General features: G+C 37.6%; 2 protein-coding genes and 1 long non-coding RNA gene across 3 annotated transcripts; all 3 read right to left on the reverse strand.

Moving 5' to 3' along the window:
- Window positions 1–15,978: 15,978 nt before the first annotated feature.
- B3GALT1 (beta-1,3-galactosyltransferase 1) lies at window positions 15,979–16,959 on the reverse strand. Its single transcript, XM_013960753.1, has one exon. The coding sequence runs from the start codon at window positions 16,957–16,959 to the stop codon at window positions 15,979–15,981; it is 981 nt and encodes a 326-aa protein (XP_013816207.1).
- Window positions 16,960–70,875: 53,916 nt separating this feature from the next.
- On the reverse strand, window positions 70,876–221,831 carry LOC106499291 (uncharacterized). Its single transcript, XR_010884588.1, has 4 exons — window positions 221,707–221,831; window positions 128,261–128,400; window positions 74,083–74,187; window positions 70,876–71,945 (listed from the first exon to the last, which is right to left on the reverse strand). It is a non-coding gene; the product is annotated as an uncharacterized lncRNA (long non-coding RNA).
- A 17,000-nt stretch (window positions 221,832–238,831) lies between these two features.
- XIRP2 (xin actin binding repeat containing 2) lies at window positions 238,832–267,573 on the reverse strand. The gene is made up of 8 exons (XM_067298628.1): window positions 267,517–267,573; window positions 262,997–263,128; window positions 258,120–258,257; window positions 253,405–253,512; window positions 253,039–253,111; window positions 252,227–252,360; window positions 242,033–251,495; window positions 238,832–238,955 (listed from the first exon to the last, which is right to left on the reverse strand). Exons 1-8 carry the CDS (start codon window positions 267,571–267,573, stop codon window positions 238,861–238,863), a joined length of 10,200 nt encoding a protein of 3,399 aa, XP_067154729.1. The 3' UTR covers window positions 238,832–238,860.
- Window positions 267,574–288,358: the final 20,785 nt, after the last annotated feature.

A 288,358-nucleotide genomic window follows, 5' to 3' on the forward strand; every position in this document is an offset into this window, starting at 1 on the left:
CTCTGTAGGGTGTAGGAAATCACTTATACAGCTGCATGTGTTTATTTAGAGGAACAGTTATGAGAAATAGAATCGGAGTAGATGGAAAATACATTTCTCTCTCCTCTCCTTTTTGTCCTCTGTAGGTACAAATTTTATGAATTATTGAAAAAAAAAAACCCAGATATTCTTCAAATATGGAAGTCTGTCATTTGGTTCTTTTTCATCCATGTAATAATTCATATTCATTAGGGAAAAGTGCTACTAATGCATAGGAGTGCTGGAATGCTTTAGATTTATCTTGAACAAAAAGCTTCTCTAGTTTTGGCATATTTACTCTGTGTCTGATTTCATTACAGGCATTGCAGAGTTCTTAAATGGACCCTATAGATCCAGCTTTATTTCTTTTGAGGATACCTGAAGTACGGTATCTCCAAATGTAAAGGAACCTAAGGTTATTTTTGATAATGCAGCTGTTTATTCTTATAAAGGTAGTGCATATAGTTATCATCAAACAGCAGTTATAAATAGTGAACCTAAAGGACCAACGTGTGTCCAGTGGCTTTGAAGAGGGTCACTTAAAACACACAAACAGGCAAAAAAGAAATTATTTCCCCATTGCAAAGCTTTTCTGTGAGCTGGGAAATAGACTCTGTAATGCTAAATTGGAACACCTCTTTAAGGAAGAGGCCTGCATCTCCGTGTTGTCCAATTTTTGTGGTTTTTGGAATTGTTTATTCTGACATGTTCTGGCATTAAAAAACCAAAAAACTGAGGCTGATGTACGTTGATGTTCGAGCCTGTATCTGTACTGTTTCATAATGTAAAGGGCAAGAGAAGTTTTTGAAGACTGTTACCAGGAAAACTCTTTAGGTCTCTGAGAGTTACCACCTTCTCCAATACATCAAAGATGTTTGAGGGATCTGAGAACTCCATTATTTTTAACCTTAACCTGTTACTATTTGTAATATTAAGGCTGCTGAAAGTTTGGCTGTTTCGTGTTTTTTGTTTTGTTTTGACAGCCGAGTAGCTCTTGATAATGTCCTGCATTATGCTTGTATTCTGTTATTAACCAGCAATGAACAAATTAAAGAATGAAGTATAAAATCAAATGGTCAGTGAATGCTAGCTTCTACAGAAACAAGAGAGGAATTACTGCCGACCAGGTCTGGATGACAATATTTTCTCTTCTGCCAAGTTTCCCTGGAGTTTAATTTGTCCTGTCGGACAGTGCTTCCTACCTGACCTAGTGGTACAAAGGTTGCTGTATGATAGAGCATGAGTGTGTCACATCCTTAGCTGGGCTCCTTAGCAGTCTTGCAGTGAATGTAGGGATCTGTGCCTTTCAGCGGGAGTGTGTCTGAGAAGGAACTTAGCAATACTCCGGTCTGATGGAAAAAGTAACTTTTTTCTATCCCTTTTTACAATAGAAATAAAGGAATAGACTTTGTACTTAGGCCACTAAACATACTTGACAGTTTTCTAGGTTGTTTTGTCTGCCTTTTTTTTTTTTTTTTTTTTTGAGTAAGCTGAAAGCTGTATCTTCCTGACAGCGCAAGATGTGCCATTTTTGAAATTTAAGAAAATTCACAATTTTTTTTTCTAATTCTGGTCATGACTGTGGATTTGTGTAAGGTAAATGTTAACACGAGGAAAAGTGTAACAAATACATGATTAGAGTTGTTAAACCTGGAACAATTCACAGTATCTCAGAAAACTGGCAGAGAATCCTGTGGACATCAGTATCTTTTTTTTCTTATTAGAGCCCCTCTGATTAAAACAAACTTTGACTCCACTGGAGCATTTACTCTGTATTACAAGAAATAGGAGGAGAGTGGAGAAAAACACTGTAAATAAGAATAGATAATCCAGAGGGAAGGACCATTATTGAAATCTCAGCCCCATGAATTAATAATATTTTACAGTAGCTTCAGTGGGACTAAAATTTCATTTCCTATCTCTGTTTGTTGATTATGAGCTCCTCAGTTTACTCCTGGGGCTATAAAATGAAAAAGGATTCAGTCATGATTAGAGAGTAGGTGTGGTTTGAATGGAAGGTGATTATTGAAGTCTCCCTGAAGTCTTTTACCCTGCTTGTGCTGCAAGCTTTTCCTATTTGTAATAGCATGGCATAACCATCCAAGCAGAAAATGACACCAGCAAGAGAGAGTTTTCTGATTGTTTCAGATTAAGTTCACTGCTAACCTTGTAAATCTGTCTGTCAGATGGGGCACAGTCTAGTTATCCATAAACCTGATATTTCACATAAGATTTAAAGGGTGAGAAAATTTTTGCACTTGTGTGTTGCTTGATACTTTTTTTCGGATGGCACTTCAGAAAGATAACTCCAGATTCTTGCTTGAAAGCTATTAAGCTATGATTTAGCATTATAAGAATTACTATTGTTACTCAAAACTGCCTTGTTGTTGCACATTTAAATGTATAATAGTGTTGTTTGGATTTATGAGGCCTACAAATGCCTGGATCTCTGAGGTTTGCTGTATTCGATGGTAGCGTGGTTTAGATTGGTCTGTGGAATTTGAAGCAGGGCTGTGTTCATGTGGATGAGTTTAAAATCTTGTGTATTCTTTCCTCTATTTTGTATCATTATCTTTATATTCAATTGTCAGCATAGTCAAGCAGCATCTTTCTCACAGGCAAAGATTTTCATTTTTATTAAAATAATTGCAGATAATGTTTTGTATGTATTTGTCTGTATAATGTCTGTATGTATTTGTTTCAGTTCAAAAATGACTGACGCTGTTACATTTGATATGTCCTGTAAATTGTTTTAGGTAGCATAAGAGTTTATGCTAAGAGTTAGCAGTACTAAAGTCAATTTAGTATTCTTCCCCTCTCATGGTATAACCAAAGGCCTAAAAATACCTTTTGGAAGATTACTCCAATGACCTTGTGGCAAATCAAATTGATGCCAGTGTAAATTGAAGACAGCTGTTGGATGCAAAAAAATAAAACAAACTGAATTAAAAAATCAGTTTCAGTCCAGGAAAGTAAACTGATTTGTTTTCTAATTTACAAGCAAAATACAGTTTGTTAGATGTACAGTTTCAGTGTTAAAGAATAGTGATGGCATTTTACTTGCTGTGAAATTGGCATCCTGAAAGTTTTGGGTACTGTTTTGGTTTAATGAGGAATTTACTTCCAAGTATTGGAGCATGCAGGTAATGTGTTCTCAAATTCAGCTGAGGCATAAAATGTTCTTTAGCCTAAGATAAAATTTTGACTGTTTATTAATCACAAGATGTGTTTTGTTGCATATGCCAGGTATCCATGGGGCTACCACTAATCTGATATACCTGTACCTATCTTGGGGCTACTGCTTGTCTAATAAGAGTGGCAACTTCTGCATGTTGGTCGTGAGATCCTGAAATCCATCAGGATTTTTATGTATTTATTTATGCTAATTTCTGCCAAGGCAATGCCCCCCCCCCAAAAAAATTTATAACTTGATATTTTGTAATTCATGTGTCTCAGTATGTTTACTGTTCATAGTTTTTTCTGCACTGAACTCTCATCATTCTGCGTTCACCGGAAGGTGAACTGTTTCATTAACTTATAATAGTTACCAGATAAATCTCATCTAAAAACAGAGGCTCCAAATGCGATGAGGGGTAAGTGTGGTTTTGCAGAAACCTTTTAAGTAGAATCAGTTTATGAGTGCATTGCAATCCTTGCAAATGTAAGGTGGATATAATCCAACTAGCCAGTTGTGATACAGACGGCAGTCTAACCAAAACTGCACAGAGGTCATGGCACACTGCAGAGCTGTCTCCTCCAGGTGGCTGGTGATAGTCCTGTTGTAACCCTGCTCTCTGCTTGTGCTGGTGAAGCTGGAGTCTGGCTGGCACCTGGGCTGGGTCTGACACATCCACACCCAGCTGCCACAGCAAGAATGAAACAGGGTACCCTCATCCTATGGACATGGACTGTTTCGCGATGCATACAGGCACTTGTCTGAGAATAACATAGTTTAAAGGCAGGCTCAAGAAAACAACTTTCACAAAAATAGTCCTTAAACTATTTTTTGAAGCCAGACTGGAAGTTGAGAGATGATGTTTCCCCTTGACCCACAGTGTTGGAATGGTAGTGTGCTTCTGCAGACTCTTCTTTCCAGGAAGCACATGGGCCACAGACCTCGGACATCCCTCCCTCCTACTGGTAGAAGGGTTGAGTATACTACTAGTTGTGGTATAGGTTCCTGAAACCATTGCAGAAATTGGTGCCTAAAAGCAAAGACTAGGAGAGCAGAAAGTAACATGAGAAGCAGCTCTTCCATGGTGGTGCATTGTCCTTGTGGGATCTGGGCTGGAGATGTCCTTCCTCATGGAAAAGAGGTCAGTTATGGTATTAATTAGTTATGGTATTAGTGTAATATGCTCTCTGGCTTGGAAAGAGCAAAAGTGTGGCTTGAGGCCTTTTTTTTTTTTATGTGCTCTTCCCTTCTTTCATCTTCTTTCATGCCTCCTCTCTGATGAGGCAATTCCTGGTGCAGTCTTCTAGACAACTGTTCTGTCCTGTCACATTTCTTCTTCCAAAGCTGCTCTAGAGCTTCTCCAAGTAGGTCTACAGATGTCTTTGGAGGCAGCTGATCTCTTATGCTTCAAGGTAGCCCTGAAGCCTTTCAGCAAGGCTTATCAGCTTGGCATTTGGTCGCTACAGAGCACAAATGGATCAAGCTTACGGAAACGTGGAGTATATGCACAATGAGCTCATATGTACCTTCAAAACATTGCCTATATGTACTATTAATACTCAGTCTGTGCTCACAATTTATACCTATCATACAGTCAAAGAGAAGAGGAAAAAATTCTGTGGAGGAAGATGACGTGCACAGCGTTGGTGTTAGTGATGATGTATTTTCTTATATTGTACTGCGTATGTAGATTGTAAGCACCTGAAAGCAAGTACCTCAGCTCTGATTCTCTGTTGCTGTGCTCCAGTGCAAATCTCTTGTAAGTTCAGTTATTTCTTGGTTTTAACAATAGCACTATTAGTAAAAGTAAAACCTGAGAAAGGCCAGCTGACTTGCTGTAATCTCTCCTCATGTGCTGTCACCAATCCTCACAGCACATGTCAAGGAACAGCAAAATGTTTCCCATTTCATTTCTGTACTTTATGTGTATGTTTCCTGTCAGTGTATACAAACAAGTACAACTTTCCAGGTACAATTTTTTTTTTCCATTTTCTTAAAAAAAAATGCAGTTGCATTAAATTAACGTGGTTTTTTTTCTTAAGCAAACTGCAGCCCTACTGGAATTGTGATGCATAAAGAAACTGTGAAACACTTCAGAATGAAGGACATGGAAATGAAGAAAACGAAATAGGATAGATATCAGTGTCTGAGCTGGAAAGGGAAAACATGGGCAGGTGGTAGTATTAACACTGACAATCCATATAGATTTTAGTTTACTTACCGATCCAGTTTACTTACTGTTCCAGCGCTCAAAGTGTAATATCCTCCTCTGTATTGGTTTTTCTCTTGGGTTTAGCAGAAGATAAAAGTGCAAGCTTATTTTCCATGACACTCTAGCACCACAATTTCAAAACCATAAAAAAAAATTAAAGCATTTCATCTAAAATGTCCAGATCATCCCTCACAAATGAGGCCTTAACTTACCTGTTAAGGATTCACCCTTCTTACAGCCTAGACATAAGTGAATAAAACAACACCTGGGATTTGGGGCTTTGCAGTGTATTCTCTGGAGTAAAATGGTTTGTTCTGCAGTGGAACCTTTTGTTCCGATGTGTAACAAAGGACCTTACAAGGTCTCTGCGTAGCTATGTTAGAAAGCACCAAGCACCAGCTATGAGGCCGGCCTCAGTCTTCAGCTTACTGTAGGAGCTCAGTGAGTCAGGATATGCTTCATTGTATTCTTCAGTATACGTATTATGAGGACAGCCTTTTTTCTTAGAGCTGAGAAGGAACCAGCATCATCAGTCAGAAAGGACCTTCCTTGCTAATCTCTGCTTTCCTAAAACTGCAGCCAGGGAATTTAATAACTGTTCTTTCCCTATGGATCCTGTTTGGTTACCTAATTGGGATGCACTCCCCTGTGGTATTTAGTTTGCTTCTACATATGCATTTAAGTCTTTTAGTTAGGGATAGATATTTTTCAGCTTGTCTAAATAGACTTACTGGGTACATTGTTTTTATTCATAGTTTATTTTCTTAGAGTTGGTGTTTTTAAGGCAGGAAGGTTATTGTTATAGCATATCCCTGGAATTCAAGACAAGAAGCAGCATACAGAGCTTCAAACTGAAAGTGAAGAGAGAAGAGATCTAGATATTTCATAAGGCAGTTTGTGATCAGTTTAACCCATGGACCTTCTTCCACATGACACTTGTTTTATCAAATGTCTTTGCTCTAAACAGGGACAGTAGTTGGAATCACACGCTAGCTACCTCTATTACTTGCTTGACTAGTATTTTTGGCGTGAAAGTAAGGATAATCACCTTATGTTTACTTGGTCTAATCATTCTTTTAAGTATGTGGATGGGTGTATTGTGATGTGTACATCATTCCTGAAATTCATCTACCTCTGATACACAAATATACAGCAACATCTGTCAAGTTAGGCACATTTTTGTCCTGTGTGGATGGTAAGATTTTTGTGTAGTGCTAAAACAAATAGCCAATAACTATTTTGTTAAATACTGGTTTGCAATGCTCCCTTTGTTTTCCTGTAGATTAAAATACAATAAGCTTTTTTGTAGTATGTTCAAAAACCCTTTTAAAGGAATCTGTGAACCATTATGTAGTTTATTTCACCTAATTAACACAAGCCAATACTTTTACAAGTAATTAAATTGGCTGAAAATGTTGCACGATTCTCCCATCTGTCCAAAGTAGCAGCTGATTGCAGTATAATACAAATTGAAGTGTATACTTCCTATAACCTGCACTTTGAGAATGTGCCAACACTTGCATTGTATTTGTGTGCCTCTATTAAAAAATATATAATTTTAATTATATGCTGTATATGTTCTTTAGTTTTAGTCCATTAATTTTATCCCTATGTGTAGAAATGCTGAATCCAAGGAACAAGGCAGTAAACAATACTGGTCTTTAATGACCAATTAAAGCAGCCTATCATCAACCTTGGCATCAGCTGAGCTGGTAATTCAATGTACAGATATACCGTGGTTGTTTAGAATAAAATAGTGCTTGGGAAGTACAAAGTCAGTCTCACCCCTACAGAATACCACTCCCAAAAGACAACAGTACTTCCTAAGTCATCCTGCAGCTAAAACTTGGCAAAGAAAAAGTTGGAAGTTAAATGGTTCCAAAGTGATGGCAAACATAACCCAGTTGCCTCAATGCACCTAGCTGGCTCTCAGGTCTTGATGATCAGGACCTTTCCATGGCCTCTGTGAAGGCAAATGGCATGCTATATGAAGAAAGTTCATTAACTAGATACTTTAAAGATAGCTTGATTATGTTGACACCTGCCAGGCCTATGGCTACTCTAACCATGTAGGGTTACTGTCTGTTCCAGTTGCTAGCACAAGTTTTCTGTTTTAAATGTGATAAGACAAGTTGTCCTGTCTGGTGAAACCAATCCAATAACCCAGTCATTAATAGCTCAAAAACAAGGACAGAGAGAAAGTACCACTGTGCTCGGCCTTCATGCAAATGCATGTGTAACAGGGTCAATGCTGGATGTCTGAGTATTACAATGACACAAAAGGAAGCGGGGGCAACACAGTGAGCAGAAGCAGATGAAAAGATTAAATATTGGAATTAGGAAGGTATACTTGACTTGATTAAATGGAAGTTAAAATGAAATGTGAAAAACACTGTTTTGAATTCTGATGAACTATTTAAGGTTATGCGAGGAAAGATAGAAGAAATGTACACTTTAGACCCACAGGAAGAAAGCACATGATAGCAAGATCTGTTAGGCTGTAGAGTAACCTTTTCAGGCAGAAGTGAGATGAAAGATGAGGGACCTGTTTTTACATGCACCTAAAACTAGACCAGGCAATGCCGAAGAAAAGGTAGTACTCTAAGGAATAATTTTATACTCTGCTGTATGTTATGTAGGACTATTTGTCCTCTGAAGCTTGCTGAATTTATTCTGCCAGGTGTTGGACAATGCAGGCTGTAAACCCTTCAGGTAGGGACCATCTCTTCATAAAACCCAATGTTCTTATTTTTGTGGCTACTCTGGATATATATGTTATATGGGAGGATGCTGTGCTGTGTAAAAACAGATCAGGAGAGTGGAAAGAATGAAGGAAACTAGAAGAAAGCAAAGCAGATTAAAAGTATAGCAGAATAGAGTGAGACTGAAGAGGGAGAGAATATAAATCAAACAAAAAGCAGAAAAGAAATGGGGGAAAGAGGACAGGGAGGGGAGAAAGTGGAAGAAAGTCAAGATATGGCATCCGTATGGCACAGGGTTTAAGCTGGGACTACCAAACTCTGTTAACTCTTTTCCGTTAAAACTGATAATGTAGAAGTAAACAGTCCTGCAGGGAAAAGAATAGGAGGCAGAGGACAACTTTCCAGGGCTTGGTGGCAGAAGGCGGATGAGATAGTCAAGCAGGAGGAATCTGTTGAGGGCTAAGCCACAGCTGAAGGACTTACTGATGACTGGAATTTGCCAGGTGAAAATGGCCAGCTGTAATGACTGTAAAGACATGTGAGCTTGGAAGAAGAGCTACTTGGATGCTAGAACTACAATAAACTAAGTGCTAGCTGAGTGCAGAAAAAAAGGCTAGGAGATTGATTATTGCTTTAAGGTAATAAACTACAGCCAGAAGGTGTCCACTCTGAAAGCTGCAAGTGTAATGACTGGTTTGATGAATGGGAGAGAACTGCAGGGACAACAGCAAGACCTGAAGCCAACTTGAAAAGACCATCCATACTTTTCCCATTATTTCCTTTTACAAATAGAAAAAAATCAAGGGGGAAGAAAATGATCCTAAATTAAAGAGATTGTTTGGATTTTTCCAGATGAATAAAGCTTAGGAAAGACATCTTTGTACCACCATTTTTTCTCCAGTCCAATGACTACAGAAATAAAAGTAGAATAAGGAATGAAAAATAAGTGATTGCAAGAAGTAGATATGGCCCTGTGGGGATCCTGCTCTCACTAGTGGTGTGTATTTGTTAATGCTGCCAAAGAGACTTCTTGTGAGCAGAATGTAGCATGCTCCTGAACTAGCAGTGAGCCAGGTGATAAATGGATAACTCACTAGAGAACCCTCTTCCATCAAGAAGGTGTTACACACCTCCTTTCATTGCACAGATTACAAACCTGTATGTCTTGTGTTCTACTTCGTCTTTATAAGGAGTAGGTTTAATTGGAAATTGGAGAGATAATGCTACTTGCTTTGTCTTCCTGCCTGCATTTGATAAGAGTTGAAGCTTCTTGCAAGTGAAGTACCGCCTGGAATACACAGTGTTCTTCCCCAGAAACCTTCATGATATCCCAGTTGACTTCACTGTGAGTAGGAGTAAGAACTAAGCTGGACACAATCAAGTTCAGCCTTTATAAACAGACATAAATCCCACTGAAACTGATGAGAATAGAATTGTGATTTAAATCAAATCTGAATCTGCTCCACACAGCTCAATGCAAATGTAATCTGCAGGATAGCAGATAATGGAGACCAGTGTTTTACTTCATTACATCTGAATATATATATGAGAATAAAATCTGATGGATGATGGATAGCTGTTGAAATATCTTTCAATAGGAAATTCTTTTTGAGGAGGATTTTAATGAAGTTGAATAAATAATCAAAAGTTTTGAAATGTTTTATCCATTTCTGCTCTTTCTACCTTTTGATTGCACTGCTTTCTTTTTGAGATGTTCCTGTAAATCTCTTATGCTAAGCATGAATTGATGCAATGATATGAGCACGATGCACTTAGAGCCCAATGGTTAATGCATCTGGATGGAAGACTTTAGGTGCTGGTTGTGGCTTCTTTCACTAACATCACCACTGTCTTTGTTACAAAGAGGATGGATGTCATGCTAACTAATTTTGTACTCTGGGAATGCTAGCACTTCCCTAATGATACCGTAGGGAGCTTTCTGCTTCCCTTTTGCTTCTATTGCTATACTGATGTGCCTGACTGAAGGGAGAGGTCTGCTGTCTCCAGCAGGCATTGAGGAAAGAGGTCATGCCAGAAAATAGGCCAGAGTTAAGGGAACTCCTTAAGGAAAAAGGGAGGTTGGGATTGGAATTGTTCTTAATAGTCTTAAGTTAGCTGCAGATGTGGTGGGTATTACCTAGCAGAACTCAAGTTTGTGATACCAGCTTTCCTCAAATAAAAATTGTCTGCATCTTAAAACCAGGGCACATAAGTCAGCACAACTTGACGTGTAACTGCCTTTGCAGAATAAGTGCTCAGGGATAAATCTTGCATGAAGAATAAATCACCTCTTGCTCTCCTTAGCTCTTTCAGGTGAGGCAGAAATATAATGTAGGGCCAACTAACAAATAGACCTAACAGCAAAATGGATCTTTTTTCCTGTGTTAGGCATGTCATCAGAGGAGATGCTTGAGATAACTCTGTTACAGGTGCAGGTGAATCAATAAGGCATATACATTTTTTTTCCAGATGACTCTTCTTTTTCCATTTCATAAATTCCTGTTTTTAACAAGAGAAAGGTAAGCAGATGTTATTCAGTACAATGTTTCATGTCGTATAGATATCCTGTTCTGGCACATTGCTTTTGCAGTAGGCTGGCTTCAGCAGTTTTAAGGAGGGTTTGTTTTTTTTTTAATGTATTGTTTTCACTTAGGGCAGTGCAAATTTCTTTGGAAATCTATGACAATCAATTAAGTAAATGAGAAAATAGAATGCTTGTGATTAAGATAATCAAGCTACATGAAATCCACTCTACTAGTGCTAATATCCATATATCTCCAAGCTGCACATTAATTAAACACCCTGTAAGTGTTACAATTAGACTCAGGCTGCTGGGGTGAAAACAAGAGAAATCTGAAAGTGATCGGAGGGTTTTACTGTGCACGAAACTCTTAGTTGTTTTAAGCAAGCTCATTATAATTTGTAAGGTGCTGGTGTTGCTGCAGACACTTCCAGAATGTCCGAGGACTCGGCAGCAGGCTTCAGCTGCTTCTGAAATGGGTGACACAAGGAAAACTATACTTTGGTTTGCAAAAGCTACATTTATCCTCTTGGGTGTTTTATTCTCTCATCAATTTTGTGAATGAATTCAGGTTACTGAGCTCTGAAGCCAGTAGTCAGAGAGGGTAGATACTTATTTCTATACAGGAAATTGCAAGGAGGAGAGTGGAGAGACGAATTATTCTGGGTAGTTCTTAGAAAAAAAGGGACTTTGTCTTGGGTTCTTGTTTGTTTATTTTCAATTTTATTTTGATTTGAAGACCCGAAGGTCATCTAGGCCTCCGCACCTGACAAAATATGTCCTCTTAATATATTCATACTGGGAGCCAAACACTACATCAGATCACCAGATAATCTGGGATTATTCAGATTGTGCTTCCTCAAGGCAAAACATCACCTCATTTATTGCCTGGTGCTTGTCTGGGGTTTTGAGAAGCACAAGGCGCTGGCTGTGTCAGCGGGTGGCCCTGAGAGAGGCCAAGGAGTACGCAGGCAAAAAGACGGGGACCCGCGCCCTTGCCTAGGGACGTGCCAGGGCGGTCACTCAGCGACCGCAGAGCGAGTTTTCTGTGCTTCACTGAGATGTGGTTTTGGGGCGTTTGCAGTTTCTCTTTTTCTTTCTGTGCATAGCTTTTGGCTGGCTACAAGCACACACTAAAGGTACCATAGAGGTAGAGGAACAGTCATTTTACTGGGCTGAAGGAGTCAAACATGATCTCCACCTTAGAATTGCCTAACTTTAGTGTTATTAGATGTGGGTGCCAAAGCAGCTGTATGAAGCAAAGCAGATGATAAACCCATATCTTAACTTGCTAGGTATTGCCATCGCTGTTTTAAGATTAAGTATTTGGAGTCTAATGAAGTAGTACACCTGATCAACATGAGCATCAGTTTGATTAAATTATTACACAAATAATGAATAAATACAATATTTTCTTCTTTATTTTTGCCAATGATTTAAAAAAAATCTGCTTTTACAGAACAATACTCTTCCCTGTGACAAATGAGCCTATTCGTTGGTATCATGCTTTGAGATAGTAGCGTTTACATTTCTAAAGAGGTGAATAAAACTGTACATGACACCTTCAATTTTTCATTTGACTTCATTCTTTTTTTATTATTTAACATTGATACAAAAAAATAGTATCTTGATTAGCAGCTTTGCTGGCAATCCCACAAAACTGTAAATAATACTTTAATCTAAAAGAATGCACTTCTACAGACACTATAGATAAAACAATATATACAATTTAGACAAATAAATACATAAGTACAGCCAGTCATATAATGATACACCTAAAATTCGGTTACTGTCAACAAGTTTTTCTAGTTTAATTACACTCTTCATTTACAAATTGCCATTGCCGTCTACGTTATAAAGACAAAAAAATCCCCATAAAGAATCAAAATTGATACTCAACCTTATTGTTAGGAAAGATGGAAAATGATTCTTGAGTCTTCTGTTTAAATATTCCCAAGGATTTAGCAAAAAATGCTATTGTGAAAAAATCCTCCAAAAGAGAGGGATTTTCCCCCTGTAGCTTCACAGTTCTATGTGCTTTGTTCATGTACACTTTAAAATTCAATTATATTCACATTTTGATGGAAGTGATGAAAAGCCAGCACATCTTAACCAAGTCATTTGCCCCATGCACAATGAAACAAAATGGCCTTTAAATAACACAAGGATTTCTTTTGATTAAAGGAAGCTCAATACAAACACTGTTGTTATTTAACAGTACCCAGCGTGACACAAATACTTCTGAGTGAAAGGGACTGTAAGCAGTCCCGATGAGGAGATGTATCGCTCCCTTTCTAGCTCCAGGTTGCAATACTGCAATTTTTGAGCAAAGGGAAAATAATAAATCTATTTTATAGTTGTAACAAGCTAGTTAAGTATAGGATCAGAAAATTAATAGAAGTAGAAAATTAGTCTGTTGTTGTTGTTGTGTTGCTTTGTTGTTGTTTTTTTTTTTAATTCACCTGACGGAAAAAAAAAAAAAAAGGTCTTGTACATTCAAAAGTTAGGGCACACATGCTTAAGGCTCTTGAAACACTGGACAGTTATAATGCCGAACTCAGCTCCATGCATAACAGAATACTACGTAACAAGCAGACTCTACACATATATACAGCTGAATACAGAAGAAAATGCCTTGGAAATATATACATAAGTTCCAAGATGAACATTTACGTTTCTGTTGACGATCTACCTATTTATAAATGCCAGGAAATATATTTTTCAGATATTATTTTCAAGATGTACCTTCCACTCATTAATGCAATCTACTCATACTAGGGGAAATTCAAGGCTGCCATACCACTTGAGCCCTGAGGTACTGGGATTGGGAGCCCTACCATCCTCTTAGTTTCTAACTAAAGGCCACAGAAGTGTCAGTGGGGGAAGTAAGGCCACCAAATCCATTCAATTGTGGATTCAGAAACCCTCAATTACTGCACAGTGTGGAGGGATAGCAGAAGTGATTGTAGCCTCTTGGTTGAAATTATTACAAAGCATGTCCATGGTAGGACTGCATCTATGTTACGTGATTTACTGACAGGCTAGGGAAGAATTCCAACCTAGTTTCACTTCATAAACTGCGTGTACTGTGGCTTGGGTATGGAAAGCTGAATTTCACCTGATGTATGTATGTATATATATATTATAATATATATTATATACATATGTTCATATGTGCAATTAATTGGACCTTGTTTTGCTGGAGTTCTGAGTTTGACAGGAAGCGAGAGCAACTTTAACAAGGGCTAGGTCAACTGGGAAGGATAAATTTTAATTATACTGTAAGAGATTCAGTATTTTTGTGTAAAACTTCTGATTTTTATTTGTACAAGCTCCTGCTGATTAGCAGTAACTCATGGGCTAGCTACTGTGTAGCTTCACCTTTAGATCTGAAATAGTTCTTTAAGTCTAAGACTTCTACCGTTTGTGGCTTAAAGGCCAAATACTCTTTACCTTATTTACAAGTAGTTCTTTTCAAAACAATAGTGCTGCATTTGTGAATAAGGCTAACAATTTATCATGAAATTGCAAACCTTTTGGGGTAGCATCTTGATTCATCTGTTACTTTGTAAAGTGCTATGTACACCTATGGCATGATATCAAATAGTAGAAAAAGCAAAATCAGTTCAGAGTTTTCTTTAAATTCTGACAACTCTATGGACATCCTGAAGGATGTACAGTCTTACCAGCTTTTCATACTTTACGCGTAACTCCAGCTGAAATGAAGGAGACTTGTGTGTGTGCTGTGGACGTTGTGAGTAATCTGCAGCTAGTAATGTGTTTGGTGAATTTTGTATTGCTGTGACTTGTCTGTGAATTCTTCATTCCAAGTTATTTGCAGAACACTGTCACGTTTCAGTTCTTTGTTAGAAGATGGTGCTGAATAGAGATGGTTTGAAATTACCAAAGAATTTTCCAGAAAATAATTTTCATCACACTTTCATTCATATTCAAGACATGTAAGCACATTTTGAAACTTGAATACAATCTTGTGTACTTGATTTTTATCACATGCTTTGGGGATCTCTTGAGTTTTGATGCTTTCTTGAGTTGGACCTCAGTGACTTTTTGGTTCTGTGATGAGCGACCTGGGAGCTGCAAACGTGTAACAAACGCTATAGGTGATTCTTTAAAGCTCTACTTTGCTGTGAAAGTTGTACATAACTGTTATAGAGTCTGTATATTGCCCAGTCAACAGAAAATTGATTGCGTTCCTTTACTGGGCAAAATTCTTGTCTTCTACACCATTAAAAATCTGGAGTAATCTCATTTACCTATGCACTGTAGCAAAAAGTAGAGTTTATCCTTAAGAAAGGTTGTTGTGTGTTGTATTTTTCAGGTAAATAGTGTGCTGACTGATGTTGAAGGAATATGCTGCTTATTAATTGATATTTTTACTATTCAGTAATATTATATATTGCTGTATGTGACCATTTTAATTAAAATCATTAATTTTCTAAAAATGAATCTCCATAACGTGTCCAATAATGCTATCAAAGTACTGCTAGTATTTGCAGGGAGAGATCCATATACACCAGTACTAGTGATAAACGTTGCAATTTAAAAGTTAAAATATAGTAATGTATATTTAAGGTGGTTTGTTTCACGCATCTCCTGCGTCTTGTATTTTATCCACAGATTATATTTCATTTTAAAACTATATGGGCTGTTTTAGGGGCTGCTTTAGGCTGACAGTGGAAAGAAATGGGATATTTTCCGAAGTAATTCACAGGAATGCCATTTTGGGGATATAAATGTACTTCAGTGTGGGATTGTTTCTGAGGCCTATGGTACTTTGATGTTCTTAACCTGTCTAAATTCTGCTGCTGAACCGTCAGTAAGCTGTTTTGAGATTGCATGCATTGTACTCTAAAATATGCATGCCAGGCTAGGTGTATGAGATCAGTGTAAATTTATTTCATGTAAATTATTAATAAAGCTCTAAACAAGGATGATTGTAGGGTGTCAAAAAGGGATAAAAGTATATTTTTAATTCTTCATTTCTTAGGGCCTAAGTCTTATCTCAGAGGCTAGGACATGAACTGTTCAGCAGCTCAGGATAGTTTATTACTGTCCTTTTACATTCAGATGCAGGAGCTGATGTGTGTGATAGGGGATAATATACAAAATCTGAGCTTTAACTCTAGACCCTTTTGACTGGTGTAACGTTCTTGTGAAAAGAGCCTGACGTCTGTAAACCAGTAGTCAAAAAGAGAATGAGAAATCAGTCATTAAAAACCCTCTCACAGGTAGTATCTCACAATTTAACCTGTAAATCAGCAGATCACTTTCTGTCAAAAAATAACCAAACTGAAGCAAAACAAAAAAGGTATTTACATCTGTAAAAATCTTAACATCTGAGATGTTTCTTGCTTGACATGTCATTCCAAATTCTGTGCATTTCTTCTGGCGTTATCTGGTGCACTGTAATCACTCTGCGGTACCTACACAAGCTATAGGCCATTTTCCAGTGATTGAAGCCACTGTTTTGGAAGGGGTGAATGCCAAGCTTCCGAAGACAGAGTCCTACATACACGTCTTCAAGATGAAGAAGTCTGGTGTGAAGGGAGGTTTTGTAAATTAGTTCTGCTACATCAGCTGAAAAAATGTAGCCAGTGCCTGAACAGAATGGTGGGTAATTGCTATCAGGATACAAATCTCTAGGCATGTACCATTTACTGCGAACATCTCTTATTGGTCCTCCATTTATAACATAACCGGTAAAGTACCTTCTCCTTGGCTTGGTGTTGGGTTTGAGCAGCTTGTAAATAAGATTATCCATGTTTACAAAAATATCACTGTCTGTCTTCATAACATATTTTGCTTTTGAACAAAATGTTGCTACCCACCTCATCCCCATTAAAGTTTTCAGAGTGAGGTTATGATAAGAGTCAATAAAATCCTCCACGATAATATCATGAAAAATTTGGCTTTCTTGCTCTACCATTTGATTTAGCACAGGATCTGCATTTTTTCCAAGAAGAAATAGCGTGGCAATTTTAATTCCTTTGAAGTTGTTCTCATCTCCCCACGTTTCTCGAATTGCTTGCCTTGCATCAAATTCTTTGTGAGTTGTGCTGATAAGAATGACCAAGAAAGGGACACTCTTCTCACATTTATTGGGTTCGTTGATAAGAAAGTCAAATGAATGTGGATTAATAGGTCGAGTTCTTATATTGCCAAAGGAGACGTTTTTTCTGGCTATTGATATGCTATTGAACTGTCTGTGGCCAGTGTAGGAAGAAGTAGGACGAGTTATACTTAAGTACCAAAGAGCACTTGCCCAGCAAACTACTGTCAAAACGTATAAGCATGAGACCTTTGAAGCCATTGTTCCTGTAGCTCTTCTATTCAGTGTAATGAATAAATAGCCTTCTTGCCAAGAATGTACCTATGTCCCAGAGAGGCAGCATATTATTAATGAAACTTGAAAGTTCGATATAGAAAAGTAGCTCTGTAATCATTCATGGATCTCAAATAGGTGCTATTAACCCTGATGATACTCTGCTTTTCTTCTTTTACTAGCAGCAGCTTCCATTTCTTGGAATTCTCTGTTACTTCTGAAAAACATGAATAAAAATTTTCCATTGCTAGATCATAAAAGCCTAGGGCAAGAAAAATGAGCTTAAATATGACTGGCCCTTAATAAGCTACATCTACCAACGTTTTTCTCAGATATCCTTTATTTCTCATGAAGTACCACAATGCAAGATACTGTACTAGAATATAGCATTACAACTAAAGGAATGATTTTATGATTGATAAATTATTGTAGATAATATCTAGTAAAAAAATTAAGTATGCATAGCATGTTGGCTTTTCAGTTAACTTCCTGTAAACCCTCTCTGGTTTCTTACCATTTTCTTGCTGCTTAGTCTTTTTTGGACTTTTGTAATCTTTCAAAATATGCTATGCAACATTTCTTAAATTGCTTAGAGTGAAAAAGAATGTGATTTATCTTAGGATCAATAAATTCGTTGGCTAGTATGCACGTGAATATCTACAATTCCTGTTCGGTCTAGATGATGCTAATGTCTGCCTAGCTAACAGTAACATGCTCTGGAAATAAAACAGATTTGTACTGATTCTAAACATAACTACAGTAGAGAAAAGACTAGGTAAATGTTGTCTTACCCATGTAAAGATCAGAATCCAAGTAGAATCCATAAATGTCTAGAAATAAATTGATACAATTTAATTATTCTTGCTGGCTTCCTTCTCCTCTTCCCCCAAACTAGGCTTTATTTTTCATGGAGAAAAACTACATCATCTGTGTACCATGGAAGATAAGGCAATCTATTAACAGCATCACTTTACTGGCTAGTGCTCAAAGTATGTGCGTATCTAAGCAAGGTACCCAGCAGCAGGCCTTCCCTGACTGCTGTGGTTGTGTCCTGCCTCCTGCACCAGGCTGCTTTTAAGCTCCCTTTGGTCCAGGGAATTGCCAGCCCTGAAGCCTGCTTTACCCTCAGGGTATTTCCTGCAAAGGATTCTGTTTATCATCCTTTCACAGAAATGAGGCAAGCTGCCTTAAACCTGCGGGGTTAGTGCTGACTCTCCAAGACACACCAGTAGCTGGTCAGTACGGCTCCACATTCATGGGTTTTTCCTGTTACACAGCTTCAGAGCTGAAGGAGAGTAGAAGCATGCAACAGACAAGCTTTACAAAAGAGTCTTTGAAATATTTAATAATTACTTTGGTTAGTACAAAACAGATTGGTTTCAGATAAAAAATAAAAGCCTTGTCTTAGAAATATCCTTTCTAAGTTTCCACACCACCCGTGTAAATAAACGTAGTCGTGATTTTCTGCATTTATGGATATTTATGAGTTTTATTATTTTTATGAATTTTTTTGATTTATGGATATTTATGATTTCTTATATAGTAATACATATTCATTTGTAATATCTGTGAATTATTTATAACATATTTATGAATGGTACTGTGATGTTTGGAGAGCCAATATATCCTGTTGTTGTAACAGTCCATTATATTCACTAGAACACAGAATCCTGAAAAAGGCCAAACAAAAATTCCTGTTCTGGTAAGAGTTTTTTCTTCTTTTTTTTTTCTGGCTTCATTGTGAATCTCTGATAAGCACCTACACTGGAAACCTCAGTGGGAAAAAAGACAGTGTGAAATGCTGTAACATAGCAAAAACATAACATCTAGAAGGCTGTGTTAATGAAGAAATTTCTCAGTCCTGGGTTTGAGTGTGAGCTATGTAGATCAGTGTATTTAATGGACTTAAGTATTTGTAAAACCTATATGCTGCTAATATTCTCCATATGATAAACTATTCCAGGAAACTATATTTTGCATTCTCTAAATATGTCTATATGTTTCTGCATCTCTTCTTTATTAGAGGTAGGTGCATTAGTTACCATGCATACTGTGCAGATATGCAAAGGAAAGGAAAACTGTCATCAGTGCATCTTACAAGCTGCAAAATTACGTAAAATAGCTTTTCAGTCCAGTAATGTCATGGCTGTGATGCATGATGTTGTGCTCTCTAAAAGGTTTAGAAACAACACAAGCCTTCTACCATTTAGAAGAAAGATTCCAAGCTATTGGGAGGGATTTTTTTGGTCAGTTATGAAATCTACAGGTACTGTTTGTCCAGAATGAATAATTCTTATAGTGGCCCTCAAATTGATGTCTCCTGAAATAAGTTTCTTCTTTTTTTTGTTTTGTTAAGTTCTTTTCTACTTATTTTTTCTAAAGAAAAATGAGAGTTTAGATTCCTAGGTCTGGAATGTTTCGTGTCTTCCCTATGGTAACTTCTTAGCAAAGTGCAGGCGAAGTGGTTAAGGGTGAATTGGCTATACTTTTCCTGACAAGTGACATTTTAAACTTAATTACTTTTTTAGGATGTTGTAGGGGAAAAAAACAAAACAGAGAGACACCCATCACAGAACAGCAGAAATAGCTCTGCTATTCCCACTCTGCTGTGAAGTGGAAGATTAAAGTTCATGTTCTTGCTTCAACTGATTTTTTGGTTTATAGACCAAAAACCGTTTCAGCAGAAAATAAGGCAAACAAAATTTGCAAATAGTGCTAATGCAAAAGAAAACTTGCTGTGAGGAGTCTTGCTCTGCTGTTCCTGCTGAATGATTGCTGGCCCCTTCAGGACCAGTCTCGCACTCCTTATAGATTCAGAGTGGGAGGGAGGTTAGACAAGTAGCTATGTCACTTGAATTTTTTTGGCCATAGGGCAAAAGTTCATACAAATTGTTTCCAGTAACATTGTTCCTGCACAGTAATTCCAGTAATACTGACTTTGCATAAGAGAGAAAATACATGGCTTGTTTAGGCAGAAAAACATGAACTAAGCACTGTAATGTGTTTCATCAGTGAGGATTTAGCAGTCAAGAATGTCAGCAGTTACCAAATTCAGATATTAAAGACCCTGAATCAGCAAGGAACTAAACAAATGCCTAATCTGAACTTCTCTAGAACTACTCCTGCATTTAAGGTTAGTCACAAAGGCATCTTGCAAAATTATTCAAAATAACGAAGTCCATAATGTAAATAAACCTTTCCCTTGTAAGGCCTTGTGACCTGAAACTAAACTCTGCTGCCCTGCAATATGAGAGGCTTGCATGTCAGGGACAAGAATTACAAAAAAATTAAATAAAAGTGTAAAATTAATGTGCTCAGAGCCTGTTAAACGTTTGTGTCACCTATCTCATTTGGAAGAGAGGAGGATTGAGCTACAATGAAATAAGGTCACTACTTTCAAATGAGCATTCAAACAACAACTGAAAGCACTTTCATGTCAGTACGTTACTGTTGTTCCTTTAGCAGTTCATGTAACCCCCAGTGCAAAGAGCCTGGAAGTTCTTCAGAATATTTCTGACCTATTCAATGGTTAATATCTCAAAAGCTGCCTTAAAAGTTAAAATGCCTACCAAATTCATGAATAAGTTTTTTGTGTTACTAGTGTTGATACTGAATTCAATGTATTGTCACTGTCAGAATGATTTTTTTTTTTTTTTTTAATTCTGCCATGATGTTCTTGAACTTTTTGTTGAAATTTGTTTGAAGACCCTCTAGTGGCAGGATATGAATTGTCACAGAGAGAGCAGAGAGTTTGTGTCAGCTTTGGATTTTGTTTGTTGGGATAGGGCGTGCCACATTTGGGGACACTGTCACAGGCAAAGGGATGTGTCACCTTCTTTCCTCTGTTCTGTGGAGGGAAAGAAAGCTTTTTTAGCAGGGTAGCAGTGAAGTTAAGCTCTTAGATTCTTGTTCTTAAAAATGTTTTAATTCAATCTGTCCCTTTTCTCAACCTCACTGTCATCCTATTAGTAATCGAAGGCTCAAGCTTTGCTGGGGTAGGTGATGTTGAAAAGCAAATGTTTAGCATAATGCTCCCATATTGTGATTCAAAGCTGTGTACTTAATTGTGCTGTTCACAGTTCATGCTGTGCAAGCCAGAGAAGTCATCCAGTTAGAGAACAGGAGCGCTATTGTGTAACCCGGGTAAGTAATTGACCTGAGCGGGCCTGAGAGTAGTCGCAGCAAACCTTTTCTGAGCTGACTGCACATCGGGAATAATCCTCCAGATAATGAGCACCTTTGAGAATCTTGCTAACTGTTCATGGGCAATTTTCAGGCAGGCATAAAATTAAGTTTACTAAATGTTTTTCACTGACTGCAGTATTTTAGAATGCTGCTGCTTCTGATTGGAGCTGGTTGATCTTTTCCTTTCAATAAAGTCTAGCTCAGTTGTCATATATAAGTCCAGTTGCATAAACGTAGTTAGGTCACAGTGGATGAATATCATAGAAACCACAGCTCTGGAAGCCCGGTGTATTGCCAGAGTCATAATCCATACCCTGTCACTATCTGGCGCGGAAGCGTAGCGTAGATGTTGCGTGGGGGCAGTCACCATGCTGAGCCCTGGGCAGGACCCCGGGTGAGGAGCCACGGGAGGCTGCAGCTGCTCATCCTGAGGCCCGAGAGCCTGTCGGACAGAGCACGACTGAGCCAAAGTAGCACCCTGTGTCTCTGCCAAAACGTATTCCTTCCCCTTCCAAAACCTATTCCTTCCCCTGAAAAAAAAGGGAATGGAATGCTGCTGTCAAATTATTTAGTAAACATAAAAAATCCTAATAATTTTCTCTAAGGAGATATTTTTGTAAGAGTTTTCTATGTTCATGGCTTTCATCTGTACGTGGACTAAGACACTAAAACCTCTTTACCATTCATGAAGTCCTTCAATTACCCAAGAAAAGTCTGAGATTATTGTCGAATCTTGTTGAGATAATAATTATTCTGAACATCAAGAACACATCTACAAAGAAGTCTGAGGAAACTGTTATGTTCTTGGCTGTATCTTTTCATAGTAATTTCTTGAGGAAATTCTGGACAGATGGCATAGGTGACAACAGGAGATTGCAAGCTCTTCTCTAGCAACCTTCTTTGAAGGTTTCTTAGACATTCCAGATGTTTTTGTTCTGCCTGAACAAAATAGATCTTGGAACATACCTGAAACCAATTTGATGTTGAAAAGGAAGACTTTCTTCTCCAGAATATATATAGAAAAGGATTGTAGTAAATGTAGTAGCTGAAGTCTGGGGTTGGGGGGAAGAAAGTACAAACATTCAATTTCAAATATTTTAGAAAAGTCAGTGTCTCTGTTTTTGGGGTGTCGCAGCTGTCAGACTTTACAGGAGGCTGGCTTCTCTTCTCTTCCTTCCAAGACAGCTAGGATGAACATTTTCTGAAAATCAGATCACATTTTAAGATATGCAATTTAAGATATGCAGATATGTGTAGAATCATTCCTTATTCACAGAAATATTGATGATGGATTTTGCCTAAGGCAGTAGCTGAATGTAAAAGCAAGTATTTGCACAATAGCTGCTTTTTCTTATGCCTAGGAGTAAGGACTGCACTAGATATGACCACAGGAGATTTCCCGTAGCTCCATTATCTTCCTAGTAAATCTGACTCCAAATAAAACTGACCTTGAAATGCTCTGTGCTGGGGTTAGAGGACAAAGTGGTGATAGGCAAAGATACAAGCTTGTCCAAAACTGGATACTGTGAAAGAATGGGTTTGGGTATTTCGTGCAAGTAAAACATTCACAGTTGGTTTGCTAATGAGAAAACAGTAAGATTTCCTAGAATTTGGTATTCATAAGAAATTCTAGTGATTTTTAATCCCATTTGGCATGTCTCAATTTACAATTCCAGTAGCTCTATTTCTGTTCATCGTGGGTTTTTTTCCCCCTTTTCTTCTTCTTCTTCTTCTTTTTTTTTAAACAACTCTCTTGATCATAATCATTCTGTGTTCAGATTGCCTGGTCTTCTGCAGAGTGTCCAACTGTGATATCACGCAGCTGACGTTGAGGTGGGAAATGAAAGGAGAGACCAAACCCTGAGGACTGGCAATATGATGGATGAATTTTAAAGTTCTAGTAAACTGACAATGCATGGCCAGATATTATATGTAGAATGGTTAATAGCTAGATTTACTCAACTCAAAATAATAATTTGGGAGGTACTAGTCAGCAGTTCTGTTTGTTATATTGCTGATTGCAAGTGATTTACCTGGAGCCAGGCCATGCTGGCGCTGATGGGAGTTTTGCTGTTGACATTAGTAGCAGGTATTTTAAGCAGATATTTTTAGCGCTAACTAAAGGGGTGAGAAAAGAAATGAAGAACATAAACTGAACAAGCAGAATAATTTTAAGCAGAAATCTTTTTCTTTCTTTTTTTTAAAAGTTGCCTGGGAGATGTCAAGTGTCAATCTGTGCATTTTTTTCTCATGAATGCTTTTCAGAAACAATTTTAAAAAATACTTTGTGACTTCATGTTGTGATGGGTCATTTGTGATTACATCAATCATGGCCTGTTATAGCAGTAAAGTGAAAATTGCATCTCAATATGGTTATAAACTGATGCAAATAACATATCTCACTTTGGGTTACCATAGCCACAACCATTATTTTCTTTAGCTATTGTGCTGTGCTCTGTTGTGAAATCTCACAGCAAGGTTCCTTAACTCCTGTCACCACCAAATTGGTTACAATGTTTTGCATCTAATTGAAGTATAGGACAAAAAAAAGAGAGCCTTTGAGTTCTTAAAAAAAATTTCAAGGGGAAGATCTTTAAAACTGGTTTAACAAATTATGTAAAGTTGTTTCATGAGTACTAGACTTTATTACAAGCGTCAATAGGCTAAATTACCTTCAGGTAATAGTGTTTGAAATCAAATACAGTACTGTTCTTGTTGTAATCTTCCTAATTTTCACCATTTCATTTGCTTTGTATTCATGGAGAAGCCTGTGAGGTGGCAGTCTGGGTTATGACACCAAGAATAGATGACAATGGCCTTGATTATATAGGTGCCTACCCTAGCGGTACTGCCATTCTCAATTAATCTTTGTCATGAAAAGGAGGAGTAACAATTATGTGAAGACTGAAAAACCTGAAATCATACTTGCAGTGTCTGTGGAGATGATAACTCTCTGAACTGGATAATGAATCTACTTCCCGTAACTCACATGCTATCAGGGGAAATTGGAGAAGTACAAACAATTAAAACTTTTGGATTTACTGGGAAAAGTTCTAAAAAAAAGTTGTGAACCTGCCTATCAAGGTATCTGTCGTGATGTTTGGGGAACTTTGCTTTTAAACCTAATCAAAACTGCGGGCACCACAGTCTGAAAACATTAATTTTTGCTATATATAAATGTGTTAGAGCATAGCTCTTACTGATAGACAGTTACTAATGGGTTTCTTCCATATTTTAGTTGTATGTGTCCAGTAACTATACTTATGTTAATTGTTTTATCTTTTCCTGTTAATGATGGTGTTAAGTTTATTCTATTCATGAACTTCTTAATACTAAACCTAGATTATCCAAGGGAAGAGGGTCAAATCTTGTAATCTAAAACTATTTCTGGACTGATTCATTAATTATTTTAGGAGTTACTTGATTTCTAGAGATTATGAACATGTTATGTAACATGTTAATGTCTTGAAGACATTAAAAACTGTAACATGAGAGTGAGCATGTTTCTTTCAACTGACCTTTAAGGAGTTTCCCGCTTTTATCTGGACGAGAGTTTCGGTGGGTGTATCCTGTCTTCAGTGCAAAGCCTTAGTAACCAAACTGTGCAAGTGGTAGGTTCAAAAATCACTTGTTCCTCTTCAAGAGAAATGCCTTATGATTACTTCATCATCTCAGGATCAGTGCAGTCTATAAGATGGTAGCTTGCTTTCTCCAAAAAGGTGGTAAATGTATTGCTAAGCCCAAAAAAGCATTGGCTTACAAATAGGGAGATTTTTAACAGGCTGAAATGGTTTGAATTCTCTTGATTTATTTTCTCATTTTCTCCACAGCAATTAGGCTAAAAACTTCTGTGGCCACATGGATTTTCTTTTTTTTTCTTTCCCTGGAAATATTCCCTATATTGAAGAGGTTCCAGAGCTTTTCTCTGTCCAGGAACAGATTGCAGTTCGTTTTTTTTTTTTTTTTTTTTTTCCTTCATGTTTGCATTACAATAATTAATGTGAGGTTGTGTTGTAAAGCATTTCTCACTGTGAGCTATTTATAAGCCATGCTTGAAGTTTCTAATTCCCTTTGTGAAGTATTTGTGATACTTTTAATGCAAGCTGTTGCTTTCAAAATTACACTCCTCTTTCCCAGAACTGTAACATTAAGAAGAAAAAATCCAAACAACCAAACGAGTTTTGCTCCAACCTGGAAAATATGGGACACATTTCAGCCAGATGACTTATCTTCAAATATGTGAAAATTCAGTCTTTCTTGGATGTACTATTGGGAAGGGGGGGGGCAGTTTGGGGCAAGGGGAGTGATTATCGTGATGGAGATTCTTCAGTTTATAGGAACTTTTCCAGGCATGTTTTTTTAATAGAATCCTTAAATCTGGCAGTGACGATTAACTACAGCTCTAATATAACCTTGTAGGGGCTGCTTACAGCTGGCTGCACCCCTTCCCCCCTAGCTGGTAGATATCCCTGACGCTTTCCCTGCTCTTCTTGAAGTAACAGTACTTAGACACTGTAGTGCCTGCTGTACTTTCAAAAATACAGAAGTTATTTTAAAGAGAAAGCATAGTCATCTTGGAAAATTGGGGTTTGCCTACTCTTTGCACTGAAAGGAGGGGGAATGACCTTGTGTTGACTTGGGCCATTTGCCTTAATTACATGGAGTGGTACTTTCACACGAAGGAGCTGGTGTAGCCATCAAATGGTGTAAATCCTTACAGGTCCATTGACCACAGCAGAGCCCAGTCTGTCTGAGGGTCAGCACTTTTGGCTGTCAGCAATCTGTAATTGCCTATACAAAGAAGACTGGAAGCATATTGTTTCGCTTTGCCATAGCTAAATGGCAGACGAGGTTTTGCTCAAACTTAAAAATAAATGAAAACACACTTTTGCTGGGGATCGAACAAGAAAATTTCAACCTCAGAAGCGGGCGTTTTTGCAAAACGGTGAACACTGAAGAGCAAGCTAGCATTGGACTCTTTCAGCTAGCATAAATGGAGCATTTAACAGGCATGATCCCCGTCGGTTTGCCAGCATTTAGATTTCTGAAGCTTGCAGCTGAAAGGACCATTGTACTACACTATATTTGCACATTCAAAGAACATGTATTCAACACAAGAAGCCATATCTCTTGTGGCAGGGATTTAAAGGTGGGCTTATAGTAATTGAAGACTTTTGATGAATCAGATAATGGAATACTTATATTTTGATTTGCATTTTTGTGCTTTAGTAAATGGGTAAATATATATCCATGAAAATCCAAAGGAGTAAATTCGTCCTCGCTCTTCCAAGTTATTTCAAAAATGCAGCAAATTGCTCCCTCAAATGAGAGGGAGGTTTGAAAATAGTGCTTGGAATCATAATGAGTCACTGCCTCCATAGCTAAACTGTACACCCATGCTGGTAATCACCTATGCCTACATAGTGCACCCTCTTCCCCCAAAGAATGTTTCTTTAATCTTCCATTTTTATTTCCTTTACAAAAAAAAATTGTCCATTGTCTTTTAGTCTCAGTGAAAGAAATGTAAATGTCTCTGGAAAAAGTAGCTAGGTAACAACTTTTTCATTTGTGATCAGATCAGAATTTAACTGGAGCCATGTGAGAGTTGTTGTAGACAAAAACTGAAGAAGTGTTTCACAAACTGCTATTGATGAATAGTTAGAATTTCTCATTAATAACTTTATCTCCCAGACAGAATATGGCTGATAATCTCAAGCATCTAATCAGGCTGCTGGAAGAACTGCATTCTGGTAAAGAGCAAGTCTGAATTCCTGTTTCAACTTACTTTTATCGTTTGTATCATTAGAGATGTCCTTCATATGTACTTTTAAATTTTTCACTAGGGAGCATAAATTTAAAATCCTGAAGAACAGTGTGGGTAGTCAGGAATACTAGGTCTGATTTCTTACATCTTTTGTCTGTCCGTCTTCCCAATTAGGGGTGTTTGCAGTGACTGATAACTAGGAAAACAGTTAAGTGAACTTCTTCCTAATGTGTGTGCATGTGCCTTTGTCTTTCTTTCCCTAAAAGTAGTAGGGAAAGAATGGGCCCATTTCTGTGGGCTCATTACCTTGCTGGCACATTTTGCTTTCTCTTTTCTTATGGTGATTACAGAAGCGTAACCAATGCAATTGCAACTTCTCAGAATAATTGGAGACTCTCCAGTTGGCTTTTCCACCTGTAATTGTGTGGTCTCCAGTGGGCTGATGTAGGTGTAAATGTAGACTCATTGTCTGTACTGAAGGATTTCTCAAAACATATGCAAAATAGTGTTATATAAGGATGGCCCAAAGCTTACACAGGCTTGAAAAGCAGGCAAAGCAGCCTTCCTCCTCCCAGCTTGATTCTTACCTAGCCTATACTGTGCTATATGTGGAGCGTGTGATTACACTGCTGCTTCAGAGAGGATTATGCAGTAACCTGTGCGTAGCGTTGCTTAGTGCTATCTGTCATTCTGCTTTGGTGTGTTACGTTGGTAATGTTGATGACACAGAAGATGGCTGTCTGTGCTGATTCTGATGCAGTCTCAACAGACCAAATTCTCTTACCACCTACTTTACTTTGAGATATGTTGGTTTCTGCTTAGATGTGAAAATAATGCACAACTGATGGAAATTAACTCTGTGAAGTAATAAACAGTATGTATGTTCTGTCACTGTGCCTGAGGGGAAGCATGTTATGCCTTAGTTATCCATGAATTCAAGGCCAGTTCTTAAGGAGAGGGAGGATACAAAAATACACAGTGTAAAAATATAGATTGCTTCTCTTTGCTCTCCATCTGTGGATCTTCAAGAGCTTTATAAACACAAGTTCACTGAACAGCTGTAGATCCCAAGGAGGCAGGTAATACAGTAATAAAATTGCCAACCAATACGCATCAAGGTCCAAATCTTAATACAGATCTCTGGGTTGTAAAAATTAAACAGAATGCTTTCGCAGAGAGACATTCTTCTGGGAAACTCTTTCTTGCAGAGGCAACATAAGATAAAACCTTTCTTTTGAGCATTTTCTAAACTTCAGGGGTGCTAAGACTTTGAGCAGAATCAGAAGAGATTGCTATATAAATAATATGAACCTGCTTCTCAGGAGAACGGTGTTTGGCTCATAGCATAGCTGGAAACAACGGGGATTCTCCTGAGCCTGTTGAAACTTTGTGCAGTCTCCCTCAACATCCTAAAGCCTTCTGTCTCTTTGGGTGGTCTCCTTTCAGTATTATTTTAATCTGAGAGATTTCTTGAACAAAAGAGATGTTAAAGCACTCTGTAATCTGTGGTTCCATTTATTTCCCATCTATTCTGATATCAAAGACAGCATGAAGCAAAAGTGATATGAAATGCAGTAAAGCAGCTGTCAGGCCAACTGGTGTGGGATCCCACAGGCCATGGGAGAAACGGAGCTTTGCTGTGTAACTGTGTGCTTCATGTGGGGGGTCCATTAGGTGACACAGCCAGTGTTTCCTTTGGCACTTTCTGTCTAGCGGGGAGGAAGATGCATTCTGACTCACTCTCCTTATGAAAAAAAGCCCAGAAACATGAGGATTCATGCAAACATCCAGAACGGTTTGCTCTGCTGCTCAGGAGAAAAGACTGCTTTCCTGCTGCTCACGGGGGTAAGAGCTGCTGGAGAGGCAGTGCCTTCGGCTCCCAGCAGAAGGGGATGTCTGATCAAATCGTGCTGCGTCTGGAAACCCTGCGTGGGGTACTGTGCCCACTGAAGCCTCCCCATACTCAGTGGCTCAAGGTGAGGGGGAAGACAAGCAACCTACATATGCAAAATTTCACATTGTTCTCTAAAAGCCTTTCTTGCTACCAGTGCAGTAAAGTATAATGCTCCAAAGGGACGTAAAGGATTTCTTGATGGTTTCTTTCAACTGTGTGGTAAAAACATCACTAAGAGCTGCCCCATACTTTTTAAAGAGGATTTCAATTTTTTGTTTTTCTTTCATTCTCCAAGAAAAGCTATCTCTTTCTTTGTCCCTTTCTTTTTTTTCAAATTAATTTGCCAGTCTGTATAGCTCAGTGTGCACATACTTTGTGAAAATGCAGCCATCTGCCATTTAGTTTCCTTTCTAAGCTGTAATGTTAGGTATATATTTCAGGGAAAAGGAAGCCAAGAAAAAAGGTGATTGAGTTTATCTTCTCTTTTTGTGAACAACAGTGAGAATAATTCCAAAGCCAGGCAGCAAGGCTCACTTAAATGCCAACTGCAGATCACTTTTTCAATAAGACATTAATTCATTTGGGGGAAAATATGCACAGACTGGGGAAAAGAATTCCATTCCAGTTCTTCCCCCTGTACACTGACCGGATCAATTCAACTCCAAAATGGGAAGTTCCTAAGAACTATTTTTCTCAGATTATTTTTCACTTGTCCTAATCCATGTGCCTGCTCATTTTCCTTCCCTCTCTACCCCTTGCCACATGCACATCCTGCAGAAAGGGGATTTTATTTGTTCATTCACTTTTTCCTTGGAGGGAAAATACTGAGTTTTTGCTTACTAAACTGACTGATGGTGATAGCCTAACAAGCCTTCTATTGTTTATTTATACATTATTGTTTATTTATAGATTGTATTGTATTGGCGTGAGCCAGGTTTTATTCACTGGATAGCTGCATTAACTTTATGTAGCAATTTCAATATTCAGCCTACGGAGAAAGGGAACAAAATAATTACTTGCATTGCTTAGCTTATTAAGTGAGCGTATTAAGAGAGGAAACTGGGAGTAATGCCATCCCAGCATACCCTAGGCAGAAGCATGGTTGGTTCCTGCCATTCCTACGAGAGCAGAGTGAGGTCAAGCACTGTGTTTGTATGTGGTCTTCTGACAGGCTGGTTAGGAAAAACAACAAATATTTCTGTGGGTGGCAATTAACGCATATGACAATATAGGTATTTGCATGAGGTTGGCTATAATTCCTACCCCCTTTTGTTTGTTTGCTTTGGTTGGCTGTTGGTTTTAATCAGACCGGTTCCGCGATCAGCCTCACACCATGCAACAGATTGCCTCTCAGCCACTCCGGAGCCCAGCTCGGCGCAGCTAGGGGCTCCTGGGCCTGACGCAGGCAGCCGGGGCAGCACAGGGCAGAGCCCTTCCCTTGGCCCCGGGGGTGCCCCAAGTGATCATCCCACAGCTCACGGCTCCCCGTTTGCCCTCTTTGCCTGAGGGTTGTAGCAACAGCTATGAGGTTTCTTTCCACCACACTAAGACCAAACAAGTAACTCCTGTCTCTTCCTCTTCCATCAGTTGCAAACAAGTAATTGTTTGCCTTTTGCCTACTAAATATTTAGGTTTAAATTCCACTGGTTATGGGAATGTTTTGGAAACTGATTCAAGTATTTCTGTGAATTAAAATAAAGAACTCAGCCATTTTCTCCTTTTTTCATCTGTTTTCACAGCACCTAATGATTCTTTGTATCCTTCAACTCCACTGAGATCACATTAGAACATAAACTGGAAACTTAATTGGATATTGACAGTAAACTTGTTCATGCATACAGCAGTTTTCCAGGGCATGAATAGTAAAGTGTTTGTGAATGTGCTGCTATTCAAAAGATAGATGTGATTTTCTGATTTTGACGTAAAATGAAAGCACAGTGAGGGACTGTATCATTGTCACAAGCCTCTGAATCAGCCGGAGCTCCTTTTTAGAAGCAAAAGGCAGCTCTTGGCTCAGGTAGACTGTTCTCCCACATGTGCCTTTGCCAAGACAGAATGCACATGTCAGGGTTTTATTGCTGTTGTTTTTTTCTCCAGATGGTGTAACGAGGGATAGACTGTGTGTAGCTTGCCAAGGGTTATATAACATTTTGGCAAAACATAATCCCAAGGTGCGGTTTTGAAGGTAGCATATCAATCACCTAATCATCAGATCCCAGCACTTCCTGTATGTTGGGTCAAACCTCTGTCTTCAGGCCAAACCTATTAACAAGCTTCATTCAAATGTTTTGAGTGGTGAAATTTGGTGTATTTTCACTCTAAACGTTGGTTAAAGTGTCCACCACTAGGATGGTAAGAGCCAATGTGCAGCTGATACCTTTTTCTTCTGTATCTCAAAGCTGAGTTACTAAATTCCTCTAAGATTCTATTAGCTCAACTAAAAATAGTAGTGCTTTGAGTTTACCTGTGATTCTTCTCTCTTTAGTACATCCAAAGCAAAACCGAGAAGTATTTGCGTGTTACAAATTACATACTTTCATTGTTGTGATTAAGTCATTTATCTGGCTTTTGAAACTAAACACTGTGTTTGCGATTTCCCAGGAATCTTTTAAAAATAACCTTTAGCATCTATAATGAAATATATAAAAAGTTGTAATAAAAATGAGATGGGATAGATCACTACATCTTCCAACTAAAAATGAGTAGTTTTTCACTGGATATCTGAGTCTTGCTCTTGCTGACACAAAGACTTTTTTTTTTTCCAGATGTCTTCAAACTAAACCTGATGTGAACTGCATATTCACTCAGTAACAAAATGTCAGAATGATCCACCTTCTGGTTCTTGGGTTTCTGAGAATGACTGAACATGTTTAGGAGAAAAGTTACCCCTTGTGAATGGCATTATACACATGCCACTATAACCTAGAAAGCTTCAAATAAGTAGAGATCCAGAGACAAAAGCAGTTGAGGGAAGTCTGTGGGTCTAAGTCATCTTTCAGCTTCAGCTTGTCTGTTTGTCATAATCTTTTTTAGTTGTATTGACTGTGTTCATTCATTCTCAAAGCCAGAAAGGTAGCCAGAAAATACGGTGAATTAAACTTAGTGCACTGACATTTATGACCTTAAAAGCAATTTTAATATGGTGAAATGCTGACTTTTAAATTAGCTATTACCAATATTTGCTGCCATGTAGAAGGACAGACCAGGATATTTAGTATTGTATAATAATTTTTATATATTTCAAAATGACAGCTTGTATGAGAAGTACTTTTAGCAAAGTTGCTTTGCCATGAGCTATAGAAAAAATAAAAAATCCTCCAAAAACAACTGTTTTTGAGAGTGATCTGACAAGTTAAATGAGAGTAGGCTTACTAACTTAGGATGGCTGGAAGGAGCACAGATGAGATTTGCAGCATCTTGGTGATAAGACAACAGAAAACTCAATCTGCAGACATTCTTTAGGTAACCTATATGCTGTATTAGGACCACCGAAAGGATTTTCTGCCTCAAACAATACCAGATTATTATCGTGGCTGGCAGCAAACAATGTGTAAATTATAGCTTTGTCTGGCACATATGGAAGAAAAACCATCAGATGGTATCATATATGAAAAATGGTTTCTCGGTTGCCTTGGTCAAGTAACTAAAAGTCTAGACGTATCATCTTTTAATCTGAGGAATGATGGGACCAACAGTGACAAGAACAAAACTGCAAGGTTCTAAAAGTAGATATATCGAATTGAGAGCTCGGTCATTTGTCAGCCACCCCAGTAGATAAAATAAAATGTAAGGAAGACAAAAAAGGTTCCTTTAAATTGCATTGCCAGAGACTGCAGCATAAGCTTACATATTCTTAGGGACCTCTTCATAGAAAACCAGTCTACAAAACAGGTACCAAACCAATGGAATTGTCTCTATTAGCTTGTGTCCTGACTGCTGGGTAAAACCACTGGGCACTTTCTCTCTCACCCCTCAACTTTGAATTCTTTGCCAAATGAAGATACAGCCTGAGTGGGAGGGAAGGAGGCTGCTTCCTCTGCCCCCATGGTACAATTAGTTAGGGCCCCCCCAGGGAAACATCTGTGACAGGCGCCTCCCATGTGCAGCTGCAAGATGAGGTGAAGGGTAAAAACTGGACATAATAAAAACATCTATGCACTTTCTTCCCCCCTTCTCCCTCCTATAAGGTGTATAGCCAAAGCCAAAAATGCCAACACCACAGGGGAAGACTGACTGGGGGTAAAGACAGGCTGATGGGAGACTGGAACTCTCTTAGTCCTCTTCACCTAATAAATCCCACTTTACCCAGGGTGAAATGAAGGGGTGGATGGATGACTGGAGATTTGAATATTGATCTTCTTTAAGGGTCTGAAATCCTGTGCACAGAAGTTACTTTTGCAGTACTTTTTAAAAGTCACTTAGCTGTAACTTTACCTGATACATGCAGAAAAGGAATATGTCAGGGCGTTTCAATTCTGCCTTTCCACTCTGTGTTTGGCAGCTGATCTTGAGTGCCCAAATAACCCATTAAGCTCATTTTGTTATAGCTTTTACTATTGACATTTGAGATTAAATGCTGGGGAATGAAAGAAAAGCCTTCATGGCACTATGAGTTTTTGTTTCAGTGCAGCTTTGTCAGGCTGTAACAACTTACTACAGTCTGTTATTTCAATCTTTGCTTTTTACTAAGGAAAAATACCCCCAATTAGCACAGCTAGTATCCCTTTGTGATAAGTTTTTATAAAATTTGGCAATGCAAATGCAATTGAACTTAAAGGGAGCTGTGAATGCTCAGCACTATCTTGATCAGGCCCTGTTTGCAGTTCTCACGTATCTCCTCTCATCCAATAAACTACACACCAGGATAACAGCTTTATGAAAGCCGTGGCGACTCTTGGCTCTACTGCATTCGGTCCAGTTTGGCTCCATAGTGCAGAGTCTTACAGAACTGAGAAGGAATTGAGTGTGTTAAGGATGATAGGGTGGCATTACTGTTGATCTTTAATCTCAATAGCTGGTCAGTTTAAGACATATTTTGTCATACTACAGTAAAGACTTGTGGGTTTTGGGGGGGGGGGTTGTTTTTTTTTTTTTTTAATAAATGGTATTCTCACCCACCCATTCTTCATTCAGTCTGAAAAGCACTGAGGCCAGAGACCTGGGTTGCTTTAGAGGCTGGCCTGATAGCACCTCCTGGACTGCCCACCACGAAGCTAGAGCTGCTGACGAGAGCAAACCCCTTAGTGGAGGAGGTCTGCTTCTGAGCCCTACCCTAGCTGTTTTCTGTGTTGTCTTGGCTGTGGGGCAGCGTTCCAGCAGCTCTGTGTCTAGGCCAGGGAATCTAGTTCTGTAACTTTCTGCTGAGAATACAAGAGAGCCCATGGAAAGCTTGTACTGAGTTTGGTAGCTTTTGGCAAACTAGAAATGTATCACAAGTATAATTTTTCAATATTTTCAACTAGCAGAAATAAGTTTAAAAACCCAGTTAACTTTACTTTTAACTCCCTACGGATAGAAAATTAGAAAATAACCAAACCAAGATTTTGTAAAGCACCACCATATTGGTGCTTCAGAATAACTTAGGCACTGTCTAATATAATATTTTTGAAACTCAGTGCATCCTGGAATTGTCTTTTAATACATAGAACTTTTTCTGAAATGATGATAGGAAAGGACAGAGCTAAAGTAATTTACAAGTACTGTGGATTTAGTGAAGACTTCAGAGTGACTTGCATGTTCAGTATTATTATAAGTAGAGCTGATGAGAAAATTTTCTTGTCAAAACTATTCTGGAGAAGACAGGAATCATTTAATTTTGTTTCTTAAATCTGTTGCTATTTGTCAGACACTTTTGCAAACTTGATCGAACAAAATATTTGCAGAAAACAGCTTCCTTCTATCATCATCATCACCAGCACTACCACTTTTTAAATTGGTCTTGGATGCTCTTATTCCAGAATAAACGGTACCTTTTACTGTTACCCTCTGTGTAGCAGACCACTGCAGTTTGCATTTGATTCACAGAATGTGTCAGACTGAAGACACTGGAGAATACCATACATGACATGAACCACCTATGAACTAAAGCAACACAATTGACAGCGTGAGTGAACCAGCTATGTGAAATGTGTTGCTTGTAACTGGTTTGTTGTAAAGCGGGAAGCAAGAGTGTGAAATAACAAGAACGGCCATAAAATCAACCCTTTAATGATAGGACCAAATATTTTGAACATCTGATACTTGAAAGCAAAAGTAGAACCAGCCTGCATGCTCTCTAAATGTGTAGATCATCAAATATTCAGGAGCTTTGTGGAGAAGATCGATCAGCTCATTTCAGTTGTATTGTTGCAATTCTTCTCCTTTCTGCCCCTTCCCATCATAACCTGTCCATTAGTTCAAATTGGTCACGTAAACCCCATTCTGCACTGGTATCTTTAATGCTTTCCATATCCTTAGAATGATCGCATGCTTGACCTCATCTCAAGAGGAATAAAGTGTTTAAAAAAACATGGGAGCAGTTTTAGCACAATAATTGTGCCAAGATTTCAGAAGTCATTAATGATTCTAGGCGCTATGTATTTGGGGTAGCACAGGTGTGAATGCATGTAGCATTATGTTGTGGCATGCTTCTGTGAAATCAAACCTTCCAGTTCTGTGTCTCACTTTCAGAAGTGATAATCACACATACATGTAGTTAAACTCTTTCAGTGGTTTTCGTGCCTGGGAAAAACCTAAACTTTCAAGGGCGATGAGTGGTAGAGGAGGTATTCTGTGAGATGTTTACGTTAATTGTGCTTGTAGGCAACCTAATAATATACTTTCTGCTCTCCTGCTTGATGGAAGCTTTTTCTTGATGGCCACTGGCTGTTAAGCAATTTAATGACCTGATGAGCAAGGTGCTGGCAGAAAGTACTCTTGGCTAGCTAAAATAGAGTATGCAGCTCTTTTTGCCACTCTGCATTCTGTCTAAATGGGGCATTTAAGTACACGCACCACGTTTGTGTCGGTTTACAGTGGGTGCCTGATAATGTCATCTGAGGTTTTCTTCTTCTGCCCCTAAGAGATGTATCTTTTCATACTGAGTGTTATAGCAAAGGCTTTCTTTGAGTGGTTTGCCTGACCACTATGGTGGTTTGTATCCCAGTGCATAGGAATAACCCTCAGGAAGCGAAACTAGACCAGGCATCTAGTTCCTGAAGTTTGCTAGAGGGATCCACACCTTGCATGCAACTTGGAGTGTGCAGGACTTAATCGGTGTGGGCTAATGAAAGAATTTATGGCCAAGACTGTGGCTGTCTTTCATACTGGTAACAAGTGCTCTTGCTTTTGTGAGGGTTACTGCAGTTCGTCTGGGCCTCCCAGTGCTACTAGCATTTGCACAACCAATGTTGTCAGAGGTTAGCTGAGGAGAGATTGTTCCTTTCTGCTGCTAGTGCTTCTTGCTCTGCTCTAAGTTCTTCTATGTATATGGATACAGTTTCCAGTTAAAGATTTGACATTTGAATCTGTAAATGAGTTGAGTCTCATGCTTCTGTTGTGCTACTGGCATGCTATCACCTCTGTTTCTTCTCTCCTGGGATGGGTCTCTTCATTTTTGCATGCTTTATCTTGCTTGGTCTCTTCTTAAAGGGTACCCAGAATGGTATTAAATACTTCTGAAATGGCTCCACAGTATGTTTCTGATGTGTCTTCACGCATGTTACGATATTAGTTATTTTTTTAAAGTATGTAGTTTGAATAGAGCCTAGTCTGCTGTGTTAGATACAGTCCTAAGAAATACAGCTTTTTAGTATGACCATTCATTATATTACCTCGTGGAGGGCTAGTTAAGTACTGCACATCTGCAGCTTCATTCCAAGGGCGTAGAGCAGCCATCTCATCATCAGCAACTGCAAGGCCATAGACTCCAAACGTGAGAAATCTAGTATATCTTCTGTAGATAGGTTAAGTTCCTGAAATCATTTGAAAGTCCTGCTGATGCCTGGTTTTCTATCTCCCGTGCTTATAACTGGCCTGAGCAGTGCATGTCTGCTTATCTCCCATGACATGCAATGCTTTATTTCTCTAATAAAGGTTATTCTGTTTAACTGATTAATTGTTTAAGGCTGACAGACTAGATTTAGCAGTGGCAGCTCTTGGATTTTGAGAAGATGCAGCACATTGGCTTTGTAAATGCAACATCTGGCTCTTCCTATTTTAACATATCATCCATTTAAAGGGATGGTCAGGCTTCTGGAATTTTAAATAGCAGATGGGGATTTTATGTGCCCTGTGTATTGTATCATATCTATTAAATGTTGAAAGAAGCAGCAGCCAAGTTGAAGAGGACCTGCACTTTTCAAATCACAAATAATTGTGCATTCATTTTCATTGCTGCTTTTAAAATTCTTATTATCACCTCTGTCTCTTCACTACCCTAAGCCTAAATGTCCAGTATGGCTGGTTATCATTCCTGTAATAGTTTCTGTAGGAGCAAAATGCTGTTTTCTTGTTTTGTTGGCACCATGTTAGGAGCCAAACTTCACAACACGTGGTAGTAAGGACCTGGGCTGTGCACAGCTCAAGATTTTCATGCTCTTGAGCATTTATTATGAAAACTATCATTATCAAAATAAATAAGGCCTTTAGATTCTTTAGTCTGCATTAAAAAAATGAACAAAACAAAAAATAAGCAGACCACAAGCCCACAACCAAACAAAATAATTTTTAAAATCCTGGTGATGGACTTCTGATGCACATACCAGTCCATTCTGTCTAGCATTTTGTAGTCTGTTGTGCTTTACACGCAGCACAGAAATGGATCTAGAGTAGTCAAGACAAAGTCACTCTCAGATTCTCCTAAATGGCAACTAAGCTACAGCAGCTGCTGCAGCAAAAGAGCTGTCTCTTTTATATCAACTGATACATGGAGTCTGCAGTGGGAGGAGAAATAATGTATTTATGACAAAATGATTCTTAAAGATACAAATAATGCTTGCAATGGGGAAGCTGACATATTTGTAAAATTAAACACTTAGGATCTAATGCAACATCTTATTAGATGCTTGTAATAGCTGTTGGCCAATGCAGTTTTCATATTTTCAGCCTTTAGCTAAAGATCCGCATCTCCTTTAATGAGGATATTCTTTAATGTGATGGGGAAATTAATGATCAGAATTTAGATATGAATGGAACCCCAAAAGCCATATTAATGTAGACATGAATGGGACCTAGAGGCCATGTAATTTCTGATATGTAGGAGTTGGAAAAGTGAAAGCAATACTCGCTTCCACAGTCAGTCACTGCTATCTATGCATTTAAGGGAAAATCTGTAACTCCCAAACCAAAAATGCTGTTGGTTTAAAAAACAGAATGCACATTAAAGAAACTTCAAAATACATCATAGTTTCCTTAAATGAAAGATTTTCATTTAGAAACACAGGTATAATGAGGTTTTCTCTTAAACAATAACAGACCCAACACTACAAGAATGGTGAAGCTGAAAAATACGTACTTGTAAACTGTGGAGGTAGTGTAATAATTCATAGTAAAAATAGCATGTTATAGAAATGGGAAATACTGATAAATAATCAGCAGGTGCAAAAGGAGTACAAAGGAATATGAGTATAACACCGAATCCATTTTTTTCTTAAAGGAATTCATGTGCTTTTCCTTATTGTGTCTGTGTAGTTTTGCCAGCCAACGTTTTTGGATATAGATAGTTCCTTTTTTTTTCCTTTTAGGAAACTAAAGCATTTTTAATGGAATAAAAATACCCTTCTCTCTTAAAAAACAAAAAGTATCCTATAATTTTTAAAATGAAATATTTTTAAAGCTTTGAAATATTTGCTTAAATAGATCCTAGTTTGGATTTCTTACCATGATTAGAAATGTAAGCACTGAATAGCTGGAGTGAGAGTGCCTGTCCATTTGATATTTACAGCCTACTATTGCAGTCTCAGAAATTAAGATGCTTATCTGAACTCCAAACCTTTTAAATATGTGCTTTTGTCTTCTAATATGTAAGGAACTTTCTTTGAAAATACCAGATCATGTAAACTGTATAGTTAGCACTTAAGTCTCTGTATAATGAACAGTAATCTGGGAGAACTGTCGGACAGTAATCCCTGTTCCTCATGATAAATCTTCCGCAGAGCCTTTAAGTTATTATAGTATCATAGAGCTAAGCAATTAAAATAAAAATGAAACTCATACTATCTGACATTTTCAAATTGTGTTTTTGATGGCCAATATGACAATGGACAATATGAAAACAAGAATAGTGGAAGAGGAATTTTATTCTCCCATTTCAATGACCTTCACCTTTAATTCTCAGTATTCTGCTCAAATATCAGAAGATCTAATGTAATAAAGGATGACAGGGAGCACGTCCGACACAGCTGTCTCTTAAGTCTTGTTGAATAAAATGTTCGCTAAAAATGCTTCTTAGAGTCAGCAGTTTAGCAATAAAAACGTAACGGCTTTAAAGCCAGCCTAAACACTTTTCAGACAACAGACAGCTCCAGATTTTAAAATTAATATTTGAGATACAGCTGAAGTTATCAAAAGAAATGTACCCAGCGGTTGCCTCATGCACACTCTCATGACAATGCTCTTTGTCTATCACAGAATCACCTGCATCAGTGATCTAACACTGATAATGCTGGCATGCGTTATGTGCAGTGGAAGGTCTTATCATATTGTCAGTCACACAGCCAGGCTTCTTGCCCTTCTGCTTTGTACAAAAAGTTCCCCTTTCCATTTCTCTAGAGTTGTTGGAGGGACCTGTTTGTCTGAGCCTTGAAGTAACAGTGGTTTCCAATCAGTTAATAAAAAAACAAAATAGCAAAATGGCCTGTAAAAGCTCTTTTGTGTGTTTGTTTTCAGCAATAACCATGCTGAACACCAAAAATATTGAAAACTTGCATTTTAATTGAGCTATTCTGGGTAAAGTTCTCAAAACTACATATATGTGGTGAAGCCTAATGTAACAATATAAATGGCAAGCAGTTATTTGGACATATCTGCTTCCTAAATGGGGTTTTGCACACCAACAGTGTAAAGCTGTGAACTCGGTGCAAGCTGCAGTTGACTTTCATTGGGGAACTAGTGCAGTGTGTTTGCCCTTGTGTGTGTGCGTGTGTATACATAGGATGCAAAGTCTCTTGCATGACTTCAGTAGCATTTTCCAGCTTCCAAAGAGCCGCAACCCTAGGGAACATTGTCTCCTTCACCCTTGGATGTCATCAGATGAACCTTACTGTGTGCTTTACAGGTACATAATACAGAATCCTTTATCTGTGTTTTACATAATATGTTAGATTACTTCAGATTCCTATTCAAAATATTCCAAATTGAATAGAGGAATACACTGATTTTTATGCTATATCCAGACACTTAAAATGCAGGGCTATTATATGGGCTCTTTGCCATTATTTATTGCTCAGGAAGCATTCTCAAACAAGGGGAATCAAGGTCACTAAAATGACAGTGTAGGTCTCCTCATCACTTTATTTGCTTTAGATTTCTCTTGAAAAAGTTACCTTTCAGGGAATCATTTTTCCTGTTTTTCAAAAAGTGATACCAGTTAAACTTGGAAGCTTGAGCGTAGCTTTCAAAGATCTATGTTTAAGAATGCCAGACTGATCATCAGCTCATCAGGCAACACTGATCAAAAGTGTCTGCTGTTTGGTTTATTGATAGCAAAGGTTCAAGATAAAATAAACAGAACATTGTTTGAGTTCATAGGTATAGATTTAGATTTAAAATTATTTTAAAGCTTTTAAAGAAAAACACCTCATTTTGCTCTTAAAAGCTCTAGTGTCAGGTAATTATCCAAAAGCTGGGCTGTTTCTTATTCAAAGACATTTCTGGTCTCATTTTTCTTTTGCAGACACAACTCCCATTGGTATCATCCTGAACTCTGCTTCTGTGGCTGGTACGAGTTTGAATGAGACACTGAGATTTCCAGGAGTCTCATTGTTACATGCTATGCTTTGCTGCATCTTCCTTTCCGCTCCTCTTTAATGTGGCAAACTTACTGCCCAGTTTTCTTTTGTTCCAGAAATCTATTCCTTCTTTTTTAAGAGAACAAAAATAGAAAGGGAAAAAAGCTCTGTCTCAAAGGAAGTGAATATCTGTATCTCAGGGAAAATTTCCCTGAAAAAGTTCCTAGAAAAACTGCAATAAAATAAAACCTGAGATGTATTCTGGGTGGAGTGTGGTGTATAAATAATTTGACCAAATCTGTTTTAAGCAAGTCCATTAATGAGAACGTAATTCATTTGACTTTTACATTGGTATAAAACAGCAGGCAAGTTAACTAGATGCTGGTTATATTTAAATTATAATTTATCCTGGCAGAAGATCATACTGTGAAATAATTTTTCCAGAGATACCTCTCCCTGCCTTCTAACAACCTGCTGTTTCTTGCCACTCTCATCATCAGAAACTTCCTACAGGCAAAAATATACCAAATAGACCAGACATTAGCCAAGATATAGGTACAAGGCCCTACAATAAATGCTTCCTGTCATGGAGAATCCTTGGCACATAGACATATGCAACAAACTTTATCCCATGCACCAGGCATCCTTGAGAAAACTCTGTAGATAAAATGAAACAACCTCTGTGCACTGAGTGCATTTCTTCAAATATGTGAGAAAAGACAAAAATCTGCAGTTATGAGAATACAGCTCCATCTCTAACCTACGTCCTCATCCATAATTGGAAGATGAGCCTGGGAAATAAAATCCTTAACTGCTCTTGGATACAAATCATGTATTCAATAGGTATTGTTTTTATGACACATTACAGTTTTCTCCATCGGAAACCTTCAGTGTTCCAAGGACAATAATTAATTGGTTTATGTGTCTAGCTTATCCCACAGGAGCTAATCAGCTCCCTCCTTGCTAAGGCTCCCTTCTTCTCTAAAGGTGCTTCTCATTTCAAATTTTATAAATGAGTAGCATAATTAATTTAAACATGGAGATTTATTTCCAAGCTGTCCTTAGCCTAAAGTCTGTGTTTCTTTTTCAGGCCTTGCTAGTATTGTATGCCTAAAACCACATCTGTTCTTTTGTCTGCTCTATAATTTTGTCTAGCAAAAAATATTACCTCTCCCTACAAATCGAGGCTTACTTAGAAAATTCTTTAATGAATTCCCATTATTTTTCCTACCTTACATATTTCTCTCTCTACTTCTAGTTTTACGTATTTGGATTGCTTTGCTTTGTTTTTATTAGACTCTGGGCTCTTAAGTTCAGGGATGTAACCTGATGTGATCGGATCTCATTTGACAAGATAGGCAGGTAATACAGGATATAAATAGTGGAAATAATTGTTCATAAATGCTTATTAATGCAAATATATCTCCAGTATGTACTTAGAGCATTTTATTTCAAGCTTTGGATTTTGAGCTAGAATTTCTCTTCTTTATATTAGACCCTTGCTCATTCAGCCTGTGAATTTAAGCATTGAAAGTTTTGTTGCTGCCAAAGGGTCAAGGAGAGATGTGCCACCAGCTAAAAGTCAAGCTGATTGTTTTTACTTGCTACTGGCTGCTAATTTGATGAACCTCCATATAGGACTAAAGTAATAGGACATTCATTTAAGCTTCCAGATGTCCTTGCCATGTCTGAACAAAGTACTGATATTTCTGTTCTCAGGTTTTAGTTTGGAACCTCAGACTCGCAGTAGTTTGAAACGAATCATTATGAGTGCCTTATTGAGGGTGGTTGAAGAGAAAAGGCTTTGACCTTCACCAGAACATTAATCACAGTCCCTGTCATCTTTCATAGAAGAAATAAGATTAAGCACCTTGAAAACTAGGGTATTTCAATAAAAGTAAAACCGAGCTTTTCAGAGCAGACTATCCACTCACCTCATATAGCAAGCAAATCACTCTTCTAGGATGAGAATTTTATAACGGGAAATGTTTTGGGAGTGCTATTGCCAACTTAGTGCCATCTTAAAGTGCAAAGCACCATACACTTGCTACAGAAATTACTCTATTAGAGACAGCTGTACAAATGATAAATCTGCACACAGATTGCCAGATAAAGTAGTACAAGTACTATGTGGTAGCTGTGTTTTTTAAACCTTTTAATTTCATGAAATTTGCTTCTGTAATGATGCTCATGTTATTATTCCAATAACAGATTACATCCAATCACGTAAGGATTTTAAAACTAGTCTGGATGAACATCAGAAAGTGTAATTTGATCACGCATTTACAGTCAGCAGAACTGAGTGAGCCAATAGGCATTTACCACTTCTACATTCTTTTGGATCACTTTTACCATTTGGTCCTGAATTTGCTAAGACAGATGCTAAGCCATTCTACAGTCTTGCCACAGTTGTGCCAGTGAAGCTTGCGGTCTCTCTCAATCTTTGAGATGAAATAGCTGCTTTCCTCTTCAGGGCCAGGCAATTTTGCAGGATGGTGAGAAATGAGGATATGGCTAGCTCGTTAATTGTTTTTACTTTCTAACTTCTAAAGTGTCATTGCTTTTCAGAATACAAAACTAGGACTGCTGTTATGCTTGCTTTTTGCTGAAGGCTGCAAAGCTTGGAGAATTGGAGCTTTAGGGTATGTTTAACGTTTCTCAGACAGACTGGAACTTTCTCTGTTCTTCATGGCCAATCACAGCCATGTGGCTTCATCAGAGAAGGTGGCAGGGAAAGCTCGTGTCTGCCAGCAAAATGCTATTTTGCCTTACCCAGCTGAGGCTGTGTCTGCCAGTTGACTTACCCTTACTGTGACCTGCTTTACTCCTCTGATTTTATCTGATGAAAATGGGTCTAAATTCTGCATGTATTATCTCAAGCACTTTGAATGCTTGTATCATATTAATATTGGAGCCTTACTTATCAGCTGTTTATAATCTTCTGCAAACATGGTTTAATAGAAAACATAGGGAAGAGGAGAAAGTAATCTAAATCTCCATGTGGATTTGCATCAGTGATGTAGTATAGGCAAATGACAAATCCCCAAAAGCTGTGGATCTGCCACCACAGGACTTGCCCTGTGTGAGCAGGAGCAGCAGTAGCCATCAAGCCTGCCCCTGTCCTCTCCAACACCACTTGTGGCTCACAGAACAGAAATTACCATTGCTTGGAGCCCCTTCTAAAGCTCCGTTTCCAAAGGGGTGTTCGGCCTGCAGTGACTGAGAAATATAGTGGGTCGAACTGCTCTTTCCTTGCTCTTTCTTGCTTGATGGCTGCAGCCCCTGCCAAAGAGTAGCAGCTAAATAGATGCCTGTGTAGGGAAGGGAGAGGGATGTTCTCTGTGAGTGGCTTTTTTCATATTTCCTGTCACTGAAGTCTGACAGAGACTTCATTATTTATAATTACTGTAATTTCATGTTGCCAACTTGTAATGCAAAATGCTTATGCGGATATTTTTATACATTTACTGTATTGTCTGACAGTTGGAGGCTTTGTAAAGATGGAACTTGTGAATTTTGGTTGATTTTACGAAACTCTTGTATCAGGAATGTTTTGATGTAGATGCAATCTGTGTGCTGGTAAGGTAGTGTTGTGCATTTCCCGGAGCAGGATCGAGGGATGGCCGTTACGCAGCGATGGCTGACTGTAGAGGAAGGTGAAATGGCTGCAGGCCTGGGCATGTTCTTCAAAACATGGTGGGAATTTCCGCGTGCAGGAGCCGCAGAGTGGGAGAAAGCTGCTGTGGAGGAAACAAGGGAAGGAGAGAGAGGACTCCTGGCTCGGGCTCTGACAGGCGCTTCCAGCCAGCGCTTAGCGAAGCTGTCCCCCCCCGGCCCTCCGTGCCATACACTGCCCTTGTCCTGCCCCACTGCCTGGCAGACTCTGAATTTCATTCCTTCTGCGCCAGAAAACGGTAACTGTTTTTAGAGGCCCTTGCAAAATCTGTATGACTACTTTGCATGTCCCCTGGAAGAGGCATTTGCTCCTCTGAGTTTAGAAGGTGAGAAGAGCTGGCCCTCAGCAGGGGCTTCAGAGCGCAGGGCCTCTGAGCCCTCGTGCTGCTGCTCTGGAGAGAGAACACGCAGCTGCAATGTGCCTGGGAAGTGAGCTGAAACAGCCAAGTGCTGCAGCCTGCTTATATCAAGGAAAGTTTAATCCTCTGTTACTAGATCAACAGAGAGACCCAAACATGACAATTTTGTGAGATTTGTGCTGGAGGACCTCTCTGTCAGCATCTCTATGTGACAATAGGCTCTCGACTGATTGTTCTTTTGATCTGAAAATATGCTTTGTTTTGCCTAGCATCTTATTGCAAAAACTCTAAAACACTTTAGTAGAGTATGGTAGAAATAAAAGAAAAACAAGAGGTAAATTTTATTTCTGTTGGGATTGAAAGTGAAAGCAGACGAAGGGTCTATGACCCAAAACAGAAAGCAGCTGACTAAAGCGGCATGGAATGCCAAAGAAGTTTCTTGTGCCAGCAGAGACCGTAGCTGAGGGGGGCTTTGTATCTGTGATTGAATGAAGCAGTTTTAATTGAACTTTATTTTCAACTGCAAATAGACATGGTGTGTAACTGTCTTTGAAGAGGTATGATGTGTTTTTCACATCCTGTAACAAACAAATCTGATAGTCTAGGGTGCTGGGTTCTCATGACGCAGTGGAGCAGAGGCGCTGCAGAAATCAAGGAAAAGTAAGGGAAGCAGGATCTGAAAATTCAGCCTCTAAAGATTCCCTGCAGAACCTGAAGCAGTTTTATCCTTTCACTGGAGATACAGGAAGCCTGAATTTCACCCATTATTCAGTATTTTAAAATGGGTGTAACATTTGCTTTGAGATGCTGCTTTATTGGTTAATTATATAGGATGCCTTTATATATTCTGTTTACATATAAAGTGCTTCCAAAAAAGGTCATTAGATTTCCTTTTATACCATTTTAATTAAACAGGAGAACTATAACATGCTGTAACCATCCTTTAACCTAAAGCACAACACTGGTAGATTAATTTTTATTAACTTGCTAGTTTGAGTACCAATTTGAAATGTTTACAAATGAAATACAGTATAGCAGAACTGTTATAAACAATGTACTTTTTCTGCCTCTTTAAGCAAATTCATCTTTATGCTCTAATGTAATTGGGTCAACTTCAACCTCACGCTTCAAAATGTTGTCATCATATCATAAGTAATGAATATAATGTTCTATATACAGACTATAATTGCAGTTAGACTTGACTTGGTCTCTTGTTGCCTTGTTTTACTGAAGTCAATGAGGTTACGTGGTTAAGTGTGAGCAAACTGTACTCCTTCTATTTAGACTAAAATAGTAAATTACAGTTCTGAATGCTGCTGGGAACATATTGAAAGTGACAGTAACATTAAATGATAATTTATGCATTGACCTGAAATAGAAAACTTTGAGTGGTCAGAAGTTTTACAGAAAATTGCAGCTATTAGTGCTGAAATTTTGGGCTTACTTCTTCATTGCATTCTCATCACTTCATTACAACAGGATGCAGTATTCAAGATCTGATACTTCTCATGCAAGAGGAATGGAGTTTTCGTCAAATGACCAGAGCAAAAGAATGTTTGACTAACTCATAGCTGAAGATCTGGATCTTAGGCTACCGTTGAAGGTTTAATTTAATGGGGTAAATGTACTGTGCTGGGACAGTGGAGCCAATGGCATTTATGGTAAAATGAAGAACCCAGTCTCTAAGAAGCAGTGGTTCTTGGCAGTAGTGTAGAGCTGTGCAGCCACCAAGGGAAAAGTAGCTCTCATAGGGCATGTGTAGGGTATAACAGGAGAGGGAAGTGGTAAGACCAGGATTTTGTGCAGGTCAGATCTCAGAAATCCAAAGAGTTTGGCCTAAGATATAACTAAAGGTGAAAAAGAAGTGAGATGAAGAAGGACAGGTGTTGTGATGAAAGTCACTGGCATAAATGTTGGTTCTCAATAGAAAAGCATAATTATGTCTTCATGGATTCAGGATTCTGCATGGATTTAGGATTATGAATTTAAAAAAAACCAGTTTTAAATATTAGTGTAATATTTCTGCAGAAGTGGATATTATGCACAGAAACATATTGGAGAGATCATCCACACTGATACACCCCTGTTGAGCAGCTACTACTCATATCACTCTGTGGGACATTTCCGTGAGTGGGCAGGCGCACAGCAGTGCCTGAAGTTTTGCACACACAGAGTGGAACATGATGCCCTTCAGCTCTGATCGCTTTCTTCTGTGTTCTCACAAGGTGCCTGTGCCTTTCTGAATATGTTAGAGAAATACAGTTTTATACTGGCAACTTATTTTCTTTTATAGACTCACAGAGCAAATAAATGTCCCTAGCTACTTCTCTGCTTTTCACCTCACACAGAGCAGATGTAGGCTGATTAAACAGATCAAAGGAAAATATAGCTTGGCCGTGAGAAAAATAAGTTCTATAACTGATTGGGTTAAGGGGAGCTTGGGAACACATGCTTGGATGAAAACAGAATGGCATTCACAACAGAGATGAGAAATCTGATCTAACAGTGCTAAAACAACTCAGGGGTCAAGAGTTGTAAGTTAAAACTAAGGTTGGAGGCAGATGTGAATAGCTTGAATGGTGGAGGGCCAGTTCAGGGGCCACTTTCATTCTCAGCCAGGTGGATAGGCCAGACCACTGTAGTTTCATTTGCCTGTGAATAGCAGCTCTCTTAAACCCTGCTCGATGCAACCAAATTCTGTGTTTCTCCTCCTTGCAACATGCAGAACAGTCTGGCTGGCTTGCTAACTTTTGATCACTTTTGCAGCAGCCTGGTCAAGCTGGGATCCAGATTAGGCTCCTGGACTGGTCCTTTGGCCATCCTCAGTTGAAATGAGTGAATTTTCAAGGATATTTATATGAAATAACAATAATAAGACCAGCCACATCCTCCTAAGCATGAGAAATGTGATTAGAAATCACGGGCTAAAGTTAAAATTTTCAGAAAATGCTCTTACATTCTGTCAGCTGCATTCTGTAAAGGTAACTGAACAATATATATTTTTTTATGCAATAAGAGCAACCCAGAGCACTGATGATGATATAAGGAAAAATCTAAACCCAGTTATGGTGTCTGCAGTGCCAACTATGGCTTTTATGTCCTCCTCCCCATACTAACATATATATCTTTTTTTATATAAGTGCTCAGGTTCAAGTCCTTGATAGGATCTCCTGACAGGCACAAAATCAATGCAGCTGGCTCTTGCAGTCCCTAGTAAACAAGTTGGATTGGTCATGGGATGCTGTCAGGTGAGCAGGGTGGTTGGTGTATTGTGAGTTATGCTCCCTGCTTAGGACCTCTTGGGAGGATCATAGCCACCTGGAACAAATTAGAGCAAACTGCTTTGATGTATACAAGAGATGGGGCAGATAACCAGGGCCCATTGACCAGTGGTATAGCTCCAGGGAAACCTCAGAGATGTCATCTCTTTCCCAGATTTTATCTAGCAGGTGACTTCTTTTACACAGCAATAAATTAGTGATGCAAGACAGTGGAGAACCACGTGTGCTGACTTTAGCTTGGAAATTACGCAAGCATGAAGGAGGGTAAAACATTAGCCCATGTACATTAATTACTCGAACATATATGTAGAAGGCTGATATGACTCACCAGACCTATGGCTAATTATGTAATGTATATAATGTGTATGATATATAAGCTCTCTATTTTTTATATATATAAGCTACATATATATATATATTTGTGTGTGAATGTACGTGTATGTAATATATATGTTTAGCTATGGATGAATGTTACACTCTATTTTGAGGATTTTTAAGAGATTTTTTTTTTTCTAACTAGGATTTTAATGGGCCCAGAGAGAATGCTCACTTTTAGGAAAGTCTGTAGTTCTTCGAACAATTATCCCTGAATCTGCAGAATCCCATTTTGACCTCATTTTCCAGACCTTGGACAAAATGAAACTGAAGCAGTTGACAGCTGCATATTAAATGACAGCTTTGCACAATAATTTATTAGTTATTTTTACCTACTTGCCTATGACTATCCTTGTACTTTAGGGTTATTTGTGTTTTTTCCATTAACTGCATTTTCCATTTAATTGTTATAAACATGATAATGTTGTTTTGCACATTGCTCTAGTCATATGAAATTTATACTTTATTTTGTTTTCATGAAGCTGTTAATTCTTTTTCTAACCAGGTTTTTAGTGGGCCTACAGGAAAGAATGGTTCTGGTTTTGATTTATTTTGAAGCAAGATTCCTGAGGGCTGGGTTCAATAATACAATCCATTTGTCTTAAGCACTGCAACGGCTCATGCCAAAGCCCTGAAAATCAATTTTTTGAGAGACAGAGAGAAGTTGCGTAGCTGTACACACATTTTAGCAGTTCAGAACAGTGCTGATTTTTTTTTTAACTGGTCTAGCCTCTAAATGATTATAGATTTTTGTTTGTTTGTTTTAATAGGATGCTATCAAGTATTTAAGGCTCTAAATGTAGACCCTGTAGGTAGAAAAAAGTAGAAGGTGTTTATAGGACTAAATAAGAATATATTCCTGAATTTAAAATAAAATCCCATCAAAGCAGGTTGATTAGAATTTAAGATCTCTTGTATAGAGCTGGAAATAAAACCAGAACTAGAATGTGCAATTAACTAGAGACAGTTAAGTGTCATGCTCCAGTGCTGACTAAATGCAACATGTCAGTGGCAGTGCTGTCAAAAAGTCAGTTTGGGACGAAATCTGGGAATAAGCTGGAAGGCTGATGGCATGAGGAGCTGTTTGTCGAGGGGCCCGGGAGGTGGGCACGGCCGGGGCAGCGCAGCCCGGCGTGCCCCCGCGCCCGGCCAGCCTATCCGGCAGCAGCTGCATGCCTCCCGCCACCTGCATAGCCAATCAGAGTACACAGATCTCCTCTCGAGTTGTGTGCAAGCTGATTGGCCAGGGCGGAGGAAGGCGAGCTCTGATTGGTGCTTGCCTCCGCGGCTGCCATCTCGCCATCCCAGTGAAGCTCTAAAGCCCTGAGCTGTTGGCAGCTGGGTCCGGGCGGCCTCGTTTGGTCACGAGCACAGCAGATCCCATCTTGCAGTGTTTAATCAAATTGCAGGGGTTTATAAAGTTACTCACGTGCAAAATTGTTTCCAGATTTGTGACCCAAGGTTAGGAATGAAAATTAGACTTGGGGTTCTTTGAATTATTCAGCAGTTTCCTTAGCCAGGGAAATTGGTGTCCTGTGAGACAAACTGATCTTAAATTTGAGTAAGGCCTGAATGTAATAATCATGAAAAGTAAATAGAGAAAGTATTATGAATAATATTATGCAAAGCAGAATGAACATACTAAAGTATGTTTCTGATTTGCAATACAACAGGGAGTATCTCAAAGGATCCTATTTCGTTTTGCTTCTGTGGTACAAAATCTCAATGTTCAATATTTGTGGTGTTTATATTCTAAATAAACCCTTAAAATGTTACCATTCAAGTGGATTTATTTGAATAGAATAGAGATACATTCTGTTCATTGAAAGGCTTCACAATGTTCAGTGATAACGAAGTTCAAAAATAATTTAAGTAGACTTTTATTAAATATGAGAGAACTAATCCATGTTTCAAGATATATTTGCATGGGTTTTAGATAACTTCTGTGATGGTAGAAGGTGAAAGAGAAGCTTAAAACTGAAAAATTATATGGTAGTGGGTCTTCAGAAAGACGCTAGAAATTTAATCCTATAAATCCCATAGAAGTTATTGGGCAGGACTTCAGCTGACAAATAGTTTTTGTTGCCCCACTGAAGTCAAGCTCTCCTGTATTATTGTGGAGGTATAAAGATTGGTGTGTTCAAATTGCATTCCTGTATCCAAAAGTCTCTGACCAGAGCCCTGCGATCCCCTGTCCCAAGTGCAGAGGAGTGGGTGAGCGTAGGGTGCTCAGAGGCCCCCTGTGCTGGATCACGGGTTCACATACACGCAGGATGTATTGCACTGCCATCTGCTCACCCCCCTTGCAGTTGTCTGGTGTAAGGCCTGGTACTGAACACAGGGTCCATACAGGGCCAGTAGTTGAGAAGCAGGTGAGATGATAGACCATAGCACTATCTTAAGGCAAGACCCTGCTTTATCACGGAAAACTTGAATTATTGAGAAGAATAGTGTGACATTCTCAAACCATGAATTCACGTGCCAGAAAACATCATTGCTTATTTTCACCCCTCTGTTCAGCTCCTCAGCCAGGACACAGGGATCTGTGGCTGGATGCATCAGGTGGACGGCATGTGAGCTGTGCCATTGCGTGTCTGGCTGCCTGCAAGGAAATCTGTGTTGTGTGTGCAGTAAGCTTTTAGTTGCCCCACGTGTGTAATAATGATATATTGCAATTGCTACAGATGTGCAGAAATGCATGTGTATGCACTTGCCCAAGGCCTTCAAAAGCCTACGACAACCATTCAGCTTGTTGACAAGTTAATATTGCAGTGGCCTGTTGTTTTAAATCAGTCTCTGTCACTGTCTTATTTCTACTGTGTACCTGCTGATTGAGATATATATGAAGTGACTTAAATGAACACCTAAGATCAAAAGTGAACCCATTTCTGTACAGTCTAAGACTTTCTCACTACAGAGGTTTCATAACTAAGGTGGGACACTGCTTTTGCCTCTACATCACTGGTATGAATGAGGTGGATACCATGTAAAAGCTGACATGTAGTGATGGGTTGTTTGCTAAATAACTAGTGGGTTTGTTCCCTGTTCCCTTAAAAATCTCTGGATGATAACTGCTAGGAAATTCTCATTAATTAGTAGTGACAACTGTACTTGTAATATTGTAAAAGGCATGAGTTGTAGCATTAAATGAAATTAGCATGTAAATAATGAAAACTGACTGAGCTTCCCTAAACTAAATGGGGAATTCATCAATATATATCATACCAGTTGTGCCTTCAGCTTGTGAAATGAATAACTTATTCGATTAATGTAGTCTTTTTCTGTCTGTGCAATATCAATAATTAGATCATGATTTCTTAACAGTGTTCACATGTATTTGACAATGAAATGTCTTTTGAGGTTTTTATTTTAAAGAAGGACTGTGAATATTCAAAAATTAGGCTGTGCTGCTTGGCTGTGCCTGGTCAAATAAGCAAAATAGTATGGTTTTATTAATTGGATAAGTTTGCAAGTGTTTCTAGAACTGGTTTGTATGTGTGTAGATTTACCATTCTATTTCTATGAATGCTCATACATTCAGTTTTGAAATTTGTTTTCTTTTTGTGGTGACAAAATTCAAGTATCTGAATGTTCTGAGGAAATGGAAAAGAGTCTAGAGAAAAGAAAGTAGATGATTTAAAGTGTAAAATAAAGAACTGCTGCTTCATTGTGAAATTCACAAGAAAAATGGCAATAAATATAGCACTGGAGATTGAGCATTTATTTAGTCATTTCCTAATTAGTATTAAAAATGAAGAAATGTCAGAGATAGAAAATGTTGATTGAAAAAAGATAAAGTATTGTAGGACTTAGAAATTATACAAAAAGTATTGAATGCATTATTGGAACAGATTAAAAATGTTCCACTGAGTACAAGGCTGATTCTATTGGTATCTCTCCCTTATCTAAGTGATTTTCTTTCTTTTTAGGAGATACTGTTTTTGTACTCTTTTCTTCTTGTGTAATTTAATGTGTAATTTAGCAGCTGGGGCTCTGACAAAACCCTGATAAACTTGAGCAACTTCATAATAATGTGACAATAATAATATATTAAATAGTTGCAGAAGTAGAATAAGATTTTTTTTTTTTTTACATAGGAATCCTGAACTAAACTAGTGATTAAAAGAAAGAAAAGGCTTTTTCTCTATGTTCTTATAACCTAAACCTTGCAATATCTGTTATTACAGATAACAATTTTGCACAGGGTTCCACATTACAGTGAATCTTGCAGTAGGGCTCTGCAACAGCTTGAAAAAAGATCTGCTGGGACATTTTTGATCTAGAACTGTACTGAAATCACTGGGGTGTGCTGACTTAGGGGTAGACCCTAAGTATGTGCAAAGTGGCTCTACTCTGCATATACTGCGGAGGGCAGGAGTACATGCAGATGGCTCTATTTGTGGCATTTTACCCTGGGTTTCTAAACCAAAACTTTTCTACCCATTTTAGCAATTTCTGAAGCTTCTGGCATAAACAAGTATTTTAGTAAATAAATATTTGAAATTCAAAAAAATTTAAGCAACTTAAAAGGGTTTTATTTTCATTATCCACTCAGGTGTAATATGGGCTGGCAATTCTACACATGGATATGTGAAACACAATGATCATTGATCCTCTACTTTTTTTCTGAACCTCATCTAGAGGACACAGTGAGGAAAAGGACAAGTCACAGTCACGATGCCTTTAATTTCTTCAGCCCCCCTTCATGGGACAATCTTAAGGATCAGGCGAGTTTGATTGACTATTATGCTCTTGGAGAGATGTGTCACAATTAGAAACTCAGAAACAAATACAACTGTTTCCTGGTCAATGAAGCATAAGATTAAAGCCTGATGTCCAGAATCCAATTAGCAATTGGATTTATGTCTATGGTATAAAAGTAAAATACTGCTATTTGTGTTATATATTCTAGCACAGTGTGGTTCCCATCCATGTAAATTAAAGAAGAATTTATTACAAGTAATTAAATAAGTATCTGGAATAACAATATATGGTGTTATAAAGAAGTGGCATATAAGAAATGCAGTATAAAACTGGTGCATATTCTTCCATTTCATGTTTTCTTCTGCACTGAACTATACACACTAAGGCTTGCTGAAGCATAAGATCTTATGGATACTGCGGTTTCATAAATTCTGATAGATTTGGGGATAAGCTGACTCAGTAGCTTTACTTAGTTATGCAATGAAAAAAGGCACAGAGTAAAAAAGTCAATTTATATAAAGAATATAGGGGTAGCAGTGGCCTGTTCTTGAGCAGATGTCTGCAGTATCAGACTTCCGTATTTTGCAATGGTAACCAATTCACCACCCCACGGTGCAACAGTGCTTTGGACGTTCCAGTGGTCCATTTCCTAGAATTAGGGCAGCTAAAGGGCAAATTGTGCTGTTTGTGTGAGATACGTTCCTTAAGGAAGAAACCCACATAGCTTAAAGGTTGTTGTTTTAGAGAGGTGGAGTCCTGCAAAAGACTGGAGGGATTTTGGTGGGGGAAAGATTTGGAGGTTATGGAATAATTTAGATAGAAGTTTATTTCACAGGTCATTTATTTGGATGATTGGGGTTTTACAAAAGGAGTCTGGGGAAATGTATTAATTTCTTTAAAAAGACTTGATGTGCATGGTTTTATGATCATTCTCACTTTATGGGATAGTACACCTTTCTGATTTCTTCTTGATGACTCCCCAGAAAGTATTTATAACTCATTAGGATCATGTCTAAGCTATGTAGGTCGGTATCTCTATGTGTGTGTCCATTGCCTGCATGTACAGGATAATGAAAGAAGAGGATTGTGCTGTCATTTATGGGACCTAGAGAATCTTTTTTGAATGACCACGAAGAAACAGCTGGTCGAGGATAGGAGTAGATTCATCCATCCATCCATCTTAGTGCAAACATGGGACATATATTGATAGACATATGTGTAAAGAGAGGAAAAAATTAAGGATATATGCTGGTCTTTCAGAAAGTGCAGGGAATGTGTTTTTATAAGTACTTATATGTAGGTCTATAAAAGTCTGCCTACACCCCCCAAAAAATAGCTATTAAGCAGATGTGACCCAGAACTTTTATAAGCGTAGTAAGCCCTACTGGGTAGCTGCTTTTGTTACTTTCAACCCAACACCTTGCTAAATGTGGTTACAGAGGTCTTAAATCCAAGCTGGTTCAGGATAGTGTGAGCTGAGGTCTGTCTAAAATGGGCAAGTCAATGTATCTTATGTATTAGCAGACTCTGTACTGTCTAAGCCTGGCCTGGTGATTCCTTTTATCATCACTGCCTTCTTCTTACAATCATGTAATTAAAATGTTCCTAATTACCATCTTGTGAGAAAGGGCTTTGAATAAAGCTGTTGAGAAATTTGGATGACAAAATAGCATAATTTTGTGGTTTAATTGTTCTCTGTTCTTAGCAATGCTTGCTTTATCCTCACAGGCCACCACTATGTGTGGTCGCTTTCCTTCTTTGCAAAATGCTTTTCTCATCTTGTCATGGCATCTGCTCACGGTCTGTGTCATGGATTTCACTGTAATGTCACTCTTCCAGATGCTGCCAAAGTCTGTTATTCTGGGTGAAAATTCTCTTTTTAAGTCCAATTCAGGAGGTGTAAACATGAAAGTGCGTTAGTGATCAGAACCTTTTTTTGTGAGTTCTACTTTGCTAGACTCCCTTGTCTGTAGCATGAAACAAAGCCTCATCAGAGAACACGTGGTTAGTGTGACCTCTCCTGCTACTGTTGCTTGCTGTTTCCAGTGTTACTGCAGAATTTTACAGTGAATGAGAAATTCCTGAAGGTATTCATAGAGGCAGTGCTAGTCTCCACTGTACTGCTCGTTCTGTAAGGCTGGCGGAGACCATGCTTTGTTTCTGCTCTCTTACCTTCATCTTCCGTTCCTTTCCTGCCTAAAATAATTTTAAAAGACCAAACTTTGTAGCAAAAATTTAAGATCTCATGGTAGGTTTTACACTACTTTAACTATTCCTGTCATATTTCAGCAAAATATACTCCTACTCAAGGGAAGAGATTGAAAAAGTGATTCAGAATAAGGAGTTCAGATGGGAACTGAATACCACAACTCGGGCACTGAACCCTGAGAGAACAGTCCCAACTTTTAGAACTATAGATGATCCCTTTTCCGTTGTCAGTGCTGCTTGTACTATTTACAATGGATTATGAACAAAGCATAATATAGAAAATGACTTGGTTCTTCTCCTTTAACTCTGCCTTTCTTCTTTAAACCTGGTGCTTCATGCTTTTAAAACCCTCCTGCTTAAACGTCAACTTCAGCTTTTAAAAGTGCCTGTAGATAATTTGTTCTGTTAATTAACCAGATCATTTAATGTCTTTGAATATGAGATACATGGATACATGTCTATGCAGAAAATTTTATGAATTCCTTTTCAAGAAGAAGACAAAAGATATTGAGGAGGGAGCATAAAACCATAGGGAACACACAGGACTTTATGTCTTGATTTAACCCCCCCCCCAGGTATAGAAGTCTTTGCAGTATTTATTTTTTCCAGAGATTCAGTTTGGTATTCCAAAATACCCACTGTTGTAATATCTATGTCGGAGTCCATTTTCTTAATTTCCTAAGATCTTTGCTATTTCTTAAGACGCAGGGAAAATTGGTGCATTTGTAAAGGTATATTCTGTCTTTTTATTGAATAAATCATCATGGCAGGTGAGGAAATAGCTATCTCCCTGCTGCAGATATTAAAAGATGCACACCGTCTTTGTACTGAACCTCTAGGTCTCGTGCATGTTATCATAATGAACTTTGTTGCCGTTGAGACATGGGATAAAGCTTTCAGCAAAGATATATTGTAAAAGTACTGTTTTTTGAAACCTAAAGAGAGTGTTACAGGAGTGAAATGGTTTATATTCAGCTTTAACACTGGGTAGTAATAACAAAAAGAAAATAATGCAGTATTCAACTAGGTATTTAGTATTTAATATTATTTATGCTAAGCAGGGAAAATAAGAGCTAAAGAAGTAGTTTAGAGAAAGCTACAATTTTGCTAGAAGACTCATCTTTTTCAGGGTTGTTTATAGAAGCTAATTTGATTTTAGGATTTTTTTAATATTGTAAACCAGTATCAGTCTGTAAAATGTAAATTGTAAAGTTTCATCTAGTTCCAGCTCCATTGCAACTTTAAGGCCAGACTTCAAGCTCTGGAGAAACTGCCCTGCACCCTTCTATCAGACCAGACCAGACAGCCTTGAAAAGTCCTTAACATCAAAGTAGCTTCTATAAATAGCAGTGCAAGTAGCTTGAACTGATAGAAAATGTCTGCTATTCCCTGGAAGTTCAGAGTAATTTCTTTCATTTATTGAGATGTTTTACCATTTCTCTATCCTCCAGGAAAAGCTTGCTCTCTATTCAGTCTGCTTGACATCTCAAGGATGAGATATAGAAAAGTTATAAATGAACCTTTGGCTTATGGGGAGACATTAAGCAGACAGAGAAGGTCAGTCCCGTTGAACCATCTGCTACATAAAACCAGAGCTGAATTAATGTAGGCCTGGGTAGCTGGACTGCCAAAGCATCATTTATGAAAATTAAAATACAAACATGTCATTTTATGGGGCTTTTACATCTGGAAGTGCACAGAATACCAGGAACTGACTGTGCTTAAAGGGACTAGCATCCAATCAGGGTGGGATATTCAAGGCATCCATCATTTGCGTAACCCAGATTTTATTAAAATCAACAGGCATTTTACCACTGATATCAACTGCGCTGATTGGCACTGCTCTATAAAAGCAGTTAAACAAATACAGAGCACTTGAAATCTCACCATAAATTTTATGTTTCTGTGAGCTTGTTGGGGTATATAGTTTCTTCAAAATTTCGGTCATCTGTGGCAAACCAAAACATGTCATCAATGATACACAAAACATGCATAGCATGTACTTTAGACACTGGATTGCTAGGAGATTATGTAGGCTTACATGGACTAAAAGGAAAGTAAGCTCTTTCACATCTGTCCAGAAAGTAATGTTATTTTAAAGTGATGTTTCACTGTAGCAGATTCCTTTATGTTTTCTGCCTAAGAATACATTGCTAGCAGTGCCCTTCCTACTGTTGCAGAAATTCATACTGCATTGTTTGGATGACTGAAACCACCAAATACTAGAAAATATGAAGAGTCAGAAAATAGGTGTGCAAAAGAAATTAAAGTGTTCAGCTGTAAGGTAAAACAGCACAGGTTAGAATATGAGAAGTGTTAAATATAAGGAAATATAAGCTTAAAATTCCACAAGCCCTTGTTCCTAGCAATGCTGCACTATAGACATAAATTGCAAAGACCAAAAAAATCAGCAGTCAAGTAAATAAGTCAAGAAGTACGAGAATCCTAAATATTTAGATCGTGTCAGAGGCAAGTTGATTTTAACACCACAGACTTGCAGTAACTGCTTAAAATATATTGAAAAAATTGTTTATAAATTCCGCCTTTATAAGAAGCACAAAGGCTTCTTCTGTCTCAGCTTTAGTTGCAGTCCTAACTCCGGCTGACAGGTAGATTCAGTAAAAGTAGATAGGCAGCTACAAACGAAGAACGTCACCATCTGTCACTGGACAGTGTGGCATCCCAAACTGCCGCCGCCTCTTGGCACTTGCACTGAATTTGGTACTTCACAGTGGCAGTCCAGGGCTTATCTTGAGCTGTTTTAAATAGGAGATACTGCCCAGAAGGAAAACTGCAAAGCCCTTATTTGTTCTCAGTTTGAGTCTTTCCAGATTATGGCACTCACCTGATCCTTGCTATGCTGAATATAAAAAAAGAAATAGTCCTGAAAGTAAGAACTAGGGCTCCCCACTCTCAGATGAGTGAGCTACTAAGCTACAAAACTTCTAGTGTTTTTGCAGATCCAGAAATCTCTCTGGAGCTTGCAAGAGCTTTAACTGGCTCTTAGATGGATGTTAGGGCACCCCAGCCATGGGATATTGGGTACCGTTATGGATTTGGGGTATCTCCAAAACACTTCAGCCCTACATCAATCTTGAAAGACCTCTCAGGCACACCTCCTGACAAAGCTCAGTTCCCAGGTCGGTGGGCTATGTGTCCCTGCTGGACCCAGCCCTCAGGCCTGGGCAGGGTGCTGATCCAGGGGGGCAGGAGGGCAGACCCAGCAGCGTGTCTGATGTGTGCTGACCGCACTGCGCCAGTGGCCGTGCTCAGGCAGGTGACCAGCTGCCCACAGTGGCCTCACTTGGGCACAGTAATGCAGCTTTCTCAGCTCTGAGGAGTGTGCCCCTCGCACTGCTAGGTGAGGTGAAAAGCCCCAATGCTGGAGTTAGTGGTTGAACCAGAACCCTGCTCAACAGCGCACACCTGTGCAGTGGTTTTTCTGAGCCGACACAGCTATGTTTATGAAGAAGTCAATCAGGTACTGCCCAAGCTGGTCTCACCAAAGTTCTGCACTAATGAGAAAATGAGCCCTTGGCAACCTGAGTTGCCAGTGTCTGTCAGAAATAAAGTTCACTTAAATTATTTGGAATAATGGAGGTAGTTGCTGCCTTAATAAATAGTCTCCTCTGTGAAACATTTCCTACAAGTTAAAACAGGAGTATCAGTTACTAATTGTGCTGTAGGGTTTCCAGCTGACTTGGTCTGCAATCTTGGCTGTTAAGCTCTTCCCTAGCTACAAAACAGAAGCAGTTTTATATCAGTCAATGGTTCACTGATGCTTATGTCATTAATACTTCTCAGATGCTCTGCTGGAAAGTTACACATTAGAATATGTCTTGAGTATGTTACTGTACAAGTTTGTCAATAGATAGGAATTTTCAGGCTTTTTTAAAAAGTATTCCTCTATTAAAATAAGGATTTAATCTATACTGGGACAGGAACACTGATTTTATAATGATGGAAGCTGAATGAAAGGCTATAGAATAGATAAAGAAGAACATAATTTCTGGGTTATTATCAGTTTTCTCTTGATTTTTTTTCCTCATAATTTCTGGATGGTTCTCTTACTTTGGCAGGCTCCCAGAGAAGCAAGTAACCATACTATGCTGTTGGACATATGCTGTTAAAACTGATTGTCCATGCCAGTGTTCAGACAATTTATGTGTTCCCTTAAACTTAATTTTAAAAGATCTTTCTGTTCCCCCCTCTATCCTGAAAGTCAGTTTCAACAAGCAATACTGAGAGATTTTGATTTACTGTTATGAGTGATGGCTTTAAATGTGCTGGCAGTTCCTCAGAAGATGAAAAATATACTCTTGTGTTATGTTTTCTCAACCCTGCCTGGGATTTCAGGTGCATAAGGCAGATTGTGCTTTTGCTGTTCAAAGACTTCTCTGACATTCCCAATGACATTTAGACATGGATTAATGTTTAGTTGATTATTTTTAGGCTAAGCATTACTCAATACAAAGTCTGCATATGTGGCAAATCTCTTAATAAGAATGCATAATTCTCTGAACATCTGTGAAAAGATCTGTCATCTAGTGATTTCATTAAACTCAAATAATCAAGTTATATACTTGAGTAGCAGTATAAAATACTAAGAATATATGAATATTAGAACTTCTTTAGTAATATTTTTACTAAGATTTTGAGGATCTTGTCCATCAGTTGCCCTGTAGAAAGTGAAAATGGTGATGAATTTGGTACCAGTTTAATTAGATTAAATTATATACCTATGTACCTACATGCGGGTGTGCACATAAAAGCAAAAATCATCAATCCCAAAGTATTTGCTCTAGGAAAACTCCAAACTAAGTTTACAAATGTTTTGTCTTCATTAACAATAGGTGTAAATGGGTATATATTAATAATGAGTATATAGAATAATATATAATCAGCCTGTTGCCATACAAAACTACATTTCCTTCCTTTGATTTAGAAAGCAGCATTGTATGTAGTTGCCACCAACTTAAACTCTTATATCTCACTAAAAATGTTATCATTTGGAAATATTTAGAAATGTTTAGTAGATAAATATTTCATTCAAAAGTTCTGATTTATTTATGTTTGAAATGCACATTTTTCTTAGAATGTTTTGGAATTGACCTACAATTCTTTATATATAAGATTCTGTTTTCCAGGTTCAAAATTAGAGGGATTTTGTAGAAAATGAACTTTTTAATGATTTTAAAACTCCGTCCTCAGCATCAAAAGAATAGGCCTTCTAACTAAATATTTGTAATAACTTGCACTTTGACTTTTTTATTAGTAGAAATATTCTAGGTTGACTTTATTTTTCGGTTCTCAAAAGTAAACAACAGTTTCTGGCGCAGCTGGGTGAGGGTTCCATGTTACACTGAGCTGCTCCCAGCTCCACATGGCCATCAGTGGAGGCAGACTTCTAGAAATTCAAGTCTGACTTTTGGATAGCCTAATTTCTTGGTTATTAGTGTGGAAAACTTAAGAATAGCTTAATTTTAAAGCACAATGAATGTTACTATCCTCAGTTGAGTGAATGGTGCTCCAGACCTCTAAAAATCAGGCCTTCAGTCCTGTATTTAATCATGCAGTGAGTTCTTTAGTTGCACTGAGACGGGAGTGTCGCAGAGGACACCTTTTCCTGGTTCAGTGCTCCCAGCAGATGTCCTTTAGCTCTTCTTTTTCTACTACTTGAACTGAAAGACATATTTACTTTGGATCAAACCTTCATATGGCTTATGTTGAAGCACGTTATGACTCTGTGGCTTTGCTTTAAATTTACTTTACACATAGTTCATTTAAGTTAGAAGAGACAGCTTGTGTCAATCAGTCTGCCCTACTGCATATATATGATTATATCATATGAAAGACAAATTCCTTTTTAACAATATAGCGATTGTTTCAGATTACTGCCATAGGAATGGTCATGAGGTTTGAGATGTTCTAGGATGTACTTCTCTGTGGGGAGGAAAAATATATTTCCACACCTTTTATCAGAGTTGTCATGTCTTTAGCAAGATTAGATGATTATTAGCTTTTGAGTGCTATGGCTACAGACCAGTGGGTTCGTATTTACTTAAACTATCAGACAGCCATTAATCTGGAACTAATCCAGTCTCTAACAGAGCTTTCTGCTTATCAGAAGTTTTTCTGAGGCACTCTCAATCTTCCGAAAAATTGGACAGTTGAATTACATAGTGGTGATGTCCAGAAAACTAAGTGTTTACCAGTGTCAGAATGGATATTTATTTAAACATCCCAGATTCTCTTATCTTGACGTGTTATTCTTCATAGTACGCTCTTCAGGCCAGTAACAGAAATCATTGTAAATGGAAAAGTATGTTTCTAAAGAAACTGTTTCATTCCTTGCATGTTATTAAAGAAGTCCTGAACATTTTATTCTCTGAAAATTGAAGTTTATATGTACATATTTGTAAGGATCTGAGAAATGATTAGTTATATATTGAAAGCAGGAGAGAATACAGGGTTTCTGTTTTGTAAATTCCAAGTAAATAAACAGTTGGGTTTCTAATGATAGTAATTATAACATTGCACTAGCTTGAGTGCTGTCATAGAGACCATTTAAATGCTCGTGCTACCCATTTGAATGTGGCTTTAATTAAGTAAAAAATGAAAAGAACAACAATAAAGTTAAATAAGTATCTTACAATGGACTCTAAAATGCTATACAATTCCAGAAAGAATATGACCCTGAAACCCACTGAAGTCAGTAGGAATCCTGTAGAGCCTCATGCAGACTGGGAAAAGAAGGCCAAAGGAGGAAGCTGGGGCACTGTATACTGTTGCAGAAATCAAGATTTAGAAGAACTGGCTCTTCTGTTGTTCAAGAGCCTCTCACTGCTCCCTGCACGTATCCTGGATGTTCAAGTACCATAGGTTTAGAATCCACACACCAAGAAAAGAAAGTGCTAGGATACTTTCATGATCCTTGTTGTACCCCAGGATGTCCTAATATGCATTTTTATTATGTTTTAGAGCAAAAGTCTTTTGGCTAGGCAGTGTTAACAATTGTCCATAGCCATTTTCTCCTTCGTTTCTCATTTATGCATTATGCATAAGATAGGCCACTCATTCCTCTTGACAGTCTCAATTTATAGTTGAGCTATAGTAATGCAAAAGTGTGTGTGTTTGAGAGGAGGGGGACTGGGGCTGGATGGTACTTTTCATGGACTCCTTGATTAAGGAGGTTAGAACGGACCTTTGCTTTGCATTGTGATCCGTCTTGTTGCATTGAGGAAGACAGTCTTGACTAGCTATCTTGCAACCTCGCTACCCCTTTGCCCTGTTGCTAAGTTAACTGAAAGAGTCTTTTTGAAATACTTTTTGCACTCTTTAATAGCAAAGCAAATGTTCGTGTGGTGTATTAGGGCACAGATTTTAGTGTACTGAAATTTCTAACCTGTGTGCATTTAGACAATCTTTATGATATTTAAGAGTAGACAGTGCTATAAAAGAGCATCCAGTAGGTTGAGCATCCAGTCACTTGCATGCGAGTTCCTCTTACCTGATTATTTTAATCTTTTGAATGCTACGATCCTCCTGAAATGAACACAGAACCTTGAAATTCTATGTGGTTTGCATTTTAATTGTATATATGTCTCATGGCTAATTCATAACACCTTGATCGAAAATGCTCCTGATATGGAATGGGTAAAACTTGATGCTTGGAGCTGTCCATCTGATTTAAAAGGGGTACTTTTGCATATATATGTAGTTAAAAGTACCAGAAATTGGCTATGTGATTATAATGTGATAGGGAGCTCCAGGTGGCCCTTTTAAACCTGAATGAAAAGAAAGACCTTTTCTGAAATATCATGTATAAAGGCTTTCATGGATTTTTTTCATTATTTTAAATTGCATATATGCACAGTCAAATTGAAACATAATGTTGGCATATCTCTGAAGTAAACGAAAAGATAATTATTGTCACCAAAATTATTGGCTAGTGTATGTTTAAGTAAATTGTGGCTCACATTGCTCCAAGTATCTAATTCTGGTTGTTTTGTGTTCCTTAGAATGATTTTTTCCCCTCATCTCTTTTTCTAATCTGTGTGTAAAATATAAACTTGTCTAAATATAAAAATAATTTTTACAACAGACATGACTGAGCATATGCCAAGAAGTCACTCACCCTGAGGTAGAGCTAGTAAATTATGGTTAACCACAATGATACCAGGCTATTCTTAGTCAACGCTTTTATTGAGTCACTTTTCCATCAATAACTTGTGTAATACTATCCCAGACTTCTGGGTCAAGGAGCCTGTGAACACTTTAAGGTTCAAATACCTTTCTGAACAATTAGTAATGTGTTTAAACAGCAATATTGGCTGTATGGAGACATGGAGTAGCATTGCAAGTTTAAAATTACCAGAAAAGACCCAACAAAAGACAATATGCTAAAGAGTCAGGCATATCTTAGACAGTACTTGTTAAGGTAGAGCATTAAGATTTTTCTTTTTTTTCTTATATTCCTGTTCCACTCATCTGCTGTACGACAGCTCTTGCTTTTTCTATATGAAAGGCCATACTGGGCAAGGTTTACAGCCACACTGCCAAATGGGAAGGAATTACAGCAGGACACTTGACATGTTGCCTCCCTTTGAACAGAAGTACGGTACCTTTAACTACTGCCCATGACATATGCAGTGTGCACTTCTCACAGCTGCTGGCTGTTACTGGAGAAGAAAGATGAGAGATGGGTAATGCCTTCCTTCCTGACGTCTCTCCAGCAAAGGTCAGCGTCTCGGGGGAACGCTCAGTGTCTTTAGCCACTGAAGTGGGAAGCGTTTCCTTTCCTTGCCTGTCATGTCCTGAGGCAATTTGAATTCTATAGTTGTAGTCCATCCCTTTAAAACTGCTGTGTCCAGTTCTGTTTTCCTCTCCAGTAATATTCAGAGCTGGATTGTGAGCTTAAATCATTTACATGTTTTGGCAAGAGGGGCTCATATGGTCCAACATATCTGCTGGTGGCTTCAGTACTTTGAACAGTGATTGAAGCATCACAGTAATTCTCATAGCAAACTGGGAGTAGGCAAGGTGTGCATCTCGAATGTTACATAAGCTTAATTTCAATATTGACTAGAGATAGTTTGGACTGAGGGTATGATCAGTGAACACTAGCCCCATCCTCAGCACTGTGTAACAGCGAGTTGCCTGGGTGGGAGGTTGAAGCTTGAGCCTGCTTGGGCAACGCAGCTAGTTTGGCGTTGTTCTGCCCTTTGGTTATTTCATCCAGAGATGCTCTATATAGGTCGTACATTCAGACCTAAACCAGATGCCCACGACCAGAAAAACCACATGGCTAGACGCTTCTTTTTTTCTTTTTTTATGAGTCACTTTTCATTTCCCGGAGTGTTTGATGGTATTTTGGGGGATGTATTGTACACATGTTGTGCAGCTGGGCAAGTATTAAACCAAATTCAGTTTATTTTTGCAGTTAAGGGTCACTGTCTTGCACTGTCCAGAGTATTTAGAATCTTTGTTTCGTGTTGTTTACCCTGGCCAAAATCCCTTTCATATGGAAACTGTTTTGTGGCTTGTATGAAACAAGCCTGTGGTTCTTACTCGGTTCCTAATAAGACTGCCGAGCATAGCAGCTGTGAAAACTGACTTTACTTGATGCTTTTTATGGTTCTTTCTTCAAGATTAAAGAGATAAGAAGGGCAAATCCTCAGGCAACTAAACGTGCAGTTTTTTAGATTGCCTGTGAGAGATGAAGTGGATAAGCCTGATCCTCGTGATGCAGTGTTTGTTCAGTGAGCAAACGAGAAACTCTCATCTACAAGACATTTGTTTGGACACTTTCCCCAGTAGTTGTTTTCATATGTGAAAACCCAAAAAACTTTTGAATATATTTTGTAGCTTGGCAACCAGAAGATGTGCAAACATTGGAGAAATGCTGATCCTGCTTTTCATTAACCTCTATGTCCTCTTTAATGTAGAGGACACAGTTATGCTCTGTGTCATCTTTTCTAGAGATATTTAGGTGCCTATTTTTACAATGTGAGGAGAAAAAAAATAGAAGATTCAGCAGGATATGAACATTTCTATGATAGTAACCAAAACAATAAAATCTGTCTTAGAATTACTGCTTTCCAGCAGTGGTAATTCCAACGAAGACGTAACAATGCTGTTGATCAGCTTATACATGAATTGAACGGAATAATAACTGGTTGACACGTTACTAGGATTTTTTGTTCATCTGCTTCCTCAAATTTGGTCTAAATTTGGAACTTTTTCAAAGCCGTGTATAAGCAGTGTATACACTAATGCTGTTATTCATTAATAGGATTAATGAGTGTACCTTCTGTGGAAACCTTTGAAAATGTACCCTCTAGGTCCCAAACTTGCCAGCCTTTTTTGTGAATTGTTTGTCAAGATAATCCACATATATACAAGAATGTTCTAACGTATAAACTATATATGTCTTCATGGGCCTGAATTCTGCCCATTTTTTATCTTTAGTAAGCATTGTTTCTGTACCTAGGGGCATTCTAACTAAACAGTGAAAGTGAGTAATATGTTTTGTTGCTGCTTTTAATGGTTATCATTTCTGTTTAGGCAAGTTATCTTGGATTAAAGAATCAGAATTACCTTTCTAAAAAATCATAAAGTCACTCATCTATTTCAAAAGCAAATAAATTACTATGGTACAAAACATAAAATAAATAGATATACATTGTCACTTCTATTTCAATTAATTATTAAAGCTGCAAACAAGTTTTTCAACTCATGATGTCCTGGCTGCTGTATTTTCCTAAGCGGAGCAGACACTGATCTTAAAGAAGGACAGTTTAAAGATTCAACTAGTCTTGTTCTAAGTCGGTATATTTTCAGAAATATCATTGGTGCTCCTGTAGAGCTAAATCTTTTATAAAGGCACATTTTTCTTTCTATCTCACCACAGAAATTCTACCAGATTTTTTTTTACATGATTGTCTATGAACAGAACTCAAGAGCTAGCAATTAAAAAGGAAAAAAAAAAGAGACTTCCTAATATTAGCTTATACATTATTTTTGTTATGTATGAGAAGCCCACTTTGTTATCTCTGGAAGCAAGGAGCTCGTGTCTGCCATTCTGTGGCTGAAAGCAGTTTTGAAGCTGGGATGTAGCTTAAGTGGTGGTGATGGTGAGGTGAGTCTTATCCGCACAAGATATATCCCTATCAGATCATCTCACAGCATATCGCCATGCTGTGATCAACCAGCAAAGAGAGTGGGATGGTAAATATGAAGCTCTTAGCTGATATGCTGTCTAGCAAGAAATTATAATGGCAGCGTTAAAGATAGCAAGACTAAAAGAACACTGCTTTTTGTACTCAGGAGCACCTTTTTTCTTTGATAGAAGGGAATGCCAGTTTTGAATCTGATATCCTATCTTTGAACTGTCATCCTTAATTTGGCACAACTGAACCCCTTCCTAAATCTCTAACAGAAAAAAAAAAATCTAAAGAGGAAGAACTAAATATGACTCAAGCCTCATGAGATAATTTCGGTTCATTCTTAATTTGAAAAAACTATTTGACTGATTTTTGTCTTTGTAAAAGCAATTAGATGAGCAAAAGTTCTGAAAAATACCTGCTGGAGAAAGAATCCTTCAACTAATTTTCATCCATTTTCTATTATGCTGGAGAAAAGTGGGTTTTTTTGTTTTTGTTTTTGTTTTCCAAATATATAGGTCTCATAATTTTCATTTTTGTAAACAGATAATTTTTTACTACACAGCTTATTAACAAATTCATCTGCATGATAATGTTAGAATTGAGTTCAAGGTAGAAATGGAAATTTAGACTGCCTAAATTGTTCTTTCTGAAATTCCCTTCAGGCTTTGCCATCCTGGGTACCAAAATGTAGCCTCCTTCCTATTGCTTAAACATGGAGCTGCTGCAGACTTTTCTGATCTGGAGCACAGTCCTATAAGCTCTTCTTTGGGAAAGCTCATGGAATTCTTTGGGCTCTAGGTATACAAATGTGTCTAGCTTAGTCCTGTGCCTTTGTTTGGACGAGTGTTAGAAAAGGGTTAAAACTCCAGTACCGCAAAATACTTTTGTGTGTTCTAGCTGTCACAAGTATATTGTAAGCTCTGCTTGCTATTTCTGAAACGAAGTGAAGGCCACTAGTGTAATTGATGTCTTCAATAGAGTTATCTGAACGGAGAAGGTAGGTGACCAGATGTTCTTGAAGATAGGAGATGGGATTCAGGGTGATGCATTTTAGTCACAGTCTCTGGAATCTACGCTTAAATATGATTAAGGGCAAGATTCCAAAAGAATCTGTTATATTTGTGGATGACAAATATAATGCTATCCTAGCCATATTCTGCAGCACCCTGTGTCGCTTATCTGGGTACAAGTCAGAGTGCTGCTTAGAGAAGTCTCTGATCAAGAAACTGGAGTTTTCTAGTGGAGATTTCAAGCCTGGAAGTTTACCATCTTTTGTCTTGCTAAGAAGAATATATGAATTAGATAAAAGACTAGTCCCATTTAAAATCAATGACAAAGCTCATTCTATTCACTGTGATAATCAGCACAATACGGAAATGAAATGTCAAATTTCAGCTGTCAGCTGCTGCTTTTTGAAATATTTACTTGGTGAAAAAAATGAGTTATGCCTGTGTAAGTACAAATTGTAGGTTAAGATACTGGTTATCCAGTGGCTGAAAGATTTTAGAATTCACTCTTGCCACTGATTAATAAGTAAGAAAATAACAAGGTGACTAAAGGCTAAGCAGCCAGATTTGGAAAGATTTATGGGCATATAAACGAAGTGAAGTTTAGAATCATTTGTTAAGGCAAATGGACAGGCTACAAGAGTATCAGTGTGTGTAGTAGCAGCAGAAAAACAGTGGTGCTGGGAGAAACATTGTTGAATCCCTGACGTATTTACCTGAAGAATATTTGTATTTGTCCTGTTGTTTATGAACTTTCAAACTCTTGCCATGTGATTAGGGAAAGTGGCATTTCGAGTGTACAGCTATGCCTCATAATATCATTGCTACTGTATTAAATTTGTCTATTAAAGAAATCCCCTAGTGTCTTCAATGCAGAAGAACAGCTAAAAGCCTGCTGAATGAGCAAGTGTGTTTTCCTGTGTCTCATGACAGGCCTCCCCGGGTTTTCTGGAGCCAGATAAGAGGAGGTTGAGAAAATGGTCATTTGGGCCTCAATGATACTTGAGTGGGAATATCCATGTAGCTTTTAAAGCAGCAGGACAGCTAGAAGATCAACTAAAAAAAGTTATATCCGGACTGTGTACTCTTTTTAAGTTGTACATAGATTCATTCCCTGGATTTTGTTGAAGGAGGAGCAAATGTTATTTTTGACTGATAAATGGGATTAATCTTCTTTGAGAGACAATGATGTTAGATTAAAATCAGCATCTTTTTTGTGAAACATTTTTTACTCTTAAAGGAACAATAAATTGACATATCTGTAAAACATTTCCTACCTCTGTCTCAGTCTCTTTTCACTCTTGTATTTTAATCACTCATCAAACAATTATTTCAAAAAAATTGCATAGTAGAAATGTCTGTTAACTGTTTTTTCTTTTGTTTTGCTAACAATAATAAATTATTGAACTTTCCCTGAGCTTAATTCTCTATGTATTAGCAAAATCTAAGATTATATCTGTCTTGCACTTCTAATAGAAAAACGTTTTTCTATTATCTGGAGTGTTTTCTATTAACTAATATGGTAGCTATTAGTAGCCAAATAAATTCAAGAACAGAATATATTTATTTTTGTGCATATTTTTCTGATGTTATGGAACAGTCTTTTAAAGAGCAAATTAACGTGACCTTGAAACTAAAGTTAGGAAATCAATAAACATTTTATAAAATACTCTATTTCACATAGATGTATATTTTCAAAGATAAGACAATACCAAAACCCACAACTTCATGTGGAAGTCAGTGGGAGTTTTGACCTACACAGGCTTATGGAATTTTAACCTTTGTATTTCTGCATCAAACTATGCAATGTAATTTATTTTTGATTTGGGTCTGCCCTGCCTATGAAAAATTTTAGAGGACTTTTATTGTATATGTGAGTCCAAATCAATGTTGTTTGATCAGTGTAATAGACTGGCTTGTGTCTCAGGAAAGGATTTAAAGTAAGGGTCATCTGCTCCATCTCACAGCGTTTCCTCAGCATCTGTGCAGAGGTGCGTGCTGAGTGAGGAGGAACGTACTGCGTTTGCCTGCTTATTCACGTGCTGGTATGTCTGAAGGGGGGAGAGTGCAGGGAGGAGAATGAGCTACCGAGCAGTTGTGACTTACTGTAAATGCTTTAGCACAACAGAGCAAGTAATAGGCTGGCCACTAGCATGGTATGTTTTGGGGTCCCTCCAATGATTTTCACGGACGTAGCAACCTTGACATTATTGACGATTGGGCCTACGTATGGTTCTTCTGTTGTTCTCCTGCAGCATGTTGCAGAACTGTATTCGGTACTCCTTTTAGTATGCATGTGTGTCAGTGTCCTCTCAACTTGTATAAATAAAACAAGCAGATGCTATTTATTTTTATGAAATGTGATGGCTGGTTAAGTGAAATTTCACCTTTCTGGTTTGCTGTGTAGATCTTCCATTATGGAGAGCTGAACAGCTTTGCAGTTAGCTCTTGTCTGCATGTCAAGCTGAAGAGCCATTTTGTGCCAAGCCTGGGGTTCTCTACAGAGGGCTAAACCCAGCACATGCATAATTAACTGTAATTTTAGTATAGTTACTTAGGCTGCCATCATGGGTGCTCTATTGTCACAGCTGTCAGGGGGTTCATTCTTACCATGATGCAAATTTGAGGTTATGGTTACATTTAAAACATGATTTGGCGTACATCTCAAGTTATAGTCTTCCACTAAATGTGCACCAGGCCCAGCCAAGCAACTTTTGGCATGCTCATGGCATCTGAACTCTTGACTTGAGAGGGCAAAAATGTTCTACCGAATAGGTTGAACTTCAGGGTGCAGGAAGTGGGAGGGAAGAGAAGAAAGAGGCATATCCCTCCAACGGACTGATAAATCCTGTTTCACCTTTACAATTTATTTCCCTCCGTCTTTAAAACTGGATGAACTCATTGTCAATGGTTTTGTTTGTTTGTTTGTTGGTTGGTTTTTGTTTTAATTAATGCAGATGGTTGCTCTGTTGTGTCTCCTGCCTTGAGGATTCTCCCCCTTCCTCACTGCTAGGTTCCTCCAGTCATAGTTCCCACAACTTGCTTCATGTAATTCCTGCTCTGTTCTCACCTCCAAGACCATGTTCAGTTTGAGTTTGTGCAGGGAATTTTGCTTTGGAAGGAAGCAAGTTCAGGATGTTCTGATTTGCTTCCTTTTTGTCACCCTCCCCCTCCAAAGTTTGTATGTTTTTCAAGTCAGCCTTCTAGAAGGACATGAAACACCACAGGCAATCATAACCTTGTGTTAATGAAGTCATTTGTCAGTGAATTAAAATTCATAGGTGGAAGTTTTCAGTTAATTAAATATGAAAAATTACAAAAATGCAACAGGCCCTGTTATTTCTATATTAAGTTCATTTATTAGACACTGCATTTTCAGCTTTCAATATTATGCAGGTTTTTTTACATTAAGAGTAACATCTAGAATCAGGATTGAATTCTGATCAGTTATCCATAGACAGCTAAAATCTTGAATTTGGCTGTCTGTAAACCAAAAGGCATGACTGGATTTTCAAGTTACGGTCTCATAGTCCAAAGTAGCTGGAAATGAAATAATTGCTGCTGTAACTATTTAAAGGCATTTCCCTGTGATCTAATTGCTTTTGCTCTAAATGATGGTGCCTGTTTCTGCCCAGCTCACCCACTTAGACTTAGGGGATTCATTTTGTGCTCACTCTAGGCTAAATTAAAATGTTGTTGCACTCTGAAACTGGAAGTTGGAACAAAGAATGTTTCATTTGTTTGAAACTCAAGTAAATGCTATTTGGGCTAATGTCCATCTGGTTTGAAATAGATCTGTGCAGGCACAGCCTGGGACGAGGCTAGACTGCAGCGGCTGCCTCCTGCTGCCCCGAGTGCTCCCTGTAGGTGTGTGCAAAATTCTGCCCTTATGTCGAAGTAGCAGGGAACAGCAAATAGAAAGCATGTGCTTTGAGTTGTACATCAAATCCTAGGCTATGCTTTTTTGCACTCTTAGATGTGTCCTGTTGCTTTGGTTTATTTTCTTCACGGGAAATGAATATGTCATTGCTGAAGTGATACAGAATAGCATCTTCATTAGCACGGGGTGGGAGGGTAACAACAGCAGCAACTGGGTGGCAAACTGGTGCATGCGAGTTTGCGCCTTCTGACTTTTTGTGTGGAGGGATGGTAAGCTAAGGGAAACCTGAAGATTTCTTCTGCCATGATGATCTTGTAAAGCAGCATGGCAGGTTGTCAGTTTGTACTCTGTTTGAATGGGACAGGTTTTTTGACCACTGCATGGTTGCGTGATGCTAAAACTGTGAATTGTGGCTCAGTGCTGCGTCCTGATGAATCAATATGTTTGCAAGTAGCTGCAATCACATAGATAGGATTCCCGAGAAACTCTGCCTTTTGAAGGATAATCGTTTCTGGCTTCGTAATCTCCCTTCCCTTAGTGCAGATGTCTGAAAATAAAGGCCAAGATTGTGTTTAATTCTGGGCGATCCAGCATGAAACACTTCACCTCAGCTGAGTTCTGCAGCTCCATCCAGCCACTGCCGCCCTGGAGTCCTGAGGAGGACGAGTTTCCACCACTTGTTTCCATTTCAGTCCCTCTAATGGCCCTTTGCCAGCTCTGAGGGGCTGCCCCAGCTTTTATTTAATCTTTTATCACTGCTGACCTTTGGAGCACGTCAGCTTTGAGGCTTGGAATTTAGCCTTGAATCATACTTGTTTCTGAACTGCATTTATAAACAAAGAGTAGAATGAAGTTTTCCTTAAATGAAAACTCAGATCAAAGCAGTAATTCCTGAGGAGCAATGGGTTATGTTACTATGGCCTCCCCAAGCCACGGGCTTTGGATCATGAGTAAGAAGGCAAAGCAAAGAGCAGCTAAGTTGCTGACCTCTGTCCCGACGGAGGACAGAGCGGTGGCATTCATGTAGAAGCCTGCCTGCTTTCTTCCCCAGAGCCTGAGCAGCTCTGCTGCAATTCCCAGTTCATACTGAAACTGCGTAGGCCAGAAAATGTCACGAGAGGAAGGATGCATCAGGGCCTGATCTACTTTCAATTACTTTAATGGGAGTTTGACCATTGATTATAAAAGAGGGAAGACTAGAACCAGAAAGAACTTCTATTCAAATGTGTTTAATGGCTGTGTATCTATATGATACCGATTTACTTGTACTATTTTAAGCATCTTTAACAAAGACAGTCACTCATTTTCTAGGGCATTATCTTGGTTTTAGACTCTTCATAATTAGTTTCTATTCATAGAGCAGATCAAGAGAAGTAGCTTGCAGATGTCAAAAAGATACATGTTTTCTCACATACAAGTGTTTCCTTGCTTTAACTTTATGCAAATGGTTTATTATTAATGCTTTTTTGAAGATCTTAGGAGCCTTTAATTTTTTTTCTGTACGATTAATACCAGCCATTCTCCATTTGCTTTCATTTGTAAGTAAACTCTTGCCATACAAAGGAAATATGGGATAAATGTATTTAAATGTATATGTGAAGATTAAAAGAATTGCAGTCCTCATTTTTTTCAGGGACTTACATCATTAAAATTGGTCTCTAAGATGAAAACTGTTTTACAAAATGTTATTACCAGCACTTATTTTCATTTTTCATCATGGAAAAACATTTCCAACTTAAGTTCTCATTGCATACTTTTAAATCTTCTTCTTATAAAAAGGCTCCTTTTACATTTCAAGAGGTTAGGTAATTTACTGCTTTTGCGTCAGGAAAATTCTCGCAGGAAGTTATGCTACCGAAACTTTGGTAATATCACTTGTGGGATTAAAAAAAAAAAAAAAAAAAAAAAGTGATGAGAGTGGAGTTAATATTGCCATAGCCATAAAGTTGTGTGTTTTGAATGCTTGTTTCTGTGAACTGTATTCTGTATGCTAGTATTCTTGAGAAGTTTTTTGTATGAACTCAGTGTCAGTCAAAAGTCCTGTGTAGCTGCAAATAAAATGTAGCTATGCCCTTTTAGTATGATAATATTAATGAAATGGTAAGTGCATAAAACAAAGTATTTATGGGGCTTACGTATTCTAGATATCATGTCAGTATAGAAAAGAAAGACCATGAATAGTGAAAAGCTTTTATTTAAAGTGCTCGTCTTTTTTTTTATTAAAAAAAGGCCTTTCTTGACCTTCAAGTGACCTCACCTACCACACTGCCTTAATGTGGAGTTAAAAGTGGAAATGTCTTTCATTTGTAGTATCCAATAGAATAAATGTTTTTAGTATTGGATTTTGTATTGGAGTAATACCATACTCAAAACTTCACAAAGAATTAATTTCAACCTCTGTATCGTGTCTTCCATTTTGGCTTGGAAAGGGCAGAGGGTTTTGTTTTGTTTTGTTTTTCTTCTAAACACTTGTATTCAGTGTGAAGAGTCAAATCAAAATCTTTAATTATCATCAGGCCAAAGAACTATTAAATATAATCAAAAAATAAAAAATCAGTCACCATATTTTAGTAAAAGCTATACTATCCAAATAAATCATATAATATTGTCAATTTGTACTGTTTTATTAGCTATAAAAACCTGATAAACAGTTTATAATATCATACAGTTGTATAGGTACTTACCATTTAAAAAGCAGCCTCAAGTGGAGTCTGTGAAAATTCCCCCAGCTGTAGTCAGTAACTGATTACAGTGATGATCCTTTGTGATATTATTTTGAAGTGCACAATCTGAAATTAGAGGAGATTTACTAACAGTTATATTTTGTTGAAAGAAGGATTGCTCAGACATGTTAACGACAAAGTCAGTGTCTGTTGCCTTCTACAGATTGCAAGGACAGTGATTTATTTTCAAAACATCTTTCAGCTGGGTAACTAGGTAACTTACACTGTGCTACACGCGGAGTTTTGATTGCATTTCTTGAAGCAAGATTCCAGTGCGCTGAGTGAAGGAAACAGATGGAGTAAGGGAAGGACAGATGGGTACCGAAAAACTACAGCCACCATTTTCAGTACCTGTGCATTAACTGCCAAGAACCAATTGATTTTCATTTATTGAAACACAAAAATCATAGATTATGAAGCCGAAGCATTACAGGACGCAAGAACACTCTCTTCTGAAAAAAAGTGCGTGTTTGTAGTAGTTAATGAAAGTTCCAGATAGGCTCCATTTTAGAGTAAAATTTCTGCCGGTGAAATCCTCTACCTCCTCTCGCAGCCTGGTGCAACTGTTCTATGCTGTGAGGGAGATTTCAGCATTGCTCCGATTTGATGAGGGGAAGAGCGGCTGGCTGCTGTGCCCTGGCGGGCAGGCGGGCAGCTTGCCTGGCAGGCGCGAGGTGGGCTCCGGGGATGCAGCAAGCAGGCCAGGGCTGCTGCACCCAGCAGTTTCGGGCAAGGTGGGCAGCAGCAGCACCTGGGAGCCCCTGAGAAAGGCCGGGAGGCCCAGGAGGTCTCTCTCTTTCCTGCAGCAGCCTCGAATCGCAAGGCTGGAACAGTGGATTAGATAGAAAATCAAAACAGATCTACTATATATATACACCAGCAGTCCTTATCTGCTGCATGGCACAGCTGCTCTGCTCGCATACTTGACCTTGACTTAATTTGATCATCCCCGTGGTTAAATAGGAAATTCAGCTGTGAGCCAAATCATTTCTAGACACCCCTCCTCCTGGTAGCTGCCAGCTTATTGCCGATGCTGTTGAATTTTTATATGAACACCTGTCCATTAGAAATTGGATGGTGCCCATCCAGACAGTTTCCATTTATTTTAGAATGTTTTGCAATTAGTGGACTTTTAAAATTGTAGAATACAAATAAAAATCACCCTTGTATTCAAAACACTTGAGAAATGGAGAAATAGGTCAGAATACAGAACTATTCTCATGATTTTTGAGTTTATATCAGGAAGTTTTCTTGCATGGAGGCATTGCATGAATAGCTAGTGTATTTTGGTGCAATGTAGGCAAAAGTCTGGTAAGTCAGTAACTCACATATCTTAGAATTGGCTTTCTATCAGAAATTTTATGCTAGTTCCCTTTAAATTTCCCTATGAATAGTTTGAATGAAAAGTTCCCGTAGTTCTTAATCTTTCAAAATAATTTTCTAATTTTAAAGAAACCTTAATTTTAGGGGCTAGGCTCACAATTGTTGTAATAAAACAGAAATCTTATGGGGTGTCTTGTCCTCATATGAAAAAAAAAAAGTTTAGACTTTGTCCCTCAGTCTGTTAAATGCAATTTAGAGCTTAGTGTGGCGAGACCTGGATTTTTGACTTTGTCAGATGGTCGTACATTACCTTCCCTATGTGGTACAATGTTATCTCATTTAAGATGAGTATTGCTGTGCTGGTTAGCATGACTGCTAGAAGATGAGTTATAGTCTTGAGCCATAAACAAACCTCTTTCAAAGCTCCTTGTCTTTCCTCCCACCTTTAAACAAATCTCTGTTGGTATAGGACATAGTCTAAGAATGAGGTAAAATAGTTTAGAGGTTGCGTGGTGGGATAAATGGAAAGGAAAATGATTTGGTTTGGTTTCATAATTGGAAGTGATAGTGGAAGAGAAATCATTGCTCACTGTTTCCTTCAATCAGAAAACATTACTGATCTAAAATTGATTTCAGAACTGCTCTATATGCAGATACAAATATTAATGCTCATAGTGCTTGTCGCTTTCTTCAATAAAATTTTTGAGTTGCAGTAACTTGGACACAATTGCCATTTTTTTCCCCCACTGGGACTTCTTACAGAATTTCATATCTCCATAATAGATCATTTTGTTTCCTCCTTCCCTCCTAGTTCACTTAGTCCTTTTCTCATCTGAGTCTGTGTCTGAAATAAAAAAGATGTGAAATAATGTTTCTTTTAAGCAGGTATGAGATAAAGTATCCGGTTTTCTTAAGCCCTCTATCTGAAAGAGACAGTTTAAAATCTTAACCGGGGTCAAAGCAGTGAGGAACTCTTTCCAGCTTCTGTAGTTTAAAAATGGAAAGGAATTATAACTTAATCCTTTTGAAAACATAGAATTATTTTGGGAATGAAACTTGGACTGGAATTCGCTATTTACTATTGCAATTCTTTTGAAAACAAGCTTGCAACGCACAAGCTAGTTGCTCCTAAATCCCTATTAGAGAAGTAATGGCCACTAATAAGACTGTCTTAATAGATAACCCTTCAGCTCATTGAAACCTGGAAGATTATAGTGTCAGGAGCATCTTGATACCAATACAGAAGAGTAGTGTAATTATTTTGATCTGTATAGGCTAGACTTGAAGAAAGATGGACCAAGGAAAGGGAAAAGGCTATGCTGCGGTCAATACTTACCAGTGGTAAGTCTAAGTGATGTGCAACTTGGTTTATATATTTGATTTGTATTCAGCCCAAACTGAGATTGCCCTTTCTCAAGCCACTTGATCACTTTTAATTCCCCAGAGGAATGCTTTTAGAAAAGACAGCAATCTTGGACAAAGCTCTTGATGATCATTAAATTTGGGACTTCTTGCCCTGATATGGGGAGAGAAGGAATGCATATGCACTGCAGAGAAGAAAGCTTTTTGTTAAAAATCTCCTGAGAGTCCTCAGCTATTATGAACTAAAGATTGTTAGCCCAAGTACTAAGGTTAATCGAAGCTGCAGCAAAGACGAAATCTCTCTAAAGTGGTCAAAACTCATCTTGTTTCTATCCACTACAGATGAGGGCATGCTTGTCTAAATGCTTCCTTGAGCTACACTCCCTGTGTTTTTGGCTTCCCTGTTCTGTTCTAGCTTACTAAAGTAATATAAAATGAATGTGAAACAGCTGTGGGACATACATGTCAAAAGAAAGGTCACAGTCTTCTGTACAAGTACAAATAGGAATAAATGCCCAGTGTATTAATTGCTTTTTGAGCATCTGTCAAGAGCTGACTATCCAACAAGATTCCCATGTAGAAAATTACTCTTGCCAAGGGATTGTTTCTTCCTGTTTTTTGTCAGCCAGACAATCAGTTGTAAATGAGCTGAGCTTCATCATCTAAGGTGTAAGCAGAAACAAGTATAGTCTGCCATCTGTATGTGCAATATGTATGGATTAGTCCAATGAATTAATTCAGTTATTAAAAACACCAGCTTCCATTCTGTACATGAAATGAGAAATCTTAAGTTTAAGCTGTAGGTATCCTTATTTTGTATAATGAAAAACCATTTGAAATAGTTATTTCATCCTCAGTTTTCACCTAAAAGTATAAATAAGAGTAGATTATGAAGGCAATCTGTATAATTGGTAAAAGAATATAGCAGGAAGAGTTTGGGGGTCCTGGGAGCTCAGAGTCCCCACCTCAACTTTGTGTGTCTCAAGTCAGGAGCGACTAGTTACACGGCCCACATTGTACATGTTTCAGCCCTCCTGCATACCAGGACCATGCTCACTGGCAGTCAGAAAGCTGTCATACTTTTACTAATAGAAAGTAATTACAGAATATTAGATAGTGTAGTACAAAAAAAAGTTAATTCTCCTTCTTCCCACCACAGAAGAACTGAGCAGTGTGTAAATAATGTTTTCTTTTCACTTTATGTGTGTGTTCTTGCCCCAAAATGCAGCTACTGAATTGTTCTGAATGCCTTTGCTTAACTTCAGAGCTCTAATTAGTGGTTAGTAAGAACCTTCAGCTCTGCTTTGCTAATTCATTGTCAAGTAGTTTATTAAAAAAGAAACATAAAACTCAATTTAACTGGTGGTTGTTAACACCACTTCTGCTAGTATCTTTTAGATTCTCATCTGCTGATTCTCATCTGCTACTTATTCCAAAATCCTTCAAAAAATAAAATAAAAAGGCCCGGGGCAAACACACTTTCTCCTGACACTAATTGTTTTTATTGAAATTGCATCCTCTTTTTAGGGCGAAGAAGGAATTATAAGGGCCTGAGGCAGGTTTTAACATTTTCAAGCCATGACTAAAAACAGTTTAGATCAGTTGGTAAAGGCTGAGTAAATGCAGGGACAACCTAAGGGAGGTGGTAAGGTTCATGTAATGAAAAAGAAACATACAGTAGCAGAAGAAATAAAGCAAGGGATATGATGAAGAAAAGAGCGAATGAAGGTGTGAAGGATCTTAGAGATCAGTGAAACAGTGTCAGTGAGAAATAGAACTGGAAGAAATATGATAGTAAAAAACAAAGGAAGAGGCAGAACACATAGTAGGAAAACAAAGAAGTGAGAGAATAAAAAGGATGAGACTAAGGAAGAAAAAATAAGATCTGGTTTTCAGAAGATACATCTATCTGTTAATCAGGCTAACTTCTTTCATTCGAGGCTCTGGTCCCCTGATCCTCCATACCACAAATATCCTCTGCCCTTGCAGGTTTCTTTCACAAGCAAGCCATTTAGATGCCTTTGGAAGAACCTGTGGCAAAACTGACACAATTAGACATTTTAAATTTCTGTATGAGATGCATATCTATTCAGTAAGAACACGGCCAGTCTATTCCTGCTACATCTGAGCCATGTGGATATTAACTGCTCCTTCCCAACTGCCCTAGGGATTGATGCCTTGTCTCTGGTATGCCCCAAATAGCAAACAAGGTAGAATAGGATGGGGAGTCTGGAGAGATTCTTCAGAATATTTTCCTCAAACAAATGAGTATTAATAATTTCTGGCAATAGAGACAGGAATCAAAGCACAATGTTGTCTCTATATAGTAAGTATAGGACCACCTGTAAATGAGATCAATTTGAAAATACCCAACTCTGAATTTCTGGTAATAATTTCTTCAGTCTGATGACAACCTTTTTACAAGTATAATGGCTTATGTTGTTTTTTCTTGGATACTTTTTGAATTTGTATATATAAAACTTCTTCAGTTACTGGGCATGTACAAATAAGAAGGTGCTAAGCAGAAGAGGTTGTGTAAGGGAACCTGATTTTGTGATAATGAATGATTTGTGGAATGGCTGTCAAGATATATCCTCCTAATTAGTAATAGGAGTAAGGGGTGGGGGGATGTGTAACTCAATAACTCACTGAAACAATGAAGGTCATGTTTAAAGCACTTTCATTTTCCTCAGCCCTCTTTTATTCCCTACCAGACTCACTCAAGAATTTATCACAGCAGAGGACCATGTTTAGTGTATGATTTGTTTAATATCATCTGTCTTTCACAGGCATTTGGGCTGTTCGTTGACTCCATCCAAAAGGAAAGGTGTAGGGACGCGTATGTCCTTGCCTGTGGGAATAGTCAGTCCAATGCTCAAATTTCACCATACATTTAATCAACCAGAGTAATTCAGTAAGATTCAATAACAGTGTTTTCAGGCAAAGAGAAGAAGGTTATGACACGATTGTACTTGCTGTACCTAAGATTGAGGACTGGCGAGTTGTTGATTAAGAACTAGAAACCTTAAAACTTTAATGTTTTAGAATGAAATCTGTTTTGTGGTTCCTATTATTTTCTGTAACTGTTTTTGTAAATCTAGAATTGAATCTGAAACATTAATTGCTCTGATGGTATTGCCATTGGGAAATGTCACATATTCCAGGAGGAATTTTTTTCCTCGAAGGTCTTGAATTTCATCCCTGTTATGCAAATTTATATTCTTACAACACTGAAGGGAGTTTACCTAATTCTAAACTGTAAACCTTTTGAAAAATGCCTCTGATAGAAAATGGCTTCAGATTTCAGGAAAAAGAAATACATCAGCCTAATCTTTCTTTGGAGTATTGTGTGCATCTGTGTGTGCATGAGAGTGCAAGGATTACAAGTTTGACTATAAATGTCCAATTCTTTTGTAGTGACCACTATGCACTGTGATGAAGTGGTTGCTCCTTTACTTAGTAGCAGTGGTAGACTTTTTACCTCTTTGTTAAGGAGCTATTTGTTGCAAAGTTCATGTCACACTTACTAAACGGAAGTTCTAATATGTTTAAATTAAGTAATGACCAAGGTCCAATTGTGCTGTCCACAATCATTTAAATAAGAGTTTCTTAGTGCTGTGGTGAGCAGAACTTCTCCTCACAGCTGAGGGTCTGGGCGCTGGTCTGCTGGTGTTGGTCGAGTACCCTGACTCCATTTCAGCTTGACTTGTAATTATGTTCCTTTGTATCTCACCAGGTTTTTATCTGCTTTATATTGCAGTGACAAAGGCCAAGTATATTTTTAAAAGACGCTTATCATAATATTTTACAGTATCATGAAAACTTTTGGGCTTGTCTAGTCTAAACTTCCATCTTTTTCTAATGTATTCCCATTTTCTTTATATTGCCTACACTTACGGAGTTTAGAGGAGACTTTGCTTCATAAAGCGGCTGCTTTGGTTACAGTCATTTTACATTTATTTTATCATTATTGCATGAGATCTGTATTGAGCATATAATTTCACTCGCTGCTTGCTCTGTATTCAACTAAAACATGAATTCACTGCCATAGCACCTTTCATTAAAAGCAAAAAAAACCACTTAAGCATAAGGAAAAAGACAGGTAAAAATAACTCCTTATCCTTTAGAAAAATGCATTTTATTTTTCCTCCTAGTGGAAATGGTTCCTGTTAGAAATATTCTTGAGTTGTCTTTTTTCCAGCAAGTTCTTATTCTCTCATGCATCCAATCTAAAAAATCATTTTGTTGCTCTGTGAAACTGAACCAAAGACTTTTCAAAATCATTTAGAGTTGTGAACAACATTCATCCTCCTATCAAATATTCATTATTAAACCATTACTATTTCACAATGCTGGAAATAAAAATAAACTCTGCTGGTGTTATGAAAAAGTTCTCAAGTCTTTATTAAAAAAAATCTAGAAAAGTAATTAATATCGTTTTGGGGAGTTTTTGAAGAGTTAGAATTTGCTGCTTATCTTGGTACATCTCAAATATATGGAAAGAAATCACTTGCTATTTCTGCAGTTTCAGTATCAGAAGTGTAATTCAGAAGTTGTTTACATGATTGAGAATATATTAAAGGACGGAACAGTATTTTTATCTATAATGAACTGCGAAGGTACATTAACTTCAAAGCATTGTTGCAGTGAGTTATACCCTATAAAGGGAACTTACACGTACAGTACAGTACATATGTGCCTTGTCCTTGTTCAAGCCTTATTCTCATTTTACAGAAAATCAAAATAAACAGGTAATGGTGCTATAATTTACTTTACAGAAGACTAATTAGGTTGATTCTGTTACTCTGTCTACACAGAACATATTTCCTTTCTACTAAGCTGATAGGTGGAGGCACCACAAATGGCACTTGGTGGTGGGGGAGTCCCAACTAGTACAGTGTGCTTTGATTTGGGGGCCAGGCTGCGAGAAACAGGTGCAGCTGAGCCTTGTTCTAGATGCAGTTCTCCATCGGTTCCTGCAGGTGCCCTTGAATCTTGGAGTCCTTCCCCCACTCACCTCCCTTCTAGAACTCAGATACCAACCAAGTAAATAAAAGGCACAGCGCTGAATTTCTCTTTCTTGCTTGGGATAATTAAATGTGTGCAAAGATGAAACCTTTATGGTATATTCTGGGAGCAGAAATTACCTGATGTTCCTTCTGGGCATCACAAGCACTTCTGCTTGTGTTGTATCTTTCCCACAGTTTGTAGAAAAGTTTTGTCTTTGAGTGGACTTCCGCTCAGGAAATAACTTCTGCTTATATCAGACCTCCTCTTCAGATATGCCTATGCCTAGTTTGACTTCTGCTCTTACTCATTTTATAGTCTTATTCCTGATTTTTACCTAAGGCCTATTTGCTTATCCCTAACTCCTGTTTGAACACCCTGTTGTCAGTTGACACCTTAGGCCTCATTAGCAAAATGCTTAGTATTTCTTCAGAAGAATTCATTGCATACTTGTCGTAATGGGCAGAGGATAAAGGACTTCCCCTTCCCTGGTAGTTCAGTTCATTCTAATTTTCTCTCCACACCAATTCAGATTTCATGTCTCTACTCCTTGAGCTATCTGCATCAATTTAATTTTTATGTAACAAAGCACTATACACATCTGTGCAGTTCTATAAATAAAAAGCAATAAGCTGACATCTTGCACCTGTATCAAATGTATTTCATACCTTTTTTCTGTTACACTTGCTATTAAACTTCTGTCTCCTTATTTCTATTAGCTGTCTGTATTTCCCGTGTCCCTGTTCCCCTTTGCTGGCAATTGACAGTGTGCTCAGTGGCAGATGAGGCACAATTGACCAGCGCTTCACTCCCTCTACCTCTTTGCTGATGGGGTGGCTCAGGCTTTGCAGGCAGCTGCTTTTTCTGCTATGGCATATAAAATAAATTGTCTGTAGCCATGTAAGTTTGCTCTCACACATAAAATACTGCTTATTTCAAGCAGTGTGTCTACATATCTAGAGAGCTGCGGACCTCAGATTAAAATCTGTCTCTGAGGTGAAAAGCAATGCTAAAAAATGGAAAGTGACAGTGGGCCAGTTATGAGATCATTGGCAGCTCGCAGCTTTCAGCGATCCGATCAGGCAGCTTGTTACACACTAGCTACAGCAGCATCTGATCAGTGTTAAGTGTTTGGTTATACTTATGCACATAGACTGCCATATGTTTGTAAAATTCAGCTGGATGTTTGTGTTGAAGTCTTTTCTGAAGGTTCAAACTAAAGCCAGCCACCTGGCCACAGCTGGTCTACCAGGACTGAAGACTAGTCTCTTAGCCTGGTCGATAGCTGCCTGTCCGTCTGGCATATGAAGGAATCCTACTGATAGCTCTAGGACACTCAGTACGCCACTTGCCTTTACTCACACTGCATATTCCTGCAGCTCATCCCTTGGCTTGTGGCTTGCTCATTAGATGTGCTGTGCAGCCCCCAATTCCTGTCCTTGCTCCCTGATCTCCTGCTCGCAGTGCAGTCCCCTCAGGTTTCAATCCCTTGGCTTGGTTGCTGGCAGCACTCGTGTTTCTCAAAGCCTTACATTCCATCCTGTCTTCGGTTCTGACTTGGGATCATTTTGCTAGATCTTGTCATCTATGAAGCAAAGTGGGAAGCTGAGCAGAGACTTCAATAGCAGTTCCGGTGTAAGCCCAGACTTGCTGCTTATCTCAGGCTCCCCTTGCAGAGTGGTCACTGGGTAATAGTCCTGTCAGTCTCCTCTGTCACTCCTTGCTAGTGTTGTCTTGCTCTTGCATTTGTTGTCTGCTCTTGCATTTTTTCGTACTTTTGAGGCTTTGGGCCTTTTATATAATCTTTAAGCCCTCTAAAGCCTAAGAGCGCAGTTCTTATTTACAACCAGAAGAGATTAAGACTTCCTTGTAAACACTTTTGATTGAAGAAGCTGGAATTCTGAGACAATCATCAAATATTGTAAGACTTTTAACAGAATCATACATGTTGGCAACAATGTTACACCAAAGTAATTGCTGGATTTATAAACCCAAGTTAAGAGTTAGGAAGAAGTAAGAAGTGAATGAATACCTTGGGTGTCAGCAGAAATAGTTGATACATTTTGATTTGAATTTTATTCATGTTTGGCAAGATATAGGTAAAGGTAAAGCTGAGTTTCTGGATTTTTAAAAAATGTAAATATGTCAACATTAAAAACAGATAGTATTGTATGAGAGGATGATGAAAAAGTTAAACAAATGCCAAACAGTGAGGAGAAAACAGCATGTCCTTAAGTGATAACAATCAGATCTGTAGGGGAACTGGATCATTTCTTGTGTATTCATCCTTGAGTTCTTTATTATTTGCTTTTCCAGAATATTATCTAAAATCCTATGGAATTTTATCTTACAGTTTATACCACTGACATGTTTTATAGCCATGATCAGTTCAAAGTACCAATACAATGAAGCAAGGCTTGTAATTGAACTACAGTGTTTGCTGATTTTCAGGTTGTAACCCAGCAGACTAGGCACTGGATGACTCAATTAAAATACAGAATTCTGGGTCAGCAGCTCTCCAGAGGGAAATGCCTGAAGTAAAGAACAGCTCTTGTATTCAATTCCAATGCACAGGAGTGTAATCCTAGCAGCAAAGGGAGTCATTTAGATAGGTGAAAATAAAAGGCCTTTGTGTACATAAACTAAGTCAAGATTTTCATATTACCCAGCTGCGCTGTGATTGTAGCACTAGTGTTGCATGTGAAGAAGTTTGCATTTGGCTGTTTAACCCCATGAACTGATCTATTTGTCCATCTTCATTTAATGTTCCCACCTTGTAGCAGTATATACATTTTTCACATTGTTCCATAAATGCTGCAGTAACCTCTAGTCCCATTAAAAACTGGACATCTGTGTGGAAAGCGTTCTTTCAGTAATGAAGTACGGTTTTTCATGCTCATGTGTATTTGTTACTTACCTTTTTACGTTTGTTTTTGAAACTACACCAGGTCTAGCAGCTGGTGCTTTTCAAACTAGCAAGTGATGATATAAGGACCCTTGCCAATGAGTTTTATTTTACACATTATGATTATTTATAATACATTTTACTAAGTTTGAAAATATAACATTCTTCCCTACAAACTGTTCCTTCCCATTTGGCAAACTGTAGCTCTGTCTCACTCTACCGCTATTATTGTTGTTATTTGCATAGCTGATTCCATAGTTTTTGCTCAAATTAATTCCCAGTGATTATGCAAGACAGCAGAATTCGGCCTTCAATTTTTCTGTATGTTTTCAAAAAAATGAGTCTTATGTGATCATATTGTCTGTCTCTTCTTAACATTTAATAACTTATTTTAAAAATATTTAACCATTCTTTTTGGCTGGTAAATTCAGCCAAATTTGAAAGAGCGATAGATTTCCTAGAGATCCCTCACGTGCTTTGTGAAAATCATCAGCCTGAGCAAAGAGACCAGAGTCACCTTCCCCACTGGGGAGAGCGACGAGCCCAGGGCAGTCTCTGCTTGTCCTGTGGGCAGGAGCTGGTGGCAACCCGTAATGCGCGTGCTGAGCAGTGCAGTGGCGCGGGCGGCAGGGGTCTCCTGCGGGTGCAGCGGGACACCTGAGGACGTTGCCTTTCAGCATGTTTCTGTGATATTCCTACAGGATGCAGGTTATGGGGCATCACCCACTGTATCAGCATATTTCTGGGAATGCTGGCCTTTCTTTTTAGTTATCTCTATTACACTGTCTGAATGGCTCGTACGTAGCATTTGTGGTTTAGGATGTAATTATTACTTCACCTAAGAAAATATCTCCTGAAAGTATTTAGGGAACTTAACCTAGAATGCAATTGTAAATGAGAAGAACTTTAGCAGGCTTAAGTATTCATTATTCAGACATACTTACTTTTTCCCACTGAACTCTGTGTGGACAAAACAAAGCGTGCTTAGAGGAACCGAAGAGAGACCATTGCAATTTGGAAAAATAGTATATGTATATTAATTTGAAGGTCAAGAGTAACTTGACTGAAATATTACTTTTAATTGTGAGCCTCTGTCACTGTCTCTGATACCAGTTGAATCTGTGACATTCTTCAATTTAACAAGTGGAGCCAGTGACATAATTGTATCACAGAGCATGACAGCATACAGTATAGTGAGTAGCAGTATACAGCATATAGCATCAATACAGATGCAGTGCTCAGACTTGTCCTGAGAAATGTATATCCGATGCTTCTGATTATTCAGGTTTCTCTGTGATACTAGGATCGTACGTGCACCATACAAGCTTGTCTTCTGTAGGACTGAAATGTAAGACCAGAATCTAAACAAAGAGAAAACATGAAACATCACTAGAGGAAACCTTCGTTTAGTGCCTTTTTTACTTTAGGACTTTGATAATGATTTGGTGATTAGTTTTTTTTCTTATGTGATCTAGCATTTATTGTATGCTTGTTTTGTGTAACAGCATGCTGTATTGCTGATTGTTATTCATATTAGGCTTTTCACTTCCTATTTTTTTGGAAACTGTTTGAATGCCAAATAGTAGCAATCATCTGTTGGATAATAGATAGGAATCTGGGACTGTAATTAAATGTAGCTACAGTACATGTACTTAAATACTAATTAAATGGCGCTGACTCTGTGATCACAATCTGAGTGATCTTTACTAGATGCAGTTCATGAATAGATTCTGTTCAAGCAAGATTTTGTCACATTTTTGATTCTTTTCTTGCATAAAAATATCTAAGAAACTCCTTTCAAAGAGAATTTCTGTCTTAAAGCTCTTACAACATAAAACAAAAGCTTTTTGAAGGAGTTAATCTTCCAGCCTGGGAATGTTATTTCATATTGTTCTTGTGTTAGTTTGCCAAGTGTTCCATTAGTTTCTTGGGGACTTTGCTAATAAGAACATGCTAGATGTGACAAAGGAGACAAGACTATATTTAAGGTTCCCAGAACTTCTCATTATGAGAGTTTGCATTCAGTTGCTAAGAGCTTAGCAAAACTTTTAAAGTATTTGGGCTGAAATGTGGGTTTGCATTATGATACAGCCTTTAATTATGTGAGAGCACACTATTCTATCCAGCTCCTTCCCTGCCTGCCTCATTCAGGTCACAAGATGGACAGTACTCATTTAATTGGCAGTTATCCAATATGTCATTTAAAAATGGGATTCATTCAGTTTGTGGCCCCTTGCCTGCTGCAACATTCAGATCTTTCTCTTAATACAACACTATTAATTTCCTCCTAAAAGTGATGGGCTCCATTGAAACTGCAGTATCTCAGAGTTCACAAACATTAGTGTCTCCATTTTATAATACTCTTGTGAAATAAGTGGATATTATTAACTCCATTTTACAATGTGGTAACAAGGCAAGCAATATATCCTCAAAAGCACAGACCAGTGTGGATGTCTAATGCGAAATGACCATATCCTTATTTCTCAAAGTACCTAGTCTTTAGTATTTGTCCAGAGCTAGTGTTTTTAAAAGCAGCAAGTCTATTGACTTCACTTGGAGCTATGAATTCTTAAAACTTCAGCAGACCTAATCCTTGGTGCCTCAGACCGAGTGCTCAGAGTGCGCAGCGGCTGCTTGTGGAAGTTTTCGCTGAAGCAGTTTGCCTCGGGCCATGCAGGAGTGCGGGGCAGAGCTAGGAAGACGATTCTGTTCTCCACTCTGCTTTCTTAAATATAAGCTCTTTGCCTCCTTTCAATTTCTGCAACAGAGGAAAATGGGCTTACAAACAATGGGGTCATTCTTTACACAGCTATTTTTCACCCTCTGAACATCATCTTTCGTGTGTGCTGCAGTGACTGATGCTTAATAATTCAGAGAGGAGTAGGAGTTAGTAAGACAAATGCTGAATTGTGTTTCATTTTCCCTCTCATCCCCATAAAAGAAACAGCCTTATTTAAGTAGCATTTTGATCTCTCTCAAAATATTTATTCTAGAACTTAGCTTAAAGCTTCTATTGGCATTTTTACTTCTGTCACTTCCAAAATGCATGTGCTTGGGTTCTGCGTTAACATACCCAGTTGCAGCTCAGGCCTTTTGTTTATTTTAAAATTATCTCGATATTGCAAGTCCACAGTGAGATACATTGGATCAGTGTAGTGATACATTTCCTAATTCTTCTCTGACAGTGATAATTCTTCCCAGCCTGCAATCTTTAGGAAACATATCTCCAGTGAGAAAGTGCTTTGATAGTGGAAGCTGGGAATTCCTGAGTAAATTGACTTATTTCCTGCCATTCTTTTAAGGCCAGATTCTCAGATGATTATTTTCTTTAATGTCATTATAATAGAAGTTATTTTTAAAGATAACTGCCTACATAAATTGCTGGGGAAGAAGATAGGGATTGTCAATATGTCTGTTTAAAAAAATTAGTAAGAGAAACCCACTTTTTTTGGAAATGCAGAGACAAGAACTTCTCAAAACTGAAGCATATGTACAACTTGGTAAGGCGGACAAGCCTGCTCTGGGGACTCAAAGTCCAGACACACTGGCTTTGGTCATGAAGCTGTTTTAATTGCTCCTGACCACGTGGTCCTGCCCTCAGGTGGTAGAAGATAACCCTCCAACTCTACTGATTCAACTGTCAATATGGCATAGAATCCATAATTTCATGAACTGGTGAAAACAATCTTTTCTGGAGAGTTATTTCTAACCGAGGTCAATGCAGTGGCGTGATTTAGAGCAGAACTCCACAAGCAGTCATTGTATTGAATAGGAAAGGTAGGAACTTCTTGAGCCAGCTTTTCACAGAAGGTCATTGGTTGTGGAATTATGAGTCAAGGATTTCAGTGTGACACCTAATTAACATCCTAAATCTTGTCTGCTTGTGTGATTAGTAATAAATGCTGTTAGTTCAGGTCAGGATTTACATGTTGTCAAAATCCGTATGCACTTAGACAGGAGCTGTGTTTATGGCAGCACTACTGAGCCATTTTGCTCAGTTTTTATGTCTAGAACAGGAAAGGATGGAGATTCTGCACTGAATAAATTCACAGGCAGAATGCTGTTTTTTCCAGCCAAACAGCATATTAGATTAAGGACATGTACATTTAAGGACATGAAACTATATGCCCAAGATATTAATTCAATCTAAATTAAGCTCTAGGAGAATGTGTGTCAAAAACGGAATGAAGAATTGTTTATGCACTGTCACTGAGACCATGTGGAAATGTGGTCGGTTGTGTCCCAACTGAAGAGAAATCTGACCCATGAGATAAGAGTGAGTTTTGGGGTGGTTTGTGTGTGTTTGGTTTTTTAGAAATCTATATAATATACGTATAATTCATCTTGAAAAGAGTCTCACAAGAGTCAGGAATCAGGCTGTATGCGATAGCCACTTCATTATAAACCACGGTACCCTGGGAGGCATGAACCATGGTCACAAAGAGAATGCTCTGTACCCTGAGGGTAAATATCCCTCTGGGACATATTGCCTGAAAACCTAACAGTTCATTGGTAATAAGTGGGCATAGTGGATGGATAGAAAGACTTCAGAAATTACCTTTTTTTTTTAAAAAAAGGCCAGTCCTTATTGGGTATCTGAGTGGCTAATTTACTTTTTTCATCTGTACCTCATACAGCCTTTGGCAATCTTCTAGGGCTGATTCGTTCACCTCCAGGTCACCAGGTGAAGGGAGTACATTAAATAAGTACAAAGCATCCTCTAAACATTAAATATCAGTAGGGAGGAAGGACTGGACAAGCCTGAAGTTTTGGGCAGAATGAACTGTTTTTTCTCTTTTTCTTTAGATGACAATTATAATTCATAGCATATTACAGCTATATAGAAATAGGGCATAGGAAATACATCAGAAAATCATATCTCAAACTGCATCCTCAAGTAAGTATTTTACTAACACTGTCTTCCAGTCCATCATTCAAAAATCCTTCTGTTTTTGAATTTTATGCAACTCCTCAGTTTTATAAAATTTTGCCTTTCTGTTTTGTATTCATCCTTTCATATGAATAAAAACATACCCTTAATAAATAAATATATACATATATATCTTTAAAAAAATAAAAAGGGAACCTCCTTGCACATTTAGGTCTGCTCATATCTGGAGGTGAATAAAAGAGAGCCCTAATGACTCTTTCTCAGTAACAACCTTCATGAGACTGCCTTGAGACTATAATCAAATGAAGAGTTTTGGTCCTGCTGAGCAGCTGTCAGTAAGAAGGTTCTAAATTAATATTAAATGTCTGTTGGCAAATGTTTTCTAAATCTGAATAAGATATTTTACTTTCTGTATGATATTTTAATAAGAAATATTTATGTGGAAATAATCCTTCATCAGCAGTGTTTGTTTAGAATTATTTAGTAGATTGCCAAAAGGGAAAGAAATGATTTAGACAATATATTGCTGCAAGGTGACACTCAGTTACAGTACAGACCTGCAGCAATGTCAGCTAGTTAGATATTATTACATTTTGCTAAGTTCATGGAAGCTTGTTTTAATGCTTTGGAAAGAAAAGTGCAAAATTTAAAATGTATAACTGGTTGCAAACTTTTTCTGTATTTTGATAATCAAAGGAAAAATAACTTTCTGCCCTGTAAGATTAAAATCCCAAATGGTCTTTGAGACTCTTAATAAATAAAATATAATTCCCCCCTTCCAGTGAAGCATGCCCATGCATTCTGTGCATATTCTTTGTCAGCAATTAGAAGCAAGTTCAGTGGAATTTTCTTTCTATAACCAGTGTCACTTAATCTACTTTTATCTCTGAGGTGTTATTGCAGCTTTACAAAAGATTTTTGAAAAGGCTACTGACAGGTTCAGATTGTCCTGATGAACCTATTCTGGCAATACAGAAAAACCCACACTTCAAGGAGGTTCAGTTCACTGGACATCTAGAATTTATTTCAAAGATAGTAGTGTCCGTTTTCACAGCTAATTTCTGTTGTTCTACAGGGAACCATAAGTGCGAGCAAAGAGAAGAATCTCAGAGGAGGTTTTTAATTAAAACATCTCCGCTGCTTGTGACATGAAGCGGCCAGCAAATGCACCTGAAGAAATCTAAGCTAGTGGGCCATCAGGAGAATATCCAGGAGAAATATCCAGTTTTCTCTACATGCAATACACCTCTGATGAGATAACCTTAAAAATTAACCTGTGAATAGATTTCCAGCTGGAAAAAAGCATTAACCTTAGGAGACTTGTGAGGAGTGGTGTTTCAGTAGGAAGTAGAGAAAAAGAGCTTTTGACAAATCAAGAAAAGAATGCAACTCTTTCCCCCCCCCCATAATTCCACATCCTTCTTCTGATTAAAATACAACCTAATTACTCCATTTTTCTACTATTCTGAATCAGCCTTGTATTCCAAATCCTTTTTCATTCAAAAGCACCCTTCCCATTGCACCGCAGCCAAGGCAAAGGCACTGGGATAGCAGAGGATGAGTAGTGACTCCAGGCGTGAAACGTGAGGCCCCTCCTTGAAGGGAAGCTGCAGCTGAGCCGTTGTAGAACCCACCAGTGGGTATGGAACAAGAGCTTTACAAATTGTTTTGCAGATGTACCATTTTCTGGACTTGTTTTCTGAAGTGTCAAATTTTAATTAATTTCATTAGAATCCAGTGAAACTATTAATTCTAGCAATTATTTTACATTGAATCAAACCACTGCTAGTATTAATAGTTCCTCTGAGTTCAAATGCAGTGAATAATCATTGAATGTTGAGTCAGTGTAAAATTCATTCCCATGAAGAAAGGCTTTTGTGAGTTTGTGCCACTTACTCAGTTATATATTTCAGTTCTAATTCTTAATGCTCGTGTGTTGAGCAGTAATTTGATGTGTGTTGCTGGGTAGCTGTGTGAAGCTGGGCAAACATTTCACCTCTCTAAAATTTGTACAGGCCTTCTGCAACACTAGTGCCTCTCAACACTGCCAGGTCTCTCGGATTTATTGCATATCCCCCAGGAGCTGGTGCTTCCCTTAAAGTCCCAGCTGCTAAATCTAAGTCTAACAAGCTCCTGATGTCCTAATGGTAACTGATAGAAGTTTGAAAACATGAGCAAACATATGCCAAAAATCTGAAATCAAAGAAACCAAAAAAGCCAAAAGGCCTTAATGGATGCGAGGGGATCTCTGTCGAGAAGGGGGTGGTAACCTCTGCTGCAAACGCTGGCTGTCGGGCATATGAACTGCCAGGGCCACAGCAGAGGTGTCTGAGGGGGGCACTTCTGTTTTGTGTATTCCCTTTTCCTCTTCTCCTTCCCAGTAAAACCCTGGCACTTCTGGAGTCTCCGTGCAAAGGTGCAGCACTGAGATGATTTTGCCCCATTGTTTTAGGCACAGGATAATCACGTGTGCTTGGAATAAATGAGTTATAAGAAATGCACAATTGAAAAGGTATCTGCTTTTAATGCTGCCGTGTTCCTTGCTTTCCCTGTGAGGAGATGAATGAGGTCATGTTTGGGTTGCAAGATGCTTTGGTCATTCAAGTAATACAGTGCAATAACTGAGACTGTGCTATGTTTTATGGGTAGAGTTAGCTGGTCCCAAAGAAAAAATATCCCCCAGCTTTTGTACAGATTTTTAAATTTAGTTGTTCCATGATGTTTGCTTTTTTATGAATGTTCTAGCAAATAAGCGTAACAGAAGGAGCGTTCACAGAAGAAGACAATATAAGGTCATACTGGAGGAGAGGGTATTTGAAGAACACACGCTGGTTTTAAGAACAATGTTCAGGCAAACACTGAACAGAATCTAATATATGGCTTAGGTAATTAGTTTCACAGACTAAATTTTGAATAATATACATTCACAATGGGAATAAGCTACAAAACAGGAACTGTTTGCAGAAATTATTCAGCAAATAGTTGCAATGAATAATAAATATGAGAAAATGAGGATCGACTCACAGGCATTTCATTAGTAAGTAAAAAAGGCAAAAATTGTCAACTAAATTATGAATGGCTAGTAAATTATTAATGATTTCCACAAATTTGCTGTTGACTGATCATGTACTGACTTTCAAATGACTCAGATTAGGTATTTGATTTCTTCTCGCTGGTTTTGTGTTATTTTGACATGGCAGGTTCCAAGTTCAAAATCCAGGTACTACTCAGCACGTGTGAATCATAATCTTAAGTGTCATGTTGCTCTACTAAAGGTGGCCATATATATAAAGTCATTAACATATATGAATGTGTGTGCTTGCCTTCAAGCACATAAAGAGTGTCAGTTGACTGTAGCTGGACTATTTATGTATCCGAATTTAAGCATATTGCCAAACATTTGCAGGATCCCGGGTTAGACTGCAGCTAGGTAGTTGGGAGTCTGCCTAGTCACTGCTAAGGAATGGGAGGAGCATGGCCTGCGCCGTTATTTTTTAAGTACAAGCTAGCACAACATAGTGATTTTGGGTAATCCTAGCGTGTGTAGCTGTCTGTTCCAGTGTGAATTAGCAATACGGGCATACAGCTCAGACCATTTATTTCAAATGTAGCTGGACTTTTATACCAGAGGGTGAACGCTGCTGCTGAATTACCACTCCAGTAATGGGACTCCTTGAGAAACGGTGGTTGTGTCCTACTTACACGCTACAAAGCAAACGTGGTGACATTTTATGGTTGGAGACTACTGTGGGCAAATCAGACCTGCAGTGTTACAAGGGAAACGGCGTTAGGCATTCTGGACTTCTTCTCAGTTATCTGCAAGTGCAGTGACTGCACAACTGTGCTATAATGATTTCTCATTGTTTATGAAGTTTTTATGAGAAATTATTCTGGAAATCAGGAAGATGTGTATTAGTATTTATTACAGAAAATGCACAACTGTAAAAGAATTGCATTGTTTGCTTAACACTTGGTGAACGTAAGCTCACTGAGGCAGAAATTCCATCTACCTGGTCATAATTTTCCTTGTATCTTACCCAGTATCCTGATCAGGGTCCCTGATCCTAAATGAGGCTCTGAAAACCACTGTACACAAAAAAATAAAAATTGTTTTTTCCATTACACTGTTTATCAATGGAAATTATTTCCAAAATGGTTTATTGGCAATAAATTATCCAGGAATTAGAGCTTTACAAAAATGAATAAATAGCAAACACTCCTTTGGAAACTTGCAGAGTATCTGGTTCATGCAGGAGTCTATAAATTTATCTGTGCTCATCAAAAACTGGCAGATTTTAGGGTTTTTCTCACAGTTTTATATCCAATAAAGTGAAAATACAGTTTTGAAAGGATATTCCTTCCCACATATCACAGGAACATACGCTGTTTTTACAAATGACTATATTACTTTCAGACCCCAGTTGGTACACTATTGAGAACAAAATGTGAGCATTATTAGCCATACATCTCTATCACACATTTAGAGAGAGTGATAAATGACAGTTTACCAGATGTCCTTGAGAGCTATCTTTTTCTCAACTTCCAGAAGCATTTATTCCATTTCAGTCCCTAAAAGGCTTCTTTGAAAAGTTTTTTTGCTTATGTTTTTTATTTTTGTATCTTCCTGCTTTTAACCTACAAATACTTTTAGATTCCTAGATGAATGTGTTCTGTGCTTTGGGTTTCATGTCTCTGCACTGTTTAAGAAAGAAATAGCAGTAAGATTTGAGATCATATTGTGTATTCTTCCTACTGTTTTGCCAGTGAATGTTAGCTTGGGCCTGGCTGAATTCAGTATTTAACAAAAAGTGCACATGTTCTTATTAGCAAATTAGGATTCTAACTCAGAAAAAATATTCAGTTATTTTTCATCTGTCACACTAGAATGCAATCAAAATTCCTGTCTCCTAATGGAAAAGCTCATGCATGAAAAAGTAGTATATGTAAAGTTCATTACAGGACCAGGTTCTGTAGTATGTAGAGAATGTATGAATGTGCAACTATAAACTCTTTGCTTTTAAATATATATGGCCAGGAAAAATAGAGCTTTAATTTAATGTGTTTTTAAGTAATTCCTGGAGCTGCTGCAGTGTTAGTGAACAAAAGAAGCAATCAGCAATTTTCACCACAGCACAGAATGACATAAAAATTTTGCAGCTCTGGGTAACAGAAACTGATGTCTGGAGTACATGACAAGTTTTCACTTATCTGATTATTTCTCAAATGCTGAGCTTTTCTTTTCACTGGGGAACCATAATATTCCTGGACTGGACAGAGAGAAGGTGGTTGAACTTTGCACCTTTTCCTCCTCAATCCACTGGAAGTATGTTAGATGTAAAGTTAAATACACATCTGTTCACAGAATCACAGAATGGCTGAGGTTGGAAGGGACCTCTGGAGATCATCTAGTCCAACCCCCCTGCTCAAGCAGGCTCAAATAGAGCACGTCGCAAAGGATTGAATCCAGGCGGTTTTGAATATCTCCAGAGAAGGAGACTCCACAACCTCTCTGGGCAACCTGTGCCAGTGCTCTGTCACCCTCACAGTGAAGAAGTTTTTCCTCATGTTCAGATGGAACTGTCTGTGTTTCAGTTTGTGCCCATTGCCTCGTGTCCTGTCACTGGGCACCACTGAAAAGAGTCTGGCTCCATCCACCATCTGTTGGTGGATTATCAGAAAATCTAGAGATAACATCTTAAATTTCTGGCACTGATCCTGGCAGTTAGGTAGGTGACTGTTTCCATTGCTGCTTTGAGACGGTACTTATGGTTTGTCATCCTTGCTCCTGAATAAATAAAACAGTTTACCCATGTTTGTGGATAATAGTGTCATTTTGGACCAGGAGTAATAGAGTTTCCAATAAGAAAGATTACAATTCTAGATCATAAGGAGTTGTAAGGTTACAGAAAAAGTGTACGATCTCTTCATTCTGGATATTGGTTTTTCTGTTAATACTGTTTTTCCAGAGTCCATTATTATTATATTTCTGCACATAAGGTCCAGCTATCTAAGTAGCAGTTGTCTGCCAAGTGAAATGGCAAAGTCAATCCCAATATTACTACTGACATTTAACCGTTACGCCCCCTGCAACTGTCAGGATTTACAGCAATTTTAGTTTTGGGCAAGACCTTCCAGTGGCCTAGCTCAATTAAATCCTAGCTTGATGGACAATTTGAGGAATGTAAGGAACGTCTTTCTTTTTGGAAATACTATACTTTGAGCATTTTTAATTATAATATGGTGAGAATTAAGTTACTTAGGCTTGCCCTTGCTAAGCTGTATGAAGTGATGGTAAATGCAGCATGGTTGCATGGTTCAGACTGTGCGAGCTTCTAAACTTTAGGCTTAGCAAGTTGCCAGGTAAAAGGACACATGTGCTGACAGATAACCAGGCAGACATCCTTTAGAGAGGCTGGGTTTGTTAGCTTCTGCTGGAGATCTGCTTTTGAATTCCACTGTAATTTTATTGAAATCGTTTGGTTTTCTACCTAATGATTAGATTTTGACAAATTGGAAAATTCTCATGAAAAAACACTTCATTGGAATTATTTGTGGTGCTTTTCCTTCTCTCTGCTTTCTTTCGCGCCTTTCTACGGGGCAGCATGGTTATGGCTTTCTGGAGTCCTGCATTCTACTGTATGCAGAAGTACATTTGCAGAAGTGCATGTTTCACCTGTGCACATGTGACATTTTTTTGAACAGTTGTCAGAAATGGATCTGGATATTTCCAGTTTCTTATTTTCTGCCTGAAAAGTATAAAATCTCCAGCCAGCCAAGGTGACAATCGGATAAATAGGATATGGGGATATAATCAACACGTTTTTGAGGTTACATTAAAAAGAAAATGCTGTGATTTGATTTCATAAGATATGCTATTTAATGTTACAGCCAGATCTTTACATATCTGATCTCCTAACTTAATAACATATCTACTGGAATTCTCTGTGAACATTTTTATTCTAACATGATCGCTTTCCAGACTAGCTCTTTGTGAATGACTGCTTCATATTCCTGCTGTTCAGACTATGAGAACAGCCAGGGAAGGGGTGTCTCAAGATCTAATAGCCTTTAATTCCAAACCCTGGGCACAGGATGAGACAGGAGGCTGAGAGTTTAGTTATCCTCTGTGAATAGTTTTGCAGTGCAGGATCTCAAAAGGTTAGAGTTGTAAGATCTTGGCGTTGCATCCCTCTGCTTTAATTTAAGGCATTTCCACTGGGAATGCAGCAGTCTACGTTTTTCTTTTGATATTTACTTTATTTCCTCTGTGATTTAAACCTGCTAACATGTCATTTCCTTCACCTCCTAAAAAACCTCAGTGACGCTTTTTCCCTCCCATTAAAAATTCTTTTTTCTAGGATTTTCTTTTACTCTTGTGTAAGTTGGCATGCTTCTAGTGAACTTCTTGGAAGTTTCATTGCTTCTTTTTTCATTAAAATCTTCTCAAGATTTAAGTGCAAGACTGACTTGTCACAGTTCTTGTGCTGAAAGAATCATCAGTGCCACAACAATATTCACTGTCAACTTTTAGGTGTCTTTGTTAATACATATCTTGAGAATCTGAGATAAATGAGAAATGTAACAGTTGCAGTAAATAATATTGTGGTAGCAAAATAACTTGAACCGATGCACAGACCTCTTCTGCATAGGAAACAGGCTACAGCATTAAACTTTCAACTCTCTAAATGAAACATAATATTGTGAGCTATTTTAATATTGCTATACAACAGTTAAAATAATCTGGTTGACCTAAAGATGTTATTTTGAATACCGTACTTTCTTAAACAGAGCTACATGCACTCACTAGTTTTGTGGTTGCCTTTAGGGTTGGTGCATTGCAGTTGTGAGAGTTACTAAATATCCATGAGTTGGCTTATGATACAATTTTTGTCTTATTTTGCTCTAAATCCCTAATTTGTATTCTTTACAGACCATCAGCTCTCCATTTTGCTGTTTCAAATGGCAACAAAAATCTCCAGGTAAGGAAGCACTCACAGAAATGTATTTCTGTAGGTAACTGCATTGCTGAGTCCTGGATGCTTTTGACTTTTGGTCTTCTATTTATCAGTGCACATGCCTGCTTTTTAAGACCTCTGTGGTGATCAGACCACACAGGTCTTAATAAGACTGGTTGGTGTTGAGGAGAACAGGTTAAAAAGTGCTGCCACGGCTCATGGAGCTTTATACATACACTAATTTTGTTTTGTTATCACTGTTACGCTCTTCTATAGGCTGCAGGAAATAAACGCGTTTACTTTCTTCACCCACTTCTCACTTCTCATGTCTGATTTGTGCATCTTCTTTTGGCATCAGAGTCTGTTTCCTTTCCTGTTGAGAGTATGTTTGATGCACGTGATTTGGCCAGAGCAGCGCTCTGACTCGTTGGGCTGGGCAGTTTGTGTCTGAGGTGGCATCTTGGATCCGCCACCCTTGGAGAAGGGGGCAGCAAAGCTGCTCTGGCTGTATGCCAGGGCCTGAGAGCGCGCGGGGGCTGTGGAGTCCCCTTGCTGATCCAAGTGCGCTCTTGCCAGCGCTTCAAATAACAGACCTCCCATTGAGTTCAACGGACTAATGGCTATCAGTGGGGGAGACAGGTTACTAGTAAGCCTTATCAGTCACTAAACTTGCAAGGAATTTTGGGATTAGGCTGTTGTTAAGTGACAGCTGATACCATGTTATTGCTAGGCAATGCAAGTACCTTTTTATTACAGAGTCAAGGTGGGACTCCCTGGCCTGGGGGATTTAGTGCGATGCAGCCCATTTCCCCTCCTCTCAGAGCTGCAGTGAAGGCCCCACGGCTGTGGAGACGGACCTTTCTTCTTGGCTCTTTGACGAAGGATGAGCCATGACAAGCAATGTGTTTTGGTTTTGGTTTTGGTTTGTTTTTTTTGTCTCAACAAATATCTATCAATCAGAAGTGGATTATGCATTCATATAGTTGTAAAAATAATTCATGCCAATTCTTCGTGGGCTTCCCTCCCCACATCCTGCTTTTTTGCCTCTCCCACATCTGTCCTTGCCTTGTTACTGGTGAAATAATTGTATCTGCCTATACCAAATACTACATTTCTGGAAACTGCTACATGTCACAGTGACAGATTGGCAAACAAATGTTTTCAATCATGTTATAATAATTAAAAAAATACAAATGGGCATTAAATGAATAGCTAGCAAAATTACAGGATTGTACAGTCAAAGGTCAGAATAATTGTGGTGCTGTGAGTACTTCTTGAAAGGTTAACTCATCCATTTTAACTTCAGTGGCATTTTGTGGCCTTTTAGACAAGCAAGCGGGTCTGCACCGGTGCAACATTAAAATACACTTGACTTGGATTTTAGAATACTTTAGAAGATGATGATGAAGGACTTTATATATTCATATTTCCATTTAATTTAACAACAGTTTCTCTACATTTTTCTGAAATTCGGTGGACTTCCTTGACATGGCTTTTGTAGAAAAAGGAGAAATTATACTTTTCATGATGGCCACTTGAGATTTATTTTCCAGTCAAGCTCAGGCTTTATGTTCTTTAGGGAACAGGTTTTGGTCCAGCAGACACTAAGTCCTTTAAAACTATGAAAAATCATTAACCAGTTGCTCAGCTGGGACTGCACAATCCTTAAGGTACCTACTCAGATTTATTTTTTTAAATAAAGCCAAATGAGTAATTATCAGTCATTTCAAGATGGATCATTATAATGATCATAGATGCTTCTGTTTTGGCTCTTCAGAAGATAAGCAAATAATCATTTTAAACACTGTATTGATCCTAAGAGTTCTTAAAACTGTATATATGTGTGTGTGTGTGTGTGTGTGTGTGTGTATATATATATATCTATTTATAAAGAACAGATGAAGCAGCAAAATCAAAAACGGCCAAAAAGTCCTTTAAAACTATGTATGTTCTCCTTTCCAGTAAAACAACTGAGTCATGCAAATCCTGGTCTGGATTGTACACAGGAATAAAGAATCTTTGTTGTTAAGATTTAAAGAACTGTAGCAGTTCTGTTGTTACATATTTGCCCAATCTTGACATTTTGTTAAAGGGAACAGATACTGTATCCAGCTGTAGAGGTCCCAAATAGGCCTGAAGGAGAGCAAGATGGGAAAGAAGTGAGACTGGCAGTTTTCTGAGGTCACACCATCTCCTGTAATCTCACTGTTGTCTTGAATGATATTTAGAAGACCTTTCTAAACTCAGTTTCTGAACTGTCTTCATTATTTGTGCAATTCAAGTTGGGATCTGCCTTACATGTTGCTGATATTGCAAGGCGTGGAATGGATTAGCACTGATTACACATTAAATCCAGAATGCATGTCATAATATCAATGGCAAATAATTTTCAGTGACTGGCTGAGTCCTTTTTTAATTAGGATTTGGTGTATCATTAAGAGTATCTTCGCTCTTGCACTTTTTCCCCCCTGTTCTCTATTATCTCTCTTTGCCTCACTTGCCACTTGCCAAGATCTGAATCCCTTTTCTGGACACTTTTGCACTTGCATTTGTCTACTGTTAAAGTTTTTAGAGAGGTTTTGAAAGGCTGTTCATTTTCCTGCCTTGGCCAAACACTATAGTTACACTGCAAGGCACAAAAAGACAGTAAGTACTACTAGTCTGTGTAAATCTGCTGTGTTGGACACTCTCTGATCCTCATTTGGGCTTCTCCCCAGCATGACTGAGGGTGAGGTTACAGACTGCTTGTGGCACTGGGAGGTAGACGATGGTAGGAGCTCTCCTGTGTGCCTGATGACCTCCCCTGTATTTGGCTGGGCTTTCAGGGAGTTTGCTTTGCTTTGCCTGGGGTACAAATGCAGTGTGCGGAGGCACAGAAGCCTGCACGCAACCTCAGCAAACAGCAAAAGTAATTGTCCCTGCAAAACCAATAAATAAATGAAAGCCTGTCTGAGCACCAGGCAGCAGATGTGGGGAGAAAGGACCTTCAGCCGCTGGACTTGGGGCTTCTTGGATTTCCTACCTGGGAGGAGTCTTTCCCATCTAAGTGACTGTCACTTATCCAGGCCATCCCTGGGCGACTCTGCCAGGGTGTCTGACTCTGCAAACAGGGCAGCAGGTCTGTCTATCCTGGGCAGAGACAAACTCTGTAAGAAATCTGCCTCCTGAATTTAATTTGCTATTGGGAAACACTCCCTGCGTCTATTCAGAAGTGAACTTGATTTTGAACGTGTTGCTTATTTGCTGTCTTTCCTGTCTTGTACTTCATGTTAAGTTAATATGTACTTGAGTTTAACCTGTTGTTAGACTATCCGTTCAAATGCAATACCTCCAAACAGATCTGGCTGCCTCCTGTGTGAGCCTGTGCAAACCAAGAGATTACTTGTTGAGAGACACCAATTGACTAAGAAATGTGATTTGGGGTGGGGGAGAGTTCAGCTGTCAAAGGTGACTAGAACTATAAGAATGGTTCCCTTGGCTGCTTTAGAAAGCGGGAGATACTGCTTGCTGGGGTAACGTGAGGTTGTACCCGTGCGGTGCAGCGCAGAGCACCCGCTCGGTTCTCCAGGGTGATGATGCCTAGCTGCGCTTTAGAAACACTCTCCTCTGCCACCTGAGTTTGACATCCTAATTGTTACAATGTGGAAATGGAGCTGACAGCTGGCTCCGCAACAGTTCGTCATCCATCCATCACTCAGTGTACAGCTGTTCCCTCTGCACATTTTTCCTATGTCCTGCCATCATCACAAACCTGCTACACCCTAAAGCAAACTTCATTCTCTCTTGCTAATGCTACTCCACCAGTTCTTGTTTCCAGCTCTGCTGATGGCTGTCCTGTTCTTTCCTCTGACCTGCCATGAAAAGCCAATTTACCCAAGCTGTTTACATTTTTTCCTGTTACTGAAACTTCCTTTTCTCCTTGTCCTCACACCCTCTCTGACTTCTTGAAGACCAAGCCATTTTCTAGCTTCCTCCTCTCACCATGTCATACCTGCCTTTAAAACATAGACAGTCATAGTTGTCTTAATTTTCTTCTGTTGTCTGCCTCACTGCTTGTCAAACTTTTCTCCATCCCCTTCTCTCCTATCCTCACTTCATTTTCCTATTTTCTTTCATTGTGATGTCTTCATTAATGCTGCTTCTTTTATCTGGTCAGAATTAAATTTCCTACTAACTGCACACACTCATCTCCTGTGTCCTTTTTTTCTCTTTTTCTCTTATATCTATCCTTAAAATAGACTTTTTCTAAGAGTTCTCCATGCCCTTCCCAATATTGGTGTTTTTACCTTTTTCCATTTCATTAGACTGTGAGTTATCAGGTGTCTCTTTTATATTCTGTAAGGTCTGTGTTACTCGACACCAGGTTATACTAACACCTTTTGCTATTACAGTTAAATAAAAAGTGCTGTGTAGCAGTTAGTATCAACACAGAAATGTGACATTTTAGTGAGATCTGTCATGTATATAGCTACTCTTCAGAAAACTTGCAAAAAAGTGGCTGGATAATAGATTTTTTTTCCTCTCCAAGTATACATGATATATTTGACATTATGATAAGCATATATTTTTATCAATTGTTTTAGACTTTGTTTATCTTTCAGCATTTTAGAATCCATGTTTACATACTATGCCTTTAAATGTTATGAAAATGTCTTTCTATCAGCTATAATAAATCATATTTTAAAGCTATTGCTTCAAAGGAAGGGCTACATATGCATGCTTCTTTACATATAGGGGGGAAATTTATATATTGCTGTATGCTGTTTGCACTCCAATTGTATGTGTGTCAAAGTTCTATATAAGAAGTGGTAATGTAACTCATAGAGACCTGTAATAAATAAAGTATTTTAGCCAGGAAAGCAAAAAGCCTCCCCAAAATCTGCCTCTCATGAGTTACAACAATGCATTATAATACCCCACTCCAGTGCAACAAAAAACAGTACAGTACCAGGGAAGATGCTGGAGCTAGCTGAACGCACAACCTTGTACAACCTGTTGCAGTGTAGCTTGCACAAAGCCTCATGCTAGCATGGCTCATTTGCCCCGATACTCTTGCATTTGCTTAAAGAAAGGCTGTGCTCGAGTAACAACCACAGCCTTCAAAGTGTTGCTAAATATAGGACCAAAAAAAAAAAAAATCCCTGTATTCAAATGGCCTTTTAGTCTTTCATAAGAGCGTTCCTGGATCGCTGGGGGGAGTGGAGCCAGTCAGTGCTCATCGGAAGGTCCTGAGCTTTATACAGTGCAACACAAGCAATACAATGAGGCACGGCAAGAGCAGAGCATCGTCCAAGCAAGGTAGACTTAAATTCAGCTAACTTAGAGCATGGGTAGGATGAGCACAAGGCTGCGTGCAGGACACCAGACCATCTAATCCTGCAGATTATCCTCACTTAATAATGTGCTCAGATCATGGCTCTACCTTAGGTTGGATGGGCCTAAGTAAAAGGGAGAAAAGGGAAAAGGAAATTTCTTAGTAGAGCATGAGGTGTCCTGGATGCACTGCCACACTAATACAACTGTAATGCTTCTGGTCTCTGAGGCAGCTAATTCAAAATCAGTTTGCATCTTTCTGCAACAGCACTGTGCTATATAAACACACCTACATTCCACACAGTATTCAGTGTAATTCAGTACTTGGGATACAAATATACCTTCAGCTTAAGGTAGTGACCAGCTGTGACACATCTATTTAATATCTTGTTAAGGGTCACGGGTTATCATATTGCAACATAATTCCACTTCACAGTGCAAATGAGTCTCCGTGATAGCAGCAGTAATGTCTTTGCCCTTCCTCACATGCCAGTTATGAACATTTTCCATGTCATTCGAATATAAGTTACTTTTTACTTTAGCAGTCTCAGCTGCCTCACAGTACTACTTTTCTATTTGATCATTTTTCGTTTTTCAAAAGGATAATGGACAGGATGATTCTGTGACAATTTGACTCTTGACACTCTTTGAAGAGAGGAATGGAAATGCTAATGTTTACTGTATCTGAAGATGTGCCTAAGCCTTAGTCTCCTTTAGTGTAAAAGACTTAGAATTTGGGGTTTGCCATAGTATACTCAGATACGATGCTCTGGCAATTGGCTTACTGAAAAATCATCTCTAAAGAAACCAATTTAAAACAAAGAACAAGTCTGGGTCTTTACCTGATAAACTTAAGCAGGATTCTGTGTATGTGAACTGCAAAGAAGGACAAATGGCCACACCATTTTCTGCTGCAAGCTAAAACACACAGTGAAAAACCTGAAAACCTTCAAATATCTGTGAAAATTTGATTTTTTTCAGCTCAGCTGCAGGCAGCTGTCTGATGGAGAGAACAACTTGGTTTAGATTAAATGTTTTTATTCACAACAAAATACAGAATCAAAACTTTTGGTTTGATTGGGTACTTATTGGAAAAGTGAAGACATGACCTCATGAAGTTCAACAAAGGGTCCTTCACCTAGGGAGGAATAACCCCATGCACCAGTACAGGTGGGGGACTGACCTGCTGGAAAGCAGCTCTGCTGAGAAGGACCTGGGGGTCCTTGTGGACAACAAGTTGACCATGCGCCAGCAGTGTGCCCTTATGGCCAAGAAGGCCAACGGTATCCTGGGCTGCATTAGGCAGAGCATTGCCAGCAGGTCGAGGGAGGTGGTTCCCCCCCTCTACTCAGCCCTGGTGAGGCTGCATCTGGAGTACTGCATCCAGTTCTGGGCTCCCCAATACAAGAGATGCATGGAGCTATTGGAGAGAGTCTGGCGAAGGGCTGCTAAGATGATGAAGGAGCATCTCTCATATGAGGAAAGGCTGAGAGACCTGGGACTGTTCAGCCTGGAGAAGAGAAGACTTGGGGAGGATCTTATCAATGCATTTAAATATCTGAAGGGAGTGTGTAAGGAAGATGGAGCCAGACTCTTTTCAGTGGCACCCAGTGACAGGATGAGAGACAACAGGCACAAACTGAAACACAGGAAGCTCCGTCTAAACATAAGGAAAAACTTCTTTACTGTGAGGGTGACTGAGCACTGGAACAGGTTGCCCAGAGGGATTGTGGAGTCTCCTTCCTTGGAGATATTCAAAAGCCATCTGGACACAATCCTGGGCAACGTGCTCTAGGTGACCCTGCTTGAGCAGGGGGGTTGAACTAGATGATCTCCAGAGGTCCCTTCCCACCTCAAACATTCTCTGATTCTGTGATTCAGTGACAGACTAGATTTATAAAGTACTGAAAATGTCTAGATTTTGGAAGGGAAGGAGCAGGACAGATCATCTTAATCCCTCATTTTACTATTTCACTTGTTTTGAAATGCTCGCGTAGTCGCAGAGGGCAGGAGCCTGGACATGACTCTCGGAGCTGGGAGCTGCAGAGTGGAGTGGGCATGAAATTACCCTGCAACGGGCAGCTAGCAAGAACAGACGGAAAAGAGCCATCGCTCTGAAACAGCCAGCAGCACTGTGGCTAAGGTGATGTCTGGGAGGGAAAGAGATGAGGTCAGATTAGGGTAACAGAAAGAACCGAACATTTCTTTCCCACATTTTGGGTGAGCTGTCCTGTTCAAAGGCAACCAGATGTGTGTTTGGGGGGTGTTGGGCAGGGGGCACTGACCATCGTGAAGCTGACGCACTTCTGATTTCCTTGCAAAAACAATGAGATGCTTTTCATTTGAGTTTAAGATGTGGTTAGAGTGACTAAAACACATTTCTAATTTGTCTGAAGCATTTAACCCATCTTTACCGAGAACCACTGAATGGCTTCGCAACACATTAGTGCTTTTCATGTTTTGTCAGTATAGCTCCTTTCAAAATTTTTCCTCCTCACCTTGATCTGATTTTTTGGCATTTCTAATCATCAACTTCTCCATCAGATAAATGCGATGTGTTTTCTTTTTGAATGTAAATATTCTTTCCCCCATATATATAATACGTTTCAGGCTCGGCTGCCTGGCTAAATCTGTTTGATGAAAGAGCACTAGCACTAAATCTTATTAAAGCATAATATTAAACTGGAGATTAGTGAAGTTAGATGGTGATTCGAGTGCGTTAAATCTTTTCAGAAATCCTTTCTTGTCACGAGTGACTGCATATGTTGTGCTACTGATGAATTGAGTCACAGAACTGACACTACAGCTATCACTAAGAAGCGACTTCTTGTTAAAAGATCATCTCCTTTGAGACACTTGAAAACCTTCTGTAAAACGTTACTCTGAAATTTTTAATTTTCCATCTTTCAGCTCAGAAGTAGGGTTTTTTTGGTTTGTTTTTGGGTGGTTTAAGGCTTCTTAACTCTATCTTCTCTCCTCAGATAACATAGGAATAGCCAAATCCATTTCTCCTCATTCCTTCCACTACATACTCTTCTAGGTATTTTTATTGGCTTTCAGATAAAACAGATTTTATGGCTGAATAAGTATTTTTCTGTGTCTGAAGAAATGTATTTTAGAATAAAAGCTGGAAAATTCAGCATGGCACTCAAAGGCTGATTATTCGGTGCACAGACAGCCATAAGTGGCAGAGTGGATTTTCTGAGATCGTGTGGCTCTGTTAGATTGGATGTTTGGAATACAATTTCACATAAATGTGTACCTGCTGCAGGCTGATTTAGGATGAGGTGTGGAAAGTCAGACATCTTGAGCTCCATGCAGGATCCCAGGAAATGAGCAGATGGAGATGGTCTGTAAAGATAAATTATGCCTCCAGCTCCCAATTCCTAACTGTCCAATTAGAGAAGCCAGGATACTGTTACAGTTGCATCCTGAAAAAAGTTTCTCCCTGAGATAGTCTGCAGGGCCAGCCTGTTCAGTCTTTCCTCTGGAGGATCTTCAATGCAAGGGAATCCTAAGATGGCTATTTTAAACCAGTATAAGGTCTCACTAAACTGCCGGATCACATGAAGAAGGCCAGAATGTCATTAACTACTAATTTATTTACTAAGCTTGCAGAGCTACATTGCTTCCATAGGACAATTGCTACATTTCTGTAGTCTAATTGATTTAGTTCTTGTCAAACTCTACCAGAATTTTCCATCAGACTGAGTAGCTGGACTGTATTTGTTAACTATATTTTTGCAAAGACAAAAAACTAAGGTACAGAAAAGCTTTATGACTGCTGTTTCAGTACCAAAGTAGTCCGCATCTCTTGCCTCCATTCTTCCCAGAAATAGCTAACCAGTCCCCTCTAAATTACAATTCACTGGTCCTTAGATTCCTCTGCCCGTTAAGCCTAAGAAACTCCTGTGAAGATGAGTACGGCTTGTGCTGTGTTTGCACAAGGTACTTGCAGTGATGTTAACTGGCCGACGTGAGCGTTTTGGGGCTCAGCGGACTCGGTCCCCCTGGGCTGAAGGCCCTATGTGCCTGCCGAGAGACTGTCGCTGCGGGAAGGGTCGACTGCTGGCAGGGACATGGTTCACCCTCAGGAGTGGTGGCAGCTGTTGAGGTTAATTGTGTTTAATTGAATCTGAATCTGCATTTTCAGATAAACCATGTAATATGTTCATTTGAATTTGCTATCAGACTTCTACTTCTTGGTTTTAAAAAGGCAAAGCAATTGCATGAGAGTAAGTCCTGCACTGTAATTATAGCTGGCATTTTAATAGAGTAAGGAAATTCAAATGCAATTTCAAAGATAAGGGGTTTTTTTGTTTGTTTTTTAAACAGTAACTTGGCCATAATGTGTATATATGAATTTAACTCATGGCTGAAATAGAAGAGCTTAAAGACAGTATTACTGGTGAGTTTTTAGACATAATGGCTTATGGGAAACATGACAAAATGATACTAAAATATATCATAAAAGTGTAAGCCCATAAAATTAGACAAAGGACAGATTTTTTTTTTTTTAAGTACCTTGACTTTGAAAAAAAGGAATGTACTGAACTATAATATCTGTATGCATAGGTATAGGCATTCATGCAGTCATACATATGAATTACTTCTGCCTTCCACCGTAAACACATTTTTATGAACTGCTATCATGGAAGCTAGTGGCAAAGTTCCTATCAATTTTAATGGCAATAGGATCAGATCTTAGCTGTACTTTGTCATAAATATTTTCTAACTTAATGCATAAGGATCCAGGATGTAGGCTTCTAGTGAATCATTTCTGCGTTGTCATGGTCTCAGAACTTAAAGCAGTTGGTAACTGTTACCGCTGTTACTTCATTCGAAGCTTTAAGGGACATGTTTTCAAAGGGTAAAGCCAGTGCGACCCCAGCCGTCTGCCTGCTGCACCCAGACAGCCCTACTGCGTGCCTCACAGGTACCTGCTTGCTTGCGCAGCCGCGGGCTGTTGGAAAGGAATCCCTGCATCTTCCCTTGTGCGCAAAAAGCAAACATCTAGCAACGTGTGTAGCAACAGTAAACCCATGGAGAGGTCTGCCGTGGCAGCCGGGCCGGGACACCTGCCGGCAGGTCTGCTGGGCGATGCAAAGTTCTGCTGCAATGCTTCCAGTACTGCAGGAATGGCAAAGGAGTTCCGGTTACTATTTAACAAATGCGACTACTTACGGGAAAGCACCAATTAAAAAAATGCCTGAAACTTCTGCCCTTTTTACGATTCTCTTATTCCATTTACTACATGCTCATCTGCCCATTTAAGGTCTGTTTCCTTGTATTCTTCTTGGTACAAGAATGTCGCACATTTTGTTTGTGCTCATGTGTTTAGACTATCTGAATGAGGTTAAAGTGGAGAAAAACAGGTTTGGTTTTTGTAAACAGTTGACAGCACTTTGCATGTTTTATCTCACACCCTTCCTCTGTGGTGAAGAAAATCTTATTTTCTTTGTGTTAAAGGAGAGAGAATTTTAATGAAAAATTTTAAATATAAAATTGATAAAATTAGCAGGACATGAGCAGATACCAGAGCTCTTTTTCATTGTCTTGCAAAATATCCTCTCTTAACAAACCTCCACCACCCTCTGCTGCCCCAGTAGATCTCAGCTGCCTCAAAACATGCAAATAATAAGTATTAATGCATGTTACCACGGCATCATCACTACTACTACTGTTTGTGGGGGTAATGTTGTATCTGTGGTGATCCAATGAGGCAAAATTGTAGGAAGATAGAGTATATTTTGTTAAAGCAATTGATATGGCTGGGTGAAATAGATGTGCTTTTGGGAATGAAAGATTTTCTACTCCTGTTGAATTTTTTCCAGCTATGTCAGTTAGTCTAATAAAATATATTCTCTCTGCCTACAAACGTTGCCTCACTTGCAACAATTACGTCACTCGCAACTCAGTGTTTGATAAGGGGAAATCTCAGCGGTGTACATTAATTTACAGCAGAGGGCAGTTTTTTGACTCTCTGAGCATGCCTTATGTCATGTTTTTAGACTGATAATAATAGGGGCTTATTAAAAGGCACTGTGCTACATATCAGGAGGAAAGTTTTCTAGGGATTAGAACTTGAATAAAACCTGGCACAGACTTTGCAAGAAGCAGAATCGGACCTATAATTTCCATTAATGTAAATCAACTACAGTGAGGAGAAAACGGACTTACTTCAAGTTATTTATCAATAATTAGGTTTACAGAACAGAAGAGTAATGTAAGGTCAGTCAAAGTAATTACAATTATTTTACTTATCAAGACCCATAATTATATTTTAAGCTTTGCAGACCAGAACTGTATTTTTTCTGTGAGTTTGTGCAGCACTTAGCGGCAGCACAAATTACAATAAATGTTTCATTTGCATGTTGGTGCAGGAGAGACTGAATTCCTTTGTTTATCCACAGGCCATCATCGTCCCCTTCAAAAGTTGCACTGTTGATGATTACATATGAAGGAAGTCTTATTACTGTCTCCCAGTCATACTGATGGTTGAGGCAATTCATCAACACTGTGCTTATGCTCTCCTTCAAAGTAAACAATCCGTTGCATTCATTTCCATGCAGAACAGGAAAAATGATAGATTTTATTTTCCACTCTTGTAAATGATTCTAGAATCCTGGTATACTACATGATCATAGTGGAAGAATAAGTTTTTAAAAGAAAGCAGAAGATACAAAAGATGGTGAGTCTAGAGAGTTCTGTTGTAATTCTGGAAAGTAATTAATGAAGCTGCTTTGGACATCTAGAAGCCAAAATAGGAATCATAGCTCTAATTGCAAAACATTAAAATCATAGGGAAATTTCCCACAGGCTTGTATAGAGGTAGAATAAAATTTTGAATTCTCATCTCAGTTGAATACTTGTATGTTCAAAAATCAAAATATTTTTCTGCCCTTGTTCAATGGCCATAGCAACAACACCCCGCAAGCTGAAGCCCTTCGATGTGACTGTCAATATTTCTCAAAAAAGCTTGCTGTTATCTGGCAGAGACTCAAATATATGATGCCAAGGCTCCAAACTGTTTCAGCCTGCTTTCTGAATTGAAATTATCAGAAACATGCTTTTTTGGGTGGCGATTCACTGTAGGGTGGCAATTCACTGTAGAGCTGCATCTCTTAAATATATGCCACAGACAAACTTTGTTCATAACATAAACAAGAAAGAGAGAATCCTCATGCCCAATTTTTCTGTGTAATAGGAAAAAGGTTTGCGATGGAGAGGAGTGTCTATATGATTTGTTCAGTCTCTTTCTAACTTCTAGTGTAATTACGGAAGGAGCAGTGGTACACAAGAAAAATCAAACTGGTCTTCATTTGCAGCTGATGCAGTTCTAAAAATAGTTTTCTAACGTGCACATGCTGTTAGAGAGTGATGAAGAAATACTTATGGCCAAAGTGGCCTGAGGCTCTTCAGCAATGAAAGAAACCTGCCTGTGTTGTGTCGGACAGGCCAGTGCCGCCGTGCAGTGCTGGCGGAGCCGGGCTCGGCGCGACTTGCGGGGAAGGGCTGGCACGGCGGCTGGCTGCCCTGCCGCAGGTGAGGGGGCTCCTCCGTGGGGCTCCGCTGCCCCCCTTCAGTGGTTCAGATGTAACCACTGTGTATCCTGTACTGGGCCTAACTGCTTCACAGAGGTGTTACATGAAACGATGCACAAAATCTGATATTGGCATAAAGTGCTTGCCATTGACATCTTGAATAAAAGCACTACATTTTCTATAAAAAATATTTTCAGAGGAATTTGTACAGTACCCATTCCTGCACTGTCATTTGCTACAAGAAAATAACTTTTTATAACTTGGTTGCAAAAGCAAGCTATGACTTTTAAAGAAGAGGGATGAAGATTGTGGCTCAATGATTCATTCCTTCATCCATCCTGAACTAGCAGTTTGTGGCATGCCCTGAAGTTGGAGCAGCTGGATTAACTTTTGCCAATATAGATGTAGGCACACACTGTTTTCTTCACCCACAAATCCTTAAAAAAAGTGATTTTCATAGTATTCAAGTAATTAAACTGAAGCAACTTTTTTCTTATCCTTTGGAAAAATTGACAAGATTAAGCTTTTCATTTTGCTTTACTTTTTGTTACCTGATGTTCCTATACATTCTCTCACAGAATCATGGAAAAGCTGCAAAATAGCTATTTCTGGGCAGAATACATCCATAGAAACTGGTATTTCCACATTGAGCATGAACCTGAATTAGTTTACCAGTCTTAATAGGCAGGAAAGGCAATTCTTTAGTCCATGTGGCTTTCACAGGGCTTTTATCTAAGGCGAACAGCCTGCTCATCAATGCTTGGACATTCCAGTGCTCGGACGTTTGTTTTGAGATCTCTGCCCTGCCTAAACAAAAGACCAGATGTGCTCATTTACTATAAACTCCTATTTCATATTAGGGTAAAATAAATTGCTTTAAGAACTCAGATCCTTTTTGAAAGCCAAGCCATTCACTGAAATGTGTGTCTCCAAACTTATCTGAAAATATGAAAATGATGGTCTCAAAACTAGAGTAGGCAGTTGGACTGGCACTGACCAGCTAAATATTCTTGACTTACTTTACTTGTAACTTCTAGAGGCAGAAGTGAATTTAAATGATTATAGGGTAGGTATTGACTTACACCACCACTCAGTGGAACTTCCTGCAAAGATCCTGAAGATATCTGTAGAGGTGGCTGATACCAACTGTATTATAGAATTATCATACTGTATAATAGTTTATATTATAATTACATAGTTGTTATATTGTGATTTAGTACTGCATGGAGATTCTAGCTCAAATCCTGAAGCCAGTTGCTGGTCAACAAGTCTGGTTATTTCAGATCTAGACCAAGCTATACATCTTCCAGTTTTGGAGCCAGATAAGCAGTTAGCTGAGATTTCTCTCCTTATAATGAATGATAAGGAGCATATGCACTTATCATCTGGGAAATAATCTTGAGCTGGTCCTAAAGGCTCCCACTCAGTTCTGGCTTTAGGAAGACAACACCAGGTTTACTCCAGTGGCGTATATAGTGGTGTTGTTACCAAAAGGGTGTATAATCATTCCTGGAAATTTAATGCATATGTATATGATAGAGCAATATAAACTTTAGATGATGCGACACACGGTGTGCACGTTGGGTGGAGCTATCCCCCGTGCACCCAGCACCGTAGCACAGAGAATGCCTGCTTATTAATGCTACATGGGTGTTAAGGAGTTTTTCTCCCGATTTCGATGACAGTTTCCCTAAAAGTTTTGCTTAATGGCCAATTTTCAGTAAAAAGGTGAGCTAATTTAAACGTGAATTTGCATTCACAAATGTGAAACACTATAAACAAATGAGAGATGTCAGCTTACAAATAGTTTGTTATTTTGACCCCTGGTTCTTTCTTATTTAGTCCATTAACACTATTAAAATCTAGAAAAGAATTCCTGCCAGCCTGGTTAATTCATCTTTCTATAGTCAAAGGCATCAGGTAATTATAAAATGAACAATTTATCTATTTTGCTGCACTTTACTTAATTTCCATGGGCAGTTGGACATAGCATGAGAGAATGCCACTTGCTTTTAGAATAGTTTCTTAGGAGGGAACGCTGAAGCATAAATTGTCAGCAGTTGAGGCAGCCATGGGTGAAATGGCCTTTCCTATTAAATGTCACAAGATTTAATGTCACAGTATAATTGCGATGGAAGGATAATTGAGCTAAGCTCAACATGTTTTTTTCTGGTAACACAATATTAATCTGCAGGAGTGTTAAAATATGTTTTGTAAAGGTCCTATTCACATGAAAATTGTTGGCTCATACAAAAAAATTCTACTGTTCCATTGCAGAGCACAGGCATGAACAACAATTTTATATTTCCTTCACAGAGAACTTCATTTGCAAGTAAAGTGTATAACCGAACGGGGTACAACAAGGAATTAGGCACGTACTCAAGAAGTGTATAGCTTTAAAGATTTGAGAGAAAAAAAAAAAGCAAAACTCTACGTATACTAACCAAACACCATTTAACAGGCAGTAACTGAGAAATGAGAAATGATTTAATTTTGAAACCCTAGTGTTCAGCCCTCAGTTGAGAATTTTCTTTGATATAAATAATTTAACATGATTTAATTTAATAATTTATTGATATAATGATTTGATATAAAGTTGTTAGTTAAATGTAACTAACCAAGTGGATGAAGGAAGGCTTTCTTTTCTAATAACAGAGCATTGTATGACATTAAATACACTATTGTGTCTTGAAATTTTATAATTTTTCCATTATCTTTTAAGTAAAATGCAATACAGAAGTCTTTCACAGACATCGTTAAGTTTGAGAGTTTATTTTTGAAATGTAGAAGAATTTTTTTGAGGCAAGGGGTATGTATTTATTTCACCTTTTGTGTGGAGGTCATTCAGTTGCTGAAGGTGGCCGGAAGACTGAATTGGTGCTCCAAATGTGTCTATCTAAAAACTCTGTTTTTTCATTTGTTTTTTTCCCCATAACTTTTAACTGTTTTCCAGCTGCAAGATGTTGGAATAAAAATAGTAAATGAGACTATAATACACACACACACACGCACACACACACATTATATATAAAATATAGTGAAAGCATTCAGCTCCACCTTTACATTTTCAGGTGAAGACATTCTGTCTTTCATCACATGGGTTGTCTTCCAGCTTTTGCCACTAAGAAAACAATTAGAAAGAAAATTGCAAAAAAAAGTCACCATAGTTCTTTGTTACTGTTTCTCATTTGGAAAGATGTTGGGGAAAAAGTTATAGCATGTTTCTCTTGTGCTTTCTTTCTGCTTACTTATTTCCAAATGGAAAACAGGGATTGTATTGGTGACCTTTTAAAGTGAAGGTATCCTTTCTTTCAGGAAGCATTATTACCAAAGAATGATTTTCCAACACAGATGCTACCATTTCTACACTAAAAACCCAGAAATGTTTTCAACCAGAAATATTTTGCAATGAAATTATATTCTCAGAACAAAACAAAAAAACTACTTCAACTGAAAAATTGAAGATGAGTGCCACTTTGCTGTGGTTTAGAGGGTTGTAAAGTCTGCACAAAATGGGGGTCAGAGCTATGACTGTTTTCTTCATTGGTATGAATATATGAAGTTTTATATAGCCAGTAACTTGCAGTACTTACTACTTAGAAAGCTAGATCTTTATAAAGATTCTAGAAAATGAAGCCTTACATTTTAAGATTGCTGATACTAATTTTAAATTTAAAATAGGAGTATGTCATCCAAAATGTATACTATGTCTCCTCCTCCCTCAAAATAACAAAATGAACAAAGAATGCTTGTAATAAATAACCAAAATAATTACAGGCAGTGGAAAAATAGACAAAATGCTTAGAATTTGGTGCAAACTCATCCAGTTTCCAGATGTTTTTGCCCATGATATAGTTGTTTTAATCATTTCTTTATCATTTACTCTAATAAAAATGTGCTGTGTGGTTTTGATAACTGAATCAACTACCCAAAATTGGGTGTTGGTCTTCAGCTTAAGTGACAAATAATATAGTTCTACAAGGACACTTCTTAGAAACTTATCTCTTTCCTTATGGTAAACAAACAGTTGTGTTCTGCATATTTTATTTTAATCTATATTCAGGCTCCGTGTTTGCAGAATGTCTTCGTCATCGTGAGAACGACTAGAAAGATAATTGCAGAGAACTTCATAATATTGCCCTTAAAAAAAAACAACAGTAGAACAATGTGAAAAAAAAGGGTCTAACTGATAGCAGTTGTGGAGGTAGCATGTAGAAATCCTACTTCTCCTTTCGTGTCAAAAGTGAAAGTTAAGGTGCTTCTTTTCTAAATCTTGCTTCCAAGAGGAAGTAATCAATGAACACCAGCCAGTTTGTCAGCACTTAATTCTAAGCTTTTTTATATGGTATTATTTCAAATGTGTTCAGGCCCCCAAGGAAGTGGGACACCAGGCAGAGCAGAGCAGATTGCCAGGAGAACTGTACAACAAAAAGCTGTGTGTTAGTCTGCTAAGCTATAACATAGCTGCTCTATCAGTCACTGGAGTAAGCTCAGCTCAGTTGTCTGTAGGCTGAAAAAAAGGAATGCTGCCAACCTTGTTCTTAAATGACTCTGATTTAGTGGTGGTGAATCTGAGAAATGCCACATTTAAAAGGACTCTTTCTTGTTGACCTGCCATAAAGTAGCCCAAAGCTTACACATACTTTATCTAGGATGCCTAGTCTTATTAAAACTAGCAGAGGGAAGATCTCAGATAGTGCTGGATAGATAATGTATCTTGATGTAGTTCACTCTGAAATTTTGCATAGTTGAAACTCTGAACTGTAACTGTCTGCAGAAGAACCATACGGCAACCTCGGGTGTTTCCAAGCCCTGATAAATCAGTGTGAAGTTCTTCTGCTATTTGCAACCTAGTCTTAGAGAAAATAAAGAACTTTGCCTCAAAGAAACTGAAAAATATTAGAAGTCAGCTCTTCTATTAGAGCTGGTCAACTTGTTTGCTTGCTTCTTTTATACCAGAAATAAGTTTTGGGCCAGCTTTTCTCCTTATGAATTCAAGAGTTCAAGAATTCACCCTCAGGAAAGTCAAATCCAAATGAATTAGAAACAAGGGTTTTTTTTAACCCTTAAAAAAATATGAGTATTTCATACAAATTGTTCATACAGAAAAAGAGAGAGGGAGGAGGTCAAGGGCCATTTGCCCTGTAGGTAGAAAAAAGATGGCAAAAAGTCTCAGCAGAAGCTCTTCTGTGAAGTAAGGAAGATGAATTGAGAGGTGCTCTCAGAATTGATGGTAATTAAGGTCCTTGCCTAGCATGAGAAGAAAGTATTTTATTCTGCATTTTTTTTTGTCATTATTGGTAGTCAATACTGATCATAACATAAAGCCTACTGCAGAGTAGAAATGATTTATAGCTGACATAGTCATACCCGCTAACCTTTCCAAAGCATACAAAAAACTCTGGGAATTCTTTTTTTCTTGAAGTTGCACTGTTTCTATATCAGAAAAAGCATCTGGGATTTTTGTTTGTTTTTTGTCTTTTTACTGACATAACTGCATTTGCCCAAGAGCTTTTCCTGGGAAACTAGTACTAAATTCTACGTTGCTATAAGGGTTTTAAATGACCGTCTTCAGTCATATCCCAAATTTAAAGGTAGCACTTAGAGCTGTTAGAGTAACTTACATTTATTTTGGGAAATAGATATGAAAATAAACAAAAATGTTCCTTAAGAAGCATAACAAAGGAAGATTTTCATTTTGCTAGAAATCGACTGCAGTTTGTCTAAGAATGTCTTATTTAAATTTCCTGCAAACTAAAAAGTCTGAGAAATTTCTGGATCTCCGAGGACAACCCATCAGGAGTCCAGACAAGGGATCCAATGAATCTGACTTCCATTCAGTGAAAATTCTTTAAATCCAAAATGCTACAGGGAAATACTTCAGGTTTACAAAAGCAGATCTTCATGAGAAAACTGTTTCTCTGGAATATTTCCAAACAGCTCTGTTTATCATATGTTTTCCAAGATATCTGGGCGTGCTTTACACAATGCATATAGGAATCAGCAGTATTTCCAGGCAAAACACAATTGGTCTTTTCAGTCTGCAGGTTTAAATACTAGCTACCCAGTTAAGTTTGGGCAAAGGGTGACAAAGTGGTCCTAGAGCTTCCAGGGCGAAAGAAGCCAAGTGCTGGGTTGGTAGTGCTGCCCGTGCGCTGAGTCTGGTTACCCTGTCATGCCAGGACTGTTAGTTTCAGTCAGATGTGAGCAACATGAGGGGTTACGCAGACGGGTTATTTCTGTCATTCTTAAATCATTTTGTTGTAGTAGTATATAGAGCCTCTTGCAGGATTACAGCAGTGGATAACCAGCCTTTCTTTGAGAGGAAAGGACATACTCATCTAATCCACGTTAGGTGCAAAGAGACAGCTCTGGCCATTGAGGTAACCAGCAGATGTCAAGTGCCCCTGGAATACAAGTCAGGCCTGCAACTCCTTGGCCCAGGGGACAAGGAACTGCTGCTACTAGTGTTCAGGAAAAAGTAAAGTGTTTGTGTGTTTTGAGTCTATGTTCTCCTAGGCTAAGGACACAAAATTTAATTTCACTCCTCAGGAGACTGAACTGCAAGTGCACAGAGTAATTAACCACTACCAACTGATGGATGTCGCAGTGCTGGAGAGGATGCTGCAGAGAGTATAGAACAATTATCTCCTGCTAGTAAAGCTCTGAGGAGTTTTCCCTGCTTATTAAGTGTAAGTTGTAGAAGGTAAGAAGGACAAGTCAGAGAAGGTAAATGCTTGAAATCTATGCACCTGATAAGCATAACAATGATGTGAAAAGAGAGGCTCTGACATAGACCCCTGTAGAAGACTCCTTAGCATAACTGAATGGTCTCTGCTACTGTGAAATGAGAGCAAATACTGAAGAGCCTTCTATTGAAAATTGTAGTCAAGCTCTTCACATGACTTTAATTTGTGTAAAGCAGGAGTACCAGAGAGAGAATTTTTAACAGAAATAGGTTAAAACAGTGTAGGTTAGAACAGTCCTTGTTCTCCTGAGATTCAAGAATGAAGTCACTAAGTGTTATAGTAAATAGATAGCAGCAGTAAAAAGCTTTTTATTTCCCCTATTAATCAGGTTAAAGTCTCCAGTACATAACATTCACCTGTAATTAATAAGTAAGCAGAAACTTCCAAAACTCTAAAAAGTCACAGCTGTGAGGAGAGGTAAATGATGATCTTTATCCCTGAAGTAAACATAGTCTTCTTGGGCACAATACATCTTGGGGCAGGGGAATTATGCCCACCTCACTCCATAATAATAAGAGTAGTTTTTTGGACAAGAGAGTACAATATGCAACATGCCCCTGAAAAGATGGGAGTAGCTAATGCTTTTCCAGCAGAAATTTTGGCCGAGTTTACAAAACACAGTCAAACATCCTCAGTTTCATTCTAACAAAGAGTATTCACATGGTCAGTTCCTCCTTTCTGCCTATAACTTATGTTCTGCTTGGCTTTGCTATCCTCAGTACTTACAGATGCTACTTATAGTAAAAGAATATAAATGTTTCTTCAAAGCAGCAAACAGCTTGGTCTCAGATTCAACACATCAGATTTGTTATGTGTTCTCATGAGTCTTATGCTATTGAATTTATGCATATGTTAATTACCTAATGACCCAAGGCACACAAAAACTGCTAAGTGCTTGAGAATTTGAAAAGCATGCAGAAGCTAGACTCTGCACCCCAAAAGGACAACTAACGAGGATCTCATATGCCTAGTTATGCCCTGACTTCTTGGCTTTCCCATTCCCCTGAGTTTTCTTAAAGATAAGGTCTAGTTCCCTTGGTTGTTTTGTACTGTATTTTGAAAACAGTAATTGAAGAATTGCCAGTGTGGATTTTGCAGCACGGTTCTCTTAAAGCATTGCATCTCATGAACCATTTGTATCCAAAACCTCTGAGGTAATTAAGAGAGTACTCCTATGCACCATCTTTCAAAGAATCTAAATTTTGAAATGATTCCGTGTCCAACATTTTGAGAAAAAGACGGGAAGGGAAAAGTAACTTCACTCACAAGAACTGTAACACAAATAGAGGGTGAGGACAGCATATCTCTAAACAGTCCTAAGCAAATAACTACTATCCAAAAATAACTTACAACTTTGATCACTCACTAACAGGTTTTCTAATATTCTACCCCTACCCCCACTCCCCCCACTCAAGTTTCCTAAATACCATAATTACAGCCTGGTGAAAAACTCCAAATTAAATATGGAGGACTAAATATGATCCCAGTTACACATCACAGCCCTACATGCACAACCCTGCTAAGGTCAACAGCTACACAGAATGAAATTTAGCCCATAAATACTGATTCTAAATGAGCACAAGAAACTGAATTTTCAATACAAAACTTTCATTTACAATGAAAAGTATTCTTCTAATGCTCCAAGCTATAATAATATTGTCTCTTTTAAAGAGATGCCTTTCAAGTCCCACTACTGTACAGGCATCTTCCGCACCACCGATACCCATTAGTGTACTGTCTCAGATATGTGGAAGTAAGCCGCGGTTGTTTTTTGGAAATCAAGGGAAGTTTGGGTGGAGATCACAGCTGTGAAGCAGTATTAAGGAAAAAGATGTGCAGTTGCATGAAGTTTCAAGAATGCTCTGCATAAGCTTCTCTACCAGATGCGTCTTAACTGCAAATGATTGCAGTAAATGTAACAAGAATGACACTGCACGTAACCGCGATACTAAATCTAGTCAAATTATTATTGCAGGTTTATCATGCATATGAGTAGGAGTTGAGAAGGAATTCTCAAATGAGATAGGTTGAGTTTCTTAAGGGGAAGTTTGAGGATCACAGCAGAAATTCTGGCCTCATTTAAGTCAATGGCAAAATGTCAATTGACTTCAAGGTACTGGATTTCACCCAGGATACTTATTTCAAGTCCCTCATTACTCTCTGGGTTCATTATCAAATACACCAAATGGCTGGAAGAAGCATAAAATTAAAGGAACAACAATTTAATAAAAGCACCTGTATTTTCATACAGGAGCCAGGAGACTATACAGAGTGTGCGTGTGTGCACGCGTGTGTACGCGTGCATGCTGGGAGGCCAACTTCCTCACATGATACAATAGTGGAATATTGGAACGACTCAGGGAAGTGGTATACAGCCCGAAACATTCTTTAAGATTGGAGCTGTATCCACCTTTTGACAAGGGTATAAGGACAGGAGACCTGGGATGCAGTCATATGCCATGCCTAGCTATCCTGTAGCAATTGCTTATGTTTATGTTTGTCTGAATTGATTAAGAAGCTGAAAAATTCTGCACATACTCATAATGGTGATACTGTGCTGCAGAAACTGAGGATAAAGCCATTTCTTAGTGTCTGATTTTATAGTTAACAGAGTTTGAGATCTTTGCCTGGAGAGTCTTAGTCTTTTCACGTGCTAAGTAACTACTGCTTTTGCTGACTTTAAGTAACTTTACCTTTAAATATACACATGCAAGAAGGAATCTGTGCTTGACTTTTATGAATTATGCTTAATTTTGCTATGTTGTAGTTGAACTGAACTAAAACTTTCATCTTAGTTCAAAGTCTCTCGTACCAGGAAGACTGAGTATCATTGTGCCTTCAAGAGACTAGGCAGCATAATGTACTTTTATCATTGTTGTTAAAAACTTACCTCAGATGTCACAGAAGGAATGAGACGTGTGGACTTTGGGGAAAAGGAATATTCCTGTTCAATGTTTAAGGATTCAGAACATAAAAAAGAAAAATCTCCCCTTTTGTCTTGCAAAAGAACTTCTTCAGTCCTCAAATGAATAGGTCACCAACCAGTAAATTTAGTGCTGGAGATGGAAAATACATCGTGGCACTCTTTTTTATTGGTATTATCAAACCTGAGCATTACTGGGGAGCGCAAATGATTTGTCTGAATAAGAGATTAGAATTGGATCTACAGGAGCTGCAATGCCTGAATTTGTGTCCTATGATAGAAAGATTAAAGGTTTATTAGATTAGATCTAAGTATAAAAGAACTGAATTGCATTTTTGAACTCTGTTGTCCTTTTGTATCAGACTCCTGACATACATGCTTTATACTTTGTTCTCTTTAATCATGACTTTTATATTTGTGAATTTATTAAACTGTGGATTTTTTTCATTTTTTATTTTCCAAACAAACATTTGTAATTAGAAAGAAATTACAAGAAAATTATTGATCTAAAATAAGACCTAACATAAGCTTAGCCCAAATTTACTTTGGGAATTACGAGACTGGTTATTTTTTCTATTTTGTCCAATCTTATTCTGCACTTGGTTTCAGCAAGAACTATACAGCACCTGCCAGAGCAGAACAAATACTAATTATGGCCTTTTGGTACTAATATATAACAAATAAATAATAATAGTACCACGAAACTGTAAAAAAAAAAAATCTAAACAGATGGTCTGGAGGCCAGAATTAAACTTGTTCAAAAAGTTTTAAATAACTTTGGATAATCATCCAAACTTCTTGATTATGATCTTTCCAATGAAGCAAACAGGCAAATCTTTTGAGGTTCCCCTAATCACTAAGAGCGATTTTCTGCTTTTGCTACTTTACACAAATCAATCAAGTAGCAATAAGAAAGGTTTTTTCCTATTTTCATTGACTTCAATCAGAGTTTGGCATTGACTTAAAGAGGATCATAATTGGATAGAAAATTAATATATTAAAGAGGACACGCAAGGGGCTGCAGTTTTAACTTGAAATTTCCTTAGAATACTGCCAGCCATTTTTATTGTAGATTTTTTGCTTAACCTAGTTTGCTAAAAGAAGTCACTGCTTCATAGGACAGATTCTCGTTTTACCTTATTTTACACTAAGGTAACGTCATTGTCTGGAAGAGTATTACGAGATTGAATGGTTGGAATTTTCTGTATTTGGAGGATTTGTTGGATAATTTGTATGAATAGGACTAAATTAGAAAAAATCAGAAATTATCAGTAAATTTTAAGAGCATGTTCAAATAGAAGACAAAGTAAAATAGACATTAAGAATATTCTCATGGAAATTGTATTTTCTGACAATGCATCAAAAAATAATGAAGTCAGCAGTAGCTGAAGTCTCTGTAATGAAGTCTACTGAACTCAGAAGATGCCTTGCTAGTTAAGAAGTTAACTTTCTAAAGCTCTTCCTCCACGCTGTTCCCTTTCCTACTGTTTGTTGAACTCTGTTAGATGATTTATGACTCAGGACTGAACACTGCAGATGTCAATGGCAGACTTCCCGAAGACCCGAATTTTTACTAGTATGCTTATATTTTAAAGATTTATCAAATAAGTATGTTAGATTTCAGAGTCTTTTAGTCAAGAAACTTAAAATTCACTCTGATGAGTTTTAAGATTGTCACGGAAAACTTTCCAGTCTCTCACATTAAACTCTGTGCACTATTTTGTCCTGTTTTGGTTCAGACTGCAGGTTTTCAATATACTTCATCTTACACCACCCTTTTCTCTCTCCCTCCCCTATGTGGTCCTCTCTGCCAGTCCTCAATTCCTTCTCCTTTTCCATTCTTTTTCCTTTCTTTTTGTCTGCAGGAAGTTATTTACTGGAGAAATGGGCAAAGAGTAGGATGCTTCTCGGTGCCCCTCCAAAATCAGTAGTCTTCCCATTATGGAAGAGTTCCCCTCTTCTCTCCCTGCAATTCTGGGAAGGATCCAATGAGACGGTCGCCAGTTACTGCCTTGGATTTGCAGCCCGGTCCAGCGCAGGCAGGAGACTTGTGACATGGTTGTGCCACACGCCATAGCAGCTAGTTTTTGATACTGAGGAACTACAACCTTCTTCACATGCCTTAACTATAGCTTCCTACTCATCAAATATTGGGACAAAACCTACGCAATGGATGTTCAAAATCGTCTTTACAGATAAAGACTAAAAATCTCCATACTTTCAAAGAAACAGTAATGTGCAGTTGTCTGTTTCTAATAGGACTTTAACTTTGGCAATTCTCCAGATAAACACATATGTCATTAGAGTGATAACCATACAACAATAAACCATCACTACTATTATAAAAGCATAAACCGTTATTCAATATACTATAAAATTCAGAATCTAAACGAAAGTGCTAGTTTAGCATAGTTTCCACAAGCCATCATTTTTTAATATTGTGAAATGAATGAGGTTTTTGTGGAGCTATTAATTGATACTGACAAGCAATAACCACTGGAATGAAACTCCAATTATGAGCAACAATTAATCACATTTACTGTCATCTGTGATGTCAAAAAAATTCAATAATGTTCCAAACGGTAAAAAGGAATTTATAACTCTTATTTTTTAATTCATTCTATAGAAATCAGATGGTCCTCTGGTGGGCTAACCAAGAAATTACAAAAGTGCTATTTTCATTCTAAACACAATTTTCAGTTTGTTGTATTTTCCAATTTTAAAAAACCCTCCCACTTTGTTTGAATAGAGACTTGGACAACTTTGCAGGTTTATTTTTATACAGTTATACACAGGTTATAATATAGTTATTAGCACAGTGTTGTTGCAGACTGCATGACTTTAAAATAGGAAATTGCAAGCGCTACTCTTAGCATGTAGTTCCCTAGCCTGTTCTAGAAAAGCACTTAATGTTACTTTTAGCATGCAGGCTTGAGCAGGAGGTGAAGTGTTCCTGGAGATGAGGATGTAAATAAGGGTGGTAGAGCCTTCACTGTGGTATCTGAGCACAAAGTTATTTCAAGCAAAATTCACTCAGAAAGACTACATCGTTCCGAACTTTTAACATTGTTTAGTTTTCAAATTCTGTTGCTTATTTCAAATAATTGTTTGGGTTTTTTTGTTTTGTTTTGTTTTTTAGGAACCTACACAGAATATTCAAAACACACACACACATCTTTGGGAACAAAAGGGTAGAAAAAAGCTCAGGACCTTTAGTAGTGATTTGACTGGCCAAATGTACAATGTAGGCATACATTTAAAAAGCTGTGCTTTTAAAATGGGATCTGCCTAGTATGCCACTGAAAATTCATAATATCATGAGTAACACTGTTGGACCATAAAAGGTGTATCATGGTCCTGTACTCTCCAATGATGTTGAGATCTGTTCCAGACTACAACAAATCTAGATCATGCTGAGTGAACAGCTCAGGATGTGAAACTCAGGCAGGCATTTACCATCAGAGCCTATCAGCTGCTGATGGCACAAAAAGGCTTAAGTTTAAAATAGAATAGTGTGAAAACATATCTATAACCTGCTGTGAATAAGGTCATCTAAAAAAAAACAGTGAAATTCTAAATATTTTGTTTACAATACGGTGCTGTTCACTTACTGTTTCATCCACTTTTCGTATTCCATCAAGGACATTAGTCCTCTAACATGAATCAGCAGAGTAGTAATAACATCTGTTCCTTGTACACTGCAAATATCCAGCAGAGCATCTTTCTCAAAGAAGCATATGAGAACTGACAGTTGAATACATGTCACAAGAAACCCTAAAATAAATACAGCAACTGTATTTCCTTAGGCCTTAGGCACCTCCAAAACATATGGTAGTTGGATGTTTTTCAAGTTCACTAGAGGTGTATTTAAAGAATAGAGTATATTAGTGCCATTTGAAATAAAAGTTAAATGACCAAACTAGCAATTTTATTATTCCAGTTCATATGACCAATGTTCCAAATTTTTGAATACTGACTCTTCACCAAAACCTGGGCATGTAGCTGACGTTATGATTTTCTAATGCATAACATACTACTCAAATAGTTTGTCTTAAAGATTCTGTCCTCCCTGAAATTCTCTTAGGACATTGTCACCATCCATTCGTTGGCTATTTAAAAACTGTAGTTAGATAAAAATACTTCACTTGTGTTTTTCCTACTAATGTAAGTGTACATTTTTACTGTGAAGCATAGCAAGCTTTTGGCCCCAATGCATTATCTTAAACTATTTGAAGACTTTGAAAGTGTACACATCTCATATAATCAATAATTGCTATAATACTGTCATGCTCGATTAATCAAAAATTAACTGGTTAAATGACCAGCAGAAAAACTTCAAATGTCATGAGAAAACGTCATTGGAGAATGCTTCTTTCCTTGACCTAAACTCAAAACCTCTTCCATTTATTAACTTTTTTTTGTTTTGCTGAGTTGTTCAATGTGAAACTTCACAGTGAGTTAACTTATTAAAATTAATAATAATTACCAGGTTATGATGAGATTTTTAGGTTGAGATATTACCTAAATAAGAATTCATATTTACACTTCATTTCTGATACATAATGAAACATTTTTTGTCTTTTCAGAAGCAGAAATTAAGTATTTCAAAAAAGTTACTTTTTCATTTCCAACTTTCATTCTTACACTGAAAATTCTCCATGCAATAAAACATTCATTTGTGCTTGTTGTCAAGGTAATGGAGTTTATCAGAACAACAGAAATCATAAAATATTTAAAATGTAGATGCAAATTCACAATTTATTAGGGTACAATAAATGCTCATTCTGTCAAACACTAGTTATCTTATGTTCATGTGGAATTGAATACATTCTCCTAGGGAAAAATCTAGAATCTTTACAAGTATTACCCTCCTCCTGTAATATTACGTAGCTTTCCTTTAACGAAGAGGATAGAAGACGAATGGTTGCTAACGCAGCACGTGCACTAGCAAGATACAGTCTTTAAACTTGACCTGTCAGCTAACGCACACTCCGGATTCCTGCTAACTTTAAAGGGAAGAGCTTGAGTGTGACAGTGTGAACAAGCTTTTCTCCTTCCTCCCTTCCTTCCATCCATCCTTCTATAAAACACTCTTTTTTTATCTCTCACTGAAAGATAACCCTCAGTTACTGACATCAGTCATTTTTACAGCAACCTCTTTCCATGGCTGGTACCGAGGATTTTGTGTGGACTAAGCAAGAGTGACATTAGGACTGAAAGGTGTGAAAGTTTCTTAGTTGCTGTTAATACAGTGCAGGACATGTCACGAGTTGGTGTTAACGTTAGCTGAGATATGGAAATGTAGAAACAAATGTGCACGGCGGTGGAGCTGAGTGCCTCCTGGCAGCCCGCAGCCGGGAGCCTCCCCGTGTACATCGTGCAGGAGTGCGCCCTGGCCCCGGTGAGCGGTACCCGGGCCGGGGGGCTGCCGGTCAGCATAAGGACGGCAAAGCTTACAAGGGCCTCGCAGCCCTTGAACTGGGAGGCTCAGTTATCTTTAAATGACATTGAGTCTCCTAGATGACTTTTTTTTTAAAAAAAGTTGTCTTCCTAATAGCTGGTAAAAGCTAATGGGAAGTAGAAATGCAGAATACAGAATAGGAAATACTGAGTGTTAGTAGAATTTCTCTGATTTATGCCTGCAGAATATCTTGCTTCAGAGTCTGTGTGCGCCTCCAAAGGTGGCACTGGAGGGTGGAGGGGTGAAAGTCAGTTTATTGGCATGAGGGGAATTGAATCTGCAGGCAGAGAATGCCAGCTGGAATACAAAGCATTTTCAGGAAAGTAACTGCAATGAAAAATCTTGCATGAATTTTGGATAGATTAATAATAATTTGCTTGTGAGTTCTGATATATTATAAAAGGAAGGTGGTTCTGGAATTGAGGTCTGGAGAGCTTGTTTATTTTGGGAGTTTTTAAGCCCTATGAAAAAGCTCACTTGTTCTGATTTTAACTGCCACAATTAATTTAGGATTCTTTAACTGTTTTCAGCAAGTGCTTTTTCCCCCTAATTATTGTTCTAATCATTCATTTGATGATTTTGTTATAGCTGTGCATCTGAATTCTCCTTTTGGAGATTAGTGGTTTAATGTTTTCTCCAGCTTCCCCAGAAAATCAGATGTAAAACTGTATTATGGTATTGTGTGTAGCACTGCACATAGTGTTTGCTGACTTTTGAGTCAATCTTCTTTGAGGATGTCTGTAGGCTTTTACATATGGTAGCTGGCAATTTCTTCCTGTTTAAATATTCCTGATAGGAGTATATTACTGTTCAGTAGCTGGAGAACATTATAGCACACATTCAGCTCTCATGCTTGGTTCCATCTCCATTTTGGTTACAGACCTTATTGCTATAATCAAGAACTATACAATTTCTGCTTATTATTCTATATACCTTGAGCGTGTTCTGTTCTCTTTCACTTTTAGCGCACTTCTCGAGGTAATACAAAATAATAGTGTGCCATATGGCAAATGGAATCAGCTGTAACACCACACAGCATCTTTTATCATGTGGCTTTTTACAATATGACATTCCCAAGTTTGTAACTGATGAATATTGCATCTCCTAAAGAAACTCTGGCAGGCTGTATTATGCTGCTTCTCCCATTAGAGGCATTCTTGTTGATACCCTGAGCCTTTTTTTATAACAATACAGCAGCCCTCATTTTGCAGAAATCAACAGCATACAAAGAGAGAGAATGTCTCAGTTTGTGGTAAACTTACTAAATGGCAAAAAGTGCAACAGTATTTGCATAAGCATGAACTGTGTAACCTGTAATTGCTGTGATGTAACAGTGATAATGAATTTTATGCAGTTTGGGAGGCTTGACTAGGGATTTGGGGGGTTTTATTTGAGTATTTTGGGGTGTGGTATTTTTTCTGTAGAGCCCCTGGCAAGTTGTAGAATGTGTTAGTTAAATAGTAAATTCCATAGGTTTGGAATTGGTCATCTGAAACATGCTGTCTGGAAATATTTGATGTAGCTCTAAAAAAGTTAAACATAAGCGTAACACACAGACATTTGGTAGGGGCATTAACGTGCTTCTCCTGTAAAGCCTAACTCTGCACAGAATTCTATTTGGTGGCCTCAGTGGAAGCGGAGAGCTGGTGCTGTAGCTCTGGGGAATGTCAAACCCTGGAAGGATCCATTTCTTGATAGTTGACACTTCTTGGTTTATCGGTACCTCATGTTGGTTTTAGTTTTGTAAGGGGAGAGAGAAGTAGGGATAGTGTAGGCGGGCAAACGATGGATATATAATGTTGTGAATATTTCTTCCATTTTATGCTTGTGGCAAAAGTTTTAATTTCAATCCATTCTAAAATTAAGCTATATCTAAAAATTTAAGAGAGCGTTTCTGTCACAAACAAGTGAAAAGCATCATGTAGCATGCAGTTTGCTTAGCTTCCCAGATTGTTGTAGGCTGTTGAGAATGTACCGTTGCCATCACTTTTACTGCTCCCACTGTGTCACAACAAGTGGTAAAGCAACTTTTCTCCAAAATATGGGAGCAGGGCAGCAAAGGATGAATTGTTGCTCCTTGTTCCTCCAGCTTTGCTCCTTGACAAGTATATTTTTACTCTCCTTGAGTCACGCTTATGTGCTTGAAGTGTGCTGTAGCTCTAAATGAACTCTCCGCCTGTCATCAGTGCGTAAGAAGGGAGAGGTAGGTCATGCTGCTGTTGCTTTTCTAAAGCAAACATGAGATGCCAAGAGAGCTAGGTACTAGGACAGGGTAATTTAAGGCTTGAGAACTTTGAACTGATTTGTTGAGAAAGATTAGTAACACATGTGGCAAAGCTCTCTTTTACTCCTTTGTAAAAATATACTTGTTTGGTTTTCTGTATCAATGCTTCATTTAAACATAAAATGAAGTGGATTTTATTAAAAGAAGAGGTTTATGTCAAATGCTGTTACAGTAAGTGTTTGTACTGAAGGTAATAACAATATTGCTCAAAAAGGAAATTCATTATGCAAGTGGGTTTAAGTAGTGTGTGTGGTGTATATATATGTGTGTATGTATGTATGTGTGGGTGTATATATATATTTTATATATAGACACATAGCAGTAATTCCCAGAAGTACTAGAAAGGGCAAGGTAAGCATAGCTATTTCATACAATTCTTTGCACAGTTTACACCTTTGTGGAGAATCACCCAAATTCCTTACCTGATTTTTCAGAAACTCTTCTGCCTTTTCATCCTTAATTTCTCTTGCTTGCTCAACTGCATCATATCCATTGCCATTCTGCACTGCTGGCTTGCCTCCTTGTCACATATTAAACCAGTGCAGATTGTATATTGATAAACCTGCATTGACAAATATCCGTAAGTTATATATAGGTAGATGATAGACTTATTTTTATTACTCTTCTGTCTTGCATGAACACCAAGATAAAATGAGAGGTTTGGGGTCAAGTTTTGATGTAATAACAAGCTTGTACATGTAAATAGTGCCATATTTTTATATTGCTAGCCACTTAAATCCACTCACAGCGTGGATTTTCACTCAACCCATATATGTAATTTCCTTTTTTGAAAAAATGTAGTAACAAGAAGACATAGGAATAATGGAAGTGTTTTACAAAACAAAACATGTAGGCGTAGGGAAAACAGAAACTACTAGCATTTGGGAAGTTGTTCTTTTGAAGCCCAAGCAACACCTTTTATCATTCTTCTTGGTTTTTTTTTGCCAGAACCTATTTTCTGGCTTTTCACGAATTCCTAACAAACCTTTCATCCCTTGGGCCTCCTTTTCCCACCTTTGTTTTTGAATGGAGAACTAGGCCTTTAGGCATGAGTTTGTAAATTAAAATTGTATTGTTCTATTTTATTAAGTGACCCCCTTGGCTATTCCCAGCAATCTCATTTCTAATCCTCTGACTTCCTTAATTAAATCCTAGATACTTATAAACACCTATATAGGGAATTTGATCACAATTATTTGAGATGACATATTTTTGTCATACAAGCAGGTATGAAAAATAATTAACTCCCCTGAGATGTTTAATAAAAGCTAAAATTTGGGAACATGCAAAAGGTACCAAAGAATTTTAATTGAATTAAACTGCAGACTCTTAGGACATCTTTTGTAAAGTTAAAAGTATATCTTTAAAACAATTTCTGTATTCACGGGGAAATTATTTCTTTCAGAAGGACAATGGCAGCATTTGTTGTCCTTTTTCAAGTAGGATTTATGTAAGTACCAAGACAAAAAGCATAGAAATACTTAAAATAGCTTCCTTTCAGTGACAAAAACAGGCCAACTCTTTAATGCATTAAGTGTTCCATCTCAAGGACTTCCCAAGCGTCTGTGTCAGGCCGCCTGCCACACAGCCTGCATGCCGCAGAGACACACTAATGTGGTGGATAAAACCCTGAATCAAAGATGAACCTGCATGGCTTAAAAAGAGCGACATTTGCACCGATAATTGTTTTACTCCCTTTGTCTCACTGCCAGAAAGCCTTACAGATAATAAACACAGACATCACTTAGGGTGAGTAACAGTTCGCTTGTGCATCACTTATTGCTGCTTTGCCATTAATTACATCTTGATATATTTTAACGTTATAGGCATTTCCTTAGAGCATGCCACATTTCATTAAGGTGTCCCGCTTCTCCTAGGGAAGATATTAAATCAAAATAGTTGATCATTTGCCTGGAAATTCGTGCAGTACACCCAAGTACCATGTTATCTGCAATCAGTTTGCAGAAGCCGCCAGTCACGTCCCCACCCCCACAGTACCTGGAAGGCAGAGGCTGCAGCTGAGATGTTTGCTTTTGACAACTACCCACTGCCATTACTTTTAGGTAGCTGTAAGGCAAACCTGCTGGAAAAGGTGGCTATGTATTGTGATTCTAGTGAACTGGGACCAACAGTGACTACTGGTGACAGTAAACTTCTTAAAATCTTGAGGAAAATTGCTTTATGGTTCCTGTCAGGACGACATGCACAAACACAACTCCAGCTGGGAACCAAAACCAAGCAGCAGGAACTTAAGGCCAGAAAGATATCAGGACAAGATCAAGTAAGAATTTCCCTCATCTCCCCCCTTCCCCTTCCTTCCTTTCAGTGGCAAATTGTATTGGAAAAGAGAACTATTTTTCTCTAATGATAACACAAGATTCTGAAATTAAGCACAGCAGGTAGAAATATCCTGCACAGATTTTAAAAGATATTTGCATATTCATGTGCTGAAATGTTTTCTAGCGCTGACAGTTAACTATTCCAAATGGAAAAGGTATATGCTCTGCTGTTGCTCATTCTTCTCCAAGCTCCCTTTTTAAAACTCTAGCACGAAATTTTGGGGGCTGTGTACTCTCATCTCTATTATTCTTACCATCATCCTTTATAACAGACTAATGAACAGAGCAAAATGATTTTGTCTTTGAATCAGATTGCAGCAAATATGTATATTTTCAAAAAATGTTGAGAATGGGAAAAGAGATACTTCTTTACTGAAAATCCTTTGGTCCCTCCTTGCCCCCCCCACACTGCACAAGGAGACCGCTGTGCTATCTTAGGAATGTACCTAGAACATATTTCAGAAGCAAAATCTAAACATTGGCAGCGAAGGGCACTTTATGCAAATGTGTTTCCTGAGTGATGACTCTTCCTCCCTGATGACTCGGGGAAGACATAATAATTTGGGAAAATCAGCAGAGTGCCCTGCCCGTCGGTTCTTTCCTCCAGCGCACATACATCCCCTGGCAAGCAGGATTATGACAGTTAAAAGGTTCATTTGGGTGGGAGCTCCTTTTGAATTACGGTCAATATATCACTGTTGAAAATAGCAGAGAGAAAGCAGAGCTATAAAAGACACTTTTAGGAAGAGGAAACAGCCATCATGCCTAACTCAAAATTGCACTCATCCTCCTTTTACAGCCCACCTGTCAATCCCGTTATCCTTGTCTAGAAAAGAATTTACAGTAACAGTCTCTGCTTCAATCAGTTTCCATGGTAACTGGGTTCTGTTTTGAAACCTTTATGTAAAAACAGCTTGGTTAAAATGATAATGAGCTGGAGTGCTTGCCCATACCTGAACTATACTATACCTTTTCCATTGCTCAAAAATATTGAGGAAGGGAGGTCGCTCCATTTGCCACAGTTCCTTTAGCTCCTACAACTCTTTGTCTCACTAATAGGTCAGACCAGTTTCTTTACCAATTGGAAATCTTACTTCTTCAGAGACATATTAGGGAACTCAGGTACTGACCCGCACACATAATTCTGATTACTTCTTTGTGTTGTCTAAAATCTCATCTAGGAAAAAATTAAAAAATTAAATATTCTTAAATACTTCAGAGATAACAAGCACAACTATAGGAAAATCTTAGAAGAACTTGTAAGGTGGATCTGACAGAGCTCTTTCACAATTACTCTGAAAACTTGCTGTATTTCGTAGAAGATGACAACTCTTAAAATTCTATACTAGGTCTGTTCTTCTCTTTTAAGTTATACTGAGTAGCTTAAAATTCATATAAGAGGTCTTTTGTTCCATAGGAAGTGCTGACAGAATTTGCTAAAAATATTTTCACACTGCTACATCTTCCAGGCACGCATGCCAAAGCCTGCTGAATATAGGTATATACCTCTTAATTTACAACGTTGTCCAAAGACTTGGTAAAGGTCTCAGATTCTGGCATGGGGCAAAGCAATGTTAGTCTCCTGCAATAAGTGGATGTCCAGCTGGGGCCTGTTCAGCACCTTAAATAACAGAAACAAGTCCCTGTTTACATTGCAGTTCACAGCTTTGCTGAGATGAGATGCTACTTTCTTGCCCTTAGCAATACAGAGGAGGGCAGTGCTCAGTGAGTCCTCCTGCTTCCCTGGCGTCTTTTTCTCATTTCTGAATGGCAGTACTATGCAAAGTGTATTTATGCTATACTCTTTATATGGGTTTATGTTTGTATAGGCTAAACCTTGATTGTCCTCTACTGGTACATCTAGATAATATGAACACTTTGATATCCAGTTGCAACTGAAAAGGAAAAACTTAATACCCTTGTCCCAAAGCAAAGACTATGAATGTTCTAGAAGTCGGATTTAGACCTACATCATACCTCCCACAAAAACTTCAAAACCCAAGCTTTTGGATGCATTTTTCTCCACCTCTTCATAGCACTTTTTTTCTAGCACTCTCATTTACCCCCTGTGCCTTAACACTGTGCTATAGATACTAATTTCTGAGGGCAGGGCATTGTCAAATCCCGGTGTCATTAATCTCCTGAATCCCTCTCATCAGTCATGGCAATGACATCCTCACCCTACTCCTGCGCGTCAGGAAAGTGTGACCTTCTCTGACTGATCCGGGCAGACTATTCTTAATTGAACTATGCTTTTCCAGTGGGCATTTTAACTTTCACAGAATGATTTTTTCAATAACTGATGTCCAGCCAACTGGTCTCCAATTTCCACATGAAAGAATGAGTAACATCTGATGCTTTGTCTATTGAAAAAGAAGTTACTTATTTTTAACACTTTGAACCTCTTTCTGACTCAGCTGACCTACTGAATATGCTAAAACTTTCCATGTTGTGCTTATTCCTTTCACAATCTTCTGCACAGAAATGGACACTGATTCCCTGTGCCTTGTCACCGCTGCAGCATTACTGATTCTGTTCTGATGCTCATCTGTGCTCCAGAAATACTGTAGTTTGATGTGCCAACTGGTCACTGTGTAGTGCAACAGGCTGTTTCCTTTTGCTGTGAATATCGTTTGTATGTACATCAGTTCAACTGGTAGCCACAAAACTATCTGAAATGTGTTGTCTGATATTTAAATAAATAGGGTCTTATTTCTTAATTTTTAACTCATTATATTGGCTTATCCTTAAAAAATAAGAATGGTCCTTTCTTAATTCTTTTACATTTTGAAATGTCTTTTATATTAATTATTACCAAGTACTTTAGCCATATCAGTATCTATTACTAATTTAGTGTGTTATTGGTAGGAAATACAAATAGTTTACCTCTATGCCTTAAATACTTCTGTGGTATTTTTTTCCCTGTAGAGCTGTGACTATTCTCATGTGTTATTCTATATGGTAATTTTTCATTTCATTCCGCATTCATTTACTATGATCTTATTCAATACCTTTCCCCCCCCCTTATTGTCCTTTCTCCAAACATATATCTTAATTTGAAAGCTAGTTATATTATGATTAAAATAGAACAACCCCATCTGGATAAAATAATAAATGGCTCGGATATTCACACATCCATGAATCTTTGCATTACAACTCTCAGAAACCTCTGAGGCTGAAGGCCAAATGGACTGTGTGTGAGGAAGTATTTCAAAGGAGAATCAGTAGCTTTATAAGAAGTCCATTGGGCATGCATTGCCAATTTCTGTCCGTGATGGTACGGCCCTTCTCCAAAGCATCTCCTCTCTGTGGTTACACTAGAGGAACCCCGTTCCGAGTGCATTACGCAGAACGAGGTAATGTGTGAACGCTGCTGTAAGAGCTCCATGAGGAGAACTGGAGAAGGCGCCCGCTGGCAGAGGCTGGGGAGCGCGGCGGAAGGAGGGAGGAGTGCTGTGTTTCTGCTCTCTGCCTGCTGCTCTTGCAAGGGGCACGGCAAAGACAGCAGTTCAAAAGCAGGTTTATCAGGATGATTAAAGTTGCTTGCTGACCAAACTAACAAGCTAGAAAAGCACTCAAAACTGAATCAGACATTTTCTCTTCGGGATCCCTGGTTTGGGAGAGTCAGAACTGCAATATGGGAATAGTCTTACGCGCTTTGACTTCTTAACTTTCTCTTGCATTCAGCCAGCCCCTGACAGAGGCACTAGCTTATCTCACAAGCCACCTCTTCTGGCCTCTTCTCAGCCATAATACTTGTCCTGTTAAATGCTCCTAATCTTTATTGTAGTGAGCAATAGTAAATGAGTATTGTTTTATGAAGGTGCAGGAGAGGAAAGAGCAAATTGATGCAATGGCAGAAGAGGTAAGAATAACTCAAACCAAGCCTTCAGGTACACTTCAGAGAGCACCGAACCCTGTTCTGGAAGGCCCAGAGGTTGTGAGCAGGTTCATTGCAAAAGCAGGTTGTGGCCCAGGTAATTTATGTAGGAGACTATTGTGTCTAGCAATCCTTGTGATCACAGCTGACACATATGACTACTCTCATCAGGATTTTTTTTAATAGAATCCATTTAAAAAATGCAGACATTCAGGTCACTTTGAAATTTAATTTAAAAAAAAATCCACCTTGTTTGGAAGTAAGCAGCAGCAGTGAAAATCATTAGCACAAACATAAAGTTTTCTTGTCACCTAAATGTACCAAATAAATAGGCACCTATATTTTCAAACTGAGTTTGCTGTCTCAAAGTAGCAAGACATGGTTAGCCATTAGGTGTGGATCATGGCAGATTTAGGCCTGGGAGTAGGACTCAGGGAAACTCATGTTCCTTGCAGGGCTTCTGGGTCCCGTCCCTGATCTATAACATGCAGACAGAGAGACTTTCTTACTTTGTATGATGATAATAAATACATTCCAGACTGTATAACTCTTCACTATTGTAAGGAAGAGTGAGAAAGTTGCAATGTAAGTAAGTACCCCAAAAAGGAAATAGAAATTAAATTGTGCTTATTTTCTGGTCAGCTTTTAGAATTTTACCTTGTTTTACTCAAAAATTTGCTTTTTCCCATGTGATCTTAATAAAGCTTTTCAATGACACTACATAAACATGAATCTAGCTTAACATATTATTCTTATAAAATTTGTATTGGCTACCAGATCACTCAGTTTCTAGAAAGAAATGCAAGTTTCTGGTATTACTTTTAGAAATGTTATATAGACAATTCATTTTCATCTGTGTGCTGAGAATCTGGGCTTTTGGATTTTCTTCATGAAATACAAACCAGCTTGTTCAATTTCCCACCCTCCATTCTTTAGAAAAGCACAATTTGAAGAAAGCACAAAATCAGCCAGAAGAACTCAATTTGGGCTCTTGAGAACATTTGACATTCACATATTTCCTTTTACAAAGGGAAAAAAAAAAGAATTAATGTGTTTTAAATTACTGGTGTGAGAAGAATCAGCTATGGAGGTGTCTTAAATAAACATTATAAATATGGATACCTTTTGATTTCTAAAGGTAATGTGTGGAACCAAGCAGCAACAACAACAAGTGCAGGGTTAATCAATGATGTAACATTGTCAGTCTGGAGCTGGCATTGTTATAGAAAATAATGGAAATATTAATCTGTATATGGAGAATATCATGAATTCGAAGTTACATGTGTCATAGACACATATCTGGCCAACTCACCAGATTTGAAGTCATGAGTGCCTTATAGATAAATGTGCTTTTAAACCTAAAGTTCAACAGAAAATGTTTGTTAATTTTTGCTAAGATTTCATTTTAGTTAATCAAAACATTTCTTAGAGAAATAGTATTAGGATAAAAACCAAAGTTTTTCACAAGTCTTCCCAGGAGAACTTGTGAACTTCCCTAGCGAATTCTATTTTTATCCCAAAACTCAGGTACAAAAGCAGGACACATTTAAGACAGTGTCAGATATAAGCAGTTTATCTTAAACAAACAAACAAACAAAAAAAAAAAAACAGGAAAAGAAAGAATAAAACAAAAGCCTGTGAGAAAGCTATGTTCTCCAGAAAAGTAGTATCCAAAATACATTGTGGAGAGCTGGCTTGCTAATCTGAATCTAGTAAAAATCAGTGGGCCTTTGTGTTAAATTGTAATCAGCTTTTTTCATTTTTGTTGAGCTGTTTAATTTGGATGAAGAGAAGTCAAATGACAAACATTTTGGTTCAAGGATTTTAATCTTCATTTACACAAGCTCAGTTCCTTTTTATTAGCACAAAATTTACAAAAACACAGTAATAATCCTTAGATTTAATGTAGTCTGTTAATTCTTCACTAAACTGCAGCTTTTCAGTCCTACAGTAATACATATTAGTAACAATTAATTAGTAACAATTAGTAACAAAGTTTAAAATTGAGAAGATAAGTGAAAAAGAAAAATCATGAAAGCCAATGCTGCTTTTCTAAATGTGGTTACTAGTATTATTATTTTTTTGTCTCTTATGTTTGCTTTTCATCTCTATGAACATTACGCTGAGGAACCCTTTTGTAGTTATTTTTGTGTCAGATGCCCAGATGGCATATTAGGTACATTGACCTCAGTGATATAGTCTGCATTTACATTGCCATGGAATGGGGAGCATCTACATGTAGCAGCATAGCATAAAGGCTTTGTCAGAGATAATTTAGCAGAGATTATCTACCTGCATGAGAACTTCAGATTACTTAGTATCTGGGACTAAGGAGTCAGAATTTAGTAGGAGCTTCGCAGTTGCCTTCTCTGGAGCTAGTCGGGAATAGTCACAGCACCTAATTTAGGTTTCCAGGTTAGATGGACAGGAGATCAATGTCTGGCAGCTCTGTGTTAGAAGCCAGGAGAATTCTTCAGGTAAGCAGGAAAGGACTGGGATTCAACTCAGTCTCTCAGGACAGTGTCACTTGCCGTTCAAACATATGCCATGTCTGGCTGGAACAAATAGCTGGGAATATTTAAATAGAGGAATGGAGAATGTTGGGAGCATAATTACTGCATTCAGATGCAAACTTCTAGGCAACAAAAAAATGATGAAAGATAAAAACTGATGGAGTTTGTCCAGATCAGCGAATATAATGATGGAACGTATCTAGAACACCTTTAAGGGATGTTCTGCAAAAGATTGTTGTATCTTTCTTGGTTAACACACCTTTAGAAATACATGGAAAGGCTTGTGAGGGTTATGCATAAGCTCAGGGTAACCAATAGTCCTTGTGGAAATTAAAGCTGAAAAAGAATCAAGATTTGAATCTTTAGCCAATATTCATAAATTTCTTGCACACTATTACATAGAAGTAAAAATGAGAGATGTCTGACCTATGCCTTTTAAGCATTCTTGCCTTAAAAGGCATGATGCTCTTTAGTGTTCGGCTCCAGGACTGTAACAAAACACCTACAGTCACTGACAACAGATGATTTCTTGTGGGGTCCATGGTGGCATAAATCACAGTGCTTTAGTGATATACCTTCAGGTATTAATAACTTGGCTTTTTAGTCAGATTCAGGATGTTCTCTCTCTCTCTGCTCTGCCTTCATTTCCTTGGTCAGAGAAATGTATGAAAGTGTTTCCCTGATTAAAGAATTTGTTTTAAAAACTGACATTCTATTTATATATTTTTATGAATGACACAACTGATACAATTGTATCACTAATTGCACTATAATTTTAGCTCTGTTCATTTGTCTGACCTACAGCCAGCCTTAGATGATAATATGCTATCTCACTGAATAATCAACTCCACTCCTGCTTCATAAATCGGGATCCTCTTTTCTTGGACTAGGGTATGAAAGAAATGTATTCTCAGGACATCTCCAACTGCAACATAATGTAGTTATTTGAATCCAGCCTCACAGTATTACACAGATGGTATTGGATTACATAGCCTTTGCCTATATTACATACTAAAACTGACTTCAGAAAATTGCATGTGTTTGTGTCGGTAGTTCGTAGTAGATACCTATTCTACTTTTTACTGGATAATTACACAGAACTTCAGTTTAAGTTAGATTTCTTTATGGTCCAAATCGTTATTACACAGAAAAGAAAGAACTATGCTCTGTTAAGCTCTTTTTTGAAATTCAAATGGTATTTGTACCTTAGGGACAAGACTAAGGAGGGTAACATGGTTTGCATGAGCTTAAGATGATTAACCTACTTTATATTGCTCTTGCCACACTGCATTGGTTAACCATTATTTTTTAGCAGTGTCTTTAACAATTAGGTAAAGCAGCATTTATCTCTTTTCTATATTTAGAATAACTTACACAAACTAATTTTATTTTTCCTTTATTTTCCATTATACTTGCCATATGGAATGTGTGTAACTAGAATTCATGTAAAAAACCCTTCGATCTCTGCCCTTGACCAGACACGGATGAGTTAATTCTTTCATATCTTTACTCCCCCTCTAGATCCAGTGTCTGTTCCTGTTGAGTGAGATGCTACAGGTTTTTCCACTGGCAATGGGCAGCGGCTGTTAAAATACAGTCAGGCATTTTCCCACTCAAATTCTGTTCTATCAGCTGATGTTTCTCTGAAGCATTAGACAACTGTTTGGGCAGTCCAGTAAAGTAAGGAGAAGGTATCATTGATTACTCTGTCTAGAGTGAAACAGTTGCTTACTATAGTAGTTCTGAGAGACACTCCTGAATACGCATCAGGATTAGATGGCGTTTAAAAGGTGCAAGCCCATAAAAGAATTATAAAAAGGTGGGAGGACAATTACCCTAAAGGTGGGAGATCTATCATATCATCAGCTATTACATATTGGCTTTCTAACAGTACATATCTGGGGGGAAAAAACAGAGTTTTGCAGGTTCATTTCCAGGACTACCTGTAAGGGATGCAGCCCTACAGCCACAGCAAAATTAGATATACCTCATCTCTCTACCCTTCCTTTCATGTTTCCGGAACATAAACTTCAGTCGTCAGCTTTTCAAGATAATATTCAGGCATGGTTTTAATAACTGGGGTTAGAATGATTTCTCAGAGGACATGGGAATTTGCAATGGCCAGTTCTGCTGTGTGTGCAGTATATTTGCAATTCACAGAGGAGCCTGACAAAGGGACTGCCTTTTATTCTGTTTCACTATATAGTTTTCTTTCTGTATTCTCAAATTCTCTTATAAAAATTTTAATACTTGTGTAAGAAAAGTGGAACAGTTGATTTTTACAGCACTGTGCATACTAAGTGTAATGTCATAAGTGCTAGTTCTCTTTTAATTTTTTAAAGATAATAAAGAATTCAAAAGTGTATTATTTAATATTTACACAAAAATGCTAAGTGTCCTTTAATGTAAGAAAGGGCACATACAGTTGTGCTTATTAGTATGTCTTATTGCCCTAAGTTTTTCTGGTAGACATCTAAGTTGTTTTATTATTAAGTAGAAATATTATTAAGTGGAAATACATTCAGACATCCCTGAGAAAATGTAGAGCAAAATAAACATAAGCAATTTATAAATTGTATATATGTAACTAGAAAATTACTGAGATTATGTTTCCATTTCTCAAGGAATGCCATCACAGTATCAGCTTCTTATTGACTCAACTGTGTAAATATTATCTCTTGTCATTCAAAAATGTACACATACATCCAATTACATTTTTACCTTTTTCTTTTTAATAAATGACAGATTACTGTCATGCATCTAAGGGTGAAGCACAGTTCAAATCTTTGCAAGCACGATCCCAGCCAAAATACATAGTGCAGCTTGGCAACAGAATGCTTCCCACTGAGTAGTCAACAAGATAATATACCTTCAGATTCTCCTTTGCCTGATATCATTTTTGGTTCCTGATGTTACAGAATATACAATTCAAAATACTTCAAAGTGTATTTAATTTTCTTTTACCTTACATTTTGCTTCTGATTAAAGTTTTGCAAACTGACTTGTTTGTAGAATAGTGTCTCCTCAAAAAGCCCCATTTACTGTTTAGTAAATGTTCTGTTGCACAGTATAAAAATGTGACCACGTGATTATATGATTATAATCTGATTCAGGTATTAAAATCCACAAGCAAAATCTGGCTTGACATTGGCTAAAAGACATCTCTTCAAGCTGTGAAATCTTAGTGGAAACTTACTGACGAGATTACCTTACCTCTGAAGAGTTGGATAGACCCTTCACTTATGGAAAATCTAGTCATAACTCATATACGCTTCAGGCACATATGAATTATGAATCTTTCACACCTGTAGAGAAAGGCATATATATAGAACCATAGTATATGAGAGAAGCCTAAAGGCTTATTAATTTTGTTCTTCTAGAGTAACTGTTGATAAAAGTGATTTAACTGACTACTGGTGAAGTTTAGCAAATGTTCTTTAGATATGGGAGTCCCAGACCTACTCTCATTAAAATCAACAGGAGTGATTTCAATTCTCCGGAACTACTGTGGAGCTCTAGTTTTAAATAATTGTGGAGCTCTAGCTTTAAACAATTGTCTGTAAAGACAGAAGCCAAACAGAAGACAGGCACTTAAACTTAGGAGTCTTTCTTGGAATACCCCACAGTCTATCTGCTATTGTAAGGACTATACAAAACTCCAGAAGAACAGACTGACAGTAAACTCATGGTCTGCCATTAACCCTATGATAGACTGTAAATGGATCTCACTCCTGTGTTGTGCAGCCATGCTTTAAATGAATACTTGAAAAAAAGAATAGAATTGTTAAATGAATAAGCCCATAAACTACCTATTAATAGCTGTAGATTGGTAGATCTGGCATGTATGGTTTACAGATCTGCTTTATTTACACTGCCTCTAGATGTCCAGCACTTTGGGATTAATCTGATGACTGAAGAAATAAAAATGTAAACTGAAAATTAAGTTTAAAAAAGGTAAAAATGTAAACTAAGATAAGATAAGGATGTATTTGTGATGGCAAAGATTGGTCTGCATTCAGATTTATACAATCATACCTAATGCTAATTTTGGAGAGGTTTTTTTGCCTATGAGAATCCCACCACAACTGAGAAAAGAATTCTATCTTAGGAACATTCGTTAAAAAAATATTCCTACATTTAGAATACATAAGTGATAATGTTTTAATAGTGCTTCCCCTAATCCAAAGAATTCAGTGCCACCTTTTTTAGCATTTCCTAAGGCCATACATTTCAGAAACTTTAATATCTCTTTCCAGAACTGTAATAATAGAAGATTTTCATTGGCAACATTTAGGAGTGTTAAATTATTGCTGCAGAAACAGATACATTATAGTGCACAAGGGAAAAGAGAGAATGGTTTTCCCCCACAGCAGATTTTCAGTGTATAGTATATGATTCATAGGGAGAACAATCATGTAAATCAACTCTACTTTGCTGTTTGAATAGATTTAAAGCTAGATTTATTTCCAAATTAAGAAAGTGTTATCAATGTAAAAGAAAAAATTCTCACTAGCAAAAAACTGCCTGAATACTAAGCACACACTGTATATTATGCATATAACCAACTCCATTTGAAAAGGTAAAAAGATTTTCTTTGACAAGAAATTGTGAGGCATTGACATGAATTCTTGAAGAGACCAGAATGGCCTTCTAATATGACATATTGACATATGACCTTATTATCCTATCAGGATTTTTTTTTAATTCTACAGACTAGACGCTAAGAAAAATTAGCTTTTAACTTTTCTTTAATCCATATGTTTAATCCATACATTGTACTTCACTATTTTACTTCAATTTGATTTCACATACCCAGGTCTCACTCATTAAGTACAGACTCTTCCACCACCTGCCCAGTTTGCCGCTCCGTGTCCACAGTGCTGATACGTTGGGTATTTGCAGAGTAGCTCCTCTCCTGATCCTGCACCACATATGATGGATGTAGCTGATGAGCAGATGTGTCAACTAGTTTTGCCTGCAGTGCATTGTCCTGAAACAGGACAGAGGCACCAACATTGCATTTCAATGGGAAATATGTTGCCAGCTGGGGAGAGGTTGGTGCCACCTCCCTGCCAGCCGTGGATTCTTTCCACGCAGAAAGAGATTGTTCCCCTGCCCTCGCTAACTTTACTGGTAACATTTGCAGAACAAAGAATATCATTGTGCTGGATTTGCATCTAGGCTCTTAACCTGTGCCAATATGATTTTGAAATTACATGCTTATTATTTTAACAACTAAGATAACGTAAAACAATCAACTCACTAGTTATTCCATTTTTATCCTTCCCACAATCGTTCTTGCCCTCCTTTATATTGAGATCAAGTTATTGCAGCTTTACGTTTGGCAACTCAAACGTTGATTGTGCATCTGCCGCAGAAAAGAACGTTGTGCGGGATGCAGCACCTGTGTGGGAACCACAAATTCAAGCAGTCAGCTCACACTGAATTCTGTGGCCTTGACTAAACTGCTCTTTATGCCTGGGCTAACGGAAGCCTTGCTTGGACATGTTCATGCAAGTTGCAAGCATACTTTTAACTGCCTTGTAGACATGGCCTCAAAAGTCAAGCCTTTCATAGCAGAATGCCACAAAATCTGAATGGTAATGTCCATAGTGCCTCAGGTGCTACAGTGATGTTACCTTATAGGGATAAAAAGTACATTCACTAGTAAAGTAATACTCAGCTCTAAAACTACATTCACTAGTAAAGTAATACTCAGCTCTAAAAACCATAGTCATGTACGCTGGAAGAAGCTACATTTCAAGTCAGTATTAATCCACAGAATCCTGTTTGTGTATATATATACACACACAACCCATATATATGTATTTTTTTACTTACAGTGTGTGATGCAGCTATTTCTTGGCACTTTCAGTATGTTTAGTGGAGAAATTATCTGATAATAGAATGATTTTTCCCTGCAGTTTTTACTCATTTAGCACTATTTCTATTTCTGACATGGAGCACTGCACATGAAAACTGTCCAGATGTGGGTAATGACTAGAAAGGTTTCTGACTAGATTCTCACATGGATGAGATATCTAAAAGGAGCAAATACTAAAGTTTGTAGCTGCCATAGTATAAATCTGTATCAGCAGAAGGGAGGTGTTTTTAGCTAGCTAAGATGGTGTACCAAGGCTGCAACTGTTTCTTTTCTTCCTTCTTATTGGAGAACAAACAGTCAGTAACTCTTTCCCTTCTCTTGAGAAGCACCTAGCTTCTGCGTCCCACTGCCAGGTGTCTATCCATCTGATCCAATGGAAAGCACATGGCAATTTTTTGATATTTTATTTCTTTCTGTGGAACAAACCCTCCATTTTGCAAATGTACTATATAGACTTCAGCAATGAATCGAGGCTATGTTTTCTGGGTTCTGTAGGCACTATGTGTAAAAAGCCAAAGGTTATTAAATGCTAGTTGTAATTCACTGGTTAGTGTAGTATATGACCCAATACTCTGGGTGTGATCTGCTGAAGATAAAAGTTGGCCTTCGGGCCAAAATAAATAAATAAATAAATAAATAAATGATTCACATCACACTTAGGATAGTTTTGGAGGCATAACTGGTCCTGGTGGCTTGACCAAGTCTCATAATCTCTAATCACACAGTAGTTTTCGTGCCATTTCAAGCCACAAGATGAGTTCTGTTGGGTATTTTAAATCTTAATATTTTTCTAGTGAATTTTATGACAATATAATATCAACACAGTGAACCTGTGCTGTGACAATTCCCAGAATGAACTGACTCCATCAAACCCTGTCCTCTCTAAACATGTGTCTGTACTGAGAATGAGAGATGAGGTATTTATTGCCAGAATCTGAGAACTGCTTCTACAGCACCTGTCTGCACCCGCTAGCATTTCATCTTTTGCAAGTATTTGGGTATCATCACACTATAATCATGAAGTTCAAGCTTACAGGGTCTGGGAAAGCTTCAGCCTGCTCTTTTCCCCTTACCCTCCCTGGTACAGTTCTCAGCCTGTGGGTGTCTTCTCCCAAGCACAGGTTTATCGGTGAACTTTAAGAATTCATATCCTGTCCATAATATTATTGCAGCAGCAAAATAAGGGCAGTGTATACAGTTTCTGAGCGGTTTGTCCCTGTAGAGATTTTATTGACTTGATATCATTTTTAAGTTGAGTAGTAAAAAAAAAATTTTTTTTGACTTAAAATATATAAACAATTCAAACAAAACTATTACTGGGCTGATTCTGAGTGGTTTAGAACTCAGAAAGAAATTAAAACAGGTAGGGAAGGAGATTTGCTTTTTATTCCTCTGATAAATTTACTATATACTACTAAATACTATTCTATACTACTAAATATTAAAAAAGAGAATATGCTGTAACATCATTCTTAATGTACCACTTAATGAGTGGAGGGAGTCATTGGTACTGGGTGTGATTTAAGTTCATTGCTAGCCTCAGCCGTTACTGTCCACAGTTGCATTTTAGGTTGCACACTGAGTCTTTTGTCTGTGGAGAAACTTTCTGTCTGTGGAGAAACTCTAATTAAACCGGATAATGCAATTCATGAACTGTTTCTGGATCACTGCTCTTCTTACTTTAATGGAAATCAATGAAAAATAAGTAGGCTTCTACAGGAGGAAATAAAAGTACAAACTCAATCTCAGAAAAACAGTCCATGAAGATTTGACAAAAGTAGAACACATTGATGACCTGCATCCTTTACTGGCTTAATACAGAAGACTTGTCTTGGAAATGCTAATGTCCAGATGACACTATTTCATGCTACTTGAAATACTCTATCAAATCGTGCCACCAGTATACAGCCAAACAAGCCAGAGTTTTAAAATGAGTTATCAAATCCTGGCACTGGTGCACAGGCGAACAACCAGGGCTTTTACAGTAGACCGCTGTGGAATGACCAAAAAAAAAAACCCGCTAGAAAGGAAACCAGAGCACTTCTGTGGCTGCGATTACACTAGAAAAGACTGCAGCTTGCTCACTGCAGCAAAACCACTGTCTCTAGCCACTTCTTTTCTAATTACATTTAGCTTTTAGACTTCCCCTAAAACTGTAAGACCTAACAGTGACTGCTGAGGAACCAAAACGCAGCACCAACTTCCAGTCATCCTGGCCCTTCTCCAGATTCTTTCTCTTTATCTGTACACATGTAGCTTTAAGTGATTTGTGCTTCTCTGGAGACCTAAAGTGTTCTTCCTTTAACAAGGTGAATAATAAGTATTAATCTGAAGAAGCACCATTTGTGTAGTTGTGCACAATGTGTTATTGCTAAAGCAAACCAAGCAAGGCAGGATTTTGGATAGTAAAGCAGAAGTTGGGTTGCTTTCCTAGTTTTAATGAAGATCCTGTTCAGACTTGAGGATGTTGCTTGTTTGTTGGCAGGGTGTGTGTGTTTTTTTTTATTGTTGTCACATGATACAATAAGAATGGTTTCCATTCTCCCACATGGGATGTAATTTGTAGTAAAATATTAATCAGTTTTTGTCATGAACCAACAATTCCACAACCTTGCAGTTACTATGATAAGGTAGATTTGTTGTCTGGCAAGGTAGAAGAGCCCAAACTTTGGGACTCTGCTCCAAATCTGTCCAGAAAGAAAATCTGTCCAAATTCTAGTTTTAACATTCTAAAAGAATCTTTTGCAGCTAGACTCTGAATATTTCTATCTCTGTAACTTGTTTAATATATGTGTTTTGTAACTGTATAGGATGCTTAATATGCTTAGATTTACATGGTGTCTTTAGCAAATTGTAAACTAGGGGCAAAGTCCTTCCAACCTTGCAGCGGCAACAAGGTGGGTGTTTGCAACAGTTATGTGTAACCTGCACAAGAACTATATGCATCATTGCAAGTGGTTGGCAGGAAAGGAGGCCAGGCCTCTATCTTAGCCAGAAAGCCCAAGCAGAAGATGCCTTTAAAAAAGTATTAATTGGCAGGTCTTGGATTCTCTATCCCAACTCTCCTTCCCTTGCTGCCTTTGTTAGTTCCAGCTGTTTTCCTGAACCTATGTCTTTCACCTGAAACAAGTAGATGAATGAGATTTCTCCTCTAAGACAGGAAAAACTGGTTCTCCTGCCTCCTAAGCATCAGTGAAATTAAACTGTTTCAACCCATTAATTACAAAAGCGTATTCAGTTTTCCAATACATGATGTGAAATGAGTTCTACAAAAACATGAAATAAAATTTAGAGGCCAAAAAACCACAGCCAAAATGATCTATGTTAAAAAAAAAAAAAGACAGTAAATCAAACAATGCTTATATTATGTGATAAGAAATACTTGCTCAATAGCTTTGAAATTCTCATTTCTTAATAACTCAGCCTTCATCAGCCTGAGTTGGCTCATTTCTCTGTATGGTTTTACTATCTGTTGCCATCTAAGAAACCCCTGATAACAGAAAGTAATATTCAGTGCTGAATACTTTAAAACATTTCTGTAAAACCCTTTTTTAACTTTGATGACAACATGCAGGTAAAACAATGACAAAAGAATTTCTTACATGACTTGTCTCACATGAAGAACAGCATTGGAGTATGCCTAAAATAGATGTCTATGATTCTGTATTTGCCTGAGCTTGCCAGCTGTTCACCTGAAATAAGAGGCTTCCTGGTGTTTCTCTTTGCATGTATCTAACAATTTACTCAGCATCTAATCTCAACAGTCATTATCTACCTTAGTTGTATCATCTCCAAATGATCCTTTAAATATTTATAACATAAAATGTTTTAATATGACAAATGCGAGCAAGATCCTGTAAAATATGAAAAAAGACGTTAGGGCTAGACTTCAGATTCTTTAATAGTGTATAACTGATTTTCTCAAGATGAAGTTTGGGAGTACTCAGTATTTCTAAACATCAAACTCAAGATCAAGTTCTCTTAAGTTATTCACCTCCGATTGAAATAAAAAAAAAGGGTATGTGAATTCAGCAATAGCTGTTGCTTAAAAATTTGGCTTTATTCCATTGCAGTAGCTTTCATGAGCCATACAGAATATGGCTCCCTGAACTCTTACTCATCTCTACCCTTAAATTTGACACTGTTTTACCAGAAACAATTACGGCCAGCTGAAATTATGCACCTTAATTTGACTCAATAATTTCCACCTGCTACCTCCCAGAAGTCAGGTTATGATCTTCAAAACTATTTCAGCTTGTTTTCATATGACATCCTGTATCTTTGATTATATTGATTCAAAATATACACTATCATACTATTAAAAGGAAATTAGCATTTAAAGGCACCTGCAAGTAATTCAGAATCCTAAAGCAATATAAACATAGCGACTGGGTGAAATTCAGATCAAAATAGGGAGTGAGTCCTCTTGTTTCTCTATCAAGGAAAGTTTTTGCAAAGGAAAGAGCCTTTTGTGACATTCCACTTGTGTCAACCATGGGTATCTCGTTTGCATGCTGGCACCCAGAGGCTGTAGATTTTGGAGAACCTGATGCAAGTCAAGGCTGTTCTTGCAGCGATCCTACATTGTGTCCTGCATACTTCCTTTTCCTTTCTTTTTACTCACCCTCTAGGCCTGAACAAGGTTTCTGTGGCTCAGGAAAAAAACAGTGGAAAAGTTACCCAGGGTGAGGTTGTGACACACCGCGCACAGTATTTGTTTCAGTGGAAAGATGCTGTGTGCCATTCCAGTGGTATCCTCTGTCCTGTCCCTGCATCTGTTCCCTGAATCTCTGAATCGTGTGTCATGGTTCACAAGGACATTTTCATCTACAATAAGACAATTTTTTGATAAGAGAATGGTTGTGCTGGCAGTGCATTTTACTCTAACTGCTAGATTTTTCCTCCTCGTAGTACAACTCTGTTGTGTTCACACGGGAAGAGATGTTGGAGCACTAAGTACTGGGATTCACTGTGGCCACATCAACACAGTCTGTAGCCATCAGGTACCCAAAACATGAATCCCTCCATTGCAGCTAATAAAACTGGACAACTTCTTCAAAGCCTGGGAGAAGACAGAATGAGAGTATATAAAGAGTTGCTGCTTTGTTCCTATATTTTTATAAGAAAGCTATTGTACCGCTGCCTGAAATTCACTGAGGTATAAATTAGCCAAGACCATTAAGTTGTGAAGGAAAGTCATGTTATTTAAGATCTTTCACTGACGATTCATGCTAAGTTGTTAAAGAAAGTCAATTTATTTATGATCTTTCACTGTTTTTTCTGTCTAACATATATCAGACAAATCATCCGAAAGTCCTAATGAACTCACAATTCAATGTCATTAAGAGCTGCACAAACAATATAAACTGTAGATCTTCAGATATGAAAATTCAATTTTATGTTCAAGTCTCAAAATATCCTGAGTCTCAGAATATCCTTCAGGCTATAAGTTATCTTGTCTAAGGTTATTTCTTCTCTATGGAATATTTGTAGCTGATTCCTGTGGTAACATTAAACTTCTAACATTCAAATTCTAACATTAAAAATATGGGAGACTTCTGAAATATTTTCCAACTTGATGCCTAAGTGATTTAGGTAATTACTCCAATTTAAGCAAGTACTAACAGAGCATAGGCTTTCAGTATTGGTTCTTGGTGATGCTAACAAGTTTCAGCTCTCTAAACTCAGTTAATGAAAATTGTACTATCTGTATAGATACCTAGCTAGGAATGGGAGGAATACCTGATCTCTTCTCTCCTTTACCACTGAACAGTGTAAAATCAGTTCCACATTCATGCTAGCTAAGACAAAGAGATTTGAAATACTACATTTTGAAAATAAAATTTATTTGTCCCTAACTTAGCATTTAAAGTAGTACATTTTAACCTCAACCATTTGTTTTGTTTCTGTGACACACTGAAAAGAAAGATTCAATTTTAACCAGTGATTAAGTTTTCATGTGAACTAAAACCAAATGCTACAACTATTTTTACAAAAAGAATTGATAGGAGAGGGCAACGTAGATTCAAAATGTTGGGAATAAGCAGAAGGTCTTTGGGATAAGAGTCTAAATTGGAGACACTCCTGATGGAACTATTACCCAAAGATAAATAATGAGTACCCACAAAATGCTTTGTAGGATTTCAGAAAAATATCATTACCTTCTGGTGAGTGAAAAACAATTTGAAAATAATCCAATAGTTTTTTTTTTCCAGTCAGATAGCTTGTTTTTATGCACACTTTTTTGGATAAAGAATTCTAAGGATGATACCTTTTAAAAAAGACTGTGTGTGTGTGTGTCAAAACATCCACTTTTAAGTACTACTCCTTGTGGTTTTACAGCTCCAGTATGACATAGCAACATAAACTCTTGCTTTGTCAAATGTGGCATTTGACACAGATTCCACAGCACTAGCTTTCCATTTCCTTTTAAGCCTGTTATTACCATGGATCCTTCAGCAGATTGGGAATGGTGTTTAGCACTTTCCCTCTTACCATAAATTAAAGCCAACAGGGTTTCTTTCATCACCACCAAGCCTCCATCACTCCCTAAAAAGGGTATCACTTTGTCACAGATAATTTATAATAGGCCCACATATCTTGATTTAAAAATATGGTAACCTGCAGAGCAGAACCATCTGTACCATCAAATATTTAGCAGAAAGAGAACTATGATGTTTGAATGAAGATTTTACATTTGCTAATAAACTCAACAAACTTATATTTAAAAGTAAAGGAGAAAGGTTAATTAGAAGAAGCTATCCTTTTATGATGGCTTGATTAGAGGAATAAGAAATTTCCTTCTACGTAGAATGAGAAATGAAAATTGAATGTGAAAGTGCAAATGTAAAGTCTGCATACAAATGCTGCTAGAAAAATATTTCTAGATATCTCCAGCAACCCATTTGATCTCCTTTCTCAAAACCTAGCAATTAATTTCTTTGCTAGACATTTAATTTTTTCTTTCCCAAGACTTCCAAATTTTCAGTTTTCTCTTAAAATAAAAAAGAGGCAAAAAACACTTTTTCTCATATAAACAGTAAACAAAAGCATACTTTACAAATCTCACAAGTTCTAGACTTGGAATTCTTTCAGCTTTGCCACTTAACAGTGAATCCTACCATCCTACAGCCACTGAGCAGAACACAATTGTACGCTGAAGGAGTATAGTTTGAGGAATGAAAGAACCTCCCCAAAATCACAAAGTTGGCTAAGAGTTGTCCCTCTCAGCACATATGCCAGTTTTGGGCAGACACTCACAGTGTATTTGTTAACAAGCAAAACCTAATTTATTGGACTCTTTTGAATAAGGTCCTTCATGACCATGCCAGCCTATACATAGTCTTTTTCTATCAATTATCTTAAACTATGTACAAAACATCTCCCAACTACCTTAGTTACATACAAGTTGGGCTCATCTACATAGACTAGATGGGAAGTTTCTGGACCACCCAGGAAGGTGATGACTAAGTGTGCTGGGTAAGCACACAGGCATGGCCCTGATACACGGCTTCACAATTATAACTATAGGACAAACTTGAATTTCATCCTTATATCACAATTATAACTTAAATTCCATAGATCTTGCCCTACAAGGTAGCATGGAGAGAACATTTGGAAAAGAAATTTTGACAGAAGCACATAGTGAGAAAAGCATATGAGAAATTTTCCATAAAATGGTCCATCTTCTAATTCAGGTGTCTGAACTGAATGTACTGAACAAGCATTAGGCATAGGGTTGCATGCACACCAGGGTTTTGCTGATGTAAATCAAGTACAACACTTCAGAAGGGCCATAATGTTTGCTTTCCCGATAGGAAACAAAGGGAAACTAAGAGCTGACATTTTCTACTAAAAGGCTGCTGTGAAACTGGCCAAGAATATGGCTCTGTAGTAGTGATTTCAGTAATTAAGTCTTCTTGCCATGGCCTTCCTGATTCCTGTGGAAGCCTGGTTTAATTATACCCTTCTAAAGCCTTGTCCCAGTATTATCTCCTGTGAGCATACAGTACAGTATATAAATAATAGTGATAAGGATGCTATTAGAGTTACCTGCAAGATCACAAAACTAAGGAACAGTATAGCCTGGAACAGAATGAACATTTTCTTCATATAGTTAGCAGTTTAAATTCCAAGGAAGACACGCAGATGGTATTTTTATTCCCTATCTCATGGTGATAAGTATAGGAAAAACTTGGGGCTTGATCCAATGTCAGATGATATCCAATGTGTCCTTTCTAATCTTCCTTTTCATATTACTCTGTACTCTCAGATAACAAAAAAATGCTTGTAACTAGGCATCAGACTGGAAGTAGCTGTGAGATCTAGCTTGATAGTGAATCATATTAGAATGTTAAAGCTTATGAACAGGTCATTGTAATTTTGTTATCTAAGCACTGATTTCTTTATTGTTCAATCCTTTTTAAGTATTTGATCTAGATACCTTGTCTGCTTTGTCATGTATTTTTTTCTTTTCTCTCTTTACCTGCTATATTAAGAATAATCATTGTCTTTTGTTCAGGATATACTTTTGGCTAGGTAATTCTGCTTAGTTTTGATAGATAATAATCATCGTTCCTCATGCTTTCGATGGGCAAATATGTTTCCATTTGACATTCTTATTAATTCAACACTATCTTCTCAAGGGGAAATTATGCCTAACAACAGTTACTTGCTTGCTCTTCCTCTACTGCAATTTACACTTCAAGCATATTAGTAGCCGTATATGCTGGGTTCTCTTATGTGCTCTCCTTACCAGTTTGCTCCTCCGCTACGCTGCCTATGTGTTGGTCCTTAATTGTCTCTATCCAGGTTTTTTTAATGCTTACTGCTGCTTTATGGGCACCAGGTCTGTAAGAACACTAACCTGAGCCAGTGCCAAACTGAAACTGGCCAAAAATTTCTCTATAATGCCTTCCCATTGGTGAAAGTTAAAGACTTTCAAAGATAATTCTTTTTAAACCTAGCAAGGAAAATAAGCTGTTTCTGGGAACAAATCATAGTTTTCTGTAATGCAATGAATCCATTTTCACAGGCCTTGGCAGAGCATTATTTTTTCCAAGATCTCTTGCATCTCAGCATGTTTTTCTGTTAGGAAGAAACCATAACTAAAGCAACTAAATTCTAAATACTAACATTTTATCTAAGAGCCTTTTTATTGTTTTGAGTTCCAACTGTGTTGTATTCTATTTTTATTGGACAGAAAGGCAAATGCCTAGATGTTAACTGCATCCTTCTCTTTTGACTCACCATCCCTATTGTTTTCACAACTTGCGGGCAGGTTCAATAGCAGAGAAGTGGACAAATCCTTTGGAAATAAAGAAAATGGAAAAGGTTGAAGGGGAAAAAAAGCAAAAATGAGACAAAGTAAGAATCAAGAAAATCAAATGCAGGAAAACAGCTATTATTGCTTCTTGTGGAGACACATACATATGAAACCTCACAGGCCGAGAGCAAGATTCTCCCCTTCCGTTCTCATATTACATCTTCTGCAGCAAGTTATGAATATTATTTGTAGCACACCTTGACTCCTGCACCAGGATCCCATATGCTGGAGTCAGCTTCAAGGTTATATTTGATTTGTCAACCACGTCAGCTTCCAGTCTGAAAGAGGGCAGTGCATCTTTGCAGCTACACGTATTCAGCCAAGCATAACCCTGCTGAAAGGCTCACTCCTAATGATGCTAGCCCTTCTTTCTCACACGATCAGGCATATTTACAAATACTTCTCTATCACACAATCAAATGCCTGCACTAACGCATTGAAAATCCCAAATCCCAAAATAGTGATTATGAGTCACTATGCATTTAGGGCAGGTGTTGCACACTCAGTGTTGGCTAAACGTCATTAATGCCTATGGTCTGCCTTTTACTGCTTTCATTTGCAGCAGAATGTGCCTGATACTGAATGTTTTGGGAACCTCACCTGAAGTGATTTCCTCGTATTTATTCTGATATATAATGCAGTAAGAATTGCATGTTCTTAAAGATGACTGCGCTGGCTGAAATACAGAGCATTTCACCTCTTGATTATTTGGTAGACTCTAAGTGCATTCAGAAGTGCACAACAGTTAGCAGCTAATAGTTTATTTTGAACTATGTTGCTTATCTTAGACCCCATTTGCAGCTGGACAGGTGGCAACCATGTTGTCAGTCTCAGCAGATTCAACAAGGACTTAAATATTCAGGGCAACTGAACTAGCCTCATTTGCATTAGAATTGATTCCTCCAGCTCGATATTTTAGGCATGCTGGTAGGGTAGAGTGTGATGGTACATTCAGGGTATAAATAGTATAGTTCTATCAGATTAGTGCCTTTTAAGGAACAGGAAATTCAGCAGGGAGAAAAAGAAAACATTGATGTTTTTAAGTTTCCACAGATGTTTGGCTCATAATTTTCATAGATCTGAGAATTTTTTTTAATTAGAAAGTACAGTAATTTCTATATTCTGCAAATGGCTATGGAAAATATGTTATAGAACACTTGCAACTTCTACTTTAAACAGTATGAACAAATTCTGAGATTTCACGTCTGTAGTGAAGAAGCCAAACGTGTTGGTATGTTCCATTTAAGTAACTGGATCTTTCTGTACACTCCTTGCATAATTTGTTTTCCTCTGTTATGCTGGTATGATACTTTGATCTCTGTTCCCTTTATTTCTTCAAGTTGTACTTGCATCTCTATGTGCTCTTTTCTTTGGTCTTTCCTATTTATTCTCTCTTTTGTGATTTATGTTGCATGGTATTATGGCAGAGAGCTGAATTTCCATTTGTTCTGTCATGTGAAGACTGACTGTACTATCTCGCTTTGTTCAGTCCTCCTACTGACTCCCCTCAAATTGCAGAAACGGTGGGCTTCCTCTGTATTCAGATACCTTCTTGTCTAAAGTATCAAAACAAATGCATTATATTTAGCTTATGAAGCCAGTAATTAATTCTAGCTGGAGCAGCAACTTATCTACCTTTAACACTCAGCTAAACTTTAAATAAAGAGGAACCAGATTTTCTGTCTCATTAGAGATCCTCCTACTTCAGTTTTTTTAGGTCCAAAATGGAAAACAAAGCATTCTGAAATTTTTAATGAAATGAATCCTTCTCCCTATCAAAATCAGTTTGGTTTAATCAAACTATTTCTTTATCAATAAAGTAAAAAGGATTTTAACCCTCTGTATTGCTTATTTCAGTTACACAGTCCGTTCAAAAAGGTTGTTTCAAAGCAAAGAATATAAAACATTTTGTGCCTTTTTAAATGTCAAACTAGGATATATTCTTAGCTGAAGAAGTTAAATCCTTAACTGAAGATTCAAGAAGTATCAATTTGTTTTTATAAACAATATTTTGCCAGAATTCATTCTTTGACAGATTTTGCTAATGATGAAAACACTGTTTTTTCCTGAAAAAATATTTTGACAAAAAATGTGGACCAGATCTGTTGAGAATAAAATGATGAAAATGTTGCTTAGCTGAGCAGCACTCACAGAAGTCATACTCTACATACAGAGGATAGAAAATACCTTTACATAGACAAGGACAATTTATTTAGACTTCCCATTTATTTTTCTCTAGCATTGGAGATACATAAATAACTGTGCCAAAAGGAAACATCATAAATAGTTTTTGGAATTACACTGTAGAAGAGATGACGGTCAGACTGTCAACAGATAGAAGCTGTTTTTCTCCAAGCTCCTTCAGGAAAAAAAGAATCTGAACAAGATTTTTTTTCCCATCAATAATCAAATGCAAATATATGCACAGTTCTTAAGTTATTACTTGGTAGTTTTCCTTTTATGTTGTCTGTCCCAATTTTATGCTGTAAATAACATGCTCTCTTTATCATAAATAAACTAAATTGGAGTGCTTGGATAATTTTGGCAGAAATTACAAATTGTGTAAGGGCTGCATATACTTTTAAGGTTTACTTCAGGTGCTGAACTGGCAGAAGGGTTATGTTTCACCCTTGTAATTACATTTTAAAGGAGACTTTACAATAGCAAGAGACCCCACCATAATGTTAATCTTATGGTACTCTTATTCTATTTAGTAATACTGTGATCTGTGTAAAGGAGTTAAGTAAATATGCTTCTTTACAATGTTAGGTAACGGCTTCACCAAGAGACGGTAGTACTGAACTGTGTTCTCGGCTACCTCTTCCTAATTCGTCACTTCTCTCAACATTGTTCAGCTCAGCTGAGGAGGAAAGCAGCTTGTCCAGCACACCAGGAAGCCTCCACACAGTCGGAACGAAAAGGTATTTATATCTGCCTGTTTTCCATCCTTATAGTTTGAAGCTAGTTTGAATCAAACTATTACAGCACAGTACTGTGACCAGCAATTTTGAAATTATTGTGGTATGAAAAAGATTAAGCCACCTATTAGAATTAATGACATGCTACTGTGCAAGAACTTGACTGTTCCTTACAAAAAGTGGGAAGTATTTTCATGTATGGACTACTTGGCAAGTGAGGACCCATGCCTCAGTGACTGGCTGCACCCTCTGCAGCCTCACATTGCAGAATCAGAAAAAAATGGTAATAATCGTGTTCCCATTACAAGGTTGTGGCATTTTAAACTCTGCACAGCATGTCTTCAAGTTTTATCTTTCACACAGTCCTCCCAGTTTTGATACATTATTTATTGAGAAAATTCTCAATGTTGGAAATGTTGGAATTCATTTCTGCCCTATTCTTGCTGCCACAGCATCATAATAGAAAATGAAATGTTGCACTCCAGCTTTTAAGGATGTTGAACTGGAATTGTAGAGTTAACAGACATAAGCCCTGCACTAGCTGCAAAGGGTCTCCCGGGACTCTGCCGCTGCTGCAGGCTTTGTCTCCCTTCTCTGAATGGTCAGTTTATGCGCGCCAGAGCCACGATTTGCAACACTTCTCAACATTAACATCCTGATTCTCCTTGTTCTGTTGTGTTACTTAGTCATCTACCAGTCTTGCCACATTTGCAGAGAAATTGTAAGAAATATCACCCTAGCATTCATCTTTAATTTAGGAAAGGGCCAGCAGCAGGAGTTGTGTAAAGACACACTGAACACAGCATGAATGAGAGTACCAGGCTCAGCAGCTGGCTAAAAAAGCAACAAGCCCAAGAGGCTTATGGGTTTCTCACTTCTCATATCTAACGGAGTAGTCTACCAAGTTACACAGGCTGTGTTCACAAGATCCTATACCTTACAAAAGATCAATAGGACCTAGGGAATGACAAAAGCTCAGCACTTTTGAAAATCGTATTGGACATATACTGTACATGTGAAGTCAATTACTTATATTAAAACACCTGCATTAAATCTGGTATGAAAGAAATATAGTTAAAGTATTTATGCTGAGAAAGATAAAAAATTTAACAAAGTTGTCTCTTAATAGCTGAACATTCCACTGCTTAAGGTAGGGCCTATATTCAGATGGGATGTAAATTTTTTGATTTAACATGTATTTTCTTGGGAGAGAGTATATTTGCTTTGCTGTAAATACATTTTATTATTTGACAATGCTCAGGATACGTATACAATATGGTCAGATTTATGAGTTATTTACTTTCAAAATACTGTTTACTCTCATATTTCTAAAATATAAGTTATATAAAATAAAACAAATATAAGTTTTTTGTTGAAATAATTACTAGATCAACAGAAATAGATGAAGCAATCACCAGGTAGATTTAAAACACAGATACTTGCAGAAAGTAGTAAGCTATTAATTTTTTAAAAAATACGTTGACAGATGTTATTTACACCTTTGTCTCAGTGGCTGCCACAGTAGTATTTTTAATGTGCTCTATATTTTCTTTCAGCTTTTAGTAGTGGCATTGTATTGTATAACCTAGACTAGTAGTTTACAACAGAGAACCCACAATAATATATATTATGGATTTACTTTGGTACTATTCCCCGACTGATTACTTTAATGCTGTTTTGTCCATGCCTGATTGTATTTTCTTCTCAGTATGTTCTTCTTTTCAACCATCCCTTCTGATTTCTGTACCCCTTTTGATGCTTTTTTTTTGGCAAACTTAAATAGTTTATAGATAGACAGATTCCATATTAAAAAAAAAGAAATCCATCATGTGCAGTTTCCTAGAAATCCTGATCTGAAATACTGAGTATCTGTAACTGAGTACTTGTACCACCTTCAGGAAACGTTAGGAGCTATGCTTGAGTAAAAATGTTTTCATCTGATCCATATGCTGCAAATGCATTTGAAAGTTATTTATAGAAATGCTGTTCTGTATATATATCAAAATTAGTAGTATATATATCAAATTAGTATTGCTCTCTGCCTCTATCATTCTAAATCCCATTACCTTGATCCATTATTGTCCTAACTCCTTTATTTAATAAATGTTACTAATTAAATTCATACATTTTGGCAAAAAGGGGGAAAAAAAAACATATGACACAAACAGATTCATTTGTTGTTACACCAGAAGCAGGATGGATAGTGATCTATAGTTCTAGCTAGGTCAATAGGAAGTGGAATTAATTGTGTGCTTCCTATGTATTCAGTGAAAATAATAGATAGCTCCATGGTCAGTTAACAGCAGATCATCACTTCCTCCCTTCATTGCTGTAATTCAGGCCATAGCTGTACGGTCCCATTAATCCGACTTGAGTGCAGCCTGTCACTGAAGGCATGGTCCAGCTTGCTCCGACCCACAGCCAGCACCGCATCAGGCTAGCATTTGCACAGCCAGACCATGAATCGGACCAGGGACTGATCTGTCTGAAAACTAATCTAGCAAAAAAGAAGATTAGTTTTCAGTTGGCTCAGTCAGACTCACTGCACTGCCATGCAAATCTGGGAAGAGAAGGTGCAATCACCCTTTTCAGCAGCTGCCCATGGATAACTTGCACTAAAGCAGCCATGGAGCTGTTGTGTCAGTCAGGCAGTAATCCTGCTCTGTCGGGAAGCCAACGGGGAAAAAACATTGACTGTCTGAACTACAGAGTAAGGGCTCCCCCTTTCACAAGTAGAGATGTCTCCATGTTAAGCCAGGATGACTTCAGGAAACATCTGACTTGCATAAAGAGCAACTTGGTTTACGCTAATCAAACACTTATTTCCAACATAATATTATAAAGCTCCTAATTCTCTTTCACTTGGGCAAGAGGAATCAGCACCCCCTTAACTCAGGTCAACAGGGAAATAACAATGTAATATAGGAGAGAATCTGCCCAACGAATTTAATATGTGAGAGAAAGGGAAGAAACATAGTACTAAGTTCATCTTAGCATACAGCAACACAAATGGTTTCAGAAAAATTACATGGAAGAAAGAATTTGGCTTTGTGTTCTTGAAACAGGGGCAAGGGAAATGAGCCGCGGGAGGTTGAAAGGAACTGGTTGCTGAGGCTCTTGAGATGTCATGCCAGCCCTGTGAGCAGTAAGCTGTACATTGCTTTTGATATTAGACAGCCTGGTTTTAAAGTGCACATATTCTAAAAAAAATATGGCTGAGAATAGAATACCAATGCCTAAATCTACTCATTTCCTTCTTACCAATAAATCATCCTTGCTAGAGTCCAAATCTTCCAGATTGCTTGAAAGTGATGACAATACCCAGTGCATTAGTTTAATCAAATAATCATAAATAAAACATTTCATGATTTGTAGTTGTATGCCTTCAAAAAATGCACAGAACTTTTCCAACTCTTTGTGTTTTCAGAAATAACAAAAAAACCTCTTGAACTTGGCTGGTTTAAAATGTACTTCTGGCAGTGAAGGGTTTGAAAGATGCAGTATATTTGGCATCATTTATATTTGTTGGCTTGTAGAACATTTATGTATTTATAATATAGGCACTTTTGAACAAAGATACCATGCTTTCTGAGCTCTCTCCTGCAATGCTGATATTAGCTCATTCATACTACAAGAATTTGTCTAAGTATTGCACAGTCCATCATGCACTTCCCTTGAATGATGAACAAAGATAACATTAAATCTGGTAAAGCAGCATAATTTAGGAGCAGCAGGATCAGAGTAAAATCTGCTCTTTGGAATCAAAAGGCACAGGATAGTTGGAACAAGTGATGGTCACTAGAAGGGTGAAATGACCAGGAGAAACAAGGCAGCTCTTTCGATCAGCGAGAGAAGGTAAATGATGAGGCAAAGTTACCCTTGCAGTAAGGATTTCCCAATGGGGTCCTATGGAGTATTTCTGGAGCAGTCTACTTCTAGATACCAAGCTGCTTTGCAGGAACAGAAACGTGCAAATATTAACTTTGTGAAATATTTGAGTGTTATAGTTATTGTTTACATTTTATAGCATTATCCTCTAGTTAAAAGTGTAAGTCAACCCGACATTATGAATCTTAATGACTTTGATTAACAATATTTTTTAAATTCACATGTTCATTGCAATACTTCATTACATTAATGTTCACAAAAGTGCAAGTGCCAGATTCTGGTAACAGTCATGCTGGAATCATCCAGCTCGCATAATGCAGTTATTCCAGAATTGCAACAGGGTCACTTCATGCTTTCTTACCTCAGTTAAAGATTATTTTAAATATTACATAAACAGTGTTTACTCTTTTTCACTAGAACAAAGATTAAGGTTCCAACAAGTACTTAAGTTCTGGGGGAAAATGTTCAAAATTTATGTAAATTTTTCATTAAGGACAAAATTAAATAAACATTCCCTACCATAAATGACATTTTTCTCTGTATTTATACATTATTCATCAATAACTTACCCATGCTAGAAGTTCTATAATTAAAAAAAGTTCTGGATTTGCTGATACATGTTTTGAAATTAATTAGCAATACGGTTCTTTTTAACACCTATAGTCAGAATTATTTGCAGAAATAATACATTAACAAGAATTATATATTAAAAATCAGTGGAGGAACTAAAGGATTTCTCTAGTTAGTGTCCTAAACAGAATATTAGCGCACTGTTTATAAATAAAATAAAAATTATTTTTATTTTAATATTGGAATATGTACAGCTTGCACCAATTAGAGGGCTGATTCAGTCCCAAATATCTGAATATTTTGAAGCCGAGAAAACTAACCGCATAGCCCTTTTCAAGCTGTTGTGCTCTTCAGTTTGGCTGGAATTCATAACCTGGTAGAAATTACAAGGACTTTTTCATGGATTTCCTGGCCTAATGGAAGTCAACGGGTATTGGCATTTGAGGGGGGAAGAGCCCTGATAGCATGGAAACTGTAGGAAGTTTAGTTAGTAAAAAATTTAAGAGCTTGTTGCGTACTAGATTGACAACAGGAAGAAATAGAGACTCAAGCAGCAGAAACCCGCATGGTTGCTCCACGTTGCTAAGTGCTGATAGGCTGCTTATAGGAGGAGATGCAGACCTGCCAGGTAGATACAGATGGGAGACTATCATCTCTTAATTTGCATAATATCTAGCTAAAACATATATATGGAGGAAGGAAAAGAGGCTAAAGCTGAACCCAAACAAGCCAGGGGTCAGGACAGTGAGCCTATTTAGTAAATATGGCTGTTCAGAGCTGAGGGGCATTTTGCAGCCTTCAGACCTTCTTTGATTCTTCATATTGAAACCTAAAAACAGGTTGTAAACTATGGTGAACTACAGCTGCCCAGAGGAATGCATCATGTCATATAAGAATCAGACATAAATTTATCCACAGAGATTTGAATGCTTCCATCTTGCATTGGAAATGAAATTAAACAATATGGAAGAAGATAAAATAGCTATCTCAGTATGTACTGTGATTTAAAAGTCCTGAAAGGTTTTTCCAAAGAGGGGTCTTTGAAAAATTCCCACCTCTTTTCTTGGTGTGATTTACTCAAATTCAAATGTCAGCTTAAAACTGTTCACAGGAGAAAAAAAAGAGTGATGTGTGAGCAGGAAGAGGCAAGGACACTCCCGACCTTTAGCCAGCAGCCTTATTCTCAAGCTAAACGGGGAGAAAAGCAAGCTACAGCTAACGTTTCCACGGCGCTATTCCAAAATTTGTGCTCTGCATGCTTAGGCGCAGGTTTCATACTCAGAAATGCAAATTTCTGTTCAGAATATGTTTAAGCACCTTTAATGATAGTATTTTTGGCTTGATGCAGGTACAGTTTCCGTTATTAAACGATTTGATATGATTTGGTTTTCAAATTAGAAGCATGTAGTATTATATATTTCTTAACAACTGACTGGAAGATTATAGAAATGGAGAGGGCTATTTCCACAGTGACAGAAAATGGTGCACTTCTTACTCAGTTAATGTTTATAAGGCTCCCTGGTTTGCAAATACATTTATGTACATACTCATATTAAAAAAATCATTACTGTATTTCATTTTGACATAATGAATAATTATTTCTCTATAAATGTTTTGCTTAGGATTTTGCTTAGGATAAAGCAAACACAGCGCATCCAACCCATTTTTGCTTTTTGCCTTTTCTCAGTATTTTGATAATATGTCTAGGATTTTTCTCGTTGTTTTCCTAGAATTATTGCATTCTGGTCATCTTAAAAATTATTTGAGAGGAGCTTTCAGTGAAATCCATAGAGCAAGAATATTTTGATAGTAGGCAATATTCTGTCTTCCCGTGTGAAGAGCTTTGGGATTCCTTGTCTTATCATTTATCTTCCAATCCTAATATATTAGTTTTTACTGGCTGTCTTAAGACTTGCTGTTTCCTCTGTTTTGCCGATAATGTACCATGAAAAACACAATTTTACATCCGACTGGGTTTATTACACATACAGTCTACATAGGAAAGGTAAATTCTGTTACACTCCCTTAATTTGTTTTGTAAGTCCTTCAGTGTTCTATGTCTGTGCATTTACACTAAAATTTGAAAAACTTGGTATAATACAGTGCAATAGTTTGCTGTACCTTAAAAGAAAAGTTGGGTATTTAAATGTTTCCTAAGTGATACTGCTTTTCACAGCCTCTACTCTAATGAAATTGGCATAAACTTTTGCAGAAAGAAAGTGGTTATAAAATGAATATTAAGCATTGATCTTGAAAAGCCACACTTATGTTCCAGTGAATTTATCATAAAAGATCAAAGCCACAAATGAGTTTTCAAAAAGATATTTTTTCATATATCTTAAAACTGTAAGCTTTCCTGTATCTTTGAATAGATTTGAACAATAATCTGGGATTACTGTTGTCCACAAAGCATCCATTTTTCTTTCCGTTTTAGGTCTGTCTGGAGTGGCCTTGGCCACAGATTTGATCAGACTTAACAGAATCTGCTTCACACTAACACAGTGTCTTTGTGGTCACAGAAATAGTGCAAATGTAGTTGTAATGTCTTCTCATTAAAGTTAATTTTTAAAAAGAAAATGCAAAGAACTCAATGTACCATGGAGTTAGTCATTCTATTGGGAGAACTTAACATTGTCATTTTTTTCTGGAAGTTGTATCATCTAATGTATTAATAGAAAAGAAAAACTATTAGAAAAACAAAAGTTTTATCATTAAATGTTGGCTTAGATATACTTTCCATTCTAAAAAAGCTGTTTTCAAAATGTAGCTATTATTATTCTCTATTTTTATCCTTATTTTAATATCAAGACATCCTGTAAACATCACTGTATCTATCCATGCAAGACCGTTCAGAGGATATTTGCTGCATCAGGTCTTTACTATGCAGGAAGCCTCTGGCAAAAAAATCCTAAAATTTGAAGCCTATTTACAATTTTCTCTATACTTAGGTTCCCTCAATAACTAACTGTTCAAATACAGAATGAAGTTTGAAGGTGCATCATTTCTTTCTCCTAATGGCAAATGACTTTCTTTGCCTTAGATTTTGCAAACTGTTTCTAGTATCACATTTCTCTCTTGAAAAATACGCTGTTTTATGTTCCACGTTATTTATCACCTTTTACATTAGAAAAGCTGCAAGTGGTTCAAAATCTTGCTGTCAATATGATTTCTACCATCCAGGACCTCTGTCAGTCATCTGGGCAAATCTGGAGACCTCTGAATAGCAACTTAGTCATGGACACAAAAGTATCATGTGCCATTTTCTGCTTTCATGTAAAGATATAAAAGCCCAGAAAGCTCCCAGGTTTCCCTTACAATTCACATCCCCATGAACTGGGGAGCAGATTGTGGAATCCATTCTAAAGATAACACATCCAAGAACAACAATTATAGCTGGAGTAAGTATCTATTATCTCCTCTTTTCATATGTGCTACTGAATCCTACTGCAAGTAACTGAGTAGCAGAAAGCTCCTATCCTCTTGGAGAGTGCATTCTGGCTGTATCTGTCAAACTGTGATTAAAGGACTGCTCTCCAAAATGTGACATCAAAACTGACTTCTCAGTCCAAGGCATCTTTGTGTACAAAAGTTATTCTCTTACCGGATCCCTCACATGCTCCCAGTATTCTGATCAAACCTACTGCTTTTGCTGAGTCCCCGCTGTGTCACACAGGAGACAGAGGCATGTACCAGAATGTCGCCATGAAAGAAAAGTCTCCATAAAAGTTATGAGGCCTCTTTTAACAGAGCATACTCCAGATATCACATCTGTTGGGGAGCTGATATTTAAATGAGTACAATATTACTGTAGCATCTTAAGGGAGTAAAGAAGTTCTTCTATTCGGTTGCTGAAAAATTCAGTATTCATGGTGCTTTTCACATCTTCTGGAATGTCAGAGGCTTAAAGCAACACAATGGGCCTCCTATATCAATAGAGGTTACCAGGCTGCTCCTCCTTCCATGGGTTCTGCTGTCCCCACACCCTGCCTCCTGAAGCAATGAAAGACCTAAACATTTTTGCCTTGGGAGACTTGTCGTTAGGTGTCTATGCTTTAGTTTAGTTCTTTCTCTTAGTATTAATCTTCAGGATCAAACTTGTCAGTGCTGGGGTCAACATGAGGTTGTTGCAGTCTTTTTTCATCATCTTTTCACTCTTAGGTCTTGGCTGTGGATGTTTGGCTGAGAAAACTTCCTTCAGTTCAGAGGTAATCATATAGAACAATTGCACAGTACAATTTGAGACAACTATCCCTGACACAGAATTGAGAAAAAATAATGACAAATTGAGCATCTATCTGAAATGAGTCTATTCCCCAAACTGAATAAATAAGAAAAATAACAGTCTGTTTGTTTATAAGATAAGGCATGGGTCAAATCTAAACTGTTCATCATTACCTGCAGCAGTCAGAGCTTTATCATATTTCATTTCCTCTTTTAGTTCAGTTAGTTTGATAAGAAGGAGTACTATTGGGTGAGTTTTAACTGTCGGCAAGATTTTATGTGCATTAAATGGAGCTGTGGATGAGATATTATTGGGTTCCATAAAACTACCTTTGCTCGTAGAGGAACTCTCCCCACTGCTGCCTTCTGACATGCACTGTATATGAACAGAATCACAGAATCACAGAATCACTGAGGTTGGAAGGGACCTCTGGAGATCATCTAGTCCAACCTCCCTGCTCAAACAGGGTCACCTAGAGCACATCGCACAAGATTGCATCCAGGCGGGTTTTGAATATCTCCAGAGAAGGAGACTCCACCACCTCTCGGGGCAACCTGTTCCAGTGCTCTGTCACCCTCACAGTGAAAAAGTTTCTCCTCATGTTCAGATGGAATTGTCTGTGTTTCAGTTTGTGCCTGTTGCCTCGCGTCCTGTTGCTGGGCACCACTGAAAAGAGTCTGGCCCCATCCTCTCGACACCCTCCCTTCAGATACTTGTACACATTGATAAGATCTCCTCTCAGCCTTCTCTTCTCCAGGCTGAACAGGCCAAGCTCTCTCAGCCTTTCCTCATAAGAGAGATGCTCCAGTCCCCTAATCATCTTTGTAGCCCTTCGCTGGACTTGCTCCAGTAGTGCCACATCCCTCTTGTCCTGGGGAGCCCAGAACTGGATGCAGTACTCCAGATGTGGCCTCACCAGGGCTGAGTAGAGGGGGAGAATCACCTCCCTCGACCTGCTGGCAACACTCTTCCTGATGCACCCCAGCATACCATTGGCCTTCTTGGCCACAAGGGCGCATTGCTGCCTCATGCTTAACTTGGTGTCCACCAGCACTCCCAGGTCCTTCTCAGCAGAGCTGCTTTCCAGCAGGTCAACCCCCAACCTGTACTGGTGCCAGGGGTTATTCCTCCCCGGGTGCAGGACCCTGCACTTGCCTTTGTTGAACTTCATGAGGTTCCTCTCCGCCCACCTCTCCAGCCTGTCCAGGTCTCTCTGAATGGCAGCACAGCCCTCTGGTGTATCGGCCACTCCTCCCAGTTTTGTATCATCAGCAAACTTGCTGAGGGTGCACTCTGTGCCTTCATCCAGGTCATTGATGAAGAAGTTGAACAAGACTGGACCCAGTACTGACCCCTGGGGGACACCGCTTAGCTACAGGCCTCCAACTAGACTCTGCACCGCTTATCACAACTCTCTGAGCTCTGCCATTCAGCCAGTTCTCAATCCACCTCACTGTCCACTCATCTAGCCCACACTTCCTGAGCTTGTCTATGAGGATGTTATGGGAGACAGTGTCAAAAGCCTTGCTGGAGTCAAGGGAGACAACATCCACTGCTCTCCCCTCATCTACCCAGGCAGTCATTCCATCATAGAAGGCTATCAGATTGGTTAGGCATGATTTCCCCTTGGTGAAGCCATGCTGACTACTCCTGATCACCTTCTTTTCCTCCACATGCGTGGAGATGGCCTCCAGGATGAGCTGCTCCATCACCTTTCCAGGGATGCAGGTGAGGCTGACTGGCCTGTAGTTCCCTGGGTCCTCCTTCTTGCCCTTTTTGAAGACTGGGGTGACATTGGCTTTCTTCCAGTCCTCAGGCACCTCTCCTGTCCTCCATGACCTTTCAAAGATGATGGAGAGTGGCTTAGCAATGACATCCGCCAGCTTCCTCAGGACTCGTGGGTGCATCCCATCAGGGCCCATGGATTTGTGGGTGTCAAGTTTGATCTCTAACCCACTCCTCCTCCACCAAGGGAAAGTCTTCCTTTCTCCAGACTTTCTCTCTTGTCTCCAGGGTTTGGGAAACATCCAGAGGGTCTGTGTGTATCCCACTTACTTACTTACTTAAAATATTCTGATCTCATATTCGTGAAAACCATGAACATTATCTGATAACTCATATTTTCACATTTCTTACTGACATGTTTCAGACATACACTTTGAATCTCACATACAGTAGCTGTAAACCTTTTCATCTTTTATTTTATTGTTTAAGCACTCTGATAATTTTCAGATTTAGAAATCATGTCTATCAAAGCTGTGCCATATTGATGTATTTGCACAGGTCAAAACAATGATTTATCTGTTGCTTAGGAAGATTTCTTCCCCACACCCAAAGCTATCCTATTAAGCGGGCAAGAAAATAATAATGATTAAGGTGAAGACTTATTTAGGAGGCTGTAGATCTTAAACCACCTTCCTTTAATTCCCATCCCCTGCTCCCCTGTCATTTTGCTGACATACTGATATTCTCTGTGCAGCACTGCCCTCTTTCTGGTTCTTCAGATGAGCCACTATGCTGTCCCGGGAACACGAAAGCCCCTCTGTGGGGAGCACGAAATGCAGGTGAATGAAGGATGTTAATCCTCTTTCCAACACAATCTTTGCGCCTATGGACTTTCTCTGGCCGCTTCACTTAAGGGGGCAGGAGAAGCCATACCTGTGTGCCCATCAGCTTGCGTAAACAAAGCCAATTGTTTGCCATTCTGGTACATGCCAGGAGTCATAGGGCCAGCTGTCCCCCCCCGCCGTGCTTCTAAAGGAAACTTCACCCAATTCTGCAGTGGTTAAGTAACAACCTTTAACTTACTGTGTAGGAGCGTGGAAGCTTAAGCCTATGCTATTGCCAGTGACTACCAGGCTCCTTTATTTCACAGCTTTTTCAATCAAGGTCCCAGGAATTTTGTAGTAGGTTAGGCCCCATTATATTAAATGCTGTGCTAATGTACTTAAATTTGCATTAATAACCTGAAGTTAATGGTGTGCTGGGCCAGGAACTTAATTCTACAAGATAAGACTTCACTATTCCAAAACACTGAAATCATTCATTGGGTATGGAACTAATCTAATTCTCTAAGTAGATCAGAATTTAACATGATATTAAATATATTCTGACAGCACAGTGATAAAGCAGATTAAAAGAAAAAGGTGTGCAGACTATATAGGTTGCATCCATTTTCATATTACTTAGGGAGGGTTCTTTCTTTCCCACTGAAGCCGTGAGTACAAATAACCTGCGCAAAATGCAAGTGAAAGGAGAGGGGTTCAAATCTAATAGCAGAGGTTTATTATTAACAAGCCCCTGATGTCATCAGTCATTACAAATGGATTAGCTCTGCTATGCATCATCAGTTAAGAATTTGGGCAGATTATATCAAAGAAACAACCTCTAAATTAGTAGTTGGAATAATATTAACTAACAGACATCGCAATATTGTTTTGATTTTTTTTGTACAGCAGATCTCCACACAATATTACCATGGCTCATTAATATGAATAAAATACCATGTTACGACACCCAAAATGTACCATAAGTTTAGCCGAGTGGCTTTACAAACAGCATAGTTGTTGGACATCAGTTTAAATAACATTGCCAAATCCCTGGTTTTCTTTTATCTTTGACTGGTTTTTGACCATGGGCTGTTATTACACAGGCCTAGGACAGATATTGCTGTGATTTGTGCTGCTTCACAGCTACCCACAGCTTCCTGGACTGCAAAACTGCTGACTGGACGGCATCCAGCAGCTGCCCAGGGCTGTGTTAGACCGGCCAGAAACCGGCCGAGGTAGTCATTAATCTGCGCCCGTGCTGCTTGGGTAGCTCTCAGACTCACTCACGACCTGCCTGGGGCCTTGGAGAAACAGGATTTCTGGCAGAGAGGCTGTGTTGCTCCCTCGCGGATTTGAATGTGCTGGCAGGGCCTACGCCAGGTGCTCAACCCACCATAACGGGCACGATACAAGAACCTGCAGAGCACTGAATATATAAGAAAAGTCCTCAGGAGTCATTCTTTAGGTCTGATATGTTTGTTTCTTTGCCCCTGCTTCCTACATTCAGTACTTTCTTTTAACCCATATCGTGCTTTTGCAAGCTTTTACTGTGAATATTCTCAATATTTAAAAGGTTACTTTTTTTTTATTGCTGTCCCTGTCATGAATGTTGCAGCCTACTACAGGGAACTCGGTTTTGTTCATAAAGTCTTTGGGCTAGTGAAGGCTGCAGGTGCCGCAAATGGGATCCTTAGCACTTGCAGTAAGTGCACTGTTGTGCTTCTCCATAGCATCCCAGGTAAGGGCCACATAAAGGGATTTAGACGAAGTGAAAAAGCACAGTGAGCTGAAACTCAAAGATTTCTTTTGAGGCTGAAGTGCTGTCACCTGTTAACTTGTGCCAAACTTACATGATACCTAAAAACATGCATTGACATGCACTATTTTGCCTCATCTGAACAATTCAAAATCTGGAGGTTCAGGCACTTTGGGCTTGAAGCACTCTGATGTCTACAACAGTTGTAATTCTTTTTCTTGGGTGGAAGAAAATAAAAAAGCAGTTGCAATAATAAAGGATCTCTTTGGAGACATCCGGTGTCTCTAAATCTCTGTCTTTAGGAAACTGCTCAGCTGATTTTTAAAACATTAATGATCACTTTTGATCCTTTCTTTGATCACTTTTTTTTTTAATAAAACATAGCTCAACCTTTCTTTCTTTTCTTTTCCTACACTGAAAGTTCACCTTGGCTTCCAGTAATACATTCTCTATAGAAATCATTTACATAGTCCAGGTTCGTGGAGTTGTCTTCCAGTTTGACTCTCCCAAGAAATTACATTAAAGATTTAAATATGGAATGGTTCAGTTCATCTGGGCAAGGCAGAATATATAAAAGTACAGCCAAGCTAAAGAAGTCTTCCTGATCTTATCTCTCCAAGTAAAGCTGTACCTTACAACAAAATCGTAACATTTGATTCTCAATGCATGGGTAGTTACCTGCATAGATACACTCACGGTAAGGACTATATCTTAAGCCGTCTCTGGAAAACTTGGGCTAATATATATTTGTGTTTTCATGCACAAAATCTGCTTTTTTAGTTTTGTTTCAGCTTCTTTTTGGTATTCCATAATGGTATTATTTAGATAATTAATTGATATAAGCTAGTATAATATAAGTAAACAGTAGGATGGATGATTCTATTGGAAGTATTCAGAAAGTATGAAAAGACAAACACCTCTTTTTTAAAATTATCTTATTATTTCAGAACAAGTATTGCATTGTTAGTCACAATTAAGGCTTCTAAGGTAAATTAAAAGAAAAAAAGTAATGCTGTTTAAAAATAAACACAATCCAAAGCCTTATAAGCATCAGTAAATCTATTTTAAAAAATGAAGTTATATACGCTGTTCTGACAACGGCATAGAGTGTTCTCAGACTCCTTTTCACACATGCAGACCACTGAGGGGAAAACGTAATCAAATAATTAAGTATATTTAATCACTTTTTGCAGTGGAATGACAGATCTTTACTGAACCATTATCAGAGCTTTAATTTTAAATTGCTTATCGAACAGACTAACTTTGATCTTTAGCCAAAGATAAAATTATCCATAAAAGCAAAGGGATAAGATCTTCAGGTACAGTAATTTGTGATAGCTACTACAAGGTCAGCAGAGCTTTGAAAGTTTATGACTCCTGTCTACTCATATTAATTCAAGATATCGCAGCAGCTTTTAGAGGTTCCAAGAGATACAGAGTAAATGAAGCAAAAATTTTACAGTTAATAATTTTTATTATTGTTCTAAACATAGAAGTTAATCCTGAGTTTTGTACTATAAACACTTATTTATTAATCTTTTATGTCCTCTACACAGTAAAGGAATGATAGTCTAAACTAAAACTATTAATTTATTGTATTCTGAATACACCACTTCACTGGAAAGGATAAAACACACAAGAAGGTGAACACATGCAAAAATTTTTTATTTTATCGTTTGAAAACATCTTGCTGGAATTGCCAAAAGGCCATTTTATTCTTTATTTATTTATTTATTTATTACTTTATTTAGAAGAGCTCTCTCAGGAGTCACTTTTGTAAAGCTGGGAGGTCTTCAATATCAGTAAATTCAGTAAATGCAGTTAATAAAAGTAGTGCTAAGGAACTCTCAGCCATAACAAGTTAGTCATGTTGGCGATAATATCCATTAGATGTGCATATTAATCCTTCAAGATTTACAACTGAGTCTTAGCACAGAAGACCACTTCTTCATTAAGTCAGCAAATTTAAGAGCATGTAGCACACAAGCATGTGATGTGTACTGCATTCTCTTCTCAGTGGAGGTGCATCCAATTTGATTTATACTTGGTATCCAGAGAATGATTTAACATAACATGTTCACTTTATGCTTTAATTTTGCAGTGACTTTCAGTCTTCCTGATGATACCAGATATCCCTGATGACCATTTTTCTCAATTTATTCACAAAACAGGCACAAAATAGTCCACAGCAGAGCAGTTTTCACTGAATGATCTAAACAGTATGTCTTACCTCTAGGATTAAAAGCAGTTCCATTCCCTCTAATTTCAAACTCTGCTGTTTAGGCTGAAATTCCCAGTTAAGGTTCCAGTCAATGCAAATCCTGATAATTCTCATGACTGATGTAGACCCACACAGAGAGATCTCATTCATTTCATGACTACCCAACAAATGGTTACATTTCCTGCCTTTTATAGTTTCCAATTTAGTAGACAAGCCTATAGGTGCCATTTGCTTTATTGTTTCTCATATACTAAAGCAGAGTCTGTATGCTGCTGTCCAGTTGTTCAAGGTTATGATTCTTTAGTCACATTTGTGCCTCTAATGCAGCACATTTTATTTCAAAGACTAAAAAACGTTCCGTATATGGAATGACACAATTTATTGTTTTTAAATTTTTTAATTAAACAATGTTATTTTGTATATTGAAAAAGTTGATAAAATGGCTACCTGTGAATGCTTTTTGATGCAGACAGATGCTGTCTGCTTATAAAACAGTATACTTTTACCCATAATCTTTCTATATTTAGTGCTATCAAGCCTTTCATCGATACTAACCTAAATTAATCAGTTTAAAAATGAATAGCTCTGTCTCACTAGAGCCTATAATGAATTTCACATCTAAGCATCATTTATATATTTCAAAGAAAGGTCAAAATCCATAGGTATTCTTAACTACACTGAAATCTCATCTATGTAATGATTCTCAAAACGTTACGACTTCACATTTATTCTGCTGTCATTACAAGCTGTATATTCTTCCTCCAGCTCCCCAGACCTATAAATTCTCTTAATATAGCAGTCAGTATGTATGTGTTAGATTCAAAATCATTTACATTCCTATTGTGTTTAACAAATAATACAACCTGAAGGAGTTAAAAAACAGTCTTTTGCCTCTCAGTGATACCTGTCTGTAGTATACTAACACAGCAAGGCTGACTGTTCGTACTAGAGCAATGCTTTCCTAGATTTAGAAACCATCAATATGAAATTCTGCAATGAGGCTGCACCCTCATGCTCCTATGCATTTATCACCGTTGTCACCTTAAAAATATTCAAAGGCAAATTCAGATTTATTTGTAGCTCTAAATATAACTTCTGTCAAGGTTCAGAGACAGGCTGCACTTTTGATCTCTTTACCTTTCCAGTTGCCCTTTCCAGTAAAATTTACACTCTGTGATCCAGCCGAAATCCCTAATTTGTGAGGCACCCAGTCCTCACAGTACTGTGGTGCTAACAGGAACTTCCCACTGCAGCCTTTTATGAGTGCATTTGTTGTTAGACGATGGGTTTTGCTTCTCTCTTTGGATAAAACTACCATTTTCAGACTGCCTCATTAAGTTGCAACTCCCCCACCTCTTACCACATTTACCGCACAAGTTTGATCATATTTGCCACCTGAAAACTTCCCTTTTGCAGTCAACGGCTGACTAAAAAGACTCAGAGCTGCTCCTGTCAGAAGGATTGCTCATTAATCCAAAAGTACAGAATAGGCGGGAAGAAAAGGATCTGTGTGTCTGCTAGTGTCTCACTGTTGGCAACACCTTCCTCTTCTTTCTTTTTTTCCTTTCTTTAAGCCAGTTTATAACTGTAATTCTTTAGCTCTCTTATCTCCACCTTTGGGGAAAAGACTTTTTCTTTTTTTAAACAAACCGTATTCTCTCTCTGTTTTTCCAAGCTAAGTGCATTGTGTTGTCCAATTTATATACCTCAACCAGATCTTCAGCGCTATCTGGCTCCTGCAAGAGGCAGAGATGAGTAGGTTGTTCTGGGACATTTGTTTTCCTTGCATTTACATGAATCCCATGTTACCATACAACCTCTGTATGGTTAGTAGAGCTCTCTTCACACATACTATTTTTTGCCCTACCAACTCAAATATCTGCATGATGGCTAGCCTATCCTTAAGTATATGTTCACTAAAATTAATGTTTATTTCCAGTTCTTAATATCTTCCGTACTAACTGCCTAGTCATTATTTTCTTAGCATCATGAAGTCGCAAAGAATTTTCTTACCTTCAAGCATTGATTTGTTTCCTGCTTACTCTTCCTATCATCTCCTTTTTTAGTTTAGCTTTGAATAGTCGAACAGAATAATGTCAGGCAGATAAATCAAGGGAAATATAGTATGCTTGTATCTTATGCTACACTGTGTAGCCTTAGCTAAGAAAAATAGAATAAAAAAATACATTTTGAGAAAACTAAAATGTTCACAGACAATTCCAAGCAAAGAGAGTAAAAGCCATTAAATAATTGATTCACTTTTGTGAAGTATTTGCTTAGCTCTACTAGATGTCTACAAGAAATATTTTTACTTTTGTGCTTAGCAATTTCACATAGTGGATACTAGAAGATGATGAACAGGCAAGAGGAATATCTGGCAAACAAAATAGCCTATGAAAAATATAAAAAAAATGAGTAAGTTAGAGTAAGTTTTTTAGTTTTACTAAAATATAGAATAAATTTGCAGGGAGCATATATTCATTTGCCCCCCAATACCTAGTGGAAATCACAGTCCTGATATAGGTACCACATGTTCCTACGGTATCTGCAGGGATTGTGAGATACTTAGAAATGATTGTTACAGTAACCAGCCCATAGGTAGCCACTTACATTCACAGCATGGGAACAGAGGCCCGAGTCCCATCTTTCTTAGAGATTTTGATACTTAATTCTGGGCCAAAGGTGCCCACTTCCGCTGAGGATTCAGAGCTCTGAGCACTCCCCCTGAGGAGGGTCTAAGCCAGCCAGTTTGATCCCTCAAAAAAGCTGAGAAGCTGCCAAGCTTCATACTGAATAATCCAATGATCAGAGCCCTTAAGAAGGACATCAGAAAAACCAGGTCCAAATTCTAATTCAGAATGTAGCTCCCTGACTAACTTCAAAAAGGTTTGAAATCTGTATTTTGTACCTCCCGGAATACCAGATTCTTATCACTGCATTATAGTGTTAGTAGTCTGATGGGTCTGTGGAAGCTAGTGGACTTAACATTAATATGTACCATTAACTGAAGCAAGAATGAGATCTTGCGTCTTTCCCTTTTCATTCAAATCCACCAAACTTCACGATATCTACTGTCCTTGTATTCCTTATGAAAAAAACTCAAGCACTTAGGGGCTTTATTAGTAGACAGTTGGGCAGTAAAATGTTTCAGACATCAGCCTCAGGCATACTAGCGAATCCAGCACCTTTCTGAGTCCAGCGCTGAGGGTCTGCTACATAGCCACACCACGCAGTGCAGCGGGCTGCAGCGCTCTCTGAACAAATCACTGTCATTCACTCCTGAATGGCCTCCGCTGCCATCAAAAAGTAGCCTTGTATCAAACAACTCCCTTGGTGATGCGTGGTCAAGCAAAGCAAGACTTTGGATGACTTTAGTACTTAATCAAACCTGACACACAATTTACCTGCACCAACTTTGTCATGACACTGTAGCCTGGATTGGTAACATTTTGGTATCATCTACAGTGGAATGTCTCCATACATGAAAATCCACTGAACTTTGATTTTTTAAAAGAACATCAGAATTCAGAGTTAGATTTCGGACTGGTGTAATGGTTAAAGTAACAGTTAAAGCTCAGGGTAGAAGAAATGAAGACTTTAGATAATTTCTTTTAAGAGCTAAAAGTACAACAATGGCTAGTGAAAAGCAGCAGAGGAGGGCATACAGTTATAAAGACACAGCTTAATAGGTAGATGTTTTGGGACTTTATGTGTTTTTTCAACTAACACCACAGAGTATTTCTGTATGGGAAATATATTGCAGTCTATTCTTCTTTGATGGAACATGTTGAAAGTAGCCTAGTGGCAAAGCCACCAGTATTATTTCTGCAGGTGTATCATGAAATTTCAGGCTTTTTACAGTGGCATTTGCTCATTCTGTTTCATTTCACAGGCAAAGCATCCTGTACTGGGTGATATAACAATTATTACATGAAAAATTAAGATATATCAGGGCACTCTGACATACCCATGCTATAAAATGCAGATATTATCAGAAACTTACCACTTAAGTAAAGAGAACCTTTATGGAGTCTGAGTTCTTATTTTACTGGCAAACATTCTTTTCTTGGTATTCTCCCTACTTTTAAATCTTGTATTTATTACAAGACAGGTAATCATTAGGTTAAGATAAGTGACTACAGCAATCAATTGTTTAACTGAACATGTTACTCTTTTGAGTAACATTGTTTTGGATTACTTTCAGAAAATGTGATTTAAATGAGACATCTCTTTTTTATGTCAAAAAGAAACTCTGATTTTTTTTGGTCTCCTTTTTTTTATTTTTGATAATTACTTCTGTGAAGTAAACCCTCAACCCCCTACAACCCAGTATCAAAAGCTAAAATTTATTTAAATCTTCCCAAACATCATCTAATACTTAAGGGTTAGCAGAACATCAAAAGAGAGTTGATTTTGTGTCCTATATTTCTCCCATGGTGAATAAGAGAGATGGGCAAATATGTTAGATTGGCTAGTAATATGACTCACTTGCAACTATTTATTACTCACTCTTCTATCTGAGCTTATTTTTCCCTGTATGGCCTTTTCTGAGAACTTTTCTGTTCCCAAATGCCCCAGTTGATTTGCTGCTAATACTCCTGTGAGGTGTTTATTGACATCATGACACGCTGACGTCAGTAACAGTTTTGCCTAATGGGCCAATTTTTAGTCCATGACATCTGAGCAATTATCGTGCTTTTCCTTCGTTGTCTATCTCTAAATGGGTGTATTGCACAGTTCTCAAACTAGTTTTCAATTTTCAAGCAACTAAATCGATACCCCACACTATATAGCTTATAATATAGTATTCTTGCCTGCAGAACAAGTAATTTTCCAGTGTTAGTAGTAATTTTGTACCTAGCTGATTTGTATGGTGCTGTATTATGTCCCGGCAATGCTGATTCAGTTAAGAAGCAGGAAAGAAGTCTTCGCAGATACTACACTCCATCAATCAGTTTTTCTAACCTCTTCAAATGATTCTTTTGATTGAGTAAATTTGTATCATGATAAAAATTTGTATTGCTGTCTCATATGCACTGTTACAGGTATTGCTCTACTTCTTATATGATATTTTGGAAGCTCATTGCTAAAATGCATTTTATCAGAGGGTATCCTGTTCCTCTAACTGAACTTCAGTCAGATTGGAGTTTCCATGGTCACCCTTCATAGCTTTGTGTCCCAGTGTAATGAAAATGAATGAAACTGCTGTTAATCATTAGAGTTCTTATGAGTCTCTGCATAGAAAGGAACCTTCCACTTTCACTTTTAAGCTCTGTTTTAGAATACGTAAGTGACAAGAAAATAATTGTCAATAATGTAAAGGCAGATGAAAAACATTGCACAGGAGAGCCTCTGAAGAGAGAGTTTGGGTCATGAACAATGATAAAATAGATGGGGGAGGTGATAAATAGGGTTTTTTAAATATATTTGGAGTCCAAGAATTATTCTCATCTGAAGGCAGCATAATTACAGGGCTCAGTTTCTCAAAAGGCCAAAGCTCGACCTACGTCTAGAAACTCTTAAGAGTAGATGTAAAGGCTACTAAGATGTTTTTTGGAGTTTGAGCAGTGTTATAAGCTGTGATGGTACACATAGCCATTGGATGGCTCTGCAAAGTTTTAACAGTAAGCAGAGAAAGCCACAATTGCCATTCCTACCGGTAGAGCCTGGTAAATTTAAGTTTGAGGCTTTTGCCTTAAACCACCTTTTCTAATTCTGTCTGCTTTCTAAAAATAACTGCAGCCCATTAGTCTAGACTGGTGGATCCAAATAGGAAGAAACTTTGCCTCTTGTCTTCTGGTATTATATAATGTACTGCCACACGCTAGATGAAAATGTGAGACCTGAATCAATAAATGTTGCTGTTACTGATTCCCTAGTACTTTTGTCACTTACTGCAAGATACAGAAGGAATATGGAAAACTAAACCTTGTTTTTAATGAAGTCATATTTGATGCTAAATGCTTTCACATTGTTGCAGTATCAGTCATAGTAATATTTTAATATTTGATTAACTAAATTAAGTAAATGAGGAATGCAATTAAAATGCTATTTTTAGCCTCCAAAATAATTTAAAAAAATTAGAAGAGCAGTGGATCAGTTCATATACTTTACAGGAAGTGTTGAAAAAATAACATTACCATCACCCATTTGACTAGTACGCCAGCCAATTTCAACATGATTTAACATTCTATAACTAGCAACTGTATTGTGGGTAGAGTATTGCATTCTTTTGGGGGGTGATATTATAGGTTAATGTTTAGTCTTTTTAAACTGCAAGTTAAAAGAGGACACATGTTAAATCAGTTCAAATGACACACAGCTAACATTTTCAACTTCATCTCTACTGGAACCTCCTTTTTCGGCTTGAGAGGCCTTGCATTGCCAATCTAGCAAAGAACTCCACTCCCCTTCAGAAGGTGGAATATATAAAATAACTCTAATGGCTCTGACACTAGTTGGCCGCTCCACTGAGCACTACAACTCCTTCGACTAAAAGCCATTGAGAAACAATTTTTTTCTGTTTCTGGTTAGCCAAATATCCTTTCATCTGAAATAAAACACAGTTGATGATTGTATTCCCAACAACTGGAGGGAGCCCCACTATTTGGAAGACGTCTTCTTTCAGCCTTACTTAAAGCTATTTGTTAATTCAGTTTTGCTGATTATTTGTGTGTGGGGGGGGGTGTCATAAAATCCACAGCAAACAGAATTGTTACATCTAGTGCCAAATAGAGGACATAAAAATGCAAGTGATTTTTTTTCACTTCCCTGCTAATTTGCCTCAAGAAATAATTCTGATAACCAGGAGCTAGCAATATTCCACTCAGTAGGCACTCTTCGAATTACATAATGTCTGGGAAACGTATGTGGAAAAGTAATTTACCAACCATGGCAGTCCACTGTTTGTTATAAAATTAAATAACATAATACATTTTACAGGCTTGAAAAGAGACGAGGACTTGGGCAAACTAACAAAATAATGTCAAATTAAAAGAAATTGTATATTGCCTCTACGGTGTAAGAAATTGTTTCTATAGGAACATATGAATCACAAAGAAAATAATATAAAAAATGCTCACAGTAAATAAATAGTAATGTATTACGACATAAAATAATATGTAATTAGCATGTGAATTCTAGTAATTTATTTTAGACTTGCATTTATATTGTTTTCAGAACAATGTTACTTAGACATTATCTTAAAAATAGACCCTAAAGCAGGTGAATGCCTAGGACAACAATCACAGGCAAAAATCAGCATTCTGAAAGGACCCCAGTTAATAAAAGAAGAGGAAGAATATCTGACTGTTTATATACACATCTTAAATACATTATTTAAAGATCCGCTTTAATAGAAAGCTTATGCTACGTTTTGCAGAGACAAAAACTTCTCTATCCTACTAACAGGATAGGTAGGCCAGCACAGGAGGTGACCTACATGAGTAGACAGGAATAGAAAGATAACCTATATAGCAGGTGACTGCTCTCCGTTGTTTGCATTGAGAATGCTGGGCATCACCACCTTGCTACCTCCCCCAGCCTCTCAAGTCTTCCCACTTACCACGTAGTATTGGAGAGCTCCCTCTGCTTCCCTCCTCTCCCTCCTCACCTTGAACGTTTCTGTCTGCTGCTTCTCTTTGGCTTCAGTTTTCCTTAAAGGATGCAGAACGGTAGCACTGAACTTTTAAGCACTGACATTGAAATAGGATCAGAACGGTGCCAGAAGAGTTTATACCTCCATGTGGGTATGTGGTAATGGAAAATGTCTTGACTTCTGGCTCCTCAAAGTGTAAATGTTTGTTATAGGGGGAGAAATAGGTCATAAAAAGAAGATACTAAAAAAAAGCAAGAGGCTTTGCCCCCCCACACTTTGCATGCAGTACACAGAAGTTGTTGTATTTAATTTCACTCTAAATCCTGCTTATGTTTTGATTTAAAGAGATATGTAATATGAAGTCTTGTGTGTCCTATCCTCATAAAGATCTTTTGGGATGATCCAGGAATGATGGGGGGTTGGTTTTCACAGATGCTAACTATGGAATAACTAAGGAACACTGAGGCTTCTAATTATTTGGAAGCACTGGAAATTATGTTAGTAATAGCATCAAAATAAGAACAAAAAACAGAAAAACCTCACCAAATTGTTCTATCAAAACAAAAATAATGGTTCCCTGCTCGATAATGTGTCTTATAACAATGTACTCATCACCAGTTGTATATAGGCTTTTCCAAACAAATAAAATAGAACCTTGAAAAGCAAAGCAGAAAAATCTATGTATGTATATAATCTTTCTGGTCATACGATTCCATTAGGGGACCAAACAGAACAAATCCTGTTTGTTTGTTTCTATGTGCAGAATGACTACGAAGTTGTCTGATATATAAAAGTTCCTCTTTGAATTGCATAATGTGGCTTCTCTCCAACTTTGTTACAGGTGCTGCTTCAGGGATCAACCAAATTCCCCGCATCTGTCATCCTCGTATATTACACTGAACTGCTGGTCTGTTGATCTAAGGTTGCACTATTGTCACCATCATCTTTAGGTACCAAAAACAACCAAGTTTTCAGGCAACAGTGAGATTTTTGTTGGCATTTCTTTTAAAAGATAAACAATATCATTCTTTCTTGTCAGTATGGGAAAATGATCAAATTCCATTTTATTTGCCTTCTAGAAGGATTTGGTTTCCTTTCCAGTGATTTGACCTCATGTTGCTCTTTTTCTCACAAATCTTTTTTTTTTTTAAATTAAAATTTTCTCATGCAGTCAACACTATACCACAGCCATATTGGTAACATTACCAAAAGGATCGATTTATGTTTACTTAATTTGCATATAATAGCTATGAATATTCAGTCACACTTATTTCACTGAATAATGACGTATTTATCCATTCACAAACATGATGCTGCATTAATCATGGATGGACCTATTTCTGTGGTGTATAAGTGAATTTTCTTCAATTTTTTAAAGTTTCTTGAAGTTGAAATAAATTTAGTATCTTTTAATTCAGGTGGTTGCAACTAATAAATACAGAAGTTCAGCTCTACTTTAATAATTATGGAATAGCATGTGGACCACTTCAGAACTTTTTTATTGGATAGTGTCACTCATAATTCAGTCAATCAAAACTATTCAAATGAGGGATATTCTTTTCCTGTTGTTACCTGTACAGATCTTAAGCATTTGCTGATAACACCTTGTAGGATGAACACAAAGGAAAAAGAAGCTAAAACAATAAGAAACATCCAGAGTGAAAAATGTTCTTGCCTACTGACAGAGTCAAAGCCAGTCTATTATTAGATGGCAACTGTTAAAACAGAATAAGCAGTGGGATGAATAATGAACAGAGGAGACTGGGGAGCATCCATGTGAAGGACTTTGGGCAGATGAACACACTAGGTCACACGCTCTTGTAAATCACCCTTACAAAGTTCCACGCAGTTGCCAGCATTCACTGCCTTTATGCTGGTAACAGACCCTTGCGGAAATACCAGTGTTATAATGCAGCACGGAAAAATCGCCAGTTTGTTCCGAACACAGCCCTGGCATGACAGAGTTAACGCATTACTATATGCCACCTCTCCCTTAGTTTCCAAGTAGGAAGCAACAAGTATTAGAGAAGTATCAAACTGTTTGAGATACGCAACTTTTTGGTGTGCTCTGTGTGTGACTGATAACACAAACTTCAACAATACTATGGGCCAGTGCAAACTTATGGGCAATGGCAGATAGTACTAAATTGATCAGCTATAAACCTTAGAAAATGGATGATGCTGCTTTTATCTTCTCCCCGCCCCCCATTTTTCAGAGATTTCATTAAAGTATGCTCCTGCCTTTACAAAACTTATTCTCAGAAGTTCAGGAAATTCATTAAGGATTTATTTTAGCATCTTAGAATGAGCTTGATTGTTGACAGGATACAGAATATGAAAATTTCTCAAACATTTCCTTATCTGTATTTTTTCAAGAGCTGTTTTATAGGTTCTTACATTATATTCTGATCTTCATATCTCTTGTGAGACAGTTTTTTTAAAGTGAGCTTATTCAGCATGTCAGCTATTTTAGAAGTGATGAATTTCATCCTCTGTTCATTAATTACTGTAAGTATTTTCTCTTTGTATTTCTTTCTTTTCCTCCCCACTGATACATTTATAAGAGTTCTTATTCCCATACTGCATCAGTACTCAGTTCTAAAATATCTCATGAATCATTTCCTCTGTGTTTCCCCTTTACAGGCTTACTCCATCATTTAGTGTGCAACCCAAATGGTAAAGCTTTACACTGAAAATGGAAGTGACAGAGTGAACCTTGAAAAACTTTAATGAGTTGAAAACTGAAGAAAGAAGTTGCCTGTTTTGTATCTCTATCTGCTAGACTGTTCTTTGTTTGACGATTACAGCAACAGACCTGAAGAAATGCAATCTGAATCTCTGACACTAAACGTTCAGGTGTATCAGCTGGATTTTGCTAAATCCAGGACCTGATAAGGACCTAATACTAGCCTTGAATGCTGCTGTGGCTTTCACTCTGAGAAATACGGAGTTGACGTGTAGGATTTTACAATTTTTAAGATAAAGAAAACAGCTATATTCTCCAAATATTTGTAAGGGGGATACTGTAACTCGGTAATCTTCAATAGTTAGGATTGGATTTCCTGATGCTATTGGTCTCTAGTCTAGCCTCATATCAGTATGGTAGCACCTTGAAATTAAATTGAAGGCAGAGTTTATTTGAAAGGAAACAACTGCAAAAATATAGCTAAGAATAAGGAAATTCAGCATTCTTTCTTAAAAGTCTACTGGTCCTTCTACCTGTCCTTTGCCTTTTGTTGGTTAGTTTTTCTTTCACGTGCCTTCTACCATTCCCAAGTCTTCTGCCTACCGAAATAACAAACAGCTTATCTAGAGTTTAAAGAGTTATATGAAAAAGAAATTACGTAAGGAAGGCATTTCTCTTTGCTTTTTAAACCTATTTTCTAGCAGCAAAAAAACTTAATTTTCTAGTAGCTTCCCTTCTCCATGGAGGAATGTGATGGCTCAGAGAGTTAAGTAATAGGCTGAACTCCAGCAGAGTCAAACCACCTCTGCTCTGGTATCAGTTTTGCACCTGAATTTGTATCAGTCATCCTAAGGGCCATTCTGCAATTATCTCATAAAGATACTAATTAAAATTGCTTCTGTAACACTAGAAGACACAAGAAACCCCCCTGTGGATGGCAAAGCTGGCCTCTGAAATTCTTTTAAAATGTATTTTAAACATTATCCCACCAGCAGAAAATCAATCTAACACTGATTACATATTACAAACATGATTTTTTTTTAAAAAAAACAACTTTTGTGATCACAAGCCTGCTATATGCGCTTCACTTACTTACACTGAAACTTGCCAGCATAATGGGCAGATAACGATCGGCTTTTTATTATTTCTTTTAAGAAATAAGTTTGTTGTACAAATTTTGCAAGGTATGTATGAGAGTAAGAGGGAAACTATCACTAGAAGATATACCATGTCAGCTCTTCAGTAGCCTAAATAAAAATTTAAATTGTGATGGGAAAGAGTAACATTTTGAAATCTGTTTCCTTCTCTTTTTGGAGTACAGGCTGTTTGAAGAAGAAAAGATCATTTTCAGTAATGAAATCAGAAAAAATATTGTGCCCAAAATGATCTACACTTTGCACTAAAAAAATCAATAATATAAAGTAGAAACATAAATCTCATTATTGATTTTTTTAATAATTCTATTAATAGCTCTATAAAATAGGTAGTGAAACTTTTCTTTAAAATACATTCAGCATAGTTTAGTCACAGGACTTACTTTTAGCTTTATCTGAAACATGGGACCAGTATTTCATTTGTGCTACAGTAGTTTTAAATAGACGCAAAGAGGGATGGTTAGAGATTTCAGCTGAATGTTATTAAAATACATTATTACTACTGAATAACTGTTATGTTCTTTTTAGAGATATGAGCCTGAAATTTTCACATCTGACCTAATTTAGTAGTATTACATGAAACGAATCCTAAAAAAACAAAACATTTTTGTAAATTTGCTGTTCATGTTAGAAATCTCAAGAGTTCTCATTAACTGAAAATTACATTCATGCGATCACAAGAAAGCTTTTGTCATCTGCAGATAAAGTCCGTGTGGAGTCATGAACTCATCTGAAACTATTTGAAATACTAGTGAAAACAAAAAGGGGCTTTTTTTCTGGCGAGTTCTTACTAACAAAAGCAATATTGCTGAGGAAACTGATTATTCATGTGAAGAGTTTATAGAAAAAAGCTGCAATTATCAGAAGGTTCCAAGATTGGCATTGCATGTAGTCTGCAGGGGCCTGAAGGCAGGATTAGTCCCCTTGCTGCATGGTATTTGTGCCACACAGTTACAATTACCACTTATAGCAGAGTCACTTAAATACTTCAATATGCAGTGAAGGCTTCTTAACTGGCACAGCTTAATGGAAATCATCAATTTTCTTTATTATTAAAAGCAGGTTGGAGTACTGTTAGGTAGTCTAAAGTCAAGCTGATATCTTCAACTGCTTAAAAATTAACTAATACACTAGTACTAGTTAATTTTTAAGCAGTTCAAGAAATCTCCCTCTATATACACACATATATAGACAGATTTCTGCATAAGGGTAACTCATACTCCATACATACTACTGGCATATACAGCCATAACTAAATTTACTTGTTGATCAGGGTCCCTAAGAAAGTGGTTAAGACAGTAAAATACTGGTGAGGTTTTTGTTACATACCTTTTATTTAAAAGTTAAAAGAGGGGGGGAGGTAGAAGAGATGTTTTTTGTGGCTGATTTTTATTTTCTGGTTTTCTAAAAAGAAATTTCATCCAACACTATCACTTTCACTCTCACGCTTTCTATTACCTGTCAGCAAAACTAGTTTTAAATGGTGAGTCAAACCCACTACTGATATTTTCTCAGTCATCTCATAATTTTAAATAATGATGAAATAGCAATCAGTTCATATCCCATATCTTATTTGCACAAAGAATGGATTAGTTATTGTCTCCCCTATAGACACTGGTTGCAAAAATACATCCAGTCTGTCCCAATGTGATAGTATTACTTTTGTTGCTGACTTAGCTGTTTGTTTCATCTTGCCAGTAGACCTTGCACAGTTTTTTCCTGCCATAATGTATTACATGTCCGACATTCCTTCAGCATCTGTGTTTTACTAATATTCTTAAATCTGCTTTTTACTAAAAGCTGCATATTGGCATCAGCCGTTTCATCCTTTTACTTTTCCAGATCATTCGCTATCATTGGCTCTATTCTTCTAAGCTAGTCAGGATGAATCCTGTGATCCTTTTTAAGGAAAAAACATCTATGGTCATTATTCAGTAAGAATGGCAGAGTCAAACCTCATATTTGGTTAATCTTAATGTTTCCAAAACTGGAAGCGCGTTGACTTGCACTTTGTGCTGAACATCCCTGTCTAAGTTATATGTTTATAAATATTTCATAACGTTATTGCTTACCGTTATTTGTAATGTCCTTCCTACAACCAAAGCCAGTGGTTTCAAGAACAACAAAATGCCCCACATGCTGCAGGAAGTAACAGTGGTGGTGCAGTAGCTGGTCCTTTTCTCCCTGACTCTGTGCTCAGTTAAGGTCTTTGCTCAGCTGGGGACACTGGCCTGTCACAGGTGCATGCTCCTAAATACAAAACCAGTGGCCTACCTACTTCACACAATTATGCAGCTGCTGTAACAGATGGTGACCTAGTAAAAAGGTCGGAAGAAAAAATCCAAAATACTGATGTTGGCAAAGACTGAGAAAAATACTACTGAAGCCAGGAAAAGCTAGAACTGCTTTCCCTTGCTTTGCAAGGGCAGTTCTGAATTTCTGAGTAACTACTGAGAAGCAAAAACACCAACAGAAGTCAAAGCAAATGACTGTTTTATGTTTCTAAGCACAGCCAAATCAAAATCTGTATATTTAGCAAATTTATTTTTAGAATAAATCAATGACAGTTTTGCTTAATCTGGACTGGACTGTACCAAGTCTACATCCACCCTGGATGTCATTAAGGAAACAATTTTTCTTCCCCTTTTTCTCCGAGACCTAGCACCTGCAGACTTGCTGCAGGCAGATCAGCTCCCCACCATGGCCGTGGCTGGAAGCAGCAGACATGGCCAAGAAACAGGGGTAAACTGACAACAGGCTATCTCTAAAGGAACATGAAGTGGCAAGAGGAAAAACCAAGCAGTTCTGTGAGCTGCAGAACCTATAAGTCCTACTATTTTGTGGATTTTCCTTTGCATTATCTCTTTCCTGTGTGGACTCCCTGATAGTAAATTCATACTACAGCTTTTCACTCAGTGGCAATCCCAATAGCAAGCTTTTACCTTTATCAAAATGCTTCTTCCCCTGAAATCTGAGATCTGTAGTTACCTCTACTCAGGTACCTTCTCTCCTTCTACCTTTAACTTTAGCTGAAACTGAAAGGGTCAAAAGGCAAGGTCAACAGAAGACAAATTCCTCCTTTCCTACCACAATGTTTAATGACATAGAAGTTAAAAATATCCTAATGTACAAAAAGACAGGCAACATTTTCTGTGTGCCTTGTGTCATCAGCCAGTGATAAAGCTAAGAAAACTGGAATTAGAGCACACTTTTTAAACAAACTTTTGATGCTGTCTCTATGGTTAGTTTTTGCCCTGGTTTCTCTCTCATGCCCCACTGAAAACAACTGGAGGAGAGTATTACACCTTACTCCCTAGGCCTGCTCTGCTCGTCCCTCGAGACGAACACATCGGCACAAACAGGCTAAACCTTCTTTGCTACAAGAATCCAGCTACTCAGATAAGGAAGGCTGTCCTGTGGTTGGTCTCTGCCATTGTTTCATGGTATAGTTCACCTTTCTATTTATGTGGAGTGGGACATTTTCTTTCTACTTTTTGCAAGTTCTAACGTAAGTTACTCCATTATTTCAGAGGAATTAAATACTTCAGAAGACAATAGCTCTGAAGTCATTTACTAAGAGCTTCTGTAAATAAGAAATAATTAACTGGTGTTGCATTGTACGCAAGTGCCTGGGCTGTGGAAGTCATGGACAGAGAAACATTTGTTACAGAACAGGCCAGTTTGGGTCCAGCAAGGCTTAATCAGCTCAGGAGGGCTGCAGGAACGCGGCTTCTGGAGAAGCCAAGTGGTAGACTACTTGTATGGAAACGTGCTGAAGCTGATAAGCGCTAGGGGCTAAGTGTAAAGCCAGTTACACTCAAATTCAGCTGTGTGTCATTCCACTGTTATTCATTCTTGCTATGTTAAAGATCCAGTGACATAAGAAAAAGCTTTTACTGTGATTCGTTATTTTTCCACCTTGTTCTTTTAAAAATCTCTTATATCTTTAGCATCTGTGGCAAACAGACACATGCTTCTTATCTTGTGCACTTATCTGAATTTATTCAGCTTTTTATCTGCTTATTTGTCTTCCTCTTTAGAAAATACCATCAATAATCCAAACAATGAAGTTACATGAATTTTACATGTTTGTTTTTATAAACATGTAGGTATCACAAAGTAGTTATTGTGTAGCTATTGTAGCCTGTAAAACTTTTTCATACTGTATTAAGTTCAGGTGCTACAGAAATCAATAGGTAAACTCACGTTAATGAGCTAGGATTTCACCGTTAACTTGTTCTAAAGGGAGAGAAATGCCAATTTAGCAGCTTACTGATGATGGGCTACTCCATCGTGCAGTGAGCAAAGATCAATATGCCAAGCTACTAGAAGAAAAAGTCATTGTAAATCTATGTGGTCCATTGCTGAGACAATGATTTTCATAGAACAAGCAAGTTTTCTCTCAAAAGCAAATTCAGTATTTATGAAGGATAAATTTCACTGGCTCAGAGTGTCTTCAGCAGTCTTCATCAGCACTGTCAAGTCCAGATGTACAGATTTTATCCGTCTCTTTGGGTCAGAGACATTATGTAATGCTGAGGAGGAAAGGCAGCTAGACAATACCCCGTTAGAAATAGCTTACGACAGCTAGAGAAATCCCTAATAGGCTGCCAAGCCACTGGCTCGCCAGAGATGCTTTGCCTTCTTCATCAGCCGCGGCTGAACATGAGGGCTTGACCAGACCACTACACTAAACAGCAGTGTCCCTGTGCATCCCCTACTTGAAATACAACTGGAAGCATGGAATAGAATTAGCAGGGAATTAATTAAAAAAAAAAATCTAGTTGCTCTAAGTTTCTTCAAGATACTTTTTCCCAAAAAAGGGCAGTACTGTATAGAAATATAGATAGTATGTTTCTTAATAAATTATGAGACCTAATTTATAGCCTCAAAAATATCAGTAATAAAAATTACACTTATATATTATTCTCATGGCCCATCACTGAAGCACAGTCCGCACAGAACTGAACGGCTGTCTAAAGTTACTTCATGTTACATCCATAATGGCAGATATTTTTCTATATAGTTACAGATAATTGTCTGCAATTACATTTTAGTAGTCTCACTAAAACAACTAATTTAGGGGTGGTTTTTTGTTGTTGTTTGTTTTACTTCCTTCTAATCCTCTCTCTCCACTTTTGTAAAGAACAAACTGAAATATAAAATGGGTAAATCCTCTAAGGCACTTTAGAGAGAGAGAGAGACTTCACAACCGTCTTTAACAGTCTTGAATATGGGCCATCTATCCATCACACCTTTATTTGTACTAATTTTGTCCAGCCATTAAAGACATTTCATGTTGAGTACAGCTCTTCTTTGCCACATAAAGACATTTCAAATTTTCCTTTTAAAAAAATGTGATCAAGTGGAGTCTTTGAATTGGTCAAGCTAAATTGACTGTTCATTTAAAACCTCAAAGAGTCAAATATTTCTCAAAAATTGTATTAAAAATGTGTCCCTGAAATTTAATGAGATTTTTCCCCTATAACTTACTTTCACCCCAAGTACAGTGAGTTACAGCTTTCTAGATCCCCTCTAACTTAACTCTTCTCAGAATTGGCCATAGTGCAAGTCCCTTTTCTCATAAGTTGGTGCATGTGGTGTACCGCTGTAAAAACCAGTCCGGTACCAAATCCACAAAGTCACTTCAGATTAATTTTCTCCATTTAATGTACTTCAGTCTATGCCTGAACAGGAAGATCCTTCTATACTACCACTGTTGTCTTTTAACATTTATATTTTGCTCAGCACTTCCAAAGTCCAGTTGTTTTCTGGAGTGTTAAGTTACTAGGAGGTAGTTTACATTTCCAACTTCAGTGGTGGCTGCTAAGTCTGAAATTGGAACAAAATTACCTATTTATTTTTTTAAATTGAGGTAGCTAACCTAAGGGATATGCTCTTTAATAGAACTTCACTCTCTTCACACAAAATCCAAAATTAAACCTAATCTTACATAGAGAATATTCATATTCTTCCCTTCAGCACCCAGAAGGACAATGAAGGTTAAATGGAGATGCAAATATCTCCCAGTTCTTAGTATCAAGCTGTTTTATTGTGGCACCACGGTTGACCAGTTTTGAAATATGATACAGCATTCTTGCATGTGCAAGAAATGTGATTTTTTTGTTGTTCTTTTTAGTATTTATTTTCAGTATAGTTTTGGCAAACAATCTATAGGCAAAATCATGTAGGTTAATTTTCATTACAGCTACTAAAACAAAACAAAATTCTGGACACTGGCTACATAACATACAAGTAAATAGCTCTTCTGGGACTTAGACAAGTGTGTGTATTCGTTTATGAATAAACAAGTAAATAGGAACCAAGGAGACCTGTTTCCAGTAGGGACTGCTTGATAATTTCTATACCCTGATTCTAGCATTTTAAAAGTGTTTGCAATATAGAAAATTACTAAATGTAAATTTGTGGAAGGAGACTACCTGCTTCATCTGGCAAGTACCAGTTCAAGAATATAGACTTCCACTGTGCTTTCGGTAGGTGGGAGAGTGTTTTCTTGCCAACAGTAGACTTGCGAGTTTCACTGTCAAAAAGCTTCAGTAAAACGCCAGCCTTTGCTGAAAACAATATGCAAGAAAAATACTGTTTCCATTTGTAAAGCAAATTACCCATCCAGAGTTATGGTAAGCTTAATCATCTTCTAAGAGGCAAAAAACACCTCATCAGACACAAAGGCAAAACAAAACAACCTTATCTTGTAACAAACAGATGCAAACTGCTTCTAGGTAGATTTCATATCATTTTTACAAGCATTGAAAATGAATGGCTATCCATGTACAACCAAGCATTTATACGAAAACCTTCTGAAATAAATTCTTTACTGAAAAATAAAAATATCATACAAATCAGCAGTAAAGAAATTCAGAAGGAGGTTCAGTGGATGAAAGCATAATGCTTTATTTTCAGGCTACCATCTTCCATAAATTTAAGTGCTCAATATTGTACCAGCCAGGTGTCAGAAATGAATAGTGAACCTGCCAGCAGAGATGCTTTTCATTTCTTAACCACCATCCTGGCCCATGACAGAATTGATTGGCTTTCTGACATATACTGCTACTACTGACAGAGATAAAATATTCTCCCTCTTTAAATAACTATCTTTACACCAAATTTCTTCACTTCAAGCGAGTTCAGCATGACAAGTATTTTGATTTTTAAAAAGATAAATGAATTAACATAAATCCTCAATTTTGTGAAGTTGTTGTTCTTTGATAATATTGAAATAAAATTTTGATAAAGGGCTTTCTTTATAATTTAAGCATAATATAAGCATCATGTACAGTAGATTCTTTTCTCCCTGGGTGTACCTACCTTAACATCACTGAACAGATATCTTAATCTATTAGGTACTGTATGCTGTTTCCTATGATTAGAATTTGAGTTCTCAGTCTGGCCAGATTGCCTTCCGCTATAGTTCAAGGTGGTGGTAGGCTCTACAATACTGTTCCATTGTCAAAACACTGATAAAAACCTCGTATCAGTGACTGATAGCTCTTTAGTAGCCTGCTGCAGTGTATAGCATTTCCTAAGAACTGTGAATTATGAGATAAACATGTATTAGAAAAGCATAACAGAGTTACAGGAAAGCACTGTTACCAAAGCTGGCTTTTTTTGCATCCTCTTCTTAAAACTCTACTGATGACATACTACTTCGTAGTTAGCCAAGCAATGGTCCTGCAATGATGTAGACATATTGTTTCCAGTGCCAAAAGGAGTGCACACCTAAGGCTGGGAATTGAAACCTAAAAGGGAGATTCTCTTTCTGATGCATGAAGAGATTGTTAAGTGTAAAAGACAACGTGAGCTAACATTAACTATTGCAAAGGAAGGCTCTCACTGAGAAACTTTCTGAATCACAATTCCCATCATTATTTCTTCTGTTAGGTCTCTTCCTGCTGGCCAGGCCACGCTGATCTCAGAAGCCAGCACTGCAAGGTTAGGAATTTGCCATTAGGCAGATAAAGACTTAAATGAACAATCATCAAAGTCAAAGGGAGTCTTTTTTAATTGATTTCAATAGACTTTAACTAAGGTTCTTAATTGGGAGTAGGCTGCCTTAAGAGTTAGCTTGCTTTCAGAAGAGAACTTGTTATAATCTTTGGAATACAAGCTTCTCAAGTCTCCTTCGTCATGTGTTCAGCTTTTTATTTAATATTTGCAAGTGTGTCTGCACAATTTGGTTACATGCTGACACTGACAGGTTGCAATTTCCCTCATGCTCTGCTTTATCACTAAAATAATGATAATATACAAAAAGCACAAGACTGACACAGTCATCCATCTCTATGTTCTTAGCAGCCTTGCAATGTGCTGGCAGTTTGGGAATCTTCACTGCAAAATACCCCATTTTGAGCATCAAGCCTTTGGAAATCCATCTGAACTCCAAATTCAGAAAATGCATGGTCTCAACACAGCATGTTGAATTTGAACCAAGGATAGTTCTGTGAATGACTGAGAAAAACACTGCTACTAGGATGCCCAAGTTTGCTCTCAGTGTTCATGACTTCAGTGTTCTCTTAAAGTTATAGGTGTATGTGAATATCAAGGAAATGTTATCCTGACTTATAAAATTACAGTGAGAAGTTACAGGAGCATTTTTCTTTATGTCTTGATGCATACTTTTAAACAATAGAGGACTTCTAATGATTTTTATGGGTTAAAAAAAACAAAAACTTTAAAACATTTTCTCATCTTCCATTATGATCCTCTCCAGGGTGAGCTGGAAAAATGAGGTATAATTATGCAAACATGAGAAACTGCATGGTTCTCTTTAAACAGTAAGTTATCTTCTTCATAACAAAAAGGATTCAAAATCTGATTCCAAAACCATATTACTCCTGGAGTAAGTTGAATTTCCACAACCACTCTCAAAAGTTTCATCTCAGGATTTTCAGCACATAAAAATGTTTATATTTGGCGAATACCTATGAAAAGCCATCTGGAATGCTACAAATGTTGCAAATTCTCAGATTATATAAATTTAATTCTACATTCTCCTGATGCATACAGGAATGCATGGATTTGTTATGTCTTTAAAATCACAGATGAGGAATGTTTCTGGAGTTAGTGCTACAATCATATTGAATTATATCTGTTTTAATATACCGCTGTGAGATTTTATATTCTCCACACCTCAATGACTCCTGTGGATATTCTGCGGTCTTGATGCAAATCACAGTCACGAGCCAACCCTAGAATAAGCTGTGAAAGGCACAAAAGCAGGCTGGCACGGAGCCAGCGTAGGCTTGGAGGCAATGCAGCAGCAGTCGCACCAGGAGCCCGAGACTGGCGATGACTCACAGAAGGCTGCGCTGCGCTCCCAGGCGCACGGCAGGCTTTTGGTCCTGTCCTTCTCTCTAGAGTTGCACGGTGTCCTGGATCAGCCTAAGTTCAGCCTATGAGTGAAACTCTGTTTTAAGGGTAACAAGAAAACAGAGGAAGAATATTCAGGGCCTGAGTTTTAAGAGTGGGGTTTGTCTAACATTCAAACTTCTTCCACAATAAAAGAGGAATTTTTAAAAAAAGAAAGAAAGTAGCAATCTTGAAGAAAAAATAAAAATGAAATTTGTATGCCAAATCCTCAGCCTTTGTAAATTATCACTGAAACCACAATCAGATAACTTACTAAAAATTGCATTGCACAGAGCAATATCTGGATACAGAGGTGGTTAAGGAAGAGAAAGGCCTTCCCACCATGTGATTGAGGTTTCTTAGCATACATAGGATAGTTTCTTTTTCCTCTGACCTGTCCTGCCTGCTCTAGCCTCCTGCCACACTCAGCTGAGTTTTCCATTTCTTCATTTACCAAAACCTGATATAACAAATTATAAAACAAAAAATGAAAGCTTTTTGCTGAAGTATTGCTATTCTATCATACAATGTGGTTCTATAATAATACTTAAAAAAGATCATTTCGACTACAGAATTAAATACATTATACTGTCCTATAAGAAGCGGTCAAACTGTTTTTTAAGAGGATTGTTCAATATGAGTAGTAACTTTGAGAAGAAAAAAAGATATAAAGCAATAAAACAATAAGGGAGCATGACATTTGTAAAGGTAACACTGCTCCCCAACAGCACGTACACATCCCTCCCTGCTGGAAACTACTGTGGGTATCAAGCACTGAAGACTCAGAAAATGACATGAAGGTTATTGCACAAAGAGGGTTTGTGTGCCAGTGGATTTTATGGATTTTTGTTGATAGCAGTGAATGGTGAGACCCAGGAATTTTCACTCCAGGCCTTGGAGAAGCATAGGCAGGCTATCTGCCCCCATCGGCTTTGGTTCCCTGCCGCCTTGCTCCCGGCTTCGCATCCCAGCCCCCCTGCTCCCACCTGCAGAGCAGCAGCCTGTTCCTTTGCCAGCCGCGCCCTCTCGCCTTTCTAGTTGTCTTCTCAACCTCCTTGCTGAGTTACTCCTAATTCTGTCTTCTAGGCACTTGTTTCAATCAGTCTGCAAATGGTCTCTTGCTTCCCTCTCCTCTTTCACCTCTGTCCTCCCTTCAGAGTGCCTGTATGTACACACACACACGCACACTCATGTGCTGAAGTTGTCGCCCTCCTGTGCACACTCCCAGCCCCAGTCCTCTGGCTTCAACTTCCTTTACCAGGCTCCTCATTCAATCACAACCTCATTTTTATTGCTTTTTATTTATAATTATAGAGGGGGGATGCTCTGGTAATAATCAAGATTTTATCAAAGAAAACTTGAAAAATAGTAGAATTTAATTTTCCCTTTGTACTTTTATTACCATGTGTTTTACTCTATTTATGTTATGCAAAATTCAGTTGATAACAATACACAATTTAGAATGAGCCTAGAGGTTCCATTTCCAGCTACATCAATTTATAAGAATTTGTCCCATTATTTCTAGCAATCTACTTCCTATTTTAAAAGATTGGGAGCCTGAATATATGTTGTCTTTTCCACCAAAATTCCTCAAAGCCTCACTGAAGTCAACTCACTAACAATAAATAAGTTAAGTAGAAGGAGAGAGAATGTGACAGACAATTAAAACTGAAAATAGATTTAATTCAGTATTATAACAGCTATGATACAGATGAGGGTTGAGTGCCAGGAAAGTAGATCAGAAAATTACTGAGCCTTATTTTTGTTTCAGTGTACAACATTATGTTATATGAGTATGATAATATGAAATGCAATTTCTTTCGTTATGGCTTGTTTTTTTCCTTAGTGTCTCTTATTTTCTATTCTGACTTTTTATTCAAACTCTGCTTGACAAAGGTACCACAGGAATGCTTTGACAAAAAGTTCAAAAGCCCAAGATTAGTGAAGAAACTGTGAATATATAGTATAAGTGTGTGGTTAGGTTAGTTTCCATAAAATGAATGGATATGCAGTTATTTTTAAAAGAACACATAAAATACATTCTTTTCTTACATCTGTCCCTGAAAACTCTACTTTCATTGTTATTATTTGTTTTCTATAGTCTGAGCACCTGGAAGCTATCAGTCTGTTTAAGCTCACTCTTCCACATTCATAAGAAAAGGATTTTTCTGGTAAATTAAATGCACGGTAAGAGCTTGCACCCTGTACTTTCTGCATGCTCACTGATGCTTTTAGGGAGAAAAGAGCAAGGAACTGAATTCAACTCCTGACATGCTTCACTATTTAGAGTTAAATCAGTATTAAAAGCTGTAAAATGTTTCTTTCTCATGAAAATCAGGGGATAGGTTTGGTAAAAGTGGAGTAAAAAAGTGCCACTGTAATTCCTATACAGAGTTGGGCTGTTAGGTAACTGGAGAGGTTCTGACACTTCGCTGCAGAATGAGCGGATCAGCTCAAGTGATCCTGGAGAGGGTTCACACAGCACCATGCTTCGTTAGCTACCCAGTTCAAGGCTGAAAGGGAGCATGAAAACTTCACAGCTCTGTTCGAATTTTATGCCAAGAAATCCATGAGCCTCTTCCATGCCTCCTTTGAAATGGCTTACCCATGGGGAGCGGATAAAAGCAGCAGCCTCTTTCCTTACTCAGTAAACAGCCTGACTTTTCCCTGAGCTTCAGTGACCTTCGGTGCATCCTTGCATGAGTATATGCAGGCCCCAGACAGGATGATTCAGGAATAGCAGAAAGGCAAAACTAAGAATAAATATTGCAAGGTGATATATTTATACAAGTCTTTTAGTTTTAATCCAGAACTTTCCTTGGCAAAACAGCTATGAACACTTTAAAGTACAGTCAAGAAGATTTACTTCACAGATTTACTTACTAGAATACCTTACAGTACACAAACTGAGGAACTGGCATAGGCTGGCTGCTTTGTTTGGACATTTAAATGTTTGCTTAGATATTGGAAGTTCACATTTGTTCCCCTTACCTTCACTGCCCAAAATGCACAGGAATAGAGTTAGCATATAAGCTTAAAAATCAGCAGGCCTTGGGAGCAGAAGATGAGGAAGACGACATAAGGGCCTGTTCCTCCCGCTCCAGCCACGCTAGAAAGGTTGCTGTTGCAGCGTCTTCCCTCGTGCGTGGCATCAAGCTCAGGAAGTTCAACCTTCTTCCGCACTGCTTTTTAGGAAATGTAGGAACTGTGAGGCTCATCACAGATCGACTCCCTCTCAGCTCAGTGAGAGGGGAAAAAAAAAATCTTGTTAGTAGAGGCTGTAGACTTTTAATAGCAGAAGGGTCCTGATTTTTCTGTTTATTGTGACATGCAAGTCATTCCATTGAGGTGGGAGCTGCAGTAGAACGAAGCAATAGAATAACGGCAGAGGAGAGCATGTGCAATACAGCTTTCCTCATTCCTGGGCTTTACACACTGTTATTCTTTGGTGAAGTATAAATATTTTCAAAAAATTATTATTTACCATCCAGGTGACAAAGTAAAACAAAATACACTTTCACTTGTTCAGTAGCCTTTCAAAACAGAAAGTCACATATGTTTTTGCCAGTAGCTTTTCCTTTTTTTCTATGTAGGAAAAACACACTTGGAATACTAAAGAATTGGAGAATCTTTATCTCTCAGAAGCTCACTATAGAGAGACAAAGACTAAGTTTACCCAAATGCGCCACCTTCTTACATGGTCTTACTGGCAGAGGTGCTAAAACACCATTTGTTCCCAACAGCTGCCTTAACATTTAGCTACCATGATTAAAAGTCAGAAATTTTCAATGACAAAAATGGCTTTGAAATGAAAGCAAATAATGGTAATTTGTAGGTGTGTTTGAGCAGCAGAAATAACTCCTGTCCTGTCTAAAGCAGGGACAGTCATTCAGTCATAGACTGCAGAGAGGCTTGCTGCATGCCAGCAAGCAAGATTAACTTGTGTAGGGAAAAAATGAAAGAGGTCCCAGTGACTGACTCTCTCAACACATCAGAATAGGTTATCTGAATGGGACCACAAAAACACTATACTTTATTCCCATTGCCCATATAACCTTACACAGTATACAAAATAAATCCTATTGTCAGACAAGCAAAAACAACTGTGAAAAAGCAGCTCTCAACTTTCACTTTCCTCCTTATATCTCTATATTCCCCTTTACTGAAAATTATCATCTATAGCCTAAACAAAGAGAGAAGGCACAAAGCAAATCTCCAAATAGCAAACCCTCCATACACTTAGAAGAGTTTTGAGTGTTATTGCTCTGGTAAACTTATTTTGAAATATGAGGTTCAGTACATATGTAGTTATTAAACAAAATGTACCAACTATATCAGAATATAATGTCCTTCTTGGCGTCAGCTGTAAGCTTAGAAAACGCAGGAGTAAAAAGTACATGAATATTATTTCAGATATTTAAATGTAGTGAATGGGCTCACTTCTAACAGATAGTTCTGAGATTATTTCTGGGTCTTATCTGATGACGAATTCTTTTAATTTCATTTTCTTTTTGGAGACATTCTATATCTCTTTTTTGATCACATGAATTTATCCATATGATTTGTCTTCAAAATACAGGTGCTAATTCTTTCCTATTGAAATCTTCCCCTGGACCTTTTAAAGTATTAAGAATATTAGTATTATTTCCATCCAGAAACATATGAGCATTTGAACAGCCTAGTTTTTACATATATATAACAAATTCAAGCATGTTTTTTCTTTGTATAATTATGAAACACACTTTCTTTCCTGTATCATATACATTTTTTTCAAATAAAAACATGCTAGTGAATCCAAGTTCTCCAAAATACCAATTTGTTAGAATTCCATATGGATATTATTCTATTTTTGTAATACTCTGATTACATTTGAGATTCATCTTAAAAGTGTGGTTCATCATCTCTCAGAGGGTTGAAGAAATAGGGTCTGAATAGAGATTTCCCCAGAGATCTGCAAAGGCTTCTCTGAAGAGGAAGATGGGATTATAAAGTAATATAAGTCACTCTGTACACAGAATACTGAGCAAACAGACAATTAAACATGTAGTGCCCATCATTAATGAAGGCCCCAGAATTTTTTTTTAACAGATCTTTGTACAATAAAATGATCAGACTCCACTGATTCTGCGGAGAGCTGCATGCTTCAGTTTGCACCAGCAGTGAGCTGTAGCAATCTCTTTGAGGTAGAGAGCTTTAGATGCCACTGGAAAACATCAGAAAGAAGGGGAAGGCATCAAATGATTAACATCTTTAAAACTGACAGAAAGCAGCCTGACTGCTTCAATAATTTTGAGATCAAAACTGTAACACTAGACTACAAACGTTAGTAGATGGAAACACAGGATAAATGACACCAAGAATTCCAGATGATTGAATTTTACACAACCTCCAACACCGAGAAAATTTATATAAATCTGTTAAAGCATTTTCAGCCTTGATACAACAATTCTTGTTAGATTTCTTGGATGAAAAGCAAGAGCTTGTCATTAGAAGACTTAGTCTGAACTTAGCAGTTTAAAAGAGAGCCCCCCAAGGATTTTTAAAAGTCTTCAAAAGTTTAGATTGTCCAGAGACCAATTACATTTTTCTCTGCTATAAAATAGCAGAATTGGTTTTCACTTGTTCCAGATAAATATTTGGATAACTAAATATTGTCTTAATAGGCTCAGTTTAAGAACAAGAGCAGGTGCTGGAAGGAGGTGGGCAAAAAGTGCTTGCACTGTCTGGCAGCTAATGTGCACTTCAGGTTCTGCGTGTATACAGATGCCTTTGCCCCATGAGTGGACCTGCTCATGTTCTCTCCCTGCCACCTCCTGGAGGAGTTTCAAAATATTTAAAGGGAAGGACGTAAACATTAATGAATATTAACTTGGATTTTACAAGTTCTTTGTAGGTTGATATTCCAAACTAAACCACAGCTGGGTACTGACTGGCTAAGAAGAAATATAAAACATCTTTATGAAAGAGAAACCCCCATAAGACAGAGTAACTGGTCTTGTGATGTTTTACTTGGGAATGGGAGCTTCAGAAAATGAAAACAAGTTTTTACTGTAACTATTCAAAATAAATTGATGCATGCTTGACTTTTTGAAGATTTTGAAGAATAATATGCATCCATATTAACTTCAGATGAGTTTGCTAACCCCCAAAAGGCACTTTAATGTCTAGAAAAATTAAAAGCAGATTTGTAGTTTCTAATCCCATAGTTATCATAGCTTTTAGTTGTAAATTGGTTTTAGTTTTTAGTTCCATATTTTTAAGAACAGTGAGGCAAAATGCTGTATTTCAAAACTCAATGTTCTTAAGAAATGCTTTAGCTGGGGGAGAAGATTTATTGATTTTTAAGGCTGGGCTTTGGGAATCAAATTTTCTGGAGCATAACATTTTATTTACTGGTGCTTGATGTACTGCAGTGTCACCTGCCATTTGGCTTTAGTGAGATAGAGAACACTGAAAGATAAGGACATAGATGTGAAGAAGAAAGTTATGAAAAGGGTAGAAACTTCTCTTTTCTAGAATCAGTTAGGTTAGGTATTCCTCCTCCTTGAACAGAATCATTCTTACTGCTTGTTGTCTGCATTATTCTACCTCCTATAGATACCAATCTGATTAGGGTTAATATCTACTAGGCTCTTAACAGTCTGTAGGGAAAAAATGGACATACTATAGTCTCCTAACCTTATAATCATAATTTATATATTTATCTGTGTGTCAACTGCAATCTCATCTCCTCTGTATCGAGATGTGCTGAACAAAAAGTACTCCAAAGTTCAGGAATAAATGACTTGTCAAGTGTTTCAGTATAGATTTTTAAAAGTGCAGAGGTAGAAAACAACAGTTTCTCCTATATTTTTCTGGAGGTTTCCAAAAAAGTCTAATTACTAATTCCTTCAGCTTTCTTTCCAGGACAAATGGTCCTATGTGAGGCTACTAACAAACAAATAGCAGTTGTATCAGTTTCTTCATTTCTTCCTTCTTCTGCCTTAGCGCCCATCTGAATCTCACCTTAACCTTTTTCTTGTTGGTTATGGTCTGCAGGCAACTACTTTTCACACTTATTAACTCTATTGCTTGTCATTTGAAACTGCTTTTCAGTGACGCGCAACACCTCTCTAGCGAAAGGAGAAGGCCTTTCTCAAAGCGTCAAAGGTCCAACTGCCCCCAAAGTTTTCCACTTCAGTTGATAAAGGACTGGCAGCAAGGCCAAGGAATCTTGCACAGCATCAATATTTTGGAACTGTCTTTTCTATCAGATGTGTAACAAAGGCTGCTAATGGTAGAACAGTAATCTGAATTTTAAATGGCATTAACAAGGATTCAGAATTTAAATTAGAAGTAATTATCTGGAGGACCACTGATTTTGGTGAAAAAATGATGTAGAAATTAAATTGCTATTATCAGAGAAGGATATTTTTATTAGATACACTTCTTTAATACAAGGGGGCTCTGAATCCAAAAAGACTTATGAATATAAATTCAGTACAGTCCTGTTCTTCAAAGAAAACACTTCAGTTATGTTTTGAATGTCCAGAGCATACCAGATTAGACCACAGAAATTCTTTGTGATGTTTGAGAAAAATCACTTTCTAAAGAAGGCTACCACCTCCCTGTCAGGTATAAAAAAAAATGTTAGGGCACTAAATTAATTCATATAGGTAGCCCACAGGCTGTCTACCAGCCAGACACATGGACAGAAAGAGCTGTTTAGTAAATGCATATGACAAGTTTATGGCTTTAGAGGACTCTCTTTTGACTAAGAGGTCTTGTCTAGTTTAATCAACATACTGCCCCAGTCCTCTGTCCTAGAAGGGGAAGCAGGAAATTTCTGTCATTTAACTTTCTGGTCCTCTAACGAAGGCGTACGAGGAATCACCTACGCCATGCTACTGAAAGATCCTTGTACTGTATCACATTCTATTTAAAAATAGGTGAACAAAAAGCCCTCTCCTTTTCATCAGGGTCTTGAAATGATTAATTTCAGCATTGCATCCTGACCCCATGTCTTATAATGACCAAATACAACAGCAGAAAAGTAGGAAAGCACAAATGACTGTGCTGTTTTGTGGATGCTATCTATCTGACTAGTCCCATATTTTGGGAGTGCAGACAGAGGGCTCTGTCTTGGTTGTTTACCTGCTTTATTTATCATCAAGGAAATGCTGATCATAAATTCTCTTAAGTTTCCTTAAAATTAGCTGGCAGCTAATAATAATAATCAAGTCTGTACTATACAAGCACAGCCCCCATGGAGGATGTGATGCCAGCCCCTGGGTAGACTGATATTAGTGAGCTTTAACACAATTCAGCTTAAATTCTTCTTGTGTGAGCATTTGCTTGCTGGTGTCCAGCTCCCTGCTTGCTCTTACCTTGCTCCTCACACAGCTGGAAGCGAATGTGTAGCTGCTACCGGCACAGCAACCAGCTGGGTCTATTCAGGACAGATGGATGAAAAATACCTTTGGCCAGTCACATGCAAAGTTTTTGTGGTCTGTAACAAGTTCATGGGTCATTTCCTGACAACCCTTGATCAAAAATGGTTTTCTGTGTACATCTCAAGATTCAGAAGTTAACCATCAAATTACTAGTATTTAGAAATTAGAATATTATCACATTAGATACAACACATTTTAGACACTCTGTGATAGAAGCATGTTATGTTCAACTGTGCCAATAATTTAATTTGAAATAATAATCTACATTCTGTTATATTGTTGATTTTAGCAAAGATACATGACCCCAGAAAAATATCCCAGCTAATGTAATCTGAAGCCATTCAGATTCATAAACATGACAAAGATGTCTAGTGACAATAGCACTTGGTCTTTCTTAGGCAATGCAAACATTTGCTAGGACTATCTAACTCAGGAGAACTGCACTGCAGAAGCACCTTTTATGACAGGAATTAAAGCTGTGAGAGGGACCAAAGGTTTTAATGAGTCAAAACTAACGCATGAAACTTAATTGATAATATTCACTTGATAAATAGTAATAGCAGAATCTTTATTAGGAACAGAATTGTTGGACCTTGGCTGTGATTAGCTAGTGTTTCTATTTTGTCTTAGTCCTAGAAATCCTCTTTTTTTCTTTTTTCTTCCTTTTTTGTCTTCAACTTGCATAACTGTCCCAAGTGGGATGGAAATACTGTGGCAAACACTACATAACTAATATTAAGGGTGCAGTGACAGAATCAGATGATTCACTACTATTCTGAATCTCTGGATCACTCCTGCACAGCAAGGCCATGCTGTTTTAATGGATGTCTAAACACACTGACTGCATACACTACAGTGTAGAGGTACACCACATTAGGCCACGTTCCTGAGTGGGTAGGAAACAGCTTGAAACAGCTTCTAGTCTTAGTCCATCATTGCTCTACAGAACAGCAGAAAAGAATCCTCCCATCCCCCAGCCCCATATCTAAATAGCCCGTATTTCAGCCTTTTGCAAACATGTGGACATTATCACTTTAACACACCCCAAACTATACCAAGGAGATGAGAGGAGCAAATACATGATATGGAAGGAGAAAGTTTATTTGAAGATTAAGCTCTTAATTCTATATTGGTTCTGCCAATATAACATTGTATTACTCTCATTAATTCAGGGTCTGTCTGTGTCAACATAATTCATAAATGGGCAGTATGTGCTTTCAACTCAGTCTTCCCTGCTCTCAATTTTATTTGTATATATATTTATCTTTCAAAGAGACTAAAGATCCATTATGGCTACAAAAATTCCTTCGAAGAGTGTAATTTTCTTTCTTTTGTTTCTTGTTTAGATTTTTGGTACTGCAGCTTCCTCCCTAGATACTCTAGAATTTGTACAACTTCATATGGCTAAAAACTTTAAATACAGAAGGCTCTTTTGTGACATGGCCAGAAGGTCATAATAGGACTTTCATGTTCGTATTTCAGGAGAAGTCACTTCAACTGAGTTTTTACGAGAGTAAGCACAATTTTTTCCATCCACACTAATAAGAGCCCTAATTTCTGTTTCTTCAAATCCCAGAAATCCCTTTCGTCTTTTACTTTTCTTAGCAGTGATTCCGAAAAAAATTATTTTATTCTGAAATTTAATAATTGGGATTATCAGAATTCTTCATATCCTGTTCCAGTTGCAGTACTCAAATTTTGACACTTCATGGACTTAAATCACACACAAATGAAGACAACTTTATCATCTTAAAAAAAAAAAATTTTTTTTGAACAGACCGAGGTAAGAGAGAAGTCTTCAATAATATACTGACAAAGTAAATTGTTTTGTATGTTTGGTTGACCCATGAGAAAAGGGATTAATTCTTGACTATGAACATATAACAAAAAAACCCGCATTTTAGGATGTATTTTGTTTTAATCAACTTGATGCCCATCACGAATGATGAAAGATACTGTCAGCTTAAATGCCAGCGCTTCTAAAAAGTCACATAACCTTATCCCACAAGCACACTCATACAAACACAAATAAACCTTTGTGAATTTGTTTGCATTTGGAATACTGTCTGCATTAGGAAAATATTTTGATTGCTAACTTTGGGGGCTCATCAGGAGGAGTCTAGCATTAAAGATACGAAATATATTCAATTGAAAACAAGGAGTCAGATTTTAACCTTGAAGTTATGGCTTTGAATTATTCTGCTAGTCACAGAATTGCTCTTCTTGGACTTCCACGAATTGTATGTGGCGTAAACCAACCAAGCTGACTGAATGCCAGCCCCTGTTCCGACACCGGACCTACAGACGAGTGACGTGAGCACATTATGGCAATTCTTGACTGTGATTCACTACAGGACTACTACTGTCAAACCAAGTTGTATCAGCCCAACATCATTCAGTTTCTCCTTGTATTCAAATAAGCTACAAATATCTAAGGATTAAGGGAGCAGAAACAGCATTCCAATATTTTCCCTCAAATTCCTGAACTGAACATTTTTCCCTGGGAGGTATAAGGATTCACACCATGAGCGCCTACACTTTGACTGCTGCTCTGGAAATAGAGATTTCACAGATGTTCATTTTGCCTCCTGTAAATATCTGAAATTTAACAGCTCAGTGCCAAAGCCTACTTGAGTTTGTCTCCAACAAAATCAACAAGAAATACAGTAAATGATAAAATTAGAACTCACTACTATTTCTATGTGCGTCTCTGTACGGCCTGAAAATCCCAATCTTGTGTACAGTGTCTTAAAAAAACAACAACAAACAAACAAACCCACATCCCTCCCCCACACAGAGTCACAAAAGCAAGCTTCATAAATAGATGAGCTTGTTCAGTCTCTCACAGCTCTACAAAATACACTTTACTAGAGCATGCACATATCAATTTGATAGGTAGCTACTGCATAATACAAGTTACTGCTAATACGCTAATTTGTTATGCCCTTTTTCATTGGTAATGTTTTAGCATATTTCTATTTCAATCAACCCACTTGAAGTGGTATTTAAAAATGAAAAACTGCTGGAAGCGCAAAGACAATTTGCAGACAGTCTTCAAGATATCACTAATCATACTAACTTTATAAAGTTTGTATTTGTGATGAAACACTGAATTCTCAGTTGATCTAAGAGATATCCCAAGGTGGAGAGAAATCAGTGGATTGTCAACAAGTCCATCTTATGTGAAACTAAGGTCTGCAAAAATAAAACCTACCAGAAAATATTTCCCTTCCTTTAACATGCTTTTTTTTGGCAAGAAAAATTAGAAATTCTGAGTTATGCTGTAATTCATGTGTAACGCGACCTGAATCATTAACAGCAAACAAAGTGCTTTGGAGAAGGGGCTCTTGTCCTTTGTTACGTTTACGGTGCACAGCTAACAGAGGCAGCGAACAGCCGCAGCAGCTTGCGCAGCAGTGTCTGGGCTCCGCTTAGAGCTTTTGAGGACCTTGTTGGAAGTTGTGGGGACTTTCTGGGGACCCCTGAGGAGCTAGAAGGTGATTGCTGTGAACAGGAAAGGGGAGCTAGATAATTTCAAACAAAATTTTAACGCTTTTGCACAGCGTTAAGGCAGTTGGAGAGCATACTACGGACCTAATACATATCCCTGGAACAAATCTATTCAAACGAAGGCATCACACAAAGTCTGAACAGTGAGCAGAAACTTTGGAATGACTTTGAGATGTTGCTTCAATACCAGATGATCTCTTTGGGAAAAGAAGTCAGACATTTATGAAAAGTTACAGAAGTTAGATTTTTGGAAGGACTCCAGAAGGAAGAGTCAAATGCCCAAAGGTTGAGTAGAGAAGGAAAACTCTAACATTTACAAAAGGATGGAAAAGTTAATAATCTCTCTGCAAAAGTAGAAATATGAATTTTAGAGGGGAAAATCTTTGGCTAATATATACTGTCAGAACATCATTAACTTCAGCTGTATTTTGATAGTATATGTTAGCCAAGAATCTGCCCAGGAAGTATTCTGCAGGCTACGTCTTACGGTTTTCAAATTTGCTCTTAGGACGATCATGATTTTAGACAGCTTACTGTTAGATTGCTTATTAAAAGCATCCTCCAAGGTGAGGCACCTGAGCCTAGGAAGATAAAGCTGATAGAGAAATTACAAACATGTACCATACAACATTTCTAGATATTGCCACCCTTTCTGTGGCAGTTTAACTACAGAGCAGAAGTACTGTCCTATCTTAATTCTTCCGTGGCATTAAAAAAAAAGAAAGAAGCTCAGTTTCATGTGAACATCACACTGCTTGCCTGAATCTTTAATCATTTAATTAGAGAGAGAGTTCCTAACATTTTTGATTTTCTAATTCACTTTGAACAAATGCAGTAATTGCTGAGGAAAACACACTTGATCTCTATGTACAGTATAGGAGAAGAATGCACACCGCTGCTCAAAGGACTGAAGCAATTAACTTAAGCTTCAAGACAGGATTATTGTCTTGACTCAGTAAGGAAAAAATATTTTTGAAAATGTGAATATGATATTAAAATGGAATCTTTTAGTATTATTTGGATAATTATACATTTTTGGAAATTATTAATACTACAAAATATGAAAAAAGCGTTAAAGTTGTATCATTTATGTATATCATTTAAAGTTCTAAGAATAGCAAATTGTTAAGGCTATGTTTCAACAAAAATAATTCCAATTATGGCATACTTATCTCCCAAACGAGGTATGACTAGCTTAAAATCTGTCACATTATAAAAGAAAATAATACATCTGTATAGCCAAGTAATTATGTAGACTATCAAAGATGTTGCCATTTCATAGCTAAGCAGCTGTTTTTCTAGATGCAGTGGCAACTTCACTGTGGAGCAGGGTGAATCAGCTACCACTGCTGATTTACCTATCCCCATTTTATTAAACACCATACTACTGGCAACCCACTACCTGAGATTCTCAGGACCTTGTTCATTCCCAGATCTGTCAGATAGATCTAAATGCAGGTTTTCCTTCATCTCATCTCATCTGTTCATTTCTCCCAGCTACCTAATGAATTAATTTTCTGCTCACCTAATCATACCCCTATCTATGAATCATTTAGAAATGACATGCTCTTGACAGCCCACTGACACGGATACTGTACCTTGTATACCACAGTGGCTCTGTTGCCTACCATTACTAACATCATCCATCTTATATTCTTATTTTGCACAATGAGATGTGCCCCGTGAACATAATATTCAGCTCTAACCAGGTTGAGATAAATTATCAGTGTAGTGCATTTCACATATGACTCCCATTATATCCCACAGATATAGTATAAGCAGCTGCCTAGCAACTGCAGCAAAAATGTACCCCTTTAGGTATTTTCCCATATAAAGGAACCAACTTGCTCTTTTATGAACTTCAAGAAAAAAAATATATATATTTATGAACTTCAAATATTTATATATATATATATGTGTGTGTGTGTATATGAATATATATACATACACACACACACATATATATATGAATAAACTTGGCTACTGCCAGCTGAAATTATTCTGACTAATGGTCCTTAAGATGTATTTTTAGCCCTTTGCCTAGTTTGGGTTCTGATACTGCAGTTTTTCCCTTGCAAACCTCCCACCTCAATAATTTTAGCACCAAGGAAAAAAAATATTTTTCCAAACTGAGAAATATCTGCCCAATAAAAACTAACCATTTATACAAGAATTATAGTCATGTCACAAGCTAGAAATCCATTTTATATGGGAAATGAAACTGCTAACATGCTGACAAGAGTGGAGACACTGGATTTATTTCATGGAGTATCAAAAAAACTGGCTTTTGGTTGGACTTCATTCACAAACTGAATGGGACTGCAAATAATTTCAAAGGACTATAAGCTTTTAGGTGGACTATTGCTGCTTATGCTACCCCAAATCTATTCAAATGAACTTAGTTAACACCCAGGGAAAGGCTGAAATTACCATTCCTTGTTCAAAAACACTAGCTTCATGTTTATTTCATACCTAGTGAATAGGAAGATGTGACTGTTATGAGATTTTTTTAGTTACATATTTAACACACCAGAAAATATTTTAATGGAAATAATAACTAAATAATAGTGGCTAAATAATACTTCACACTTGAACAGAACCTTCCATCAAAGGATATCAAAATTTAGGAAAGTTCAGACCTCTGCCAGGGGAAGGGGTTTGACAGCAGACAGTACATTCCTTGTATAAGGCAGACCCAGAAGCATGATGCCATTTGGGAGGGTTAGGTTTGCATTTCTAGGGAATGGCTAGTTTCGTACGGTTGTACTGCTGTATGGAGCCCTAGTACTAAACCAAAACAGTTTCCACAAAATAAGAGTATTGATGAAGAGGGGACGCCTGGGACAGACAGTATACACTGTCACACCTCACGGTACCAGTTTGTTTGGATCTGGACCATTCATTCGGCTTCACAACATACACTGTTAAGCTAATTTTACACTTGTGTAGAACTCCACTAGTTTCCTACATTTATTAAAATATGCTTCTAGAATCAGAAAAGAAATTCCTGGCCAAAGATGCTATATACATGTAAAGTGCTGTATACCATCAGTTGCCAAGTGTGTGTGTGGGGGGGGTTGTTTTTGTTCTGTTTTGTTTTTAACAGAGTACAGGGATCACAACCTGCGAAAACCAGATGACTGTAACACTGATCCTGTTGTGGCTGGAATGGCATTAGTGAACACTGGAAATTATAATTTAATCAGGACACTGGAAAAACAATACCCTACCAAATCACAAAATCAGCTATCTTTTAATTAAATGTAGAGGTGAATTTCTGATTTTTTTCCAGAAAAGAATGTTCCAAAACTGACTAGAATTAATAATGGCAAAGATAGCCTTCTGTCTTCTTTATTAAATTACAGTCCCATTCACTCAAATTCTTTCTTCTGAACAACAAATATTTTAAGGAACATCAGAGAAACAGTTCTTTTACAAATGACATTCATTAATGCCTTCTCTGTATAATACTGGTATACATGAAAGCAATGGACACTAAAGAAATCTTAATTAACATTGTACAGACAGTTCTGCTCCCAAAAACGCTGGCTTCTACTTTAACGTAAAAATGACAAGATCCTTAAAAGTCACATAATTGACACTGGGTTCAGTGAGGAGACAGACAACTCGGTTCAGGTATTATAGCCACTCTTACACAGTACTGTCTTCTCAACTGGGTAAATTAATATACAAGAAGCTTTGTGCTACTGTGATTATATTGCTTCTAGGACACAAGTCATTTGGATATCTTTGCATTGCACACACAGGGAGGGAGTAGAGTTTCAGTGTAGCTGTGTTCACTGAGAGTTATTTAGTTACCGCAAAATTTGTCCACATCAAAAATAAAAGCACCACAATTGTCACGTGTTAGCAACTTTAAATCAAGCCTGAAAAGACATTTTTACACACACATAACTTAATGTGATTCTGCCTTTAACTGAAGGCAGAAACCGAGCAAAAAAAAAAAAGCATGTGTGTAAGTTTGCTCACTGGGCATTGATAATGAAAAAAGACAAAGCACATGAGCACAGAGGAGCTTAGGTTAAGTTGCCACTGCTTGTGCTTTGCTTTGTGGATAAAAAGGTGAGTTCACGTTTTACAGGTGTCAACTTAACACTTGTCACCACTAACAAATTCAACTGAAAAAACACTACCACAAGCCTTCAAACACACCTTTTATGCAATCCTATATTCTAAAAGACATGTAGCCTGGACACTCATGTTTTCAAATCACTGATCTTGCCTAACCAGTTCTCTTCTTCCCTTTGTATCATGCTGTGAAACATATATGCTTCTGTTGCAAATGGTCTAAAAATAAGTAGTATGCACACAGTCCTATCAATTCAGAAGAGAAATCCTATAAAGACCTTGGAAAAAAAAAAATTAGGATCTACATAATCTTCCACTGGCGTGCAGCCTTGCAGATGGTCAAAGAGACAGGACTTCCAGTAGGGAAGAGACAGTTAGCCAGAGGCAGTAGCCAGAGACAGTAGCAATTCAAAGGACACACAGAAGAGCAGACTTATCCTCTCACTTTAGCAGATTCTGTCCATCTGCAACTATTACAAAGCTCTAGAAAGAATGAAACCTTTCCTTTCAGTAGAACAGGAAAAGGCAATAAACCATACCTCTGTTGACTGGTACCTCTTTGATGTACAGGTTGCACATGGCTACACTTTAGCATCTTTCTTGCAACCCTTTAGTAAAACTGCCTCTGAAAATGAAATTCACACAAAAGTTTATGCTAAGTTTTTAATGACCCTAGGAAGTGGTCCTGGAGACCACTGTGACTTCACAAAGCAGACATGCACTTTCTTAGAAGTCATGTCACTACCTCCAGAAGTTAAAAGCTATATAGAAGTCAGCTTACCTAATAAAGTTCATTGAAACAAGTCATAGCTAGAAGACTGCTAAAGGACATGCCAAATTCCTGAGCCAAAGTAATCGTCTTCAGTGTCACCTGGTAACTATCTAGCATGGGGGGGGGGGGGGAAGGCATTTCCATTAGAGCCATGTATTCATCACTTCTCTATCAGATAATACATTAGAATTCAAACTGCATTTCCACAAGAGTTCAGTATGGTGTAGCTGGTATGGTACTATGTAAGCTTAATGCAAAGCTTTATTAGTAGTAGCAGTAGTATAGTCTTTAGTTCAGTGAGATTCTCATTTCATGAATGAGCATCCTATTGACTTTTCTGTAAGCTTTATGTACTTTACATCTGCAGGGTCAGGTCTTCCATGTGTACGTTAATGACCTAATCAAAAGAGCAATTTTAATACTCAAGTATGATATAGCACGAAGAGAGAAAGCTGCTTTCCTTTTAAGCTAATAGCAGACACAAAAAATTCTAAGTAACTTGCACCTTTTTATATAGTTGTCTTTAGGCTCCATAACAGAGGTCAGTATTTCTTCACAACAGAAACTGGGTCACATTTAGTTCCCAAATGACAAGAGCTGTGTATTTGAAGGGAAGAAAGCACCATATGCATATGACATCTTGCTACGTATGAAAACTTGGTTGTATCAGAAGAAGAAAGAGCAAAGAAGATTTTTTCATAGTTTACACTCTCTCCTAGAGAAAAAATAGTATACGAACTGCCTAGGAATGCTGTTCCTTCCAACCACCCTTGTAAAACAGAGCACACCATTTTTCATTTGATTTTTTCCCCTTTTTTAAATTTGTATCCGTTTTCGTTAGATAGAAGAAACAGCAGCCTGGCAAGGAAAGGAAGCTTAACTGGTTCAAAAAGCCAAGTGCGGTATACAAAGTACTGTGCAAATGAGGCAAAATCTCTTAATTAAGAATAAGAATTAAACATGAAGGTAGTAATTTAAGTGTCACCAGTTTTACTCCTTATATAAAGCCAGAAACACTTAACATAGACCAGAGGAATAATGTTTTTCTTAATCTTTGTCATCATCTCTCTGCTTTACTTTCTTGAATATCAGTTCTGCTGTCTCTTGGATGTATGTGCAAAATTCCCATTAACACTAATGAAAGTTACATGTTTGAAGCACTAAATGGAGAAGACACTACTACGAGACTACTGGAAAACTGTTTCCCCCCCCCTCCTTCCCCTCCTTCTTTTGGAACCATTTTCAGAAGAGCCTGATGCCATGAGCTAAATAACAAACAAGAAATTCCTTCCTTCGAGAGCTTGAAACCCCCTCTGAAACATTAAAATACATGCAAGTTTTAATATTAACTATGCTGGCAACTTACACTTCTAGCCCAAACTCGCACAAAGTTTTCGCTGTTTTCTCTCTCTTAGTATTTCCAGAACAGATATAGTAGCAAAATTGAGTAAGGTGTTCCTGACAACAAACAAATACCATGAAAGCAAAGTCCTCCTAAGCCCTGATAAAACAAACATGATAAAATAGTACAGATAGTATCACAATGAAGCTACTGGCTGCAATAACTGAGTAAAAGGCAACTATAAATCTTTGCAAGGCTGTGTTCAGGAGGTAAAAGGGGGCTGTTAAATCCATTGAAAATATATTACTATATATATATAAAACATACATACATATATATACACACACACCCTAATATACAACTATCTAAATACTGAAAACTGGATACACTGAAATTCCAGTTAGTCTCAGCTTTTCACTCTACTGGAAGAAGGCAGAGAACTCGGGGCTGACAAACTCAACTGAGGTCTGAGAGTTCATTTTTACTTAGTCTGCTGGGTTTTAGCTAAGGACTTTAATGTGAAACTTGCTCAGAAATCAGAAGATCATTAAATTACTCTTTTTCCTATTATTTATTTCTATCTACATCCTTATATGTTAGCCATTTTATATATTTGTTAATGCCAGATATTGTTATTTCATTCTTACAGCTCTGTTGATTGTAGAAGTTCTTTGCTTAAAACTTATTTATGCAGAATAATAACCAGTGACACCCTGTTCGAAGGATAACTCGAGAGCTATAGTTGAGGTTCCTCTCTAGAGGTGGGTTGAGGTTATTGTAACAGTTCATTACCACAAACCAATACATCTTCAAATGGAGGCAGTATTAGCTTGTAATATTCCTCGCTGCACTAGTAGCAACTTTCCCATGTATAACCAATATGGAAGTGATTAAATTGCTTTACATGAAATATTAGTGCTATGCTTCATAGGGAACACCTCCTGAATTTTTATTGCAATATACAGTTAGAAAAATCTATTTGTCTTTAAGCATGTCACTCATGTCATTGGAAAACGTCTGGCCGAACACAGTAAAAAACATATTTCTCTAGTTGCAAGTCCTTAATTCAAATGCTCAGGGGTTCATTACTGATTTTCTAAATCCCACAGTCATCTCCATGGGTTCTTTTCATCATTTTTCATAATTTCACCTATCAGAATCGTTCTGCTATAAATCTTTTGTCTTTCTAGATAGAGAAGAAAAATCACGTATGTTTTACTATCCCATGAGATAACCTGGTACTGTAACATTTTTAAAAACATTTTAACTACATTTTTATCTAGCTAACTATATACCAAAAGAAACTAAGACTGGAATATACTTAAGAGTTTTCACTGTTTTATATATACAAGTTGTGGTAAACAGCGTTACAAAAGCTTAACATGGTTAACACTGAAAAAATACAAAGTTCAGACACAGATCATTTTATTTTTCTCCGTGGAAATAGTCCATCAGTTAACAAAGTAAAGTTACCATTACTGATACTATGCCCTTTTCAGCACGTCAGGCATAACATCATCCAGTTAGTTACGAAATCCTGGCACCCAAGAATAACATGTACAAAACCAAAACAATTCAGAATTCACAGGCAGTTCAAAAAAACAACATAATGGATTAACAATTTGGGCATGCATAAATAAATACATGCATACTGCATATTTAAAAGGCATCTGAATAGGGAAAAGATGAAACTAAAGTTCTGATCAGCATTTTTATCATCACTGTGGAAATACTAGACTGAGTCCTCTGGTGCATGAAGATTGCACTCTGCAAGAGAAGCAAGCTCTCAGAGAGCCAGTTAACAGCTACTTGATTGTGCAGTGTCCTGAGCATCAGCAGGTTCGGTTCATGCCACCTGGCCAAGGCTCCTAGGGGGCCAAACTCCTGCACCCTTGAGCTTCACCAGTCCAGGCAAATACCACCAGGTGCAAGTGTATGCCCATGTATCTGAGGATGCCTTCAGACCCAGCAGAGCTCAGCTGCCTCTCCCGGCTGCTCTCCGGCTGTTGCAACCAATTAGTTGGCACGCAGTGGCCAGAACACGGTCTGGAAGCTGATCCAGCACATCCAACTGAGACTGCTTTTCTTGACAGTCTTTGCACTGAGCAAATCTGCTGGTGTGCAGCGCAGAGAGTCAGGGAGCCAGAAGTGACAGCATGCCTCCACTGCACTGCGCAGAAACTTCTTAAACTGCTTTACAGGTAACTCTCAGGCTCCAACAAGACCACAGAGAAAAAAGGACTACTAAAACCACTTGTAATATAGCTAACCCTACAACTCATTTCCAGTATTAATCATTATATTTTTTATTCAGTGGATCAGCATTCAACATACAGGATAATAGAGGCTTATTTCTATCTGCGCACACATGCTATGTCTTAAGAAGTACAAAACAGCTTTAAACAGTAAAAACACATAACATTTTTAATACAGCTAATTTTTATGTATTTTAATACAGGCCATGTTGTTAAAAATGTGGTTAAAAATGACTTTCAAGCAAGCGCATGTTTTATAAATGTGACCTTGCCCCATTCATATCAGGCAATAACATCAAAACTGTTAGAGTTTCAAAGCTGTACAAAGCATATTTTAAATGTTCAGGTAGTATAGCTAATATACACTCTAATTGGAGCTGATCTACAATAGTCTGAGCAATGCAGAATTCTTACTGGTATCTTGCTAGAAGGAACTCATCACAACAATGCTAGATAGTACATTTTCTCTGCAATATGCACAGGACTAAGTTAGTTCCAAAATGTAAGGTAGCAAGTAGTCAAAGTCAAATCCATCTGAACCCAGAAGGTTTTATACAGAAATCAGAGTAGGTCCAAGTCTTCATTCCACTGGCAGCTGCACAAAGGACTTGCTGAAATGTTTGACTTGTTTGCTGATGTCCCAAGTCTCACTAGAGGGCAATCACCTCATCAAACTATGTAATAGTCAAACAAAAGCACAGAGTGACTCAGCTGAGTGACCACACAGAAAATAGGGAGATGCTTTCGGACAGATAGTAATGCATTTCCTGATTGTACCCAGCTGCTAGCTATTGAAGGACAGAGCAGCAGGGCAGTACTGATTATAGTACACTGTACTTTTCCCCAAAGGTTTTTCACCAACAATGGGCACCTCAAGGAAATGGTGAAGCTCCCAAACCACCACCATTCAGTTAAGTGACATCATTGGCACTAAGATAATGAGTAAGCCAAAAAAGTTGTATCCCATATTCATAAGTTATGCTTCTGATTAAGACTGCTAAGTGTTAGAGTTGGGGGACTTTAATTTCCTCAGGGCTTTTGCAACTTTAAGTAGACAGTAATATACAAGTAATATATAAGCATCCCTCAGTGTTTGTGTGCTGCTTACTTTTACAGAGTTATAGAAAAATTTTCCTTTCCCAGAGCTTTCAAATTGTAAAAGGGGTAAATATCAGGTGACCTCAGCTGTAACAAATCAACAAATACATGGTTTCCTCAGACTTTGTGGTTACTATAGTATTATATAACTCAAAATTATATAAAATGGGTATGGTCTGGCCCAGGCTCAAACTCCCATGCCTTGGTGCCTCCCTCTAAGCAAACCTGAAATCCCACAACTGCTATCCAGGTTGACCTACAGGATTGCTGGTTGACCAGCAACAGCCAGATGACCAAGTCAAAAGTCAGCAAAGAGACAGGCAACAGGCAGAAGCTGGAGGAAGCATTTTACCTTCTGGGGGGCTCTTCGTTCAAAGTAGTTCTTGTAGGGCAGACAAACCCCAGCAGAAGCCTGCTATGACGGTCTTCCTGCTGTACGAGCCACCTCATCTGCAGCATCATGCACAGTCATTGACACACTCCACTATGACTTTATGCATAACCTTCTCTTGCCAGGCACTTCTGTCATGACCATTCCTGAGATTACAGCGCTGCCTAATTGTGTCAGATGCTGAAGAGTGATTTTACAATGTAAGGTGCACTACCAAATTTGTTTATATCAGGTGATATCAATACCAAAATTCTAAAGAGGAAGAACTACTGTTTCTTCTCTACAAATATTAAATGGGATGAAACAAATCACAGGAAACATTTTAGTTTGGAATTTTTCAACAAAGTTGTCTTTCTGTGTTTGAAAATGGAGTTAGTAACAGACAATAGCACTGCATTTCCTTGCAGGTATTACTGAATAAACAGTACAAAATTTCTAAAACTTAGTTCTTAGTTTAACTTCTTATTTGATGCCTCCATGCATACTTATACTTTTTCAAACTGAAATCCATCGAAAAATTATATTTTTTTCTAGAGGACAAATATTCAGAATAAGATATGCACAATATGGTATTTTAATACATCTTTCTCAGTTGTAACTGAACATGTGTTGAATTCTATTCTCATTTAGTTCTAACTTCATAAATTAGACACAGTATATGGATAAAAATTTGACCCCAAAGTAGTATATTTTCCATGTGTAACACGTTTAATATCATCCAAATTGCAACATCAGTAGCATACTATGGATACCTAAATTCTATTCCAGACTTTTATACTGTATTTCATGTCCTAATTTCTTAATGTGAATGTTTGACTTCAAATAGTAATCTGAAATCTGCACGTGAAAGTTTCCAGTGAGTAGCATGCAAAAAGCATGCATGCAAAAGAACGTTTGTTCGCCTGAGCTATAGCATAGAGGTGAATCCCATGCAAGTATATGCACACTGGAGGCATCAGGCGCAACCTGCCCTAGTCACCACTGACCTGGTGAAAAACTTTCATTTGAAGCTTAATTTTTCTGTTGAAAGTCTGTAGTATGATCACCTGTGCTCTCACATTTGAATCTTGCAGCCAACCTTTAAAACTGTGTTTTGTTGCTTCTTAGCTGATTCTGAGCAAATACAGTAGCGAACTACAGACAGCAGAATTTGGTTTAGGATTACATCTGAGATGAGATGCATTTTCTGAGACCTTTTAACAAACACCTACTATAATCAAAAGCTTGGCTGTCAAATATTTCTGTCAAAAGAAAAACAATGGGTTTACGCTAAAAAATCTGAAATTATTTTTCTATGTGGAAAATCTTGGAAAGTTTGAAAGCTTTAAATAAAATAAACTTTTATAGTACAGTGCCAGGAATATACTATTTTTCCTCTTACGAGCTGCCTAACAGACCAATGAGATATAAAGTGTCTTCCTAGAAAATGTACAAATAAGAAGTTAAGTGATTTGGAATATTTTGTGGATGACTATATTAATGTGGCTTCCTTCATACGTACCATTTTACCCACATGAAAGTATATACATTCTTGGGAAGAACATTATAAAGTTTGGCTGATGATTCTGAAATGTCTCATAAAAATGTTAGATTAATGATTGCATACATCTTAACACAAGAAGATATTGTCATAATTAAAAAGTGAAAGCCAAGCTCCACTTTATGATAATAGCCTGTTTAAGGCAGCTAAGCACATAAGTGGCATTGTTCTATCAGTAGCTTCTAAATGCATGCAGCACAGATTTATCAGTTACCACTACTGCGTCCTGTAAGTACTGAGAAGAACTATACAGACTATACACTAACGAGTGTTTATGTCCCTCCATGACATCCTTGCAGGCTATCATGAACTTGCTTTTCCATATTAGACTGTAATCTTGAACTGTATCAGCTAACAGAAAGCTGACCATGACTTTGCAGCTACTGCAGACAAGGACAATATCATCCTGTTTCTCCTGAAGTAGCACTAGGTCGGTTTCAAGCATACCAGGCAGAAGTGATACACTACAACCTTCTTCTGTGGCAAACAACTGTTTTGTCTTGGTGCCTAGAGATGCTGGCAAACAGCATCCATTAAACAGATCAGGAAGCTGACTTCAGATCACCAGTTACTAAATTCAAATCATGGAATATATGTTAATTGAAAACAGCTGTCTTGTTAAACTGAGTTACAGTGGAAAACAAAATGAAAGAAGAATACTACTGCTGCAAACGACTACGGTTGGTTTCACAGCATTTTAGCTACCCATACTTACACAGCAGAAGATGACCTCATCAATGGATAGTAGAACAGCAGGGGCCTCTAAAGGATTTAGAAAATAATTTTTTTAAGCTAAATATTTAAATTAAGAAAGCAATAGAATGACTACTAGCACAGCTCCTGTGCTTCTGCCAAGTACTTTAGCAACAATAAATCAAGGAACAGAACAGTGCTTCAGGCTGTAGTTTGACAAGTGCATAAGCCAATTTAACTGCTGCCTATCAGCATCTTCCTCTCCCCTCACATCTGCCATCATGGTTCTATTCCCTCCCTTGAATCAGCCTTCCAAGATCCTTTGCAGAGCAGATTCAAGGTGTCAGGAATCACATTTATTTGTTTTTGTTTGCTTGTTTTACCGGGGAGGTGTTCTCTTTGACCGGCTTAATGTGCTGAAGGGGTTCTGTGAACCCCTCGTGCTGCTAGCACTGGCACAGCAGCGGAATTGGATTGGGTGCCTGGGAAAAGGGGAAGACGACAGGATCATCGCAGACAGTAGTTGGAGTCATTCATGCTGCTGTGAAACCACATTTATTACCAAGTAATACCAAGTAATAATGCAGCACACTAACAATAAATTCCTAATATTTCTTTAAACATCACCCTCAATGCTGTTTGCAATGCAGCAGCTCTAAGTGACATGCTCTGAATATTAAATGAGTAGCCTGTTTTTGAACAAGGAACATGAAGAAAACTTTTTATATGGTGGGCTTCCAGCCTGACCTCTAATAAAACCAGAGAAGGTGTGTGGGGGGAGGAAACTATGCATACTACTTCCATGTTACTGTGAAATGTAGTTCACAGATGAAAGGTGATTAATTAGATGGTATGGGAATTAAGACTGATGTGCAGTGAGTCAGTACAAAGGCTACAAAAGGATTACGGTTATTTGAGTAAACATCACTTCACATTCCCATGTTTTTAAAAGCTTGCTTGATATTAATTAAGCATATTTTTAACAGCAATCAATATGGATCAAATGTCATATACTACCATTTTCAGTTCCCCACGCAGTGCAGTTGGATTAAGTGCTATAAATGGCATCTTTTAGAATTTTCTTTCCTTTTATCTGTTTGAGGTTTCTTGAGAGATCCCTAAGCTGTTATTCTTCTGAGCTCATGCTTGCTGAGGTCAAAAAAATAAAACAAACCTTGATTTTTATGTTCAAGCCATTTTTAAGACCTCTGAACACTTTAACTGATTTGCCACAACACTTTTATCACTCTCAGCCACTAGATGACACATGAAAAAACTCAGAAGGAACTATACTGTTGGCAATATTAGAATAAAGATCAGAAGGTCCCTTGGAGCATGGAATTCATGCCATGCCGACGGCAAGGAACTCCAGAAGCACCTTACAAAACTCAGAATAAACAAAAAGATGACAAGTGAGCTTCAGTGTAGGTAAATATAGGCTAATGCATCTAAGGAAAAATAATCTAAATCATACATACACCATGCTGACAAACATCTCAGGAAAGAAATCTAGGAGACACTATTGACACATCACTGGAATTATCAGTTCTTTGTTCAGCAGCAACCAAAAAAACAACAAAACATTGGGCATCATCAAGAAGGGCATTGAGAACAAAACAGAGGAAGTGTATACAACCCTGGTGCACCCACATCTTGAGCACTGTGTGAGATTCTCATCTCTGTACCCCAAGAAGGATGGATGAGAGTCAGAGAAGGGTAAATCAGATGATCAGGAGGATGGAGTGCCTGCCTTAGGAAGGCAGACTAAAGAGGTTCTTCATTTAGGAGAGAAGGCTAAAGCAGCATATGATAAATCAAACCATGAAGATAGTGAATAAATTAAATGCAAAACTTTTGTTTGCCAAATCCTCTGATACTAGAACTAAGGGACATTTGATGAAGCTAGTAGGAGATCGGTTTAAAAGGGATTAAAGAAAGTGCTCCTTTACACAGCTAACAACTTCTGGAACTTGCCACCAGAGGAGGTTGTGAAGGCAGAGAGCATCAGCAAGTTTGGGGGGGGGGGGGGGGGGAACTAGACAAGTTCTTGGACAACAGGCCCCCTAAATGGGCTCTAAAAGCACTAGGCAGGGATATACCTACCATCACTAATACAGAAACTATGTATGCTATGAGAGTACAAGGGGACAGACTGCAGAAAGTGGCTAGGCTTGTGTGCTGTACCTAAATAGTATCTCTTAATACCACTGTCGGACAGAATCCTGGGTTTGAAGGCCCACTGGTCTGACCCAAAAGGGCTTTTCTTCTGTTCTTACAGTCTTAACTTCAGTTTTCTCTAATACCTTCTGTTAAGCGCTGTCAAAACACAAAAGTTCACACCACTGTTTCTCATCTGCTATGAAAGATGCATGTCAGATTTGAACAATACTAGTATTTAGTATACCTTCTAACATATAATATCCTATGTTAAGCAATAAATTAGTAGCATATCTTTAAAAAAGATCCAGAAGGAAATACTTGAACTACTCCATCCAGTGTGACCCCCCACAAGGCCACAGATGTTTTTCCAGGGCAGGATCAGCTATTTAAGTGAAAATGTAGCCACCTGCTGAGGGACAAAAGAAACAAACATCAGCCCCTTAAACAGCAGAGCTGCAGAATAGCTCAAAGGGAGGCAAGGTTAAGCATATAAGTCATTCACATTTTTACTATGGCAAATCTCAAAAGGTCATAAAAGTTGAAACTTAACAGTACTCAGACGGCAGTCTTGAAAAATCAAGTGTGAAAGCCATTTCACATATGGTATTCCCACCCTTCCCTTTTAGAAAAACTGTTTGTACATGAAATGAGACACACTATAATTGAAATATTTTGAGGCTATTGATAATATAGAATATCTTCTGCAAAGGGAGAAGGTGTGCTGTACACATTCCATTGAAATAAAGACATTCTGGCTCTACAGAATTGACACAGGGTTTCAGTTGTACATGGTATTCTTCACTCTTATCATTAGCTCCCTCTTTAGTATTTGATAATTTGTTATTATATAGAAGAAAAGAATGTATACTTATTTCATAAATATATGTAGTGATATGCTACATGTATTAACTAATTTATACATTTTCATTCTTATGGAAATAAAGTTCTGTTTTGATGAGTAACTATTGCAAATATTTAGATCTCTCCCAATATTTTGGGAGGTTGAACTAAGAACCACAAAATCAGAGTGTAGGAAGGTCAAAAGAGAGATGGTGTTCCCCCCCACACCACACCTGCAAAATATCTAGGGATTTTATGTTTTAAGTAGTGGTACAAGAAAAGGATTGTGCTTGTAAATGAGATTCATAATTCATTAGCACACCTTGGTCCATGACTGTATTAGTACTACCCACAAGCAGGCTCAAAGAGACTCTATGTCTTTTCTTTCTCCTGGATGAACTCTAGGAAACTGCTGTCAGCCACCAACACATCTGCAGTCTGCACAGCTCTGCTGAAATTTACTCTTGGCTGACTGAGTATCAGTCAGTCAGTCAAAGAACAACTTGCCCATCTTCAGCAGAGTAACAGAGGGGGAGAGGTGAAGAGCTATGCCTTCAGCCTCAGGGGCTGATTTCTTATGTCCTGTTTAACAGCATCTTTTGTTAACTTCATTGGAAAGCATTCACAGGAGCTGAAGAGGAGCAGCCTCGGCATTCGCGTATGCCTATGGCAGCGTTGCGCAGCAGCAGATACTATCACCATATTTGGAAACACGTGAAGCCTGCGAGAAAGGGACAAAGGGAACACTCGGATGCGGAGGCATTTTATATTTCTGTTTATCTGGAATTCTGCAGAGCGTCCATACATCAGCATTTACAGTCACCGCGTTCGCTGGAGCTTGTACGAACAGCTACAAGTCAGTAATTTAAATGCAGTTCAAAACCAGCATTAGCTTTTCCAAAAGATCATTTTACCAGTGTACATGATCTAATGCAACTAGAATGAGATATAGCATTCATTCATCTTTTCTATGATCTTCTAGCAACTCTTCAGTAGTTCAACTAAATATACATATGGACTTATTTCTAAACGAGCATGACGGTTGTTTTCCCTAGCTGAATCAAAATAAGTAATTTTCCTACTACTTGTGGCAAATTACATCACCCGTATTTTAGTACTACAACATTCATCTTTTTTATGCAATTAAATAGGCAGCAGATTGGAGAAGGCAACTTGATTAATTGACTGCTTCAGATCCAGATTTCATCTTATTACATATATTAATATTTCCCTGTAAAAATTATTACTACAAAAGCTGCTGAGGAAAATATCAGATATTTTGTTATTCTTATGAGTGTCCTTCTAGTTGGGATGCTTATGGATGGACTTGTTATATATGCAGGACTACAAAAAGCAAGCTAACAGTTTTGAAACTTCACTGTTCTCCTCTAGTTTTAGCTGGATACGAGCATTATATAATGATAATTATATGAGCATTAGTAAGTCCATACCTGATGAATATTTTTGAACAAGTAAATAATTATTTAAGTGTTATTCACTTCTAGTGATAGGATTATCCCTGCTCCAAAAAAAGTCATTATTTATTAATGGACAAAGAAAAAGAAGAATTGCTATTGAATTTGGCACCTTTCTGAAGAATTGTAATTGGACTGAAATATTTTGATCTTTTGGAAAATATTTCCTGTGAACTATGAGGAAAAAAAAAGTAGGAAAAAAAGGACAGGTGATGTAGTGAGTTCAGAGGCATATGCTTGTCTTGCAAGTGTATCCTTCTGAGAATAGTCCCAGTGAAATGAGTATCACGAATAAAGACTACTCATGTGAAGAAGATTCTGCAGATTACACATTTATAAACTGAATGTTTAGCTTAAAATCCGGTTTCACTCACAAGGGAAAAAAACAGTTTGGTATTTTCAGCCTGTAGTCTTGGCCAAAAAAAACCAAAGCCAAAAACAAAAACTATTTGCACCTGCCACAGAAACACCACAAAATTCGACTTTCTCTCACTTAAAGCATTTAAGGAAAACATAGGTGAGGTATGAGGCAGACTGGCACAACCGAGCATCTCAGACATTGCGTCATGGCTGTGTGCAACGTACTTGAATCAGGATTTCTCTCTGCCCTAGGCACCTAAGTTAACCTAAGTTACTGGAGTCAGTGTCTTTAGAGTATTTAAGTGTTTTTGAAAAACTGGTTTGCCAATATGACCAATATGACCACATTCTGCTGGATCTATCTAGAATCAGTGGTACACAAGAATCCAAAATTTCATTAGCCATTCATGTTCTGTAAATAAGGATATTTTGGGATAAGCATTCAGGGAGAGAATAATATTACCTTTTGTCAGTTAAAAATTCTGCATCTCAGACCTTTTATGCTTACTAGTATCTTTCTACTCAGCCACAAAATCAGACTTCAGCTTTCCAAAGCAAAGCATATTTGTGAAAACAGAGTTTACATTGGCTATTCATGTTTACCACCTATCACATGATTTTGAAAAATTCTGAAATCAGCATGTGATTAAAAACATTTTTATAACTAATGTATCAGAACTCTCTGAACCAAGACAGAACCAAATCAATACACTCCTGGAAAGTAGGGAAGCAAGATTACAGCTAGGAGGGGAAAAAAAAAAAAAAAAAAAGACAAACTTAAAATCTTGATTTTTCCTGCAGACCATATTAAACAGTTCTTATTGTTCTAAGTGCCCAGCCCACCACATGCAAGATAATCAAGAAATAACAACAATTATCATCTTTTCAGTTGTTAATTTTGGATGCTCTATCCTGCTCCCTACTGAATCAATGTCAAAACTCCTCTTAATTTCCACGATTGCAGGATCATTACAAAGTCTGTCCGGATCCTACCAAATGCTTGAGATATTATATGATCAAGATTTTGAACGCTTACATTAACGTCCATAAAGAGCATTAAAGGCTATTTTTTCCCTAAATTAACAGGATGTGACAATACTTTAAAGCCCTCCAATTCCACCTTCAATGACAAAAAGTAAAACGGGTAGATGACCAATGAAAAAGACTACACGCAGATAAATGGGATTTCGTCTTTGGGATTCCTCCGTCTTAATAGCCACTGATCGTGTTTCTACCGTCAATGTTGCACTTGCTTCATAATAACTTTTTTTTGAACTTGCTGTTTTAACTTCTTCGAGACGAAGCGCAGAGCCACCACCAGCCAGCCCCTTCCCCAACTCTGCCGGGCGCGAGGAGCCCCCGGGCCCCGGCGCGCGGGCGGAGGCGCCCGGCAGCCCCGCGCCTCTCGCACGCGGGACGCGGCCGCCGCCGGGGGCAGCGCCGAGCCCGCACCGCCGCGGGGCCACCCCGGCCCCGGCCCCCTCGCGGCGGGGCGGCCGGGCAGCGCCGCAGGAGCCGGGACCGGGACCGGGACCAGCCGCCGCCGCCGCTCGCGCGGCGGAGCGAGGGCGCCCGAGCCGCAGGGGCCGCAGCCGGCCGCGACCCGGGGCCCCGCCGCCGCCCGAGCCCCCCGGAGGCGCCGCCAGGGGCCGGGCAGAGCCGGCTCCGCGCCGCCCCCGCCAGACCCGGCTTTCAGGCCGGTCGCCCCCCGCCGCCGCGGCACCTGGCGCCCCGCCGCCCCCCGCCCCGGCCACCCCCGCCCCGGTGGCGGCGCCGAAGTTCCCGCCGCGCCGCGCTCCCGCCCGGGGGCCGGGACGGGGTACGGCCGGCACCGCTGCGCCGCGCTCCCGCCGAAGGGCACGGCACAGGGCGGCGGTCTCCGCGCCCGCCGGCGACCCCCGCCCGCCGCGGCCCCGCGCCACATCCCGCCCGCCCGCCCGCGCCCGTCCCGCTGCCCGGCGCTGCCGCCAGCTCCGCCGGCATAGCCGCTGCAGACGCGCACGGAGGCAGCCATCCGCCTTCCCCGCGGCCGGACCTTACCGGCTGCGCTCGCCGCCCTCGCCTGCCTGGCCGCCCGCCAGTCCGCGCCGGGATCCCGCTGCCGCCCTCCTCCCCGCAGCCGGCATCACTGCGCCGCCCGCAGCCGCACCAGCCGCCGCGACGCCCAGCAGCAGCGCCCGCCTCACAGGAGCGCAGCCCCGCCGGTGGGACTCGCCCTCTCTGACTGGCAACCGCCGGCAGCCTATTACCGCCCGCGTTGCTCCGAGGAGGCGGGAAGGTGAAACGCGCCGGGGCCAATCGGAGCTCGCCCCTGAGGCAGCGCCGTTTCCGGGAGGGGGGAGCCGCGGCAGGCGGCGGGGGTCGCCGCGGGTGTGAGGGGTGCTGGGGCGCGCCCGTCGGCGCCGCGGTGGGGGCCGGGCGGAGCCCCGCGCTGGGGCCAGGCTCTCGGTCTGGCTGGGACTCCAGCCCCGGTAGTGGCTGCTGACAACGGCAACGGGTGCGGTGGGGCTGGTTTTTCTCGCCCTTCCTCAGCCGCTCTGGAAAACTGGAGGGGGGCTGAGGGCCGTTGTTTCAGGTGGGGAAACGTGTGTCGTCGTTTGTTTTTGTTCGCAGTAGCATCAAACTTCACGGCGAGACGCTTTGTTTAAAGCGCAGCATCTCAATTGTAAAAAAAAAAAAAAAAAAAGGCAAGCGAAAAAGGGGGGGGGTATTTTTTCTGTGGAATCTCTTTGGGCTGAAAACGTGCCCGCCCGGAGCCCGCAGGCGGTAGCGGGCACCGTCGCCGTCCTTTCCCGCGGTGCAGCGCCGTTGCAGGCAGTGACCGGCTTCGTTAACGGCTGCAACGGCCGCCGCCGCGCGAGGAGGGAGCGCGCGGCCCCGCGCCCGCCCCGCCCCGCGGTGCCTGAGGGGAGCCGCCGCGCGCAGCCCCGCCGCGGGCCGCAGCCGCCTCCCGCTGTTGCTGGGGCCCTTAGCCCTCTGCTCCTCGCCGGTGCAAGTCCAAAGTAAAAGAAAACGGACCACCGAAAACGGTGGGTCGTTGCTCTTGCAGAAAGCAGCGGCCGTAAAGAACTGGAGAGTATTGCAGTTAACAGAAAGCGTTGGCTCAGGTAGTTACAGGTCTGATGTCGTAACCGTGGAGCCCTGTAGCGCAGTAACAGGCCATAAGCTTTGTACTGAGTTTGCCAGGCCTCAGGACTAAGGCTTGTCAGGCTTGCTCTGTCTGAACTTTTCTGGACCTCCCTGCAGCTTTTGTTTTGCTTGGTGTAGCTGTGACACCATTTTCTCTAATGGACCGGGGGTCTCTGGCTAATTTATTTTACTTTTGTTTATCTTTATGTGGTACAACCATAGCCTTACACAGATAGCAGTAACAAGCAGTTATTCTATGTCGAATGAGATATTCAGGACTCTAACACAATGATGTAGTGTAGCGCTTTTTAAACTGTTTCCAAAATGAAATAACTTCTCTAGTGAATCTGGTGATAAGCAAATGTTTGTTATATCTTTATGTTTGTTATATCTTGTTGAACAAATTTATTGTTACTGTTAGAATTGGATACTGTTTACAGTCAGAAATCCTTGTTCAGTTGTACCAGATGCTGGTACCCTCATCTGTGCTGAGTTCAAAACTGCTACTGCCATTAAAGGGTATGACTTTCAGGTTGTTTCCTTTCATAGCAACCTTTAAATGCAAATTTTATTCCGGTGAGACTGATCCACTACAGCAGTAGATTTCATTCCCTCCCAGTTTTCAACCATTTTCCTTTTTTTGGTGGCAATAGTACATTTGGATTCAGGTTTACTGTGCTAAGTCTGAACACTGCATACACTTACTTTTGTTTGGAGAGAAATATGAGAACTGTTTTAAATGCTTATGAGTTTAGACATTCTGTGCAATAGCTCAGAGATGTCTTTCTTTTGACAAGGTTGTTTTTATCAGTTCAGGAGTCACTTCAAGACTTGAGAATGCACAGTGTTAAAAATAGTATTCTATAGCTCTCAAACAGTATGATTTTTCTCTTTGTTAAAGTGTGATTTTTTTTTTTTTAACATTTGATGACAGAGAGCCATATCATATCTTGGAAAAAAAGACATACTTTATATAGTGTTTACAGTTTTACAAATACTGCAACACTGACTAAAATGTTTTCCAGTTATAACTGTATAACTTCTTCAAAGCCAGGGGAAATATGAAGAATAATCCTCATAAGTCTTTCTCAGTAACTAGGAAATAAATTTTCATTATTTTTAATATTTAAAACTTTATCTAAAAATATAAACAAACTCAACAAATCCTGTCTGAACCGTATTTTTGTTGTAAGAATAGCTTCCATAGTTCAACAGCAGGTCTTCCAAGCATATGCATAGCTCCATGTGTAAGGTAGCTAAATGGTTACTTGTCAGGAAAAGCCTGCAGTTTAACTGCAAAAATCAGTAATATATCTAACCCATTTTTCAGAAATGTTGAAGATCACTGGACAGAACTTGTGCAAAATATGAAGACAATGTATTGCATAACAGCTAAATATGTTTATGAGACTGAAACTTCACAGTGGGAGATTTGTTGTTAAAGGTGGAAAAGCACCAAATAATTAAAAGCAGAGGAGATATGAGAATGAGAAAACAGCACACCTAAAATATGGGCCTATTCATTAAAGTGCTTTACAGTACGCTTACATTTTCAAAAAATTAACAGAGCTTTTAGTACCTTGCTAAACTGGAATTTGTATCTCAATAAAATTGCTCAGTCCACAAAACTGTAATTTAGCCATCAGTCCCCAAAGAAAGAAGAGTTTGACAGTTCTTTCTGAAAACAATGCTGTACTCCTGAATAGTTCTAACCGGGCATAGAGGAGCTGAACTACTCTTGCTCACAGCACAGACAGCCCAAGCAATATCATCCCCATACAGCTCTGTCAGCACAAGTCCATTCTGTCCTGGATCAACAAACCTCCAGGGGTGACAGAGTAAGTCAGGAATCACACTTATTAAATCTTTGTCCTAGCTGTTAAGACTGCCAATTAGGTGTGAACTGTGGTCTAAGTGCTGGAATTTGAGATTTCAGTGTACAGTAGGAACTGTTCTGAAACTCAACTACGCAAAAGAAAAACAGTTGCCCTATATGCTTTGGTCTTTATCCTCAGGTTTTAGGAGAGGTTTTGCTTCTTATTACTGATTTTTATGCTTTGAGACATTACTCCATCTTCATCCAGAAATTCTTTGTGGCCCTAGGAGGGAGGTTCCTCAGTTAAAGAAAACTGTTTGGGCTCCCAATTAAAAGATTTTTTCCAACAGTTATGTTCATGGTTTCATGCAGGCATTTTACTTCTTTTATCTATGTTTTCATATGTAAGAAATTTCATGGTTTTAGGGAACCACCTTACAGAGAATTGGTATTTTGGTAATGCAGGTAGCATGTGAGTGAAGTCTTAGTACTATCTTTTGATATTAACTCTGCATCCAACTGGAGACTGATTATACTATAAATCAAATCTTTGGAATTTCCCACATTTCATATAGCTTCTTCTCTCTTTATTCATCTGAGTCCTTTGTCTCTCAGTCCCCCCTTCTCCCCCCCACCCTTTTTGATGCAGTGACTACCTATAGATCTACATAAATTGCATCATTACCAACTGCTGGTTTCTGATTCTGATATGACTTTTCAGTCACATTTTTGACTACTAGGACATAACTGTATGGGCACTAAGTAGGTGAGTCTATCTTAGATCAACTTTTAAAGAATACCTGCTGTATTTGTTTGACTTCCTGAGGAAATACAAGAAAATAAAACCTTTTTCCTGAATGCTGCTATGTTGACTCATTTTACCCCCCAAAAACGACTTCTGAAATACTGTGGATATCCCCTGCCTAGTTAGTTTTTCAGTGATCCACACATCAGGAAAATCCTTTTTTTTATTATAAGAAGCGGCAGATCAGTCCTCTGCTTAAACCTGGTTAGGTTGATAGTGTTATTCATAAGTCTGCACTATATTAAAACTGAAATTTTAAAAAAAATTCCTTACTTTCTCTAGCCTTGCTGTGTCCCGTCTTCTGAGTATTGGTCCTAAGTGTTAGAAGGCAAACAATATATTCAGTGAGCCCTTCCAGGATGCATAATGTAAGAGCAGATCTTTTAGATCAAACTGTAAAGCAGTGTTTTAAAGATAAATATTTCCCTTCTTCCTTTTTGGTAGGAGTTGAATATTTAACCCATACATAGATGCAGCACTGCCTGTACAGATCTGTGTGAGGTATATTTGATTAATTATTTTTAAATGCATTATAATTTGCCCCAGTGTTACTCAGCCCCATTTTGTAACCCATTTGCTGATTATGTGGATGTATATGGGAGTGATACAAATCACACAGTTATGTGCTAGGTGCTGTACAGACAAATAAGAAAATAAGGTCCTTGCCCCAAAGAGTTTGCTCACATCATGTCTTCTGGAAGTGCATTCTGCAATATGATTTCACACCACATGAAGACATATTTCCTTCTATTATTTTAAGATTTATCTACTGTGTGTTATGTCATCTGAAGAGAACTAGTCTCCTCATAAACAAAGCAAGGCAACTTTTTTTGCATGCTTGGTGAGTCCGTCAGGATGTTTGTTTATCCAAAGTGATCAGTTGCAAGCACTGCTTCCATTTATATAGTGACCTTTGTAGCAATGTCACTAAGAAGAACATAATGGATATACTTAGAAGCATTTAAAGACTCCGTAAATATATATCTCTTTGTGATTGCCTTGAAGAGTGATATAAGATAGGCCTTCTGTGTTGATTAAGGGATGGATGTTTGAACATGTTTTCTGATCCAAGCAGTTCTCCTTAACATGAGTGTGACCAGGAAAGAGAATGAACATAATTTTTTTTTCTTCATTGGTCCAGTCAATTTAAGGATTTTTTTTATCTTTGTGTTTAATGTATTAGAGATTTTATTGTCCTTCATGCTATATTTCATTTTGTGGTGGATCATCTGTTTTGACAAACATTTACACAATTCCATAAGAAATTAATTACAGAGAAATTAATCCAGCTCTGAACTAGATTAACCAAGAGAGAAGAGCCTTCAGATCACAGTTGGTGGCTGAATCTAGCTGGCAAAATCAATGTGGTTCTGTTTAATCGTGATTAATGTTTTCACTTATTTTATAATTTTGCATGCAATTTTGTTTTTAAGGCTCTCAGGATGATCTGGCAATTGCTATTCATAAATCAGAGAGCTTGGTTCTAATAAGGATGTCACCTGATTTGCTTACCAGCAAGGGGATGTGACCAGTAGAGGGTTGTGACTTGACATTAGATTCCGTTTTCTACAAGGATATATCTACCAGAAGTCAGGATTCACATCCTCTGGGACTAGCACTGCAAGGTGTTGGAATTGTCTTCACTGTTATTATTTTATGATTGACACGCAGGCATGGTTCTATCACCCTTATTTATACTGATAGCATCATAAGAAAAATTATTCCCACGTTTCTGTAGTGTCATCCATGTAGATAAGGATGTCTGCCTGGGAAGGGGCTGAGGACATTGCTGCTAGAATTTAATGAAAGTAAAGATAGAAGAACTACATTAGGAATATTTAATCATATGTTTTTGCTCATCGTCTGGAAGAAAAAGTTACATGTAGTATCAGCCCCAAAGAGCTGAGACTCCAGTACAAATAGAGAAATGATAAAATAAAAAAGGGAGTAGATGAATAGAAGAAATGAAAAGAAAAAAAGTGAAGCCACCAAATTGTGAAGCAATTCAGTGGTACTGAGCTTGCTAGTTCTATATATACACAACTGGTGTTACAGTAATTTGCTGATTGCTTGTGGTTCTATTTATGTATACATGAGTGTCTATCTATTTATACACATACAGACATATGATATTCATATATTACACACATTAAAAGAACATTAAGTTTGAAAGTCAGAAAGCCTGAAGTCAAGCTAGCTGATATATTTTTAATTATGTGTTTGCGGTACTGTTTTTCATAGGACTCTTAACTTTTTCAGAGCACAGAATGGATGTTTCCTGATACTTGCACAATTATTTAATGTTTTATTGAATTATTAAAAATATGGCCGTAGACCTTATTTATTATAATCCCCTACATATCTTCCAGCTGCTGTAGCACTTCAGAAATAAGTTCTGCTAAACACATTCTCCTGGCTGTTTATCACCAGAGCATGGTCTATACTGTAAAAAAGTGAGATAGTGAAACTGAAAACTATATTGCAAATGTAGACAAAATAGAACCATATCAAAATTGAGGCACTAGGGTGATTTAAGTTTATTCTCAATAAAACAGCTGAAAAATATATTTTGACATAAGTAGAATGTTATACTCTTAACAGATGTTCTTTGTGGAAATGGAGGAAGGCTTTTTCGTAAAAACTTTAAAAAGAAATCACTCTGATTTCCTACATGGGGAAAGCTTCAACCCAAATAGATAACATTAGATAAAATTATAAGCAGTTGAAAACACCTTTTTTAAATGGAAAGTATGCAAGACCACTACTAGAATGGTATTGCCTTTTCCTAGAATTAAGACAAATACATGACTGTGTGGGATAGAATAACACACAGATTTTAGCATTATGGGTTAGCACGATAATATTACTCAGAGTAGGAGTGTGTCATTCATGGAAGTCATCCCAGACAAATATTGGTGCATTTTTTGCTACACCCTAGCATTTCATGTATGTTAAATAAGAATAATTCTAGGTATGTTTTGAAAATTCTAGTATTTTTGGTTCTGCTGACACTTGAATCATGTTCTAAACCCATTGGGAGGAATCATTCCTAATGGTATAAAGTCTGGCAGTCGATAAAGCATAATATTTTGGTGCTGGACTTCAAAAAGTTTTCAAAACTTTCAAGTGGATCCAGATTTCCAGAATATCTCAGCAATCAACCATTGTAACTGTATTTGGCATAAATGTATGTATGTTTTCAGCAGATGTATTGAATGAGCATTGAAGTTGCAAAATCAAGCACTCGGAAGTTAGCAAATGGTAAAATTAAGGTTATCTGTTTAACCTTATTTTATGTTCCTGTGAATTATGATTCATTTTTTTAAATGATGATCACATAATAATGAACCAGTAACAGTAAATACAGTAATACAAACACACACAGAAGAGAAACAAGGTCAGTAAAGTTACAGGAGGTGCAGAGCTTTATCCCTTAGCCACCTTCTTTTGTGTAGCCAAGGCTTCATATGAAAAAAAAATTCATAAGCTCTCAATGAATATAAGTTTAAAACTATTGGAGAGGATCTTGCTAATTCCACTCTGGTACTGAATGTAGGTTTCTTCAATTTACATGCATGTTGTTTATCATTTCAGATGGCCTTTTTAGTCCAGCATTCTACACAGGATACTGTACAAGCTAAATACTCCTAGTGACAGCAGAGAAATTCCCTGTTTCTGAGTTTCCAGATGGAACAGATCCAGGCTGACACCAGTTAGTGTCTTATTCAGGGGCAATGTGAGTACCTAAACGTCAGCTGCAAACAAATGCATACAAGGTTCCATGTTACTGAACGTCCTCTGTCGAGACACAGTAATAGTTTGATGACACTGAACATCCCCAGTGAAACAGCTGTTCCACAGTATGGTACAACAAGCATTTGCTAGACAGACCTGCAGTAACGACGGCAAATGTTCGCTAAGAAGGTGAAAGACAGAACCTAACTGAGGTTTGTCTTTACAGTGGTGACTATAGAGGTTAAAAAATACATATTTTTTTATTAGGGCCGCCATATGCACTTAAATAATTTGTTTTGATTTATGCATAATTTGTCTTAGGTATTTGGGTGACAGTGTGGATTGTCTTTCACTTTGGATAAATGTGGTGCAGAACCTGAGAGTGACAGTATAAAGGGAATGTATGATTCTCAGTTCTGGAAATGGTGAGGGACTGTCAAATAGACATTATCCTCATGGCTCCTTTCACCTTCCCTCCACAACACTTGACCACAATGATCTACTTCATCAAATGAAAATAGCCAGAGCACAGAAGCATAATACTCTTTATTGCTGTGTCATCTCTGCTGTTGGATATGCTGATGAAATTTGTAGCTGATTAAAGAAAATGGTTTATTTTCTGGAGTGCTGCAGTAGTGTTGAAAAGTCATCATGGAACAGAAGTGTCCGAAGACTTAATCCCATCCTTACTGAATTTGTTGGAAGCCGTTCAATAGAATTTTGTAGAGCTGGATTTTCATACAGAGGCTTCTCAAATGAAGTAAATTATTCCTATTCAATTTTTCCCCGTTTTGCTGTCTTGCTGTTTACAGTGCACATACACTTTCTCTAACAAAAGTTTTCAGTACCAGTGCACTTTGCAGTATGTTATTTTATAACATTAGTATTTTCAAATATAGTTTGCCACATATGATTTGCCAAATATTCGTATCATGATGCCTCCAAGAACATACAAAGGTATTCTTGGTTGTTGTCATAATACTTTCTTTTGAAGAAAAAGCTTTAGCCTTTACATTCTGGCCCAAGAAGCTGAGTCCATGCTATTTCTGTTTTATGGCATGCTGACAGCATGGATAGCTGCCTGAGCCTGTTAAAGCTACTTTTCATTACCTTCTCTCCAGGCATATAAAAGCCAGTGTCCACTTTGGCAAAATAATTTCCCCAACCAAAGCCACGAGGACTCAATTTGTAGCCTTCAATACAAGAGTACCATCCCAACAAATTAGAACAGCAATTTACAGAGGACAATAAAGGAAAAGGATTCCAATCACTCAGTATATGACAGTGTATACATGCTACTTCCCCTCTAATCCTGCTTTATGGAAAGCTGTACAAAACCACATAAGATTGAACTGCAAATAAATCTTTTGTATCCAGCTATATGTATTGAATTCATAGCTTTCTATTTCTTGCTTTTTGTCTAATATCATATAGAGCTTTTAACTGTGATCAGAGAGAGAAGCTGAAAGCATATTCTAAGATGTAAGAGACTATTACTTATAGTTATTCATTATTTTAATACATGCAGTAGTGAGTATTACAATTAAGATGACATCTAATCGATTCTACCAAACTGTGTATTTAAGTACTTTCTATGCAGTGTCCATCTCCTTATGTACAGCCATAGCTTCAGTCACCCATAACTTTTTAACTGTTTCACCTTTTATACTGAAAAGTTATCTTTACATTTTGCTAACAGGTTATTTTCTTCGTCATGGAATAAAATGTTTGGTTGATATTTTAGAGTAAGGTTGACTGGAAAAACAGCCTTCTTCCCAGTTTGGAATATGCAGTTTCTGTGGGGCAAGAATGGCCCCTTTTGTAGGCACCCGTTCTGATAGAACAGTAGTCGCTGTCAGCATGGGTCACATTTATCATTACATCAGTCTAAAAGTAATTTTAAATGGCTACAGATAGTGATGGTTACAATGTTGAGAGCCAAAAGGTAAAGTGTTTCTGAAATTAGCTCTCATCAAGTAGATGTCCCTTTGAAGTTTTTCTAGGAGAAATATTTTTTATTTGACCAGATTATGAACTTTTGAAAATCACCTGCTGCAGATGTATCTAGATTTTTCAGTATCAGTAGATTTTTCATATCTGTTTTTAATAAAATTGTAATGTACCCTGGTAATGAAAAGCACATTCATAATACATTTGAAGACTTTACTCTCTCCTACTATCTCTCTACCATACTCTACCTTCTTATGCAGGGAAGTATTGACAGGGGTTTCCAGTGTATTCCTTCCCCTCAAGGTATAGCAGATGGGTCTGTGGAGAGGTAAGTCTTTGAATTTTTCACCTCCCTCCCTGAAGCGGTATACAGCTGCCTCATTTGTTGTTTAAGGACTATATTGAAAACTCAGGTCTATCATTATTAAGTTGTCATTTAATGTTTCAGAAAGTCTAAAATCAAGGTCACTCTGATTATGTTCTAATCCCATTTCAACACACATCCTCTCTTTAAAACATTTTAAAATGCTCTTCATGTCAAAATCATCAAATGAAATCCAAATACAAGGAGAAATGTGGCTTGTGGAAGTCAATAAAGTTCACTCAAGGAATTTAACTTAGGTAGCTCTTAATGGATGTACTAAATCATGAAAAGAGACAAAGGTTTTAATCTGTCCCTTTTTGACTTTGTGTTTTCCTGTTTGTTGTGAGTGAACCCAGGGTGGTTAATGTTTTTGCAATTATACTTAACAGTAGGAGGTATACTTGACTCCAGTGACCCAAATTTTATACAAGTAATTCTGATAATTATCTTGCATTTTGAAAATAAGGGCTGAACTATAACTATTTATGGGAAAGATATTGCAAAATGTTGCTTTGTGTTAGAATAAGGCAGATCCTTAGCGTATGTTTTTAATGTCCATGGTGAGCACAAGGTCTTTTAAGATACTAAAGTAGGTATGCCTATTAATATGTATGAAGGAGATAAATGCTTAGCAGAAAACAGACAAGGTAAGTATACCTTTTGCAGTAATCAAGCATTCACCTTCAGCAGGCCCTTCACCCAGTAGTCCACTTCAGCAGCATAGTAAGAGTGTTATTTAGGTCTCTCTATAGCTTTGAGGATGCCCCTGACTCCAGTAAGACTCCAAAGGGATCAGCTGATAGACTACATCTATAAAAACAATTTAAGTAGCTCTATTCAAGTCTTCGTGCCAGTTATGTTAATGAAGCTGTAAAGGGACTGCAAACTTAGAAGTCCCATAAAGTCCAGGACTGATCCAACAATGCAGAAGCTCCTTAACAAGACATTAAATCAGGCTCTTTAATCTCTCTAATTGGTGCTTTTCAGTATAGAAGAATACATGAACCCTGCTGTGTTCTAAAAGCAGTAGAATATCTTCACTAGCTGATAATACCTAGTGAAAATAGACCTGTGAGATTGCAAATCTCTACTAAGTAAGGATGCAGTGAAGTTTAATTTCACTGCTGCTTGTCAGTGCTGCTTTGCTATCATGTTGCAATTACAAAAAATAATTGCAATAGCATTAATATTGCTATTATTTGCTACAGTGCTTGGCTGCAGCTGTCCTGGAAATGGATCAGCTCTGCCATCCATGACTGTAAGGTCCCATTCCTAGGTGCTGCCGGATATCCTGCCCAGGAGGTAAGAGATGAAGCCTGGTACTGGTCAGAGGAAGTTATCTTCCTGGGAGAATGGCAGTTTCAGTACCATGATCTCCCTCAAGACCCATCAAACCTCTCCTTCTCACAGAGTGGGACTTTTAAAAACTGATGACTCCTTACCTTAACTTAGATACTTAAACTTAGAAAGCCTAAAGGAAAGCCTAAACTTAGAGATATTAAAACTTAAAATGACAACTTCCTCTCACAAAATGTAGAGCATTTATGGATGCTATTCCTTTTAAAACCATCAAGACCAGCTCCTCGGCTGCTGTAAATCTCTGTGGTCTCCCTGAAATGCATGAGGCTGTGAGGCTTTTTGCTAGCTAAGGAACTACTGTTCATTTAGCATTTAATTTAAAGAAAATCTGTAAGGCTGCTTCCTTCTAACTACAACTTTTATCCCAGTCTCACTTTCAGCTGCTATATGCATTCACAACCAGAGCGTGACTTCTGTAAGGGTAATGTATAGAGACATTAAGATGTCTCAGGCATACACCACCTCCCATCTCTTTTGCCTTCTGTGGAAAATGGAGCGAGACACACCCACATCTCAGTGAGTTACAACCTCATCTTGTCTCTGATGACTCCCACTTTAAGGTCTTGGCTGAAGTTATGAAGAACTCTTCAATCTACTTCATTTTGGGGGGTGGAGGGGTAATTTACATTCTTTTATAATTCTTGATTAGCCATGGCTGTTAACTTTCTAAAACAGGTTTGCAGGGTGCTATCCTTATGCTTTGTGTAAGAATTCCGATACAGTATGATGGGAAACTTGGCTTGGGTATCAAAGAAATAATCACATGGTATCATTTAATTTTTTACTTAATATTCATCCTCACTACTAGAGACAAGAAAAAGTCCAGCCACTGAGAGAAGATAGCGCAAAGCTAATGAATCTACTTGAGGAAGGCTCTGCACATCTGTGTTCCTTGCTAAGCAGAATCCTGATCACAGAATAGCCAGGAAGGTTAGCCCCATGTGGTATGTCATTTCTATATGTTGACTCTATGCATTATTCCCTCTGAATAAATATTTCCCTATGCTATTTCATTAAATCCTTTATTTGAGTCTCTTGCTGGCCATAGCGAACTTACTTTTTCTTTGAATTATTTTTGGTGTTGTCCTTATTTTGTTTAACAGAAGCAGGAAGTTTGGTATTTCATAAGGTTATTTTCTAATATAGGTATTAATTTTTTAGTGCAAAAAAATGAGTTTTTATTATAATTGATGTCTGTTGCTCCTCTAAATTTTAGCATACAAGTTTAATTTGATCAGAATATTCTGGAGAATGAAAATTGGCACAGGACTATAGTACAAAGGTTGCAACTTTATTAGCTTTTTACTTGAACAATTGACTTTCACATGATCACACCTATATATGTGCATGTAGATGCACATATACCACTGCACACTCAAGAGATTGTTCTTTATTGCTATCTAACATAGTCAAAACTGACCTTATATCTAATAAATGATAGTGGAGAAAGGTGGAGATTTGAAAGATTAGTCCATTTGGAGCTCTAAATATTTTAGATAATTCCATTCATTTTGTTAAGGTTTGTATTTTCTGAGAAATGTTTTGTTGTTTTAGCAGCAATTTTTTGTTGATATTATTTTTAGTTACCTTAGTAACTCAAAGGAAGAAAAGTCATTTAGTTCTATTTACAAAACTTCTTGGTTTTTATCATTTATCATAATTATAACTGATCTAGCTAAATGCTAATATCTTTGGTGAGAATTTTCTCAAACAAACATTAATGACTGTAGTGAGTTGCTGTGTGTAAGAGTTTGCATGAAAACAAACTGAGTAAGGTAAGTGGGAAGCCAGTAAGATTTCTGTCATTAAATTGAATAGAGTAGGGATTTCTCGTGTTCTGTTGTTCATATGTACCTGTCAGCAGGTTCACTTCACCATGATCTATAGGCTAATGCCTTTTTACAAGATTATTTAACACAGTGGTATCTAAGTGCCTTCTGTGAAAGCTAATTATACTTCTGGTAACATTTATTTTAAGAGATCTTTCCTATACTTCTTACATTTCATAAGAATACTACAGAGGAGTGAAGCATGATGCAAAAAGAGGAGGCTTCACCCTCCAAAGTATTCTCGTGAAAGAGAAATAGTGTATCTAGCTTTTCTGCCTGCATATTCTATATAGGTGTTTCTATATAGATGAAGAATCATAAGCGGATATCCCAACCACCCACAATTGCTTTCCTTTGGGCAACGTGTCGTACTGCAGCAGGTATTTTGTTCTGGAAATCTGCACAGTAATTTCTTAAAGATTTTAATGTCAGCCTATCCTAACTAACTTATTCCAAACAGCTATCTCTGTCAGGTAGTTTAGAAATAATTTTGAAAACCGTATTTTCATTTTCCTTTGTTTTTACTCTGATAAACTTAGATTAAAGTGAAGAATTCACAAACTGTTTAAGGAAAACCATATGTGTATATTCATAAAAAAAAACTTCACAAAATACATGTTGTGAAGTGCTTTTTTATTATGCATTGTCAACAGTTAAATGGTATGTTGCTGTTTCATGCAAGCTAGAATAATGTTAAGAGAGCAAATAGATAATAATCCAAACAGTGCTAAATCGGCATAAGTTTTTACAGGTTTAAATATGAAACTGGGGAGCTGCTTCATTTAAAATTATTTTGAATTAGTTATTAAAACAATCACTGGTCTTAGTTGCCCAGTTTTCCCAAATCTTGAGCATTGTTCCAGTTCTGACTGTGATGCTCTTTTTTATGCTATTTGCTTTAAAATTTACACACTTTTCTTTTCTGTCATGCAATAGAATGCCATAGTAATTCTAGGTATATAGCAAAACAGTACTACTTGCCAACCAGTTTTGGTTACTATTCAATAACTAGTCCATTTCAAGCTACCTACTGCATGATATTGCCAAAAAAAAAAAAAAAAATCCTCTAGTGTAAGCTAACAAAACAAATGTACATAAAATGTCATGGAGCAACAGCTCATTTAGTTACGATAATAATAATAAATGAAAAAAATAGTTGTTGAAATATTTTTCATCATTTTGTGCACACCAGGTGCTTCACCTCTTAATTTGTTACAAATGATAAAGAATAAAATTGAATTACTATGTTTCAGCAGGACAGTCATATTGTTTCTTGCAACATAGAAATACAAGTTGTTGACCATAGAAGTACAGGTTGTTTTCATAACAGACTGGAAAAAAGTGCTCATTTTTGCCTCTTCCTTGCTGTAAGTGTAAACTAAGTAAGTAAAGTCTGAGTAATTGACAGTATATAATACAAATCCTCATATACAATCTTTGGATATTAAGTTCTTTAAGAAGGACTATAAAATAACTGGACTGAATAAATGTCTAAACCATTAAGTGCAGACGTAAATAACACTTTACCACATGTGACAATTGTAGCTTATCACTTAGCTGTTTTATTCATTTTCATCATAGAATCTGTTTCTTTTAATTTGCTCCTCTACAGTGAGCTGTTGAGACTTAACTTTCTCTCCTTGGGATGATGGAACAGCTGAATGTCTTGAGCTCAGTAAATCTGAACTTGCGCTTATGTCATTCTCTGACACTTTGATTATTTCATCTTCTTGACAGACGTTAATATCATTCAGTGCCAGATCATAATTCCCATGTTCTTTTGAATATGGGCTGGAAGAATTTTTAGTTATGTCTACAGAATCTAATAGACCAACATTTAAAACCAGGCTGTCTTTATTAAGAAAAGAAGATGTTTTCACAGTGTCAGATAAAATAGTATTTATATTTTTGTCATGCTCTGATTCTTCCCCAGTGCATACCAACTCCATATCAATAGGGGATGTTGTATTAGTGGCCTCCTTTAAAACTAATGTGGTACTAGTACAAGATTTCTGACAAGTGGCATCTTTATGGAATTGAACAAGACTATTAGAGGTAACAGCATCCTTATCTTTGGAGTTCTGTTCATCCAGTGAAACAGTTACAGTATCACTAGAATAGCTCTCTTGAGATTCATATATCTCAAATATTTCTTCATTTCCAGACTGATTTTCCAGCTTTTCAAATGCATGCTGAGATGCAGTGAAAATTTCATGGCTTAATTTTGTCATTGGGTTAGACATAGCTGAGAGACATGTTTCCTGGCTACAAATGTTCATATGTGAAAAAGTGGTGTAATTATTATTATTATTAGTATTATTATTCAAGCTGAACTGTTTATGATTCTTTTGTACAGTTTCATCATCAATGTTAGTAACCTGTACAACTTCTACATCATAAGTTTCATTAATTTTTTTCTCTCTCTCCTTCTCCGCACTGTGCACACCTTCATTAATATCCTTAACACTTTCCTTCCTAATCTGTGATCCTCCTGTTTTATTCAGCTTATCTTGCACATTCTCAGTTTCCTCATCTTTTTCCTTATTGCCTGCTCCATTTATCTTTCTTTCACAGACACTTCTAGCTTCTTTTTCAGACACAGAGCTAAAGGATGAGTGTTGATTTTGTTGTGCATCCGCAATGTCATTTTTCTTTTGCTCTCTGAGATCACTATGGACATTTTCTTTCTGAGGTTCCTTTTTATTGCCCAGAGGTTTATTTGCATGTAAACTAGAATCGTCTTGAGCAAAACCTTCCGGGGGCCACTTTGGCTTATTCACTTTAGCCATTTCTTCAATAGAAAATGTTTTCTTAGGTGTTGCATCATCTGTTGAGGGAGGCCATGTAATTTTTAATTTACCTCTTTCTGTGGATCTTTTCAAATGATCATCCAAAATCTCAGGATGGATATATTCAGTACCTGAGTACAAGTCTTGATCAATTTCTGTAATTAGTTTTGGTTCAACACGTGTACCATTAATGGGATTTATTTCTTCAGTGTGAATATTGCCAACTGAACCATGCTGATCTTTAGAATTCCATAATTCTTTATGTTGCTTGTGTCCAAAACCTTCATCATAATTTCCTTTAGATTTGAAAAGTTGCCTAAAATGAGGTTTACAGTATATTTGTCCATGGAGAGATGCATAATTTCCCAAGCTGCCAAATAGAAAAAAATTTGTTTTACACTTCTAGAAATCATAAATCTATCATGAATTTGACACTTTACTTGGCATTTCAAGTACCCCTACGTGACAGTATGTATAAAGAAGGAAGGAGTAAAAAGAGAGAAAATTCAATGTACTGCACAATTCTAAACAGAAAAGAAAACAGTATTTAAAACTTTTATTTGCAAATTCCCTTACAATTTCTAAATTAACCAGTTTCTCGAAGGAGAAGAGTCATACTTTTGGGATTTTAGGGAGAACATAAACTTACTCACTTATTGCACAACAGAAGCTTCAAATAGGAATGTTCTACAGCACTTTGGGGCTGTTTTTTTTTTTTTTCCCTCTCATAGCATTGAAGACTGAAGCCTCTATTTTTCTACAAAATAGGAGAAAATATGTTGTACAGTGCCAGTTTTCTGTAGCCTTTGTACTGAATTGTAAGATTCAGCCACACTTGTGTTCAGTTAGATTTGAATTCTGCTCCCAAATGAAGTCAAGGAAATTTGTGTAACTAACCTCAGAGGTTTTAAGATAAGAACTGCTAGCTTTTCCAGTGTGATAATCACAGCAATAAATGTTACATTTCATATAAAGGTTGCAAGAGTGCTTTGCTAAGGCAGAGAACTGTCATCGTTCATTTTATGAGAAATGAGACAAAATTTGGCCTACATTCAGATGTCTTAAATTTCAGCCAAGTTTCTGGGTCTCCTGCTTCCTGTTTATGAGCTCTCCTGAAGGTCTGCAATAGCCAGTAGGAAGAAATACTATGCACAAGAATTCAGAAGGTACTTGGATTAAGCCTTTCTTTAGAGAATTTAAAGGACTTGTTCCAAGGCATAGAGCAGAGGTCAGTAGCAGAGAAGAGAAGGGGAATCCAGGTCACTTCCCAGTCAACCCAACATCCTATAGGCTGAATAGTCCAGTTGAAAATAACATCACCAACTCTATTTATATTCAGATGCAGATTTTCCATGAATTAATATGCCGTTAGTTCTTACCTTAATTTACTGCCACAGTGGTGACATCGGAAACATGATTTATGAAAATTCTGCTTGTCGGCAACTAGGCATTCCACTGGGTAAACTCTCTGTTGACAAAGTGTGCATATTTCCTTTTCCTGAAGCTGCAGTTTCTAGAATCAAAATTAAAAAGTTATGTTATAGATATTAAAAAGTCTGTAGCCAAATATTATGATTTAGTTTTATCAGTCCATGTTAAATATGTTTTGCTACACTCAGAGTTGTAGTTTTCTTCTATTTATCCATGTACTGATAGCTATCAATTTTAGGGTTCCATTTTTGTAATTAACAGTAATACTTTGAAAGTGAAAAAGTACTCGCCTTTTCCTTTTCAGAAATCCATACATTTGAAAGGACTTCACTATCTCATGCACAATATTTCCCATTTATTCTTAATAAATATTTATTTTGTGAAATGAGATAAAATAATAAAAGGTTTATTAATATAAGTGTAACTGAGTTAATGTATGTATAATCTGTGAATCTACAGTATGATTTAGAGATACATAATCAGGGGGCAGATGCTTGAAATTCTGATGAGGAAGCTTTGCTTAATCATGCCAAAAGGACATTGAAGAGCTCCACTTGTGTGGTAACCTGCAAACTGTACGCTCATATGATTTAGATATGCTATGGACATAATCATATGTGATTTTTGCAATTTTAAGTTTGAGACCTGATTGTTCTGTTAATTTTCAAGACTGAGTTAGCTACAGTCAAAATATTAGCTAACTATATCAAAGTCTTTCTTTTATGAAGCATAATTAATTATAATGGAAACTAGTTTTCTCTAAACTAGAAAGCACACACAGAAGGTTTATTCCATACCAGTAAGGGGCAGAAGAGAGAAGGAGATAATGGACAATCAGTTGGGCTATGCTGCTTTTCTGTCTTGATTTATGAATTGCTATGAAAACTGTATAGCAGGCAAATACAAAGAGTGGACCAAATCACTGTTGAAATAGATACATCTTCACTGACACCAGCAGAGAATGCCCCTTGACATCAGTAGAAAATTTGGTCCATTACAGCATTGTATCTATTTTCAGTTTGTCGGCTGGTATTGATTTTATAGCAATTCATAAATCAAGACAGAAAAGCGGTGTCGATTTTATAACTACAGCTGTAGTTACCACATGTCTCTACTATCCATAATGAGAGCTGTGAAAAATACTAAAAGAGAAATTAAATATCTTCAGAATAATCTAGAACTTGTAAAAAAATAACCACTAGCAAAAGCAAAAAAACCCAAAAGAATTGTTGGTCATGAAATAGAAATCTTGGAATTTAGGTTCAATTTAGTTTCAAAATGGACTGACAAACTGGGGTTGGGCAGATGTTGAAATCTAACCAACATTTCTACATGTCTCCTGGTTGTCTAAGCATAGATCTTGTTGTTGTTGTTGAGATTGGTTGTGTCAGCTAACCATAAGGATTCACTTAAATTAATATTCTTAGGTGCGGAAGTATTCTGAGTGTAAAGAGGGAGAAGAGAAAAGAATCAAGCTTTGTGATAATATAGAAAGTTATAAGGTAATTGGGAGGACAAAAAAGAAGGCAGATGTCTCCTGGAAAACTGTCTCACTGGTACACTGTCACACTTTAGTTGGATAGCTGGTTGCGAGTGTTGTGCCTTGAAAGGCGACAGTCAATAGAAAAGAAAAGGTAAAGGTCACTTTGTTGGGGTTTAGGGAGGTTTATCCCAAAGGAGCTTCCAGGACTGAATAGTGGAACCAAATACTCATCTTTGTGAAAATTAATCATGTGAACAGTTCTAGAAAATCATTTGGGATAAGGCTGGTCTATTATTTAAAATTGTCAATATTTACCAGATAGAAGATATCCAAAATGACACATAGAAGCTTGATCCTACAGGGAACTGAGTATTTCTACTGGTACTGGTTATTCCTACTGGCTTTAAGATCGTAACATGAACTCTGTGCTTAACGTCTTTTGCTGGACCACAGTCAGACTGTTCTTCGTTTTACAGTATTACAAGCTACTCCTGCTTAACTCTGCTTTTATCTTCTAGCATGAGCACAGGTAGCACCCTTCTTTTCACAGGGCACAGAGCTGGGGACCCAAATTCAAGCCTGCTATTTAGAAGTCATGCAGGTAAGGCACTAATTAGCTTTGTTCTGCCATTTTCATTACTGGTCAAGCATCTGTATTCTGTTCATGTATTGCAAACGGCTAATTCAAAGCTGTGGTGACATCTGGTTTTCCCACAGGATCCCATCCATATTCAGTGCTCAGAGTAGATGCACAAAGGGAAAATATGAAGGTTCATCAAGTAATGGCAAGTGTAATATTTTCTAATTTTCAAGTGCCTTTGTAATCTAAATACTATTTTAATATCATTTTTCATGTAATACATGCACCATGAGAAAAGAGTATATGTTCTATTTTCATATACTTCAATATGAAAAAATAAACAGGCTCGGTTTTTTTGAAGGGAATTCAGTGAGTGTGGCTCAACTCCTTAGTAATGTGAGACCTATACTCAGGCATCAGATAATACATGGGTTTGCTGCCTTAATTCAGACTAGGGCTGTATCAACAGGTAAAATCATCCAGCAGGAAGTATGAAAATTTTTTTAAAATTGCATGGTATTTTGTAAACTGTTTCAGTAATTTTACTCAAATAGGAAGCCCATCCAAACATAGTTCATTTTGTTATAATTCACATCTTGTGCTTTAATAAAATAAAAACAGTTCTGTATAAAAATGAACATTATCTTTATGGCTATATTATACAGGCAACACTATCTCAGTTAAGAGCATGTTGCATTATTTGCAAGGATTAAAAACCAGATGCATACTGTGCACATTTTCTAATATGTTAGTATTTCTCAAATACAATAGTAATGATTTTATGTAATCTTTTATGGTACCAGTTCAAATACAGTATTTACCTTAGCAAAAAAGGCCTCAAAACTCAACATGTCAGTATTTGTTAGGCACACATTCAGCACATCACTCAAAGGAGATGCCCTTGGAAAGGGAAGATGGTAAAAGATTGCTGAGACAAGAGGAGAGACAGACAGCAAAAGTTAAGAAAAGTTTGTTAGTTTTATGTTATTTCACCCTTTGATTATAAACACGTTATTCATTACTGCACAACACACTGATGGTGAATGATAATGCCTAAAATTGTTTTAGTTTCTTCACACTTTGCATGCTTATTTACCACTGAAATATTCTGCTTCCTCATGGAAGCTGCTTCTCACTTCAGTTTCAGAAGTATCTGAGACAGTGTAACCAAGACTTTTAAAAACTTGTGCACTCTCTTGCCATGTCTTCTGAAAATTTCTCAGTAGTTCTTCTGGTGAATCAGCAGTAGAAATATCCAGAATGTGTCCTGAGATAACATCTTCATATGTTGGGGGGGCATGCTTGAAGCCAAATCCTGACTGCACACCATCAACATTTTGTGAAGTTGAGGTAGCAGTTCTTGATTCAACTACTGTGTTTATTAATGTATCCCTATCAGAAGAATATTCATTATGGAACTTGGCTTCCAAACATGTTGCAGGTTGAAATGACTGTTCTTTATCTTCGCATTGCCCTGGTTTATAAGATATATCTTGTTTTGATTCTCTTAGCTGCCAGCAAGAAGAGTTTTGGAAATTAGCTTTCTGTCTTTGGCTGTCCATACCAAATTCATCTTGGTTAAATATGTGTGTTCTCTCCTTTATTTTGCTATTCACTTCACCACTTTTGAAATCTCTTGTCATTGACTTAACTTCAAATATGGATTTGTCCTCAAATTTTCCTAATAACTTATCCTTTTCATATGCACCTTCATTACTTAACCTCTCAACTACTGTAGTTGGCTCATTTTGTGTGTGTGTTACTGTCTCTGATGCTTCAAACCTATGAATAAGCCCTGGCTGATCAATCCTAGGACTCTCAAATTTTTGTGTCACTGAGATGGAATCTAAACTTTCACTCAGAGACTGTAAGTGTTCTGGAATGTTTAATCGGTCTTGGCACAAGTAGTCTTTGTTCTTCTCTGCTTTTCTACTTTTTTCTTGTGCTTCTTCTGTATTTTTTACTGTACCAGCAGTTATTTGAGATTCATATACAGGTGGAGTTACTGAGGATAAAGGCTTCCTAGCATGCATTTCAATCTTAATTTGTCGGCGAAGTGTTGCAGGAGATTTAACGATTTCTGATCTTTTTTCTACAATCGGAAGTGGATTTACAGCTCGATGCTGTGTTGCGCCTTGTGATAATTTTGCTGTGGTGTCTTTCAGCTTAGCCAGTTGCTCAGCTTGGCTCCTTGGAGAAGAGGGAGAAGACAGTGGCTGTTGAATTCTAGCTTTTGGTGTTGCAGATCTGTGGGGTGGTAGAGGAAACAAAGTTCCTTCTCTTTGCGTAGGGGAAGAGGGTGTCTCCCTTAGAGGAGGGTCTGTCCTTCTAGACTCAATTGTTATGTAAGTAGGAGATGGTGATCGCATTCTTAGTGCTGGAGAAGATCTGGATTCTGTCTGTCTAAATCCACTGGACTGCTGTTTAGCTTCATGATGCACTGTTTCTTCTTTAATAGAGCCCGTGGTTTTATGCAAGTCTTTTTTATTGGAGCCAATAGTAATTCCTGATATCTTCTGGGAAGGGCCTTGATAAGTAGTGCTGTTATTTCTGGATTTCACTGTTCTTGAGGACACAGCAGTTTGGATTGAATCTTCACATGAGGCAAGCATTTTGATTGCTTGATCTTTAATATCAGATAATTCTTCTTTCATTTTTTCAAAATTGTTTTCTGTTACAATATGAGCTATATTTTTCTTTCTTTCTTGATCTATTAGCCAGACAGGGATAATATTTAAAAATGTCTTAAATGTTTTTAGACCATTTTTATTTGGCTCATCTTCGAACTGTTTCACCCTGCACAAAACTTGCTGCAGTTCCTCTCTTTTTCTCAAAATATCTAATATATCTACTGCATGTTTTTCCTCAGTATGCGGTGGTGAAGAAGAATATAAAGATTTTTTGTGCGTAATTTCTTGTTTTGGATCTTTTGTCTTTAGGAGGCCTTCTTTTACTTGTATGCCTTTGTCTTTCACACGTGTATTTTCTTGCAGACTATTATATTCCTGGGACACATTTTTTTTTTGGACTCTACTCTCAGAAACGCACACATTCTTTTGTTCAGTAATTTGGGTCTGTGAGTCATGCTGTCTGTCAGTTACTTTTCCCTTGACTGCTTTCACTGCTGGTTTAATCTTAGGCTGCTCTTGTTTTTTCTGAATTGTTACCATGTCTTTCTGTGGATGAATTGGTACATGGGCCTGATTTATTTCTTTTCTCAGCAAGATTTTCTCATGTCTGGATTCTCCTTTTCTTGTTTCCTTTTCACTAACTAATTGTTGTTTCATTTGACTGAAGTCCTGTTTCTGTAATTCTTGCATGTTTTCTGTACATTTTAAATGTGTTTTTTCAGCTAGCACATTCCCATTAATGTGTTCTTGGTGATCCTGCTTTGCAATTCTTTCTTTTTTCTTAATGGTAAGGCTTATGTCTTCTCTCTGCTTCTTCTGATTGTGTTGCGTGAAAACATTTTGAACATTAGTTCCCTGCTGGTTTTGGTGTATTTCAGAATCTTTATGAGTTTCCTGTAAGCTCTGCTCTACAATGGGAAGCTTAATAGTTTTAACTTTGAATGTAGGGGGAGTGATTTTATTTTGAGGCTTGCACAATTGTTCCACATTCTTCAGCTGCTCAGGCTTATGTAATGTCTGATCTGGATGGACTTTTTCTATTTGACATGATACATTATGTTTTGTACCTGGTAGTACTTTTTTACTACTATGATCTTCTGCTGAGGCTTCTAAAACTTTCTGAAGCTGCTCGGTGGCTGATGATACAGCTAATGATGCACATAGCTTTTTATCACCTCTGAATCCTGTTGCTTGTAAATTGACATGAAAATCAGAATCAGAAATTGTAATTTTCTGTGGCATTACAGGGGCTGCTGCACCTTGTGCAGGACCTTGATCTTGCTTGTTTGATTTTTGTAATGACGTTTCAGCTGGACTTCCTTGAACCTTGTTGCTTGTTTTGGCTGACTCACAGCAAAAACTTTTGACTTCTGTTTTCTCTATCTCTTCCTTTTGCTGTCTGTATTTTTCTTCAGCTATCATTAATGGAGTTTTAAATTTTCGAATATAAGGCTTGGGTTTTATTTGTGTTCCATTCTCTGAAGGAACGGAAGGAGATTTCATCACTGGAAAAATCTTTTTTTTCTGGACCGGTAATATTTCTTCCTGAGCCTTGGGTAAATGATTAGCCATTTCTGCTACAGAGGATAGTCGTCTTCCTTTCTCTGTTCTTGTATGACTGCTCTCTTGTTTCTGTTCATGATTAACCGCATTCATCAGAGTTTCAGACTTTTTACTTTCTGCCAAAATTTTGGTGATATCAGTTTCTGTGCGCATCTGAAGGACTGTTGGTTCAAATTTAGGAGGCATTTTTGACTCAAGTCCTTCCAGGCCCCTTGAGGGCTCCATTTTGATGAGCTTTTGTGATGATGCTACACCAATAGATTTACCTGCCACTTTAGTACTGGCATGAGTTTGCTCTGAATGAGGCAGTGACTCTTCTGGATATTTAGGAATATGTTTTTTCTTTTCCTTTGGTTGCATTGTAGGAGGAATCACAAGATGTGGGGGAGGTGGTGGGAGAGGGAGACCAGACAGGAACTCACTTTCAGATTTGTCATCTATTGGTAGCGATGGTGGAGGAGGAGGAAAATGATCAAACTCAGCTTTGATCATTTCTCTAGGTGATGATGGTGAAAGAAACATCTGTTTATCAGATGTTAAAGGAGGTGGTGGAGGAGGCAGAGGAAATTCACTTTCAGAAGATGTAACTGAAGGTGGTGGTGATGGGGGAAGTGATGGTGGAGGAGGGAATAGGGAATCCATTTCTGTTATGTCTTTTTCCATTACATTCTTGGCTTGATTCAGAGGAGTTTTTACAGAAAATTGAGCCTCTGATTTAGTAGCTTCCATTTTAGTCTTTCCAGTAAACTGTCCTACTGGTTTCTTATTTTGCTGATGAATATCAGTCCTTTTCCTGCTCTCAGTTTCTTTAAAATTACTATGTGTTTCTTGTGTGAGTTTTACTTTTTGTTTGTCTTTTATACTCTGTCCTGCTGTCATAGATACTACATGTTGCTTTTGGTCAGTGTTCATTTCTTTCCTGGCAAGAATCTCTGTACAACACTGAGATTGCTCTGTTTCTCTCTTTGGCACATGCTTTTGAAAGTGGTCTGTCACTTTAGAAATTTCACTAGGTGCCATCTTCGCTGGTTGCTGAGTGGTTTTGGATTGGGAGTTATAAACATCTACTGACATTTCTGCTGTTTTTATGATCTCTTCCTGATTGTTTCTGTTGGAAAATTCTTTTTTTTTTTGTTCACTGTATAAATTCTGTTTCTTTTCTGTTGTTTTTCCAATGGACTGCATGCTGCTGGACATACCGTCTTTCCTCAGAGCTTTGCATTTTTCTGATTTCTCTGTTCTTACATTTCTCCTAACTTTTCCACAGAAGGTAGACTGATTTTTCATATGTTGTTCAGTAAGAGATTTTGTGTCTTTTTCTCCATTGTGCTGGACTCTGGTTTTACCCCTTGACTCTTCCACTTTCTCGGTGCTCTTTTGTTGTGAATTAGGTAAATTCATCTGCTTCCTATTAATACCAAGAGACTCAGTACTCTGTTTTTGATCTAAATGTATCTTTCCAGTATCCTTTGCAGCTTCTTTCAGAAAAGTCTCGTTTTTAGCCTGCATTTCCTGGTAACATTCATGGTGAGATTTAACAGACTTTGCTGGATTTTGGGTTATGTTACCATGTGCTAATTGTTGAGATGGCTTAAAAGCTGGTTTGGCAGTTCTTTTTATATCTCTATGACTCCTTTCTCCAGATTGTACCATTTTCTTTACTGCACAGATTTCTAGCTCATTTTGCACAGCAGTCTGAGTATCTCTGCTGATTACATCTCCTTTGTCTATGCCCTTGAAAGATAGCTGAGCTTCTTTCAAAGACCTTAATGTTGAATCAAGGTCTCCCTGAACAACTTCTGCTTTCAGAACTTCAATTTTTGTGTTTATTGCCTTTTCAAGGGACTCAATGGTCCTCTTAATATCTCCAGGTATGACATCAGGCTTTTCTGCTTCTTTCAGTTGAAAAGCTGCTTCTTCAAGTGACTTCAGTATTGCCAGGATGTCAGCTTTTATAACTTCTTCCTTTTCTTTAACTGTTGTTTGACTTATGGCCTGGCTGAGGGAATTTAAAGCTGCCTTCAAATCACCTTTTATAATTTCTTCTTTGTGTACATGACTAGCTGTATTCTGTGGCTCTGCTGTGAAACTTTTAACTGCATTACACACATCTCCAGGGATGATGTCAGTTTCGGCAACTGTACGTTGAATGGGGAACTTGTGTTTCTTTAGCAACAGCTTTGTGCCTTCTACATCACCAGCAATTATTTCCTCATCTTCCTCTTGTTTCTTGACTGCCAATGTTTCATCTGACCCTGTCTGGAACAGTTTCAGATAGTCCAGAGCTCCAGCTTCTATGCATGTTGTGAAAAACTGAACATTGCCCCTCTCATTTTCTTCTATTTTAGTCCGTTCTGATATTTCATTATTTGCTATAGAAGACAGGAGGCTGTGAATGGTACGTTTCACATCACCACCTATCACTTCATCCCGTTGGATTTTATTGCCATCCTTTTTGTGAAGGAGAGAATATATTGTCATGTTGATATCACCTCTCTCATTTTCCTGAATTAAAATTCCTCGTTTTATGGAGCTATCCTTACTAAACAGATTTTTTATAGCCTGCTGTATATCACCTCTCACTATCTCTTCTTTTTCAACATGATCTTCTATTGATCTGTTCAGTAACTGAGCTTTGGTCAAATTAACATTGCCTTTTTCATCATCATTTACTACAATCTCTTTTTTGGTAGTGCTTTTTCTGGACAGCAGGTTCATCATTATGTTGCCTAGATCCCCTTTAATAATCTCTTCCTTTTGTATTTCAGGTGTCTTTTGATTCATTAGTTTATATTTTGCCATTCTGACATCTCCAATTTCATCTGACTCAATGATAATTCCATGAGACTCCACAACTTTTTGAGAGTAAAGTTCCTTTAAAGTTTCTTTGATACTTTTGCCTATAATTTCTTGCTTTTCAACCTTACTTTCATTAAACTCGTGGAAAGGTGTTGTTTCAAAAAGCCATGTTGTTGTTTTTACATCTACCTGTGGAATGTCTTCCCTGGCTATTCTTATTTCAGTTTCATCAGTTTCCTTAATGGAGTCCAAAGGTTGGTTTTCAAAAAGCCACACTGCATGCTGAACATCACCTTCTTGCACATCTTCCTTTGTGACTGTTTTAACATCTTTATATTCTGACCCCTCTGCTCTAATCTCATCTAGAGTGTGTGTCTCAAATAACCAGGTGGCAGTTTTTACATTGCCATGCTGGACCTCACTGACACTCACTGTTCTTATATATGTGCCCTTATTTAGCTCTTCAGACTCAAACAATCGTTTGTTGGCCTTCACATCAGCCCCTTCAACACTGCAGATAGTGGGCACTATTATTTTTTCATCTTCTGAAATTTTATCCAATGGTTGAGTCTCAAATCTGTATCTGACAGAGCTCACATCTCCTTTCTGAATATCTTCCTGGGTGACAGCTCGAATAATGTATACATTATCTGATTCATTAATAGAATCTAAAGGTTTTGTTTCAAACAACCACCTTGTCCCACGTACATCTCCATGAATCACTTCATCCTTTTTAACTGTTGTTACTTCATGATAATTCCCTTCTTTGTCCTGAATTGCATAAAGTGATTGGTTTTCAAACATCATTCTATAGTTTTTAACATTTCCCTTTGTTATTTCCTCTTCACTAATGGTTTTCTTGGTGCTGGTATTTTCAGATTCATCTCTAATTTGGTCCAAAGAGAAAGTCTCAAAAATAAAACAGCTTTTCCTCACATTCCCCCCCTTTATATCTGTTACAGTTCTGACTGAGGCACTGTCTTCCTGGTCTTCTTTTATAGCATCAATCGAGTGGTTTTCAAAAAGCCATCGGCAATGTAGAACATTTCCTTTCTGTATTTCCTGTTTTTGAATAGCTTTAATTTTTTCCAGAACTTCCTCTGAACTGAAATTTATGGAGTCTAATGAGTGGCTTTCAAATTTATGCCTCATAGTTGAAACATCCCCAGGCTGAATATGAATTTCCATTATTCGTTTTAATTCCTTCCCTTCTTCTCCTTGTATATTTTCTAGGTTTTCTGTTTCAAAAAGGCAACATGCTGTACGGACATCACTTCCTTGAATATCCTCCCGATTCACAGTGTGTAGTTTTTCTGTTATTTCTGAACCATCTTTTATTGCATCAAGAGGCTGTGTTTCAAAGAGCTGAGTACAGGTTTTGACATCTCCTTTATGTATTTCTTCGGTGTCAGTCACTACCTCAACTTTGTCATAAAGTGATTCCATTGGCTGTGTTTCAAAAAGCCATCTACATGTTTTTACATCTCCCTTAACAATGTCTGTCCTCTGTTCTGCTTCAATTTCTTCTTCTTCTCCCATACTGCTAAAATGTTTAATAGCATCAAGAGGCTGAGTTTCAAACAACCATTTAGCTGTTTTCACATCACCAGAAATTACTTCTTGTGAAGATATTCCCTTGATAATTTGGATTTTTTTATCACTTTCATCAAATTGGTCAAGAGGCCTTGTTTCAAATAGCCACCTGCAGCTCCTTACATCTCCTCTTAAAATTTCTTCTTGCCTAATTGTTCTAACCTCATGATATTTACCAAGATTGTCTTGAATTGCATAGAGAGGAGTTGTTTCAAAAAGAGCTTTGTTCAACTCTACAGCTCCTCTCATTTCACCTTCCACATGGATTTTTTGTGATTCATTGTATTTTTTTAAATTGCTTGATTCAAATATATTTTTGTAGCTGTTCACATCACCTCTGTCAATTTCTTCAAGCTTTACAGTTCTGACAAATTCTTTCCTTTCTTCTCTGATCTGTTCAAGAGGTTTAGTCTCAAAAATCCATTTCTGATGTCTTACATCACCTTTTTCTTCCTCAGTAGTAACCACCTTTTGAAGCTTACCAGCATCTAGGCTGTCCTTTAATGCATCCATTGGTAAAGTTTCAAATAAATGTTTAGTACCAGTTACATCACCTCCTATTATTTCTTCAGCGGGGGCACGAGCTGTGTCATCATTATCTTTTAGAGCATCAAGAGGCTGAGTTTCAAAAATCCAGCACTTTCTGGAAACATCAGTCCCTAAAATAGTTTCCTTCTGAGTGATCATTTCCTCTGAATCCTCTTTGATAGTGTCTAAAGGCTGTGTTTCAAATAACCATTTTGCCTTGTGCACGCCACCTTTGACGTTTTCCTCCATAGAGATTCCATGTAAAACTTTAATTTCCACTGGGTCTTTGTTAATCATGTCTAAAGGCTGTGTTTCAAACATCCAGCGTGCTGTTCTAACATCCCCTTTTTCAATGTCTTCTCGGCAGACAGTTTTAATCTCCAGTATTTGACCTAAGTTGTCTCTGATAACATAAAATGGCCGAGTTTCAAAATGCTTTATGCTTCTCTTCACATTTCCTTTAATCTCTTTAAGCTCAGACCTCAGCTGCAGCAAGTTAACTTCATCCACTGAGTATAGCTGCCCAAGTTTATCCAGACTCTGTGTTTCAAACATGTACCTCACAGTTTTTACATCACCACCAGAAATTTCTCTAATACGAGTCTCATCTGATGTTTGTTCTTCATCATGATAAATTTTATTCATTGAGTCCAGTGGCTGAGTTTCAAACATCCATGTGGCTGTGCGGACATCTCCTCTAGCTAACTCTGGGGTCTTGTCCGTAGTTTCTGCAGATTCTGAAGACTGTGCGCCCAGTGCATCAATAGGCTGGGTCTCAAACATCCAGGCTGTGTATTTAACATCTCCACCTGCAATGATTTCTTGCTCTGCAATGCTTCTAACTTTGTCTGGGTCTGGAGAGTCATCTTTAATTGAATCTAAAGGTTGGTTCTCAAAGATCCATCTCATAGACCGAACCTCACCTTTTAGGATTTCATCCCACTCTAAATATTCTTTTTCTGGGCTTGTAAATTTCTGAGGGATAATAGTGTTTTCAAAAACATATCTAGCCTGCTGTACATCTCCTGACATTATATTCCTTGCTTCAGATTCACTAGATAAAATATCAGAAACCTCATTTAAGTAATCTTTTTCTAAGCTCTTTCTTAATTCTGGGTGAATATGTTTGTATAAACGTTTTAATTCATATAAATTTCTTTGCTTTGAGTACAAATCTTTGGGGATAGTGGGCTTTGTTGGAGAGGTGGATGGTTCAGGGGACTGGGAAATCTCTGTCATTTCCAACGGAGCTGGTGCGGAAGTAGTGGGAAAGTTTTCTGTGTTTCCATATTTAGGGGACCTGGTGTAAGGCATTGCAGAAGGAGCAGTTCCATACTGTTTTTTCCTTGCTGTAGAAGTTTCATGTAGTCTACTTGCTGAAGTTGTAGTAGTGGAAGAACAACTAACTGCTGAAGGCCATATAACTTCCTGGTACCCATTTTCAATCTTTAGGGAACAAAATTGGTATTTTTTTTTAAAGAATATATATAACATAAATCAATTTCTATGATCAGAAACTTTGTTTTTATTCTTCACAAAAGCCTAGTTCTGCAAGGATCTGAGCAACAGAATTGTAATAGGAACTGGAAAGACACAATCCATCAGTGGTTGCTCAGAACAATATAAAAGCAACCCTTAGAATTAAGGGATGTGCTATTGCACCATAGAATATATGTGAAAAGAAATGTGTAGTTCATGCAAAATGAAAAAAATGATGATTTAGTAGTCTTGGGACTTTGCTGCAACTAATGCAGACTTTGCATTATAAGCATATAAAATTATGCTGTGGTTTATACACATTTTCATTTCTTATGTACCAGATACTTTCTGTGCATCTGAGAACTACAGGATAGAAATGATACAGATTTACAGATTTAAAATAGAGAAAGAGGAGACTGCATTCAGCAGAGGAAGACAGGAAAAGCAAAAGTTTTATAAAGTTCTACTTTTAACTGTGTTTGTCCCATAGTATAAATACTTGCTAACCTACCTAATGTACTTTACATTACTTAATGTGCACTTGATTTCTAAACTCTCTATATTCCCACCACTTTCATAGGTTACATTTTAATCACAAATAGTCAAAACAGAAATTCAGATTAGATGACAGAGCAATATCTTAACTTCAACACTTCTTAGGTGTATAAAGAATGATTCCTCTTATGAAAAGCACAGACCTTTGCTTGCTTTGCAGGTGTTACAGTCTCCTTGTCAGAGTGAACAGCCTTTTCCCGAGCTGTCCTTTCAAACTGCTGCTTTAAAACCTGTGTTGAAATCTTTGGGAACTCTTCATTCATAGCTTCATTGACTACTGCAATGGAAAGAATAATATTTTTTTTCTCCATCCTGCATTTTATGAAATTGACTTCATCGGTGACTTATAAAACATTGTTACACCTCACAAATTACACTTAGCCTTGCAGAGCTCTGGACTTGGTCATGAATAGAAAACCACAGAGAGAACCACAGAATAACTGTTGAGGGATGTGTTATCACCTACCATTTTGCAGTGCCTGAATTGTGTGAATGGCGGGACTAAAAGTTGACTGAGGTCTGTGGATTAACATAATGCAGGAATTCCGTTAATATCAGGACTAAGTTACAGAAGTAATGTCTGAACACGGTGTTCATATTCTGCAGGGCCATTAATTTTAGCCATAAATTGACCTTTTATCATCCAAAATTTTGCACATACATGGACTAGCATTTGCGTATGTTTTCAGATGATTCTTTAAGCACACAATTCTTTAAAGCAGCTACCCACATACTTAAAACCACCTCCTTATGCAAAACCCATCTCTGTATACCTAATTCTAAACGTTTCCTAAATCCCATTGATACCAATGGATATATTTTGCTGAGTAAGGATTAACTGATGAATGCAGAGCAATATATGTTTTTATGTTTGTATGCAAAGGCAGGTACATTTGTGTGAGTAAGGGTATTGGCCATTGCTGATTTGTGATCAGATTCTCATGCTACTTCTTACCTGTTTCATCAGTGTGCTGAAAGAGTGTAGAAACCTCTTTTCTCTCATGAGTAACTTGCTCACGATGAGAAACCTGTGCACAAAACCTTCATTTTACTACAGGATATAGTACAATATATGTTTTCCATTCTTCTCCAACTGTATTTGAAATGTTACATCAAAGGAAAATCTGAATGGGAAATCCAATTAATTACCACATTAAAACAACACTTATAAAACACCTTTTAAAAAAGTATTATGTACTACCAAATGAGGGAGGCTATCAGCAGAACATCAAGATCTTGCTATACTATGTGGTAATGGAATAAGAAGGAAAACAGCATCTTGGTAAAATTGTCTGATGGCATAATTAATTGACACAGTTACCTCTTCTGTTTGACGGGCTTCCATTTGACTTTCTTTGGAGGTGATTTCATTGCGTTCAGTTTCCCTGCTGCTGCTTGATACTGTGCGCTGACTGCTACTTGACATCTCCTAAAGATAAATAAAAATAATTGCATTTACAGATAATAGTAAATTAGATTTTTTTTTTTGGCTGTGAAGGGCTTTCACAAATAAATTATAATTTAAATGGTTCAATCTAAAACAGTCATTTTTCAACAGAATGCAATTATTGATATTTGTATCTGTAAGATTTGCAACAGGCTTTTTTTTTAATATCAGAGAAGCTGCAAAGTCATTTCTGTTACTGCAGTGCAGCCAGACATTGATCAGCAGATACTGAAAGTACCATGGATAGGTACAACATATAATTAGAGTGGAAAGTGAAGAAGAGATTTGGAAGCTAGTTCTGGCTTTAAATGCTGTGCCATCAACTTGTTCCTATCCGCAAGTATGAGGTTAATCCAACTTCATGAAAGTAAATTTAATAATTTCTCTATATTAGAGATGGTGACTTCCTGCATATATGATATACAGATCTTCAGATGCAAAAATACATGTTGAATTGTGTTTATGGAAAACATGACCCATAGGCTAACCAGAAGATCCTATGAAATATATGGGCTGCCATTGTATTTGGAAGTCTGACAACTGTAGCATATACTGAGCACATAGTTGAGAATTTAAAGCACTGTTCTAGTTGTCTGTGTAAGCTAATTTCTGAGGTTTTCTCTGCTTAGTTTGACTCCAGATTCTGCCAGTGGTTTGTTTTCTGATTTAGAGCATGTCACCAAACCTGTGTTTCATCCCATTACCAGTTTCCATGGAGTTTTTTGATATTCAGTGATTAGAAGAAATAAATCCTGAGGACTGATATTAATAGATCAGTTACCTCTCTTCCTCCCTCTTGTACACTAACATGCACACGGAGACATCTAACAAATCATTTCACTTGTGTCAAATTAAATATTTCCTTTGCGAGAAGGAGGTTTGCCTATTAGTTTCTATTGAACGTGAGCTTTTAAATGAATAGAGCTTCTAGTCCCTCCAGCGAGAACTTCCCAAGTGATCAGTGAATGTTAATGGAGGCAGTACTGTGTTTCTGAGACTGCTGACAGGCAGCCAGAGCAAGAGAGGTGCAAGTTTCCCGCAGCTCAAAGACTGGCACCTCCCTGAAGTCCAGCAAAGTGTGGGACAAGAAATGAGTTCTTTCCCTTAATCATCCAGTGACAAAGAATACAGTTATGGGTGTTACTCCATCTTCACAGAATCACAGAATCGCTGAGGTTGGAAGGGACCTCTGGAGATCATCTAGTCCAACCCCCCTCCTCAAGCAGCGTCACCTAGAGCACATTGCACAGGATTGCATCCAGGCGCGTTTTGAATATCTCCAGAGAAGGAGATTCCACAACCTCTCTGGGCAACCTGTTCCAGTGCTCTGTCACCCTCACAGTGAAAAAGTTTTTCCTCATGTTCAGATGGAAGCGTCTGTGTTTCAGTTTGTGCCCATTGCCTCGCATCCTGTCGCTCGGCACCACTGAAAAGAGTCTGGTCCCATCCTCTCGACACCCTCCCTTCAGATACTTGTACACGTTGATAAGATCTCCTCTCAGCCTTCTCTTCTCCAGGCTAAACAGGCCAAGCTCTCTCAGCCTTTCCTCATAAGAGAGATGCTCCAGTCCCCTAATCATCTTTGTGGCCCTTCGCTGGACTTGCTCCAGTAGTGCCACATCCCTCTTGTACTGGGGAGCCCAGAACTGGATGCAGTACTCCAGATGTGGCCTCACCAGGGCTGAGTAGAGGGGGAGAATCACCTCCCTCGACCTGCTGGCAACACTCTTCCTGATGCAGCCCAGGATACCATTGGCCTTCTTGGCCACAAGAGCACATTGCTGCCTCATGCTTAACTTGGTGTCCACCAGCACTCCCAGGTCCTTCTCCGCAGAGCTGCTCTCTAGCAGGTCAACCCCCAACCTGTACTGGTGCCAGGGGTTATTCCTCCCCAGGTGCAGGACCCTGCACTTGCCTTTGTTGAACTTCATGAGGTTCCTCTCCGCCCACCTCTCCAGCCTGTCCAGGTCTCTCTGAATGGCAGCACAGCCCTCTGGCGTATCAGCCACTCCTCCCAGTTTGGTATCGTCAGCAAACTTGCTGAGGGTGCACTCTGTGCCTTCATCCAGGTCATTGATGAAGAAGTTGAACAAGACTGGACCCAGTACTGACCCCTGGGGGACACCGCTAGCTACAGGCCTCCAACTAGACTCTGTGCCACTGATCACAACTCTCTGAGCTCTGCCATTCAGCCAGTTCTCAATCCACCTCACTGTCCACTCATCTAACCCACACTTCTTGAGCTTGTCTATGAGGATGCTATGGGAGACAGTGTCAAAAGTAAGGAATGCCTACGTTGCTTGTGTCTCTGCTAGCATTTCTGTTGAATCCGTACAGTGGAACATCCACTGGCTGACCTGTAATTTCTGCCATATAGTAGGCAGCAAGGACTCTGTGATGGAAAAGCTATATGCATCTCCTTTGTGGGGTTTATGAGTTTTGTTCCACCTCTGTGCAGTAAAATTGTCTGGTTCAACTATAAGATGAAAGATGAAGATTAAAATCATACTAACAAAAGGTAGACTAAATCTGCTAGTTATTGGCCCACTGAATGATTTTGTGGGTTACCAGTCTCAAAATTAATCCTACTGTCAAGGTGAGGCCTGAGGAGTACCAGGTAGAGCATGATTTACACTTGGAAGCTGTGTGTGTAACAGTTGTGAGCGTGTTACACAATATGAGAGACTTAGGAGTGAATGCCCTACTAAGTTGAAGGGAGGCAGTTCACAGCAAATAGGGTGTAAATTGTTCTATCTATTCTCAGTTTAATGAGTATATGTAGTGTATGATTTTCATTTTATGTATACATGCTTTTTCATATATTCATGTATATATATGCTTTTCATTTAATATATACTTTTCTGTTCTAATGTGAATTTTTTAGATATGTAAGTCAAGCTCTTGTTATGGGAAAAGCTCATACATAAGACACAAAATATGTTGATCTTTGTCATTATGTGTCCTTTAAATGGTATGAGGTATTAAAAAAGAATATAATTAGGCTTAATGCAGTGAGAAACCAAATCTAATCTGAACATCACTGCTGTTTTATTGCTGTAACTTTCATACTGCTTATGAAGTAGTTGCCATATTGCAAAAGATAATAGTTTAATATAACAACCACAGCTGTCTAAAGTGTAGCTTAAACATTATTGGCCAAATTTTGACAATATAATAATGTGGCCTTGCTCTGGGTATGCAGGAGGAAGAGGGACTTGGAAGTTCTCATCTTTTGTGTGTATCAAAAGGGCTGATTGAAATTACATTTATAGATGGTAAAATGCTGCTAAAAAACCTGGAGTAGTTTATCCAAAACAAGTGGAGAGTAGAACGACCCATGGTTTCATCCCTTCCTCTGCAATGACAAACTGTAGGATATGGCAGATAGGATTAGTTTAGTTTATTCCGTTAGAGTTTGTGATGTGTTTTGTGCACCATGTAGAATTCGGAGAATATTCTATAAAATTATCTGATGGTCTCCACGGGATAAGGTTGTTCTGCACTGCTTCCAGTCTAGCCTGTGGCTGAGGATCACAGTCTAGATTTAATACTAATTAGCAGTTATGCCTGTGGGTAGTTTATCCCTCTGTTTGATTCTGTGGAAGATGCAATTCCTGCTATACTATGCATTATTAAATCAAGCAAGGTGCTTATTAATTACAAGGCTAAACTGAACTGCATTATAAAACTACATGACAAGTTTGTGGATGAAAACAATTCACAGCTACATTCAGTTAACAATTCAATGTAATTGTGGGAGCTATCATCTCATGAAAAGGTAATGCTCAGAATTTCTGCTACTTTTGGTCTGAATATCTCAGGTCTATATAATTGTTAAAAAAGTGAAGTTCAACTTTTATAAACTACTGATCAGATTTAGATAATTATTACTATTTTGTATAGTATTAATTAAATGTTGTTTATATTAGCATGAATAGCATTTAGAATAGATGTAGCAGTGATTTTTTTGTTTGTTTGTTTTGCATTACCGGTGTAATGATACTGTGTAATGTATATAAATCACATCATACAGTAACAAAGGACATCTAAAAAACCTGCTAAGCACTAAGGATAAATAATATGTATTGAAAACAACTGGTCTGGAAACAAAGATATGGAAATTACTAATAACATAAATCAAATCCTTTCTAGTACTGGAACAAATGAGTTGTGCAAATAACTTTTAATTCCTATGTATGCATCCCAATAGAATATGAGATAACTATTTGGTGGGTTGTGAAATGGGACACTACAGCTATGAAATGAACAGATACACACTACATCTAAAATTCTGAAACTTGTGCAAACACGTCAGGTCCCTGCTCAATCACACGTCATTCTGTCAGGTGAGAACAACTCCTCTTCAGCTGTGCAGGGTAGGAGGACAGAAGCAGAGAACTCAATATAATTTTTGGTGGCTGGAGTGAAAAGACAACTATTAAGATTGTTTTTCCTGTGGCCCGAGAATCACTTTTCAATTAATATTTGTTTATTCTATGCCTATCGTTAGTGAGCTTCAGAAAACACTGTCAACTGGATGATGGTTGTCATGCTGCTAGCTCATAAATGGTTTCTAATGGTCATTTTACTTGTGTTTCAGACTTCCATTGTCCTCCATTCTCTTCCATTTGTTTAATGTCACCATTATGCGGACTGTTGGTCCTCTCAAGAATATCTGTATAGTACTCAGTGCAGAGGGCTTTAGTGTCCTGAAGGGTCTCTGGATACTAGTATAAATAGTGTATACTACAACTAGTATAAATAATAAGTCATTATAAACTAAAACAATACTATTTACAAATAAAGATGTAAATCTGAGAATAAGTCTGTAAACATTATATTCCAAAAGTACATTTTTATTTAGGCATTCAGATTCTATTACTGAAGAGAACTGTAATTGCTACATGAGTTTTATATGTTAGTGGCCCGTACATCAATTTTAGTGCCTCTACACTGCAATAATTTCCATAGAATTCTTATTGCAAAATGTGCCTAGATTTGTTCGAGAATAGCATCTTACATCAAAAGCAGAAACCATTGTAAGCCATGGATCCAAATTGGGATAGAATAGTTTGGTATTTTACGTTTTTTAATCTAGCATTAATTTAATTCAAAATGAAAATAAGTTTATGTGTGTGTATATAGATATTTATATGCACACACAAAGTGTACACTTTGGTATTCTAGAAGGTACTGAATAGTGCAGTAGAAGTATTAGAGACATGGCAAGAGACTTTTCCTGGTCCTTCCAGGCTGAGTAAGCAGAAAGAACTGAAAATCTCATGAGAATAAACGTCTTCTTGAGATATTTCAGCCCCTTTTTTCAGACTCCAGTGATTTAGATTGTTTTGATAATCCTGACTTTTCAGGTAGCAAACTGTTATTTTAAAGTTCTTGAATCTGACAGAAAATATAATGAAATAGGAAAGTAATAAAATGGCAAAAATGGTATATTCAATAGAGGGAGCAGTATAAGACAAAATTGCACTTGAAAATTTTATGCTCTAAGCCCAGTGTTCAGAAGACAGAAGAACTGAATGTGACTTGCCCAAATGCGTATTTAATTCTGCCTCCTTCTGTGTAAGTATTAAAGAAAACTTTAGAAATCAGTGCAGGAATAGAATGGACCAACAAGAGGTTCATAGCTCATCCTTCTAGTCTGAAGCAGGATTATGGATGCTTTTTCTGAAAGATACTTGTCTAGATAAATTTTAAATGCCAACATAGTTTCCACAGCCCATGTGTGAGGCTTTTCCCATGTTGAGCTGGGCAGAATTACTTACCTCCCATCTCTTATATGCAATGCTTCCTCTTCGTATATCCCAAGGCCTTATTTTTTGTCATAGCCTCTACTGAATCTACAGTCCAGCATAACACTCATTCTTTTTTGCAGTACTGCTATCTAGCTAATTATTGTCATTTTGTATTTGTACATTTTGACTATTCCTTTCTTAAATGGTGTTTTTTACTTGCTGTTTTGAAATCTATCTTTCAAGTCTCATACCACTGCCAGTTACCAGTTGAAAATCAAGTTCTACCTTTCAAAAGACTCACAACCTCTTCCAGTTTGGTAGTATTCACAAATCATATAAATTCTATTTTCTGTTAATCCAAATCATTTAGGGAGATATCAAGCAGAATGAAATTTATAGACCCTCATTTTGCATGTTCCCCAAATCACAATGCACCATGACAAATAACAGCTCTATTTATTTCCAAATATATTTTGTCCTTGAAGAATGTATGTTGGGTGCTTCTTGCCACTTTAGTATTCTCTATGTGCATCTCAACAGTGTGTTTGAGCACCTTTTCAGATACTGAATTTAGCCCTGTAAATCCCTGTATCCTCTTTTCCTCATTTTTTGAAGATGCTCATTGTATTTGCTTTTCTCCAGTCTCTCATTGAGAGACTCTCAGTGAATTCTTAAAGATACACTGAGACTCTCAGTTAATAGTTGGGAGATTGCTTTAGCTAGTTCTTTAAATATTTTAGGGTGGAATTCAGTCAGTTTCCACCAACTCGAGTACATCTTTCTTACACAGATGTTGTAACCTGTTCTTGCTTTAAAGTATGGTACCCGGAATGTCAGGAGAGTAATATGAAAAGTTAGGCTTTAAATAACTCAGTATTACATGATGCAAAAGCATCTCACTAGTTTCATTCACCTGATGTTATCACAAGACTCTTTTCCTGCAGTCTTTTATCTTTTTCTTCATAATCCTTCAACTGGATCAAAAATGAAGAAAGAGTACAAACAGCCTTCCTCACTACACAGCCCTGATTAATTTTTTGAGTGTCCTCCAGCCTGTCCACTGACTTTGGCACAGGTGTTGTGGGGAAAAAAAGTGATTGTGTAATGAAAAAACATAACATAATTTATACTCCCAAGGATACAGGTAACTGTAAATCTGAGACTTTCATAGCTGAGGGTCTATTTTGCAGCCTAGCGAACATTATTTTAACATTGCAAAAAAAAATAAATAAAAAAAAATCTCATTTCAAATTCTATCATGTCAGACTGAAACATATCCTCAGCATGTATCTGGGTTTAAACACTGACTAGTCAACATGGCAATATAGTTTGTGCTAAATGAATTAGCTATTAGCATAAGAAGGCTGATTTTATGAGGTTGTAGTTCCCTGGATCTGATAGAGACTGATGAAGCCAGGCCTGGCTTTCTATCCCCTCACGGGAAATGTGGGAGCTCAAATGCCATGTTACAAATGGGCAATAGTCCAGTGTTCAGAGCTCATACTGTGCCTCCATCTATGCCCATCTGAAGAGCCCATCCAACTGAAGATTTCCTACTGGGAGACTGGTTTTATGGTGGTGGTGTGATCCAACTGGTTTAGAGCACTTGTGCTCAAGTATTAAGAAAATGGATCAGACTGCCAAAATTTACCTGAAGAACACAACTGAAGGGAATGACAGTTTTAAAACACCTGATGACAAACCTGAAGAGAATCTGGCCTCAGTGATTTCTCTGTGCAAACAGAGACAGTTTGTTGCAGATGTTTTAAAGCATTTTTAACTAAGCAGAAAAATCACGTAATTGGACATAATCATACTTGGACATAACCCTTGGTAACAGAAATTGTTATGCAGTTTCAGAATAGAATTCACTACTAATTCCCCTGGTGAAACATTAGAGTTACTTTTTAAATGTGGCATTAGGATGGCATCTCTTTGCCCCTTTGTTTTCAGTTGATTTTAAACACTGCAACATTAAGTCTTGAGATTATTTGTGGCATTTCATAATACTCATGATATTTCAACATCACTGAATGACATCTCTATATTGAAAACTACTTAATTTCAAAAATTTGCTCAGCAAATCTGATTTTTTAATCGTTGACTAATTGACCTGGAAACAATCATTTGCACGTATTAGATATGAAAGCTAATTACAGTATAATTATTTATAACTGTATTTAAATATTGCCAGAAATCTAACAATGTTCTTCCATTTAGCTTTGGACAACTCTAATCAGTTAAGGCTTCTGTTACCGGGACAGCATGTCAACCAACATCAATCAGTATACCTCTGCTGACAGGGGTCAGTTTAACTCTCTAGTGCATTATTCTACAGTATCTTCACCTGAAGTCAGTTATGTGAAACTAAGTAACTTGAGGATGGATTTAGGTCTATTTTGTCATATTAGTGATGTGACAAGGAACTGGGTCCCAGTTCTAGGGCTGGTTGTATGACTAGGAACTGCAGGAGCAGCTCTTGTCAGTGAGGAAATTCCTAGTTCTGCCATTCTATTTAGAGATGAGGAAAACTGTTTCACCTGTTGTGGAATGGAATCACCAATGGACTTATTTCCAGTACAGAAATGACTGTCAAGCCTCACGAGAGATGAGAGACTATTAGAGAATGTGTGTGTGCATTGCACATATAGTGAAAGGAGAAAAAGTGTGACATTATGTGAGAGAAAATGGTTGGTAAAAGTATCAGTTACAGTGTACAAAATACACTTTTGTATGTCTTATTTGCGAGTCCAATTTCTAATAGATACTGCCACTTATATGTACAATTAATACATTTATTTTTCAAAATCTATCTGCCTTTGGATACAGAGGATACTTCATTAAAGGAAGACACCCCCTTCCCCTCCTTGCTTGTTGATTGTGCACATTGTGGACATTGATATGGTATTAACGTATAACAAATGAGAGCTAACTAGTAGATATGATACTTATTTAACACAAAAATGAAACTATAGCAGAATGTTGATGTGTCCTGTTCTACAAACTTTGAAAGCTATATTACTTAAAAAACTCTCAGATAAGTGCAGGGTGGTAAAGCAATTTACTGTGCCATTACTGTTTTTTTGGAATGCACAGGATAGTGCAATGAATTTTATTATACCAGACTTCATGTAGTCCAAAGTCATTATCTCCTACAACAATTTTTCATGATATATGCTAATGAGGTAATAAAATCCAAAGACCCTTTATCTGAAATAACACTTGGAAGCTGTTCTGTGTGTTTTTATGTGGCATCTGGGTTCTTCGATACAATTTTTGATCTGTTTAGAGGAGTTGATTAAATTTAATTCAATGGAAGCAGCAAACTCCATTCCAAAGAAAATGGTTTAACATCACTTCAAGTGCAATTTATGCAAACTATTACCATAATACTTGATAATGACTTACAATCTTATAGACAAGATTCAGCACAAAATACTCTTACAATGCTAACCCATTTTATTCACATATTTCCTATAAGTCTAGAATTGTCTATATTGAGAGTTCATCTACATAAGAAATACATGATTACTACGTGATTACTATATCATAGTAGTATATCTTAAAGAGAAAATTCTGTGAGTACAAACATTATGGAAACATTGTCTTAGCTATAATGAAAACTGTTCAGTAAGGCAAATAATCATATTTTTCCCCTCAAGCTATCTAGCAGGCCATACCTCATTCGTTAGTATTAAAAATCCCATTGTTACCTGTACAGACTTGTGCTGGTGCTGGTACTGAGCAAAGGTGTTTTGTGATGAGGTCCTCTGGCCTTTCTCAAATTGTTTCTTCACTCTTGCAAGGCCACCAGGCACAGTACATGGCTCTGTTTCCTCTGAAGCCTAGTGTAATAAAATATCGCCAGTTGTTTTTCATTTGCAGTAAGAATATACTTCTCTGAGTTGATTTTTTAAAAAATATTTAATAGCAACACAATATAATGCTTATTAATTTAAATTAGAAAATTTGGAAGCATGTAGTTATGTCTCTAGCCTCTTATATGCAACTTCAACTATATAATCTGCAAACTTATTTTAATAGTACACATGAATTAATATTAGCATTGTGATAGGTATAGTAATAAGACAAGTATTTTGCAGGATTTTCATCAGAATAAAGCATATTCACACTGTTAAGATTAATTGTTAAATTTCATTGGCCTGTTCAGACTTTTACTTAGCAACCAAAAATGAAGACTTGCAAATTTTGAAGTTCTTTTGGAATTTTACAATCTAGAATTTATTTAACACTAATTGCTAAATGGTTCTGTGTGAAATAGATCCTGTTGTTCTAGCTGCATATTCATCTCTATTTAAATTGGTGTCTAAGGACTCAGTGGTTTCCTCTTTGGTTTTTAGGGATTTGACGTGTATTTTCAGCAATGTAATACTCTGTATTTGCAAGAATTACAGAGTCATCAGCAGAGAAGACAGACAATCACAAGTACTGTTGCTTACAAGTTCAAAGACCTCTGTACAGGAGCCGTAAATTGAGATTCAGAGAATGAACAGACTATCTGTATTTGAAAAATGTATGTATGTTTGGCTTGAATCTTTAATGCCAGAAGTAGTAGATTCCACTTCAAACACATTCTGTAGCAATCACTATCCAAAACAGTCCACCTCTCCCATGTTCCCGCTTCTAATTGTATATTCTGAGTTCTGTTTCCTTCTGAGTTGCCACCTGACCCTCTCTGTACTCTTCCAGTAGGTGCTGTTGAGAAGCCTACAGAGGCCGTTGTGAGGCACTCGTCCGTCACTGACAACAGTGACAAAGGTCAGAAAAGTGCCCTTATCCTCAGGCTCCCTTTTCTAGTTCTGTCCCTTATGTGTTATCTCATATATGGTACTAGAAGGAAGCCTTCAGCATTTTGAGCTTATTAATCAATATGCAGAACATAAAACATGCAGTAATTAGAAATTTCCTTGTAACGAATAAGTCTTCTTAGGTAACTAGTATTCACATGTGATGAGCAACTCAGCAGGTCCTAAAAAACAGCATTTTTTTTCCTCCTAGGATGCAGAAGGTGCAATTGTGCATACACATGGATGTGTGAATGTGAAAAGCAATTATTTTAGTGAATGAACATTTTAGGCAGCCCTTGCCAACTGTTTGGTGATATTTACAGTGGGTAAATATCATTATTGATCCTTTAAGCACATGTTAATTCTTTTTAAAGGAACCTGATATGCAGTTACTTATTCCAACAACCATCCATTTCAAAAAGAATTTATGAGGAGTTCTGGAGTGTAAATGAAGTAGCGTATATGTTTCAACATACTTGCATGAAGCTTAATAGAGCTCTTTCTTTTTGAAAGAGATGATTAATTTCAACAATGTTTCCAGTTACAAGAGCAGGGAATTTGAACCTTCTCAGATGATGTTTGGAATTTTCTCCAAATACACAAAGGCAATTACAAAATAAAGAAGTCAACAGCCAGGAATTTGGTCATTTGAAAACATCTGGACTCAGAAGGGGAGTGTGGCTGGTGGTTCTTTTCACAGTGCTGATCCAGTGCTGCATCTAGCGTGGCTTCTGGGCTACCTGAGCACACAGAGGCCAATTTCAGCAGCTGCAAATCACTATTCCTATGACCAAACTGCAGGTAAGAATGGGAATCCTTCTACAGCTCTTCTTGCAGCTGGCTGGTGACTAGTGAGAACTGAAATCAGTTCCTCGTTTTGCCATAGATTCGCTCTGATTGACAGAAATTACTCTGGCCTAGTTTACAGTAGGAAAAATGTGCATTCTTCCCATCTGCTAAAATCTTTGCATAAACAAAGACTGTTGTCATTCCAACATTGTACCAAGCCAGTACAACACCTCCATTTCCTGATACAAGATAGTTGAGCTACAACTTCTAACTAGAAGTTTAAGATATTTTTAAAATACCATATGTTTTTTTATCCCTTAGTATTTCTGTGCCTCAGTTCTGTAGAACAGAGACAGATTTTCCTGAATGATAGATAAATGTGCTGGGAAGTGCTCTGCTACTATAATAAGGGGAGACATACCTTAGGTAGAAGGTGCAAAATTACTGTGCTGTACTGCAGGATTTTATGTTCTCAGCCTTTTGCATTTGTATTTTTAGAAGCTATTCCATATTATGAGTAGTATGATATCTGAATATAATTTTAATATTTAATTTTGGATCATTACTAGTTTCACACTGTGCAAAATTATAAAGTAGCATCTTCTAATCATGGCTATCACTTTAACAGCAAGTGTCATCTATATAAGTTCATTCTATAGCATTTTTGTCAGAGAATGCTGTTTTATGAAAATTCTGCTTGATTGTTTCTTACATAACAAAAGCAAAACAAATCTAATATTGAGACAATTATTAAGACTAAGATGGAAGATGAAGATTACAGTACGAACAAATAAGGATCTTAAGTTACTTATTATACAAGGAACTAGCAATCATTATTTTTTAAGCAATAAGCTCTCTGAATACAACAAAAAGATTTTCAGTTGAAATATCCAAGACAGCAATATCTAAACTAGACACTCCATAAACTTTATAAGCTATAACAAACCCGAAGTTTCATGCTTTTTAGTATTGACATACATTTCAGAACCTTGCTATTATATTAGTAAAAGCTTTGTGGAAAGTGTAATTGAACATCTCTAGGGAGACAGAAAGCTTTGGTTAACCTGATACTTTCTTGTGTTTACAAAACTTACCATATTTTTGACAATATTAAATAGTTTCTACTGCAGTGAAAAAATAGGAAAATTTTGTTGTCACAGCATAATTTTCTCACTTGCACCCTGTATTGTGATTCTATGATGCCAAAGTGTCTTTTTTTTTTTCTTAATATTTTTATTATCTGTCTGTGTCTTCCTGGGTTTCTGAAGCCAATGACCAGCTTCTTTCCTTGATTTTCCAGCAATATCGTAACTGGATCCTTACTCTCCTTTATACTCACTACATGTAAAATATAAGCTGTTTTCTAATATATTCTATAGCACTTAACTGAGTGAAAAAATAGTTCTTTTTTGTTTAATTAAAGTACCTTTGACTTCCTTAAACAGTCTCTACCATTTGCCCCCATCACATCAGGAATTCTAAAAAAGTGCATGTGTTCTGTTTGCTTTGCAAACTCTTTGTTCATCACTTTTTATTTATCCATTTTCAGAACCATTCTTTTTTCCCCACATTTTCTAACAGCAAAATCTTAAAAATTTCCTATTTCCAGCACATATTTAAGATCCTGGCTCTACATTCAGTTCAGATATTGCTGTGGCAGTTCCCGCTTCCTTTTCCGTTTGTTCTCAAGTTATAGCAATACAGTAGTTCTTATGGACACTCTGAGAAGGTGCTCAGAAATACTGGAAAAGTTAAAGTCAGATTTAGAAGATTCTGTTGCGTTAATTATCCTGTTGTTAGAATTCTGCAGACATTTTGCAGGAATTACCAATCATATACAGAGTTTTTGTATTCTGTACTAGTAGCTACACTGCTAAAAAACAAACAAACAAAAAAAACCATGAACAGGTGTAAATGACATTTGAAATCTGTAGCTCTATTTTAATAGAGTACAAGTTGTGTTGGCCAAATACTGTATGTTACTTAGTAATAACATTAAGCATTTCTGTAAAATAACCAATCTGTATTGATAGATTTGTAGCAAGTAGTAAAACAAAATTAATAAGGTTTTTCTAAATATTGTTTTCACATAATAAATGGCTATTTTTTGATAATTTTATTATAAAACATACTTTTTCTTAAACTTTATAGCTGCTATTTTATAATACAGTAATTTCAAATTGTTTAGTTTGAACAGCAAGAGATCTAAACTTAATGTACTTTTGAATATGATTTTATTATTTGATGATTTTAAATATTCATAGTAATACAGAAAACGCTGTTTTTTTTAATCATGAGTTAATAGAATAACTGCATTGCTAATCTCTCTCACACCTATGTAGGCTAAGACATTCCTAATAAATGAAGTACATGCAACAGTGGAAGAAAAAGAAAAGTACTTCCAGTGAATTAAAATGAATGGGCCAAAAGACTAAAGGTATTGTATGAAAAATCACACTGAATAGAGAGAGATACAGGTGTATCAGTATATTTGCTAGGTAAATATAGTAATATAGGTTTCAAATTTAATCCATGTAGAGATCAATCTGACAGCTTGGATGAATAAAGAATGTAAGATACGTCATTATGTAAAACAAACATAGAATTAAGAGGGTGATTAAATGTTAATATCTTACATTAGCAAAGGAGCTGCTGCTCTCTACCTTGGACACAGCAGCCTGATACATAGCCATTCTTTCTTTCAATGAGACAGTGTCCTGGAAGTCCAGCGGTGTGTTACCACTCCCAGGAGTGTTCTCTTCTGGTAGTCTTCTTACAGTTTTGGGACAACCCGCTGTAACTACAATCAGACATCATATTTTCTCAGATGGAAACAGGTGCATTCCTTTTCAAATCTTTACAGAAAAGCACTAGTAGAAATGAACATTATGATCAACTTTTTATCAATTTTACCTTATTTTCAATTTAAAATATATGAAGTACAGAAAAAATTAATTAAATAGAGTTTTTGAATTTGTTATTCATTAGGGAAATAACAAAAAGCTTTTTTTAAAAACACACAATTTTAACAGCAAGTATTGCATATTTTTCTTGATAGTGTTACATATGCATTATTTTATACTATAAAATTGATTGTAAGTACTATGAATAACAAATTGTAATTAGATATATTCTGTTCTAATTAGCTTTATACATTATAGTATTCATTTGTTTAACGGAGACTCATTGCAGAATTGACCGTACATTTCAGTTGTTTACTGATATTGCAGTAGAATGTGTTCTAGCATTCTACTACTAAAACCTTATTGAAATTTAATTATCTAGCTTATCAACTACATTTTAACCTTACTCAAAATGAATGAAACATCAGGTAAGCATATAGACATAAAGGAAAATCAAAACAGAAGTTTTCATTCGCTATGTGTCGTTATTGTGCTGTAAAACTGGTCATAAAATAGAAGGTACATATTTTTGTGACTCTCATTTTTAACCTAACATACACCTCTATAGACACTTACAATGCAACTAATTAATTAAGACTCATTTCCCATTGAATATTTGCACTTTTAGTCAAATCATCTTCCAAGAGCTTAATTTTATGGTTGGTTTCCATTTGATTAAGTAATGTAGTAGATGATTAACGCAGTTCATTTAGTAGAAGACAACCACTAACTTTGAACTTCGAGTTAAACCGAGTAAAACTCTGTTATGTACATATGTTTGATTTAATTACAGGTTCAGCCTTAAATTAAAAAATTTACTTACCATAAGTCATATTGCTACACCTTATACTGGTCATAAGGTGTCTTAGGAGCACAGCTTCTATTGGCATTTGCTGAGATCATGCACATACACTGACTCCTCATGGTCCTTGGCAATTCAGAAAGTATGCAATAATCACAATCCTTTCTCTTTTTCTACTCAGGTCAAATGCAGAGAGTAGGCTGTATGGCCAGTTCTGAACTGAGTCTCAGTTACCTAATGTAAATTAACTGGGGTTGGTTGGTTTGTTTGATTGTTTTCTTCTGGGTGAATTTCAATACAGGTGATGGAAATAGCTGAATAGCAAGACTGAGCAATTTGAGATCTCTATATAAGGCAAACTATGACTGAGACACAGCCCTCCTGAATTTGGAATTCAACTCAGCTGCTGTAACAAGTGCTTAGTATTTAATAAAACTTAATGTATTGCACCATGTTGTTGTCTTACTGACCACAAAGAGTAGCAAGTTTATGAAGCTGGTAAAAGATACTTCTAGTATTTTGACAAAATATGATCTGATATTTTGAGGGGAAATGCTTGCCAGTGATTTTAGACCCTCTAAATGCTTGATGTAACCACAAAGAAGCCTGAGCCAGACTAAAGAATTTGGTCTTGTCGATATAATAGAAAGTCTGGAAACAGATGTAGTATATTCCATCATTTCTGCTGGGAGAAACTTTAAGAGGAAGGATAGTGAAATAGATATAATTACAAAACAAAATGGGGGCTGTGGCTTCAATAATATTTTGTCCCTACAGAAGGGGAAGGTGTTTTAACTAGATGAGGACAGAGCTCACTAAATGCTAACGCTTTCCAGAAAGTCAGCCTAGGCCTTCATAGCAAGGCAGTAGTATCTTAATCTGTAGCTAAGCCTTCAGCTATAATGACAAAGGTGCAGTATGTGACTCAGTTCATTATGTCAGTGCATAATGGGAAGCATTTAGGATGCCTCAAGACATTTTTAATAGCTTCAAAACATTTTGATAAAATGTAATCTGGCATTTCTATTATGTAGTCCTCAGAAATGTTTTGTATTCAGGACTGACCATGGAATTCTGCAAAACCATGAGAAATGCTATGCTGTCAGCCTAACGACTCCCTGGGACACTTCAGATCAGCCTGAAGACATGTGCACATGGTTCAGCTTCAGCTGGAGTCCTTGCCTGATATTGTCAGCTGTCACAGATTTTAAGGTAGGTTGGTGATCTTTCATCACGGGTAATGTCTGTATGGGGAATATGTAGACTTTAGCTGCAGTTGACATAAATGATATCTGAGAAGTATATGAGCATGCTGATGTGTTGTAAGTTACCACTGGACTTGTCTTTACATTGTTGCTAGGACCTGAAGGGACTGGAATCTGTGCTTTAGCGGGTCATTTGGGACTCATCTGAACTCTGTTGCCTACAGCAGTGTAAGAAATGATTTGCACGCTCTGCAGGAGACTCGGAGGAGACAAGAGGGACAGGGCGTCTTTCAACAATGTCTCAATTTCCTTTTGGAACCCACCCCAAATGTATCAGTGCCCAAATATAAGGAAATAGCCTTTGTTGTCTTAAGGGGATTTTTTTTTCCTACCAGGCATTTTGAAAATGCTTGATACTGTGAAAACTTAGAGGAGCATAAGCCTGCATTAATTGTATATTGTTATATTGTGAATTATGTACACTTCCCATGAGGTGGAGAATTAGATAGAAGCATATATATGACCAAGTGGGTAGCAGAAAGAGATTGACTGTTAGCACTAAGGCTATCCTGACCCTTAGATGAAGTATATGTTTGTTATGTGTCATTAGGTCTAGGATATAACAGTGACCCTTTTCTTTCTTTGAATGACAATATATATATGTGGTAGAAGCTCTTAACCTGTATTTTCTTTTGAACATCTTTATGGCTCCTGGACAAAACAGTAAGTCCACTTCCACCTGTAGCAGGCTCTCAAATGAACCTTGAAGTGATCTGGGCAAAGTCTTGGAGAAACCTCACCATTCCTGGAGAAATAGGCAGAAGCAGTATCTAAGGTCATACACCTTAGCTGTATCTGAAATTAATCTGAATCATTATCTACCAAAGGGTTAAAATAGCAGGATTAAGAGGAAGTGGATTGCATAGAAATAAGGCAGTGTGTTTAGACTGTGTGTGTAATTTGCATATTTTCTAGGATGGCTCCTAGGAGGACTGTTCATAACCAAACTGTGTAAAGAATGCTGCTTGGTAACACATACTGCTTTCTTGCTATTGCATCTGTGACAACATAATATAATCTGACTGAATAAAATAAGCAGAATGGTGGCTGTTTCCTTCTTTTTTCAAACTTCAAGAAGCAATATCCTCCTTAGGATAGAGATTACTCTATTAGACTGTCTTTCTTACTCAAGAGATTGTCCAGTCATGCTGGCAGGTGGAATGTCAAGGAAAATGAATTGAATTTAAACATCAGATGCAAGTACATGTCTCTCTTATTATTTCTAAACCTAAATGGTCCATTGAATAAAAACTGCTTTTTTTCTCTATCAAATCAACACTGCCTAAATTTCATTATTTTCTTTTCTTTAAACACCTGCTAAGTGCAAAGGGTAAGTGTCTTTGTGCTTGTGAGCATGAAAGAATTCAACATTCTAAATAGCTGAAAAATACTCCCTTGAGCTCTGAGTTTTCAATACCAAAGGCTGGATAAATCAAATTTTACAATCAACTCATTATAATCTGAAAGAATTTCATGTAAGTATTGGACAAAAATTGCCCCATGAATGTTTCAATAGGGATATATAAACTAAATCTTCCAAGCTGCAAAAAACCCGCAGCCATAATATGTAGAAGGTTGAAAATGTTTTAAGAATCAAGAGTAAATTTAAACAGAAATCTATTTAGTAATTTTTTGGAGGGATGGGATAAAACACAAAAGTGCCACAGCTAATTTCATGATTTCATTATGACATGATAACTCATATATAGCTACTATAAACTGAAATAGAATGTTACTATGATAAAAAACTTCTGGTTTTGTAATAGAGCTCATGTAAATTGTGCAAGGACAGAAGCAGCTTGATTAAAGAAATTCAGACTTGCACTTGTTGAAATTTAGGAAAATCTAGGTAAAGCAAAAGCAGGGCAGCTGCGGAGGAGGGCCTACAGTAAACATAGATAAAGAAATGCAGACAGCTTGTTTGCTCCTGTCTGGATGAAGCTACAGCTCAAAGTACATTTGAATAGGTAAAACTTTGTGTCAGAAATTCCCGTTTCTTGCCTCTTCAGTACTTTCATCTCATGAAATGATCAGATGTGCTATTTCTATATGGAATTTGTTCATATGTTTTTGTCTTGTTTTTTTTGTCTTGGTAACTGTCTTGGGTTTTTCCCCCCCTTTCTAAATATGACTCTAGGAATAGTAAAATCAACAAGCTGGTCAGTTCAAATGTTAACTCTTTCTAGTCACTGATTATTTTTTACCCTATGTTTAGTAAAACTGTAATATTAAGAAATTATTAAACAAGAACAGTCCTGTGATATTTATTATTGCTCTGGAAAATTTCACTGTGAAGACAATTTTGTTGCACCTTTCCAACCCTGCAGGAAGACAAAAACATTGCTGGAACAGCTCAGTATATGAATACTTCTAAAGAAACATCCTAGCCCTTCAGAAGAACAGTTTTTATGTGAGATGAGAGGTCCCCATATGAAAATATTTCTCCAAGACTATTAAAAAGGTGTGAGAATTTAAAGTATTCCCCTACACTTACAGGGAAAGGAGACGGACTTATTTTCTACTGAGAAAACTTAAAGACATATATATAGTATAGCTAATACGGTACGCAACAAGAAACATTTCCCCTGCCCATATAAAACCTCATCAAACTTGCCAGCAGGGGACGCTTTTCCACTCCAATGAGGCTGTATGTGGCCCCTCAGATCATTTCATTTTCAAGAACACTTTCCCCCCCCCATTTTTTTTTTTAATAAGAACTGTCTGCATATTTCTCCACCAATTAAGCAATGAGATGTCCCTGCTGGTCTCTTGAATATCGTTTAGCTTTTGGGGGGCGGGATACACTAGAAGAAACATCCCTGATGTATTATGACCTGGTAGGGTGATAATTCTTTTAAAAAAAAACAAACAGTCCCCACCACCACCAAAATAATTCCAACACTAGCTACATGAATGCAGAAGCTATCCTTAAAAAGTAACCTAAAGCTACTACAAGTAGCATGATCAGGAATGCTTCTGAAACTGCAATTTCAGAAAATTTAAGAAGTCTTAGCCAGGTTTGTGGAGGATCACTAGAGAACTGGAGCCTTAAGGAGGCCCGTCATTTGATTTCAACAACAGTATTTCCACAACGTGGAAACTAACATTAAGAAATCCTCAATAATGTTTAAACTGTTTATTTAGGTGCTAATGTTAAAATGTTTAAAGGCTAATTCTGGAAGAACTTACTGAAAATGAACTTCAGCAACTCTCCCAGTGAAGTCAGGGAAATCTTATTTGAAAAAGAAATTTGGAATTGAACATAGTACCTGTAAGCAACACCAGTTATCATATATAACACTGAATTCAATTACAGTAGCCATGAATTATCTGTGTCCTGTTAGCGTTATGTGACAAAACAGAACAGGCATAGAAAATAATATTTAACAGACGTATAGCACTATACAGCCCTTTACAATTTCAAACACTAATCTAGCCAATATATGAACTCAAGGATAATGTAGTCCATGTTCATGTGTTAGCTATGAGTATGAGGTGTGTGACTTCATTGCTTGCATAAAACTGTTCCAACCTTTGCATGGGCTGTCTGCTGTCACTCCATTTAAAGCATCTGCCTTTCTAAATACAGACAGTAGTAATCTTGGTCATTTGTTCTGTTTCTGCATCCATCAGGTATTGCAGTCAAGCTTCACTGAAGAGTGTCTTATTTACATGAACATAATTTCTTAATAAATTAAAAAATTAAAAAATTGAAATAAAGCAATTGCTACAGTAATTTTACAAATACCACTGGAAAAAATCTCTTAGTTCCGGGCTAGTTCTCATGCATCAGTATATATGACTGTGCTTTGCTTCTGCATGGCTGTGCAAAAGGAGGAAACTTAAGCATGACCACATAATACAAAGCAGAATTAAGGCCAAACTGTATTCTTCAAAATGATCACATGAAGGTATGTTATGACTTATAGATGAGCATCTGCAGAGAATGTGGAGATAGCAGTCTGGGGTACTCCTGAAAGAGCAGCACTGACTTATTTGTTCTTGCTGCTTTTCACATTCACATGAGTGCGTTAAAAGAATTCTGTACACCCAGAGAGATGCCTTAAATTTAGTGTCAAGGGTTATTTTTCCTTCTTGTTTCAGGTGAAGATAAAGGAAATATGTTGTGACCATCACTATCATTTGTAATTGGAGGCAGAACAGATTTAATATAATCCCACAGGCTGGAAATTCCGCTTGTCCTGCCAAGGTTTTTCTATAGTGTATGTAAAGTTGGGTTGAATAACACTGAATTTCTGTAAACAGGATGTTCCCTTCCTTTTGGGGAAGGGAGGGAATTTTAAGACTTCAGGAACATATATTTTTAGTAAAGTCACCAGAATCTACTTTTTTAACCCTTGTGCTCATTCTGCACATATCAGAGCACCCTGATCTTCCCTAAATCCATCTACATTTCTCCTTGTCTTTGCATAATATGACTGAGAAAATTTGCTGCCACCTGTCTTGTTTTTTTTTTTTTTTTTTTGCAGATGTATTTTTCTGAGATTACAGAAGCAGGCTTTAGCTGAACTAAATTGTCTCTAAAATTAAAATATATATATATATATTTCTTTGAATGTCTCAAGGAAGTTACTGACTTGAACAAAGGGAAAAAGGAGGGAGGAAGGAACAGTCTAGGCATTTCCTCCCTTTTTGTCTTTTGTGTATTTGTTTGGAGAAAGTTAACCACAGTAGGAGGAAGTTTGATCCCAATAAAAGCATAAAATATGGAAATAAGGCACAGAAGAACTTAGGATGTACTTTCTATAAGCAATTCTAAATGATTTGAACTCTGTATAAGATTTTACTATGCCCACTGCTGAAAGAGCTCCAAGCAGGGAGCTGAACATAATTAGTCATCATCCCAAATGGGTATTAGATAATGTTCATACATTACACGAGAAGAAACTGCATGTCTGGAGTGTGATTCAAGGAGATGCTAAAAATTACATGAATGCTTCTCGCTCTTGTCATGATCAGTTTGACCAAAATACCACTGCAACTGAAACATATAACAGCCATACTTTAAAAAAAGAAATGATGTCAACTGAATTTAGGAGCACAACAACTGTGAAAGCAATAGAAAATCCTTTCTGAGCGTGTACAAGAGAGTATTCTTTTTCTCTTAAAAATCATCTAATCCTACCTATCTTTCTTAAAGTTAAGATTTCTGATTTTTTTTCTATTCCTGTATAATTTAATCCTGCAATAGTGGTGTAGTCAGGCAGAGGACTACAGGGAAAGGATTTGTACTGGTTGATGCACTCACATTACAGAGACGAGACAGACTAAAATATTCAACCTATAGGTAGTCCAAGCCAGTAAGTACCCAAACCTAAAACCTTAAATCCATTTCCAAAAAGAGAAGGAGGGTCAAATACATGAATATGTGTTTTTTGCTAACCAATGAAAGGCTACCCATACGCTTTATATATTCTGACACTGCTCACATCCTGTCTGCTTGTTGTAGGTGTGCTATGTCACTTTGTTGCAGCACAGGCTTGGTTTTTTTTCTCCCTCTTTCACTTTTCAGGTCCTTAAAGTATTAAAAAAAGTATTAAAGTAAAAGTAAAGTATTAAAAAATGATACTTTTGTTTTTCTCTCTACAAGTACAGATAATATTCAAGAATTTTCAGTGAGTATAATTAGGGTACTAAGTTATTCTTATATTCATTATAATTTATTTTAAAAAATCATCATGATATAAATTGAATATCTATCTGGGTTACTTACCCATTGCATATTTCATAAATACATCACAGTCTTTCATAACATTTATGTATACAGCCTTCTTGCCTATCTTCCCTAGTGAGGTAGAGAAGTACCATTTTACAGACAGGAAGCTGAAGCTCAGAGGAATTAAATGAGCCTCCAAAAGAAGTGCAAAACCTTGTGCCAAATCAGCGAATTGAAACTATTTCTTCTAACTGGTGCACAGACAGTTAAAAATATTTGCCATCTTTTTCTATGACAGGGACATGGATTTGCAGAGGGAGAAGCTTTTAAGTGCAAAACTTAAGCGTATTGTTTTGAAATGAGTTTCTAGCCTGTGAAGGACTTTGAAGGAATTTCTTCCTGCACTGAATTCGCAGAAGTGCCTTGTCTGTCTCCTGGAAGAAAATGCTTCTATTTAAGCAGCAGCAAAAATATAGTTGCTGAGATGAGACCTATATAATCAGACCATTTAATACCTGCAGTCAGGTCTGCCTCATATGGCAGCCAGTGTGTTTACACTAAACAAATAGGGTACGTATGTGGAAATGGAAATGTGATGATATTTGAACATGTATTCTGACTAGTCTATTGCAATTACAGAGCAGCAACCTGGGCCAATTTGCATATCAGTGCTTACACAAGACTTTCATTCCTTTGTTTTTTATTTAGCATATTTAAAAATAGAGGAAACAGACTTTAAAGATGTAACTTGAGTAATTATAATACCAGAACTCAGAAGTCATGAAAGACTGGGAATAAACCTCACATAAAAGCATAAAAATAGAAGGCAGGCTTTGAACTTGTGAGCCTCCCACAATGCAATCAGATGCATCAGCAAAAGCCTCAGAAGGATACATGGGCAGGTGAAAATTACACTGCAAAACTGTTTTCATGGAAAGCAGAACAAGCACGTTTGGGGCTTTTGGCCAGTTCTGCTTTCTGCCAGAGATGGTTCTCTTACTGTAGAGCTGTAAAAAGCAGTGTTTGAGAATGAAAACTGATTTCCTACTTCATAAAATAGCCCAACTGCACTCCAAAATAATGTAAACTCCTTCCTTGGAACTTCATGTAACATCCCTCCCATGGTCTGATGTGGGAAGTCCTGCAATCTGTTTTCTAGATCACATCTCCACAGTAGGTAGAGTTGAGGATTATCCTGTGCATCTTTTAATCTGCCCAGAATTAGAGCTGTAATGTGTAAGATCATTTCTACCACTGACACTAATTTGTGGTAAATAAACTGAATAGCCTCATCTGCTTGATGGGTATGAAAAACTAAGTAAACACTTCACTGCTCAAATGAAAAGCGACTAAAATCTACTGGCTTCTGTTTGCCCTCAACTAACCTGATGGCCATCAGTGTAGCAGAGTTACTACCGTTATTTCATGAATTAAATTCTTTAAGGACTTCTCCATTATAAGAGTATTTTCTCTACATAATTGAGGGAGTTAAAGAACAGAAGAAATAAATGCTGTGACAAAGCAAATCTATTTCAATCCTCATAAAATTCCACGTTCAGATGACTGTTGCCATATTCTTGTTTAGGTCCTTCTGTAGCGACATGGGAAAATAGTGGGTGTACTTGCCTTAACCCCATATCCTGTTTGCTTAGCGAGTATGACAAATCTCAGGATTCATGAGAGTAGGATGAGTCCAAAACTGACCATGATGTTATAGCATGTTACAATATTAAATAGTTTTTTAGGGAGAAGGAGTGGGGGAAGGGGTTGGGGTTTTGCTTTGCTTGTTTTTGTTTTTTGTTTTTGTTTTGGGTTTTTTTTTTACTCTGAGGTTTCTCTAGTCTTTACTTTGAAACTCTAGATGACTTACAGGACTGGTCTCAGTGGGTGCCACATAGACCACCAAAATCACTAGTAATTACAGGTGCATCACTATTGCCCTCATCAGGCCGTCACAGTCCTGCTTTGGTCTGCTACTGTTTGTCTGCTATCTTGGTTCCTGCACAGGTTAGATCTGAAACATGGTCTTGACAATGCAACAACACATTAAGCCACAAATGTTCCTCCATGTCTGGAAGCCCCTGAGCCACTAGTAGTCTATACCAGATTACAGTGCATGCACTTGAAGAACAGAATCCCTTGTAGTTTACTGCTTTCTAAACATGGGAGAACAAGTTTTAGATCACTTTTCTAAGACAACAGGATAAATACTTAAATCTGGTCAGTAATACCGTCAGGTCTTTGACTAGTGCAACAACCTCCAAAAGTAAGCCTTTTCAGACACTTTTATTGTATTTCATACTCTCACTTGGAAGAATTTGGTCATTTTCTTTTGTATGAGCAATTTTGCATGTCTCAACTTTTGACTCATGAAGCACTTGCTATACTTCTTGGATCAAAGTTAAGGCAGTTCCAGAAATGAAAAGTGACAGGTACCCCATAATGCGGCATCATGAAAAGATCATAAAATATAGATGGTAAGTAGATTAGATAGAGTTAAAATGACAGAGTTTGATGATAGAGTTAAAATTATATGTACCACCCTTTTTATTTTTAGATTTCATAATTCAAAAGATCAAATTTCCTTTTCTCTGAAGATGTCTATTTTTAAAAACAGTGAAAAGCAAATATGAAAAATGGAGGCCCTCGGAGAAGACTTTTTTTAGCAAGACTAAACAAAGAACAGTATACATAGGACTTCCCAGAAATCATACAATAAGATTTCATTGTTCTGGTTCAAATAAAAGATAAGAACAAGTTCTAAGCATTTTACCAATATTTTACCTATAGAATTCATGTACTTGGAAGATCAATTGGCTTTACTAAATTGATGACATGCTACTTTTGAGAGTTAAAATAGTTCACTGGCTGAAGACTAGATACTTTAATTGCACAAGAAACCTTTAATATTTTACTGGATTGCCAATGACCAACAGAAAATTTTAATATTAGACATTTCAGATAACCTTGATAATTTTTCAGTGCTGTCTTATTTCTTTCAAATTTCTGGAAATTATGAATGAACTATTTACTGGCCATTATAAGGTCTTCCAAAAGAAATAACTTCTACACTCATTTAATTGCAAATTTATTCTCTATATAAAAAAGATTAGGAAAACAAACTGGAAAAAATACGCAACTCCTTTTAATGCCAAATGTTATATTCAGCATAGGGCAGAGTCAGACTGGTAAGCATGTACTGAGCTGTACACCTTAAATTCCACAAAACACATTTAAATAGCTAAAAGAGTGATCTGAATTCCCGTGACACTTAGCAACCTGGATCCCATTGTTCTAAACAACTAAATCTGAATATTTTGGTTTCAGTGTAGACGTAGCCTGCATATCCTTGGGTCACTGGAGGAGTTAATTCATTGTAAAATATATATATATATCAATTAATTTCTAAGAACAAAAATGCAAACTTAGAAGTGGTTGTTTACATTGGAGTTCTACTGAAGAATTTTTATTGGTTTCAGGACTAGGAAAAGCCAAATTATAATTCAGTTAAATGTCAAAGTATGTCACAAATATTCTCAGTAAGAGAGAAAACAACACAGTGTCAGTTAAGTTTACTCCAACCCAAATGATGCAGTCAAAATTCTTAAATCACAGCAGTATGTCATTTATAAATTACTACCCCCCTAGTCTATATATGATATCTAAGCATACCTTTTCACTATAAGCATGCCTATTTTTATCCACAGAGAGCCATGGTAATGGCCTTAAAATACTTGATGAACTAGAGCACCTGTGTGTGTGTGTGCATGTCATTTCTGAATGTTCCTGCAGAGTCTATTACTCAGTGTAGTACAATTAGGGGCAAAGCTCTTTAACTGACAGAGCAAGTCCTGACTCAAATGAGCAAGCTCTAAATCTTAACTTAATAGTAAATAATTCTGAAGAAAAATGTAACTACATAACATGATAGAGCGAAGAAAAAATGTAAACCACATATGCTGATTTGAAAAGAAACTAATTTCAGTATTTAGTATCAGTCTTCAAATCTTTTTTCAAAAAGATGATCATGCACTGACATAAAATATACATGTGGATTCACATTAGGAATTTTATTCCCAACTAAAGGAGAGGTAATGTTATTTCAAAAATATTAAGCAAAATACTAAGAAACATTACTGACTAAAATCCCACTGTTAAGCAATATTTTCTTGTTCTATGTTAGTATCTGTTTGAAACAAGTCATGCTTCATAAATCACTGAACAGATGTGACATTACCAGAGATAAAAATTATGCCATGTAAGTTAAATTTTGTTTTCCAGTTGTGTAGTTTTAAAAGTACAATATCATAAGAATGTCATTTAAATTTTGCATCTTAAAAGGCCTGACTATGGATTTTAACCTCTAGTATTTAAATACCAGACCATGGTTGCCTGAAACAAATACCAGCTCATACATATCTCCTCAAAGGATGTATTTCAGAAAGCTCCATAAAAAAAAAAAAAAAAAAGAAGATAAAGTATTTTGTCAAATAAGGCACTGTTTCTTTAAGATAATTTAGTTCCCCAATGTTCTCAAAGTTGCTATAATTAGAGCTGATATATCCAACTGGCACTGTCTGTCTAAGAACATAAGATATTTAAATCTTTAAGCAGGAGAAGTTCCCCTCAAAGTTAGAGATATATATTCATGAAAGACCTCTTTCTATATACTGCTTATTGTTAAATATTTTGTTTTTCACCTGCATATATGTTTTGGGGCACTATGCAGTAACTTTTGATCCTGAAATATATTTTCCTTATGAACATTTTAACCAGTGATAGGGCTTGAATGGAAGAATTATTTTTGTACACTCTTTATTAAAATATAAATTCAATTACAGATTATTGAATTAACATTGTATTTATGTGTTTATACAGGTCATTTATGCTTTTCATCTTGCTGATGATTTGCAGACCCCTTAAATTAAGCAAATCAACTTGTTAGCCACAATTTTGCTAAGAAATCAGTAACTTCTCTTCGTATTGTCTCAGCTGTCTCACAACATACAAATAAAACACCACAAACATACTAGGATGCACTTACCTTTTCTACCATTCAGTGCTAACCAACAGCATTTACAGAACTGGTATTCTCTTTAGAAGGAAAAATATTCTTTACAAATCCTCTCCTAGCAAATTTTCTGTCAATTTTTAAGACAAAGTTCCCAGTCCCCTGAAATATATTGTTTAGTGGAGACCAGCTCCACTGAAGCGTGCACCTCTCCCTTTCTGGAGCAAGTAGATTGGGACAGCTGATTTTATTTTATCCCCACATGTATAGGATGGAACTTGGTCGCTATTTTTAGGGTCTGAGGCCTGTATAGTCTTTGGCAGAATCAACTCCTTGTTCTGGAAGCCTATCTGTAAAGGCCATCTTACAGTGTCCTTTTGTTTTATATATATGCATGACACAAACACATGTTCAGTCAATCAGATTTTTTCTTACCTACATTGTCTCACTTTTGATTATTATTTTCTTTTATTAAGGCAGCAGCTGACAACAGAAGTAAAACATACAGATCAAAAATGTCACCATTTTCTTCACTGTTTAGAAGTAAAATTATGAAATGCAGCAATAAAGGAGACTCTCCAAAATGGTATCTGTTCACTTGTCATGGAGCAGAATGCCAGGTAAGTTGCATCTCACCAAAGAAGGAACGAGTCTACAGCACATCTAGGCTTTCTGCCTATTCACTGTAAGACTAATTATCTGGCATAGGTGTTCAAAGTCAAATTATGCCTGTAGATATGCTAGCAACTCTAGTTTTCAGTAAAAATCAGCAGACACGCATAGAAGAGTGTTTGGCCTTCAGTGTAAACCTAGTCAGCTTCTTAATATTTTCACCTGATCCTACTCATAAATCATATGAGAATATTCTTCTGTTGCATTATGCTTATCACATGCAGGACAATTGTATCTTGCATGCAACAATGATCAGTGAAAGAATTGCTACGGTTTAAAAAAGAAAACTCTAATAGGAGCAGTGAGAATCAGTGCATGTCAGCTGGAAGGAAACACCAAAAGATTTCTAGAGAGTCAGAAGAAAGATAAAATTGCTCTCCTTCAAGTAAAAACTCTGTATGTTATACCAAATCTGTCCAGAGCAATGGAAAGGTTAAAAAAAATACTTCTGAAACAGAGAAGGATAGTCCACTATAGCCCAACCATGTCAGTTAGTTCATTTTTAAAGACACATGGAATAATGTAATGCTAACTACTACCAGCAGGGTATTTATTAGCCATTGTTTTAATTTTCAAAGACTGTTTATGAGTTAAAAAGCTTTCTTGGTATTGTTCTGATTCAACAAGGGATTCTTGGATTCTCACTAATTATGAGCATGTGACTAGTTCCATTAAGCACAATGGGAATACTCATGTGCTTAAAGCTAGATGTGTGATTAAATTCCTTGCTGAATTGGGGCCAATGAATTTAATGGACTGCTTTAAAAAAACATTTTAATAGATACATATGATTAGCCACCTGGGGAGAAAAGGTAATAAAGACTATTCTCTTGTTAACTTTAAAACAGGAAAAGCACTTTCTCTGTAAAAGCTAGTTGTTTTATAATGTGAAGCTCTCTGTGATGTTATGACAGACTAAATGCTCTAAGCTATTGATCATTCATCTTTTTTCCCTAAGACAACTGAAAGTGTGGTATTTTCTGATTCTTTCTTTCAGGGATATATGTGTGCTTGTGATGAAATGTTTCATAACAAGGGCCTTATGTTTACTAAGGTGAGGTATGCCAAGAAAAGGCTGTAAACTCTGTGAGTTTTCTTTTGTCATGTGGGACTCATATGAGAGTATCTATTTCAGAGAATGTAATTGTTTTATTAATAATAACTTGTATCAATTATATAAAGCGTGACAAATCTTCCACACGTAATAGGACTGGAGAATTCTGTTTTTCTGCTATTTTTTCAATGATCTAACTAAAGTAGCTATCCCTTATGGGCTTCTTTGTGTTTTTATGATAGGTTAAACAGCAGTACAACCATTGTCTTCATTGTTTTTCAGTGGAGACAATAGAAGTTCTTGGTACTCAGCCATAGAGCTTGCTGTAAATGTTATTTGATACCTCTTATAGGTAAAAATGTTTTTGGCATAATTGCAACATTTAGCAAAAAGTTCCATAACATTTTAGTGGTTTTAGAATTTTGCTTTGTTGAAAAGTTAAAGCATTGAATATATCATCATTTGCTATGGAAAGTTTAAAACTCGTGGTGATGGAAGAAGTGATCTGTGGCTCAGCATTAATGTTATGCTTTTCCTGTCCTGAATATTTATTCAAGTGCATAGGTGTACATTTCACTGCCTAACTTCAGCCACTGGAAGAGTTTTCACCAATGCTTTCAAGTACTCAAATGAGTCTACAGGGAATTTACCTCTCATATGACTGTCTGAATGCAAAATGGGTTATTATGGTTCTCACAGGAGCTTAGAAAAACATTATCCCCTATGGGTCTGTCACATTTTTAGAAAAAGCTTCATATGTAAGAGCCATGAATTGTTGACGCATTTTTATGTAGTTCATATTCTTTGTTATTCCTGGTGGACCAAAAAAATGCTTCTGAAACACACTTTGCCCCATTTAGAATCAGAGCCAAGAAGGTATGGAATAGAGGATTTACTTCTCTTGTTAGGAAGGACAAAGAGAGTCCTCAAACTAAGCGAGTTTAGAAGGAGAGGGAAAAAAAAAAACCTACGGTCCTTACAGCCATGATTTTTGAAAGATGTTGAAAAGCTGGAGGGGATAAAGAGAAGAGCCACAAAAAATATTCCAAGCTGGAGAAATGCAATAAGATGACAGCTTACTATATCTAGTTTATGGAAAAGAAGGGTGGGGGGTGATTTGATCAAAATGTATAACCATCCTTACAAGAAGAAATGAGCAATTGTTCAAGAGCTCTTTAATTTGGTAGGAAAAAAAAGAAAAAAGAGAACTAATGGCTAAAAGTTAAACCTGAGAAAAGATCAGGTATTTGGTTTGAACAGTGAGCATGATAAACCTATATAACTACTGAACACTTGCAACTAGCACCCTGTTCCTTTCCCAGAAGATATGTTCATATAGTGGCCAAATAATGAAAAGTCACCTTCTGCAACTGTGATCAACAGTTGCTGCCTTTATTGCTCCAGAGGGCCACAGAAATGCACAGACCCGCAACAGAGAGGTGGAGCTGCTATCACCACCATGGCATGTGAAAAATATGTTTGAAAATCGCCAGTCTCTTTGAGCTGGTGGATTTTACTCAGTTAGGTAACAATGGCTTGAAAATGAGCTAGAAACGAGAGAGTGATTAGGTTATCGGAATAAGCAAACACACAGTTCTATAAAGCAATGCACTTGACATGCAGAGAAAGAGCAAACTCTGCCATCAAAACTCTGCCTAATATTAGATAAGTATTCAGATTAAAGATGCTTATCTGAACTGAACATACAAATAGTTAGAATTTTACTAAGAATAAAAATAAAACTACCATCTTTCCAAAGAAACTTAACTGTTACTGCAGAATTTGCAAATGTTACTGCTTTGCAGATAAGTCCTGCTTTTCATGTATACCCATAGAATACTGCATAAATTACTCTTTGTAAATTTTAGCATACACAAAATGGCAAAAATTAGTAAATTTATTTATTTTTATATTAGAAAAGCTCTAATCATGTGTTCATCTTTCTGGTTTTGTTAGACTGAAGTTAGAAAAAGATATGTAGAAAAGAAGGAGAAATATAAATGGCTGTAAAGGTGTGATAGGAAGCAGTCTGAAGCTTGTCTAAACGTTTTTAAGGAAAGTTCTGAAAAAGTTGGCTGAAGCACTGGGTGGCCAGAGAAAGGCGTACAAAAGAAGTGCTAATGATAAATTTGTCAAATTTGGCAAGATAAAATTACTGCAGAAAAGAAAGTTATACATCTTGTGCAAATAAATGCCAGAAAGGATTAATTCAGAACTAATTCTGAGTTTACTAATGGATAGGTCAGTGAATTGGTACTATGCACTGACATACCATTTCTCTAGATGTTTCAGATTAAATATAAACCTCTGCTCTGGATTACTAACAAAACACTCCAAATATTCTCCCAGATTCTGCTTTATTTGCAGCCACATAAATCAAGAATAACTCCACCGAAGTTGATGGAGTTGTAAGATGAGCAAATTACAGACAGAGGGTAAGGCCCATTAACTGCAAAGGCCTATAAGTCTTTACATTCATCAGCTTGTGTTAATTCACAGGAATATCACACCAGACAAATCTATCACATGAAAAATAACATTTTTATTAAAGAGTGAAACTAAGCTTATCATATCTTCCATTCCAGTACATCAAACAATTTTGCTTGTCATTTTTACATTACTTGCAAGGTTGTGAGTTTGTTATTCCACTTTATTATCCTTTTGCAAAAGCAATCCCCTTCAACTCAGGATTCAGCCCATTGGTTAACAATTAAACAAGTTTATTTCAAGTAATTAATTGTTCCCAGTAACATTTAAGTTCTCTGAATCAGTGTTTAGTGTAAGTCGTTTGAAATGCAAATAACTTTCTATAAAGCCCTGCAGCCCTAGAGACCAACATAGACTAGCTGTAAATGACTTTAGTGAAGATTTTCTTTTATAAGCTGTACTGGGACAGATTTTCAAACAGGGCATTGGACAAAATAGGTATGCAATAGTGTGTGCCTCATTTGATCAAATGAGCAAAATGGTTACTGTAAGCACAGCATCAGAAAAAGAACTTATGTTAGTATGGGCTTTGTAAAACTTCAGCAACAAGCTGCAATTTAAATAAATCAACTGTGTTTCAGATTCTTATGTCATTTTGTCATGTTCAGTATTTGCCTACAGTTTGTAGGTACTGGATATGTATGCACTGCATCATGTCTATTGCTGTCATACTGACTAATTTAGCTGATACAATTTCAGCTTGACAGTCTTATTCACTAAAAACAATGTTGCTACTGCATTAGAAGAAAGAGAAATTGAATTAACTTACACTTCAGATTCCTCAGAGAGAATCCTACTGTTTACAGTAACTTCCTCTTATAAACTGTTTTCTAATAAAACAATCATAAAACATGCCATTCTCAATATTTTCCTTTTTTTTGGTGATAGAACCTGACTTAAGCCCATCAGTTTTTTCCAGTTCATAGTAGGCATGCAGAAAAATCTTGTTGCAGACTATGCAGATAACAATTCAACCTGATACATAGCCTAAAGCTGTAGTATTCCCCAAATTAAATACTATTTATTTTAGTTACAAATACGTTTTATGCTACATGATCAGGTCTATGTTAAATAGATCAGTAAATAAAAGTTGATAATAATAGCACCTCTAGTCAATGGAAAGGTAGCACTAGTTTATTGAAATTACTTGCAATTTAGGAGAGTTTTAGCCCTAAGAGTTCCTCGGTCATGTCAGTCCTGTTGTGACAAGGTCCCTTTGAACAGGGGTGTGTTTCTTCCTCAGATACAGACCTAAATATCATTAACAGAGCTCTGTCGTCTCAAAGCTGTATTATTTTAACAGTTTTTGTTGAGGCTACAACTCACTGACTCTGGAAATAAAGGCATGGTTTCACAACGCCAGGCTTTCAGCAGCAGTGGTAACTTCAGGATTATCCATGTATGGTGCTCACCCTCCCTCCTGGGCAGCAGCAGTCCATCCTCTCAGTTGTGCTGGCACAACCATCTAAAGACCCACACTACAAATTGAAACGGTGGCCTTGAGTGAACTGATTCAAGTTAAAAATAAGCCTTTTTTCTTTTTCTTTTTTGGTTAGTTTGCTCGTTTTTTCCTGATCCGGATCAGTTCACAGATCTGGCTCACAATATGCCCTGACAAACTGGTATGACAGCACAAATGAGAGGCAACATCATTCAGTGCTGTGACAGGCTCAAGTGTGAGAGAAGAAAAAAAGAGAAAGAGAAACTCTTTAAGCCAATATTACCAAAGCTGTGAGGCTTATATACCCTAAGTCTTGTGTACAGGGTGGCTTCCCACTTACTGAGAGGGGCCATTTTTCTCCGGCCTCTTTCTCCCTGGGTCACAGAATACAGTTGGATTCTAAAAAGTGGAAAGTTCTTAAAAATATTCTTCCTCTTATTTGCTTCATAATCTCATCTGCTGCCTTTAGTGACAAAAGGCTTTTCAGTTTTGTCAAACCCACAGAGCTGGCTTATTTTTCTGAGTGTAGTCATCAACCAAAACTTGCTTATACAGATTTCCTGTTAGTTACGTGTGTGTGAATAAAATAAAGTTACTGTGGTAAAAGAAGACCAGCGAAACAGATAGTAATTTCCAAAATAGGACATCATCTTGAGTATCAATAAAGCTGAGGTTAGAGGCCTAACATTTGAAGAAAATAGCTACTTAAAAAGAAGAGGGCAAAATTTTTTTGTAAGTTACTGGAAGGAAGTACACATAGCACTTCAGATACCATATGTACAGAGTTATTTTTTCAAACTAGACCTATGTTTACAGTAGTGGTTTTAAGTGATAAATGATTCAGTACTGATAACCAGAGAAACTGTCACTCCTCCTTTAAAAGACCATGGCAGAGATATTTGACTGTCACAGTAATTTACATACAAAGCAGGTAATGACAGTATTAGCTATGAAGCTCACTGAAATTTACTCTTCCTTTTGATCTGTTAGATTTCAGAATTGCTAAACATGCAGTCTGAACATTTCTGATCAAAAAAAGAGTGGAGTCAGTCATAGGTTGATACTATACAGATGGATTATTAATTTCCTTGGGAAAGCAAACAAGTCTTTTCATGCTATTACACAGGTAATCTATTGTTTTACATACCTAGGGTGAAGTCAAGTCCTAGATGCCCTGAGGTCAATAAGAGATTTGCTATGACTTTAGAATGAATATTCTCCTATTGTAATTTCTAAATTTCTAGAAGCTCCTAGATGTAGGATAGCAGTGGCAGGATCAAAGAAAAATAAAGGTCTGTAGTAAGGACTCAATGGTTGAAAGGATTGGTTTTTTTTAAAACACTTTTCTTAGCTACAGCATGACAATAAAACCAAGAACGAATTGTTTCTTGTGATTCACTAAAACTGAAACTTCTTTTTCCTTTTGACAGCAAATAATTGTTTTTATCTTATAAGAGTTGAACTCTACATTCTTGAAATGTAGCTGAACAATGCACGTATTCACTTATGATTAGACATATGATTTAAATGTTCAGTTCAGTCCAAGATATTAGAAAAACAGTATTCTTTCAGGTTGTGTTTCATCTTTACTATTATCTCATGATGTAATTTTACTTAAATTCTGCATTACAATGTAACTGAAATCAAACTAGCTAACTAACAGGTAACCATTACAAATGCATAGGAGCCTCTTACGGTATTACAAGATGTAGATTTATGACTTGCCTTGTGATAAACATAATGAATAGCCCTTTCACGCATATTTCTCAGAATAGTAAACTTCTCTCAGCCTGAAATTCCAAGCAGTCTCCAAATGCAGTTTGGGAATCTGCTCTGACTCAGTGACTATAACAGTAAGTTGATGTGCGTCTGGGACTAGGTTCAAACAAGTATCATATTTTCTTTCCTCATGTTGCTTCATTTCACCAAGATGAAACTTTTATTCAAGTCATAAAATATATATAGTATGTGTCTCAAGGAAAGTTGACTAAAATTGATCTTATCGCTGGAGATTTCATTGAGATGGAAGAAGTAGACCCAGCCTGGTTACTTTGGGTCACTTCATTCTTTGCTCTCTGCAGTATTAATGACATAATGTTCATGTTTGACTGTTCTTCCATTCCTGAGCTGATTCTGATTGTTTGTTTAAAAACTGCATTTAATTAC

This window comes from Apteryx mantelli, chromosome 6 (assembly GCF_036417845.1).
Source record: "Apteryx mantelli isolate bAptMan1 chromosome 6, bAptMan1.hap1, whole genome shotgun sequence".
Classification (NCBI taxonomy): Eukaryota; Metazoa; Chordata; class Aves; order Apterygiformes; family Apterygidae; genus Apteryx; species Apteryx mantelli.

What these genes read in the sequence shown, in the direction of transcription:
- B3GALT1 (XM_013960753.1), bottom strand. Translation starts at nt 16,959, where the DNA reads ATGGCTTCAAAGGTCTCATGCTTATACGTTTTGACAGTAGTTTGCTGG.
- XIRP2 (XM_067298628.1), bottom strand. Translation starts at nt 267,573, where the DNA reads ATGGCTATGTATCAGGCTGCTGTGTCCAAGGTAGAGAGCAGCAGCTCC. An exon ending in ACCAGCACAAGTCTGTACAG is followed by an intron (nt 258,258 to 262,996) that starts GTAACAATGGGA and finishes TATTTATACTAG; the next exon opens with TATCCAGAGACCCTTCAGGA. An exon ending in TCAGCACACTGATGAAACAG is followed by an intron (nt 252,361 to 253,038) that starts GTAAGAAGTAGC and finishes TTTCCATTGCAG; the next exon opens with TAGTCAATGAAGCTATGAAT.